Raw genomic sequence first — 220,562 nt, forward strand, 5'->3', positions numbered from 1 at the left:
AGGTGCTGTAGCACTCTGAGACTCTTGAACCTTCTCATGTATGAGAAGCACTGTCTTTCCTAGGATTAGAGAGTGTGCAACCTAAGTGGATCCTACTCCTCATTCTCCATTATTAAAGTTTGCCTCCCCCACTCCACACAGTCTAGGCTGGAACTGGGTTATTCCGTAGTTCCTGCTGTGTGTGTCTGCGGGTGCGTGTGCGTGTGTGTGCGCACGTGCGCGCACACGCACTTAATGAGGACATCAGAATCTCCTGGAGCTTGGATTACTGGGTAGGAGCTGCCCACTGTGGATGCTGAGCTTCAGCCCTCTGGAAGAGCAGCAGGTGTTCTGAACTACTGAGCCATCTCTCCAGCCCCTGGCCTGGATGTTTTACCTAGTCCTCAAGGCAACTTTAGGAGACAGATGAGATTCCTGATGTGATTTACAAATGAGAAGAAAGGCACCTTGAGTCACCTTGGAGGTCCCCACTAGACTTGAGAGTGAATATAAATAGGTCTGCATGACTCCGTGTGTAGTAAAGATCTCCTTGTGCCTTTACAGCATTCGTTTTTTGAGACAGGGTTTCTCTGTAGCTTTGGAACCTGTCCTGGAAGTAGCTTTTGTACACTAGGCTGGCCTTGAACTCACAGAGATCCACCTGCCTCTGCCTCTCGAGTGCTGGGATTAAAGGTGTTTCTGGTATTCAGTGCTAGGTAAATTGTGTGTGGGGGGGCGTTGTTTGTTTGGGATTTTGTTTGGGTTGGGTTTTTTTGAGACAGTGTCTCGTGTACCCCAGATTGGCATCAAACTTAATATGGAGCCAGGACTGACCTTGAATTCATAATTCTCCTACTTTTACCTCCCAAGTGCTGGGATTTAAATTGATTTGTTTTAAAAATTGTTTTGTTTAATCCCAGCACTCGGGAGGCAGAGGCAGGCGGATCTCTGAGAGTTCGAGACCAGCCTGGTCTACAAGAACTAGTTCCAGGACAGGCTCCAAAACTACAGAGAAACCCTGTCTCGAAAAACCAAAAAAAAAAAAAAAATTGTTTTGTTTGTTTATTTGGGTGAGGTATAGCGACCAAAGAAGTACTTGCAAGATTCAGTTTCTTCTTTCCCCATGCGGGTCTCAGAGACTGAACCTGTCATCAGCTTTGGTTAGAGTGGGAACCATAAACACGAGCCGAATGTCTCAGCACTTCTTTACATACACTCACGCATATTTTCATGATGAGGTCTCCTAAACCAACTTGTCTCCTTTGCATGAAGCGTTCTCTCCTCCCCACCCCCACCCCGCGCTCTGTGCTGAAATGACTGCATGGGAACTGATAAACTCTTGACTGTTGGATTCTTCTTCCTCACTTTCAAGCCTTTAAGCTGCCTCAGCAGGGTCAGCTGTCCCGGCGCCAGCCCCTCTTTTCTGCTGCGTGTGCTCTTCCCCAGAAGTCTGATTTGCGCATGCTCAGAAGCACTTGCCTGGCGGAACCTCAGTCCCAGTCACCACCTTACTTCCTGTGCCTCTTAATACTAGCGTGTGTTTATTTACTTTGGTTTTGTTTTTGCTTTCGAGACAGAGTTTCTCTATGTAGCTTTGGAGCCTGTCCTGGAACTTGGTCTAGACCAGGCTGGCCTCGGACTCACTAAGATCTGCCTGCCTCTGCCTCCCGAGTGCTGGGATTAAAGGCCTGCACTACCACTGCTGGACCTGTGTTTATTTACTACTATTATTTTTTGTTTGTTTATGATCTCTGCCGATGTATTGTGAGCTCCTCGAGGTGAGGTTTTTTTCCCATTTACCTAGACATCACTAGCTGTCTGGGCATTGAGGAGTCAGGAAATGAATAAATTGATTTTGTTCTTGAAAGAAATTGTTTAGGGTTTCTTCTAGATAACGTATCCAGTGTCTTTATGAATTAATCATTCTGTTTCTGTGTTAGCCTCTTCAGAGTCCAGAAATTATTTTAGGAAGGGAGACTTGCCTTTGTTTTATTACATTATGACTGTTATTATTAAGGAGACCCATAGTGTTTAAGATATTAAATAAATACTAAGTGTGCCTGTTATATAGTATATAATATATACTAGTCCATTTTTCATTGCTAGAACACCTAAAGAAAAAAAGGCTTGTTTGGACTCAGTATGCTGGTGGTCTAAGGTCAAAGACCAGCATCTGGTGATGGGATGGACTTCTTAGGGGGAGGGTCCTGGGTCAGCCCAGAGCATCACATGGCAGGAGACAGAGATGAATGTATGTATGTCCTCTGTAGAGCAAGCTGACCAAGAACTCAGAGATCTGCCTGCCTCTGCCTCTAGAGTGCTGAGGTTGAAGGCCTATGCCACCACTTATATCTACATTTTGATCAAAGGAGACAGACCACACTAGACACTCACTGGGGCTGGGTTGGGGGTTCTGTGAGTGCAGGCAGTGGGAAAGCCCAGCCCCATTCTGTATGCAGGAACTGTTGCTTGCTCGCTTCTGTTTGAGAAACATATTTCTGGGAGCTAGGGAATCTTGCCCGCTTAGGGATCTCTACTGATGCACTACAGAAGTCACCAGGTTTACAGCCAGGCAGCAAAAGTACTGAGGGTTATCTTGACACTCCCAGTGAATGACACCAAGCATGTGTGTTTTCATACTCAAGCCCTTCCCACATCTGTAATTTTCCCTACTCTTACCCTAACAGAAGCTATGACTTTTAATTCCACTTTTTTCTTTTCGATTTGAAACTGATTATTCATAGCCAGGTTCATTCTCAGGCCATCTTTGGTGAGGCTCAGCCCGAGTTCTCACACGGCGCTAAATACAGTGCGGGGAGTCTGCTCAGCTGGCCGCTGGTCCACACTTCCAAGGAAAGAAGAAAGTTATCTTGTTTTTAATTTTTATTTTAAAGACGAAAAATATCAGGTGATCTGGTTAGTCAGATCGGCTGTGCTGTTTTGCCCATTTATTTAGAAAGCACCCTATGAAAATAGTTATTGAATCTTCAAGCTCCGGGCAGGGTATTAGGGTCTTGCTTCTTGTAGGTTGTGCTTGAGACAAAGCAGAGAAGGTGTGGAGTGAGCATGGCTGGCAAGGAGCCTAATTGAGAGCTTCCGTTGTACTTGCTGAGTCAGAGGGAAACAGCACCTCATTATCCCCTTTCCTTTCTGTGTTCCTTGGCTAATACACGTCCTGTTGCCATGGGGGGGGGTGGATCTGGACACAGTCTCACAGGAGACAGGCTAGCCTTGGACTGGCTCTGTAGCTGAGGGAGGACAGGAGCCAGGCTAGCCTTGGACTGGCTCTGTAGCTGAGGATGACCTTGAACTCCTGATCCTCTTGCCTCCACCTAAGTGTGAAGATCACAGGAATGTGTTACCACACCTGGTTTTACGTGGTGTTGGGATGTGGCCGGAGATCAAACCCAAGGTTTCATATATGCAGGGCAAACACTCTCTTCAGCTGAGCTAATCCCTGAGCCCTGACCCACTCTCTGCAGTGTGTATATGGGTCTGTTTCTAAACAATTGATTATTGTTGTTTTCTACCATATTTTTGAAGGAGCTAGCAAGGGTACAAATCACACATCATGGTCTCTCCAAAGATAACACAAATAATGATTCCGTATGTGACAGTGTGCTCAACATTAGTTCTTAAAGAAGCTACATGAGGGTCTGGAGCGATGGTTCAGTGGTTAAGAGTACTGGCTGCTCTTCCGGAGATCATGAGTTCAATTCCCAGCACCTACATGGTGGCTCCCAACATCTATAATGAGATTTGGTGCCCTCGTCTGGCCTGCAGGCACACATGCAGGCAGAACACTCTATACATAATAATTAAATAAATCTTCAAAGGAAAAAAAAAAAGAATCCACGTGTGATACCACCTCACACCCATAAGAATGACTCCTCAGAAAGATGAAAAGTGTTGGCAAGCATGCGAGGGAAAGTAGAGATTCCATACAGTGTTGGCTGGAATCAGTCCAACCCCTTAGGAAAAGAGTCTCTCGAAAGGCAGTTAGCCTGTGACTCAGCAGTTTTCTTTCTAGATGAGTACTCGAAAGGAAGAACATATTTCTATACAAGTGTGGAAAGAACCCAAATCAGCTGATAGAAAAATGTGGGGTATTTATATTGTGGAATATTATTTATCCATAAAAAAGAAATAACATATTTGTGATATAATACAAGTGAAGCTTGAATGCACCTTGTCAAGTTAAAGAAGTCATATAAAGGCTATAGATTGTATTTTTATATAATATACAGAATTAGTAAAACTACAGAGACAGAAAGAATGGTGGTTCTCAGGGCAAGCAGAAATAGATCATGGTTGCTAATGGGCATGGGATTGGGGGATGGTAAAACTTTGCTGGAAATAGAGGGTGGTGATGGTTTCATAGTCCAAACACACTAAAAACTACTAAACTGTATATTTTAAAAGGTTAGGGGCTGGGGATTTGATTCAGTTAGTCAGTGCTTGCCCAGCATGTACAAAGCCCTGTGTTCAACCCCCAGCACAGCATAAACCAGGTGTGGTGCCAGATGCCAGTAAGCATTTGGGTGGTAGAGGGAAGAGGATCTGAGGTCCAGGGTCATCCTTGGATACATAACATTCTAGGCAGCATCAGATCCCGTCTGAAGCAAAGGGCAAGGGGCAGATTTATGACGTAAGCTCACCTCTATTTAATAAAGGAAACCTCACAGTTACAGCCCTTACAGTAAGGATGTTGAAACAAGAAAGATTTTTTTTTCTTTGGTTTTTCGAGACAGGGTTTCTCTGTGGCTTTGGAGCCTGTCCTGGAAAACAAGAAAGATTTTAACAGCTTTCAGTGAGACTACTATGCCTTAGAGCTGTGGAGATGGCTTATAGGTTAAGATCACTGGTTGATCCTCTAGAGGATCTGGGTTCGATTCCCAGAACACACGTAGTAGCTAGCACCCCATTGCTACTCCAATTCTAGGGGTTTTGTAGGCACCAGGCATTCAGGTAGTCCACAGACATGCATGTGTGCAAAACACCCATATACATAAATATATAAAACAAAAAGAGCAAAAAGAAATAGGAATCATTAGATATCATCAGAGGGGGATAAAGGGGTTCAGCTACTTTGGAAAACAGTGTGAACGTGCAGCTCAGCAGCTCCATGTCAGTGTACTTATTGAAAAGAAATAAAATATATATCGGGGCTGGTGAGGTTTCTGAGTGGGTAAAGGCTCTCTCCTCACCAAGGCTGAATGCAGCCCTGGAACCTGCGTGGTAGAAGGAGAGAGAAACAGCTCTTGCACATCCTCTCACCTCACACCATAACATGCACGCGCACACTCACAGTGGTTTGTGCACACACACGTGCAAAGGAAGAAAACAGTATATACTGATATTAAACCCTGTAAGTAAAAGTTCAGCACTGCTTCCATCTGTGGTTGCCAAAAGCTGGAAGCAAGGGAATACTCCTCAGCAGTAAACCTCCTGATGCATGGGGACCAGAACTATGCACGGGACGATTCTGTGGGGTGACCAAGAAGGCAAAGCCAGGTAGAAACCCAACCCATCAGTGCCCAGTGGTTGCTCACTCAAGCTCATTTACAGTAGTGGTAGCAACTGCGGAAAAACTGACCTAAGGGATTATTTTATGGTGATGGAAAATGTTCTAAAACTGGATTGTGGTGGTTGGTTATACAAATGTTTAAATATGCTAAGACTGTTGGATTGGATGGGTTTTATGGTATGCAAACAAAACCTCAAAAATTGATTTTTTTTTTAAAAATTAACAGTCTCAGACTCTGGATATTTAAATTTGGGAAAAACAACAACAACAAAAAAAAACAAATAACTTCTCTCCACCATAGACCCGTCCTCCCGCTGACGCCAGCTTTAACTTCGATGCCAACAAGCAACAGAGACAACTCATCGCAGAACTGGAAAACAAGAACAGGTGAGAATGTGGCCCTCTCACCTGTTTCCCACGGCCAGGAACATCTTCTGTGTGGTCCTCATCATCGCCTCACAGACTATTTGGCTTGTTTGCTTGCTCTTTTTCCTTCTCTGAGATGGTCCCTTGTAACCGAGGCTGACAGGCTGTAACACAAGCTGACTTTGCTATCTTGACTTTCCTGCCTGCTCCCTCAAATGCTAGGATTACAGACATGTCACCACACCCGGCTCTATAAGACCCCTCAGTAGATAGGAGTAGCTCAGGACCGGGAGATAACACTGCATGCTGTTGGTTCTGATTGTCCTACGCTCTGATCTACCTCTAGAGAGTCTCTGTTTGGGGACTCCTCCCATCCACCAGTGTGTCCCCAACAGTTCCTTGCCCCACTCCTTCCCAGTAGCATTTTGCTCTGTCTTAGCAGCTTTTTGTGGCCTCTTTACACTGCATGTTACCAGTGTCTTTTTATTTTAAAAGGCCATTTTAAAGGTTGCTAAAAGACCTGGGGATCACACATTACACCACTGTGCAGTGAGAGGTAGAAGCCAGAACGAGGAGACTGACCTTTGTGTAGCATGCTCTGGGGAGGAGCTGGCAGCAACCTCGAGTCAGGAGCCAGGAATAAAGTGAAGGGTGACAGTGGAGGAAGAGCTGGGAAGTCCGCATAGGACCTACGTCAGGAGGTTTTAAAGAGTTCTTTCCCTGAAGTGGAACAGGGTAAATAAAATGTTGCAGTTGTCATTTCCCCTTCCCCGGCAGAGCTCCTGAGCAGCCGGCAGGTGGAACTGTTGAGAAGGTATCCCTTTCCCACTTGGAGGATTAGTAGCCTCAGAAGAGAGGGTAAAGGAGGCACTGAGGGGGTGAAAACATCTACTGGGAAGAAAGAGCCGTCAGACACTAACAAGCGCCTCTCGCCATCTCAGAGAGATCCTGCAGGAGATCCAGCGCCTACGGCTGGAGCATGAGCAGGCTTCCCAGCCCACTCCTGAGAAGGCCCAGCAAAATCCCACGCTGCTAGCGGAGCTGCGCTTGCTGAGGTAAGTATGCGTGTACCCGCTCCTAAACAACAGCCTGTGGTGGGAATTTCCGTCCTGGGGAACCAAACGAGGGGCTAGAATCTGTTCATTAGTAGACTGCCTAAGAGTTCCACAAAGCACACGGGAGAATGACCAGACCTGTAATGAGTCATTTTCCTCTCTACCACAGAAACACATGTGTTCCCATAGGTGTAGACATTATGGAAACCAAACTCAATGTCTTAGGTCTTACCAGAGCTCTAGAGATTCTTGAATAGTGTACCTATCTGTTCCTGTTGTAGCATTTAGAATTCTACATTTGATTCTTGATTTGGTGCAGGGGGGGGGTGAGATAAGATCTCATTCTGTAGCCCAGGCTGGCTTTGAACTTGTGGTAATATTCCTTCTTCAGCCTCCCCAGGGCTAGGATTATAGGCCTGCACCACAGCATCTGGGATACACATAGCTGAATAGAACCGAATTTTTAGTGCTTTCTTTATAGCCTTAACCGTGATTTCTTTTAGGTAGGGAACAATGATTATTAGATTGCTACTTGTATCTGTCATTTAGATTCTTATCATCAATAAATAAAGCATAAAGAGTTGAGACCAGCCGGGCGGTTTAAAGACGTACGCCTTTAATCCCAGCACTTGGGAAGCAGAGACAGGTGGATCTCTATGAGTTCGAGGCCATCCTGATCTACAAGAGCTAGTTCCAGGACAGGCACCAAAAACTACAGAGAAACCCTGTCTCGAAAATCAAAAAAAAAAAGAGTTGAAACCATTCAAATGAACACAATTAGCCAGCATCGAGTGTCCTTTTCCCCAAAGCTTCATTTCAGGCTGGACATATCTTTAATATATCAGTGCATACCTTTAAGCCAGCACTTGAAGCAGAAGCAGAAGGATCTCTATGAGTTCAAGGGCAGCCTAGACTACATAGTAAGTTCCGGGCCAGCCATGGATGCATAGTGAGACCCTATCTCAGGAGAAAAAAAAAAAATTCTTCATTTGAGTTTGGGATTTAGTTGGGCTGTGTTTTTGGTGGCCCATTGTTCACTGTCACACATAGGGTAAACGTCTTACTAAGAAAACCTGAGGAAACAGATGCTGACTCCAGCAGAGGGGAAGAGGCAGCCATCAGCGTAAGGCACACTTGTTTCCCTTCCTCTGCTCACTCAGCTCAGGTACAGGTGACTATTTTTGTATCTCAAAAAGCAAAAACTGAGCCGGGCAGTGGTGGCGCACACAAAGCCCTGGGTTCAGTCCCAGCACAGCATAAACCAGGCATGGTAGTGCGTGCCTGTAACCCCAGCACTTGGGCGGCTGAGACAAGAGAATCAGAAGCAGCTCAGGGTCACCCTCAGCTGCATAACGTTTAAGGTCAGCATGTGATGAAGGAGACAAAGCAAGGCAGGATCCGCTTGTACTATTTCATGCCCTTTTGGTTTTGACCTGGATGTGTGAGTTCAGGACCCGCCAATCACAGAGCTTTGTTTCTGATGGGATCCTTCCTCCCTTTGGACAGGCAAAGGAAAGATGAACTGGAGCAGAGGATGTCAGCACTGCAGGAGAGTAGGCGGGAGCTGATGGTGCAGCTGGAGGGACTGATGAAGCTGCTAAAGGTAAGAACCTGTGTGCTCTCCTCCCGCTGCGTCTCACAGAGGCTTGACTGCGGGGCCTGAAGATCGTTTTCAAGTACACTTGTATAAGTGTAACCTGATTGGGTGTCAGTCATCAAAATTAGCGCCTACAAAATGCCTCAGCTGTAAAGGTGCTTGCTGACAAGCCTGATGACCTGGGTTCAAACCCTAGGACCCACAGGGTGGAAGGGGAGAACTAGCTCCTGCAAAGTGTCCTGACTTCTGCATGCCATACACGAACACATATACACACAGTTAATAAATGTAAATAAAATAAAATAATAGCATTAGGAATAGAATAATGTTCTTAAGTAATTGCTTTGGCTCAGTGGTTAAGAGCACTTGCTGCTCTTCCAGAAGACTCACATTCTATTTCCAGCCCCCACATGCAGCTCACAACTATTTGTAACTCCAGTTCCAGGGGGATCCAACACCCTCTTCTGGCCTCCATGGACATCAGGCCCACAAGTGGTGAACGTAATAAATGCAAGGAAAACACTCACATACATAAAAGTAAAATAATTGCAAATAAGTATATTTGTCAATCAGGTATTAACTATGTATAAATGAAAATTATTTCTCAACTAAGTTTCTTTTAAGACAAGTTTTCAAACAGCCTACCTAAACATTTGACAAATGTCAATTGTCCCCTTTTTAATAAGAAGTATAGCAGCAAACTGTGTTAGGATGTTTGCAGAGATATTTATAGCTCTATAAGGGGATTTATATGGCAAGGGACTTGCTCCATCATGGAGGCAGAGGACTCTGCTAGGGAGACACAGGAAAGCCATGGTGTGATCCACTGTGTCTGGAGGCCTGAGAACCAGAAGGTGACTTGTAAGGAATGGGTGTTGGGTCGACCTTACTCCTGAAGTCTTGGTGGGACAAAGCCAGGTTTAGATAAGAAACACTGCTCCAGCCGGGCGGTGGTGGCGCACGCCTTTAATCCCAGCACTCGGGAGGCAGAGGCAGGCGGATCTCTGTGAGTTCGAGGCCAGCCTGGTCTACAAGAGCTAGTTCCAGGACAGGAACCAAAAGCTACAGAGAAACCCTGTCTCGAAAAACCAAAAAAAAAAAAAAAAAGAAAGAAACACTGCTCCCCAAGAGAGAACACACTTGTTTTCTCTGCCTTCTGGTTCTATCCAGTTCCTCTGTGGTCTGGATGGCGTCTTTCCCTGTTGGCTGGAAGCAAATCTTCTGTCCTTGTTCTGCTGGTTCCAGTACCAAGCTCTTTTCAATATTCTCAGGGACAGGCCTGGGAATACTGTATTTCTGCGAATATCCATTAGCGCGGTCAGGTGGACACAAAGGTAAACATCACGTAAACCAGCTTACTCATCCTGATTCTGAATAGTAACTCTACTACTGGAGGACGGGGGTCAGAGTATCCTCTCTAGGGTTAGTGTATAGGGGAAGGGAATAAATTCACACTTTCAGCTTTTCCAGTTTTTACTGTACTGGGGGTGGGGGATTAGAATATCCTCTCTAGGGTTAGTATATAGGGGATGTGGATAAATTCACACTTTCAGCTTTTCCACTTTTTGCCAAGAAGTACATTATAGCCTCTTACTCTAGATAAGAGGAAGGCAATGGTTGGCATTAAACGCCCTCTCCTGCACAGCGTGTTTGTGCTGAACGCTCAGTGGATTGTCTAGCAGAGATTCGGGGATGACTACCTGTGCCTGTGTGGTTGGTGTTCAAGGCTGTGCCCCCACCACATCGAACAGTGTGTCACACAGTTCGCTGAAGAGAGGGAGCTACATCTGTGACAAAGAGTCGTTAAAGATCTAAGAAAAAGTAAGTTTGAGACAGTACTTGGAAGGCTAGAAGAGCAAGAGACCAGATGATAATAGGAGACTCGTGCAATCACGTAACCAGGCCAGAGGTAACAGAGGTCCAGCTAGGAGTGGTAACTCTAGAAAGCCAGAGCAGAGACGCCTCCTCAATGTCTACGTCGTCAGCCAGCCCCTTAATAGCAATAAAGTGGGTTCTGGCGACCAGCAGGAGTGTTATGTTTGTGTTGGAAACTGACGTTTTACTTCCTCAAGCAATTACTTCTTTTAGTCCTGAGCTGAGTTTTTTTTCCCTAGCTTGGTCCCGGTATTTGGTTTATTTTACATGGACGGACGTGCTTCTGCACAGACCCCGTTACAGATTTCCCCTCAGAAACATTTGATGTGCAAGGGAGTCTAATTTCAAGAAAATCTTATTCCAGAAACTTAGTTGGTCCAGTTCCCTGGCGATGTTGATCCTCAGTTCAGGGCCCCATCCCCAACTCACAGCAGCAGCTGTGTACATAAACATTTGTCCCATGTGATACCTCTCGCCTTGTGAGGTGTTGAAAACTCCACCGTATGGAGCTGGCACACTTGGAGGCCAGGAGATGCTGTGAGCATGCCCCTCCCTGTGTCAGCCTCTTTCAGGGAAAAGTGCCCAAATGTAGACGGGCAGGTGCCCAGCTGTGATTTTTGGTTTGCTTTACTTTGGTCTTGCTATGTACCTTAGCTGGCCTGGAATTCAGAGATCTGCCTGCCTCTACCTCTCATGGGCTGGAGTTACTGTGTACCACTGTGCCCCCTTCTGACCCTCTGAGTGCACCTGTATGCACATGGTGCACACATAGACAAGCAGGTGCACATACATACACATAAGTAAAAAATAAATCATAGACCAGATGTGGTGGTGCACGCCATTAATCCCAGTACTTAGGCGGCAAAATCTGGGAATCTCTGAGTTCAAGGGCAACCTGGTCTGCATAGTGAGATTCTGTCTCAAAATAGTGATAATAATAATTATTATGTGTGTATGTTTTTTCAAGTTTCTAGATGTCATGTTAAATATTTGATGAATAATGACTAGACTCAGTCCCTGTCACCAAGGAGTGTCTACAGTCTTCTCATTAGTTTTTTTCCCTTAATGATATAATGTCATTGACACTCAGGTACCATGTTCTGTATGTTTTCTTTATATTTTTTCTTGATTATCAGTATGTAACTAACCTCTGTCTCAAACTACTTATTTAATCTATAAGTAAGTCTATGTCAGTATTTCTGTTTCTAACTCTTGTTTCCAACATTTTTACTTCATTCTAATTCTCAAATTTCGCTTTTGTGTTTGTTTTTGATACAGACTACCATAGGACTTACCTGTAGCTCTAGGCTGGCCTTGAACTCATGATCCTTCTGCCTCAGCATCTTAGAGTTCTGGGATTGCAGGCATTAACCCCTCTGCTTGGGCTAGACTGTCAGTCTCTTTGTAGAAGATGGCGGTTACTATGCTATTACCACTTCCACCACATGGAAGAGGTAGATTCATGTGTTTTAGATTTGTGCCCTTTGAATCAGGTTAGTACTATCTCTTGTCGTCAGTCCATGTTTGACTGGTCCTAGCAGACTGATAGAGAATGCTCTCCGACCTTACATCTGACCTTTCTACTGTGTTGACAGAGCCCTAGAGGCTTTGTGTGACTAGCTTTTTTGAGTTTGGGTACCACCAGCCTAGGGAACACTTTGCCAGAATCTACTATTTTAACATTGTCCTGTTCATCAGCCCATTCTAGCCTGAGCCAGGTCTCCCAGATAAGAAAGAATGGCTTTATGGCCTGGGACAACCTCCACAGCACAGTGAGCGTGGTGTAGTCTTGAAACATCGTTTCTGAAATTTCCATACTTCATTTCATTTGTTTTCTTTCGACTGACCTTGAGACGGTCCTTTTCCCTGAGCCTCCCAAAGTGCTGGGAATACAGGTATGAGCCAACACAGCAGCTTCCCTGTTCTGTTAAGCCAAAACTGTGGCTTCTTCTATACCAGACCTGAGGTACATGGTGATACTTAGTGTTCTCAGTACAGCCAGGATTGCAACCTGTGAAGAGTGTCCCACCCTCCCAACTAGTCTCACTACCTAAGCATGGCTATCCTGGAGCTCACTAGGAGTTCACTGTGTAGACCAGGCTGGCCTTGAACTCACAGAGCTCCATCTGCCTGACTCCTCAATGCTTGGATTAAGGTTGTGTGCCACCACACCCAGCCCATCTCAGTTTCTGTTTCAGCAAGTAGTGTCAGCAATCTCTAAATTGTATAGTGCCTCTCCGACGGCTGCTTCCTCGCCCATTGGGAGTTGGAGATGCACTTGTCTCAGAGAAGCATCCTCCCAAGCTGCATTAGTCCCTCCATGCTGCAGGTATGCTGGGAAGCCTCTGACTTCTCAGGTGACCCAGGCAGTACTCAGGGCCTCTGGTTTGGCTATTAGGGTTAAGTCCCAATGCAGGCAGCTGGCTTTCATCATAAAAATCTCCTTTCCCAGCTAAACTGGGCCTCAAGGGATTTCTTGGTGCTCACCAGGTTTCGAGTCCATATCTGCCTCTCCCTTGCAAGAATAAAAATATTGTCCATGTTCCCCCCTCTCCTTGTGCACTTCCTTTGCAGCACCAAATCACTCTGCCCTCACACCCAGACCTGCAGCCCCTTCAAGAGCAGGAGCATATCCATTCCTGTGTCCCTCCACCCATGTACCGTGGGGACCACCACACCTGTGGACCCAGCATAGATGGAGCCATCATAGCCACATATGGATTTGTTTACTGGGGCACGTTGGAGGCTGCCTGACCACAGTTGCCCATGATGAGGCACAAAAAGGAAAAGCAAAGAGACCAGAAAGACAATGACTGAGGAGCTCAGAACCAAGACAAGAGTCACTCTAACGGTTTCTCTTTACTCCCTCCAACTTTTTTTCTACAGTCCTTGGTACTGCATTCATCTGTCAACCATAGTTGGTATGTCCTGCTCTGCCTGCCCTTACTGTAAGGTTATAAAAGAGAAGCCCATCTTTGTTTTCAGTGCCTTTGCAGGAGAATTACTAGATAAACCTGTGCTGGAATAATAAAGAACTGAGAATGAGAATTCCATTCTCTCCCTCCCTCCGACAAGCCCTTGTCATGTAGCCCAAGCTGTCCTAGAATGCAGCTTCCTCTTGCCTCTGCCTTCCCAGTGCTGGGTCTAAAAGCATGCACCACAATGCCTAATTCTAAAATTCTTTTTCCTTTTCCCTTGGTAGGGAGGTTATGTTTTATTTTATTTGTTTTATTGTGGCATGGTCTCATGTATTCCAATTTGGTCTTTAACTCGCTATGTGGCCAAAGATGGCCTTGAACTCCTGATCCTTCTGTCTCGTCTCCCTAGTGCCATAGTTACATTCATGAGCTACCATACCTGGTTTACATAGTGCAGGAGGCCAAACCGAGGGCTTCATGCATGCGAGGCAAGCACTCCCCCAGTCCTTAGGATTCTTTTTCTGAAAGGGCTTCCAGGTTCCTGCACCAGTTTCCTGTTCACAGGGTGGGGGATGGCCATGTATGCAGGAAACAGCAAAGCAGCTCGAAAGCCAGCGGAGTGGTACTGTTTCAGCTTGGTTACTACTGAGAAGAGACCAGGAGAAATGAAAACCACTTGTGGTCAGAGGAACCATTAGATAGGGTGCTAAAACAGTGGTTCTCATATAGAGCCCAAATGTCTTGGGGCACATTTTGAGGTGTCCCACCCTCATCAGAGCTTTGACTTAGTGGAGCTCAGGTGGAGCCTAAAATTTTCATCTCTGAGAAGTTCCCAGATAATTCTGACGTTGGTGGTCCACGTTCCACGCCTCAAGAACAGCTGCCCTAGGAATATGAACCTAAATATATGTGAGTATTGTAAATGGTGACCCACAGTGATAACTGGGATTTTAAACTAGATTAAACTTCCTCTTTTAGTTTGCCGTAAGCAGTTGAGACTGCAGGCCCTCCAGGAAGTTGAACTAAGTGGTTCCTAAGGTTCTTTGGAACCTTAAAGTCATCGTTCCATTCAGTAACTGGTTGGGACCGAGAGCCATCATTTAACTGAATCCATGCTGGTGAATCGGACCGATGCTCTCCAGATCTGTGCTTGACCACGGTTTGCCCAGTTTCTCTTGCCGTTTCTTCTCAATGTTTGTGGTGACGGGCATTAATTTCTTTCTTTTTCTCCTCTGCCTCTTTTCACCTTCAACACCCTAGGAGGAAGAGCAAAAGCAGGCAGTAAGTGGACTTCAGAATTCCCCCCCTCCACCCCGGGCTCTCACTCCCTTTGCATGCTCCTCTGTTCCTTATATAAATATTGTACACCTTCTACTTTGCCCCTTGCATCACTTGCTCTCTGAGGAGTTGGTAGTGTGTGAAACCCTCAGACGTTTTCCTCCTTGGCGGTGTGCAGTGCCCTCAGACTGGGTCGTGTTTACCTAAGGGAGCATGGTCTTACCTTAAACCCAAGCTTCTTTAATTTGTGCTTATTTAAAAATGCATGATTAGCCAGGCTACCATTGCGTTTTCATGTTCTTTTATTTTCTGCTGGTTTTGTGTCCTGAGTGACCTTAATTGCTTGAAACAGCTTCCCAGGTGGTGGGAGTGACCTCAGGTCTTAACGATACATTCTGAATGAATATGCATGAAAGTGAAGTGTTCCTTGGATGCCTGTAGCTATCCTGTGGTTGCAAATAGGCCCTGGCTCCACCAGCCTTCTGGACAAAAGTAGTGCTATTTCCTGCTCTGAGCCTTGGGGGGCTGGGGAAGCAAGTGACTCAGGGTTCTGAGTGGCATGGCTATTGATGATGCTTGGGGACAGCCAATGTTTGCTTTTGTTTTTCTTTAAAGCTGTTATCCTATGCAAGAAAAACTGAGGGCCTACCCATGATTAAACTAAGTCCAAGAGAGAACTATAAAGTGCTAATTCAAAAAAGAAATATAAAATATTTAATTTAAAAATTACCTATCTTTTGGGGCTGGAGAAATGGCTCAACAGTTAGGAGCACTGACTGCTTTTCCAGAGGACTCAGGTTTGATTCCCGGCACTCATAGTGGCTCACAACTGACTGTAATTCCAGTTCCAGGGAGTCTGATGTCCTCTTCCGGCTGCCGGGGGTACTGCATGCACGTGGTATGCATGCATGCAGGCAAAGCACCTGTATACCTGAAATAAAATGAGAAACAATTCTCCGGTTTTTTTTTTTTTTTCAGAAATATGGATTTATTAATGTGTTAGATTTTGTAGTATGTGCATTTCCAGCTTGGAGAACATTGATAGTGAGCAGCAGAAGCACGAGAGAATAATGAGAGGCCATCAGTGAGGGGAGAAAGCACTGGGCCCAACATGGGACCCAGAAATCCCATGGGCTTTAATCTAATAGGTTTGTTTGGTTTGGTTCTTGCCTGGTTTGGTTTGCCTCTTTTCCTGAGCCATATATAAGTTTTTATCCATCTCTTCAATCTAATGACACTTCTCCATCAATAGGTACATTCACCTAAACAAAACAGGAAGATGAAAAATCAAACCCAGTTTTAAACACTTTTACCAGGAAGTGACAACTTAATCACATCCCTCCCCTCTCATTGATGAAAGCAAGTCACATGGCCACATTTGACTAGAAGAGGATTGGGAGGTGTGACTCCAGCTTGTTTAGAAATCAAAGAGAAGATGCTGGAGATACCTCTCACATAAGTGGGAGAGTGAGTGTCTGAGCAAAGGGTCTGAGTCCTTCCCATTCCTCCTACCCACACCTCATTCGATGTGGCCCTGCTGACACGGGTGCCATTTCATCCTTAGGCCCTGACCTCTAGTGCACCCCTCCTTCTCTTCATTTCTGTACCCGGAATCTCACTGTAGAGCTGACAGCACCATCTGGGAGTCTTCTTCCAATGGCCTCCCTACTAGCACCCCCTGATAATCTCTGTCCCTGAATGTGACAACCCGAAGGGCAGGTGACAGCAGCAGAGCTTCCTGTGAATATTATGTTTTCTTCAGTTTCTTATGAAATAGCATATAATCTACAAAATAGGACTTGCCTGTGCTGGGAGGCTAATTAAATGCTGTCCTTGCTGTGTATGTGATCCTGCCACGTGGGAGGCAGAACCAAAAAGATCAGGAATTCAAGGACAGCCTTGGCTATATGAGATGCTGTCTCAGAAAAGCTAACTAAATAAATAAGCAGAACTAACCTTTAGCAGCATGATTCAAGCAAACATACGTGCCCAGTGACTTTTTGTTCCACATGAGATCACCAGCCGGAGTACATATTCTGGTCCTCACAGTCTAGTAGGGCTGTGTTCATCTAGATGGGGAAACCCTTCTGTCCATCCCACAGGCTTACATTGAACTCACCCAAGGTCAGTTCTGAAGCTCCAGCTGTGGCTTGAAAGACTTTACATAATTCAGCCACTTTTTATTTGTAAGATGGAAAGAAAATGTCTTTGGACCTTCTGTAGTCCATATCATTGCTGAGTGGGACAACAGCAAAGCTTCGGGGTGGGGGTGAGCAGAGGAGCCAGGAGATCAGATCCCCGGAACTAGAGTTACAGGCAACTGTGAGCTATCCAATGTGGGTCCTCTGGAAAAACAGCAAAAGCTCTTAACCACTAAGCTACCTCTGTAAACAGAGTCTGCTCATTGGTTCCTGGCCACTCAGATCCAAATAACCACACAGAAACTATATTAATTACAACACGTCTTGGGCTATTAGCTCAGGCTTCTTCTTCTTTTTTTTTTAAATATTTATTTATTTATTATGTATACAATATTCTGTATTGTGTATTCTGGCTGTGTGTATGTCTGCAGGCCAGAAGAGGGCGCCAGACCTCATTACAGATGGTTGTGAGCCACCATGTGGTTGCCGGGAATTGAACTCAGGACCTTTGGAAGAGCAGGCAATGCTCTTAACCACTGAGCCATCTCTCCAGCCCTAGCTCAGGCTTCTTATTAATTAACACTTACATCTTAAAATAACCCATTTCTATTAATCCGTGCATTGGCACAAAGCTGTGGGTTACTGGTAAGAATCCAGTATCTGTCTCCAGCAGCTATATGGTGTCTCTCTGCCTACTCTCTATATATTCTTCCATTCTGCCCTGCCATAGGCCGTAGCAGCTTCTTTATTAACCAATGATAATAAAACATATTCATAGCATATAGAGGGAATCCCACAATATCACTCCTTTTCTGTCTATATAAGAAGGAAGGTTTTAACTTTAACATAGTAAAATTACATATAACAAGACAGATATCAAGCAACAATTACAGTTACAATACTTAGTCCATTAATGTTTGGCAAATTAAGAAAAATACTCTATCATCTATCCTATCTTTGTGAATCCAAAGTTTTATATCTAATTTATCTTTTATCATAACTAAGGAAAACTGTAACTATCTGTCTTCAATTCCTCAAAGACCCCAGAAGGATATAATATTACCTGAGTAAACAGGAAGTACATTGTAAGCAACTTCCAAAGTTCTAGAATTGACAGAGATATCTCGCTGCCTGGACAGTTACCCAAAATTCTTCTGTAACGTTGGGGCATCCATCTTCAGCCTATTGGTTCATAGTATCTGGCAGACTTTTCCATGAAGCAGGAAATTGAAAGGCTGTTTTGTCTGTCTTGGCAGTTTGTCAGTCATTTTCTTCTGTATCCAGTTCAATAGGAAGGATGGTATAAAGATACAAAAGAACAGATAGATAAAGAGGTACATACAGCAAGGTCTAGATGGTCCCAGGACCAGAGTTCCTTCTGTATCCCCTTGGTTCAGGGTGATGAGGTTCTGTTTCATGGGCTCAGTTGATTCCATTTACTGGCCATTAGTAATCAGCTTCATTTTTGTTCCCCTTCTTCAGAGGTCTGGAGAGGACAGCAAGTTCTAACAATCATGCTGTGGGCTTTCTGGCACCTAGCTCCTATCCTAAAGCTGCTTTAGCTTATAGACACTCTTATCATTCTGGTCATCCTAAAGACTTTTAGAAGCTCATGTGACTGAACCTTCTTGTGGCAGAAGGCTAAATATATTCTTGTTTTAGCATGGTATTATAAAGTTATTTTGACTTTACAAGAACTTGAGAGTGATGGATTGAACTGTTACTTCAAAAACTTGGATGCTACCTTCTCCCCTCACCCCTTAACACCTGCAGCAAATAAGGGACTAAACCCAACTCCTCACCAGCTGCAACACTGGGGAGAAGTGGCCCTGTACCTTGCCTGGGCAGCATAGTAGAGTTGACCCCTATAGACAGAGGCACAGGTGAGCCAACCCTGAGGGCATGAGAGGGCCATAGGTGGTACCACCTCCCTCATCCGTGGTATGTGTGGTGGTGGGGATGAGGGAAAGATGCCCTCGTCCCTTGCCCCTACCACTTCCAGCCTGCAAGGAAGCTGACCCTTCTCTATACCAGCTCTGACACTTGGGAAAGCAGGCCCTGCACCTCATCTGAGCAGCACTGCAGAGCTCACTGGCAGGGCGCACAGGCGAACTGCCCTGAGAATGTGAGCTTGGAAGAGCTGGCCCTCCCCCTCAATGCCTGAGGCAGGTGGGAGAGTTGGCCCCGAGGTCATCAGAGCAGGAAAGCTGCCCCACCAGCTACAGCCCTTGGGAAGAGTGGCTCCTACACCTCGCCTGGGCAGCACAGTATAGCTGGCCCTGGAGGTATAGGTGTGGGAGAGCTGACCCTGAGGACGTGAGAGCAGGGGAACTGGCCCTACCCTTGCTCATCTCTGAAAGGAGTGAACTAGCCAGGGCAATGAGGGAGAGCCCATTTTGGTAGTGAGGACGGGGGAGAGCTGGTGGGCTGACTAACCCTGCAAAATCCCCAGGCCCTGAACCAGTGTTGTAAGTTTGCCAACCTCAACACACATCCCATCTGTGACCTGCTGGAGCACATGAAGGGGATGGTGCTGTGGACTCAGAGCTGCGGGATCCTCACAACACACATCCCATCTGTGACCTGCTGGAGCACATGAAGGGGATGGTCCTGTGGACTCAGAGCTGCGGGATCCTCACAACACACATCCCATCTGTGACCTGCTGGAGCACATGAAGGCGATGGTGCTGTGGACTCAGAGCTGCTGGATCCTCACAACGCAGGCAACAACAGGATGACTAGTAGGAATCCCAGGGAGGGCCCAGCGTCGACAGTGTGACAGAAACCAGAGGCCTTAAATACAGAAATATGAGCCAGGTCATTGTCATCCTGAGCCTTAAATACACTCCTGCCACCCTAAAACTGGGGGAGGGGTGTAACTTTTAGTGAACAGGGATTGATGTTTGGTACTTCAAGACAATCCCTCAACCCTCTGCCCTGGGTCCCGTCCCTGTGCACACAGACTGACCACTGGATCTAGTGGCCTGCAGATGGCTCTGTTCCTTGATCTCACGCGTATGCTCACTGTAGGGCCCCAGCAGTTCTTTCTTTTGGTTTTGGTTTCATTTTGCAAAAAGAGGAAGTATAATTATTCTCCCATAGATAGAGCCCCTTGAACGTCAGCAATGAGTTTTCAGTCAGAGCGATTGAAGGAGAAATAGTTCTTCATCTGAGGTACATAACCGTGTTTTTATCACTCCATGAAAGACAAGTTAAGAGAGAGTTCCATCCTGTACTGTATTTTCTGCCTTTTCCTTTCCTGACCATAATACGTATATGATAAGTGCCGCCCAGGGTCGCCAGGAAACTCTCCACACACTAGACTGGAGGAAATCCCCCCCTCCACTGAGCGTCTAGGAGAACTCCCTCCAGGACGTTAACTACTATCTAGATCTCAGCAAAACATCCAAAGAAGAGGCATAGTGAGCACAGCTTCTGGGTTTGAAACCCCAGAATTGGGAAAAATGGAGGTCCCTCCCACCAGAACAAGTGGAAGCTGATTGTTCCGGCCTAGGTGATCTTGGCTGTCATGTTCTTGGTTATGTGGCAAACGAAGCAGCCAAGTAGAACAGCCTACTAGATACTACAGCTGTGCAGCTAAAACTCCCGTGGGGAGACTGGGCCAGCAAGGTAGGTTTGGAGGTCTCCAGCATAGGGTCAGTGCTGAGACCATCAACAGAAGTTCTAGGGGAAATGCAGAGTAGACAAAAAAGAAGAAAAGAAAAAAGAAAGAAAGTGGGGGTAGGACTGTGGATTCTCTCAGAAGCCCAGAGAATTTCAAGGGGATGGTAACTCAGAGCAGGAAAACATCATAGCCTCCTCAGTGCTCTATGAGGAGTCTAGAAACCAGATTTGCCTTTGAAAGGTCACACTTGGCCTGTTCTTGCAAATGGACACTTGCTGAGGTAGGATGCTCGGGCGCCTCCTGCCCTGCTTCAGTTCAGCCGAGACAGAATGCATCCCGCTGCCTTTCTTACTGCTGGTGGTCCTTCCTCATCCCTGCTACCCCGTGGCTCCCAGTGGTGCGGCCAGGCTGACTGCAGTAGAGACAGCCCACCCTGTCTCCACAGTCAGTGGCGCAGCCTCTGCGTGTTCCCAGCACAGCTCCGCCTCCAGCGCCAGCTCTGGGGCAGGAGCTTTTACCTGTTCTTCCAGGGAGAAAAAAAACAAAACGTTCTGAGCCCGTTCTTTATCTGTTCCGATTCTCCTCACGGCCACGGTTGCCTTGCGTAAATTTTAGACTTACAGCTCTCTTCTCCCTGGATTTTGTTCTTGTTTTTCTAAGAGGGCATCAGACAATCAGCAGCAAAAAGGCCAGTTTGTTTAATTTAAATATACTGCGGCAAAGTGAAGGTAATGGTCCACACAGGCCATCTGCTGCCTGGCAGGTATCCATGAGTCAGGAAGAGAGACCGAGACTAAAATGTCCTCCGTCCTTTTGCCATTCTATCAGTCAGGCTGAGGGACATGGGGTGCTTGGCGGAAGGAGGGCTTGCTCTCAACGTTAACCATTTTACCACTGGCCTCCCTGGACTTGATTGCTTGACTATAAAGTGTACCAAGGAGATTAAAATAATCTTACCTGTTCCTTACGGAAAAGAAGGAAAAAAAGACTATGGAGTCCCTACTCTGTTCCAGCCACCATACTGAGGATGCCTAAAGGCAGGCAAGAGCTGCGCCCTGGTTGTTTTTACTAAAGACAATGCCCTTTTCTCTCTGCAGCTGGTCCTCTGGCAGATCCTTTGCCTCTGTGTCTGAGTTCTCATTGCTCTGGGGAGGGATCCCTGTCCTCAGCTCACCTTCTCTGGCATACTCTGTACCTGTTTCGGCTCCAGTGTTTAGTTTGTGTTCTAGATAAGGGACAAAGTCGTAATCTGCATCCTCCCTTCCTACGTTTCTTGTACGTACTGGAAATGAAATTGATTCTTCTATAGAAAATCACAGTCGTTCTGGGATTGTAGCTCGGTGGTAGAGGCCTATAGTCTACTCTTACCTAAGGGAGGTGGGAAACCATGGTTTGCTTCAGTCTTGGGAATCTTGACTGATTCGTGTTCCTTCCAACCTCAGGACTGTGGTGATGTGATCCAAGCATACTCAGGCTTCTCCTGGCCGTCCAAGGCCTTCTTCTGATTTGTTTGCCTCTGTGGGTCTCATTCTCTATGTGCATTAAGTGAAATAGGTCATAAGACCCTGGAATACACAAACGTAATTTCCACACACTTTCTTGAGTTTCCCATGCCTTTGCTGGTTTGAAAATGAGAAACAGCAGACTGGACTGCTGCTCAGATCGGAATGTACCTCTAGCTCTACACCCCCAGCAGGAGTGTTTCCACCATAAGGGGTGTCTGCATTCAGGACATTTGTCGTGTGTGCTTATTGGTCAGATGAGTGACTGACCATGCTGGATGCCAGCCTTAGCTATGGAATGTGTTACAAGTGATGTCTCAGGAATCCTGAAAGTTCTGCAGTGTATTGTGGGGCTTCTCTTCTTCCCAAGGCCAACGGCCCTCCTACCGTGGACCATCCCACTAACTCTTTTACTTTTTCTGGGGATTCCCCTGCATCCCCTGCTACCCACCCCACTGTGCTGCTCATATACTGCTCATGCTGGATTAGTGTTTTTTGGTTTTGTTTTGTTTTCCTGGGGGAGGGGTTCGAGATAGGGTTTCTCTGTAGCTTTGGAGCCTGTCCTGGAACTAGTTCTTGTAGCCCAGACTGGCCTCAGACTCACAGAGATCCACCTGCCTCTGCCTCCCGAGTGCTGGGATTAAAGACGTGCGCCACCACTGCCCACCTGGACTAGTTGTTTTTAATGGAGAGCCTGGCAGTCCCTGTGGTGAGGGCCTGCCTTGACTCTGTCCTTGCTGTTGAGGCAAGGTGCTAGTTTACCTTACTGCAGCACTACAGCTGGGTTCTCAGTGTCTGTCTGGCCTACACCTGACAAGTACCTGATCACGGTAAGGGAGACACAGCAAGGTGAGAGGATCACTGTGCACCACAGGCGCTGTCTCAGTGTGCACCAGACATTCCAGTGTGTGCAGTGTCCCTCTCCCTGGTGACTTGGCATGTCCATAATTACAATACATGATCAGAAGGCTCTTTTCTCCAGCTGTCTTTCCAAAGCTAGTCCTGTGCCCCTTAGGGCAGCCTGTTCCCTGTGCCTCTCATCAGCCTCACGTCTTCAAGACCTCTGTGTGCAACATCTCTGGGGTTGGCTAGACTTGTGAGGAAGGTTAGTTAGTTACAAGCCGAACATGTCGTCAGGTGACCTTGAGACAGAGATGGCTGCAGAGCCAATTCTTCTCAGGAGCGTGCTCTTCTCTGACAGCGGTTTCAATTCAATTCAAGCACGGGCCACTTGGCATTGGGGACATGCAGTGATGTGGTGAAGGTTGTGGATCACAGCATTTTTATCTGAAAAATGCCTCCGTGTCAGCTAGCATCCTCCCGTTCATAGATGAGAAAACTGGACCCTGGAAACGGGAAAGTGTGTGTGTGTGCCATATCGTTGAGCGAGGAAGCCAGTCTCCATCTTCTATTTCCAATCCCTTGTCACTGACCCACTCTGCCTCCCACTGTGCTCACCTGGGAAGAGCTGGGATTGCATCTCAGAGACTGCAACTTCCCTTTTGTGTTGGGTACAGAGCCTTGCATGCTACAGGGTGCTGATAGTCATGGACAGAGAGCCAGAGACTGGGTATTGGGCCAGGCTACTTACTGGTCGCAGGGCCCCCGGTACACTTTCACAGTAGAAAGATGCTTTCCTGGTTACCTCTCCTTGCCTGTTTTCCCTCCCATGGGTTTCTTTCTGGGGGCCTTCAGCCTGTCATTGGGGCCTCTGGTTCTAGTCTCTCCCCAAATCCGTCTGCCTACTTTATCAACCTAATTCCAACTTTGGTTGTCTACTAAAGTAGTTGTTTAAAAAACAAAAACACAGTAAGTTTGGTGCATGGATTGTTTATTGCTACACAATTTAATCTCAAAACTGGCTTAGAAAAGCTTATCACCAAGCGTGTTGGTGCATGCTGTAATAGCAATCATATCATAACCTCTGTGGGCCAGGAACCCTACGGAGACTCCTGTAAGGGTGAAGTCAAGGGTCACCCAGGCTATAGCTACCATCTTTTATAACCTAAGCTCAGAAGTGGCATCTGTCCATTTTTCTGATTCATTAGAAGCAAGTCACTTGGCCCAGCCAACATTCCAGAACAGATTATTCCAGGATGTGTGTGGCGGGTCACTTTGGGCCGTCTGAGGTCTGGCTACCACATTTAGTTAGCTAGTCTGAGAATTTCATACAAAGATTTTCCAACGATGGATAGATTTACCGCTCACTGGGGAATCACTGCCTGCCCTGGCTACTTCCCATCACAGAAGGAAGGGTGGGAAACTCGATGCCCCTCATCCTCGCCTGACAAGTACTCACTACGCACCAACCTGTGCAGAACATAGTGGTACAGGCATGGATTGTGAGAGGGCCGTGCTGCCACAGAGGGGCAGAGCCCTGGTCTTAGGAAGGCTGATGCCTGGGGGCCCAGCAGGCATGCATGGGTCAGGAGGCGAGGGGCAGAGGGCAGTCGTGCACCTGAGAGAGAGAAAAGGCAGTATGAGACCTGCTGGTCAGTGAGGACACAGTCTTGTCAACAGAGAGAATGCAACATTGCCAGCACTCCTGTTTTGTTATTGTTGTTCTGTCTGAGCGACAGAGTAATAGCCTCTTGGCATCCCTGGACCAATGGCATCCACAGTCAAGACCAGTTCCTTCTCAGGCAGGACTGAAGCAACTGCATAGCCATGAGCCACACATTGTGTCTTTGAGCTACTCTGAATACCAAAGTACTCTTACTCCACCAGACAAGAGTTCACTGGGACCCTGCCAGCTCTATCCCAACTTTTTTTTTAACTTATTTTTTCAATTTTATGTGTATGAGTTTTTACCTGCATGTGTGTCTGTGCATCATGTGCTCTAGGTGCCTGAAGAGGTCAAAATTGGTTAATTAGATCCCTTGGAATTGGAGTTACAGATGATTGTGAGCCACCATGAGGGTGCTGGGACTTGAACCTGGGTCCTCCGGGAGAGCATCCAGGGCTTATAACCACTGAGACCACTGAGCCATCACTACAACTCCCTGTCCAGCAGTTTTAATATGCAAATACTGGTGGCTGCCGAGAGGGAGAGAGAGTCATTTCTCTTCAGGAATGCAGCCCCTGAGAAACTACCCACCACCATGCTGGACTAAGGACTTTTTTTTTTCAAGTACATGAAATTGGGAGGGAATAGTGGTAGGGCGAACTGGGGGAAGAATTGGAGGGGAGGGGAGGGATTGGGGTGGATTTGATCAAAACACATTTTTTTATATATGTATGAAATACTCAATTTGAAAAAATATTAACTGACCATAAGTGGATCCTCTCGTAACTATGAAGAAATGATACATACTTTGGAAAAGTAAGGAATGATAAAATGTTAAATAATTACTAACAAACAAAAATTAGTTATTTCACAAAATAAAAAAAATACTTAGTCAAGTCACCTTTTATTAATCCAAGTTAGTGGACTTTGGGGTTTTCTGTGGTAGGATCTATTAAATCATTGCCAGCAAACATTTGTATGCTTTAGGTGGGCTTATGTTTTCATTTCTCTCAGGGAGCACTCAGGAGTGGGGTTGCTGGGTTACGTGGGTAGGCTTCTATTGAACGTTCTCAGAAACTGCTGAGATCCTTTCTGCCCTGGCAGTAGGAGGTTTCAGGTTCCCACACCCTTGCCAGTCTTTTCAGCTGTATTGCTCCTCAGCAGTTCTGAGCAGAGCATTGTGTGTGCAGTGTCCCTCTCCCTGGGGACTTGGCGTGTACGTAATTACAACATTCAAAGACCTTTGAGGAAACGTGTGCTCAGATTTCACCCACTTTGCGGCTGGATTGCTTGTCACCTTACTGAGTTAGGAGAAATCTCCGTATGCTCTGCTTCACATAGAACCTGTGGATGATTCCTTTCAGTCTGTGCCGTCCTCTTGGTGCACATCCAACTTAAATTCATCTTTTTAACTGTAAAATTCAGTGTTGTGTTTTTAAACTATATTTACAGAGTTATACAGTCATCGTTACCTTCAGTTTAAGAACTTCATTAATCTCAAAAAAAACCGTCAAACCCGTTCACAATCTTCCCTCAGCCTTCCCAGCCCCCACTCTTAACAATATAACCACTAACATACTTTGTGATTTCCCTACTCTGGGATTTTTATGTAAATTTAGAATATGTGTTCATTTGTTAATGGCTTCCTTCACTTAGCAAAATGTTTTCACAATATGTGGATGTCATCAGTTCTTTGTTCCTTTTTATTGCCTAATACTATTCCATTGTCTGGCTATAGCTCGTTTTATTTAAGGCATTCCCCAGTTGACGTCTGAGTTGTTTCCACTCTGGCTGTGTTAGTGTTCTTGTGCACATCTGGACACTGACTTCTGTTCAAACACGTTCTCATTTCTCCTGGATGGGAATATACCTGAGAATGGAATTGCTGTGTTATGTGGTACTCAGACCTTTGAGGAGCATCCAGGCCATTTTCCAAAGCAGCTGCATCATGTTACGCTCCTGTTGGCACTGCCTGCGGATTCCAGTCTCTTCGACGTTCTTGTTGGCACTTATCTTTTCTGTAGAATTCATCCTAATGGGTGTAAAGTGGTCTCTCATCGTTTCTTCATTTCTTTCCCTAGTGTTCAGTGCCATCGAAGGTCTTTTTCATGCCTGTTGTACTATTTTGTATCTTTAGAGAATTATCTTCTTGATCTTTTGCTCGTTTTGTAATTAGATCATCTGTCCTTTTATGACTGAGTCGGGAGAGTTCTTTGTATGTGAGAGGTAAGGCCTCTTATCAGATATGTCATCCTGAGACTTTTCTCCCTTTATGTCTTCCTTTCACTCTCTTTCATTGTTGTTTTTCACTTAAATTATTTTATTATTTTATGTGTGTATGCGCACACAGGCCCATGGAGGCCAGAAGTGGGCGCTGGTTCCCTCGGAGCCATCTGATGTAGGTGCAGGGATCCAAACGCCAGTTCTTTGACAGCAGTGATCTCTCCAGCTGTGACTGCTGGAACAGGATCTCAGGCAGCCCTGGTGGTCCTGACTGGAGCTCCTGGTATAGCTGAGGCTGGTCTCCAACCCCACACCCGGCTGCCTCTCCCTCCAAAGGTCTGGGGTTACTGGCACAACCAACACCGAGATCTCTCTTGTCTCAAGCTTTTTTTGTTTGTTTTGGTTTTTTTTGTTGTTGTTTTGTTTTGTTTTTTAGGCAAGATCTTTCTTTTTAGCTCTGGATGGCCTGGAAGTCACTATGTAGACCAGGCTGGTCTCAGACTCAGAGTTCTGCCTGCCTCTGCCTCCCCAGTGCTAGTCTAGTTTTATTTATTTATAGTTGAACCATTTTTTAGTTGATCCCTTCTTATGGAGTTTAATGACTTACTTTGAAAACAAAGGTTTTTTTTTAATCAAAAGATGATAATTTTACATCTCTCTGCAGTATAGCCTGATCTAATTTATATATTGTATCAATTAACTAGGATAGCTATCATTATAAGCAGATAATAATTTCCTGTGATAAGAACGTTTGAAACTTCTTCTGGATATTTTGGTAAAAGTCTCTAACTTAATTTTTAAAAAGCTCATTTATTATGGGCTAAGGAGATGGCTTGTTAAAAAGCACTTAGCCTGAAAGAATAAGGACATGGTGGCACACACTTGTAGTCCCAGCACTGGGGATGCAGAAATAAGGCTACTCCTGGGAGTTGCTGGCCAGCTAGACTAACCTAATCAGTGAACCACAGTTTCAGTGAGAGACCCCCATCTCAGGTGGACAGTGGAGAGATAGCTCAGTGTTTGAAAGCCATGGCCATGCTGGATGTGGTGAGAAATACCTACAGTCTCAGCATTTGGGAAGTAGAGGCAGGCGGATCTTTTGTGAGTTCCAGGACAGCCAGGGATACACAGAGAAACCTGTCTTAAACAAACAAACAAAAAACCTGGTTGCTTTTCCAAAGGACCTGGGTTCAATTCCAAACACTCACATGGCAGCTCACAGCCATCTGTAACTCCAGTTTCAGTGGATCTGACTCATCTTTGGGCACCAGATAGACATGTGGCATACAGACCCACATACATGCAGGCACAACACCCATACACATAAAATGAAAATAAATAGATCTTAAGAAAAACTAGGTGGGGAGTAACTGTAGAAGGTGCCTAATACTGCTCTCTGGCTTCTCTGTGCAGCATAAACACACACACATTAAAAAACAAAACAATTTATTCCTTTCTTTTCTTTTCTTTTTAAGTGAATTTTTTTTAGAAAGATTTGTTTGTGTGTATGAGTGCACCATCTGCACGTGTGCCTGCACACCAGAGGAGGGCATCGGATCCCATTAGAGACGGTTGTGAGCCACTATGTGGTTGCTGGGATTTGAACTCAGGACCTCTTGGAAGAGCAGCCAGCACTCCTAACTACTGAGCCATCTCTCCAGCGCCCCCCCCCCTTTTTTTTTCTTTTAAACATAATGATTTGGGTATTATGTCCAAGAAGCCTTTGCATAAGATTTTCTTTGCCTTCTTTGAGAAATTATGAAATATTAGCTTTAATACTTACTATGCTTCATTTTGAGGTTCTTCCGTTGGTTTGGGGTGTTTGGGTTTGGTTTGATTTGGTTGTTCAAGACAGGGTTTCTCTGTTTATTCCTGGCTGCCCTGGAACTCACTCTGTAACCAGGCTGGCCTTGAACTCAGAGAGCCACCTGTCTCTGCCTCTCACATGCTGGGATTAAAGAGGTGCACTACTCCTACCTGGTGCTTTGTCTTTTTAATGTGATGTGAACTAAGGGTCTAAATTCATACTTATTTGTATCATGGCTCACTCTCTAAGAGTATGCTAAGTGATAAAAGCAAATTTAAAAGTAATTATTGTAGTTCAAGCCATTCATACATAATTTAAAAGCATGAAAATGTTATACTCATTTTCATGAATATAATACATGGGCTTAAAAACAGTTCCACACCAAAATCTCTGGTAAGAAAAACAGGAAGTTTCCAAAGGGAAAATGAAGGTACTGACCCTGTGAAGAATTAGTGGTAAAGGAATCTTCAAGTCTGTCTGTACTATTTTAGATTAAAATAAATTGTATGTAATTATTCATTTGGGGTGACTGATGGTATTATACTCAGTCATTTTCTGAGCTTTTATATTTCTTAATTAAAGCACACAGAGCTGGCATTACAGTATTCCTGTAATCCCAGTACTTGGGAGCTAGAGGCAGGAGGAAGAGGAGTCCAAGGCTGTCCTCAGTGATAGCAAGTTCAAGGCCAGCCTAGGGTACGTGAGACACCCACACACAAAGGTTCAGCAAGAATCACAGAGAACAGGGCAGAGTGGCATGCTCCTGAAATCCCAGCATGGAGCCGCAGCAGGGGGATCTTTAAGTTGAGGCCATATCTTAGAAAACAAACCTAGAAAATAGGAGCAATAGAAAACAAAATAGTCCATTCAGCACCCACACAGCTGCACAGGAGGGCAGGCACTGTGCGTCCCTCCAGGCAGCTCGTCTGGGGCATATTCTGCCTGTGTGGCGTTTCTGGGCTAGATCCCCGGGGGAATTCGCAGGAACTTGTGCTCATTGTCACTTCTATTCTCCCAGTTTTGCTCCCACAAAATCCACCGACCTGACCACGCTGGGTCAGGGAACTGCCCCCGAGGAGTTTAACTGTCACACCCCGTTGCTCCAAGCTACCTCTTAGGGGTTCAGCCCTGTCAAGATGAAAGTGAACATCTCTTTCCCAACCTCTGGCCATCAGAAACAGTGAAGTGTACAATGAACACAAACGTGGATGTTTCTGCAAGAAGTGCATGGCCGCAGAAGTAGCTGCTGATGCCCTGGGTGAACAACAAATAAGGTTTTCCCACGGTGGAGTGAGTGGCATTCTTGTTCCAGACCCAGGAGAACTTGAGAGGGAAAGTGCACCTCCGTTCGGAGTGTTCTCAGCTTGGTTTTTTTTAAGAGAAGGACATTCCTGGACTGACAGACACTACTGTGCCTCGGTGGTTGGGACCCAAAAGAGCTAGCAGAATCTGAAAACTTAAAGAAAGATGATGTCCGCCAATGTTGTCAGAAATCCCTTAAACAAAGGAGGTAAGAAGCCCAGGACCAGTGCACCCAAGATTCAGCACCTTGTTACTCCATGTATCCTGCAGCACAAACACTCTGAAGAAACAATATATTAAGCAAGATAAGGAGGTTCCCGAACATGCTGAGCTTTTGGCCAAGAGAATGAAAGAGGCCAAAGAGAAATACCAGGAACAGATTGCCAAGAGCTATAGGCTATCCTCACCAAGAACTTTTACTTCCAAATCTGAGTCCAGTCAAAAATAAACCTTTAAGAGTAATGAATAGCTGGGCGGTGGTGGCGCACACCTTTAATCCCAGAACTCGCGAGGCAGAGGCAGGCGGATCTCTGTGAGTTTAAAGCCAGCCTGGGCGTCATAGTTCCAAGATAACCAGGGCTATCTATATAGAAGAGACCCTGTCAAGACATAGGGAGGGGGAGAGGAATAAATGATCAGCTTGGGGGGAAAAATCCAGAACTATACCAGGCTTTCGTGAGGAAGGTCCCCCTCCAGTGAGCATGTGGCCGCTCTCTCCTGGTCCTTGGCTACCCAAACAGACCTCCCTGAGCAGGCGTGGCAGTTTTGCTGGCTAGGCCGAGGAAGCACTCTACAGCTGAGCCTCTGACCGCGGCTACTGGGGTGGGATCTCGAGCATGAGAAGGAAGGCTGCTGTACAGCTGCGGAGCGGAAGGGTTCTTCTGCCACGGCCCCTGGCAAGCTGTGCTTCCTCCCACACACGCTTGAGAAGCCTCACACGTGATCTTGATTTTCATCTATAAAAGTTATATTAAAAGATGGGCAGTTTCTACCCACAGGATCTTGTGGGATCAGATGAGGATGGGTACAGAATGTTGACATGCAAACACGAGGGTCTTTGTGGGGTTTTTTTTGTTAATTTTTTTCCTTCTTGGATCCTCCTGGATGCAGCCTTTCTCCTTGCCACATGCTTCCAACCTCTCTCAGCCTCTTCTTTTGGTTTTGATTTTCACCCCATAGTTTTGAACTTTCTCTGTAGCCCAGCCTTTTAAGTTCCCAGCCATCCTCCTGCCTCCTAAGTGCGAGGTCTCAGCCTGTTCTTAAAATGCTCTTACTCCCACACTGCCCTCTTCCCTCTTCTTCCTCTTCCTTTTCTGAGTCCTGGCCATTTCTTTTTAAGCATGGTCCTGGCTGGGAAGTGCTTTCCTCTTTTGTTAGAGAGATCGGACACCCAAAATGACATGTTTTCTCTCCCATCCTCCCAGGCTCAAGCCACAGGGTCACCTCACACATCACCCACTCATGGAGGTGGCCGCCCTATGCCCATGCCAGTGCGTTCCACGTCCGCAGGCTCCACCCCTACCCACGGCCCACAGGATTCACTGAGTGGAGTTGGAGGAGACGTACAGGAGGCCTTTGCACAAGGTGAGTTTCCAGGCAAGTCTTTGGAGAGCTGAGGGGCTGAAGTCATATACCGGATCCCTGTCAGGATTTTTCCAGCTTTCCTTTTGTGCTCTTGACTTTGGAGGATCAGATAACGTGGCCTTAGTAATCAGATTCACAGTATAAATAAGTTATACGCTGGGTCCTTCTCCATGATAGGCTGGTCTTCCATGGGAGGTCTGCAGGCATGTGTGTGAAGACAACTGGCCTCCTGGGTTCTGAACTCTAGACTGAAGGACTTGCCTTGCCCTTTGGACTTCGCTCCTCACACATTTGTCCCTGAAGGTCCTTAGAATAAGTAAGAACAGGAAAAGAGGTGATTTCCATAGGACCTAAGCATGCCAAAGATCAGTAAGCGTGCACTTGCAACAGCGGCTGACTGAGGAACCAGGGACCTACAATCTTTTTTTTTTTTTTTTTTTTTTGGTTTTTTGAGACAGGGTTTCTCTGTGGTTTTGGAGCTTGTCCTGGAACTAGCTCTTGTAGACCAGGCTGGTTTCGAACTCACAGAGATCCGCCTGCCTCTGCCTCCCGAGTGCTGGGATTAAAGGTGTGTGTCACCACCGCCCGGCAGGGACCTACAATCTTAAATAATGGGCAAGGGAGTCTGGAGGGGAGGGAATGGGGACAAGGAAATGGGAGGCAGTGGTGTTAGAGAACTGAGCCCCTCACCCTGAGACTGAGGAACTTGGTGGGGGCAACACTAAGCCAGAACTCTGCTGCGGTGCCTTCAAAGCATTGGACTTGCCAGGCTCCTGCTCTCCTGGTGGAGAAGACGGATGTTCCAGGAGCCTGCAGACCTGCAGCAGTCCCACCTTCCCTAGTCACCTCTGCACCCGGGTTCCAGGGCCGCACTGCCTGGGGCATCTCTCGGCGCCCTTTTCCATGCTCACCCATCTGCACTGCATCTGCTCTGACTTCTCAGGTACAAGGAGGAACCTCCGCAATGACCTGCTGGTGGCTGCTGACTCCATCACCAACACCATGTCGTCCCTGGTGAAGGAGCTTCATTCAGGTGAAGCCCAGAGCTCCCCACCAGTCTCCACCTCCCCTGTGCCCACATCTTCCTTCCCTCTCCTACCACCGGGTACACAGCCCTTCCTGCCACTCCATTTTTCCTTCTAGGAGCACACAGGATCTTCACCCGGTGCCTCCCTCCCACACGTGATCACAGTTTATATTAAGAACAGTCTGAAGGAGCAGACACAGCTTCTCAGTACAGCCAGATCCCCGCCTCACTCCCTGTCTCCACCTACACTTTGTCCACAGTCTCTTTCCCTAGGGGCCGTCGCCTCATTCTGAAGCTATCCTGGATGTGGCAGCAGTCAGCACAAGCCACCTGTCTCTATTCCAGCCGCCCTCTGGCTTCCTGCTGTTTGATTATGTTTAGAAACCCTGTCTTCTCCTTTTGTCCGTGACCAGGCTCTGATCTCACCTGAAGATCCCAGCTGCCGCTCCCTCCATTCTTCACCTTTGGTACTATGTGACTTCTCTCTCCATCTCTCTATGACTCAGCCAGTGCAGTGGCTTCCCAGGGTCCTCTGCCTCACAGTGTTTTCCCACAAAACCACCGAGTATCCCACAGCTCCATCAGGGATATAGCCACTCAGTGCTTAGGAGTTACTTTGTAGCCTTGGCGTTCCTCAGAAAGCTGTTATCCCCAGTGCTGCAGCACTCACACCGAAGGCGCGCCCGTCTGTGTCCTTTCTTACCCAAGGCAGTACTTGTAAGAACTCTGCAGTGGCCTCTGGCAGGGCTGTCAAACAAAAACACAGAGCAGGGTTTCCAGGGACCGTTCAGACAGTCCTGAGGAAGGCACGCCCAGGGTGTTTGCAGCAGGGGAAAGCATCTCCTTTTGGGCTGTCATTTTTTCCACACCTCAGCCTTCAAGTCCTTCTGTTTTCCTTCAGAAGAGATTACACTTGTGGCCTGATTGGCTTTCCCAGCTCAGGTCCGGCACCCATTCTGCCACAGGCGATATGATGCCCTCACCCTCTCTCATCCTGTTTCTCATGCCCACACCGAAGCCCAGCCCTCACTGTGCATGCACAGAGCTGGGGATGGGTGACCTCAGGATGACCTCACAGCTGATTAGAAAACCTTTTCTCGAATATAGCTCCCTGATAGGTTTCAGTTGGTGTTTCAGAGGGATTTTCTTAGGGATTATTAGGACATGCAGAGAAAGTACAGTTAGAGTTTATGCAAAACGAGCGACTCACAAGCTCAGCACTCAAGAATGGGAATGTAACTCGATTGACAGGAACTGATCAGGCATGGCAGTGCATGCCTGCCATCCCCAATACTTGGGAGGCTTATGAATTCAAAGCCCACCTAGGCCATATGGTGGGGGGGACGGGGCAAGAACATTAGCCAATATGGAAAACTGGTTTTAATAAAATTGCGTCATTTAGGTGTATTAGGTGTACTAGTGATCCTGTTGTACAACCTCCTTGCTTTAGAAATGTGGATCTTTTAGAAAAATTACTTGCTTGCAGTCACACAACACGCAGAGGCAAAGCTAGTTCTAGAGCCTGGGTGTAGAGAAACATGGAGCCAGGGCTTTGAGCTGACCCAGGACAGACTACAGGGCAGTCTCTGTGAGGTTCCTTTTCCCAAGCACAGATGCCTATATCTGACACAGACAAATGCACACATGACCCAGCACCCTTGTTAAATACAGAGATAAACCCTGTTCCTCAGTGGATGGGAGACGCATGGTGACTCCCTTGAAGTGGCTTCATGGCCTTTATTAGGTTACGAGTGGGTATCCAGGTCGGCTTTTCATACACCTGCAGCCTGCATAGGACGCACATCTATAGTTTGTCTTCCCCGTCTTCCAAAAAATATTTTCAACTAATGGAATCCTAGAGTTCAAAAGGATCTTAAAGATATTTCATTGAGTTTGCTGTCAATTTAAAATCCTCCAGTTTGAATATTTCCAGGGAGCTCATGTATAGCCAGGTCTAATCACTGGAGATTTCTTCCTTATTAGGGAACTGAAATCTTCCTTTCTATCATGGGTTATTTCCCTCCTAAAGCCGCCCTAAGTCCAGACTTCCTCTCCAGGCCTCCTTTAGAGTGTTTAGTGGTAGATAATGTGGTAACTCCCAAGTTTTCTCTTCTAGGAGATTCTACCCAATCCCTTTAACATGTGTCAAATATGCCAGCCAATGACATCATGCCCTCTGCTTCATGGATGTGCGGGGTTCCAATCAAGCATTGTCAGGGTGTGGAGCTGTTGGGCATGGTCAAGGACATTTATACACCCTGGAGGCTGCTTGCTGCATTAGGTCTCTGCCTCAGGCCTCCAGCCTCCCCCACTGGTACTAGACCAAACAGTCACTGGCCTCCTTGGACTTGTTTCCACAGTAGAGGAAGGTGCAGAGAAAGAAGAAGAGATGCAGGATGAGAAAGACAGAACCCCTGGTCTGAATGGGAGCCCAAGCTCCTTCTTTTTCCTTTGTTCCCGCCTCTCTTCTAATACTCCCTCCCCAAGTCTGCAGCCCCCTCAGTTCCTCTTGCCTGTTCCCCCAGCTGCCTCTGAGGTGTGCCCACAGGTGGTAAGCCGGGCGATACTCACACGCTGGGATGCAAATGAGTCATAGAACATCGCCCTTCTTCACAGGGTTGATGGTCTCGTTGGAGAAGCACAACTGAGACATGCAGAGGAAGTGTGGGAGAAGACAGAGCAGCAGAAGAGGTGGATCAGAAAGTATTAAATGTTGGCTGGGGCTTGCTCACCCGACACACCTAAAGCCCATGCTAGACTCCCGCACCACATAGACCACAGGAGCAGGGGCATGCCTGTAATCCCAGTGCTTAGCAGGTGGAGACAGGGGCATCTGAGATTCAGGCTCATTCTCTGCTGCAAAGTGAGCGCGAGGCCAGTGTGGTCTACATGAAGCCTTGCCTCACAAGAAAACACCATTGAATCTGGGTGTGTTGGCATTCACCTTTAATCCCAGCACACAGGAGGCAGAGGCAGGCAGATCTACGATTTTGAGGCCAGCCTGGTCTACGGAGCAAGTTCCAGGAGAGCCAGAGCTACACAGAGAAACTTTGTCACAAAACAAAACACACCAAACCACTAGATGTATAGCAAATAGTACTAAGACTCCTGAAAAGGAAAAGACTTGTAGGTTGGAATAGATGACTTCCTGGAAGAATAAAGCGAGAAAGGAAGGTGTTGGTGAAGGACAATAATGCCTTCTTAGACTCTCTGTGTAATGTACCAAGCTTCATGCTCTTGTCATCTTTCAGTTTTATTTATTAAGCAGATAACAAAATCCTCTTGAGGCGTTTGAGAGTCTCCAGTTCTATCTATCATATATTAATATGTTGTTTTTCTCCGGAACGTAAACTCCCTAAGGCAGAGATTTTGGCCTTTGCTGTTGGTGATGTATTCCCAGTGTCGGGAACAGTGCCTGTCATCTAGTAATGACAGTGAATGAACCTAAGGAAAGGATCAGGGCGACATGATAGCCTTAAATGAGGGGGAGTGGTCTACCAGCCTCAGGAGGTGAAGAGAGACCCGTGCTGCCTCCTGGCTTCCTGCTAGACCTGGAGGTAGGTCTGTCACACAGCCCTGGGGGAAGAATTCTAGACAAGGCTCTCCGAGGTTCGTCAACTGGGCAGGTTAATAAATGGCAAGACCTGGACTCAACTCCAGGAGTTTCCAACTCCAAGCCAGTGTTTTAGTCCAAGCAGAACAATTAGACCAAGCGAAGTGGGGAAGCCCCAGTGAGGTGTAAGGCAGTCAAGGGGGAACAAGTGGGAACCCTCTCAGGACAGTGGCTCTGTGGTGCCATTTAGCCCCTGGGATGGTACGGATAAGAGAGAGCGTTTGCAGACTTAGGGGCAAGGAGTTTGTCAGCGAGGGCACTGACGTTGCCTAGGAGACGGGAGAAAACATTGTCTAAGTGCAGAATAGAAGCCAAAGCGAGGCCTGGGAGAAATAGGCCACTGGGCATGAGTTTGTGGGAATTGCTGTCCAGGCCACACACCTCAGGCTGTCATAGGAGAAACAGCCATTCTGGGGTCCAGGATCAGATAAGAAGGCCATGAGGCAAGAGAAACCAAGATGTGCCTCTCATGTAAACACCCACCCGCCCCAAACACATGTCTGTACCCCAACCAAACTCCAGCATTGCTATGGAAATGTTTTTACTAAAGGCATAGCAGCTGCCGCCTTGGCTCTCCCTTCCCATGGCACACTGCTCCAGGAGCACCTCCAGGTCCCTCCTCAGCTTCCCTCCGCCCCCCAAAGCAAGCCTAGAGCCCTGTCTTTGCCCTCCACTCTTGCCTTAGCCATGAACTCCACCCCCACCCCCATAGGAACTGGAGTGGTTTCTGTTGGCCCAACCTCAGGGCCCTCTGTCTCTGTCACTGGCTGACCACCTTTCTGTCTGACTGGATGCTTGCTCCTAGCTCTTAGTATCTCTTGATCCCTCTAAGTGCACATCCCAGGGCCTGTGTGTCTGTGTGGAGACTGAGAGAATGCCTGAGCTTCTGTGGCTTTCAGGTGCCATCTCTAAGAGCAAGAGGGTAAAGAGTCAGGGTACAAGATGAGGAAAGTTTGTTTTTTCTTGCCTCTAAACGTTGTATGAGTCCTTGCAGATATCGAAATGTGGAGACATTCAGAATCAATAACTAACCAATTTTACAGAGGAAGATTTCTCTTGTTTGGGGTGAAGTCAGGCTCACATGAGAAGCATAGCTCAGTCAACTCCCGGCTCAGTACACATGGTGTCTTTAGCACACATGAATAGCACATGGGCTCTTTTTGAAGAACTCTGACCAAAGCAGGCTTCCAAGCTATATTCACCCCTAGCTCTCACCTCTGTCTGCCCTATCCTTGCTGTCTGAATCCCAGAGAAGGATGCTGCTACTCTGTGGTACCCTTCCCTCTGAGCACCCCTTTATCCTCTGTGTAAAACAAGACCACACAGTGAGGCATAGACTGTCACCTCCTTTGGTTGCCCCAGTACTCCACATTCATCTGAGCCACTCCAGAGCTCCTGTGTCCTTCAGAATGTCCCCTAGCGATCTAGTCTATACACTGAACATGCAGATGCATATCTAGGCAGCAGCAACCCCCTCTGAGGACACACGTGAGCTCAGAATGTCCAAGGGGGAGCTGGCTAGCAAAATTGTTCCAGAACATAGAGAAACAATGTTCCGCTCAAAACTGTTTCCACTTTGTTTTCCTTTCAGAACCATGCAGGCTCTGGTCTCTACCCCTCCCCCGCCCCTCATAGCCGCTCCCTAGAGTTGGTTTGATTTTTCTTCATAACATTCCCATGTCAGTTGTGGGTTATGAGTAACTGCCCTACCTCATCATCCCTGGCAGGAAAGCTCAATAGAAAGGGATATTTAAGGCTAGCCCCTGGGCCGGGTGGGTCAGGGAAGCCCCCTTAGAGAAGTCCAGGGGCCGGAGAAGAGCCAGAGTGTGACCTCAGTATTGTTTCTGCCTATGCTGCCACAGGTTAGCCAAGGAGCAGCCCGGACACAGGAAGCCCAGGTGAGTAGTGAGTCTTCGTCTTCCTCCTTTCCTTCTTCCCTCACAGGCCCCAAGCCAGAGCAAGCCTTACAGTTAGGATTTTCTCGAAAGAACCAATTCTGCCTTTTCCTCCACTCCCGCACAGCTGCCTCCACTGGACCTGTTCACCAGGTTTCCGGGCAGTGGCTTGACTTACATTGCGTGTCTGTGGCCTGGCGTCACCAGTAGCACTGACTGAAGCAGGTGGCAGAGTAGCCACCTTCCTGGGCTTCCTCTGCTTCTGTTGTCCTGTCCTCTGTAGCCACTGTCTACCCACAGCCAAAATTCCTCTGGGATCCTTTCACTCAACACTGCCCATGTATGTGGTCCCTACCCAGTCACACGGACCGCAGAGAGCCAGTGAGTCAGAGGACAGACAGACAAGACACTCTTCTGGTCTTAAGGAATGAATCTGTCGCATCTTTTTTTTTTAAATCTGTAGTCTTGATGCAACTTCCGAGTTTGCTTTCTTTTTCGTTTGTTTGTTTATTGGTGCTTCAAGACAGTCTCATTGTGTCGCTTGACTGTCCCTGCTTCCCAAGTGCTGGGACTAAAGGGGTGTGCTACCACGCCTGGTCTCCACTTCTTTTTTAAAAATTGAGCCTCTTTTTCAGTTACAAATCTTCAGGGTAGAAAACCCAGGGCCATGGCACCACCAGCCAGAAAAGGAACTGTCTCAGATAACCTTCTAAGAATGTCACCGTAGAGCTGAACTGGGCCCCACCCTTCTTGCAAGGCCACCTGCACACTTGGTCTGCAAAGCTGGCTGCAGGTGGGCAAAACCAGCGTACTGCAGTGTATGCAGATCAGGCCCTTCCTGTGGCAAGCCCGGACTGCCACACAGTGCTGGTGAGGTCAGGAACTGACTCAGAGGCCTTCAGGTGCCCTCTGTCCGTAGGGCAAGAAAGACTGCATGGAAAAGAGATATGTGAGCTACATTGGTTAACATGAAGGAGCCAAAGCCCACACTCGAGAACTTGGTGCCAGGACTGGAATCACATGGTGTTGCTGCCTCACCTCCTGACCTACGCCAGGAGTTACGAGAAGCCGCTGTAGAGTTAGATGAAAAGTCCCGCGTACTGTGGCGTGCTCTCTGCGGCCGAAGGCTTCCTCCCCTTCCTCTACATTCTCTGCCCATCTCCTCTACCACACTTCCTCCCCTTCCAAACCCACCATTGTGACCCAGTTTTTTTATTCAGTGGGAGCACTTCCTACCCCTGTGACATAAGCAGTGACCTCAGAAGACACACACCCTCCCCCTCCCCCAGCCCTGTCCACCAAAAGAGAAGAACTGAAGGCCCCAACCTTCACTCTCCCTGCAGATCTGCCGCTTCTCAGCCATTGGCAGCTTTGCCCTGAGCCCCCAGTGTGCTTGTGACTAACAGTCTGTCTTGTACAGGCACAAAGGCCGAGGAGCAAGCTGGCACCAACAAGACAAGGGAAGGTCTTCCCCCAGAGGCACATTCCTCTCCGTCTTTCTGCTGCACACCTGGACCCGGCTTGCAGGCTGCCAGACTCCCTTCACCACCAGAGAGAGGAGCCAAGCCTATGGGAAGTGGGGAGGGACTGCCTGAGGCCCCAGCTGGTGGGCCTCCCTGTGAGCCCTGCATGCACTAGCATCTGCATTCCTCCCTCAGGGCATGGTGTCATCTCTGCATCAGGAATTTACCAGGAGGTGGAAAAGAAAAGAAAAAGCACCGAGCCTGAGCCCGTGTGTGTTCCTGGCCTAATGGGGTTCTTCCTGGCATCTGGCCAGCACAGGGTATGCTCCCTGGTGTGGGCACACAAAGTTCCTACCTTTGACCTTTAAAAACCAACAGGTCTCCTATGCAAAGAAAGCTGCAGGCCTTGCTCAGTTCTACAGACATTCACGCCCTGGCTTCAGTGCTAAAAATAGTGTCCTCCCCCCCACCCCCTTCCTCTCTGAACTTCCACCTGCGCAGTGCTCTGCAGTACTGTTGCTCTACAGCCAGGAGGAAGGCTGAGAACTGTGTGGTCCAGTCAACGGGGAGGCCGCAGTGTATAAGCGCCAAGCTGGGGCTGGCAGCCAGGGGGCGCACTGCCCGGATGCTGCTCATGCAGACTCTCCCCTGGGGTCCTGTGGCACATGTGATCGCTAAGTTCAATTCACATAGGATTTTTTTTTCTGCTCCTTGAGCTCCAGGATGTTATTTTTAGTAGAAGAGCTACTATAAATATTTATAAAGGGCAGTGACTGGAATGAAGTGAGAGGGCCCACAGCTGGCATTGCTGCATCCCCTACCCACCTCTGCAGACCCCCTCCCCGAATTTTGAGGTGCATGCAGAGCCATGGCCTGAACCTGTGACCACACATGGATGGAGTCCCATGAGAATCTCCTCAAGAAGCAGTTGGGAGAACAAAGGGTGGAGGCAAACTCAAGGCTGAAGTGGGAGAAGGGATACGAACTTGCTGAGTCAAGGTCCTCTGCGTCCTAGGTACTATGTGTGAAAGGCAGGTGCACCATGGATTTCTGCCACTGTGAGGGCAAAAAGGAAAACAGAAGTTGGGAGCTGGCTTCTGCTCGGCTGTTACAAAAACACGGCTCCCTGACACACAGATGGTTGGTTAGTAGGCAGAGCTAAGGACCTGGAGGGCCAGCAGGGGCTTGAGCACAGATAGCACAGGAAGGCTGCCACAGTCAGGGAAAGGGGATCCCAGCTTATGGAATGCCGGGGCGGGGAGCAAAGATGAAAACCCCTGTGTAGAAAGTTCTGGGGACTCACTGCACACCCCAGTGATGGAATCGACCAAGCCTCCTAGACAACACTACGGGGTGCCTTACTTTCCCCAGCCTCACTCTTCGCAGTCTGTGCCTGGGCAGACTCCCACCTCCTGACTCCACACGAGACTCATGTTTCCCCCAAGGCAGCAAGAGACAGGAATAACACAAAGTACCAGGGCTGCAGAACCAAACTGCTCCCTGCTGGTCTGGGAGTGATGCTCACCTCCCTACAACAGGAGAAGCTGGCCATCCTGGGCAAGGCAAGGGTTGAGGGCCAAGAACGGGGCTGCATTCATACCTCCGATACCAGCATCTGGGACACGATCTCTACCTTTGTTATACCAATTCTTGATTTCTTTTAGAGCTAGGAACCTATTGTTAGCTAAGGCCCCTGATTTCTTGGCATCTGCTTTCAGACAAAATTCTATACTATGTCTCCCTAACCTGGAACATAGGAAGCCATTCTATGGTGGGAACTTCCTTGTTAATTTTCCATAGCCACTGAATTTAATTTAGGCAGATGATCCAGCCTGGGTAGGCAGGCTGCTCTGCAATGCCCTGGCCTGGATCGCTGCTGTAGGTGGCATGGGAGAACCAGATGCTCCCTGGGCCATCTTTTGTGTATGTTGAGGATAAGATTGAGACTCTAGCTGACCCGGATCTTGTAATCTTCCCACCTCTACATCTTGAATGGTGAGATTCCAGATGTGTGCCACCAGCCTGTGCCACCAACCTAGCTGTCCTGAGTCTTGAGGAAGCAACCTCCCTTCTAGCTCTGGTGCATGACCGCAGCCATCCTGAACTTCTGTTCTCACCTGCTGTTCTTTATCTACTGAGAGACTCCTTTCCTGCACTGCCTGCTGCAGGTGCCCACCAGCTTTAGAGAGGAACAGTTGCCATGGCAATGCCGAGTCATCTGAATACCTGCCGCTGTGTCTGGAAGAGAAGGGCTCACAAGGAGCTGGTTGATGGGCTCCAAGCCTGACCACAGCCAATGCACTCTTCAGCAGGGGTCAGGTGTTTGGTTACAGCCGGAGTGTGGGAGGCGGGTGGCTTACCTGCCTCTGGAAGACCTCTGTAGTGGCAAATGACTCCCACCCTCACAGGCTCTCAGAAACGAAGAACTCCCAGAGCAGGTTCTTAGGCAATACTCTATCCTAGTAGTTCTCAAGCTGAGCAGCATCCGGGTCTGCTAGAAGCCTTGTTGATGTCGCCAGTTTCTAAGCCAGTTGCTCGGGGCTGAGCAAGAGCTTTGCAGTTCTGTGGAGTCCCAGGTGATGTTGGTGCTCTCAACCTGGAGCCTATACTGCCAGCACCACTCTGAGCTTTTATGAGGAGCAAACCAATCACACCCATGAAGGGAAATGCATTTTTAGTCAGGCAGAAAAGGGCCAGAGTCTGTTGTCTGTTCTAGAGGAAGATGTGTTAGGCGGAACTTCAGAAATCCCATTTCTTGCCTGGGGACTGGAAGAGGGTACTGTGTGCCTGAACCAGCGACTCCTGACTCCTATACTGCATTCTCTCTCTCTCTCTCTCTCTCTCTCTCTCTCTCTCTCTCTCTCTCTCTCTCTCTCTCGTTATGTGTATCTGTGTATGGGTCTGTGTACATACACTTGAGTGTAGCTGCTCACAGAGGCCAGAAGGGGGTGCTAGCGTTACAGGTGGTTGTGAACCACCCTTTGTGGATAACAGACACCTGGCTCCTTTGCAAGAGCAGTCATATTCTTAACTGCAGAGCCATCTCTTCAGCCTGGTAGACTGAATTTCTCTCTCATTTTTTAATCAATAAACAGGGCCTGGAGAAATGGCTCATGTCTGCTAAGACATCCTTAATTAAACATAATCAGCCACCACCTAACCCTAGCTCAGTGAGAGTCCTTAACCAGGTAACAGAACCCTGTCCCAATGGTAGCTTATAACCATGGCCACACTATCAGTTGGATCAGTAGTGTTGTGGAAGTGTGAGTAGGCTGATATATCCCATCCAAATCCATAAGGATCATGGGTGCCCATAGCCCCAAACTTCTGTTTGGTACAACGGTTTCCCTGTGAGAAGCAGAACTTTAGATTCAGCCCCTGACTTGTAACTGGTGGGGCATCTACCTCACTGGGCCAAAGGCCACCTGTAGACACCAGGCTCATCACGTAGGCCCAAAGACATCATCAGTCACTGGTGACAAATGTGTCATTGCATACCAGGCACCAAACCCTAATGAGCAAGATCAGTAAAGAATCAGTTTGTATCCTGTGTTCAAAGCCAATAAGAGGCCTCACCGTAACTCAAAAAAAAAAAAAAAAAACCCAGCCCAAGAATCCCATAGGACTCAGTCCTTTGCTTCCCACTGTCAAGCCCTTCTCCCAGCGTCTCCCAGTGTGCACTGGGGACAATGAGACTTCCTACGCCCACGCAGCCTCTGGAGCTGTGCCTAGAAGAGGACCCCCTCTTTGGCCACTGCCTTCCTAGTATAACTCCTCTGTGACTCTCTGGTGTTTGGGTGCCTGGAAGGAGTGATTACACCTTGGGCTACTGTGAACAAAGTCAAACAGTGAGTAACAGCTCTGGGCCCAGAGATGGGAGCCAGGCACAGACAATGGCCGTGAAAGCGCCTGACGGATCCTCCACCTTCTGCCCTTCCTTTCCTCTTGGCTAACAGTTGCTGTGGGTCCTGCTTTCATTGCCTAAGCTTTCATCCTGAGCTGACCCTTCACCACCCCCCGCCCCAGCCTACCATGGGAACCCAGACCCCTGCTCCTAAGAGGGGCAGAGGCCCAAGGAACAGCAGGTAGAAGAGAAGGAAGTGTGTGTGCGGCTGCAGATGGAGAACTGCGCTGCCTGTTCTGGAGGGTGCACTGGTGGCCTAGGGGCAACCTCACTCATCCTGTACCTAGGCTCAGGTGCTGGCTTCCTTTGTCCAGAAGCAACTCATTAGGTCTGGGTTTTGTGCTGATCACCATGCCCTAACTGGCATTGGAGACCTAGTCCCTGCACTAGGTTGCCAAGCACAGGTGCCGTCTTCTCCGGCCCAGAAACTCTTATCTGCCGCTCCCACCCCTTCACACCCTGCGCCTTTCCCAGCCTAGCTCCTACACAGGGTTTCCTGGGGGCTGCATGCTTCAAGGGGGCCGCTTATCTTTGTGCCTTCAGCCATTCTGAGAGAGTGGGAATTAGATTGGGGTCATCCCGAGGCCTCGGGCCAAACTTTGCACACTGTGGGGTTTAAAGCTAGTGTGGTGGGGAGGGGCGCTGGTTTAACATTCTGTTTGCTGAGGCCCCTACCCTGAGCAGCCCAGGGCCCCACCTGGTGCTCGCTGGACTTTTCCTGCCCCCCACTTTATGACTTGGGTCTTAATCCTCTCCTGTTCTGTTGAGAGGAGACAGCTCTATGACAAGGTCACCTGGGCTGTGTGCACACACAGCTCCCCTAAGAAAAGGCCTTCCACTTGGCACACCCAGGCACACCCTGCATAGGAACTCCACTTTCAGAGCTACGTCCAAGCTGCACATCCTATGCCCCGAGAGCACAGACAAGGCCAGATGGATCTAACTCACTTGTCCTGTGCTTGCCTAGAATATGCCAGGCCACAGTGCCTAAATTAAAGACATCTGGGCGGGGAAAGGTGTAATGGCTCACTCATGCATTCCCAGCAGGGTAACAGAGATGGGGATTGCAGTGAGCTCAGTGCCAGGCGAGGTGAAAAACACGAATCAGTTATTCATGGCGACTCTGGAAGAGGAATGTGTGTTGGTTGGGCTGATGGGTGTCACTGACCCGAGCAGGTGGGAGTCTTCCAGGGGCTTTTCTCCGAAGGAAAGAGGAACAGTGTACACTTAGTGTCTGCCGTGTGCCAGGTGTGTTTATGTATGCAATCTTGTTTAATGCCATTTGCTCACAAAGCTGCCATGTTAGGTTTATCCATCTGCAAAGCAGCAAGGCTCAGAAAGGTCAAGTGTCTTGCCTGAGATCACACAGAAAGAACAGGCCCCATCTGTGTGCTTGACTGATGGCCCGTGAGCTAGACAGCTGCTGTGGCAAAATGTGTGCAAAGTTTCAAGAAAGACAGAAGTCTCAAGTTTAGTTGAAGGAGCAGGGAAGGGCTGAGGGGAAGAAGTGCTTAGCAGGAATCTGGTTTGCCCACTGCAAAAGCCACAATGAAAGCTGGTATCATTAGCCCAGTTGGTACCATGTTTACCTAGCATGCAAGAAGCATAGACAGGGCGTGATGGTACACACCTGTAATCACAAAACTGGGGAAATAGAGTAATGTCATCCTTGGCTACATAGTGACTTTTGAGGCTAGCCTGGGCTACCAGAGACCCTGATTTAAAAAAAAAAATCACAGTAAAAGCTGGGCTTTATGCTATATGCTTGGCATCCCAACACTCTGGAAACTGAGGAGGGTTACAAGTTCAAGACTGGCCTGAGCTATCTGTAAGTACAAGACCAACCTGGGCCACATAGTAAGACTCTGCCCACCCCCATAAAAAGACAGATGAGGATGGAGAGATGACTCAGCCATTAAGAGCACTGACTGCTCTTGCAGAGGATCTGGGCTGGATTCTTATCACCCTTGTTGTGACTCACAACCATCTGTAACTCCAGTTCTAGGGAATCTGCTGGCTTCTTCTGGCCTCCCTGGACATCAGGTAGACAAAATGCCTGTATGCATAAAATAAAAAACTGGGGGAAGGGAGGGCTGCAGTGTAGGAATAGCTACTCAGAATTGTTAACTGTTAAAATCTTAAAATGGAAAATGTCTTGCCAGGCAGTGATGGTGCATGCCTTTAATCCCAGTTCTCGGGAAGCAGAGGCGGGCAGATCTCTGTGAGTTTCAGGATATCCAAGGCTACACAGAGAAACTCTGTATCAAGGGGGAAAAATGTGGATAATGTCTCAATTCCTAATGCCACCCCCAGACATGCCTTTCAGTGCTTTCCAATCCACTTAGACTCAACACAGACCTGCCACAGACAACTGTGTTCACTCTCCTAGATATGGACCCAGCGATGCCAGCCCCAGCAGGAAGGGGAGGGAGAGACAGCAGCCTTTCCGCACCCATTCAGTATACTTGCCAATAGGCACTGTGAATATCATCATCCCCCAGAGACCAATGAAGCAACTCCAATAGGGATGCTGTCTGGGGACCAAGGGGTGACAATGTGAACCTCAAAACTGTCTCCAGAGGCAGATCTAGCCCCAGGAGGCACTGCCTTCTCTTAGTCTGTCATAACAACAGTCCTAGTAGACTGGGTGACTATGAAGGATGGTTTGTCCAGCTCGCCACTCTCAAGGCTAAAAGTCCAAGATCAGGCAGCAACTGTCCAGGGCCTCCTGTTACTTCATATGTTGGTGGAATAGCTGGAGGGCATGTGTTAACAAACCACAAGGGGCAGCCCTTGTTTTCTAACAATGAACTCTTGCAGTAACTAATCCAGTCCCCCCAGAGAGCCCATTAATCCCTTTTAGCAATCCGGATCACCTCTTAAAGGTCCACAGCCTCTCTGTGCTGTTCCCCTGGGAACCAAGTTTAAATGTGTGTTTCAGAGGAGGCAAGGCATGTTCAAACCATAAAGTGCCTCGATGCCCAATGGACATGGATATGCAGGACCTTGAGTCCTTCCCTATACCATTCCTCTAAAACAGGAAGAGGTAGAGATTGTCAGACCCAGGTGCTTTCTCTCTGGGGCCACTGCATCGGGGAACCAGTAGGTCGGTGTTAACATCTCAAGGCCTCATCTCTTCAGTTTCTCAGGGCAGAATGGGAAAGTCTTAGGGTCCTCTGAGAGATTACCCTGCCTGACTGTAAGGGGATCTCCAGATTTAATCAGCCTGAGCAGTTCCCACTGCCACGTGAGAAGCAGGCCAGAGCATCATAGAACTTGACAGCTAGGAAACCGAAGCCAAGGCCACACATGGGCCGGGGCCACCCAGAGGGCTTGGAGGAGCTCCCAAAAGGGCCAGCGATGCCTTCCAAACTCCTGCCAGCTTGCATAATGGCAACTGGTCCTGATGCAGGAGAGAACCCTGGATAGGGGACGGGGTGGCAAGGGCACTCCTCCCGAGGCTGTGAGCATCTGCCCTCAGTCCTTGCCTCCTTATTGTCATGAAAAGCCCCATGACTGACTTCCAGAGAGCAAGTACCAGGCTTTCCTGCTACCAGAGGTTGACATTCCCATCACGGGTCCCCCAAAATGACATTTATCCTAGAATTGTTCTGTCCAGTGAGTAGTCTGAATTTAGAGATGAAACGAAGAGGATCCCCTTCCCTGTGCTTGCTTACAGTCCCCTGCAGGAGTAGGTAAACGAGCAGGACCTATTACACTGCCTCCTATAGTGATGACGCCAAGCCCTGTAGGAAGGAGGCAACTGGGGTGGGACTGTAAAAGGCAATCAGACAAAACGACACCTGCTCATGACCAAACCAGGACATAGAAAAACGCCAAGGGAAGAGGAGTCAACTTGGCGTAACTAAACAGTGGCACCATCTGAGCGAGTGCAGCCATATGACCTCATTCCGCTATGTGCTGCTCAGATCTTCTAGCATCTTTATTTAAAAACAAACAAACCAAAGAAATCATTTTTTGGAGTAAAACATTTCCTCCTGGCTCTTGCCTTTGAAGCTTTGCTGTCACTACCCTCGCTGGCAAGGCTCTGAGGTCCCTTTCAGTCTGCAGGCCTGTGGTGATGTCAGCGTACCCCAGCTGCTTTCAATTAAACCCCTTGAACTGAAGAGCAAATGGCTTTAGTGAGCTGATTTTCCAAAGGGTCAATCTTATTTTGAACCAACGTGTCAAAACAAAATCAACTCAACCACAACACATACTAAGCAAATAAATCCATCTCCCCTCAGATTCCCTTTACAAACTACACATGTGCAGCAAGAGGCAGCGTGCGGCTCAGCCCTCGGAGAGAAAGGACGGGGTTCTGTTTCAGCTCCTCTGAAGCAGGGGGCCAAGAGCTGACAACACAACCGAGCCTGGCTTTGGGGTCACCTGGTACAGCACTGGAGGCTGCCTAAAGCGAAGGCTGGGCCCCACCTGTGTCAGCCTTTACCCTGATCACCGGTTGTGCCAACTGGGAAGGATACATAACCTACAGAAGTGGGTGGCAGAGGCTAGGAAGGGCACACGTGAACCTTGAGAAAGTAGGGTACTAGTGTCTGCACCGTTGGTATCCTCTTGCTGCTGTCTGCTGCTGGGAAGAATGCCTGGACACCGCACGGCAAGTCATGTGGTTTCCCATCAGGCTAAGGAAGAAGATGCTGCTTTGTAGCTGGGGTCTACATCACAAGGTAGTATAAGGGGGCCCAAAGTTGTTTATTTCTGTCTGCCCAGGAGGGTCTTTTCAGAAACAACAGATTGCAAATGGTGAGCTGTCAGGGATTTTACAAGACCCAGACTTCAAGTTTCCTTCAGGAACGCCACACTCTCTAGCTCTGCTGCTCCTTCAGTTCTACATGACAACCAGCGTGCTGTTCTTGGATGCCCCCCCACACACCTCCATAAACACACCTTGTTGGCATGAGTCCTGGGGCAGCTGATCAGGGTGCTCCATTAGCATCCTGCATCCTTCAAGATCCTCCGACACAGAAAACCTCCCTCACCAGGCAGCAGCCCAGAGATGGCCACCCACTGAGAACCCCACTGAACACATCAACGCACCAGAAACATCCATACCCACAGGCATCCCGCCCTCATCCTGAGGTCACCTCTGCAGAGTCAGAGGCGGCCTGCTGCTGAGTCAGACAGCACTCTGCCCCAGTCAGCTGCTCCTGGTGCCTTCTGCTGCCATTGCCAAAGCTGGGGAACTCCAGTGGCAAAAGTCCCATACCCCTAATATACATGCAGATCATGTGATTCCTTCCGCTCAGTATGAAATTTGCATAGGTCATTGTCAAGAGGGTGGTGTTCCTGGAAGTTGTGACCTCAGACTCCCCTATGGTGATGGCAGGCCTGGAATGATCCGCTGGGGTGGCCCCACAAAAACATAAATAAATAAATAAATAAATAAATAAATAAATAAATAAATAAATAATAAATACGTGGGCAACTAAATAAAGAGATGACTTAGAATTGAAGAAGCTTGTAATGCCCATACTAGGAAGGATGAGGCAGAAGGATCACACAGTTGGCTGCCAGCCTGAGCTACAGAGTGAATTTCGGGTCAGCCTGGACTATAGTGTTGAGACCATCTCAAGACAAAAAAACCAAGGAAGGCCGGGCGGTGGTGGCGCACGCCTTTAATCCCAGCACTTGGGAGGCAGAGGCAGGTGAATCTCTGTGAGTTCGAGACTAGCCTGGTCTACAAGAGTTAGTTCCAGGACAGGCTCCAAAGCCACAGAGAAACCCTGTCTCGGAAAAAAAAAAACAAAACAAAAAAAAAAAAAAAAAAAAAAAGGAATGGGTGTAGGTGAAGAGGTCATGGTCATGAAGTTACCAGCCAGCCTGGCCTGTATCTCCTGGACAGTTCGTGTGTCTTCCTTTCTTCTCAGCTCATCCTTGCTGACTCCCGGGCCCTGCAGCTTTGTACCATGAGTTCTATTATCTTCCAGAACCCAACAAGCTTCCCAGGGCATGCTGGGGTTTCCTCAGATACATATAATGTCTATAACTTATATACATATAAAAATAGATTAAATTTCTACCTGTTTGCACTCATGAAATGATATACTAGTGTCTGATGAAATTTTCAAATAACAATACTATTTTATTGCTTAAAGAAAAAAAAAAGGATCCAGACAGAGCTGGAGAGGTGACTCATGGGACATAGCCCTTGCTGAATAAGCATGAAAGCCTGAGTTTGGACCACGGAGCCTACAAAAAGAGCTGAGTGTAGCCTTACACTGGCCTGTAACCCCAGTGCTGTGGAGAGCAGAGAGAGGAAGATTGTTGACAGTTTAGCTCCAGATTCAGTGAGACTTGTCAAAGGGGTGAGGGGAGTGTTCAAGAAAGACACCCGACATCCTCTGGCCGCCATGAACAGGCACACACACCCGCCAACACACACACATCATATGTACTTCATATACCATATATATGTACACCATATATTCATACAGACATACACACACAAAGAACTTTTTAAATCCACCTGCCATCAGCTGTCTTCCAGAACAGTGTCCCAGACAGTGAAAACTTGCTTAACTGCCCACACAAAGAGACAAACACTGAAGGATGCTATAGCACCAACTCCTGCCTAGTAGCTCCTAACAGTAGGTGACAGAAAGGCCCATCACCGCTGGGCGGTGGTGGTGCACGCCTTTAATCCCAGCACTTGGGAGGCAGAGGCAGGCGGATCTCTGTGAGTTCGAGACCAGCCTGGTCTACAAGAGCTAGTTCCAGGACAGGCTCCAAAACCACAGAGAAACCCTGTCTCGAAAAACCAAAAAAAAAAAAAAAAAAAAAAAGAAAGGCCCATCACCAAGTCACCCAAATTGCATTTTTTTTTCTTTTGTGATTGTGACTCGTGTATCCAAGGCTAGCCCTTCTAGGACCTCCTCATACCAGACCTGTATCTGCTACTGGACTCGGTTTTCCTCCTGTGCGTGGCACGCTATAGACCCTGTGTTGGTTTTCTGGCCCTGCTCCTGTCTTTGCTCACAGGGGACTTCACCAGTGACAGCAACCACCCCTCTCCTGGCCTGGCTGGGACCAGCTCCTGGAGGTCCTTCCCTGCCTCTCCACTTTGGCCTCTGACTTCCAGGCAAGACATGGGGGGGGGGGTGCTGTGGAAAACATGAACTCTGAGGATAAACATAACTCCTGGGCTTTGTTTTGTTTTTATTCTTTGAGACAGTGTCTCATGTAGCCCAGGCCTGCCTCGAACTCCTGATCCTCCCGCCTCCACCTGCGAGTGCCACGATTACGGGCATATGCTACCACATCTGGCTTTTGTTTCTGTTCTGTTACTGTTTAAAGCAAGATAATTGTTTTTATTTTATGTGTTTATGTGTGTGTGTGTGTGTGTGTGTGTATCTATCACATATGTACCACATGCATGCAGTATCTGTGGAGGCCAGAAGAGGGAATGGCATCTCTCAAAGGCCGTTGTAAACCCCTGACAAGGGTGCAAGGAACCAAACATGAATCCGACAAAAGCAGGAAGTGCTTTTAACCACTGAGTTTAATGTAGTCCAGGTTGTCCTTGAACTTTTGATCCTCTACTTCCCAAGTTCTGGCATCACAGGCTGGTGCCGCCACACTGGCTGCACACCTGCTTTTGAATCCCAATGCTTTCCAGAGGGCTTTACCTCTACATAGACAATGAAAACAGTTCCAACCTGGACCATTTCGTTAGGGCTGTGTTAAATGCCCAAGACCTGGAGTGGTGCTGGGAAGTGTGGCAAATGACTATACAGCCCTTCCTGTCCGCTAGTGTTTATACCACCCAGATGGTTCCAAAAGTCAAGGACACTGAGCCCTGGCCAGGCCCCTCCTGGCTCAGTCAGGAGGTTGCAATGGTGGCATATGGACACCTGGCACTGCGGGAGCCATGCCAGTGCCAAATGGCTGAGAGTCACCAGGCTGGCAAACATAGTCGGGCTTGGAGAGCTGGTTCATGTCCCCCATAACAGACACATGAGGACTAGCTTCAGAGGCTAGAGGGTGGGGTCCCAAGTGCCAAGCCAAACCTCTGTTTACTGCATCTTCACCCAGCAGGAAAGGCCATGTCTGGGGAGAAAGGCTGGCGCTGGTCCAGGAGTGCCAGGTCAGGTGTCCCACGGAACTCAGCCATCACTTGAAATATGCACGCTCTCCTCAGGGCCTAGCAGCTCCCTCAATATATGGGTTTTTTCTTTACCCCAAGTCTCTGAAACACCAAGGTCATGTCTCAGAGGACAAAGGGCTATTTGCCAGTCTGGAGACGACCTGCTGTGAAGCTTGCCCTTCGCCAAGGATGCTGGACCCTGCCTACCCTGGGCAGAGGTGAGGATGGGGACATTCTCATCCATTTAACACTGAACAGATACTTTGTGATTGTGTCGGGGGTGGGGGGCGCTGAGCTCACCACCAGTGCGTTCTCACCTTATTTCACTGGCACTCACTGAAGCTGGCACTCGCCTTTTCAGTTAGACTAGCTAAGCAGCAAGCTCTTGGGATCTATGTGTCTTCACTGAACCCTGGGGTGGTGTTATAAACATGCTGCCCTGCTGTGATGGCTTTTTCTTTAGGTTCTGGGGATCTGAACTCAGGCCATCAGTCTTGTGCCACAAGCGCTTACCAAGTCTCCCCAGCCCTGAACAGATATGCCTCTGCCTTCTCTCTCCCTCTCTTCCCTGTTCCTTCTCTTTCCCCATCTCTTTCCATCTCCCTCCTCCTCCTCTCTCCTCTTACCCTCTTTCCTTCCCCCTGCCCCTCTCACCCTCTCCTCCCCTACCTTTCCTCTTTCTCCCTTTCCTGCTCCCCCTCCCTTCCTGCTCCTTATCCCCCCCTTTCCCTCTCCCTATCCAGTTTCCTCTCTCTCTCTCCTCCCTCCTTTATCTTTCTCCTCCTCCCCTCTCCTCTCAGAAAGGGTCCTATGTAGCTCTGACTGTCCTGGAACACACTGCATAGACCAAGCTTGCCACAGACTTGCTCAAAGTAATCCTACTGCCTCAGCTTCCTGAGTGCTGGGATTACAGACATATACTACTGTGGCGCCCTGCTTTAACAGTTTTGAGTACCTACTATGTGCCAGGAATAATCTAGGCCCTGGGAAACAACAAAAGTAAGCACACCTTTAGGAAGCATTTGACTTCTGTGTAGGATATGGACAGTGAAGCAACTGTATGCTGGCAAGAGGTGAAAAGCATTTGGGGGAAGAGCAGCAGAGGGAACGCCTATCTGCGGCCTCTACACTGCTGTACAGTAACTGGCTACTTTTTCAGATGAACAAAGGAAACACACTTGCCAGGTGGTGGCAGCACAGGCCTCTGATCCTAGCACTTGGGAGGCCGAGGCAGGCAGATCTCGGAGTTTGAGCCTGGTCTACAGAGTTCCAGGACAGCTAGGACCACACAGAGAAACCCGGTCTTGAAAAACAAAAAAGAAAGCACACACTCTTCCTTGGCAGGAATGTCTAGTTACCCCTCTAAGTTCAGGACGATGTGGCACACTGGGAAAGCTCTCTGGGCAACATCCCCTCCTTCCTGTTGCTTCTTTGCCTTACGTGACCCTCCCCTGGATCTGGACACCAGGCTGAGTGCACTGGAGGCTTCTCTGCCTTCGGTGGTCACCCTCCCCTGGGTCTGGACACCAGGCTGAGTGCACTGGAGCTTCGGTGGTTGGTCGTTTGGATTTTTCCATCCTTCACAGACACCTTCTCCAGTGACAAATGTTTTCAGTTCCCTGTCACTTCTAATTCAGAGCTGATTTTCTATCTGGAATGTCCTGGAAAGTTATACCTTCAGGACTTACCTCCACAACAACCAAACACAGACAAGTAATAGTCCCCAGGTATCCAGATTACCCCAAGGGACTCTCCATCTCTGACCCCACCACCCCCTGCCCAGACCCCTGGATCATCTGCATTGGCCTGGGTAAAACCTCGGTCTAGTGCTCCAGAGTAAGCAGAACCCTGCACACACCTCCAGGCACCAGGCACATCCTCTCACCCCCACAGTTAGGTCTCAGCTCTGCCTCTGGCTACCACTGTCTCTGAGCTCCTCCGTGGCGGGCAGGTCCAGATCTGCACCAGCCAGGGTGCTCCAGTGTCTATCCCATCCTCAGAGAATGGACACTTAGCCCTCAGCTGTCAGAAAGCCCCCGTGAGTACACCTGCCCTGGCTCAGCATACAGGGGCAGGGGTGAAAGACAGAAAGGGGAGGGTGTGGGACCTACCCCAGACCTGAGCTGCCTTATGAATAAGCCAGCAGTCGGGCATGGTGGCCCCCACATGTCATGTCAGCACTGGTGATGCTGAGGTAGGAGGATTGTCTCCAAAATAAATGAATAAATAACATGAAAATAAACATCTCTTTTAAGTAGGTCCCACCAGGGATTGTCCTCATATGTCAGTTCGCGAGGTTTTTATAAATGCATGACAGACAAATGGGAAACTTGGTTAATTATAGCCTTAACAAATTGCCTTTATTAAAAAGAAAAAAATCATAAAATTAGGATTGTCCCCAAGGAGTGAACACAACCACAAACGCTCTCTTCACGGCAGGCAAGTAAGCCAGCTCCTCCCTCTCTGTCTGACCACGTCTCCCACCACAGGTCCTGTGGGCCTGTCACCTCGCTAGCCTGATCCCAGCCAATCAGAAGTCAGCATTTCTGATGTCCCGCCTCCTCCGAGACTGACAAATACATGCTCCGCCCACACCCGCGCCACCTAGAGGGTGAGAAGCGCAGGTGCGGCAGCGTCTGCGCAGAAGGTGCAGGGTCGGGTCCTAGGTGGATCTCTGCGGGTCGGCTGTGTGGGTTGATGCGGGGAGTTTTTCTGGAGGGGAACTGTTACCAGCACCAAGTCAGCCTTGGTGCTCAGCTAGTTGTGTTGTAAATTATATCCCCGCTTTTTATTTATTTTTTCTTTTAAAAAATGATTTGCTAAGGGAAAATTGGCTCAGAAAAGTGACCAGAGAGCGTTGTCTATTTTTTTCTTGGCCTGTTACTCACTGTGTAAAACAGACTGGCCTTTAACTTGCAGTAATCCTCCTGCCTCTGCTTCCCAAATGCTAGGACTGCAAGTATGTGCCACCACACCTAGGCTCAGGAGCTATTTTAAATGCTCCATCACTTCTGTTGATACTGTGGATGCCTGGAATGTGGATAGGGTGGCAAACACCCCTATACCCCCGACCCCCATCTTCACTCACCTCCTACCTCCTTCCATCTTACCTTCCTAGAGGCACGCAGAAGTGTGCCCAGATCTCCAGATGGGACAGCCAGGCATCTTCAGCTCCTTTGACCGGAGGCCCTGGGGCTACACCAGGCACAGAACTGAAACCGCCAGGATTCACTCTGCTACCAGTTCCTATTCTAAATGGAAGGCCCAGGGATACAGATGTTGACCATGATTAACTCGATGATCTCCAGGAGGGCAAGCTGTCACCCACACCATGCCACCCTGGCTTTGGGCAGCCCAGATGTGAGGGGTGTGCCTCAATATGATGGGGGAGTGTCAGGAGAGCTCTTTATATTTTTATTTTTTGGTTTTTTGGGCAGGGTTTCTCTGTGTAACATCCCTGGTTGTCCTGAGACTCCTGTTGACCAGGCTGGCCTCGAACTCATAGAAATTCTCCTGCCTCTGCCTCCCGTGTACTGGGATTAAAGGTGGGCGTCATCACTGCCTGGCTGAGGAGGTATTCTTTATTGAACGTCTACAAGGAGCAACAAGTCTTAGGATTCTGGATGGGATAGCAGCCACCCCACAACCCCAAGAGATTTGTTTTAGCCATGAAATATTGTACACCAGTTTTTTTTCTTTTCTTTTGTTTTTTTAAATCTCTTAAGAGGGGTTTATTCTGGGGTGTATACTCCCTTATTTTAAGTTTACCAGACAAAAAAAAAAAGTTTACCAGGCCAGCAAAACCAATCCAGATAGACATTATACTATTCTGGTCTCACTATCAGCCAGATATAGAAGCTGCGAGGAGCTGAGTCCCTTTTTGTACACCAGTTTTACACAAAGGAAAATACCCCATTAGAATCTTCCAATCATGCAGCTCTGCTTTTCTTGTCAGAGAGAGAGAGAGGGAGAGAGGGAGAGAGGGAGGGAGGGAGGGAGGGAGGGGGAGAGAGAGAGAGAGAGAGAGAGAGAGAGAGAGAGAGAGAGAGAGAGAGAGAGAGAGAGAGAGAGCGCGAGCAGAGGAATGCCACTTGAGAAGTGGGAGGAAGTCTGCCATGTTAGCTTGGATTTAGAGAACTCCTAAATCAGGTCTCTCTCTCCCTGTGGATTTGACACCTGCTTTGGAAACTCCAGGGGGCCTGCTTGGCCAAGGGAGGAAGTCACAGAGGGAATCATAGTCCCTGCTTAGGGTTGCCTGAGAAGAGAGATCATATCAGTCATGGCCCCAAGAGATCCACTCAGCAGGGGCTCAGTAGACTGAAGTAAGCCACACCCAAAGGCTACTGGGAGTAGTCCTGGGATCCAGAGGCCTCACCCCTGAAGTATCCAAGTTCGCCCTGTTAGAACCAGCAGAAATCCCAAGATCCAAGACCCCCCCCCCACACACACACACCTTCACTTCTTGGGCCAGAGGCCCCAAGCCTCCAGACTGGCCTATTTTATGGAGCCCACCGAGGCAGGCACCAGGAAGTACAGGAGGCTACGAATTCCTGGTCTGATGTCCGGCTCTGGTGTTACCTAGCAACCAGCCTGGGTTTTCCTCCAGGTCTTGTGTCGCCTCTCACCTCTTCCTGGCTGCCTCTCTCCCCAGGGCTCCAGGCACCTTAGCTCCTGGTTTCTGGTTCTGCGGAATGAAGACTTAGCTTCCAGTGAGGCCCTGGTGCCTGAGGCAGTCAGTGTTTCCAGGTGCGGCTGGGATTCGAAGTGCCTGGAACACCAGGAGGAGGAACCGCAAGGAGAGGCTGGCTTAGACCTGCCAGAGAGGGACAGGGGCCTTCTGGAACCCTTTGGTTATCCGCTGTAGGTCTGGTCCTGGCTCTGTAACTGCCCCGCAACCAAGAACTCCCTGGGCTGTAGTAGCCTCTTCCCTAGAACAGACATTTGCTGTTTAATGTTTTGCTCTTGGCTTTTTGTGGGGCCCACCACCCACTCCCAGATAAACCACACACAGAGGCTTATTACTTATGAATGCCCAGTCTTAGTTTGGCTTGCTTTTTCCCAGTTTTTCTTAATTTAAATTATTCCAACTACCTTTCGCCTCTGGGCTTTTATCTTTCTCTATTTATACCTTTCTTTCCTTCTTACTCCTTGGCTGGCTGTGGAGCTGGGTGGCTGACCCCTGATGTCCTCCTCTCCTTGTTCTCTCATTGCTCCTTTTTTCTTAGTTCTCCTTCTATTTATCCTCTCTGTCTGCCAACCCCGCCTTTCCTTGCTCCTGCCTTGCTATTGGTCATTCATTGCTTTATTAGACCATCAGGTATTTTAGACAGGCAAAGAACCACAGCTTCACAGCGTTAAACAAATGCAGCATAAACAAAAGTCACACACCTAAAAATCATATTCCCCAACAAATATACAGTTGCTAGCCCACCTGCCTGTCACTGTGACAAGGATATAATCAGAGCTCCTCATCCTTCTGGCCCCCTAGGAGATGGGACAGAAAGAACATGGGTTGCCATGCATCATGGTGGTGTTGGTAGCATATGTGGAGGGCCGGCTACATGTCAAGCACAATCCCAGGCACTAGGCACTCTCATTTAATCCTAAGAGCCCTAACTAGGCAAGGCCATCACTGCCAATAGCAACATTAAGATCACTAAAACTAGTGAAGTCCTTTGGAGAGTGTGGGTCCGCCCAGAGCAGTGGTTCTCAACCTGTGGGTCGCAACCCCATTGTGGGTCAAATATTGGGTATTTATTATGATTCATAACAGTAGCGAAATTACAGTTATGAGCTGGGCAGTGGTGATGCCCATCTTTAATCCCAGCACTCAGGAGGCAGAGACAGATCTCTGTGAGTTCGAGGTCAGCCTGGTGTACAGAGTGAGTTCTAAGACAGCTAGGGAGCTAGGGCTACACAAAGAAACCCTGTCTGCAAAAAAAATTGCAGTTATGAATTAGAAAGGAAAATAATTTTATGGTTGGGATCACCACAACATGAGGAATTGTATTAAAGGGTCACAGCATTAGGAAGGTTGAGAACCACTGACCTAAGGTAAGGTACACCCGTGGACAAAATTCCCCTGAAGAACTCTCAGGTGGAGAAAAGGACCTTGCTAGAAATCTAGCCTGAGTTTATTATTCTCTCCAGCTTCTGTGTGGCTTGGGAATAATTGGTTACCTTCTCTGGCTTTCATGCCCACATTACTTGACTTCCATAGCTCAGGTTCCTTCCTTCAAAGCCAGCTGCTGAGGGTCTCAGCACCCCACTCTCTCTTCCTCTGGGCTGAGGACCCCATGACGGCAGATATCTCCGGTTCTCCTCCCCACCCCAAGGTCTGTTGATGCATAGTCTGTGTCCTCATCCCAAAGTCAAACATGGCTTATGCCTGTAGTCCCAGCCCTTGGGAGTCTGAGTAGCATTTATGGCCACAAGTTCAAGGTTAACCTGGGAAATCTAGTGAGTTCCGAGGCCAAGCAGGCCTATAGAATGGGACTCTGTCTCAAAACAAAACAGTGCCCCTCAGCGTCAATCCCCCTGCAGGTGACCTGACATCTTCACAGTTTTCAGCAATTAGGGGCACCATTCTGCCTGCTCTGTGCCCCTTGTCCCAAAGGGAACTTCCCAAACCGCTGTACTTCTTGCACCCAGTATGTGAGTTAAGCTTTTGTGATTACTATCCCCTGCTGCATGCCTCCCCCAAGGTCTGTCCAGGCCCTCAGTCCTGCCTCTGAATGTTCAGTGGGGGTTCCTCTGGGGTGCCAGGTCCTGATGGGAAGCCCTCTGTGCCATCCTCTCAGCCCCTCCCTCCCTCTGTCTGTCCCATCGGTGACCCAGGGCTGGCAAGCACTCGTGTCACTGAGCCCCGCCCTCAACCCCACAGTGAGGTTATTATTGCTTTTATTCCTGGCTCTATGGGTTGGGGGTGGGGTAGGAAAAGAACTTGGATGATGAAATTGGGGTCCTCTGGAGACCCCAAGTGTGCCTGTGTCTCTCTGAGGTGCTGGGACAGCTACGTATTACCCTTGTCCCCTCTACTCTGTCTTTTGTCCCCCATACTTTTCAGATGCCATCTTGTCCCCAGTAGATGGCTCTGGGTAGCCTGAGATCACATGCAGACACAGGTCTCTTCTTCCAGCAGTGGGCAGCTCCCAAGATGGCTCTCTGGTCTTCAGATCCTGCATCATGCCCCCCCCACCGCCTTTTGTTTAGTTTTTTGAGTTAGGGCTTCTCTGCGTATGTAGCCTTGGCTGTCCTGGAACTTGCTAGTAGACCAGGCTGGCCTTGAACTCACAGAGCTACATCTGTCTCTGCCTCCCGAGTGCTGAGATCAAAGAGATGTGTCACCACTGCCCGGTGGTGCCCTCCCTTTTGAGTGATGTGCTCTTGCCACTCCCTTCTCCATTGCCAGTCAACCATCTCTTCCTGCCCCTAGACTGAGATCTCCCTGGTGTCCCTGGTCTCCACACTCTCCTAAGCTTTGCCCACCCATAGCTGTGGATGCTCCCCAAGAAGATCCCCCCACCTCACCACTAGACTCAGCTCCACTCCTCTGGCTCCTGAATGGATATTTTATCTGGATGTTACTCTAGCAACCCAAGTCAGTCTCATTGCTGCCCTGCATCATCTGGGTACCTGCTTTCCATGAGTACTAGAGTTCTCCTAGGAATGGGGTCTACAGCCGTCATTCTCCAGGGCTCTCTTCACGTCCCATTTAAGTCTCTAGCCCTGGCTTTTAAGACGTCTTATATCGATGAATCCAAAGACCCCGTATTTTCTATGGAGCCTCCTTGGTCTCTTTCCCTCCTTCAGCCCCATTCGGCTCTAGCAGACAGATCAGGGTTTGAAAACCAATTCCACGTGCTCTCCCTCAAAGTTCTCACGAGTCTGCCTGCTTCCCTGACCTCAGATCTCTACCCCTAAGAACTGTTAACACTAGGGAGCAGTTAAAAGCTGCCAGCACACCAGATGTTTGCCTATGGGCAAATGTTGGAGATGACACATCTGCCTATGGCCTACTACTCATCAGCAGAAAAAGATGAGTTAGTGACATACCTCAGTCCACTGAACACGCAGGGAATTTAGCAGCCAGGAAAAAGCCAATCTTACAAACTTGCTTACTGCCCGACTCCAGAGACCTTGACAGCAGCACTAAAGTGTGATAAACTTCAGGAAGTGTGGAACGGATTGGCATCTGTCCAGGTCAAGAGGAACAGGAGGGGGCTCTAAGGGGCAGCCTTAGTGACAGAGATGTTTGTTTCAGCATGATGGTCTTGGCTGAGATAGCCGCTAGATGCTCTGACGCGTCATGAGCGAGAGAACCTAGGCTGTGAGGACATGGGACCTATGTGTAGCACTTCTTACAATGGCATGTCAATCTAAAATTATCTCAAGCCCAAAAAAAGGTTTTTTTTTTTTTGGTTTTTCGAGACAGGGTTTCTCTGTAGCTTTGGTGCCCGTCCTGGAACTAGCTCTTGTAGACCAGGCTGGCCTCGAACTCCCAGAGATCCGCCTGCCTCTGCCTTCGAGTGCTGGGATTAAAGGCGTGCGCCACCACTGCCCGGCGGTTAGGAACTTTTTTTAAGCGGGAGGCAGTTTATATGTAGCAAGTTCCAGGACAGCCAAGCAGCCAGCTACATGGTAAAATGAGAAAGAGGTAGGCAGATCTCTGTGAGTTCAAGGCCAGCCTGGTGTACATATCAAGTTTCAGGGCAGCCAAGGCTACATAGTGGGACCCTGTCTTTAAAAAGTGGCTTGGAGATGCTCCATGTCGGGCTGGAGAGATAGTTTAGTGGTTAAACACTGGCTGCTCTTCTAGAGGATCCAGTTCAATTCCCAGCATCTACATGGCAGCTCACAGCTGTCTGTAATCCCAGTTCTAGGGGCCTGAGAGCCATGGCAAAAACACAAATGTACATAAGATAAAAATAAATATTTTTTTTTAAAATGGCTTGGGTTACATAAAATTCAATTTACAACTTAGAGGCACATGGAATCCTAAAACAATGTGGAAAAAAGACGAAAGAATCCAGTGTGGTCTGGTGCTATAGTACCAGCTCGTGGGAGGTTGAGGCAGGAGGATCATAGGTTAAGGCTATGGTTACATGTGGAGAGTCTTGTTTGAAAATACAAAATACACAATAAAAATGAATGTGAATTGAATGAGAAAACTCAACGCTGCTCCTTATCCACTCTATGGTTTGTATCTAAAAGCCAATGCCGCCCCTTTACCCCATCAGGAAGGCAGGCACCTGCAGAAAGCAAGCAGACAGAGGACTGCTTGCCTTGCTCGCTGACTCAGCTTCTGGGCACACATGGAATGAGGTTGAGTCCGGAGGGTCGTAGGTCCTTCCTTCTGCCCTCAGAGGAGTGTGGGAAGGAGCAGGGAACTCAAAAAGAGGAAGGGGACGAATGGGGCTAGGGAAGGTCTTCAAGACAGGGTGTCCAAGCTTAGGGACTGACTGACCACAAAGAGGAAGTCAAGGAGAGTGACCTCTGTCCTGTGGCCATGTCCTGCTCTGTCTCCTCCTTGGAATTCTCTGTACCCCCAAGCCTTTGGTGTGTGTTGTGAGTGCATACGTTGTATGTGTGTTTTATGTACTGTGTATGTGTGTTTTGTGGTGTGTGTGTGCGCGCGTGCATGTGTGTACTAATGCTCAAAACATCAGTCCCAACCAGAGACACCTTCATCCCGCGAAGGTCACATCTTGCCTCAGCACCACATTCCAGCTCCCAGGGAAACGACTGCTCTGAATGGTGTTTAAATCTGCAGGCCAAGACCATCTTCCCAGGTCCTCTGGCAAGATGTCAGACAAGACACAAAGGTGCAGGGGTCACTGTCAAGGACTGGGGTGTGCTTCAAGGTAGAGGTTTGCCAGCCTGTGTGAGGACTTGAGGTCATCCCTAATTTTAAAGACGTTTTGTTGTTCTGTATCAAACTCAAGGAAGAGCAGCCAGGCAGGGTGGTGAGTAACAGTATCCGGGTACTTGGGAGGTAGAGTAGGGGTGTCCGGAGCTCAAAGTTATTCTCAGTTACACAGTGAGCTCAAGGGCAGCCTGTGCTGTAGGAGACCCTGTACCCAAACCTCATCAGCTGTGTGTGGTGGCTCATGCCTTTAATCTCAGGAGGCAGAGACAGATGGATCTCTATGAGTTTGAGGCCAGCCTGATCTATATAGTGAGTTCTAGACTAGCCAAGGCTGCATAGTGAGACCCTGTGTCAAACAAAAACAAAACAAAAATCCACAAAATATCAACAAGAAAGAATGAAAAAAGAGACTCCTCAGTTACAGAGACCATGAAAAGCAAGGTAAAAGAAAGGAAAAAATGGCCCAAAGACACTACCCCAGTGGTTCTCAATCTACCTAATGCCATGACTCTTTAATATAGTTCTTTTTGTTGTGGGGACCCCCAACCATAAATTTATCTCATTGCTACTTTGTAACTGTAACTTTGCTACTATTATGAATCATAATGTAAATATCTGATAAGCAGGATATTTGATCTGCAAGCCCTGTGAAAGGGTCGGTCAACCCCAAGAGGGTCACAAATCACACGTTGAGAACCACTGTCATTCCTAGTTAGTGACTAACTGATCGTTCTTGGTTTCTGAATGTCAGTGGACTCTGAACATATGAAAAGTCCAGATTTCTTGTAGTGTAAGAAATGCAAAATAAAATGAGCAGTGAGAGCCCCTGCCGCCTACTCCAAGGGGGAAATGTCCCCAGTTATGAATATTTTAGCCTGTTCGGTCCTCAGTCCAGGAGCCTTGAGGCCCATATGCCCCTGGGGGAGAGGCAAGGTGCTGTAATCTCCCGAATTTTGTTGACCTGTGCAGCAGAACAGTTGTGGACTCATAAAGGAAGCTGCAGTATGGAGAAAGCCCTTCCCTCGACCAGTGTGAGACTTGCTCAGCCCTCTGACATTTCAGTGGATATTGCTCACAGATTGTACATTTTCTCTTATGGCTTTGGTACAACCAGCAAAGTAGGAAAGTAGGAAAGTAGCATCGACCAATTCCTACTACCTAATCCTTAGACCTCATTCAGACTCACCCAAGTGTTCTAACAGGCTTTATTTATATTTATTTAGTTATATTTTTATTTTGAGACAGGATAGCTTTACATACCCCTTGTTGTACTGGAACTCACTGTGTAGACCAGGTTGGCTCTGAACTCACAGAGATCCACCTGTCTCTGCCTCCCAAGTGCTGGGATTAAAGGCGTGCGCCACATGTATTTATTGACTTAACTTTGTCTTTGTGCCAGTGTGCAGAGTGAGTACGTACACACCACGGTGCACATGAAGAAAGGGGACAACTCTTTCCGCCACAGGCTCTGGGAATCAAACTCGGGTCATCAAGCTTGTGTGACAAGTGACTTTGAACCTGCTAACCCATCCTGTGGGCCCTTCTTTATTTTATTTATTCTTTTTTTTTTTTCGAGACAGGGTTTCTCTGTGGTTTTGGAGCCTGTCCTGGAACTAGCTCTGTAGACCAGGCTGGTCTCAAACTCACAGAGATCCGCCTGCCTCTGCCTCCCGAGTGCTGGGATTAAAGGCGGGCGCCACCATCGCCCGGCTGGGCCCTTCTTTATTTTGAGACAGGGTGTCTCACTCTGAAGCCAGGCTGGCTTCAAGTTTGTGAAGTCACTCCTACCTCGGCCTCCCCAGGGCTGGGATTACAGGTGTTACATAGGATTACACTGCTACATAGCACAAAGATGCAAACAAGACCTTTTGCTTTCATGTGTCTAGTCTCCTTCAATATCGTAGAATTAATTTTTTTCCTTTTTGTATTGCTGGCAATCAGATCAAAGGCCTCCTACATGCTAGGCAAGCCCTCGATCACCAAGCTACGCTCTCAGCTCTTCAGTCTTTCTTTGGCTTCCATGGCCTTGACTTTCATGAAAAAAGCAGTTAATGTGTAGCAAGGCCCTCATTTAGAACTTGTCTGATGTCATCTGAAGGTCTGATTCGGGACCTGAAATGGTGGTTCACACCTATCTCTCAGTGCTGTGAGATAGAGGCCAAAGAAACAGGAATTCAAGGCTAGTCTCAGCTATGCACTAAGTTCAAGGACAGCCTGGGCTACAAGAAACTACGTCTGTCCTCTCCGTGGTTTGTTTGGTATAGAGCCATTGGGTTGGAATGGTTCTGCTTGGGTGACCTCACAGAGAGGATGACAGTAGAAAGAAAAAGAAAAACTGCGACTCAGACTTTGAGGCTCGGGGTGGGTGACGGTTACTAAAAGACCTGGAGTTTTGTGTCCTGAAGACAGTGGGAGATTTCAGGAAGTTCTACTGGAATCCAGAACTGGGAGAATCCAAACCCAGGATGGGTATGTTTTTCAAGGCTAGGTGGAGTTTGCTTCAAGTGGGACTTGGTCGTGCATGCCTGCAATCCCAGGACTGAGGAAATAGAGGCATGAGGACCAGCCTCAGTCATAGAGTGGCCCCGTTTCAAATCCCCTCACCAATAAAAAAAAAGTGTAGGAGGGAAAGATGGGTGTCCAAGCAGTGCAAAGAAGCTGGTGTGATGGCGGAGTCAGGGTGAGCTCCCACACTGGAGCAGCATTTCAACCCTGCATGTACCTGTCCCTGAGTCCCCATCCTTGGGCTTCCCAAGTCCCTGTGTTGAATTTGGCTGGGATGTCATCTCTTGCAGTGGAGAGTTGGGGCCAGCATAGAACTCTCCCTGTAAGGCAGGCAGAACCATGACCATTTGGGGCAGATGAGGAGCCAGCATCCATAATGATCCAAGATGGCCGTCTGGTTGGTGGGACTTGAGAATAATTGGAATGGTGAGTCCCTGGGGGGTGGGATGGGGTTGACATCACCGAGCATGGAGGCTGGTGAACACAGTCTGTAGGTCAGGGAGTGGAAAGGCATGGGCTATTGGAGGAGATGAAGGAGAAGACAGACACAGAGTTGATAGGGTGGGTAGGCTGGGGTAGCCCTACAATTGTGTCCCCTCTCCCAGTCAGCAGATGAAGACGGAGTTTTCAGTTACAGTCCCTTTGTAGAGAATGTCAGGGGATGATATTGCCAGTGAGAGGGTCCAAAAAGCCCCCATGATGATCTCTTTGACTATCTAAAACAAACAAACAGACAAACAAACAGGGATTCATATAGCTCAGGCTGGTCTCAAACTTCTGATGACTTTGAATTTATCACCCTCCTGCTTCCTCCTCTGCTAGAGTTTAGAGGTGTGTGCCACCACACCTGTTTCTGTGGCACTGGGAATGGAAGTCACTCTACTGACCAAGTTATGTCCTCAGCCTAATGTGTCTGGTCTTTGAGGCCCTCTGTAGCTTTTGATGCCCAGATCTCTAGTTGAAGGGAACTGTATGTCTGGTTTTACCCATCAAATGACATGCCCATTGAGAGGGTGACATCCCCTGGGTGCTTCCCCTTAGACGGTGGCTCTTTCTGTCGGTCAGAGCCCCTGGATATTCCATAGGCACCACCCCCAACCCACCCTGCCTACCCACTAATGACACATGACACTTGCAATGACTTTACACTGGTTTTATTGCAGTCGAATACACATAACACAAACACCGCCATTTTTTGGCGTATTAGCGCATCCCACACCGCCGATCTCTGGAAGGCTTTCATATTTAAGATGGAGGCTCTAGCAGTTGAACACTTGTTTACCATTCTCCCCATCCAGGCCCAGGTAGCCAGGATTTTATTTGGCCTGCACAGATTTGACTATTCTAGGTACCTCGTATAAATAGAACCATGCGACATTTGTGTCTGTGACTGGCTTATCTCACGCAGTGTGATGTCTTCAAGGGTCATCCATGTGGCAGCACGTGCCAGAACTTCCTCTTCTAGCCTCAGAACTATCCCATTGTCTATACATTATGATTATCCGTTCATCTATTTGTGGGTGGACATCCAGGTTGCTCCATTTTGTGGCTACTGCAAATAGTTATGAACACTGGTACACAAATACTACCAGCCTAGTTTCAATTCTGTTTGAGACGAGCCTCCCTATATAGCTCTGGCTACCCTGGAATTCACTATGTAGATCGGGCTGACTTCTAATTGCCGGCCATTCTCCTGCCTCTGCATCTAGAGTGTTGGGATTAAGGACATGCACTAGCACACCTGGGTTGCTTTCAATTCCTAACGGTGGGATTTCGGAGTCACATGGAAATGCTGCATTCAACTTTTTGAGAAGTCACCAAATCGTCACAAAATTTATGGTTTTAAGCCACTGAAATTTGGGGGTTTGTGGTATTATAGGGATAGTCTTTGCTATTGGGATCGATGCTGCATCTCAGCCTAGAATATCTATGACCAAAGCGACAGGGCGTAGAAGCCTGTATTCACTGCTTTTCTGTTGTGGCCAGTACCTGACAGACTTAGCCTAAGTGAGGAAACGTATACCTCAGCTCACTGTTTCTGGGGGTTTAATCCATGCACACGGACCAACTGTGAGGTTGAACACATGGTAGCAGGTGCAGGTGGTAGAGGAGGCTGCCGGCCTCATTGCAGCCCGGAAACAGGACAAGGACCAGATAGCAGCCAGGGCAAGATAGAGCTTCTCAGGAAATATCCTCAGTGGCATGCTTCCTCCAGCTAGGCCCTACCTCCTGCAGGTTACCTCCAAAAAGGCAGAGGCAGGTGGATCTCCTTGTGTTTGAAGTCAGCCTGGTCTACATAGTGAGTTCTAGGACAGTCAGAGCTACATGTCTCAAACATAACCAAAACAAAAAAAACAGAACAAACCAAACCAAAAACCCAACACCATCTGAAGAGGACCAACCCTTTAATGTACAAGCCTTTATGAGGGACACTTCATATTCAAACTATAATAGAGCCTATTTGAGCTGAACCCAGAGGGTCATCCAGCATTGATGTGCTACCTCTCTGTACCGAAGACATCCATGGGTATCTAGAATCAACAGTGGAGCCCATAAATTCTCACTGGTCAGCAGTGCCCTAATGTCATGTGGGCCTCGTGAAGCTAGCAACAAAGACATCCAAGGTCACGTGCTTTTATGACTCCCAGTGACACTACCATCAGCACTGAATACAGACTTCCATTTGGCCCTCTTGGTCAGTTTTGCCGTCTTGGGGGCCACTGTGATGTGCCAACCTGAGTCAAATGAACCTTGCCTTAACTCTTGCTCTGCCATTTCCCCAATCTGACAGGCTTTTAAAAAGATCATGTTCATGGATGTTTTCCCTGCATATACGTCTGCACACCATGTGGCACGCAGTGCCATCAGAAGCAAGGCGTTGGGTCCCCTGGAACTGGAACTGGGGTTACAGACAGTTGTGAGCTGCAGTCTGGGTACTGAGAATTAAACCCAGGTCCTCTGGAAGAGCAATCAGTGCTCTTGACTGCTGAGCCATTTCTCCAGCCTCAGGATGGGCTTTTCATTTGTGGTACTGAAGACTGAATCTAGGACCTGGTGATTACCAGGCAAATTCTCTACCAGCAAGTTTCACGCTGAGTCTTCACTGGAAAATTGGGACAAGTCACTTGATGAGGTGGCATGGACAAGGGAAAAGTGTCATGTCTGGTGGCTGCTCCTTGGCGGTAGTGCCATAAAACTCTTGATGAAGAGGCCTTTCTCTTAAATAGCCTTGTTTTAGTCAAGCTGGGAGCATCGTTTGGAGGGGCTGTGGATTTGGATTTGGACGCAGGGTGTGTTGTTTGGGGACCTGCTTCAGCATTGAAGTAAGTGTGACAATGGGTGTGGGAGGCGCAGCCCAGGACACTGGGGCACAGCAGAAGGTCCGGACTGATGAGGCTGTCCAGTGGCGGGAGGGAGGAGCTAGCCGAGGAGGCTGGGAGTCAGGAGATCCAGCGCCAAGCTCCAGTGATGGTAGCTGGAGATGTGAGCACTACAGAGCCAGAACCCTGGGAGCACCCCCTCCTTGAGGGATCCAGGTCTAGTGCAGGTCTGCAGAGAATCTGGCAGCTGGAAGGGGCCTCCAATGTCATTTAGTTCAACCTCTCACCTCTTCAGATCTTTCCAGAGCCCACCTGAGGGCACCCAAGTCTTTTGGACACATCAAGGTACGGGAAGCTCACTCCCTTCTAGGCAGCCCACCCCACGACGGTGCTCGAGCCCCTATGGTGGCCTCGAGGCGCCAGGCTCTCCGACCTTGGCCGTATGCAGCCGTCTGGCCACCGCGGCACCTGGCTGGGGGTGGCGACGCGGCTGGGCAGGCGCTGCTGTCCCCAGCCCCAGTGCTGAGGCGCGCAGAGCGCAGTGGGCTCTGGTGGAGGTCGGGAGAACTGCAGGGCGAAGGCCGCCGGGGGCTCCGCGGGCGGCAGGGGGAGGCACTTGACACCGGCCCGGGAGAGGAGGGGCCGCTGTCCCTGCGGCCAGTGCTGGATGCGGGGACCCAGCGCAGAAGCTGCGCCAGGTAGAGGGGCGCCGCGCGGTGGGGAGGCTGAGGCCAGGGAGCGACCCGAGGGGCACCGGGCGGCCGGGAGCTCAGCCCCGGCGGGGTGCCCGACCCGGAGCGCTGCGGCCGGGGCGCGGCGGGGTCCCGAACCCGCTCCTCCCGCCAGGGGCGCTAGGACCGCCCGCCGCCCACGCCGCTCCCGCCGCGGCGCCCCGGGGCCCCCGGTGATGTCTCCCGGGCGGCTCCGCAGCGCCGGGGCCGGAGCCAGCGCGGCCACGGGGGGCGAGCGGCGGGCGGAGGCCTGGGCGGCAGGCGGCCGGAGGGAGGGAAGGAGGAAGGCGGAGAGAAGGGGCGGGCGGGGGGGACCCGGCGGAGGAGGCGGAGAGAGGGAGCGCGACAGCGACGGAGGGAGGGAGCGCGGCAGGCAGCGGGCGGGCCGGGAGGCGGCGCGGGCGGCGGCGCGAGCAGAGGACGAGCCGGGACGCGGCGCCGCGGCAGCAGGGCGAGCCGGGCCGCCCGACCCGCCGGGCCATACGGTAACCAGCACGGCCCGCGGCCCCCGAGTTGGGAGGGTGGGCGGGCGGGAGGGCGCAGCGGGGCGGTGGGGAGCGCGGCTCGGACCCCGCAACTCGGTGCGCGGGGCGGGCGCTGCGGGCGGGGACGGCCCGGGCCGAGGGTTTGTTTATGTCCCCGCGGCTCGCCCGCCGCCCCTCTCCTGCGCGTCGCCTCCCCCGCGGACGCCCCTCGGCGCCCCCGCCCGGCCCGGGCTCAAGTTCAAGTCCGTACAATGCCGCGGGGGGCCTCCGCCGGCCTGCGCGCTACCCGACGCGCGCTGCCGCAGGGCCCCACCGCCTCCGCCTTCCGGGCTCTGCCCCCGCCCCGGGGCCCTGCCAGGGCCTGCAGCCGTGCGCTGCGGGGCGCGGACCCGACCCGGAATCGGGCGGCGGGAGGGGAACCGAGGGGGCGCGGGCGGGCGGCCGGGGAGCGCCGTGGCCACGGCAGAAAATGGCAGCCTGGCACGACCCGGGCCCCGCGCCCCGCCCCGCCCCTCCCCCGGGCCTGGAGGCCCCGCGCGGCGGGGGGACCCTGGAGGCCCCCGGCAGGGCCGAAGGGCGGCCAGGGCCCGCGCCCGGGAGCGCGGCGTCGCGATCTTCCCGCGGCCACCTGTGGCTTGGGGGTGCGGGGCGCCGGCGGGCCTGGGAGGGGCGCGCGCTTGGGGAGCGTGCCCGTTCGGGGGGCGCACGCTCCGGCGGAGGCCAGGCGGAACGGCGTGGAGGGGGGGGCGTCGAGCCCGGCTCCTCCCTGCCCCCGCTGCGGGCCGTGGGAGCGGGGCGGCGGTGGTGGCGGCGGCGGCGGCGCCGCAGTGTGGGGGCGGGGCGGGAGTGGGCGAGGATCCCCGGGCCCGGCCGCGGAGGGCTGGAAGGTGCGGGGGCGGGAGCGGCGAGGCTGGAAACGACTCCGGTGGGGATGCCGGGGTCGCCTGCAGCAGACTCCCCCTGCCTGCACACACTCACACGCACCCCCGCCGGGCCGCTGTAGACGTGTCCTTGAAAGCTTCGCAGCTGCACAGTGAAGGACGAGGCCTCGCGGAGGCTGCGGATCGGGGGTCTCGGTCCCCACGTTGCCCACACCTCAGGAGACCCCGAACCTTAGAGCGGCGCCGGCCACGGTCCGTGTCCCGCCCTCACCCGGGCTCCCCACTCCAGGCCGTCAAGCCCTCCCTCCTCGTTGGCGCGGACCGAGCTGGCATGTGTCCAGGGCCCGCCCCCCGGCCTCCCCCAGCCCCTCTTCGCGGGGCCCGCGGCCCTATGGCTGCCAAACTTCATTTTGCTTTCCTGGAGCCTGCCTTCTTGGGGGCACCCTCTCCCTTCGCTCTCCCCTCAGTTGCTTCCCACTGTCTCTGCATCCCCTCCTCTCGTCTTCTCCTGCAAAGCCAGCTGAGTAGGTGTGAGCACCCTGAGTGGGAATAGGTTCCCACTGGGTCTCAGGGCTCCCTTCTCGGGCTCCCAAGGGGAGCCCTCCGTGGCTGCACCTTGACCCAAGATGGCGTCTTGCACCCAGCTGGGCAGTTCTGGCCTGCATTGGGCTGGGGAGGAAGGGCGGGCTGGGGACCGCACAACTGCACTCTCTCAAACTAGAGGGGACAGGAGCCTTCGGGGAGGAGTATTCTCAGCCGGGTGACCCAGCTTGCCCCTCGATGCTGTGCCCAGAGACTGCCATCAGCATCCCCTGGGGACAGTTAGGTCTTCATGTTTCACCCAGGGCTGCCAGCGGCTGAACCTCCTCCTGGGCAGGCAGGCGGGCAAGCTGCGCAGGGATTCAGGGATCAGGTGCTGCTCCACTGTGCCTCCTCCCTCCCAAGCAGATGTGACAGCTGCCGCCTGGGGAGCTATTCTTGCGTTGCTGGGGTGTTAGGACTGGCCTGTGGGATTTGGGAAGCCCAGCTGCCAGGCGGACCCTCTTTGGACAATCCCCTATGTTGTCAGGGGCCATTTACAGGTAGTTGGGGCAGTCACTTGCCTTTGGATAGTTGGGTTGTGGAAGTTCCTGTAGGCCTTTAGGCAATCTGACTAGTCTCCTCTGCTTCTGGGACCCATTAAGGCTCTGGTGGAGCTGTTGACAGGTAATAAAGTGAGAGAGTCCATTTGTGTCTGGGGGCAGGGGTTGGTAGGGGCCCCAGGCCGAATTGTGTCATAGGTCTGGCACCTGCCTGCTTCACTTTCGTGAAGCCCCTTCTCCTGCAGGCCCTGTTGCCTCTTGGTGCTTTATCTTCAGCTCCCCTCCCCCATCCAGTCTGCAGCTCCTGATTCCTGGGCTCATGGTGGCCCAGGCTTTCTTGTGCCTGCCTGGAGCCTCACCTGAGGAAAGGTGAATCCCCTTTAGACTCAAGGAATGAACATCCCAAATGCTAGGGCTGCCTTCCGCGCTAGAGGAGCCTAGAGAGGCGCCAGTGGCCATCTGTCAGTGTGTCTGCAGGCGGGATTCCTCTGGTGGGGGCTGATGACGCCTGAAGGCCCCATTCCAACTTTAAAATTCTGTGGCTCCAGGTTTCCTGGTGGAATTTCAGACCCAGAATAGGGATAGGCTGTTCTGGCATCGTCCCCCGCCCCCTCACAGTAGTGGTGATGGAGAAGGCTTCTTAGTTAGAGAAGGTGGGAGAGAGTAAGGGCCTGCCAGGGGTTGGGCTTTGGCAGAGAGGGCCGGGATGGTATGTTGGTCTGACTGCTGAGTGTGTAAAACACAGCTTCCGTGCAGCCTTCACATGTGGTGCTCTCCCCCAAGGTGTGCGTAGGGATCTCTGCGGGTAATTTGCAAGGGTCTCTCCCAGTCCAATCTCTCACAAGTCCTTCATTCCTTAAGGACATTTCGTGATCATTTTCATGCCCCTTTCTGCCATTCCTCTTCTCAGCCAGCCAGCAAGGGACAAGATGAGCTGAAGGTGATCTGTCCTCTAGGGTATTCTGGGTCTTCTGTTGGACATTTATTGGGGCTCTCATGAGGGTAGTGCCCCACTCTCTCCCAGGTTGTTGCTCTCTTATCCCTTCTGTGTTTGGTGGTGAGTCCAGTGGTCATTGTCTGCTTATAGACCACCTGGAGGGCACAAGTCTCCCGGAGACCCAAGTTCTTTGCCAGATTCCCTCAAGACACCAGGGGAGACTCAGCACAGCCTTGACTTTCAGATGGGTGGACCCTCCTAAGATGTTACCAGTGATACTCCAGTCCTTAGGATCGTGGGTGGGAGGAGAGCCCTGAGGACACTTAAGAGCTGGGTTGGGGGCTATCTGGATGAGGCCATGCTCAGTTCCTCTCATGGCTGCCTCTTGTACCCAGGGCCTGAGGCAGAAGGGCCCCTTAACCACTTATTACCTCCTCCAGTTTGCTGGCCTAGGGTCTCCATCACTGCCTTCTTCCCACTGATGTTTGAGTGTGTTTGGCTTGTAGAAGGTAGAGCTAGGATGTGGGCCTTGGGGGAGTTGTTTCTCCCTCCATTTTAGTATCTGGGTACCAGAAGCCATCAGCTGTCTCAGCAAGGCTGGGTTTCTGCAAGGACTTTGCTGCTCTGGACCAGGGCTTTAATAGTAAATTAAAGGTACCAGGTGCCTTTTCATCCCCCCCCCCCTCCCCATAGAGTCTTGCTGTGTAGTCAAGGCTGACCTGAATTGATCTTCAAGCCTTTGCCTTCCAAGTGCTGGTATTATAGGGAGGCTACTTTGGGAACTTTAAGGACTTATTTTGGGTCATTTGTCATAAGTTTCTTTTATTTTTGAAATCACTCTTAATCCACTCTGGTCTCAAACTCCTGTGCTCAAGTCGCCATCCTTCCTCAGCCTTCTCTCGTACCTGGGCTGACGTGTGTTTCTGGCTTTATTTGTCTTGGTGATTATAATATTTTCCCCTAAGAAATGAAATTGAGTTCCCAACATGCAAGTCTTTTCCTGAGAGATCTGTGCCGTGTCCAAGCTGCCTCCATTTCACTAACTGTGTGGGTCAGATGGGTTCACACTGTGTGTCTGTGTTTGGTCAGACAGCCTGCTTTATGGGTGCCGACTTTGGTGCTGTGTAAGCAAGGGTCCTGGAGTGAGGAGGCGGTAGCTGCTGGCTCCCAGGATGTGTGGCAGAGTCACCATCTTAGCCAAGGGTCAGTGAATGTGGGCTGCTGTCACTGCTCTCTGCATGTGGGTCTGTGTGGGAGGGGGGTGTTTTGAGAAACCCCACCCACTTTCCTGCTTCTTTCACCAAACCTGGGTGAGCGCTGCTGACGCTGCTTAGAAATCTTGGCAGGCTGTCCCCAGTCTCACAAATGGCTTTGTCAACAGGTTGGCCGAGCACCTCCAGTCCCTCGAGTTGACTCCAGCATTTTGTTCATCCTCTGCCTTGAGTCTGGTAGCATTTTCCCTCTGTGTTTGCTTCCCCTTGCCTGAGATTTTATTTGCTGGGCATTTCCTGCGAGCCCGCCCTGTGCCCACTTTGAGGAGATGCTGTATTGTGGAGTACCCAACTAATTAACAGCTGCAGGGTGCTGGGGAGGGAGGTCACTGCCAACTGAGGGGTGAAGACGGGCTTCTAGGAGGAAGGGGCAGTACCTAGTGGCAGCCCAGGAGTGACATATTCGGTGTGCGAGGGAGTGGGGAGGAGGGGGATCATTTGGGGCAGTTGCAATGCGGTAGATGCCTGGGGAGGTGGATCAGAACCTGGGAAGCGCTGGAATCTTGGCTAAGGCTTCCCAGTAGTTTGGGGAGAGGGTTCCTGCACTTGGTAACTCTTATGTGTGCCCCTGGAGAAATGCCCTAAACCTCCCTGCAGGGGGTGGGGTAGGAGGAGCAGGCTGGGCCAGCTGAGCCCAGGCGGTGCAGGATCTCAGTGCAGGATCTCATTCTTCATTCCGCAGACTAGGGTTTAAGAGCTCAGACTTCAGGACAGGAAGGCCAGAGTCCAGTTGCATAGCCCCAGGGGGTCTTGGCAACAAAGGGAAGGGCAGGCCAAGGTCCCCCAGTGCTGCCACTGATAGCTACAGCCCTGTGGATTTTAGGCAGAAGTCCCTGTTCTGGTGTCCCAGAGGTCTCGCCTTCCCCTCCCTCCCCTATACCAGGGGATACCTAGTCAGCTAGCCCAGCGCCAGCAGGTGTGGGTGTTGCTCCACAGTCAGTGGGGGCACAGAGCCCTCCAACTAAACCTGACTATGGTATGACTGTTTTTCAGCAGTGACTGTTGCTTTACTCTGCTGTGATCCTCTGACCCCTAAAGTTTCCTGACCTTATTCAGATACCAGACCAGCTTCCCATTTTCTCTTTCCTGTGGTCATCCCTATTGATCCTGCCTCTCTGTTCCAAACACCAAGGTCATTTTTAATTCTGAGCCTGTTAACTGGTCTGTCTGGGTGCCTAGATAGGATGGACAGGTGCCCATCTTATAGCCAGTGGTGGGACTGGGGTTGGGGTCTCGTGAATGTTAATCTAGTGTTCCTGTTTGGTTTGGTTTGGATTTTTGAGGCACTGTCTTGCTCTGTCCTAGGCTGGCTCCATACCAATGGTAAATCTTCCCCCTTTAGCCTGTAGAGTGCTGGGATTGCAGATGTGAACCTCTGCACCTGGCCCCAGTGCTGGTATTGTCCTGGATGGTGGAGGCTGGTGCAGAAGACAGTTTGGACCTGACAGGTCAGCGAGTTCCAGGAACCATTCTGAAAGGTGGCATGAGATGCTTAGGGTGGTGACGATGGGATTGAGGGGTCAGGTCAGGCTTGTGGGCTGAGCTGTTGCCTGGATGAGGACTGCATTGAGATGTCTGTGCATGGCCATGACCTTGAAGCATGACTTCTCTGTTTCCCAAAGGACTCTGGGAGGTGCCAGACAGTGTGCCCTCCCCATGCCAAGTGGAGGCATCCTCTAACATTCCAGCTGGCAGACGCCTTGGAGAGGAGGCTTGCTGATGGAATGGACCTGTGTGATTAATACAGAGTCTGAAAGGATAAACTTACAAATAAAGGGAGAGCTACATAGATTCCCTCGAAGCATGTGAGCTGGTGAGGATATCCTTATTGGTTGAGGTGCTGTTGGGTTACCCAGAACTGCAATGTACTTAATGCACGCTTGTCTTTTGTAGACCAGGCTAGCCTTGAACTCTACATCCATCCTTCTCTGGTTTCTAAGTGCTAGAGGTATAATTGACTTTTAAAAACTCTTTAAAATTTTATTTTATTGTTTGTTGTGTGTGTTATACACAGCATGACAAACATGTGGAGGTCTTCTACCGTGTGGGTCAAGTTTAATTAAAGAAAAGAAAATTCAGGTGTGGTTGCACATACTTTTGATCCTAGCATTCAAGAGACAGGCAGGCAAATCTTTTGTGATTTCAAGGCCAGTCTAGTCCATACTGTAAGTTCCAGGCCAGCTAGGACTACATAGCGACACCTTGTCTCAAAGAAAAAAAGTTAATTATTCACATTTATAGGTTAGTGGATGCATAGAAAAGATTTCCCTCTTAGGGAGACACACCAGCTTATCATCAAGAATATGGCTTTGGCCGGGCGGTGGTGGCGCACGCCTTTAATCCCAGCACTTGGGAGGCAGAGGCAGGCGGATCTTTGTGAGTTCAAGACCAGCCTGGTCTACAAGAGCTAGTTCCAGGACAGGCTCCAAAACCACAGAGAAACCCTGTCTCAAAAAACCAAAAAAAAAAAAACAAAAAAAAGAATATGGCTTTTTTTTGTCATATATTTTTGTATTCTTTGAAAAAATGTAAATGAATTTGCTTATAATGACAACAACAAATAAACTCAAACATAACTCATAAAAGGGTTGGGGTAGAGCCATATTTTATCCAGAACTCTTGTAATGAAGAGAAAGAGTCTGCAGTGTAGAAGGCTTCATCCTCAGTAGCTGGGCCAATGGGAAGCCAGGCCTGGGAGCATGGCTGGGAGTCAGGAGTGAAAACTAACAGAAGCCAAGCTCGTGAGGCTGAAGCAGGAAAATGGCCAAGAGTCTAAGGCCTGCTTGGACTCCAGAGTGAGACCCCCATCTCAAAACAGAACCTAAAGCTGGACTTGGTAGTGCACACATTTGCGCAGGAGGATCAGGAGTTCAAGGGCATCCTCTGTCTACACAGTGAATTTGAGAGCAGCCTGGGCTTTGTGAAATTGTTGAAAGGCAGGTCCCTGATAGGAACCGTCAGGCACGGGGGCTTTTGCAGAGCCGGTTTAATAGGAGTCCTGATAAAGGCAGGTTGGGATTGAGAGGTCTGATTGAGAGGTCTGCTAACAAAGGAAAATCATACTTGAAAGCTTGTGGGTGACCATGGAGCAGGGTGGGTGGTGGCAATGGTGCACACCTTTAATCCCAGCACTCGGGAGACAGAGGCAGGCGAATCTCTGAGTTAGAGCCCAGCCTGGACTACAGAGTGAGTTCTAGGACAGCCAGGGCTACACAGAGAAACCCTGTCTCGAAAAACAGTAAAAAAAAATAATAATAATATGGGAACAACAACAAAATAAAAGAGAAGCCGAGCAATTGTGGCGCACACCTTTAATCCCAGCACTCAGGAGGCAGAGGCAGGCGGATCTCTGAGTTCGAGGCCAGCCTGGTCTACAAGAGCTAGTTCCAGGACAGCTCCAAAGCTACAGAGAAACCTGTCTCGAAAAACAACAACAGCAACAAAAAGAACCATAAATCAATGCTTTAAAAAATTTTTAAAAAACCTTTAAAAAGGGGGGCGGGGGCTGGAGAGATGGCTCAGAGGTTAAGAGCACTGACTGCTCTTCCAGAGGCCCTGAGTTCAATTCCCAGCAACCACATGGTGGCTCACAGCCATCTATAATGAGATCTGGTGCCCTCTTCTGGCATGCAAGCATACATGGAAGGAATGTTGTATACGTAATAAATAAATAAATCTTTAAAAAAAAAGAGAGAGAGTTTGGTGGGGAAACATGCATGCAAGATAAGCCTGGCGATCAGGATTTAATCCCCAGAAACCCACATAAACGGCTGTGTGTGTGTGTGAGAGAGAGAGAGAGAGAGAGAGAGAGAGAGAGAGACGTATATGCTTATGCCTTTAATCCTAGCACTTGGTTAACAGAGGCAGGAAGATCTCTGTGAGTTTGAGGCCAGCCAGGTCTATATAGACTATTTCAAATAAACAAAACAAAATTACAAATAAATAAATGGTAAGAAATTTAAAGACTCGGGACCAGGTGACTCAGTGTGTACAGGAAGAAGCCCAGATCAAGAAGAGCTGGGTGCAGAGGAGCTGCTTATTCTCCTTCCAGGGACAGTGGACAGTCCAACTTTATAGGATTATAGCTGGACCAGGATGGGGGGAAAATCTTTGAAAATCCCTCTGAAAAGCATCACTGCAGTGAACTACTATCCCATGGTTCCCTGGGAGTTGAAGACATAACTAAAGATTGAGCCGGGGTGGAGGCCACACTCAAGCAGGAGAAAGTGCGCCTTCAGAAGACTCCTCTATAGGAAGGAGTATCTGTAGAATTCTCCTGGTATGTGGGCTCAAGCTGTGTCCAGCTCTGATCCAGGAGCTCCTGAGGAGGTAGATAACAGCATAGAAAGAGAGAGGTAAGGAAGGGAGCATAAAATTCCTCTTCCTGGTCACCTTGCTGCCCTAGGAAGCCAGGGCCTGTTGTTTGGCAATAGTATCATATCCACCTTGCCTACCTCAGTGCCTTTCCCAGCACTGGCCTTGGGTGCCTCTTGGATCTAGCTGTCCTTGTTGGAGACAAGGCTAGAAGGGATAAGACAGGGAGAGATAAAGAACCCAGCATGGAGGTAAACCAAGGCTTGTCGCTCTGCTGATCAGACCCTTACTTAGACAGATGTGCAGGATAAAAAGGAAACTGGGGAGGCAGGCACCCCCGCCTCCTGGGGGTTAGCAGCTCAGATGCTGAGACTCATTGGCTGCCTGGCTTTCGGCAGCTTTGAGATGCTGGCTTTCTCTGTGAACTGGGCAAGGACAGCTGCACACAGTGGGTACCCAGGAAGGATGTGCCCCTTTTCTTAAAGTGGGAGTCATTGTGCAATGCTCCACGAATAAGGAGAGCTCTCGTGAAGGCCTTGTGTGAGAGCTACAAAATGCTTGTCCTTAGGGTGCAGGGGAGAGAGTCCCCATGGTCACCATATACATTTGTAGATAGGTAGATGGTGGCAGGCGCATGTATGGCAGTCAGGACAGCCTGTGAGATGTCCATTCTCTTCTTCCACCATGTGGGTCCTGGACATCAGACCCCAGTTGTCAGGTTTGGCAGCAGACACCTTCATTTCCTGAGCTACCTTGATGGTCTCTCTGTAACTCCCACTGCAAAGCCAGGAATTGACTGCAGAGGCTAAGGCCCAAGCCCTGCTCCTGATGGCCTGCCCTGCCCCCTGGTCTCCTATGGGTTCTGGTCTTGCTGGAGCTACTGGCTTTGCCCATAGCCTAGAGCATGGGAGGGTCCAGACCTTAACCAGCTTGGCAGCTGGCATTGCAATGGCTTCTAACAATTTTATTGCCAGCAACAGTGTGGCGCCTGTTGCCGTCCTCTCAGAGGCCTGTGGTTCCCAGCCTGGCCGGTGGTGGTGGTCTGAGGCCCTGCCTGGTTCTGGAAGCTCATCTAAAAAGCCCAATGGGGCTGGGCAGTGCCTTTGTATTTTCTGCTGTCAACATCCTCCCAATAGCCTGGCATCTGAAGCCTGGGCCCCAAGGTGGCAGGTCTGGCAGCCTTTCAGCTTTCTCTCTGGAGGTCCCTTGCTCCAGATGCATAGTGTCCCTATTCACCTCGAAAAAGCCCCAAGGGTGCCATGCATTGGCTACACAGATGACACCCAAGGGCCGTGCAGCTTCAGGTGGGAGATGGGTAACCAATTGTCAGCTGTGGGCTACTGTACAGCAGCAACATACAGGAGGGGCTCCCGTCTGTAAAACAACAGCAACAACATACAGGAAGGGCTCCCGTCTGTAAAACAACAGCAACAACAACATACAGGAAGGGCTCCCATCTGTAAAACAACAACAACAACAACATACAGGAAGGGCTCCCGTCTGTAAAACAACAACAACAACAACATACAGGAAGGGCTCACGTCTGTAAAACAACAACATACAGGAAGGGCTCCTGTCTTTACTGGAACTAGATAAGGGAAGCCTGGTCCCAAAGAGGGAGAGTCCTGAAGGATTCTGCCAGATGTGACGCCTAAGCTGAGTGGAAGGGCAGGAGCAGTTAGCTAGGTGGCCAAGGGCATTTTCAACCCAATGAGGCTAGAGGGCTGGGCCCAGTCAGGCTGTGGTAAGCTGTGATATTATCCCCAGAGGAGGCTGAGTCTTGGAGCCCTAGGTCCCCAGTGACATCCAAGAAAGGTCATTTGGGGGCACCAAAGAAGAGAAATGCAGGTAGAAAATCAGTGTAGAAATAATTAATTGTAAGAGACAGCAATGCGGAGTAGGAGGGGGTGGGGTGGGGGGCAGTGGTGACCCTTTTTTGCTTGTGCAGGAGAGCCCATGCGGCCTGTGGGGTGTTGCTTCCTGGGGGGCACTGGAGCTGCTGCTTGAGTTTATTTCCTTAGGAGGGCCTGGGCCTGGGCCAGGCTTGCAGGAGGTGAGAGCCTGCGTCAGCAGGCCCTGAAGGGGGCGTCCGTGGGATGAGTTGCTTTCATCAGAGCTAGGCGGCCCTGCAGATGTGTCAGGGAGCCAGTGACTTCACCAGGCTTGTGCCACAGGCGGCAGTGATGCTGGCGTTTGGGGATTTGAACTAGGATGTCTGCTTCTTGGTAATCCCTCTCCCCCTACCCTCAGAGCTGCCAGGCCTAGCCCTCCACTCCCAGACTGCTCCATGTGGGTAAGTATCGCTGAGCATGTCCTTGGGCCTGAGTAAAGCTGCCTCTCTCCAGCAGGGCCAGGTCTGCCAAAGTAGGAGGGGATAAGCTGAGACCAGCCTTTTTGGTAAGCAAGCAGAAGGATACGGGCAAAAACTGTCAGAGAGAAAGGTGTCTTTAGCGTTTCACGAGGTAGAATCAAAGGATTTGGGGATAAAGACATGAACCATGTTGGTATTGCTGAACTCAGGCAGAGGCGGTGTGGCAGTGTGCCAAGGCCATCAGACTTGGCCCCCGGCGGGCGGATGGGGTTTGACCTTGACTCTGCTACTTCCTTGGCGTGTGTCCTTGAGCGGATCACCCAGCCTCTGCCCACCTTGGCGTTGCCACCTGCCGAGTGGGCACACTCTCACTCTTTGTTTGTTTGTTTGCCTTGTACGCGCTCCTTGCTCTAAGCCTGGCTATTTTCTTTCGCTCGTCTTTTAAAAGACTCCTTAGGCAGTTGGCTTCACAGGTGTTTGAGGATTTAAATTCAGCCATGTGTGTTCTTGGTTTGGCACAGAGAAAGCGCGTCTGCACATGCCTGCTTCCCCTTCCGTCTTGTGAGCTGAGCAAGGGCCGACTCGGCACCTCCTGCTCTTTGTAGCCGTGACGGTCTCTATCAGGTGCCAAGTGACTTCCTCGTGTTTAGTTCTTTGCCACCAGCCTGTGTCTCCCCAGCACACTCGAGAGGCTACTGAGGGTGGGAACTGAGGGGTCAGAGAGAGAGAGAGAGGTGGCAGCCGTGGGGCTGCAGGTGAGCTTGAGGGTGATGAGGTCTGGACCTGGGTGGGCTGCCCTTGCAGGACCAGACCCCTGGAGACAGTGGGTCCAGGTTCCCATGGGGCCATTTGACCGTGTTGTGATCCTTAGATGTTTGAAGATTCTCTCGTCTTTGGCTTTGGCCAAAGATGGCTTCTCGTCAGGGGTGTGTATACTGATGGTATTGGCCAGAAGGGCCCAGCAAAGCCTCAGGCTGCCCATGGCCAGCAGCTGTGAGGCTGGGTGTGGCTTGCTGTGAAACTGCTGCAGAACTTGGTAAGGGTCTCGACCCTGGCCTGACCCTGGGGAGGCTGGGCCTCTGTGAACTCAGGGTGTGGAGGTGTGATCACATGAAACATACAGCATAATTAATCCTGTGTACTCTTAATGATATGCATAATTGTGCTGCATGGTAATTAGGTGGAAATGGTAAGCAGTTCACATAAATGTTTTTGTAATTGGTATTAATTTTACAGAGGCAAACCAAGTTTATGCGGTTTTTCCCCTTCTTGCACTGTTAGTTTTCTGGTACAGGCAATTCCCAGCTTTTGGAGGGTTCTATTGCAAACGTTTGTTTCTAGGGCACTGTTTTATATTCTCTTGCAGAACAATGTTGTGAACGGTTATGGTCTTCCCAAACTGGTTTCCAAATGCCTCTTTGGCCCACACAGTAGGTGAAATGTGCAAACACCCATCTGTGTTGGGGTGGCTTCAGGCCCCCTGTTCCAGACATCCCCCAGGGTCTGCAGCTCCTGGAGGGCCAGTGTGCGTGGGTCACCATGGGAGCCTTCCTGTGTGTGTTCCTGTGTCTGTTTCTGTGTGCTCATCTGTGACTGTGTTTGTGTGACTCTGTGCACCCGTCTGGGTGTCTGTGCGCATGTGTCTTGTGTTTGTGTCACACTGTCTCTGTGTCTGTGTGCCTCTGTATGTGTATCTGTGTTGGTAGGTATGTGTTTGTGTTTCTGTGTGTGAACCTGCTGCATACATCTGTGGCTCTGTGCATGCTTGTGATGGTGCCTGGGTATCTGTGTTTTGTGTTTGTATGCCTCTCTCTCTCTGTATGTATGATTGTATGTATGTGTGTGTGCGCATGCGCGCGCATCTGAGTTTTGTGTGTGCTTGGTCTCTGTGTGTGCATTTGTTGGTGTGTATACACCTGGGCCTGTGTGAATAACAGACATTTCTAAGGTCACCCTGGAAGGAAGAAAGTTGTGGCCCTGAATTGGGCTGCAGTAGACACCTAGGAGTGTGAACTAGCTGCTCTGAGTGGAACTTAGCGCACAGTTGAGGTCACCTGGTCCTTTATCCTGAGTCAGAGTAGTTTTTAAGTGACCGTCTGTTGAGCTCCGCCCATACACCAGGCACCACGATAAACATGCCACTCAGACGTTCTCATAGCTCGAGGTAGATGTACAAGCTGGTGGGAATGCTCATTCACCCTACTTCACGGGTAGGAAGCTACGCCCCACACCTCTAAACGTCAGAGATGGGGGTCTGAGGAGTGGTCTGGTGAACCACTGAAGCGGGGCTTCTGTGGAGGGGCTGAGGGGTCTGGGATGTGGATTTGCTCCTGCTCTCCTCAACTCTTTCCACTGGAGTGGAGGATAGGCAGACAGAACAAGGTGCACAGAGAGGTTGTAAGAACTGCTCCTTCTCTGAGGAGGAGTTGACTCCACCCATCTCTCCCAGGTCCCGAAGACCCTAGGGGACTTCCCAGTTCTGACCTGGGAGTGTTCAGCTCCATAGTTATTGGCATGCTGTGTGGAGAAAGAGGGACATAGAGCAGGCCTGAGGAAGCTTGGCTGTGGACCTTGTGGTAAAGTAGTTGCAGACAGGCCAGTTTCCAGGGGTTGCCAGGGGTGGGAGGCCCGCCCCTTTCTGGGTTCCTTGTGATTCCTTCACCTGGACACCTGGGGGCAGGAAGACCTGCAAAACCCATGGCCTGGGGATGGTGGATAGAGCCTCAGCTCCATGTGGCCTTTCCATGCTTTGGGGCTCTGCTAAGCGACCCCTAGAGCAAGGATTGGGGGGTTCACTCTAGGTGCTGCGCTGTGCTGGGGATGTTGCAGCTGCCTGGGAGTGACTTGCCACAGTTGTCTCTACTCAAGGGTCACCTAGAACAGGCAGAGGCCAGCCCCAACTGTGGGCTCTGCTGCAAGCCTGGGAAAGAACAAGACATGAACCTTGACCTCATATGTTTGGGAAACTAGACACATCTATACACATGTGCAGAGTTGCATGACCACCCACAGACACTGTTAGAGCCCCTAGGTGGTCAGGCAGGGATGAAGGATGGGGTGAGGGGATCAAGGGGGCTTGGGAGGGGCTTCCCTTTCAGAGGAGAATGGTGTGAACAGACTGTGGAAACAGGATATCAACTGAGGACGTGACTAGGCGTGGAGCGATGGGGGTCAGCTGGGAGAGGTGAGGTGAGGTGAGAGCAAGCATCAAAGCCGTATGTAGCCAGCTGTCAGGGTAAGAGCACCTCACAGCTGGGGGGAGTCGGCTTTAGCAAGATAGGATTTGCGTTCTGCACCACCCGCCCTTGTCCGTGTGCTGTGGGATTGTCTTAAATAGCTCTGGGACTGCTCCTCCACCACAGTCAGTCGTAAACTTCCCAGGGGCCTCAGGTTTGGGCCCAGGGAAGCCTGTGTGGACATTCTGCTGAGAGCTAGGAAACAGGGCCCGCTCTAGGGACCTGGTTTTCAAGAACAGAATTTCATCTGTGCATCCAGGTGGGCAGGCAGACAGAGCCTTGCAGGTGGAGGTCTGTGTGTGGTAAGCCTGAGGGCAGCAGGGAAGAACTGCAATAGTGCAGCCGCAGTAGTGCAGCATTGAAGGCAGGCCTGGCCCCTCGCTAGCCCTGGACACAGTGCAAAGGCCGGGTGGCAGTCCCGGAGCACAGATAATCCTTGAGTTTGTGAACTTCCAGAAGCAGGGGCTCTCGTTCACCCTGGAGCTCAACTCAACAATGGCGTTCCATACATGATTGCTGAGGAAGAGTGCTTGAACCAGAGAGTGGCTAGCTGGCAGGGTTGTTAATAAGCTCAAAGACCTTTAGGAAGGCTGGGCGGTGGTGGCACACACCTTTAATCCCAGCAGAGGCAGGCGGATCTCTGTGAGTTGGAGGCCAGCCCGGTCTACAAGAGCTAGTTCCAGGACAGGCTCCAAAACCACACAGAAACCCTGTCTCGAAAAACCAAAAAAAAAAAAAAAAAAAAAAAACCACCACCACCAACAACAACAAAAAGTAAGTCCTTAAGGAAGGACAAAGCCCTTGAGGACATGAGTGGCTGTGTCAGACCGGGTCCATCAGAAACCTCATGGTGTTTTGAACAAGAAAAGTTTAATATGAAGAACTATTAGCTATAACAGGGGACTGGGATAATAGGGTTGGTCAGGCAGAGAAAAGAACTGCAGTGAATACAGAAGTAGCAGCTATGAGAACAGCTCCTGCCCCTTTAGTAGCCAGAGTATCAGGGAAGAGGCTGCCCCGGGGCTGAGAGCCAGTCCTTGATGAAAAGGGTGTGGTCATGGCTCCCCAGACAGCAGAGAAGTCGCTAGTGCCGCGTGGATGAATCTTAGAAGTCTAGGTTCTGAACTATTTGGGTCTGAAGGAGGCATCTTTCTCGAGGTATGCTGCTCAGCTCTCCAAGGGCATTCTGGGAACTGCTGGCTGCTCTCATACCGGATTGGAGCCAGCGTCTAGAGATGCTGCAACAGGCAAAGAGCTGAGTGCTGGGAGCTTTGGGTTCCTATGAGAACTTGATGCCTGAAAGCATCCAGGCTATGAGATCTAGATGCTGAAGAAGTTCTGTACGACAAAGGAGGAAGGTCCGATTCCTCCTCGAGTGTCTCTCCAGTGTTGCCTCGAACTCAGATCCCCCCACCTCTGCCTCCCTGAGTGCTGGGATTAAAGGCTGCCGGGCTTGCCGGTGCCTTCTCCTAAGTTTTACATTGTGCCAGCCAGCAAAGGAGAAATATTTAAAGGGCTCATACATATTTTCGCAGAGAAGACAATGAAGGGCGCTGGCACCTGGTAGCGCTTAGTTAGTCCTTCGGTTACATAGCTGCCGTGTGCACCTTTTTTACCCCTCTGTGCTCCTGCACAGCAGCCGAGTGACTGAGCATCTCTCTACCTGTCCAGACTTATCCTTGCAAAGTCCTGATGCTGGCTAGTCATGGTGGCACAGACCTGTGACGTCAGCATTTGAGAAGAGGCTGAAGATTAGAGTTCAAGGTCAGGGGCTGGAGAGATGGCTCAACAGTTGAGAGCACCTGTTGCTCTTCCAGAAGACCTGAGTTTGGGTCTTAGCACCCACATCAGGTGGCTCACAATTGCCTGTAGCTCACAAAAGTCCTGGTTTCTGTGTTTGTTCACAGACCACATTTGCGATCTGGTTTCCTCCTGTTAAACAATAGCCTGGAGAGCGGCAGCCGGTCCTGTTTCATTAGTGACCCAAGGCCTTCATTGTTCACCAAGGAGCCAAATCCTCTACTACCCTCACTTGGGAGCGTGGAAATTCTAGGATCCACCGGAGGGATTTCCCTAATTCTAGTCTCATCTTCCTGGGGTCCTGTACACCAACAGTGCTTACTAATAGGACCAGTCACCCCAGACATCATAGCAACTCTTTCCAGACAGTTGAGTCAATAGCCCCAGAGGCCCCCAAGTGCCAGGCAGATGTCTCACCTTCTTACAGACCCATTTTGAGGCCTCCTGGTGAAAGCTTTCTTTTGGGGGTTGTGTCTCCAGTGAGATGGAAGGATCCAGATGAGGGGGCTGGAGAAGAGAGGCTAGAGGCACTGTAGTTGGCAGCTGTGAGCAATACACAGCTGTGGTTCTGGAGCCATCTTGAAGAGGGTGGGAGCTGCCACAGAACTTGTCAGGGACCACATGCTGAATCTCCCATGGATCTTCAAGCTTGGTCACCCATAGTCCTTACTTAGTCCATGGGAAGCCCATTTGGCTGCTACCAGCATAGCCTAAGGAGAGGGTCTTTTGTGCCCCACACTCTGTAACAGTAGCTCTTTTATGGAAGTCTGTGGTGGCTCCTGTTGACTCCTGAGAACAATTCCAGCTCTTTCACAGCATCTATTTTGGGCATAAACCTTTTATTCTCTCTGCTTCAGGGGCTGTGTCATGGTAACCATTAGCGCAAGCAAAGGAGTCTATGATTCAGATCCATCCCTCCCCTGTGGCTGCCATAGTGGCGGGAGGTGTAACATGCTCGTGAATGCTCTGGTTTCTGGGGGGGGGGATGAGATCCTTTTATGATGACTCCTGAGTCAGCCGGGCTCTGCAGTGAGGACAGGCTGGCAGTACTGTCGGACCGTCACCAGAGGCTTTCCGTATCCTGTGGGCAGCTGGTGGGCTGTTCCAGTGACGCTTCTGAAGGTGGGCGCGAATGGGACGGTGATGTCATCTCACCCAAAAGTAGAACCAAGACCTCCTCCTGTCCCTTCTACCCAGCCTCAGCCTTGTGACCCACAGAGGCTTTGGTCGGAGGTGGGGGAAACCCTGCTGCCCTACTTGCTTTCTGCTTGGACCACCTTTGTGGATGATGGGGCGATGAGGGTGGGGAACAAGCCCATCATCCGCAGGAGTCACCTCGACCGCTTTCCCAGTTCAAACAGGAAACAGTCGTGTGGCCATTATGCAGGAGCTGGGGTCTTTCAGGGTCACTAGCGGTACCCTTGACGCTGGGGTCTATGCTTAGTGTGCCGTGCTGGGTGCTGCCCTGTTTCAAGGGCTGTGGAGTTGACTGGACCTGGATCCATGAACCTGGATGGTCACAGCTGCGGTCCTTAGGATTCTCCGTTCTTTCTTAAAAATACAGATAACAACAGAACTCGCTTCTTAGGCTCCTTATAAGGACTGAATGGAACAGTTAACACACACTCAAGCACAGTGCTTGTCGTGGGGCAGGCACTCAGCAAAGAGCTGAATGAGTAAATGAGCTCCTCCGCCGGGCAGAACACTACATTAGATTATGGTTGCGTCCCACCCCCGCCAGCCCGCCACCCCGCCAGCCCGCAGACTGAACCAGGAGCGAGATGGGCTGGAAACAAACGTCCTGGGCTCATTAGGAGAGGCGGCGATGGACAGGGTGGCCTTTGAGCCTTGGTCCTCTTGGGGCAGTTTAAGAGTCTTCCCAGACCTCATTTTCCTCATCTGGGAAATGGGGATAAAAATAGTTCTCACTCCAGATGGTGGGGTGCCATGCGAGCGTTAATGAAATGTTGACATCGTAAAGCTCTCGTTGTGAGCGTGGTGTGGCGTGGCGTAGGAGCTTAGTAAGCACAGCTTCTGGTTGAGCGACGTCCACTTGTGGGCACTCCAGGGATTTTGAGAAAGGAGAGAAATCTGTGGGTGGATGAGTCAGACTCTAATAATTGTGAAGATTTATCGATGTTTCCTCAGTGCCAGGCTCTCTAGGAAGCATTTTCGGTTCATCACTTTTTCAGTCTTTCCTCAGTTTTGTGAGGCGACTCCTGTTGTTCCCTCCATTTGCAATTGAGGAACCTGAGGTCAACCTGATTCAAAGAAAAAAGGTCAGAGTTTGGACCAGCCTGGCATCCTGGAGGGCTTCCCAGAGCTTGAGACCAGCTCGTGAGTCAGGCGGCTGGCTCACACAGGGCAGGAAGTGTCCTCACCTCAGGTGGGCCTGTGCACTGTCCACACTGCTGTTACTTCTCCATTCATTGACTCTGTGTTCTGGGGCCTGCTCACCTCCTGTGGCCTCGGACTGACTGGCAACCCCCTGACTCACTTTTGGCTCTTCTTATCTCTCTGTAGCATAGGTTTAAAAAAAGTTCAGGTAAAGCCTCTGATTGGCTCTGTCGGGTCACATGCTCACTCGCACCACAGGGGGTCTGGAGGTGGGGGAATGCAAGCACAATCAAAACCTTCAGAAATCTCCAGAAGACTGGAGGTGGGGAGGGAGGGACTTTGGGGTTCTGACTTTGGGCTGTTTGGGTAGAACAAGGATTCAGGTCTGTGGGTGCTGATGGGTTATTTTAGTTGAGTGATACACAGGCCCTCGCTGAAGTGGGCGAAGGGGGAGCTGGGACCTAAGGCATCATCCATTCTGAGCTGTTGAGGAGGTTGAGCCTGGAGAGGAAGGTGGAGATGGTGTTGGGGACAGTGTGTGGGGCCAACTTGAGGCCCCAGAAGGAGACTGGATTGTGGGGCTTTGATTTGAAGTGTGACTGATGAGGGCAGCTGTGGTTGGGATGTATTCAGCACTGATACCCCCAGTTTTGGAATGATGAAAGTGAGGTGATATCATGGGCTGGACTGGGAGTTTGTCCATGTAGAGGACTGGATACTTCATGAGGGACAGGGTGTGTGCCGGGAGGAAGGTAGCTGGTGATGGAGCTGTGAGGGTGGTTGCTCTGTAGGCTGTGCTGATTTCACAGAACAACAGAAGGGATGACTGTAGCTCCGCTCCTATTTCTGGAGGACAGATAGCGGCCACGCACCGCCATTGGCTGCAGTGGAGAGATAGCGGCCACGCACCGCCATTGGCTGCAGTGGACAGATAGCGGCCACGCACCGCCATTGGCTGCAGTGGAGAGATAGCGGCCACGCACCGCCATTGGCTGCAGTGGACAGATAGCGGCTACGCACCGCCATTGGCTGTGGTGAAGTTTGCCTTTTCCCCCAGTCCTGGTCTCTCCTGGTAAGTCATCTTTTCTATCAGCAGTACATACAGAGGGTCTAGGGAGCAGGAGAATACTAAAAATGATGCAGGCGGTCCTTGTCTACTCCTCTGCCTTCTCAGAGGCAGCTACTATGGATCCTTTTAGATGTGTCCGGCAATCTTACTTTATGTTCCTGTAGCTCCTACTTCTGCACATATGAACACTTTTTGATCCCTCTATATAGATATTTTTCATTGATTTTTCTCTTTAATAGATTCTCTTTTGAAACATTATTACATTTATTTGTGTGTGTGTGTGGATCCGCACACCCTGGCGTGTGTGTAGAGTCATCTCACAGGGGTCAGTGCTCCCCCTCCCCCATGGTGTTAGACTCAGGTCATCGGGCTTGGTGGCAAGCACCTTTATCCCCTGAACCACCGGAAGCAGTTTTTGTAGTAGGCTTATATTATATTATTATATAATACCGTTCCAGCACCCATTTAGAGATGTCTATTGTGCTTACGTTCACATATGCAGATGTCTGCTTCTAACAGGCATAATAAAAAAGGCCATGTTCTGATTCCCTGAACCTATGGATATATTACCTCACATGATCAAAGGGACTTGGCAGATGTGATTAAAGACCTTAAAATGGAGAGATTATCCTGGATTATCTGAATCCGTCATTGTAACCACGAGGGTTCTTAGACATGAACGATGGAGGCAGGAGCAGAGTCAGTGACACGACAAGAGGGACCGGTGACCAGGGATAGCTTTGGAGATGGAAGGGACTGTGAGCCGAGGGAAGGCGTCAACCTCTGGAAGCTGGCACAGTAGGAAAGTGGATTCTCCATCCTAGAGTCTGTAGGAAGGAAAGCAGAACTGCCAGCACCTTGACCTTAGCCTTAGGAGAACCACTATGACTTTTAATGCTCAGACTAACAGGTAAGAAACCTGTTCTTTTAAGTAACTAATTTTGTGTTACCTAAAGTGTTATGCAATATGTGTGTGTTTGTAAGTACCTTTGTTAGACAAACATAATATTTGTGTTAGTATGTCAATGTGACTTATTCACAGCTGAGCATAGTTAGTTTCTTTTTCATTTTTCCCCGTAGTTAGTAGTTGCCTTGTTTGCTTTTCCTTCCTTTTTTTCCTTCCTTCCTCCCTCCCTCCTTTCCTTCTTCCTTCCTTTCTTTCTTCGAGACAGGGTTTCTCTGTGTAGCCTTAGCTATTGGAGCTCACTCTGTAGCCCAAGCTGGCCTCAAACTCAGAGCTCCACCCGCCTCTGCCGCCCTGCACTGGGATTAAAGGCGGGCCTTGTTTCCTTGGTGCCTGTAGCTGATTTCTTTTGCTGCTCACCTGATAACCATCAGCTTGATTTGCAGAGAGACCGTAGCCATGGCTTCCTTAGAGATCTGTACTCACTCACCCCGGTCGGGTCCACTGTTCTCCAGGCATGTGGCTGTGATGGCTGACACGTGATGCTCCTTTGCGGTGACCCTTGGCACTCCCCCCACCTGTTGATGGTGGCTGTTTTGTGCTTTCCTCCTGCTCGGCTCATCCACCTGGTTGGAGCGTGTTCTCTAGGACCCGTGACTCCGTACCTCAATCCAGGCCGCACCTGGGTCCGGCTGTAGACTAGGACTAGAGGAAATCTCTACCACTGGTCGGGTTCAGCAGCCGGCGGCTGATTCAGGGCGTCTCTGTGTAGTTCCTTTAGCTCCACAAAAAGCCCTTCCCCTTGTCTCTGCTGGTTCCCTGCATTCTAGACTTTTTCCCAGCTTCCTTCCAATAGAGTGTGAGACCTGGTGTGGCCGAAAGTGTCTTTATTCTAGTCTCACACTTAAATGATGAAATGACAGAATGAAACGCCTACCAAGGAGAGGCGAGCTTTGTCTCTTTTCCTTTGCTCCCCCCAGGCAGTATCTTACCGTGTAGACTTGACTGACCTGAAATTTGCTATATTGATCAGGCTGTCCTTAAACTCATAGCAAGCCTCCTGTCTCAGCCCCCCAGGTAGCTGGGATGACAGTTATACACAAACATGTCCACCTTTTTTTTTTTAATGAACCACTTCTATTAAATGATGAATATTTTTCTACACGCAGGTTTGGGTGCACATTGTCAGATATTTTGGCAAGTGGGTGCATGTCTGTGTGTGTGTGTTCCGTGTTCCTAGGTGCATGTATGTGTGTTCAAGTGTGCACATGTGTGTATATGTGGAACACTGCCTGACCAGCAAAGCTTCTGGTAGTTCTCCCCACCTCCATCTTCTGGGACAGGCGTGTGCTGGGATTACAGACAAGTGTGTTCCTGCACCTGCCCAGCTTTTACGTGGACTCTTGGGATCTGAACTCCCTGATATGCCTCTTCAACCAGCACCCCACCCAAAGAGCCCCCCTACTGCCTGCATTGTGGCGGTTCAGTACTCTGGGTAACGTGCTCATAGGTCAGGGACTGGCATGGCCGTCACCTCAGGCATCACCCACGCTTTGTGTTAGGAACAGTCAGACTCCTCGTCGCTCTCCCGTGCCGCAGAGCCTGGAAGTTCCTCCTGGCGAACCTGGGAGATGGCTCAGCAGCTAGGAGTGCTCACTGCTCTTGCAGAGGCCCTGAGTTCTGTTTCTGGTACCCACCCATAGTTGTCCTGGGACCCAGTTCCTGGGGATACAGCACCCTCCTTTGGCCTCTGAGGAAGCCCACACATGTGACTTACATAATCACATGTGTACAGTGCACATTAAAACAAACTAAGCATCTTTTCTCATCCTCTCACACGCCTCCTTTGGTAATTGCTTCTCTGTCCTTTATTCTGTGAGACTAACATACAAACAGCTTTCTCCTCTTCCCTGAGGCAGGGTCTCATAGTAGCTCCAGTAGGCTCAGAACTTGCTATATAGTCCAGACTGTCCTTAAACTCACAGAGATCCGCCTGTCTCTGCCTCCCAAATGCTGAGATTAAAGGCGTGTGCCACCCTGACTTGGCAAACTTTTACATGTAAATAATGCCCGGTGGCATGCCTGATCCCTTTTTCTTTCTGTCTGTCTGTCTTCCTTCCTTCTTTTTTTCCCCCAAAATACAGTTTCTCTGTGTGACAGTCCTGGCTGTCCTGGAACTCTCTTTGTAGACCACTAACCTTGAACTCATAGAGTTCTGCCTCCTAAGTGCTGGGATTAAAGGTGTGTGTCACCACTGCCCAGTGATTTATTTCTTACTCTAAGGTGCTCCTAACCCTCCTACGTGGCTGCAAATGGAAGTTCCATTGTTTTGTAACAGAACAATACTGATCAGCCATACATCCCATCTTCTTTTTATTTGATCACGCATTGGTTGATTCTCTATTACAAACAGCACCTCGGAAAATATGGGAGTACAGATGTCTCTTTGACGTCTTTCATCTCTTGGATATGTAAGGTTATGATAGTGGGCTAGTGAGATCCTGGATCATATGATAAATCATTTCATTTCTAGTCAGCCACAGAGTTTTGTATTTCTACTACCATGATTTTGTATTTCTAGAAGTTTTTTTTCAAAGATACATTTATTTTTTTTTAGCAATGTGTAAGTATGTATGTGTCTGTGTGTGGACATACAAGGAAACCAGAGGTGTCACATTCTTACAGGTGGTTGCAAGCCAGTTGATGTGAATGCTGTATAGGCAGGGTTTTCTGTCCCACCAGCCTGCTCACAAATAATCACACAGAGACTTATTATTAATTATAAATACTTTGCCAATAGCTTAGGCTTGTTACTAGCTAGCTCTTTCAACTTAAATTAACCATATCTCTTACCTATGCTCTAACACATGGAAGTACGGCATGTTCATCTCCTGCTTCCTCTGCATCTGGCTAGCAACTCCACCCTACTTCCCAGCCTCTCTTTTCGTCCGCAGGTCTTGCCTAACTTCTGCCTGTCTAGTTATTGGCCCTTTGGTCCTTTATTAAACCAAGAGAGCACAGATAGTCACAATGTACAAAAGCTTGTTCTACTGTGTGCTGAGAGCTGAACTCTGTCCTAGGTAAGAGCAGTGGACTCTCTTGAGCTGTGCATCTCTCCAGCCCCTAGAAGTTCTTTCCGTTCTCTAACTTTTCTTTTTCAGTAGCATCACCTTTTTGTTTTGTGGCTACAGGACATCTTTTCTGTTTTGCCATGTTCATGTTGCCAACTTTGTGTTTTGTTCCACACAGTTTGATGTTGTTTATTCTGGTCCCTATCTTCCAAGTCAAACGCTTTCCTGAAACATCTATTGACCTTTGGTTGACCTTTCTAGATTAAGAACAGGGATTGCAGGAGGCAGAAGCAGGCAGAGCTCTGTGAGTTACAAGTTAGCCTTGTCTATATAGCCAGTTCCAATCCAGTCAGGGCTACACAGTGAGACCTTTTCTCTAAATAAATAAGTGATAAACAGGGAACTGGCCAGTTGTGATGGTTCATGCCTGAAATCACCGCTCGCATGGTAGAAGCAGAAAAATCTTTAGTCTGAGGATATCCTAGGCCGCACAGAAAGGTCCAGGCCAGCTTGGGCTTTATAATAAGATCCTGCCTTAAAAATAAAGCAAACAAAAAACTAAAATAGACAAGTGCAACCAACTAACCTAGAGACATTGTTTGGAAGCTTGGCCTGAAGGCTTGTCAGCTCTCAGATCCACACTGGTGGACGCCCACTGTGGTGCTCACACTGGTGGACAGACAGACAGTCCTGGCCCCATTATGGTGCTGATGTAAGTCCTGCATCCTTAGGCCTTTGCTCTAGAGGAGATCTGGGTCTGGCTGCCACTGTTTTCCAGCCCAGTGGAGGACGAGCCTAAGAATCTCATCAGCATTTCCCAGTCTTGAACTTTTGTTTGTAATGTCTTTTCTCCTGTTTGGCCTGTTCTTGTCATTTCACATCTTCCTTTAAAAGAGAATATCTGTCTGAAGGCTGAAGAAGGTGGTAAAATGTGGAGGCTAGTTGGAATTACAGCTCTCCCTAGGCATGGTGGCACACACCTGTAATCTCAGCACTGGTGAGAGGCAGGAGGACCAGAAGCTCAAATTCTCAGCTGTGTAGAAAGCTTGTGGGCAGCCTGAGCTATGTTAGACCCTCTCAGAAAACAAAATGGCAACAACGAAAGCTTCTGTCAGGACAGTTCAGTTAGTGGGGTCCTTGGCATGTACCACAGAGACCAGGCAGCCATGGTAGACAGACTGATAAATCCCAGCATGTGGAAGGTGGAGGCAGGAGGATCAGGAGTTCAAGGATGAGCGTTTCCCTGCTAAAAACTGATTTATTTGTGTGTGCATGTGTGCGCATTTATGCATGCATGTGTGCACACCAGTGCCTGCGGAGGCCAGAAGAGGATGTCAGATCTGAGAGTTATAGGCTGTTTTGAGGTACCTAGTGTGGGTGCTGGGAACCAGGGTCCTCTGGAAGAGCAGCAAATACACTAACTGATCAGTCTCTCCAGCCCTAAGGATGAACACTTTCATGGTGTTGTTACACACACATTCTTCAGGGTCTCTATGGACATGGAGAATTACTGAGGAGAAGAGAAAAGTTGCTGGTGGTGATGGCTGAGCTCATGGTTAGGATTCCTGTTGGGCAGCCTTGACCTGAATGAGGAGGTCGCTGTAGGTGCTGGGGACTGCCAGAGACTGAGGCAGGCTCTGTGCCTGCTACTAGCTTGGGACAGTGGCCCAGGAGTTCACGGCCCCTGTAGCCAGGGTAACTTGAGAGAAGAATGTGGCTCTCCGGAGCAGGTGGGCAGTGCTGTGTGCAGGCTTGGAACCTTGGCCGCTAAGTGGGGTCTTGCCTAGTCCCATGCTAATGATTTCAGAAGTTCAGATAATGCTGAGGGATTCTGAGATCTCCAGAGAAACACGAAGGGACCTAGGTGTGACCCAGGACCGCCATTTTCTGTGATGACCTTTCTTGAAGCTCTCTTGTCAGGGATGTGGGTGGCCCGAGAGCATTTCCTTCCTTTCCCTTTCCTGCGTGACAGCCCTTGTGGTTGGTGCCCTCTGCTGTTCTGCCTTTCCTGCCCACTCCCTCCCTTCCCCCCTCCGGTCAGGGACTCCTCTCCCAGAACCCGAGTTCAGGTTCTCCTGTGTCTCTCTGGACCATGGTTTGGACTAATTCCCATTGTTTGCTTTGTGCCTCATCTGTGTCCTTTATGGGGCACTTAAAGGTACCTCTCTATTTTGCTGGCAGCTCTTCTCCTGTTGCCCGTGAGGCCCCAACAGCCGGGCAGGTGAGAGCCAGATGACATCCTGGGACTCAGCTAACCCAGTCAGGACCTTATCTGCTGGCTCTAAGGCCAACATTCTTTCCCACTGACCTCCTCAGTGCTATCAACCGCTTCTCAAGGCTTTGATGTGTGCAAATGGAACGGACTGTGATCACAAGGGGAAGCTAGGATTTGGGAGGACTCATTGACCAATGGCAGCAGGAAAACCTCTTGGAGTACAGGGTGGGATCTGTTTTCCTTTTATGCTGTGGAGAGCATTTTCTGTAGGCTTGGGGGTAAGGGGGACTTAGCTTCCAAGAGCACTCAGTCCCTCAGGGTTCAGTCATGAGATCTGGCTCGCACCTCAGACATATCCCAACTGTTTGAGCCTTAGCTTTAACAGTAAACTAAGAAAGTGTTTGGAGTTTTCCAAGTGAGGGATGGTGTCACGGTGTGCAGCCACTCTCTTCATTGCCAGCCACTCTCTCAGGTATTTGGGCAGCCAAGCTTCACAGAACCCAGTACCTAGCCAAGCTTAGTGCTGTCGGGATAAGCTGCCGCCTCCCTGGAGCCTGCCTAGCTAGGGTGCCGTTGTTGGGCATAGCCTCTTCTTGGTTTTTAACCTCTGAGGCCTTTTCTCTCCTGGCTCTGAAATGGCCCCTTCCCGCTCCAGCTTCCTCCCACCACTGCCAGTGCAGAGCCCAAACTGGGGCACCCACCTCCCAAGCAGTCACATCCGTAGGGAAGAAACAAGTCCCTTGGGAAACCCAAGCCTGGGCAGTCTCCCGCTCCTGGTTTTCCAGGGAGCCCTAGCAGAGGGGGCTGGGAGGAAAGGCCCAACAGGGAGGGGAGCTGGGAAGCAGAACAGGGAACTGGAAGGGGAAGGGTGTGGGTGGGCTCCGATCCAGCCTACCTCCTACTCTCCCTCTGCTGCCAATCCCCTCCCGGGCAGGCACACACTCAAGGCAGGGGCTTGGCGCTGTCTCTTGGGTGGGGGGAGCAGGAGCCGCTGCGTATGTCTCGTGTGTCGGAGTGAAGGGGTTGATTTGTCGCAGTTACACACCCACCCTGAGCTGTGGCCTGAGGCTCAGGCTTTGTTATTTCACTGGCTTGCGGCCCACACCTGGAGGAGGAAGAAAAGCCCCTAAAATACAGCTGAGTGTGTATTTGGAAGGGCTCAGGCCCACCAGTTTTGAGGCAAATGGGGCCACGAGAGGGGCTTGCAGAGAGCGCTCGCCTGCCTTTCAGTGAGGCTATGGCCTTAGGCCTCACCCCTCATACCCAGAGTCCAGCAAACCTGTATCCCAGCATAGCCCGGGTTAGGACCTCAGCTTTGTTAGTGGGGTGCTGGTCCCGGGCAGGCTGAGCAAAGTGACATTCATTTCACTACATCCTGTGGCTGTTGCTCACTTCCTCCTCCACTCGAGGAGCAGTGTGGGGGTGGGGGGGGGGTCGGGTGAGGACAGATTAGAAGGAAAATGTAGCTGGGCTAGGGGCCTCTGGTGACTGGGGTTTCCCAGGGACTGACTGGGGTGGGAGGGAGGGTTGCGGAAATGTTCAGGGGGAAGAAAAGCAGAGAAGGGAGGAGCGGGAGGCTTCTGGAAGTCCCAGAAGTGGCACACATTACACCTTTGAGTTCTGAAAGGGATTGTCATAGTCTCCAGGCCCTCAGAAGAGGTGGAGTCTGCCTCAATTTCTCACGCTGGGGTGAGAGAAGAGAGGTCAGAGGCCTGGCTGGCCCTGGGCTGGAGTCCTGGGAGGGACCTGACTGTGCCCTGCTGATGAGCTTCTCTTCTCCACAGGCAGAGCCACCTGAAGGCCAGCGCAGAGGCAGCAACTCTCCTGGGGGCTTGACATCAGGATCTATGCTTAAGTTTTAGCTCTTGCTTACAAAGACCACAAAAACTCCATCTCTGAAGCCCAGCAGCTCCACAGAACCCTCGAAGCCCCAGCCTGCCTCCTACTGCCCAGCTGCCAGCAATGCCCTCCAGCGGCCCCGGGGATACCAGCAGCTCCGCTCTGGAGCGGGAGGATGATAGAAAGGTGAGCAGCCCACTTGGCTCTTTAGGGGACCCTGTGGCTGGTGTCCAGGGAGGGAGAAGGGCCTTCCCCCACATTATGAGAGGTTAAATTCTGAGGTGAGATGGGGCTCTGAACCCAGGTAGTCCTGGTTCTAGGACCACTGTTACCACTGTGGTCTTTGAGCACAGACTCAAGCTCTCGGTGGTGCCTCATTGAGGGGTCATCTGTGTAGGGGAGTCCCAAAAACCTGGATTTCTTTTTGGATTTGCCCTGTACTGTATAATGTCAGATAAGCCATTGCACCTCTGTGTTGGATCTGCCTGTTTCCCCGTTGTATTCAGTAGCTTTCTGGGGCACTGTAGACATGAGGTGATCAGCCCACACAGATATTCACGCACGTGGCTGTGTGCAAATGTTGAGGACCAATGACATCATCAACCTTTGGAGATAATGATGTCACCACCTACCCAGGCTCCAAAGCGAGTATCGCTGGGTAGTCCTTGATGTGGCTCTAGGCCATGGAACCAGTGACTTCTGTGTTTTCTGAGTCCCATGAGAGGTGACATTTTACTAAGCTCCAGGTCGGGTCAGTAAAGGGATTTCATCAGATGGGTGGGAACCCCTGAAGGGACTACAAAAGTTACCTTGGCCCTGGGGCCCGAAGCTCCAACCCTGGAGTCTGTGCCTCTTCGGTCAGTATCTGCACTTCACTGTCCTGCCGTTCTGAGCCTCTGGGAGAGGTGTGAAGTTTGTTCTTCTGACAAGGGCTGGCCACGGCTCAGGTGTGGGGCCCCTGAGCCCCCGAGCAAGGGCAGCAGCTGGGAGTCCTCTTCACCTGTAGTTGGCTCCTTCCTGCTTCGTTCATCCTTAATGTGCATGTGTGTTTCTGTGTTCTTGGTGTGTTCCATCATCGTTCCTTTGTCCTGGTGACAACCCTTGAGGCACGTGAGGTAAGACAGGTGGCCCTGATTTACAGAAGGGGTTGCTGAGCTTCTGATAAGCCCAAATGTGGATCTGGTCTCTTGACTCCTGGATCTTACCTTACCATAGCCACCCATAGTCTTGATGTACACAAGGGTCCCACCCCCAATATACACACATGCAGATAGGTGTGCACACAAAAAGTCCAGGGCCCCAGCCTGCAACCCTGCACATTGTTCTGTGTGTGTGTGTGCGCGTGCGTGTGTATGTGTTTGTATGTGTGTGTGCTCGCGTGTGTAGATATATGTACTGACAAGGCAGGAATCATCTGTGCCTCTGAACTGGGTTCTTGGGAGCTCTCAGTTCACCCACCCTCCTCTTTTGTACATGGTCTCACGCAGTTCAAGCTGGCCTTAAATGCCCTATTGTCGCCAAGAATGACCTTGAACTCTGATCCTCCCATCTTTACCTCCTGAGTGCTGGACTAGGCTTGTGCTACTTCGACTGGCTTATGCAGTGTTCAAACCTAGCCTAGTGTGTGCTGGGCAACATCCCCAGCCCTCCAGCCTCTCCTTTCTGACCCCGTGGGAAATGACTAGACAGTCGAAGTTCCCTGCAGGCTTCCTCAATTCCTCTTGCTGTGAACTCGAACAGTGCACAGATTCTTACAGTCTCCTGTATTCTGCGATGGCAGCTGTACTATAGCTAATCCCCCTTTCCTTGGGCCTGGCTTTGTGTCTCTGCTAGACTGGGTGACACTGAGCCTCCTCTGCCCTGGCTCCACGCTCTGACGGATGCTGACACCCCTTCACATACTCTTCAACACCCCCACAGATGGGGCAGACTCCTGTTGTTGGACTGTGCACTCCATCCTGCAAGGCAGGTGGTCTCTGTATTGTGGTAATTCTGTATGGAGCAGAGGAAGAACACTAAAAGGAGTCAGAAGTCCCAGGCCCCAGGCCTGGGGCTGCCACTGGTGGGAGATGTGACTTCAGGCTCTCTGGGCTGTGTTTGCTCAGCTGGAAACTGGGGATAGTGACTCCAGCCTTGTCTATCTTACAGGGTGCCTGTGGAAGTCAGATGAGGTCACGGGCAGGGAAGTGCCCTGCAGACAGCAAAGTCTGGTCCAATTATGAGGGATTACGATTGCTATTATTATCTACCCATAGTAACTACTCTGGCTCGGGTGGCAACAGGCACACACCCAGCCCTAGATCCCGGGACTGATAGAGCGAGCATACTCACATACTGGCAGAGGCCATTATACCAAAAGATGACAGCGATCTGCATAGACAAAGGCTGGGGCCTGGCTGGGCCTCCTTTCTAACCACCTACACCCACAGCACATGTGCTGGCTCACCTGGCACCCCTCCCTAGCACCTATGGACTGGCTCCAGCTGCAGCTCACAGACACCTGGTAAAGGCAGGTAGAGACACTGACAGTTGCCATAATGGTCCTTAAAAGCCAGCCTAAGGCAGGGACATTGTGTAGCTGCATATGGGGGACATGGACTTTGCTCTATAGCCAAAGAACTTCCAGAGGTGCCGCAGACACCTGGCACAATGGAGCCATCTGCTGAGCCTGAGGGCAGGGATGAGGCTCCTGCTGGCCCTTTCATTCACCAGCCCCACCTGCTTGTCTAGCCTTATCCTTGCTGCCTCCAGATACCATTTGTGCCCTTCCTGGGCCCTGCTTTTGCCTCCTCTCTCCTGCTGGCTGCTTCCTCGATCACCTTCCTCTCCGGGAAAACCCTGACTGTACTCTCATGGGTTACAGTTTGCAGGAGACCAGCGTGACTCAGATGTGACTCCCAAACCAACCGCTCAGCGTCACCTGCCAACATGTGGGAACTGCATGGTGCAAGCCCCTGCCTGACCTGCAGAGTTGAGAGCTCTGGGGAAGGGACCCTAGGGGTCTGTCGCCCACAGCCTGGGAGGGTGAGGTCTACAGCCCCTCTCTTGCACATGATTGCCCAGGGTCTGCAGCAGCATGAAGTAGAAAGAATACCGTGGATGAGAGCCAAGAAGCATCAGACTCCACCAGGGAGCCCAGGGCCAGACAGGTGGGGTGCAGTTGAGGTGAAAGACAAAAGGGGTTGTGCTTGCCTCAGAGGACACAGAGGGGACTATAGAAGTAACCCCATTCTTGCATCCTGCCATCTGTGAGCTGGGCAGGGGTTGCTGTTTGGGGAGGCTGAGAGCAGAGGGGCTCATGGGGGGATTGGGAGCAGTGCATTGGTAAATGAGTATATAGCACAGGGCTGGGGCTCTAAGAGGTAAATAGAGAGTCAAGGAACTCAGAGGGGAAATGGAAGTACATGTCATCCCTATGGAGGGGAAGGAACAAGAACATTCAGGGGCTTCCTCAGACCCCGCATATGAACTGGAGTAGGCAGGGTCTAGGCCCTAGGCTCTTTCCATTACCTGCCTGCTTCCTTTGCTCTGGCTTCAGACACTTTGTGGCCAAGATGCATTGAGCATCGATTGTTTGCTAGATACGCCACATGCATTATTTTATTTCTTATAGTTACCCCAAAGGCACTGATATCCTTATGATAGTCTCTTATTGAGGACTAAATTGAAGCTTGGAAATGCTAACCCACTGGTCTGAAGTCTCCCAGGGTGCTATTCAGGGTCCTCCCAGGTGAAGGGGGGGGGGGGAGTGAGCAGCGGCTTCCAGCTGTGCTGCCCAGAAGTGTTGCCTGGGTTTCTCCTGCTGCAGGTTCAAGGGTGTTCATTTACAATGAAAGTTGAGGGTTTGTGTAGCTCTTCCCTTGTGGATGTCAAAGGCACTTCTGCTCCAGTAGAATGTGGGGACACACACACACACAATCTTCCGTATTGCAGACACTACTATGGACATCTCACTTCTCCACATCCCGTACTCTTTGGGTGTACTGTCCCTTTTCTTCCTCCCTCCAACCCTGTCTTCAGACTTCCTTACCTTTCCAGGAGCTTCTAACTCAGCTCAGTTCCACAAGTCTGCAAGGTAGACCAGATGGTCCTGGAGGACTAGTGAAGGACAGGGATAGGCGGGAATAAAGATGGTAGAGCCATGCCATGGTAGTCGGGCCAGTCGTCAGGCAGCTTAGCCCTCCTGCCCTTCCTGTTGTGGGGTAGAGGAGACTGCAATAGTGCGGATTTGTGCTGGAAAGTTCAAAAGAGTGTGTGTGTGTGTGTGTGTGTGTAGGTGTGCATGAGGCTAAGACTAGGGCCCTTTTCTTACCTCCCTCCTCCAGCCCAGAGGCCTGGCAAGTACAGGGTTCCCTTGGCACTGAGCTCTTACTCAGCATGGCACAGAGCTCAAGGGCATCCTTGGGTGAGGTCCTTGCCAGCCTCAAATCCTGGCTTTGTTTGCAGGTCCACAGTCTGCAGGAACACAGAGCGTTCCGGAGCTCCTCTGCCTGTGTTTGCTTAGATTTCCCTCCATGCTCACTCAGGGCTGGCAGCTCCTTAGGGTCTCGTCTGAAGAGCATCTCCAGAGGACTTTTATATTTTTATTTAAAAAGAAAAAAATTTTTTAAGATTTATTTATTTATTATGTACGCAGTGTTTAGCCTTCATGTATGCCCAAAGGCCAGAAGAGGGCACCAGATCTCATTACAGATGGTTGTGAGCCACCATGTGGTTGCTGGGAATTGAACTCAGGACCTCTGGAAGAGCAGTCAGTTCTCTTAACCTCTGAGCCATCTCTCCAGCCCTAAAAAAAATTTTTTTTGGTGTTTTGTTTGCATGTATGTCTCTGTGAGAGTGTCAGATCCCCTACGACAGGAGTTACAGACGGTTGTGAGCTGCCATGTGGATGCTGGGAATTAAACCTGGGTCCTCTGGAAGAGCACCCAGTGCTCTTAACCACTGAGCCATCTCTCCTGCCCCCTTTATTTATTTATTTTCAAAATCATTTATTTTACCGGGCAGTGATGGCACATGACTTTAATCCCAATACTTGGGAGGCAGAGGCAAATGGATCGCTGTGAGTTTGAGGCCAACCTGGTCTACAAAGAGAGTTCCAGGACTCCAAAGCTACACAGAGAAATCCTGTCTCAAGAAACAAAAACAAAAACAAACAAAAAAACCCCATATTTTTAAATCGTGTGTGTGCGCATATCATGTGTGTGTACATGCCATGTGTATGTGTATATGCCATGTGTGTGTGTGCGCATGCCACATGTGTGTGCACATATGAGTAGAGGTCTGGCAGCTAGAGGTGCCGCATCCTCGGAGCTGGAGTTACAGCTGGTTGTGAGTTGTCTAATGTGAGTGCTAGGAATAGAACTCAGGTCCTCTGAAAAAGCAATGCACACTTTTAGCCAATGAGCCATCTCCCCAGCCCCTCGCCCCCATCCCTAGAGTATTTTTAAATAGGGAAAAGTTGATTTTTTTCCTTCCCACATGGTAATGACTTGTACATTTCTTCTTAGTGGAGTAATTGACTGCTTGGCACTTGCGGCAGGCTTCTGATGTACGTGGCCCGCTAGAGCTGACCAGGACCCAGGCTTTGGCTTATATTGTCTAAAATTCTTTAACGTTAGATGCTATGAGCCATCCAGTGTAGCCAGGCCTGGAGACTGACCTGGATTCGCATCGGGGCTCTTATGCATGACTCAGCGGCAGAGCCAGCTCCATGTCTGCCTGGGATACTTCAGGGAAATGGCGCGTGTGAGTGATTGATTAACTTAGGGACCTGCTACATATTAAGCTAGCCTAATTAATCTAGATTTTAGATAACTATCACTCGTCCCTCTGCTTGTGGCCTGCCTGCTTGCCTCCACCCCTACCTGTCTTCCTGCCCCCTTTTGGAGTAGGCCCCTCGGGGCTTTGGGGGGAAGGGAGCCAGAGTGGGGTGTGTTGAGTGTGGCCTGAAACCCTCTCCGAGCCAGAATTGTGAGGAGAAGCTCTTCTCCAGGTCTGCAGGCACAAAAGGCCTGAGGTCCCTGTATGCACGGGATAGAAGGGAAACAAGGCAAGCGGCAGTGAGGTCTATAGCCTGCCATGCATAGATAGTTTCAGGAGCCTGCGCAGGGCCTCCAGCCAGGACTGTCATCACTTGGGTCCTTCCCGTTATAAATGATAAGGTGAGGATCAGAGCTCAGCCCTGTTAGGAAAGCAGGTTCCCTAGGGTAAGTGTAGGGAAGACTGGACTCAGTGATGTAGAGGGAGCATGGAGAGCTGACCTTAACTATTGAGTGTCCTAGGACAGGAAATGACCCCTCTGCCCTGGCACCTGGCCTGGGTCCAGGAGGCCCGGTTGTCCCCGTGGCTACCTTTGCAGTGCCGCAGGACAGCTAAGGTGTTAGCCATAGGCATCTTACTTCACTGTATGATGTGGCAGATCACTCAGGCATATCCTTTAAACATAGTTGCTCATAGTAGCCTGGGAGATGCCTGCTACCTTTATCCCCATTCCACAGGTTGGGATCCAAAGGATGCTAGGGAACTTGACAGAGGTCAGGTGGCCATCAGGGGTAGTCCAGAGCCATAGTGGGCTGCTGAAGGAGCAGGCATGAGTGGGTGTAGTGCCCACAGGGTTGGTTGCCAGCCGTTCCACTCTAGACTGCAGCATTGCCTCAGCCACGGGCTCTTTCTATGTCATCTCCTGCTCGAGACTGAGTCCATTCGTATCCAGTACCTAGGAGGTACTCAGTGGGTATTTTCATCACATCCCTATTGCCTCACCTGCTGATGGAGGGTGAGATCCAGCCCACTGTGTTTGTGTTTGTTCCAGAAGTAAGTGAGGCAGGCTTATGGAGGCAGGATGGATGCCCTGGCAGGCAAAACTATTGCTAACTCTTCATCATGTATGAAGCGCCTGCTATGTACAAATACCCATACTCTATAGGGGACCGCAAAGGGACATTAAGACAGGTCTCCTGTCTCCAGGGATGTGGCCTTTGGCTAGAAGGGACAATTTCCATCAGTATTTATCCCACGAAGCCACCGAATGTTTGCCGACTACTGTCGAATTATTGAAACAAAGGGCTAATGAGCTTTCAGAGGTGGTTGTAGTGAGAACCACGTCTGTGGGGGGACAAGGCATGTCTACGTGTGAATGTGTGCGTGTGAGAGCTGTGCATGTTTTGTGCAGGTCTGTCGTGCCCTGCTAGGGCTCCTGCCATAGGATGCTCTGGCGGCCAGGGCAGGGCTTTGCCTCCTGCAGAGGACAATTGTTTTCATCGAATTCTACAGCCACAGACAACCCCTGGGAGACCAGCCAGCTGGCAAAGACGGTACATGCTTATTGTCCAGGGAGGCCTGGGCAGGTAGTTGGCTAGATCTGGCACGTTCATCCCCTTGACTCAAACACTAACTTGAGGCATCCGATCAGCAGATTCTGGGTCGGTGGCTTTTGGTCTAAGCACTGACAGGAGCATGGATGTCTTTCTGTTTTGAGAAAGGGCTTCTGGCAAAATATCTCTTTGTGGGGCAAGGGTACCTGTGTCTAGGCATGAAGAGGCAAGCATGAATAAGTGTGTATGTGTGCCAGTGAATATCAGGTGTGCTGTCAGTGTGCATCACTCGTGTTTTTGCTGTGTGTGCTTGCACATGTGTATGTAGAACATGGCATAGGGGGATATAATGGCAGCTACATTGGAAAGACCCACAGGCTGGGAGTGAGAAGGTGGAGCCGTTTGTTTTGAAGGCCTTTTCGCATGTCTCTCCACCTTCCAAGAATCTCATAGTCTCTCTTGTTTACCACCTGTGTCATGGGAAAACATGACACCCAGTCTGGTTCCTGTAAATCAGAAGAATAAAATGAAAAAGCCTGACATGGTAGTGCGGACCTATAATCCCAGTGTCAGGAGGTAGAGGAAGGAGGACCAGAAGTTCTAGACCAGCCTCTGATACTTGAAAGCCTGTTTCAAAACCCAACAACAAAAAAGAGTATGTGGATTCTGTTGTACTATACACATGTGAGTGATTATTGTTGGCATAGCCAAGCTTGTCAGACAAAGTTGTATGTGACTTAAAATAATCCATCCCGTGAGCTGCACTAAAATGTAGGTCAAACCGTAGCCTCCGAAGTTTAGAGAGAGGCTGACGGGAACCACTTGATCTGGCAGGACACCCTTGCTGAAGGTGCCCACACACTGTAAAGACTCCAGAACTGGAAAGTCGCCATTAAGGTATGGAAGATCCATTTGGGATTGTGGCGTATGCCTGTAATGCTGACACTTGGGAGATGAAGGCAGCAGGACCGGGGAATTGTGGACACCCCGAGTCACACCCTGAGGGCCTCCCCAACAAACAGTAACATATGGAGAAGAACACAGGTGTGGTGGTTCATGCCTGTTATCAGCCCTTGAGAGGGTAAGGCAGGAGGATTGGTGTTAAATTTGAGACAAGCCTGGGCTACATAATGAGTTTTAGACCAGACTGGGCTAAAACCATAATAATCCTGTTTGTGACTGTGGAAACAAAGATCTCTGTGTCTCTGGAGCCCTGTGCACTGTGTATTTGCCCATGTTTGTAGGTTTGTGTGTGCATCTCATTTGTGTATGTGGACTCTATTCTTTCCTGAGTATCCGCTGTGTGATAGTCACTCATCCAAGGGTTTCCAGTGTCTGTCTTGTGTAGGTGCATCAGCCTAGGCCTTTCTTCATTTTGTTTTGGGGTTTTGAAACACGCTCTCAAGTACTTTAGGCTAGCCTAGAACTTCTGATCCTCCTGCCTCCCAAGAAGTCCCGATTGGCCCAGCATAGTAGTGTATGCTTATAATCCTAGCATTGGGAGGCCAAGGCAGGAGGATTCCAAGTTTGAGATCAGCCTGAAATTCATAGTGAGACTCTGCCTCCAAAACCAAAGATAAACAATAGCTCTGGTTGCTTCCTTTAAGAAGCTCGTAGTCAGCATGATAACCAGGTTGAACTCCTATGTAGTAGGCATTACAAGCATAGACACCCTTCTATCAGGATCTACCCATTCAGTCTAGGTAGGGGACAAGAGGAAGACCAGGGGACACAAGCCCAGGAAGTGAGACTGGGAAGCCTTCAGGAAAGGTGGTTCAGACAGAAGAAATAACTATGCCTAGATGCCTGGGGAAGCAGCCGCTTCTGCACCTGCTGCCTGTGTCGGGGCCCTGGGATGGAAAGGAGACACGGGCATTCAAGCAAGAGCCCAGGGGACCTTTGCAAGAACTAGGAGCTGGGTTTGATCCTGCAGGCCCCTGGGGTTCCCCTCAGAGGAGGCTTAAGCTCTGTAGAATGACATAATCCACCTTCCAATTTGGAAAAGTCGGGGAGCCCCAGCATCCGCATAGCTCACCATAGCAACGGCAGCAGCCAGATGTTGGGATCTGTCTGCTCGAGAGTGATGGCTGCACATGGAGGAGAGAGCTGGGATTTGCTAGAGGCCAGGAGGGGTGCGGGGTGGAGTGCTGGGGATGCTGGCCTGTGAAACATGGTCAGACTGTAAGGAGGCAGGGGGAAGTGAACAGTTCCCCAGCGACTGTCACGTGCCAGTGTTCATCTGTCCCCTTACTTATTGTCATGCTGTCACTGTGAAGTAAGTATGATCCCCATTTTATGGATGAGGAAAGCAGACTGTGGAGAAGATGGTAAGTTGGAGGTGACTAGTAAGCACAGAGCACAGGAAGACCCTGCTCACCCAGCCCTGCTTTCCAAACCCCCATTTATAATTTCTGTCCAAAAAGTGACTAACTGAATCTCCTAACCTGACAGATGAGACCAACCTGGACTCTGATCTGTTCCCACTAAATGTGTTGCTGTTTCCACATGCTCAGGTTACTGCCGCTCAGATTCTTGCATTTCAGTATTAGAGATGCCCTTCATTCAGTGCTGCTTACAGATTTGAGAAGCATAGCTCACATTCCTTTGCGCAACCCATCAGCACAGACACTGTAAAACAGGCCTGACAGATGCGAGAATAAACCACTTGATACACCTCCCTGGAGTCACTGAGGGCATGGCCCGGGCCATCTGTTCACCCACTCAGTGTATCAGCCCCTGCCCAGCAGCACGAAACACAGCCCGGAGGGAAGCACACCCTCCATTTTAGAATGGTATGCTGATAACTTGGTTCCCACAGATCTGTACTTCTGAGCCACCAGGGAAGGTGGGAGCCAAGCCTGGATGTAGATACTGAAGACTGGGAGGTCTGTGCACAGCTTGCTTCAGGCTGAGCATAGGGTTCGGGCCTGGCACTGGCACATAGCCCCTGCCTGGTACTCTCCAGGTTCTGGAGAGGCGGCCCCTTCTTCCGGGGCTGGGCTACCTTGAATTGAATCGGCAGTGGCAAGAGTACTGAGTGTGTGAAGCGTGCCTGAGCATCTTGTCTGGGGAGAAGCAGTGGGCACAGCCGTATGGCATAATGTTTGCAGTGAGAGACCCTTTCCCTGGGATTTGTGAGAACAGGGGTGGGGCTGTACCAAAAGACCAAGTGTCTCTGGTTTGGTTCAATTTCCATTTTTGTTTTGGTCAAGGTCTCCGATGGTTTTGAATGGTCTTTTAACCAAGGATAACCTCCCATGTGCTGGGGTTATGGGTATGTCCTACCACACCTGGTAGTAGGACTAGGGATCCAGCCACAGTTTCAAGCATACTAGGCAAGTCTACCAATCTAGCCCACTTTGGATTTTGGTTATCGCTACGTGGTGGCCATCTTTTTTTTTTTTTTCTGATTAAAGACAAGATTGGCTTTCACTCTTTGATTTTCCTAATGAAATCTAGATGGTCAAATCCCAAACCAGTAACTAATAAATGTAGTTTACTAAAGAAATAGTTCAAATCCCAGGTAGTGTAGTTCTTACGGGATCCATCCTAGGCTCTGAGGAAGAAACAGCAAACAAAATAGACAGCAGACCTGCCATTGTTCACTTTAGTATCCCGAGAGGCAGGCGGAATGGCCGTGTTCTCACCTCATCTTGTGAATAAGGAACTGAGGCTCAGAGCAGGATTCCAGATGAGGAAACAGGAGCCCCGGACCCGCTGTAGTCTGCGGCAGGTTCTGTGCCATGTCTACCACCTCCTCGTAGTTTGTAAAGGTGGAAACAAGCTGTGGTAGAATCAAACCTAAAGCAATACCTCACTCCCAAAGTTGCTATCCCACAGTGACCCTCACACTCTGAGCTGCGTGGTTCAGATTTGGTCTGTGTATCCCCAGCAACCCTTTCTTGCAGGGATATCTTTAGAAACTTGGGAGACAGTTCTGAGTCAACAGCCTGACTTCTCTTGGGTATATGACCTTGGGCTACCCATAACAGGTCCTTTGAGATCCCTCTGAGTCCCCCTTCTGTTGCCTGTCTCTCCAGAACCTCCTAGCACCTCTTATCAGCCTCTCCTAAAAGGAACCCCCAGAGACAGTGGTCTTGGCGCCATTCTCTCCCTCCACACTGGACCCTCCTCTGCTTGCTAACTCCTCACGGAGAACGTTTATGGCTGGACTCCTTACATGGTCCTTTCCAGCCCTTCTCCAACTCCCTGTCCTCATGCCATTGTGCGGTTGCCCGGTGGCAGTGCCCTCTGAAGCCAGCTCTCATGACCCCTTGCCAGATGTCTCTTGCCTAGCAACAGACCTTCCTTGACCCTACAATGCCCTGAGACAGCATCTGTGCCTCTGTCTGTTTTGTCTCCTCTGCAAGCTGGACTGTCCCCACCAGTGGGTGCCGAGGTATGCCTGTCTATCACCTCCACTCACATTCTTCAGAGGATTGTTAGAACCTGAGCTGTGATTGTCTTCTTCCCCGACATGCCTTGAGTAGATGATAGATGGATGGATGGGTGGGCAGACGGGCATAAAGGTCAAGGGTGCTCTTTGTTGTCTGTCAGATGCCTGAGATTGGTCACAGTAGGTCTTCATTGCATGCCCTACTAATACCTGAAAATGAATGTGGTGAACCACAGACTATTTTGAAATCGCAGAAAATGAAAGTTGAGTGGGATGTGGAGGACCATCTCAAATCTCCAGGAAACCTGGGCACCCTCGCCTTCTCTGTCCCTGGTACCACTGTCTCTGCGGCTTGGCTCCTCCAGTGAGATCTGCAAAGCCATTTTCAGCTACTAATACCATGTGGGGCTTGGGGAGCAGCTTACTATCCTTCAGCTGGGTCCAGGGCGCTTTCCCCTACCCCAGCATTGTTTCTGCCAGTGGTTAGTCATGCTGGAGTCTGCTGAGTCAAAAGGGACTTGTAGGTGGTTTGTGGCCAGGCTGGAGCAGTGAAGCAGGACTTTCTAGGCATGCAACTCTGCCCCAGGAGGTAAAGCCCAGAGGTCTTGGCCCTGAGTAGGTTTTGACAAATGGGAATAAAGCAAACAAAACTTTTTGAGTGAGAAAGATCAAGGGGTACCATGGTCTCCAGGACGCTTCTGTAGAATGATGACATATCAGGGCCAGGCCACATGGACTAAGAGGTGTTTACAGCCTGAACAAAATTCCTGTATTCTGCACAGAGGCCTGCATTTCGAGTACTGTATGTACTATAAACAACATCACTAAATCGACCGTTTCTTCTCATGTTGTCTTGTTTTCGATAAAGATTCATTAAATAGTGTGCTCCTTAAATGTTTGTACCTATGTAGATTTTTTTCTTCATCTACATAAAACCTACTGTGGTCTGGGAATATGGCTCAGGGGTAGAGCACTTGCCTAGCAGATAGGAAGTCCTGGGTTCAGTACCTAACACTCAAACCAAAGAGACTCAGAAATAAATCCATTACCAAAGCCTTGTGTTATGGTCTAGTGATTAGGAAAATATGGGGGCAAGGGAGATGGCTCAGTGGGTAAAGTTCTTGCTATGCAACACGAGGACCTGAGGTCAGATTTCCCAGCACCCACATAAATGCAGGGTGAGAAGTGCATAGCTGTAACACCAGTGTTGGGGAGACATAGTCAGGAAGTGCTTGACAGCCATTTGAGCTGTGCCATTGAGTTCATTGAGAAGACCTGGTTTCAAAAGGTAAGGTTTAGGATTGGCGATATAGTTCAGTGGATAAAAATCACTTGACCCAAAGCCTGACCACCCGAGTTCAACAACCGGCATGGTGGAGACAGTCAGCTAAAAGGCCTCTGACCTTCTCATGTACACTGTGGTACATGTGTGTACAGTCACATACACCCAAATAATATGTGTAGTAACTTTTTGGTTTGGTTTTTCGAGACAGGGTTTCTCTGTGTAGCCCTGGCTATCCTGGAACTTACTCGGTAGACCAGGCTGACCTTGAACTCACAGAGATCCACCTGCCTCTGCCTCCTGAGTGCTAAGAATTAAAGGTGTTAGTCACCACCACCTGACCCTATATGTAATGACTCCTATTATTTTTTAAAAAGTAGAGAGCAAGCTGGGCGGTGGTGGTGCACACCTTTAATCCCAGCATCAAAGGCAGAAGCAGGCAGATCTCTGTGAGTTTGAGACCAGCCCAGTCTAAAGAGTGAGATCCAGAATAGCCAAGTCTATACTGAGAAACCCTGTCTCGGGGGAAAAGAAAGATGAAGAGCAATTGAAGAAAACACCTAAGGTTTCCACACATGTGCACACACGTGCATGCACATACAACATACACACATGCACCTACACATGAAGAAAGAAAACGAGTATGGTTAAAGCCAAGTATGGTGGCTCATGCCCAGCACCCGGAGATGGAGGTAGTAGTTCAGGGTCATCCCTGGCTACATAGGGAGTTTGAGCCTAATCTGAACTAAATGAGATCCTGTCTTAAAAATCAATAAGGAAGCAGAGTGGTGGTGACACATACTTTTTTTTTTCTTCTAAGATTTATTTATCACAGCTGGGCGGTGGTAGTGCACGCCTTTAATCCCAGCACTCGGGAGGCAGAGGGAATGGATCTCTGAATCTGAGGTCAGCCTGGTCTACAGTTCAGGCCAGCCAGGACTACACAGAGAAACCCTTTTGAAGAAAAAAAAGTCAAAAAGGGAGATGAGCATGGGGCAAACACCTTTAATCCTGACATTCAAGAGGCAGAAGCAGATGGTTTCTTTTGAAGCCTCGTCTACATAGCAAATTCAAGAGACCCTGTCTTGTTTGTTTGTTTTGTTTTGTTTTTTGAGACAGGGTTTCTCTGTGTAACATTCCAGGCTGTCCTGGAACTTTTTTTATAGACTAGGCTGGCCTTTAACTCACTGAGATCCTCCCTGCATCCCAAATGCTGGGATTAAAGGTGTGTGCCACCACTGCCCAGCTGAGATCCTATCTTAAACAAAACAAAAAAATCAAAACACACACACACACAGAGTGGGGTTCCTGGAGGCCCTGTAGGTCTTACCCAACTTTTTTATTTGGTCAATGCTTGGGGTTGAACCTTGAGTCTTGTGCCTGCTAGGCACACAATCTGCCCCAGAAGCTGTATGCAGATGGAGATCCGGCTGTGTCTGGATGGAGCTCAGCTTTACCATCCAGGAAGGGTGGGGACAGCATGGCACAGCCCTGCATGTGTGTGTGACTGCTGTGGAATTAGGACAGGAGGAGGCCAATGCCAGTCCAGCTAGCCTGGAACACAGTGCCTCTTGGGTCAGATCTGACTTACGGGGTGTATCTGTGCCCACAGGAAGGAGAGGAACAGGAGGAGAATCGTGGCAAGGAAGAGCGCCAGGAACCCAGCACCACGGCCCGGAAGGTGGGGAGGCCTGGCCGGAAGCGCAAGCACCCACCGGTGAGTGTCCTCTTTCACACGACCTGTGCCTGTGCCGTGGACAGCGGTGATGTGTGGCCTCGGGATATTAAGGCCAGCTGTGGGGCTTTGCTGGATTCTCCATTCTTTCAGCCTCCCGAACACCTTGTCTTTCCCTATTTTCCTCCAGTTTGAACTAGAGGCCAGGGAACTTGGCTGGTGGGTATGGGAGCTGAGATTTCAGCCAGGCTCTGACCCCTGGCTTCCTCCCTTCCAGGAAGGGAACTTTGAGAAAAGGACCCGAGGTCAGAGCCTGGTTCCAGAGAAAGGAAGGGATGCTGCACTTCTGCAGGAGGGGTGCAGGTCCTCCTGACACCCACAAGCTCCTCCTTCAGAGAGCCGTGCTGCTGAGGTCTTGGGGAGCTCCAGGTCTACTCAAGATGGAGAGAGCTGGGGGTGTGGCGAAGCTGTGGGCTGGAAGAGCCGGCCTCCCTCTTGCCTAACTTTGGTAGATAATTATTTCCCAGCAGAAGGCCAGCTGGTTCCCTTCTCTTAGCCCTTCCAGCAGAGAACGGTAAACTCAGAGCAGGAGGATGGGGGGGGGGGGATCAGGCAAGGCAGGGAGCAGCGATTTTTGCACAGCTAGGTAGGAAAGTAGGTCCAGGGAAGAGCGGGAGTTAGGGGACTAGCTGGTAAGTCATTTAGGACATTTTCATAATAAAGCACACATGGATATTTTATGGCCTGTAATGAAAAATTCACTTGACAATGGAAGGATGAAAAGAGAGTTCAAAAGAATTTCCGGTTTGCTGCAGGTGGCACTGGCACATTTCCCGGGTACTTCTGCCCCACTCTCTCACCTGAGAGCACCTTGGGGGGTGAAGGTGTGCAAAGGGGCAGCTGGCCCCGTGACTGTAGGCACACCCTTGTCCCCCTTGAGGCGCCTCAGCCTGTAATCTGCAGAACAAATTTCTCCACTCTAGTTAGTTGCTGAGGACCCAGAGCCACCACCTGTAACAAATAAAGAGGCAGTGACCCCTTGACTCCAATTTGTCGGTCTAAAATCAAAAGGAAGGCACCACACTGAGAGAGGGGGAAAGTCTGGGTCAGAGGGTATAAGGAAATAACTTGCAGAATGGGGACTGGAAGGGAGTCGTTCAGCCCATGCCTGGATCCGGCTTCATCACAGAGAGAAAAGTACTGTCTTTGGAATCCAGAAGACCTGCGTTCAAATGCCAGCTTCACAGCTCACCAACTTTATGAGCTTGCCACTGAGAAGGGCAGGCAGGATGCTTTCCTTCTAGAGTGCTGTGACCACGAGGTGCGTAACCCAGTCTCTGACAGCTGCTGCTGAGCAAGGGTACCACGGCAGTCACAGATTGTCAGGAGAAAGAAGACCTCAGTTTGAAGCTATGTGACCTCGTACGGTCATGTACCCTCTCTGACCAATTCCTCATTGGAACAGGGCTGCTGTGAATGCCTGTGCCCTCCTGGGGTACTTGCAAATAGCAAAGTGGAGCCCAAATGGCCAGTGCTGGCTAGATAATTAAACTTGCATAATTTTAGTGGCCAGTGTCTGCAGGCCAGGCTGCAGGCCTTAGAGGTAGGCTCCAATACTGACCTCTGAGCAGCCCCCCTGGGGAGGCAGTGCATATCATGCAAAGGTGGATACAGTCCAGCCTGTGTCCTAGGTGACACTACCGCCACCTGAATGCAGAGGAGAGGCCCCTGGACAGAAAGCTCCTTGGGGAGCTAGTGCTAACTGAGGAATCTGGGGAATGAGGTGAATGTTAAAAGGAAGCCCCGTGGTCTGGGAATGTGGCTTGGTTGGTAGAGTGCTTGCCTAGTGTGCATGAATCTGTAGCACGAATAATAAAAACCCAGAGACAGATACTGAGATTCAAGCTGAAGATCAGAAAAACAAAGCAGCCAATCACCAGAGAGATCTTTTACCTCTACCAATTCTTCAGACCTAAAGGGTGAGATCCACGAATCCTCAGACTCCACACTCCAGAGAGTTCCTGTCTCTTCCCTTTTGCATTCGTCTCTCTTCCCAGCCCTATTGCTCCTAGCCCCTGTCTCCATCTCCCTAGTACTGGGATAAAAGGTGTGTGACTCCCAAACACTGGAATTAAAGGTGTGAGCCACCACCACCTGGATCTGTTTCTGGCTTGTATAGCCTAGGGTAGCCTTGAACTCACAGATGTCCATCCGCCTCAGTCTCCGGAATCCTGGGATTAAAGGTGTGTGCCACCACTCCCTGACCTCTAGTGGCTTAGCTTTGCGTTCTGATCTTTGGGCAAGCTTTATTTATTAAAATACAAATGAATCCCTGGGTTTGATCCCGGTACCGTATAATACTGAACATGGCAGCACACATCTGTGAGTGTGGAGGCAGAAGGATTAGAAGTTCAAGGTCATCCTCAGCTAAATTTGAAGCCAGCCTTGGCCATGGTGAGACCCTGTCTAAAAAATTAAATTTTAAAAAGTGTTGTTATGAAGGACTGGAGAGTTGGCCTAACAGTTTGGAACACTTATTGCTTCTGCAGAGGACCCCGGTTTGACTCCCGGTACCCATATGGTGGCTCACAGCCATATACAACTCCAGTTCCAGGAGATCTGATGCACTCTTTCCGACCTCCAAGGGCACCAGGCATGGATGTAGAACACAGACACATAAGCTGTCAAAACACTTCTACATTAAAAAAAAAAAAAAAAATTTGGTCTGGAGAGATGGCTAAGTCGTTAAGAGCACTCCCTGCTCTTCTGAAGGTCCTGAGTTCAGTTCCCAGCAACCACATGGTGGCTCACAACCATTTGTAATGAGATCTGGCGCCCTCTTCTGGCTTGCAGGGATACATGCAGGCAGAATACCAAGAATACTGTATACATAATAAATAAATAGATTTTTAAAAAGAAGAACAGAAAATTTAAATGAAAATAAACTCTGTCTCCAGTTGCTTTTTAAAAAAATTTAAGGGACACCTTATACTTTGGAGGGAACAGAGAAAGTCAGCTCAGAAAATGCAGTTTTTACTGTACCACCTGGGGATGCTTCCAGGTTACTGCCGGCTGCTGATGGCCTGAGGCTGGGTTCTTTGCTCTTGTGGGGCAGGTGTGTGGTCCTGGCTTCTTCCTCTCTCCTGGGGTCCCTATCACCTCAGTAGGAGCTTTGCAAGCTTCTCTGTGTTCTGCTGCAGCATGGCCCTAGGACTGGATTCCCAAGAAGCAGTAGAGACCCAGTTTGTCTCCCAGGAAGCCTGTGGAGGGCAGGGAGGGAGAGGAGGGGAGGCCGAGAGATGCAGGGGAGCGCTGCCACAGAGGACTTCCTTCATGCTGGCTTTAGTCCCACAGCACTGCACCAAGTGCTCCTCCTGGGCCCCAGGATTGAGCATCCTTGACATCCTCCTCAGTCTGTCCCCAGACCTGTCCTATGTTGCCATCCTCAGATATCTGCCCTTGGGTGTTGCTGTGTTAGCACCCCGAGCCAGGGATGTCCAGCCTACTTCACTTCGCCCTTCACCTAGGAAGAAGAAATGTATCTTCCAGTCTCATGTACTAAAGAAGAGAGCCGTGGTCACAGTAATGTCCTGCTTGGCAGGTTGCTGTTCTTGAGACTCTAGGGCAGCCATTTTTAACCTTCTAACGCTGCGGTCTTTTTATACGGTTCCTTATGCTGTAGTGACCCTCAACCATAAAATTATTTTCGTTGCTACTTCATAATTGCATTTTTGATACTGTTGTGAATCTTAATAGAAATATCTGTGTTTTCCAGTGGCCTTAGGAAATCCCTGTGAAAGGGTTGTTTGAACCCCAAAGGGACCACAGACCCACCGGTTGAGAGCCACTCACTGCTGTAGGGACTCCATATTTCTCCGCCCTCCCCCCCATCTCTTTTTCTTTCACTGGGCCTCACTGTGTAGCCCTGGCTGAAGACCAGGTTGGCCTTCTGGAGTACTGGGGTTAAAGGTGTGTGCCACTGAGTCCAGCAGGGTGTGAGCTGCCATGTGGGTTCTGGGACCTGGATCCTCTGGAAGAGCAACAGGTGCTCTTAATGGTGGGCCAGCTCTCCAGCCCTAGGACTCCCGGTTTCTTATAAGACAAGCTCCAGAGCGATTATATCCAACTTCCCAGCACCTACCATGTCACTTTCCTCATCCCCCACCACTAGAGCCCAACACTTACCCCCTTGGGCAGAAGAACCTTGTATTCTTTCTGCCCCCCAGGCTCATCTCCCCACCTGTGCTCTTTCATAGTCCAGTGAGCCAAGGGACTTGTACTCACTGTTCATAGCCGGCAGCCTGAGTTCAATCCCTGAACCTGAAAAGGAATGGAGAGAACTGGCTCCACGGAGTTGTCCTGGGATCTCCACACCCACATGCACATACACAATTAAATTTTAACTAAAAATTAAAATAAGTAAAATAAAATTAAAAATAAAACCCTAAGCTCATTTGGCCCCCTTAGATGGAAAGACCCTTCTTGGCCGGTTATAAAATCATACTGAAAAGAGCTAAGAGACCAGACGAACTGGAAGGCACACATTTGGATGGCAGTGGTCTGCAAACATGGTTGCTGCTTGTCTTGATGTTTCTAAGCTGCAATTTAATTATTTACTTCTTTACATGATTACTCAGTGCTGCTCAAACCTACTTTACAGAGCTTCAGCAAAATCTCAGCCTGAGCCATGCCCCCAGTCCTGAAAATTTCTTCCTCCCTCTCCCTCCCCCTCCTCCCACCCCTTCTATAATTGAGGTACGTCATCACGTCCATGAGTCCTTGCGCCTGTCTTGTTTCCAATCTGCTGGTTCTCCTGCTCCACCATCTCTCAGGCACTGAGCTGGCAGGCGGGAACGACCACCGCACCTAGCTGGTTTGGGGTGTGCTTTGGCTGTTTTTTGAGACAATCTCACTTTGTAGCCCTGGCTGTCGTTGAACTTGCCACAATCCTCCTGCCTCTTGACCCTTGGTACCATCTCCTTTGCATGACTTCCAAGTGGAGCTTATTTCGTTACACCACCGCCAAGGACCAAGGCCAAGAATAAAGGCTAATAGCGTCGTGCTTTGTTGCCTGCAAAGGCCATTTGAAAGGCTTCCTTCAGGCTGTTGAGATGACTTAGTAGGTAAAAGATTGAAAAATCCACAGGGAGTGGAAACAACTGGCTGCCAAGAGTTGTCCTCTGACCTTCAAAGAGTGGCATGGCATGAACACACACACACACAATAACAATTAGTTAGAAGTTTCACCACTTGGATCCCCCACCCCCTACTGTGAAGCCCTGTGTTTTCCTTCTCACTAATGTATACAAGACTTGAGAGCCTGGGTCCCCAAAGGCTCTTATTTAAGTTAGTATATGAATGCAGGGCTGTTTGAAAATGTGTGCAAACTGTTCCAGAAAACATACAAAGAAAACCAAGGTCTGGGGTGTAGTTCAGCTGGTAGAGTGCTTGCCATGCAAGCACAAGGCGCTGAGTTTGATGCTCAGCACTGTGTAAACACGCCTGCGACGCCAGCACTTGGGATCTGGAGGAGCAGAGGTTCAAGGTCATTCTTAGCTAGAATCAAATTCAAGGCTAGCCTGGGCCACGTGAAACCCTGTCTCAAAAAAATAATTAAAAAAAAAAAAAAGGCTGGGCGATGGTGGCGCACGCCTTTAATCCCAGCACTCGGGAGGCAGAGGCAGGCGGATCTCTGTGAATTCGAGACCAGCCTGCTCTACAGAGCTAGTTCCAGGACAGGCTCCAAAGCCACAGAGAAACCCTGTCTCGAAAAACAAAACAAAACAAAAATTTAAATAAATAAATAAATAAAAATTAAAAAAAAAAAAGGAAATATAGCTGAGGGAAGAGTTTGACACGAATCTTGGGAATCCAGGTATAAGTCGGGGAGCTGGAGTGGCCCAAGGACTGGGAAGCGAGCCTGCTTCAGAGTAGGCATTGGCCTGCTTAGCTGGCAGCTTTGCATTGGTGAAAGCCAAGATAGTGCCGACAACAGGAAACAGGAAGCCAGCTGCCGGGCTAGGAGGGGCTTAGGAAGGGAGCTGGCACCTGGGCCAGGGCCTGTGGGCTGGCCAGTGCCCATGCAAGAGAGGAGGTGTGTGTGTGTGTGTGTGTGTGTGTGTGTGTCCCGGTAGGAAGAAAGGGCCATTTCCCTGTTCACCAGCTCCTGAAGACATTGCAGTCTGACAAGTGAGAGTGTGTAAGGCCGGTTCCTGCCTGGTCACAAGCCCAGACAGCTCTGCAGAGGTCTTTGTTCTTTGTGGATGGTTCCAACTGGGGCATCAGAGGGACAGTTTCTGCCTTGGCCCACCAGGCTGTGGAGTTGGGGTAGGAGGTAGGTGTGTGTGTGTGATAGAGAGAGACCGGTCCTGCAAACTTCTACACTGTTTGCTAGCTGCATGCCTATCAGTGGGGATTTATACCCACCAACTTCCTCCAGGGTTATTTTTGCTTGGAGGGAGCATTCTGAGGTCACTCCTGCTAAGAATAACCCGGCAAGGGCGGGAGGAGGAGTGGGTGGGAGCTGGCGCTGTGCTCAGCTGAGCTAGGCTGGTCTCCTTACTCCATAGCAGCCTCCGGCACAGCTAGGAGGGAATTGGTTCTAGAGGGCAGCACTGTAGGGCAGAAGGGCAGAAGCCAGGGGAAGCCAGGGAGCTGTGGGACCGAGCCTCGGCTGGCTGGGCAGGCTTACTCAGCTCCGATGGCTTCACAGAGTAGGTTGCTTCTCCAGTCTCAGAACCATTTGATTTTTCCCCAAAAGAATGCCCTTCTTGTCTCCAGACAGAACTGCTCTTTGAACTGACACTTAGTGGCTGATACCCCCTTGATTTTAGGCTCTCTTAGTCTGGGCTGCTGCTCCTGATGGTCAATCCGTCTATCCCAGCAGTGGCCTTCCAGGAGGCACGAGGAAGGCAGGCTGGAGGGGGCGTTGAGGTGCAGCTCCAGACATTTAACTCTTCCTTGAAGATTTGCCCTCCTGAACACTCAAGTGAACTGTGAGGGAGTCCAGCGTGGAGGGGCCTGGTCAGTGGTAGGAACCTTGAGGCCATAGAGCCAGGGAGGACTTGTTGGGACATGTGAAGCTTGCTTGGCCCTTAAAGGAGGGAGGGGAGCAGCCAAGGAAAAGTGGCAAGCCTTCCTGAGGCCTTGTGATCAGGGCAGCCCGGGAGTTGTATAGATTGAGAGGCAGACCCTCACCTACCAGCCTGTCTGTAGACTAAGCTTCCATTATAATGGTCTTACTTGGGCTGGAGAGATAGTGTGCAGGTGGCCTGAGGGATTTTACTCCTTATTTTTGAGACATGCTGTCCTGAAATTCACTGTGTGGACCAGGCTAGCCTCAAACTTGCAAAGATCTGCCTGTTTCTGCCTCCCAAGTGTAGGGATTGAAGATGTACACCACTATACCCAGATTTTTTATTTTTATTTTTGAGACAGGATCATATTGTGTATTTCAGACTTGTCTCCAACTGGCAATCCTCCTGCCTCGGCCTCTGAAGTGCTGGGTTTATAGGCATACACAATCACACCTGGTGTTTTTACTCTGTATTCTTTGAGAAATGGGGAGGGGACATGGGGCTAAGAAGCAAGTCCAGGACCTGGTGAGAATGTAGAAAACCATAGTACTGGCCCCTGATCAGATAGATGGAGGAGCAAAGGAGATGCCGCAGGCTCCAGCTACAGCATAATGGGGACAATGTCAGGAGGTTCCATAGGCTCCAGCAATGGCACAGTGGGGACAATGTCATGGCTGTTGTCAAAGACCAAAGCTTCTGAAATAATCAGTAGAAATTACTATAGATAGCTGATCTTAACTTTGGGGGTGTAGCTTAGTGGCAAAGCACTAACATGCTGGATTCCACACTGGCGTTGGAGGAAATAACAAACCCAGTGGGAGGATAGCTGATATTATATATTCATTGTTATTCCAATGAACTTGGAATAACAAATAAGAAGGCCCACCTCTCTTTGTGCCCCATCTTGACTCCTTCCTGGCGTCACACGTCTTAGGGTCACTTCCAATAAGCCTCTCACATGCTTTGGTCTCCATTGCTGTGTCCTCCCAGTGGTCCAGTCATGCCACCCTCTCTCCATCCATGCCACAGTGGCCAGCACGTGGACCCTAGGGAAGCCTTTGACACGTTTCCTTCCTCACCTGGACTGTTGTATGCATGTGATGTTTAACACTGACTGCCGCCAGGCGGTGGTGGCGCACGCCTTTAATCCCAGCACTCGGGAGGCAGAGGCAGGCAGATCTCTGTGAGTTCTAGGCCAGCCTGATCTACAGAATGAGTTCAGGACAGCCAGGACTATTACACAGAGAAACACTGTCTAAATAAAATAAAGAAAAAGTTTTGCTTTATGTTTATTTTTATGTATATGAGCATATGTACCTGGTGCCCTAGAGGTACCAGAAAAGGGCATTGGATCCCCTGGGACTGAAGTTATAGATTGTTGTGACCCACAATATGTGTTGGGGGAGGCTGCTCGTTTGTTCCAGCAGCTCAGACCTGGAAATAATCACACAGAAACTATATTATTTGCAATGCTGTTTGGCCAATAGCTTAAGCATATTGTTAGCTAGTTCTTATATCTTAAATTGTATCTTGCTGGGCGGTGGTGGCACACGCCTTTAATCCCAGCACTCGGGAGGCAGAGGCAGGTGGATCTCTATGAGTTCGAGGCCAGCCTGGTCTACAAGAGCTAGTTCCAGGACAGGAACCAAAAGCTACGGAGAAACCCTGTTTCGAAAATCAAAAAAAAAAAAAAAATTATATCTTAAATTAACCCATTTCTATTAATTTGTGTATTACCATGTGTCTGTGGTTTACCAGCAAGACTCCAGCACATCTGTCTTGTCTGTCTCCAGTGGCTGCTACATGGCTTCTCTCTGACTCTGCCTACTCTCTCTCTATATCCCTTTTAGCCTGCTTTTAACTCTGTTAAGCCATTGGCCGAAAGCAGCTTCTTTATTGACCAATGGCAATAAAACATTCATAGCATACATCACTTCCCACATCACATGTGGGTCTTGGGAACTAAACCCAAGTCCTCTGCAATAAGTGCTCTTAACTACTTTGCCATGTCTCCAGCCCCACCCCAAACCCTTTGCAGTTGTCTTCAAAGAGCTCAGCTAGGCCCTCATGTAGGTGGACTGGTATCCTGCTGGAACTCTATGTCACTGGGTTGGCCACTCACTGGACATGCCTGTCCTCATACCCCATTGCCATGGTTTGTGATAGCCTGGTAGGTTTTTCTTGGCTAAGTTCACACTAGGAAAGGTCTCTGGGGAAGAGGCAGAGCCAGGCAGAAGTCATAAGAACCTAGAGGGACTTGAGAGGTGGGCAGTAAACAGGCCTGGACCAGGGATTCTAGAATAACCCTCTTTGTTCACCAGCCCTCCTGGCCCTGTCCACACTGCTGGCCCTTTTAACTATTCCACTGGATAGAAGACAATTGGAGTTAGACACCTAGTTCTAAAGCCACGGCATGTGACTCTATTTATTCCAGAAAAGTTAAGTGAGGGAAGCTTGGGAACCTCTTAGGGAAGAGCATAGGGTAGGCCTCCCTGGCCCTCCTGCTACCATAGCTTCTTACAAACTGTCAACAGGAAAGGCTGCCAGGGAAAGGGCTGCAGAAAGGGTTGGGGTGGCAGTTATAGCCCAGTGCCACCGCTTCCCCAGGTAGAGCTGCCCTCTTACTCAGATATTCAACTGATTCCTGAACCTAGAATCAACCATGTTACGTCTGTGCTGATGGGCATGCAGGACTTGGTACAGAGTTAGGAAAGGCACTGAGTTGATAGTTTTGTTTCCATCTCTCCTTGCATCCATGGGACTCAGCCACCACTGAGGAGTTGGCCAGTGGCTGCTCCGTGTTGCTGGGGTGGACCTCTGTCTGTGCATATGTAACTGGCAGGGTTCCTGGATGGGCCAGCACTGCCAAGGCCTTAAAGACACAGCAGCAGGCCCTAAGAGTGCAGAAGGGGGTCTCAGTGGATGGAAGAGAAAGGGGCTAGGGAGAAAAGGGAAGGGAACTGCCTCCCCTCCCCCTCCCTACCTGGATGAGCCTCCTGTCCCCCTTCCCTTTCCCTACCTGGATGAGCACCGTAGGCGCTTGGGCTCCATTTCTCCAATATCTTTGCCCTCTCCTCTTGTAAGCCTGGTTTGGTGTAGTAATATGAGCAGCAGGGCTGCGTCCCCGGCACCCAGCCGCCCACATGGCTAGCTTATGCCCCGAAATAATTACACGGAAATTGTATTCTTTTAAACATTGCTTGGCCCATTAGCTCCAGCCTCTTATTGGCTAGCTCTTACATTTTGATCTAACCCATTTCTAATATTCTGTGTAGCACCACGAGCTGGCTTACCAGGAAAGATCTTAACCTGTGTCAGTCTGGAGTGGGAGAATCATGGCGACTCCCTGACTCAGCTTCTTTCTCCCAGCATTCTGTTCTATTTACTCCACCCACCTAAGGGTTGGCCTATCAAATGGGCCTAGGCAGTTTCTTTATTAATTAACCAATGAAAGCAACAGATTAATACAAGACCCACCTCCATCAGTTTGGGGCTTTTATATGTAAACATAGTTATAACAAAGAATTTTTATAAACTATATCCCCCATGGGGAGTGTGACATTTCACTCCTCACCTGGGGCAGGCAAGTCAGAGTTACCCTGTAGCAGAGTTAGCTAGAGAGAAAGGATGGGTGGCACAGGGCTCCAAACTGGCTGGAGCGGCCAGGCCCCTGCAGGAGGCACCTTGCTTGACCCTTGGTTCCTCCTTGAGCTGGAGGCTGCCATTCTCTTGGCTGTAAGGGAGGCTTGGCCAGAGAGGCAGCTGCCCTTCAGATGCCCCCTCCTTGATTCTTCCCAGGAGCTTTGCTGAGGGGCATGAGGGGTATGTGTGAGCCGAGGCCAGCCTTGGGGTCGTCTTCCTCAGACAAGCTAGGACTCCATATATTGCCTCAGGATCCTTGGGATAATTAAGTTTATTGATTTTTATAGGTGAATGGATGCCAAGCCCTGTGCTGGGTGCTAGGAAGCTGGGTAGAGAGAAAGGAAAAGATAAATAAGGCGTAGTCCAGCAGGGAGACATACAGTAAACAAGCCATTAGGCCGGCATGGTGAGCTCGGTAATGAGAGAGTGGGATCTCTGTAAACAGGGTGGCCTGCCATGGGGTGGAGGAGGGAAAGGCATAGTAGACTCCACTGGTCCCCAGGGCGAGGCTGGCCCCGCAGCTGTGCACATCTGTCTCCTGTGTGGTGAGGGCTATGGGAACTGCATATAGCCTAAGGGCTTCAAGATCACAGATCCTATCCCAAGACCTCCTGCAGCATCTGAGCTCTTCCTTAGAAGATGGGAAGTAGGACAATGGGCAAAGGGAGCTCCTGCTTCAGGGGTGCAGAATTTCTGTGTGGGATGATGGTGATGGTCCAGCACATGAATGTAGCTGATGTATACCTAAAAGTGGCTAAAACGACAAGTTTCGTATATACCTTATTATAGATTGGGGGGGGAGTTATTTCATTTATTTTTATTTTTGAAACAGGGTCTCCCTACATAGTCCAGATCTGGCCTTAAACTTGTAGCAATCCTCAAGTGTCCATTTCCCAAGTGCTGGGATTACACAAAAGGATCACCACAGCCCCAGCTACCACAGAATTTTTTTGTCAGTTTTTTTTTTTAATGTATTCTTGCGACCAGATGTGGCTGATAGTAGGTATGTAGCAGCATCCTTGACCTGCATCCACTAGCTGCCAGCATATGTGATATATGGTGACATGTGACACCAACAGATCTCCAGCCACGTTGCCAGATGCCCTGAGGGGTAGCACTAGTGTTTCCCTAGCCAGGAACTACTGGCGAACTCTGCTCAGAATGGGTTACCCGGAGCAGAGGCTGAAGGGGTGTTGGATAGGGAGGAAGCGTGTGTGTGTGTGTGTGTGTGTGTGTGTGTTGCGGGGGGGGTAATTGTCTTGAGACAGGGATAGGGTCCTGTCTGGCACGAGAACAAAGGCCAGCAAACTCAGAACTTCTAGAGGTGAATGCCACAATGGACTCTACCTGTCCCCAGGGCGAGGTTGGCCCCCCCCCCCCCCCCCCGCAGCTGTCCACGACTGCCACCTATGTGGTGAGGGCTGTTGAAGCTATGCATAGGCTGTGGGCAGGGCTTACGGGCCCAGAATGGGGCATGCTGGGTAGAGGGGGTAGACAATGGCAAAAGGGCTGGGTTTGACTGAACTCTGGGATCTTAGTGTCACAGTTTCCAGAGCTTCAGAGCACCCTCCGCCCCATTTCTCCAGAGGAGATGTTGCCTCTCAGATGCTGGCCCACAGCTATGGTCAGTGCCTCCTAAGGTGGCCAGCAGTGTCTAGTGTCTGTTTCAGGGCTGCGCTGTCTCCTTCAGAGGCACTGTCAGAACTAAAGCAAACAGAAACAGCTGGTGTGACACTTGCATCTGACATGGCAGCGGGGGCCAGAGCTCCCTCTGGGCTCATGAGCAATGTGTTTGCCCTTTTAACATAGTCTTTGCCATTAATGAAGCAATCGGGAATATTTATGGAGCACCGTTGGGGTCTTGCTCTGTGTCCAGCTGGCTCAAACCAAGTCCCTGTGTCCAACTGGCTCAAAGTCCCGGTGTCCCAAGAGTCCAGGAGCTGATCCGGACAGGGGAGGGAAGGGAACTCAGGCCAGAAAGCAGGCCCTTTTTGTGAGCCCCTGGCTCCTCCCCAGGAACTGGAAAGATACTTCTGTCCATCGACTACAGACCTGACTCCTTCCTCTGGGCAGTTCCTGTAGGTGTATTTCCTCTGCCCAGTTACCCAGGTCCCAAGAAGCTTTGGGAGGGGCCCTGCCTAGCCCTGGGTGCTGGAGGGTAAGGAGAAGCAGGAGTTTCCTGTGGTCTAGGAGTCCTGAGTTTACTTGAGCCCAGGTCAGTGCCTGACTCATCGCTTATCAGAACCAGAAAAAGGAAAGAAGTGGTGGTCTGGGGATGTAGCTCAGTGGGTAGAGGTGGTGCCTAGCATACCCGAAACCCTGGGTCTCACCCTGAGCATTGTATAAACTAAGCATGGGGCTGGGCGGTAGTGGTGCACGCCTCTAATCCCAGCACCAGGGAGGCAGAGGCAGGTGGATCTCTGTGAGTTCAAGGCCAGCCTGGTCTACAAGAGCTAGTTCCAGGACAGGCTCCAAAGCTACAGAGAAACCCTGTCTCGAAAAACAAAACAAAAAACAAACAAAAACTGAACATGGTAGTGCACACTTGTAATCCCAGCACTCAGTAGGGTGGGTGACGGGGAGCTGAGGACAGGAGTTCAAAACTAGCCTGAACTAGGTGAGAGCAATCTCCAAAAACAAAACAAAATAGGAACCAAAGAATCAAACCTTAGAGGGTAGGGTGGTTAGGAGTGAGGCTGGAGATACAGGTCATTGGCAGCATTCGCCTAGTACCTGCAAGGAAGGCTCCAGGTTTAATCCTCAGCCCCAAAAGTGGGTGGGAGGGGTATGGACCAATGGGAAGGGGTAGGCGCTTCAGCCCCCAAGCTAGGTTTACAACTGTGTTGTAGGTTCCCTTCCCTTTATTCCCCCGTGTACTGGCTCCCCCTTCTGGGTGTATCTGAGGCTACTGCATGGGGTTTTGCGGGGGTGGGGGTGGGGCTCATGGCAGGGCAGGTAGAGAAGCGCCTATGCTGTGTGATTGAAAGACTGGGTGGCCAGGCAGAGAACCCCCTGGGCTAGGCTGGGTCCCAGAGCTAGCAATCCTGGATTCCTGGTCTGTGGAGCTGGCAGCAACAGGAAGTGAGTCCTTGGGTGAGGAGGCCACGTGGTGCCCAGGCAGGAAGTAAGCCTCTATGGGGTGATCTCATGCAGCTCCGCGGAACAGCTAGTGGCTAAGAGAGCAACCATGAGAGATTGGCTTTGCCCAAGTGTGACCTGTGCCTATGTCCCTGTAGAGCATGTTGGCCTTGTGGGACTTGGCACCTCTGGTTCCTAGAAAGTGTCTACCAAAGCAGTGAGGCATGTCCTTCTGTCATGTGTGACTCAGCCTTGCAGAGTGACAGACCAACACGAGGAAGGTCAGGGTGCAGTCGGACACATGGCACGGTGGCTAAAGCAAGTGGGTGATCACGTTTGCTCCTTCCTCTTTTCCTCATGTAGCTGCCCAGGAGCCGCGGCCTGGCAAGGCTGGAGGAGGCCTTCTTCCCACCATGCACTTCTCTTCTGTGCTGCAGCCTACCAAAACCCCCAGCTGCTGAGGCACGCACTAATGCAGCTCCTCGCCACTTTCTCTTTCCCCGATGAAGAGTCCACGGCATAGACTGGTAGACTGGGAAAGCAACAAGGCCAGCTGCTGGGCTCCTCAGGAGGTGGCACAATCGGGGGACGCTGGGTTTGCTGTTCTTTCCCAAGGCCTTGTTTGGTCCCTGTTTGCCACCTCTCAGGGCTCCTCATCAGATAGCCGTGGGCTCACAGTTCCCATCCTAGTCCTGAAATGGAGGCTGTGAGGTAAAGGGCTGGCAGTCTGTGCCTCTCAGGCTATGTGCTGGTGCTGTAGTCATTTTCCTCTACACGTAGCCCAGCCAGTCCTCCTGGGACTGCCCTGTAGATCTGCGTGGCTATAGAGAACTGGAAGTAATAGAGCTCACTCAGTAGGAAGCAGAACAGCTCCAGCACCGACGGCTGGCGAGAGTCATGGAGCATTCGACAAGCAGGAGGCAGAGCTATATGCACGAGCGTAGAGAGATGCCACTGTACTTATCAGGGAAGAAGTGAGCTGTAGAACATGGGTAGCATGATAAAACATGATCTTGGATTGTGTTGTGTGTGTGAATATGTGGATAAATGTGTAACTTACATGTGATTGCGAAAAGCCTAAAAAGGAAGTCCAGCCTTTGGCACGTGCCTGTAATCCCAGCACTTGGCATGCAAAAGAAGGAGAATCAGGAGTTCAAGGCCAGCCTCAGATACATAGCTTGTACATAGCCTAGGCTACATGAAACCTTATTTCACTTTATAAAAATTATCTTATGTATATGAGTGCTTTGCAAGCCTATATGTATGATCACCATGTACATGGTTGTTGCTTGTGGAGGCCAGAAGAGAGACTGGAGCCCCTAGGACTGGAGTAGCAGTAAACCACTATGTGGTTGCTAGGAACAGAACCCAGGTCCTCCGCAAGAGCCATTAGCCACTGAGCCATTTCTCCAGCCTGAGAATGAAACAGTCTGAAAAGGCCGAGCAGGGTCCCTTATGCTAATCCTACCACTTGGGTAGTGAAGGTGCGTGGATCTCTGAGTTCTAGGTCATCCAGAGCTACATGTTGAGACCCCGTTTGGAGGATGGGAACAGGGACTGAAAAGGATATTTGTCAAGCTGCTAATGATGATTAATGAGGAATAACTTGGGGTGTTAATATAAGAGTTTTAATGTTTTGTTTGTTTTTGTTTTTTGAGACCAAGTTTCTCTGTGTAGCTCTGGCTATCCTGGAACTTGATTTGTAGACCAGGCTAGCCTCAAACTCATAGAGATCCACCTGCCTCTGCCTGCCAAGTGCTGAGATTAAAGGTGTGCACTCCCACCACCTGACCAGAGGTTTGTTTTTTTTTTTGGGTTTTTTTTTTTTTTTTTTTTGGTTTTTCGAGACAGGGTTTCTCTGTGGTTTTGGAGCCTGTCCTGGAACTAGCTCTTGTAGACTAGGCTGGTCTCGAACTCACAGAGATCCGCCTGCCTCTGCCTCCCAAGTGCTGGGATTAAAGGCGTGCGCCACCACCGCCTGGCCTGACCAGAGTTTTAACCTTAAAAAACTATTTCTTTAAAATTTTTTGGTGTCTTGTATTATGTGTGTGTGAGAGAGAGAGAGAGAGAGAGAGAGAGAGAGAGAGAGAGAGAGAGGAAAGGAGGGAGGGAGAAACTGACTGACTTGTGGAGGTCAGAGGACAACTTGCAGGAGCTGGTTCCCTCCTTCCATCTTGTGGGTCTTGGTCATCAAAGTCAGGGCACCGGGCTTGGCAGCTGAGCCATCTTGCCAGCTCTGTTTTACTCTAACATTTTGGTTTGTGCAATTGAAATTTTTTAAGGGCCTGGGATTTTTGGCTTAGTGGGTACAGCACTTGTCAAGAAGTACAAGGCCCTGGGTTCAGTTTCTAACGCTACATAAACTGGGTGTTTGGTCCACGCCCTCCCTGTTCCTCAGGTGGAGGATCTGGAGGTCAAGGTGATCCTTATCCACATAGCAAGTTTGTGGCCAGCCTGGGATAATTGTGACCCTGTCACACAGAAAAATGTGTAATGTATGTCTGATTTTTATTACCAGTTATATATTTATTTTGGTTTGGTTTGTTGAGAGACTCTCACTGTGTTGTCCTGGCTGGCCTAGCACTGCCTCTGCTTCTGCACCACCACACCTGGCCCATTACTTTTATAATAGAAAAAAATCCAGGCAAGGTGATAAATGCCTGTCAAGCACACCACATAGGAGGCAAAGATGGGAAGAGGATCAAGAGTTCAGGGTCATCCTTACCTATTTAATAAATAAGTTCAAGGCCAGCCTGGACCCTGTGAAGTAAAGAACAACAAAGTAAAATATCCTGTAGCTCGAATGAAATTGAATAATAAAAACCTCCCGGAGTCAGATATTAGGGGGTAAAAGCTGAAAGACAGAGAAGCAGAGCAGCAGCCACTAAAGTTCTTACCTCTACAAAATCCTCAGACCTAATAAGGCTGAGCTGTCTCCTCCTGCCTTATATTCCTCTCTCAGCCCAGCCATATCACTTCCCGTCTCCACCTCCCTAGTGCCGGGATTAAAGGCGTGAGATCCTAGGCCAAACGTGTGAGCTCTGTTTGTCTTTTAGATTGTTTTAGACAGATTAAATCTCAAGTAGCCCAATGTGGCCCTGAACTTCTGATCCTCCTGTTTTCACCTCCCAAGTGCTGGGATTAAAGTGTGTGCCACCACTACCTGACCTCTATGGTTAAGTAGTGACTAGCTCTGCCCTTTGATCTTTAGGCAAGCTTTATTTGTTAAAACACAAAATATCACCACAGTATCTGTTGATTAAGTGTAATTACCTTCCCTGATAGGAGGGAGGGGGCCTTCTTTTTTTTTTTTTTTTTTTTTTTTTTTTGATTTGGGTTTTTGAGACAGCCAGGTTGGCTTCAAACTCACTACATAGCTAAGGGTGACCTTGAACTCCTGATCCTTCTGTCTCTACCTTCCAGATATTAGGGTTCCTGGCATGTGCCACCATGCTTGGCTCATATCTCGCCTGGGGCTTGCTGAGCCAGTTCTGCCCCTGGTCTGCACTTCCTGCCCCTGAGTATTTTCTAACGGCAGGGTTGCGAAGCACATCTTAGTGCCTTCTAAGGTAGCAGAGTGTCTACCTAAGCCAGGGACCCTGAGCCACACACCTCAGTCTGCCAAGATGGGCACTGGTGGCACACACCTTTAATCCTAGCACTTGGGAGACAGAGGCAGGTGGATCTCTGAATTTGAGGCCAGCCTGGTTTATAAGAGCTAGTTCCAGGACAGACTCCAAAGCTACAGAGAAACCCTGTCTCAAAAAAACAAAACAACAAAAAAGATGTCTGACCATTTGCCACAAGATGAGCAAAAGCAGAGCACACTTGAACATGCGCACGCATGTGCGCACACACGAAAGAGAGAGCGCAAACTCCCTGGCACACCTTGTCTTTGAAAGCAGACAACACTGAGTAAATGACTAAATTCTCCAGGAGCATCAGGTTCCTTCTTTGCTTCCCAGGGAAGCTGAGAGATACTGAAAGAAAGTAGACACACACACCCACATGCACACACACACACACCCATAAGAGGACATGTGAGGACAGCCTGAATGAATCCTGATTTGATTTCTACCCGTTAGAGCCTTAGCATACTCTGACCTCAGGCCCCAGGGGATAAAGCAGTCTGTTGTCTCTCCAGACCGGCATGGCGGGCTCTATACCCAGGGCAGTTGCTGCTCAAGCTGGAGACTGCTTGGGGCCTTGGTGAGCCTGGGTCACAGTACCTATGGGGGCCTGATTTGGGGGCAGAGAGCTGTGAGACTAGCTCAGATCCAGAGAATGCTTCTTAGTGAGGACGTCTTTGACACCCCCGCCCCCCACCCCCATGAGAACATAGGAGGAAGCCTATGAGAGCTGTAGTCAGGCCAGCCTCGGTGCCTGGGATTGATCTGCTGGCATTGGAATTTCCTGAGGAAGGGTCCAGTTTCATTGATGGAGCACGAGGAAAATTTTTGTTTTGTTTTTTGTTCTTAGAATGTTTTGATTTATTATGTTCATCTGTGTAGGGGCACACAGAGTGTCTGTGGGAGGCAAAGGACAGCTTTCCAGAGTGGGTTCTCTCTACAAAGGGAACTGAACTCAGGTAACCAGGCTGGCATAGCAAGCACCTTTACCTATGGAGCCATCTTGCCAGCTTTTAGTTTTTTTTTTTTTTTTTTTTTTTTTTTTGGTTTTTCGAGACAGGGTTTCTCTGTGGTTTTGGAGCCTGTCCTGGAACTAGCTCTTGTAGACCAGGCTGGTCTCGAACTCACAGAGATCCGCCTGCCTCTGCCTCCCAAGTGCTGGGATTAAAGGCGTGCGCCACCACCGCCCGGCGCCAGCTTTTAGTTTTAAGGTGGAATCCCATGTAGCCCTGGCTGCTCTCAAACTCAGTCTGTAGTTGAGGATGACCTTAAACTCCTGATCCCCCTGCCGTTACCTGCTGAGTTCTGGATTACAAGTGTGCATCACCATGTCTGATTTACACAGTACTGGGCTCTGAACCCAGGACTTCATGCACGCTACACAAGAACTCTGTCAAATGGGCTACAGCCCCAGCTGCAGGATCATTGCTTTAGAAGTGGGAAGCCAGAGGAGTCTTGGTGATTTGGGGTGCAGTGGGGTATCCCTGGGGTGGTAGGACCTGACATCCACAGTCCCCTTAAGCCTCTAATGTTGACAGCAAACCTGTGTCTGCATCTGCTTGTGTGAAGACACACATAAACCCATAGTATACATGACTTTCATTAGAAACTCAGAGGGTCTGCGACTTGGGTCTAATCCTGACATTCTTCTGTTTTCATCCTTTCTAGGTGGAGAGCAGTGACACACCCAAGGACCCTGCAGTGACCAGCAAGTCTCAGCCCATGGCCCAGGACTCTGGCTCCTCAGATCTGTTACCCAATGGAGACTTGGAAAAGCGGAGTGAGCCCCAGCCTGAGGAGGGGAGCCCAGCTGCAGGGCAGAAGGGTGGGGCCCCAGCTGAAGGAGAGGGAACTGAGACCCCACCAGAATCCTCCCGAGCCGTGGAGAATGGCTGCTGCACAACCAAGGAGGGTCGTGGAGCCTCTGCAGAAGAGGGTGAGTCCCAGCCTGAGGGAAACCTCTTCTGGGTCCTCTGAGCTCCTAAGAATCACAGACTTGGGTCTCTGGCAGGTTTCAGGAGGCTAGACAAAGGTGGGAGCTGACCATCCCTTTGCCAAGGCCATGGTCTAGAAGCTACTGGATGAAAACAGCCTGTATACATGTTTACTTGGCCCACATAGTGTGCTAAATAGTTAAAAACATTAGTTGCCAGTATTTTGAAAAAATCAAGAAATTCCACATGAAAATCTGGAGTTTTGGCTCTTTGTGGGGAAGAAAAAAACTGGCTTTGGCAACAGGCAACAGGAGGTTTGCATAATGCCAAGGGATGCTAAACTGGGGTAATAAGTGCCCCCCTTCTTTCTTTCTTTTTTTTTTTAAATATTTATTTATTCATTATGTATACAGTATTCTATCTGTGTGTATGCCTGCAGGCCAGAAGAGGGCACCATACCTCATTACAGATGGTTGTGAGCCACCATGTGGTTGCTGGGAATTGAACTCAGGACCTTTGGAAGAGCAGGCAATGCTCTTAACCTCTGAGCCATCTCTCCAGCCTGCCCCCCCTTCTTTCTATGCTGGTTGTGTGCCTCAGTTTCCCTCCACTGCCAGCTGGACTGCTTACTTTTATACATGACCTGCCTGGGCTCACGAGGACACATGCCATGCTCACCTGTCCCGGTGCAGAGATTCTGCTGGCACACTGTAGTTTGGCTGGCTCCATAGTAAACTTCCACCATGTAGATTGTGACGGTGGACACTAAGGGGAGGGCTGAAGGAGTCCGGCTGCGCCTGCCCTACTCAGACCTCTCCATCTGGGGACTTTGTGGCCTAGCTCCGAATTTTGGAAAGTTGCCAACTTTTCACTTTTAGGTTAAGCCAGAGATTTCAGGGCCAAGCAAGCTGTAAACAAGTGAGTAATGAGGACAGCTAGCATTTGTACCGGGCTTCACAGTTTACACAGCACCTCCTCCTCCATTATCAAGTCTGATCCTCCCGGGCCCTGCCAGGTTGTTTTGCATATGTGCATTTTAATTTCAGAAAGTCTTCCTTTCCAAGTGTGTATGATGGAATGAGTAAATTGATTAATTGGCATAACTTATTTTTGCATGAATCCAAACCTAATATTTATGCAGAAGAGGGAATATTTCCAGAAAAGAGGTTTCCAGACTTATTTTGAAATATCTTTCATTCATTATTCAGCAAATATTTCTGATGTTCCACCATGTGCAGAGTGTGCTCTGAGGCGCTCTGCATTTGTTCTTCTGTTTACTCTTCCCAGTGATTCTGTTCAGGAGGTGTTCTTAGTGCCGCCCCCACCCCCACCCCCAGTCCCAGATGAAAGTACAGTTTAGGAAGTGACTTGTTCATGCCTCCAAACCTGCCTCTGGCCGCAGAAGTCTTTTTTTTTTTTAGGTCTATGTAGCCCTGGCTGGCCTCAAACTCAAATGTTGCCTTCCTCTGCTTCCTGAGTACTGGGGTTAAAGGTATGAGCCACCACTGCCTGGCCCTAATCTTGAACTTTTTGATCCTTCTTCCTGAGTTCCGTGATCACACAACCATGTACCCCATGCCTATTCTATTATTTGTGTGTATGGGTGTGGTACTTGAGCATGCCATGACATACATATCAGGGTCAGAGGGCAACTTGATTCTGTTCTCTCCTAGCATGTAAACCCTTGGGATGGAGATCAAACTCACTGTTAGATTTGGCCACAGGCACCTTTATCTGCTGAGCCATATTGGCTGCCCATACCTGTCTTTATGTCGTTCTGGGGATTGGGCCCAGAGCATTGGACTTTATGTATGCTGGGCAAGCAGTGTACCAACTGATCTAACCCTCCAACCCAGGATCGGTAAACGTTTTCTCCTGCTCTTCTGCTCTGTTCTGCTGCGCTGCCCTGTGTGGCTCTCAGCTCTCCAGGCCTCAGAGGAGTGTTGGGAGAGCTTGAGGAGAGATACCTCCTTGCAGTTCACAGTGGCAGGCATGCAGGAGAGCTCAGCGCCCTTCCTAGCCAGCCGCCGTGCTCCTGTGACTCACCTCCGGAGTGCTGGGATCACACAAGGCAGGTGCCCAGAGCCAGGGCCAGGGCAGTCCCTCCCACCAGGCAGGATGAAGCCAGAGCTCCAAGGCTGCTCTTTGACCTTGAGGGTTTGTTTAAGGGTTTTCCTGTCTGCATTCCAGTTCTTAGGCACTCAGTCAGCCAGCGAGTGTTCATTAAACATGTTTGGTGTGTGCCAGGTCCTGTGCCAGCCTGTGGAAGCCATCCTGAACAGAAACCTGGCTCTTTTCCTCAAGGACTTCACAGTTGGTTAAAGACTCTGCCCTTTCAGATGTGCCATTAGGGCTAGACATGTAGCTTGGGTTTAACCCTCAACGCTGCAGTAACTGGCATAGCGTCCAAATCTCAGGATTTGGGAAAAGGACTGAAAGTCAGGAGTTCAAGGTTATCTTCTGCCCAACAACTTTTAGTTCAGCTTCCTCTCTCAAAAGCAATATGATAACAAAATCACATGTGTGGTTGTGCGCAGACAGTGCTCCTCGAGTTAGAACAGTACCGAACAGTACCGTGAGGAGCTAGGACATCAGGACCTGAGCTATTCTCTTTTAATTGGCTGTGCTGGAGCCCATCACGGGAGGGCTGGGGAGAGAAGACAGTGAGAACAGACTGGTTCCAAGGTGGAGAGAGCAGGGCATAGAGGCTGAACAGAAGCCACCAGACTGGATGGGAGAGAGCCAGGGGGAAGGATGTGGCAGGGAGTGGGTGGCAAGTGACCAAGCCAGGTTTTGCTAGCTGTCTTCTTACAGCTGGACCTGACAGGCTGCTTGGAAAAGGTGACTTTCCATGTAGACTCCCCAGCAGTTTGAAAGGTCTGGGAAGTGGGCTGAGAAGTTAGGGGGCTGCTGCAGGCGTGGGGAGGAAGCAGTCAGCTCTGATAAGCAAAATGAATCCATAGAGATAGAAGGAGATGACCGCAGAGATGGAGGGAGATAGCAAATGCCTCCGTCTAAGAGGTAAAGAAACGTCAAAGCGTTGATAGGCTGGATTGGGAAGTTAAGGCAAGTCCAAGCATGGTAGGCACAGACATCCAAGGTCTCAACTTCCATTTGACTTGGGAGCACTCACTCCTGACTCTAGAATTCCAAGAGAGGTGTGCAGTGGCCTCCTAGAGACTCTGGTCTCTGCCCCAGCAGTCAGCTGATAGTGTGTGCCCGCTGAAGATCTCAGATGAGGAACAAAGAGACTCAGACATAGTTCCCCTCCTTCCAAGACTCTTCAGAGAGTTGTAGGCGGATTTTTCTTTGGGCCACCAACTCACAAAAAAAATGACATGGAGACTTATTAATTATGAAAGCTCAGCCTTTAGCTTAGGCTTGTTTCTAACTGGCTCTTATAACTTAAGCAAAGCCATTTCTATTCGTCTGTGTGCTGGCTCGTGGCTTTTACCTCTCCTCTGCACGTCTTGCTCCCTCTGTGCCTGGCTGGCGACTTTGCCTTTCTTCTTCCCAGAGCTCTCTCTGTTCAGAAGTCCCTGCTATACCTCCTGCCTATTGACCATTTAGCTTTTTACTAAACCAGTCACAGTGACTATCTTTACACAATGTAATCAAACATCTGGCAACAGAGATTTCCATCTATCCTTCCTGGAAAGCCATGGTGCCTGCCTATACTGCACAGTGTGCTCTGCCCTCAACTGCTGGGTGGTCCACAGGCTAGCTGTGTCTATAGTACCTGGGAAGCCAGGATACAGACTCTGTAGCTCCACCTTAGACATCCTCACGCTGTCTGATGTCAACCTGTGCCATGTGAGGAAGACTTTATCGTCTCTGCTTTTCTTGTGGGGAAGAAAGTAGGGAAGCCAGGTGTATAAGCATGTGCTTGTAGTCTCAGAACTTGGTATATAGAAGCAAAAGGATCAGAAGTTCAAGTTCATCCTCAGCTACTGAGCATTGGAGGCCAGACTGGGATACAGGAAGCCTGTCACAGAGGAGTGGGTGAGGGTCAGCATAAGGCCGCTCTGCTGAGACTGAGCATGGAGAGAAATATGGGCTAGTAACCATGCTTATATTAAATCTGGCATCTGCCTTTTCACCGGGATACTGGCTCATTGTAAAGAGAATTTGGTGGTCCTTGCTGGGTAGTACTTGAAGCTCCTCACCTCCCCTGTCCCCAGGACCTGGGGTTTCTTGGGGCCATGTTCCTCTCCTCCAGGGCCACTCTGGAAGGCACGCAGCCACCTGGCTCTGGGAATCTGGGTCTGTGCCAGGAGCAGACAGAGGGAGCCCTCAGAGAGAGGGACCGCCCAGCATTCTAAGACAGCCAATCTGCCGGCCAGGCTGGAGAGAGGAAGAGAGTGCGCGCCTGTGCCTGCGTGTGACTGAGAGGACGCTCTCTCACGTGGGCATGCGCAGTCTGTCGGGGAGAAAATTCCAGAAAGAAGCCATTTAGCAACTGTTTCAGGAAGTCTCCATTCGGAAGACCTTGGGGGCTGGAGCCCTGGCAAAGGAAACAAGGAATACCGGTGGTAGCTCACCTGGGAGTCAGGAGCCCTGAAATCAGATTATAGATCTGCTCACCAGGCCTCAGTTGCCTCGTGTGAAACATTCAGAAAACTCAAATACATCTTTTCAGCTCAGATTTTCTTGTATTCTAATAAACAAATCACTCCTGGTAAACGAAACCAAAAGCCACTGGGTGTGGTGGTGGTGGGTATTCAGAAAACTCTTGGGGTCAGTAGATAGTCCGACAGCGTGGGTCAGCTTGGGGGCCTCACTCACCACCCTCAGCCGCTTGTTGCATGGCTGCTGCAGCTGTTGCAGCCTCAGCAGGAGTGTGGAATGCGATCCAGAGCAGGCGCCCCCTCCTGGCAGCTTGGGTCCTGGGCCGAGCAGCGAGGTCTGAGGGAGGGGCTGGCCCCAGAGGTGGGAGGCCCAGGGCAGGCCTGAGGGCGAGCACCGTGGAAAGTAGGCGGTGGGAGAGAGACGGTGGAGGAAGAGACGGAGTCGTGACGGGTGAGACGTGACTTAAAAGGACAACCACGTACCCTGTGCTGGGAGGGTGCACGCCCCCACCCACACGTGGGTGACGGCCACCACGCTCCTCCCACGCAGCGCCTCCACGAGGCCCAGCGCCACACCTACCTCCCACGGGGTCCACACCCATGGGGTGTCCCGCAGGGGCTCTGCCCTCCCTGGCTCCCTCCCACCACCGTAGATGGAAGCCAGGCAAACGTGGCTGCCGGGGTGTTCAGGGCAGGTGCAGAGAGGAACCCCAGGTCATGTCTGGTAACAAGAGGGAAACGTCCAGGCTAAAAATTAAGAGCCGTAAATGCTGCTGCGGGTGGTTTCCGCTCCTGTGCTAGGCGATGCAGCAGGGGCTGTTTTTTCCGTTTGGGGCTCTTTGTCTCCGTACCCCCTCCCCTTACACACCACGCTACATGAGCCAACCTTAGTGACCTTCCTGCTCTGGGCCTAAGCCCTGTATTTTCTCAGCCTCAGGGGAAAAAAAAACATTCAGGCACCTAAGTGAAAAGCAGCAGAATTCTCCCCATTTGCTGGGAAAAACCGTACAGCTGGCTGCAGAGGGGCTGGCTGGGAGAGGAGCGGGGCGGGCAGGCAGAAGCGGAAAGAAAGATGTAGCAGCCCTCATGTCGGGCCCAGAGTCCTTCCTAAAGATGGCGCTGTGGGGACTGCTGCTCCCAGCCCAGATGTCCCTCCTTGGAACTGGAATCAGTGCCCAGGCCAGAACTTTGAGAAAAGCCAGAAGAACAGAGAAATGTGTGCTACAGGGAAGGAGTTCCTTGGGGCGGGGACATGCTGACATGACACATATTAAGCACCTACTGTATGCCAAACCCTGCTCCACACCAGTGCTCACTCTAACCTTTAGAACACTGGCGAGGAAACAGCAGAGATTAGGGGGTCAAACTGAGGCAGTTCAAATCCAGACTGCTCTTGATGATCTGAGAGTGGGCCAGGAGCAGAGGACAGTTTACATGTTAATACTGTTTGGAACTGTTTACAGTTTATCTTACGAAAGATAGGGCTGCGCCACCGGGGTCCAGTCCAGCTGGCCCATTGGCCACATCTGGGCACCTTTTCCTACCTCACACAAAGAAGTGAACAGCCTGGCTTCTTCAGCTCAAGCCCTTCTCTGCCTCTTCACCCTCCTGCTCCTCACTTTGAAGGGGGCTGGAGGCCAGCAGCGGATGGTGGCTGCTTCGAAACCTGTTCTGTGTGCTTGAGAGTAGGGTTCATGCGCCAGAAACCATGCCCCCGGCTTTTCTCTTACTCCTATGTTCTTGGGTCTGGGACCTGGATCAGACATTGTTCTGTGTCCTTGGAGCCAGCGTGGCTGACACAGGAATGGAGAGATGCTCCTCCAAGCCACCCCTGTGACAGTCCCCTTGTCCTTCCCTTTCCACAGGCAAAGAACAGAAGCAGACCAACATCGAATCCATGAAAACGGAGGCAAGTGTTTTCCTCACCCCCAGGGGCTCTGGATCCTGTTTCTAGAAGAAAGCCACCTCTCTGACGGACTGTGGCGAGTGTGTGTGAGGGGGGCCCGAGGGTGGGTTCCTGCCCCTTCTTTGGTGTCCTTTTGTGAGAAGGAGAGGAAGTGGGGGTGGAGGTTGGAAGTCCCCTAGCCAGGCAGCCAGCTCATCCCCCTCCGGAGATCAAGCACTTCCCCCACTATCTTGTTCTTGTGTCCCTACCAACTTCGAGTCCCTCCTCAGTACTCTGGGGCCAACAACTCCTCTGGCCAGGAGCCAGGACTTCTGTATTCTGTTTGGGGTGAGTGGCCCGTCTCAGTGTCCCCTGCACGAGAGGCAAGCCCTCGGGTGCCCGTGCCCACCTGATGATGCCTGTTTATCTTCTGTCCTAGGGCTCCCGGGGCCGGCTGCGGGGTGGTCTGGGCTGGGAGTCCAGCCTCCGCCAGCGACCCATGCCAAGACTCACCTTCCAGGCAGGGGACCCCTACTACATCAGCAAACGGAAACGGGACGAGTGGCTGGCACGGTGGAAAAGGGAGGTGAGATGCCTTCTATCCTCGGTGCCAGGTGTCAGAGCCACAAACCGGGATTCAGTCCTAGCTGCCCTCTGGAACTGTTGCCAGGCTATGGCTGAGACTTTCTGCTAGGGTTAACTCCGAGAATTCCCAGGCTCCTACTGCTAGGCTAGGTGGTTCATTTGTCCCCTCATCGTCCTTTTGGGGTGCTAGCTATGGGGGAGGTGGCGCATGCCTATGGCGCTGCTGCTCATGTGGAGTTGATGCTCTGATGTGTGAGAAGAACAAAGCGGATTGAAGGCTCAGTGAGGCCTCGGTGGCATTTCCTGCTCAGACTGTCTAGATGTGGACAGTGTTCAAGGAGAGAAAAGACTCGGGTGCAGGTGGCAGCAGTGGAGACAGGACAGTGGGATCAAGGGCTTGTCGATGGACAGGCCAGAGAGCTGCTCCAGCCATGACAAGGACACTGTCAGGTCTGGCCTGGGCACAAGGTGATGACTGTGCCGTTTGCTCTGGTAGGACTAGTTGTTGGGATCAAGAGTTCAGAGTTGAACTGGGCGGTGGTGGTGCACACCTTTAATTCCAGCACTTGGAAAGCAGAGACCGGCAGATCTCAGTGAGTTCAAAGCCAGCTTGGTCTACAAAGCAAGTTTCAGGACAGCTAGGACTGTTACCCAGAGAAATCCTGTCTCAAAAAACCAAATAAACAAACAAACAAAAAACTTCAGAGTTCAGTGCCAAGGAGCTGGAAGCTGGACTTTAGGCTGCAGATTCCAAGGTGAAAGCAAGGCAAGGTCTGTGGAGTCTGCTCAATAGATGGCAGAACGGCAGCCAAATTACCAAGGCTGTGGGCCAATGAGAAAAGAGCTGCAGCTGTGGGCCTGAGAGGGGCACAGGAAACCAGGAGAGAAAGTGTGTCTGGGAGAGCTGGTTTCCCTAGACAGTGGGGGCATGCCCCACACTGGTCAAGCCTGAGGGAGCTGGTGCTTTTCCCAAGAAACCTCTGTGGGATCTAGGAGGAAGCTGGAAGCAGCCCAGGACTGCAAAGGGAAGGAGGTGGGAAGGCAGATAAAGACCTAAGTAGCCATCAATCCTTGAAGATCAGCTGTGGGAATGGTGGGTTGTGGGGACCACTCCCACTGGGAGGGAGAGGAAACAGGGCCGTGACCTCAGGCTATCTGACCATGTGTGCTGGCTGGCCCTAGAGAAAGTTCCTAACAAGGGGGAGGGGATATAGTTGGTTCTGGCTGCTTTGTTTTTAGTTCCTTTGGGATCCAGGAAGGCAGAAGTCATCCTTCTGAAGGAGTGGAGAAAGGGCAGCCTGGCCAAGGTCTGAGAGGGGCACCTATAGCCCTGAGCACTGAGCCTGGGGTGCACTGGCAGGAAGCGACTGTTGTCTCTCTTCTCCTGGGACCTTGGCACTCCTGCTGTGTGTGTGCAGTGCTTCTGTTCCTGAGCCCCCAGTCAGAGGTGCTGAGGTGGTGACTTGGGGTCTCCTCTGTCAATCAGCACGTGGAGGTCAGCCTGAGGCACAGTTAGAAGGGGTTTTCCTACTCCTAGGAAATGAAGATCCATCTTTAACAATTTTAAGTTTCTGCTAAGTTGGCCCCAGTCAATAAGGGAACTCGTCACTGAGGCTGACAACTTGAGTTTAGTCTCCAAAACTCCCACAGAGAAGAACCAGCTCCTCCATCCTCCACGCAGATGTTCACACACACACACACACACACACACACACACACACACACACACACAAACAAATGGAGGTAACAGTTTAGAAATTTAAACTCAGAACATGTAAGGTAGGTATGATGGCACCCACCTATAATCAAACCAATCTCAAACCAATATTTGAGATTGAAGAAGGAAGATACATGTTTGAAGCCAGCCTGGTCTGTATGTCACCACATAGTTCAAGCTCAGCCCCACCTACACATACACACCCAGCAAGCCCCAGTCACCCAAAAAAACAAAAATAAGAAGTTAGGAGCCAGGTGGGGGCAGCGCATGCCTGGAACTTGGGAGGCAGAGGCAGGTGGATCTCTATGAGTTTGAGGCCAGCCTGGGCTACAGAGTGAGCTCCAGAGTGACAGCCAGGACTGTTACACAGTGAAACCTTTGTAGTTCTTAGTATTTTACTTTTTTTTTAAGATTTGTTTATTTATACAGTATCCTGCCTATAGACCAGAAGAGGGCACCAGATCTCATTACAGATGGTTGTGAGCCACCATGTGGTTGCTGGGAATTGAACTCAGGACCTCTGGAAGAACAGTCAGTGCTCTTAACCACTGAGCCATCTCTCCAGCCCCGGTATTTCACTCTTTTGGCTCTTTACTCTTTGCTCTTTTGGGGAGCGTGCCACCCAGGTCCCAAATAAATCATAAACAGAGGCTTATTCTTAATTATAAATGTCTGGTTTTAGCTTGACTTGTTTTTTGACAACTTCTTAATTTATAATGTCTGCCTTTTGCCTCTGGACGTTTATCTTTATCCTATATACCTTTCTTTCCTTCTTCCTCAGTGGCTTGTGGTGTAGCTGGGTGACTGGCTCCTGGAGTCCTCCTTTTCTTGCTCCTCTATCCTCTCTCCCCAAATTTCTTCTCCTATTTATCCTCTCTGCCTGACAGTTCCACCTGTCCTTTCTTCTACCTAGCTATTGGCTATTCAGCTCTTCATTAGACCAATCAGGTGTTTTAGACAGGCAGAATAACACAGCTTCACAGAGTTAACCAAATGCAGTATAAAAGAATGCAACACTTCTTTGTCATAAACAAATGTGAAACATCCCAAACTAATACTCCACCAAAAACAAAAACAAAAAAACCTGTCTTGAAACAGAATAGACTAATAAAAAAAAAAGCTAGGAACACCGGCCAAGTGTGGTGGTGCATGTCTTTAATCCCAGCACTCAAGAGACAAAGGACAATGAGTTTCTCTGAGTTCAAGGCCAGCTCTGTCTACCTAGGGTGTTCCAGGCCAGCCAGGGCTACATAGAAAGACCCTGTCTCAAAAAATTAAAAAATTAGGAACATTTGTTAATATACACAAAAGTGGAATGAGAAATCTATTATATAATACATGCAGATATGTATAACACATAATATCTCTATATCTATGTCAGTATCTCTGTATATGCATGTATCTGTCACCTACTTAAGCAATTATCAGTTATCAAAAGCTTTTCTAGTCTCTGCTAGATCTGGGCATTTGATTTCTCACCCCACCCAACACAGAAGCCATTGGTCTTTAAGCATTAACAGAAAAGTGGAAAACATTGATTGAGTTTGAAATATTGGAGGTGCCTGTGACTTGCAGTGTGGAGACCTCAAAACAAAATATACTTCCTCGCAATAAAATGAATTGTGACTTGTAGTGTGACTAGGTCTACAGATCTTTTTGAGTTGTAACTACACGTGCCTTGATCCTTGACTGGCCACAAGCCTCCAGGGCAGGAGAGGAGTGGGGCCAGAATGCAATTAAAGTTTAGGTTTCCCAATCTTAAAGAGTTTAGCTCGAAATGCCATACCCTGCTAGCTAGGGGACAAGGAAGGACTAACTGCTGGTAAAACACAGGTAGCTTTAGCTTTCCAAACTACAGAGCAGAAACTATCGGGCCCACTTTTTATATATATATATATATATATACACACATATATATATATATATGATTTATTTAATGTGTATGACTGCTTTGTCTACATATGCGTCTGTGCATCATATGTGTGCTTGGTGCCCACAGAGGTCAGAGGAGAGTGTGGGATCCCCTGGAACTGGAGTTATGGATAGCTATAAGAGTTGTAAGGCACCATGTGGATGTTGGGAACCAGACCTGGGCCTTCTTCAAGAACAAGTGCTCAGGGCTGGAGAGATGGCTCAGCAGTTAAGAGCATTGCCTGCTCTTCCAGAGGTCCTGAGTTCAATTCCCAGCAACCACATGGTGGCTCACAACCATCTGTAATAAGGTCTGGTGCCTTCTTCTGGCCTGCAGGCATACACACAGACAGAACATTATATACATAATAAATAAATAAATATTAAAAAAGAAAAAGAACAAGTGCTCATGATTGCTGAGCCAGCTCTCCACCCTCCCCACCTCCTTCTAAGGCTAACCTTAGCTCCTAAGCCTTTGACCTTTTCTTCTGATAACTGCTTCCCTGGGCCTTCTTGATGCCCCTGAAGTTTACGCTCTGCAGTATATTTTGTCCCCCTTTGCTCAGGTCTCCCCTTCTTGACCCACCTACCACTTCCTACCACTTACCTGCATTTCTTGGTTTGGGGTGGGGGTTGTTTTTGTTTTTTTTTTTTTTTTTTGCTCTGTAGCTAAGGCTGACCTTGAATTTCTGATCTTCCAAAGTACTAGGATCACTCATGTGTGCCTCAGAACCCACTTTCATTTCCCTAGCATAAGATTCACTAGAGGGGGCTGGAGAGATGGCTCAGAGGTTAAGAGCATTGCCTGTTCTTCCAGAGGTCCTGAGTTCAATTCCCAGCAACTACATGGTGGCTCACAACCATCTGTAATGAGATCTGATGCCCTCTTCTGGCCTGCAGGCGTACACACAGACAGAATATTGTATACATAATAAATAAATAAATATTAAAAAAAATTTAGAAAAAAAAAAAAAGATTCACTAGAAAAGCTTTCATGGATTGAATTCCCTGCCCTTCCCACTCCTGATCACACCCACACCCTCCATGCCTCTACCGCCACAACTGCACCTGCTTCCCAGGCACTGCCACCCTCAAACATTTTCTACATGGATGGGATGTCGTTGTCATCCCTGCTTTAAAACTTCTCAGACAGTTTGAGTCCCGTGAGCTCAGTGACCAGCCAGGCAGTGGTGGCGCACACCTTCAATCCCAGCACTCAGGAGGCAGAGACAGGTGGATCTCTGTGAGTTCGAGGCCGATCTGACCTGCAGAATGAGTGAGTTCCAGGACAGGCTCCAAAGCTGCAGAGAAACCCTGTCTTAAAAGAACAAAACAAAAAGGAAGTACAGGGCTCTGAACAGGCCTCCGACCGAGATTCATCAGCAGGAGGCAGCTTTGGACTTTAGAGGATGAACTGGACTTCAGGGAGGAGGGCAGGAAGCATTCTGAAAGCCATTACTTCATCTCCGAGGTTCCCAGCATTTGTCAGGAATGGAAATGTGTGGCCCAAGCCCAAAGGGCTGGCCTGCGCTGCTGGGAGTCTCCGCTAGCTCCCACCTCCATCTGCACCACCTCGGAGGCTTTTTTCACCTTAAAAGCCCCCTTCCTAGACCTAGGGATGTAGCCCAATGGGGGAGCACTTGCCTAGCAAGCTAGAGGCCTTGGCTTCAGTCTCAGTGCGCACACAAATAAGAAGCTCCTTTCACGGCCTGTTTCCCCTTTCTCCACCTTTGTCAGTCACATCTCAGCCACTGGGGAAGATCATACTTTTCACCCTGCCCAAGATAAAGTCCCGAAGATGGCATGTGCCTTCTTCCCAGCATTCAGGAGGTCAAGACTGCTGGATCTCTGAATTCAAAGGCTAGCCCTGGTCTACATAGCAGGTGAAGCCTGTCTTTTAAAAAATAAATACATAACTTACATTGCACAAATGAAATAAACTTGAAATAAGTGATGATGAAAACGGCCATTTCCTTCATCTCTGAATGGGACTTCCTGCCAGAAAGCGGAGGCTGCTGTCTTCTGTCTGCTGACCCTGCTGTAATAAATGACTGAGCCCTGTTACAGGGCTCATGGCAGCTCCCCAATGCCCCATCACATATACAGGTTCTGGCTGTTTCCCATCGTTTCAACCCTGTGACCTCCATGGTGGATGTTAGGACTCACTAACATTTTCACCCTGGCTATCCTAACTCACTTCAAGGCAGGCCTCCCATATTCCAGGTGCTAGGGTATCTGGTATATCCCAGAATTCCAGCTTGAAGGTAGGGCTCTGGCTCAGGCATCCTCAGGCTTATCAGATGATATAGCACTGTGATAGTAACAATCTGTGGTCTCCCCACCCCCTCCTGCCCTTAGGTGCACCCTGCCCCCACCCTAGGCTGTCCAGCCAGGAGTAAACCCATCACATTCCTGAAGGGGAGGGAGGGCTTTGTTCCTAGGCCTTTGGAGGCTTTGTGCAAATGCTGGCTTTAGTGGTTCCCACCTGTGGTTCTTCAGACTTCAGCACCAAGCTGTCCCAAGGCACAGACTTGCCTGAAGTGGGCTGCATGAAGACAGAATACTAAACACAGAAGTATATGAATTAATAAAGAACATACAACCTTTAAGGCTCTTTTAGGAGTTTAGTTACTGTTATTATTTTGAGACACTATCTTTCTATGTAGACCAGACTAGCCTTGAACTCACAGAGATCCTCCTGCTTCTGCCTCCTAAATGCTCAGATTAAAGGCAGGCACCACCTCACCAGGCAAATGATTACACATGTACTTGTGTGTGCTATTACGTATTATAAGTTTACATATGAAGTACATGTAAAGGTCGAACACCTTTGTGACATCTGTTCTCCCACCCTTCCACACGCCCCAGGTTTAGTTCATCGGGTTTAACTGGCAGATGTTCCAGCTGAGCCATCTTGCTGATACCTACTTTTATTAGTTTCTAAGATAGGACTTTTAAAAAAAAAAAAAATCATCAACAACAACAAACTACGTAGTACACAAGTACATTCTTATTTTACAAGACTCTCCCACACACAATTTTAATTCTTTTAATATGCTTTAGAGCTGGGCATAATAGCACACACTGAGATCAGAGTAGTACTCAGGAGGCAGAGGCAGGAGGATGACCACAGGTTCAGTCAGAATGCCTTGTCTAGTGAACTCCAGGCTAGCTACAGTGTAATATGCTGTGTCCGAAACCACACACATATAGATAACAAAATACTTTGAGGTCTTGGATGTGTTTGGTGGATGCATGTCACAGCTGTTCTGTTTGTGTGTGTGTCTGAGAATCTAAGACTCCTCATAGGTCCGTGTTTATGAGAGGCACCATTCTGTAGTCTCACTTTACACTCTGGGTTTTCACTTCCAATAAGGTAGCCAGTTTAGCCACATAATTACTATTCTATTTTCGCTGTGAATTGCCATGATGTTTTTCTTTCTTTTTTTGGTTTGTTTTGTTTTGGTTGGTTGGTTGGTTTTTCGGGATAATTTCTCTGTAGCTTTGGAGCCTGTCCTGGAACTTGCTCTGTAGACCAGGCTGGCCTTGAACTCACAGAGAGCCACTTGCCTCTGCCCCCAAGTGCTGGGATTAAAGGCTTGTGCCACCACCACCCGGCACTATGACTTTTTTTTTTTTTTGAAACAAGACTCCCTGCTGGCCATTTGGGTCACAGTATTTTGCTGTCCTGGCACGCTGTGATAGTAAAAGGTCCCTGATATGTGTGAGGAAGGTCCCGGGTAGCTCATGCTGGCCTCAGATCTGGTATGTAGTTGAAGATGAGTTAAGCTTCAGCCCTTTCTGCCTTCACTTCCTAGGTGCTTGGATTATCAGTGTGTGTGCTGAGGATTGAAGCAGGATCTGCATGCATGCTAGGCTTAGCCTGCTTCTGTGTTTCCATAACACCACACCCTAGAAAGAGAATCCTGAGTGGAAGGAGTGGTGTGCATTTTGTATTTTATAAAATCTGTCAGATTGTTAGGAAAGGGCCACACTGATTCTGACTCACACCCCAGCTAGCTCCGCACCGCACTCTGCTAATAGAATGGGTAGGAAAGCATTCTCTTGTTATGATTCTAATTGTCATTTCCCAATAACCAAGTGAGGCTAAGTTATCTTTTCATATGTTTATTGACCATTTGTGGTGTTGCTACTGTTTCTGGGAGTTTTAACAAATGTGGCTTCCCCTTTGCTTTACAACCAGAGGTTGTGACAGACTGCTTCCTGTGTGTCCCGGAAGAACAGCCTGTGAGTGTCTAGAGGGTCACCTCCTGCTGGGCCATGTGTCATTTAATAAGTAATCACCCTGCACGCCCTGAGCAGGGGCCTCCTGTGAGGGTCTGTGGACGCTGAGCTGAATGAGGTGTGATCTCCTGAGCAGTTTGCCGTGGAGACCAATAAAGCTGAGCGCAAAGCAGCAGCCCCATGGAGTGGGTGCCACCTGACCGGATGTTCCTCGCTCTTGGCATGATCAGCTTTTGCCCTTGGGAGTGCTTGGCCACCCTGGATAGAATAGGAACATTTGCAGCTGCCACAGCTTTACTGAAACATTACCAAATGGCTGAGAGCATTTTAAAGGGGCTCCTGTGAAGGCCATAATCAGAAAAGGCCTCCTAGGTTGACCTTTGCACATCCGGGCTTTGGAAAATGTCAGAAAGGGACTGCCGTGATAAGTGGATGGGCTGGGGCGGTTTCTGGTGTTTGTCTTGAGAGGGGGTTTCAGTTAACCCACGGTGGCCTTGAAACTTGACTCTTGGAGCTGTGAACTCTTGATCCTCCTATTGCCATCTCTTAAATGCTGGGATTACAGGTGCAAAAGGCTTACCTTTGGGTTGGTTTGTTTGTTTTGAAACGGGGTTTCCCATTGTAGCCCAGACTGTCCTGGAACTCAGTAGGTAGCCAAGCTGGTCTCCAGCTCAAGGTAGAAGATTGCACACTGGAGAATTCACTTCTGGGCACAGAGAGAATAGCTTTCTGAACAGTCCCCACTTCTAGTCGTGAGAAAATAAATGAGGGTAGTAAATGTCCCCAGGGTGCAGCTGCTGGCTATGGCTAATGACCTCGGGGAAGGGGTGAGCTTCCCTGACCTCTGCCTGTCCAGGAGCATTACCTTCCCACAGACCTGAAGTGCAGCCTGACATTGGTTATATTTGGTTTGATGCTTGGGGCAGAACCTAGTGTCCCCTACATGTGCACACTAAGCACATGCTCTACCACTGAGCTGAACCCCCAGTTCTGTAATAAGTTTCTTTATCAGGACAGCAAGATGGTTCAGGGTAAAGGATTTGCCACCAAGCCCGATGACCTGAGTTTGGTCCCTAGAACACACCTGGTGAAGGAAGAGAGCTGACTCCTTTGGTCTGTCCTCTGACCTCCGCAGTGGCCCAGGTTAGTTAGAACAGAGCCATACATGGCCTTAGGAAGTCCCCTGGCCAAAACCAGCTCCCGTTCTCAGGTTACTTCTGCCTGGCACCTAGACTTGTTTTCTTTGGTGCCTTGAATTCAGAAGGGTGGCCCCCTGGCTTGCTGACCTCCCCAGATCTTGTCATCTGGGCGGACCCTCAGACTCATTCCTCTCAGTACTGTTCCCTGGTGCCCTTGCCCTGCCCTTGACTTGCTGTTTTCTCAGGGCTACAGCTGAAGTTGTAAAATTGGATTAAGATAATGCCGGAGTGGAATTCTGTAGGCCTGGTTTCGAGTCTTAGCTTCTGCTCCAGATTAGTTAATCAATTCATTGTCCTGTTTTATAATGTGATAGACATGGATTGCCCAGCTCCAGGAATTCTAGACATTTATTGTTCAGGGGTGGGAAGAGCTGGAATCATAATCCGTAGCCCTCCATCACCTGTACTGCTGCAAACATCAGTTCTAAATTAAATGCCCTAAATGATGTCTCAGAGCTCACAATCAACAGAGCACCCTTAGGAAAATGCTTATAAGATAATCTGTAGATTATTTGGGCTTGGAGCTAGAGTCCCGCTTTTCCGTCTTCATCACTGTGCCCCTCCCTTCTCTGTTGTTTTAGCTACTGATTCTAAAGGCCTAGAGCTGGATAGGAGGGACTCATGAATATAATCCCAGTATTCAGGAGGCAGAGGCAGATGGATCTCTGTTCAAGGCTAACCTGGTCTATATAGTGAGTTCCAGGCTGATCAGAACTACATAGTCATAGCAAGAGCAGCTCTCAAAAACCAAAATAAAAGGGATAAGGTAGATGCCTAGAATGCATAAGACCACCCCACCCCCTGCACTGTTCTTAAGAGGGCTGGGCTGTGGTCCAGCAAGATGGCTCAGCAGGTAAAGGCACTTGTTGCCAAGCCTGACAACCTGAATTCAATTCCTGGGACCTATATGGTAGAAGGAGAGAACCAGTTTCCCCAAATTATCTTCTGACCACACATCCACAAATGCAATTTAGGGGCTGGAGAGAATGTTGGGAGCTTAAGAGTGTTGACTGCCCTTGCAGAGGACCCTTTTGTCCCCGTTTCCACATCGGTGGGCTCCCAAGTGCCTGTAACTCCGGTTCCAAGGCATCTGTCTAGTGACCTCTTCAGGCCCAGGCCATTGTGGGTCCCTGCACACTCACACATATAATTGAAAAACAAAAATAACTAAAATCCTAGAAGAAGACCAGGGGACTAGAGAGATGGTCAACAGCTAAAGGGACTGGCTGCTCTTCAGGGCAGCTCACGACTGTCTATAACTCCAGTCCTAAACTGGGTGGTGGTGGCGCATGCCTTTAATCCCAGCACTTGGGAGGCAGAGGCAGGCGGATCTCTGTGAGTTTGAGACCAGCCTGATCTACAAGAGCTAGTTCCAGGACAGGCTCCAAACCCACAGAGAAACCCTGTCTCGAAAAACAAACAAACAAAAAAAACCAAAAAACAAAACAAAAACACTCCAGTCCTAGGGGATCTGACACCCTCTCCAGCTTCCATGGGCACTGCATGCACATGGTGTGCAGATATATGCACAGTAAAACACCCAGAAAAGGAAGTGGGCCGGGGGTGTGGCTCAGTGGGTAGAATGCTTACCTATTATGCAGGAAGTCTTGGGATCCATCCCCAGCGATGCACAAACCAAGTGTATTGGTGCTCACTTTTAATTCTATCACTTGGGAGGTAAAGGCAGGAAGACCAAAAGTTCAAGGCTAGCCTGAGCTACTGGAGACTATCTCAAACACCTGGGCATGGTGATACACACTTCCCTGCAACCTCAGCACGGGGTGGGGGGGGGGGAATATTGCAGGTTCTAGGCCAGTCTGGTCTATCTGGAGTTCTGGTCCAACTGAGACTGTTTCAGAAAGAAACAAAAACAAAATAAGTAACCAGGAAACACACACACACACACACACACGCGCGCGCATGCACGCACGCATGCGTACGCTTTTGCCCATTGATCAGGGAGGTCCCGATGAGGTCCTGCTCCTAGGGAGAAAGGGCCCTCATGCTGTAGCTCCACATGGGCTCAGGGTCTATTAGAGGGAATTAAGGAGCCTTAACTCAGCATTGACTAAAGGCCCAACTTATTGTGCTGGTGACACAGATTGTTTCAGAAATACACTGCATGGTGGAGGAGGCTGGAAGACTGAGTGAGCTAGGCTGTGTTAGGCAGACCAGATCTGACCAGTGCTTTCAGAGCTTAGAGGAGGATCACGACCCCCCTGGGGGATGATAGGGAAGCTCATGGAGGGGGGCTTCCTTGGAGACTTCACCAAGCCTAATTAAGGCAGTTCGGAAAAGGAATGGGCAAGGAAAAGAAGATTCAAAGCTGCTGGTCCGAGACAACAAGAAATACGCAGGACAGGGTTGGGAGGGTATGTGAGAAGAGGAAGCTGCTGGTTCCACCATGGGGACCTTCTTGCCATGGTGAGAAATTAGGCTGTCTGCAGCTGGAGGCAGAGAGAACCTGGCCTGCATTTTTAACATGCCAAATCTTGGTGTGGTGTAAGGGGGCTCAAAGAGAAGGTTTTCGGGAGCAGGGCCAGTAGGAGGCTGTGTTTGACCTTTACTGAGGGTCAGGTAGAACAGGCAGAACTTACTGTCCCCGACTAAGAGTGAGTTCCAGGCCAACCTGGGGAGAGTCTAGCTTGTTTTTTCCCATTGGTTCCTGTGGTGGGGGGTTACCTCTAAGCTTTCTGTGTACCCTACTGTGGGAAAGAGCATTTTGCAGGAAGGGGTACTTTTTGCTTGGTCTGGGGCAAGCTGTTCTTGAGCAGCTAGCATTAAACCATGAATGGCCATGGGGGAGTAATAGAAATAGACAGGACCTACAGCAAGACCAAGACAAGGAGAAACAGGAGCGGTCAGCTTCCTGAAGAACTTCCTGGGCCAGCCAGAGAGCGTTCCTTTTGTTTTTGTTTTATCTTGAGGCTTGGTATCTTGTCAGTTCAGGCTGGCCTTGAACTCATTATATAGATGCGGATGAAGTTATATAGATGCGGGTGATTTCGAACTCTTGATCTTCCAGCTAATGTGCTAGGATTACAGGTGTGAGCCTGAGAATCAGCTCTCCCTAAATTCAGCCCCTCACCCTGACCTTCCAGGTTTCACCTCTCCAGTCAGCTACAAGGAGTAGAGTTTGTTGTTTACAGTGCTACGGCAGGGGGCACTCCCCATTGCCCTGGCACTGCCACGCTTCCCAGCCTGTATCAGCCAACAGGCGGCACCTGTCTTTATTTGTGTTCCAGCTCAGGTGGGCTGAACAAAAGGAACAAGGCAGTCCTCTCTCTGTATATTTAAATCTCGATGCAATTTGCAAGGAAATGGGGGGGAGGTCCAAACAGCAAAAGTGTAGTTAAACTTACTTTATCATCCTAAGGGTGCTCAGCTAGGTGTGCTGTCCATCCCACAGGCCCAGTGCCAGCCTGAGGTGGGAGGATGGTCTGGGCCCATGAGGTGAGGCCAGCTTGGGTGGGAGTGCTATTCTAATAATAACAAACCACCATCACCACCAGTGTGTTCGAGTGTGCGTTGCCCTCAGTCCCTCCGCAGGCATCCAGAGACAGGCTCCTGGACCGACCTTTTCTGAGTCATTGAAGCTCTCATCTTGGGCAGTGTCAGCAGGCTGGATATCAGCCCCAACCCCCAGGGGATGTTTGAAAAGCACTCGCCTCTGATAGGAACCGACCTAAACTTAGCCCAGAGCCCCCCATGCTGCATCCCTGGCACTAGGGTCACGTGGAGCTGTTTGTTTAGACACCACTGCCTGGGGATTAATCACATTGGGGGAAGTTGAGTGACAGTTCAGGTGATTGGAAGGTTCCACTGGGGTTGCCGCTCTCACTTTCCAAACCCTGGGGGTAGGAAGTCCGGAAAGGACTGAAGGCTTTGATTTAAATGTTCTCTTTCGGATGGAGATGGAGGCCATCCTGTTGTTTCCAGCCGTAGCCGAGCTAGTCTGCTTGGGCTCCTCCCATCGTCTCTGGACCCTGAAACTCAGGTCTGCGTGATTGAATCAGAATGGTGGTCCTCTGAGCCTTTCTCTGACCCCTGGATCCTGGAGGAAGGGTGGGGGAAGGGTGGTGTACGTGGTTCCTCTTGGCCCACTCTCCCTGCTGAATGTGATTAGCACCTCTGCGGATTCAGGTTTCTTCAGGGCGACAACATCCATCACTTGAGCAAACTTGCCCTCAGAGTCTTTCTGCCTAAGTGTGAGCCTCTTGGGCTTCCTTTGACCCGTCTCCGTCGAGCAGATGATGCCTCGCAGTCCATTAGACTGGCTAGAGATCCTGTCATCGCTGTCAACACCCTGCCCAGTCTCAGACCCCACACACCTCCCGTTGATTTTCTCTGGCTAGGGGAAGGGAGGTCTGAATCTGTGCAGCACAGCCTCCCCCGGCCCCTGCAGTCTCTCCAGCATGTGCTTCTTGCCCTGGTCCTCAGGTCTAGACAGAAGTGGAACTGCAGACCTAGCAGCCTTGGGATATCGGGGAAAGGAGGCTGGTTTGGGGGCTGGTCCGGAGCTGCAGAGGAAGTAGGTGGATGTCTGGTCAGGGTGGCATGAGGAAGATGGCACCAGGAGCCCACAGGCAGGCCTGGTGGATTGGGGCTTTCAAGGGTAGGAATGATTGAGAGGATTGGAAGCTAGGGACGGCTCAGGGATGGGTGCCTGGGCTAGACCAGGATGTGCAAAGATAGGGAGTGAGCGAGAAGGAAGGACTAGGTTCCTGGCTGATCCTCTAGCTTCTGTGTTAGACGCCGCTAGTGAGAATCCCTCACGTCCAGCAGCTCCAGGCCACTTCTCAAAGTAGAAATGTATACAGCTGACCCTGTGCATCTCACATCTGCCCTCGCCGCGCTCCAGGAAGACAGTGCCATTGCAGGTGACCTCCAGATCTGCGCACCCTGCCCTAACGCGTAGAGGTTATGTCTATTCCTGGGACGCAGTCCCAGAATCTTCTGCCTTTGAGGTTCTGGCAGCCTGATTTCCCTCGGCACATGTAGGAAGATCACTACCACACAATTTACCGTCTAATTGCATGTTGTCCTGAATGGCGGCTGTGGTTTATGTGTGGTGGGTCCTGGGCACACAATTAGGCTGTGAGTAACAGAAGCATGGCAGCTCATCTCTTCCACCTTCTTGCCCCTCCCCAGAGCTCCTCCCCCTGCCGGGCTATTGCAGGTGCTCCAGGCTCAAGGATCCCGGTGTAGGTGTTTCTGGCAGGCTCACAGTTGACTCCAGGAAATGGATCTGGTCAATGGGGGTAGGGTGTGTGGCGTTAGACCAAATACTGTTCTTCTGAGCTGACAAGGTTCTGTTGCAGGGCCCCGGGATTGGGCCGGCAATGTAAAATCAATCAGACTGGCACCCATGGTTGCCATGGTGACCCTTACTTTTGAGGATGGATTTCTCTTTTAGTCTGAATCATCTGCCTGAGCTGTGGGAAGCAGGCTTCCCAGCCCCCACCCTCTGCTGTCTGCCACAGGGAACAGACTGTCCATTGCTTTGATTTCAACTCAGGACCTAGTCAGACAGTGGTTGAAGGGAAAGGCCTAGGAAGTGTGGTGGCCCTCCTGGGACACCTGCATTGAGGTGAGGGAGTGCCCCCCCCCCTTTCTAGGTCATGTCCTTCTCACCTGGTGGCTCTGACCCTTCTGGTGGGCTCAATTCTCTTACGGACCCAGTTCCTCACTTGTGTCCCACAGTCTGAGCTTTCTGAGGTCTCCCCACTTGTCTGATGTTAGAATTGCCTACGGTGGTTTTAAGAGTCCTGGCCCCCATCCATGCCTGCTGATCCATGTCAGCAGGGCCTAGATATCTGTGTTTTTAAATCTCCCTCTGGGCCTCTCTGGCAGGGTCACCTGTGAAGGACCAAGAGAGAGGATGCACTGCTCCGTGCTGTGACCCACTGACCTTCCTGGGCTCCCAGGAGCCTCGAGCAGCTGGCTGCTTAGTCTTGTTGGGAAGCTTGTGTTTCCTGGTCCTGGTGGTTAAGCTAAGTCTTGACCCCCACCTCATCCCTCAGAAGAAGCCAGGAGGGAGAGAATGACAAGAAAGGGGGGAGATGTTGCCATAACAACCAGCTCCAGGCAGAGGCCTCCCTTCCAGGGGCTGGTACTTTACCCCAGTCCTGGTGGTTACCATGGAGATGAGGTACTGAGGGACAGGGGGGAATATTTACCCCCACTTGAACACTAGTCAGAAGTTGCCAGAAGGCAGACCATCTCTAGGTGGGAGCATTGGACCCCTGTCAACTTTGAGTCCACCAGTCCAGCCTTTGCTCTCCTGGAGAATGTCTGACACCTTCTCCTGCTTGGTTGCTCGCTCTGTGGCTGTCTCCTTAGCAACAAGTCCTGCTAACTCCACGCTGTTGGCTCTGAGGCTATTTTTAGCTTCACTGCCAGCAGCAGGTCCTGGTCATTTGTTCGCAGCCTCCATATGGGTTGCAGGGGGATAGGAAACGAACATTTCCTGGCAGCTTTGGAGAGCCCTAAAGCAGGACCCTCCTGGCAGTCATTAGGGTGTCTGCTATGGACAGGATCTGCCTGCAGCCTGGAATGTGGGGAAGGGTGTAGATGAGGCTCCTGTGTAATGTTACATTCAGTTCGGCCCGACACAAGTTATTCCGCCATTGTTAGCGAGGTGTTCTGTCCATAGTTTCCTCAGGAAGCCGAGGAAGATCCCATGCCTGCCCTCTAGGGAGCTGTAATCTCATGGAGATGAGTCCAGTCCTCTTTAAGAGGCAAGGCTGACAGGAGATTTTTACAGTGGAATGGCTGGGTGCAGGAAAGGAGGGGAGATAAGGAACAGTAAGGGAGGTAAGGAGGAGGGGCTCAGGGCAGCCCTATCCAGAACTTTCTGTGATAATGGGATTGTTTGCATTCTGTGCCGTGCACCCAAAATAGTGGCTCTTGGACGTGTAGTGGAATGTGGCTACTGCAGCCGAGGACCTGTGCTTTAATTTTCATTTGATTGTGATTAATTTAACCTACTACATACAGCTAGAGCTGCTTCCCTGGACAGCCCAGAGTTAGAGGAGCTTTGTTGGTAGGGGGAGAGAACTGGCTTAGAAGGCAAGGCTAGTAGGGTTCACCTGGTGGAAGTTGAACGGGAAGGGTGCTGTGGGGAAGAAAGAGCAGAATGTGGAGCTATGTGTTGTTATTAGGGGGACCTCTGGAGTTGTGGGGGCATTGGATGTCATTTGGAGTGTTGGCTGCTTTACACTGAGGCTTCTGTGCACTGAAGGGCAAGTTCACAGCTGACATCTATCCTGACCTCATACCCTTTGCTAGGAAGGTCTCCCTGTCTGGGATCAGTGCAGTTAGCTGCACAGAAGAAAAGATATAGTGATTTCCTCTATGTGGCTTTATAGGAGCCGTAGGTGACTCCTGTCCTGTACGTGAAGGCAGCAACAACCCCTCCTTCCCTGGGGCATTGCATGCTGCAGGCACAGTACTGGGGCCACGGACAGCTTTGCAAACAGGCGTGACTGTTACTACTGACCCCCACACAGCACTGCTCTCCACTTGGTGATCTGGCCTGGAGACTCATCTTGTTTCTGTTTGTTTGTTTTTCGAGACAGAGTTTCTCAGTATAGCCCAAGCTGTCCTGGAACTCACTCTGTAGACTAGACTGGCCTCGAACTCACAGAGATCCCCATGTCTCTGCCTCCTGAGTGCTGGGATTAAAGGCGTGCGCCACCACCGCCCAGCTTCATCTTATTTCTATATAGCTGGGAAACGAAGTTTACACAGTTCTTACCTTGTGCTCCAGTGACCCGGGACAGCCAGGCACAGTGGGACTTGCTTCACTCGGAGCATGACACCGTCCATGTTTGCTGGCGGGTTATTGGAATGAGTACCACTGGAAAATGTAATTAAAATGGAGTTTGCCCGATGAATACAGGATGAGGGTTGAGAGTCAGATGTCTTTTAAGAGGTGCTTTATCAGCTCTGGTGGCTCGAGTCAAGACAGAACATGGCACGGTTCTGAGGCCACCTTCTCTGCTGGACTGTGGCAGATCCTCCCTCCCCCCATGGCATCCTCCAGGCTCTTCACATCCAGCACATCTTCTGTCTAGGAGCATAGTCTTTTTTTTTTTTTTTTTTTGGTTTTTCGAGACAGGGTTTCTCTGTGGTTTTGGAGCCTGTCCTGGAACTAGCTCTGTAGACCAGGCTGGTCTCGAACTCACAAAGATCCGCCTGCCTCTGCCTCCCAAGTGCTGGGATTAAAGGCATGCGCCACCACCGCCCGGCTTAGGAGCATAGTCTTAAAGCAGTTTCAAGAACATGGCTTGTCTTGCCTGATGCTGCTATTTTAAGTTGATTAGCTTCATCTGAGTCAAAAGACCTCACAAGGAACTCCCTTACTTTGAGAAGTCAAAGAAAATCTGCTTTGTATGTGGACCAAGAATGGTTCAGTTCAGTTCTGAGGCCAGGCATCCTGGCTGCACGGAAAGGTGTCTGTCTGAAGAAGTTGCAGAACTCTATAGGATTGAATTTAAGGTTGTCAGCCACGCTCTGTAGACCGGTGAGATGTGAAGAATATCTGAAAGCCAGGCGCGTGCTGCACACCTGGAGGGAGATGAGCTCAAGGCTAGCCTTGGCTACAAAAGGAGTGAGAAGCCAGAATGGTTTGCATCTGAAAAGAGCAGCCAAGCTGGAAAGCAAGAACTTTTTGAGAGGTCTACGGTGGTATTGTGCCTGAGGAGGTTGCAGCAAGCAAGTCTTTCGTGTCTTAAAGGTCAGAGGGCAGCAAGAGGAGTCAATTCAGGACTTCCTTCCTTGGGAGGGGGTGAGGGGGTGTTCTTGGGATGAAACCATGGTTTGAGCGTGTGGTCTACCGTGGAGCTAGACCCCAACCCCAAGCTCATGGCTTGTCTTCACAGCTTGGGCTGCCTGGAGAGCTGGCCCAAATACTGTAACCTAGGCAGCAGAGGACCTCGAGAGTTTTCTGAGGCAGAAGGATGGCTCCTTCTTTTCTTGTTGGGGAAGTTTGTTATACTACTAAGGTTTTTGTTCTCTTTTTTTTCTTTTTTCTTTCTTTTTTTTTTTTTTTTTTTTGAGACAGAGTCTTACTCTGTAGCCCAGGCTGACCTCAAACTTGAAGTGATCTTCCAATCTCTCTGCTTCCTAAATGCTGGGATTACAGTGTGCACTGCAGGCTTGGCCCTGCCCCCACAAAGTTGCACATGGAGAAAGCCCATTCAGTTGCTCACTTGCTCTGGGGGTCTCCGGAAGGGTGAGTAGAGCCCTGGGTGAGATGGAGGGGGTCTCCCTCATAGTTCATCCCCTCACCTCATTATACCCATCCCTGTTCCAGCTGGTATGTGCCTTCTTGCCGGCTGTGAGCAGGCGCCTAGGGAGTTAGCTCATTGTCTTCAGGGTGTTGGTTTTCCAGGCCTTCAGAGGGCAGGTGTCATCATGAGACAAACAGACTTCTTGGGGTTAAGTGGTTTGTGTCGAGGTTATGGTTGTGGAATCAGAATTTAAGTCCAGATCTTTGCACAAGTGTACCGGCCACACAGCAGTCTCCTGCTGGGAAGCATTCACCTTGCAGACTGAATCCTGGCTAATCTTTGTTTTTCTCGAACATCTGCCATGGTACAGAATACATCCGTTCACAGGCTTGACCTGTTCCCACTATGCAGCCTCGTCCTTTTCTAGCGTTGGAACTGGGAGAGGCTGGCAGAGCTTCTTCTTTCTTGCCATCTGACTTATCCTTCTTGCTGCCCCCCCTCCAATTCCTGGTCCACTTCTGATCTCGTTTGCCTCATCTGTCACCCACACCCTTCATCTGATGTCATCTTCTGCCGCCTGCTTGGTGGTTTTGGTAGTTATTGACACGGGTTTGCTTTCAATGACACCCTCCATCTCCCCAAGTCTAGTGGAATCTATCAACTTCCTGAGAGCAGGAACAAGTGTCCCTCCCTGTACCTGATGCTTCAGTGCTCCTAATGGGGGCTGGGAATGTCTGCCTTAGGGTTCTGTGCCTTTGCTTCGAGTGACTTGAAATGGCCTAGACTGCACCTGGTGGTTCCTGGAGCTATCACACGCGCGTGCGTGCTCGTGTATGTCTCCACGCCGTAACTGTTGAGACAGGGTTTCATAGCGTTCAGGCTGGTCTTGAACTTGTGTTAGTCAAGGATGACCTTGAACTCCTGATCTTCCTGTCTCCCAAGTGGTAGGATTACAGGCGTACTTCACCTGCACAGGTTTTTAAGTGTCCTCTTGGGAGTGAAGGCCGTGTTCCCCTGTAGCGTAAACTGAGATGGGGGACGGTGTCCCACAGCATTTCTTGTTCTGGGGCGCCCCAACCTGTGTGTGACACCTTCTGTTCACCAGCGTCTATGTCCTGACTTTCCCTAAACTGCGTTCGTTAAACTCCAGGCTTCATCTCTAATCTGTAAACTTGTTCGTGTGCGTGCTCGCTCTTTCTCTCTCTCTCTCTCTCTCTCTCTCTCTCTCTCTCTCTCTCTCTCTCTCAACTTTGCTTGTGCTTCTGTGAAACTCACTTTCTACAACTTTCTCGCGGCACTCTCAAGTTGTCTGAAGTCTGTGCTTCTCGTCCCACCGCGGCTGCTCTGGGCTCCTCGCAGCCCGCACACTGCCCGCCTACCCCAGGGCCCCCATCCTTCTCTATACCCCCCATCCCCAGAGTTGGGGGGAGGGGGCAGGGCAGGCAGCCCGCAGGAGCTGGCAGGCGGGGCGGGGCCCTGGGAACGGACTGGCCAGCCTCGCCCCCAGGCCCCCTGCGCCCCTCGGGCCGGGGTGAGGGGCTGGCCCAGCGCCAGCGTAGGAGGCCGGCCCCCTCCCCCGGCCCGCGCGTAACCAACCAGGAACTCCAGCGGGGCCCACGTGACCTGGAGTTCTAGACAAAGAAAATGTTCCCTCCCTCCCCCCCAGCGCCCCCTCCCCCTCCCTCTGGCCCCCTCCGCCCCCAGCCCCAGCGCCCCCTGCCCCTCCCCCCAGACGGGCAGCTATTTACAGAGCTTCGGGCCGCGGCTCACACCTGAGCCGGACCGCAGAGGGGCTGCACCTGGCCTTATGGGTAGGTTCCTGGACGGAGCCCTGGGGATACCGGGGGCGGGGAGGTGGCAGGGCCGGTGGGAGGGTCCCCGCAGCCCTCAGTATGGCAAAGAGTCAAGTCAGCCTCCCTGGCCCACCTGAGCTCCGGAGGGTGCCCACTTAGCTCGTCCCACTCACTTTTGTGTTTAGGAGCTTCAAGGCCCCACTCTTCACTGGTCTCATTTGTCACCGGGCACGCTCAGGGGACTGGGAGATCAGTTCTGGTAGTGGTAACTGCAAGCTGGCCGCAGACGGCCTACTGAAAGCTGGAAAGAGTTGGGTTGGAAGCAGCCTGGGCCGTAGCTGTTGGCAGATTGGTGCCTGGCAGTTCTTGATGACCTGTGTGCCTTCTTGCGGTACCATGTTGGTTTCAAGGCCCTACCAACTTTAGGACTCTGGAGAGGGACAGTTTCCTCCCACGGTACACCCCAATATTCCTGTATCACTAGGCCGGCATCCAGAAAGAAGTGGCGGGTGATGGCAGGGAGTAGTGCTAACCCTCAAGTTCGAGAAGGGTAGCCTGGTGTCTTATGATACTGAGATAGCCCAAGGCCGCATGGGCTTGGGGCAAGAGGCAGTTAGACCTCTGACCTTTGGAATGGGAGTCGCAGAGGGAGGTGGAGCCGGTACAGCTGCCTGAGGAGGCGGGACTGGACAAGGAAGCTGTAGGCAGCCGGGTGTCCAGCAGCTTTCCTGTGCCGGAGGACCCCTAGGCCGAGCAGCTTTCTTGAGTCATGGGTATTGGGGGATGGTGTTGTGTCCCGCTTGGACCCTGCAGTCTCGGGGCTTAGAGAGCAAATGCTAGAGCCCCTAGTTAACCCTTCCCTTTCCTATTGTCTGCTTGGGGGGTAGGGGTAGTGAACGTGGGAAGGAGGGTGGTTCTACTGCCCGGCTCCCTATTCTAATGAGCCCCTCCCCCACTGGCCGTGCAACCCCTTCTTCCCCTTTCCTCTGGCCTCCTGCTGCTAACCCCTCTGCTGTGCTGGTCCTGGTGGAGGCAGGCCCCCTTCCTCCTCTGCCAGCCCAAGCTGTGCTGGGCACATGTTCAGCGCTGGTGGATTGGGGGTGCTATGCAGCTATCAGCAGCGGCATCTGACTAACGGGGGGGGGGTTGTGGGAGAATTTTCACCAACTGTAGTGAAGGGGGTGAGGAGAAAGACAAAGGAGCTGTGGGGGATAATAAAGGGGATGGCAGTCAGGACTGTCTTAGAGACTTGGCAGCCTGGGGAGGAGCCTTCTACCAGCTACTCCTTGCTGTGGAAATGGTATCAGACCCTTTCCCTCTGCAAGCCGCACGCCTCATGCTGGCTGAGGAGCCTCGCGGGGTCTGCACACCAGGTCTTTGGGTCATTGGAGGCAGCCACCTAAGGCAGGGTCTGTCTTGGCTGTCAGAAGTTCTAGAAAGCATGGTGGGAAGAAAGAGACAACATCTGGGCAGGGGTGTGTGTATCTTTGTGTGTAATTTGCAGGTAGTGATTCCAGCTGAGGAGATAGCTTCCGAGAGAAAGGACTTGCCTGAGGGCCCAAATTGGTGTGCCTTTGGGGGATGCGATGGCTAATTGATGGCAGGAAGGGGAAAGCAGCTGGCCAGGTGAGGGTGAGGCTGGGGAAAGTTGAGCAATTGCCCTGCTTTCTTCCCTGGCCTAGAGCTGGTCTTCTCGGCTGTATCCGTCCACCTGGGATTTGTTGAACCAAGAGAAAACACTCAGAATTTCACCTTCTGTTTTAGGGATCACCGAAAGAAAAGGGTTGTTGCCCTGAGGCAAAAACATGAAGATTGGAATAAAATGTTACTAGATTGCTCACCTCTAAGGTGACCCCGCGAACAGTTTTGCTTTTGTGCTTGTGCGGTGACAGGCTTTCGGAGCATCCTTGGAATCTTTGATACATACTGATTCAGGCTCTTCATGGGTCAAGAAAAGTGACCAGAAACCTTGAGTTTGAGTGTTTAGGTTGGAACAACTAAGAAAAGGCTGGGCCAGTCAGCTGGTAATGAGTTGCCGTGCCGATGGCATGGCAGGACACATAGGCACTCCTAGCTCGTGATTTTTTTTTTAAAAAAGAGCAATTTCAAAGTAGTCCAGGCTGGCCTCCCAATGAGCAGTTATCCTGCTTGTGCTCAGATATAGCTGTGCATACTACACCTGATAAGGTTTTAAGTTTTCCGATCTTTTTTTTGGTTTTTTTTTTTTTGGTTTTTTTTTTTTGGTTTTTCGAGACAGGGTTTCTCTGTGGCTGTGGAGCCTGTCCTGGAACTAGCTCTGTAGACCAGGCTGGTCTCGAACTCACAGAGATCCGCCTGCCTCTGCCTCCCAAGTGCTGGGATTAAAGGCGTGCGCCACCACCACCCGGCCAGTTTTCCGATCTTTTAAAAAATTACATTTACTCAAGTGTGCTTCCTCCCAGCCTCATGGTATGACAGTGGGGATGAGGGGGCAGCTGGCTGGGAGTTCGTCCTCCTGCCAAGTGAGGCCTGATGCCCAAGTTCAGTTTAAGGACCTTCACCTGCTTAGCTAGTCCCCCTTTTCTTTTAATCTTGAGAGTTAGCTGCCATAGCTCCACCTTTTGTGGGGAAAGCTATGTGCAGAAAATGGGGGTGGGGCTTTGGTAGAGCACACAGGTAAGAGTACACAGGCTTCAGGTTCAGTTCTTGGCAGAGATTTTGAAAAGGTTGGGCCGGGCATGCTGGTACACACTTTTGATCCCAGCAAGAGCTCTGAGACGAGACTAGCCTGGTCTACAGAGTGAGTTCCAGAACAGCCAAGGCTACACAGAGGAACTCTGTCTCAAAAACAGCAGCAACAAACAAAACCAGGAAAGGCCATGGTCCCGTCTCCCTGCTCTCTCTGTTCCCAGCTGGTATGGTGAAAATGGGTGCAGAGCCTTGAATTTTGAAGATGGGTGCTCAAGGTTTACTGATGGAGGTGAGCTGATTGGTCCCCAGAACTTGGCATCGAGCCTGCACTTCATAGAGGTCTTGAGCAGTGGTTTGTTTGTTGCTTGGTTATTTATTTGAGACAAGTCTGTCTATTATGTTCAGCTCTGGCCATCCTGGAGCTTACTATATAGACCAGGCTGGCCTCAAATTCGCAGAGATCCACCTGCCTCTGCCTTCTTAAGTGCTGGGTGTGTATTAAAGGTACATACCCAGCGTGCCTGGTTTTGAACAGGTTATGAGAAGGAATTGGGCTCGAGGGTCAAAAGTGTGATTGAGGGGAAAGGTGTGGACTGTTCAGTGGGAGAATAAATGGGAGTGGCTGGTTTGTTGGCCACATGGCAGACAGCTCCTGATCAGTGTGCTCAGCAAAGGGTCAGAAGACGCACCTGTAGCAGCACACAGCCTGCTGGCCATGTAATGAGTGAACCCAAGTGGTATCTGCACAGGGACAGGCATTTGCAGCGTTCTCTGTTACATTGTCGGAGCAGATCCATATACTCTATTTATTTATTTATTTATTTATTTATTTATTTATTTATTTATTTATTTATTTATTTATATTTTTGGGGACAGGGTTTCTCTGTGTAGCTTTGGAGCCTGTCCTGGAACTAGCTCTTGTAGACCAGGCTGGCCTCGAACTCAGAGATCCGCCTGCCTCTGCCTCCTGAGTGCTGGGATTAAAGGCGTGCACTACTACCACCCAGTGGAGGTACTCTAAGAGATGGCACACAGTTGTGGTCTGGAAACTAGGCAGGAAGGATTTGATTGCCAAAAAGATCGAGAGGAAAATGCAAAGCTCACATCCTCGGTTGGGAAGCTTAAGATCCTTCCCTGAACAGTAATGCTCAAATACCATTTGAGATGCTAGCCTTTCTGGTGTAAACCTTTAACTCTAGAATTTAAGAGGTAGTGCAGGAGGATCAAGAGTTCAGGATCATCCTCAGCTACAAGCATGTTTGAGGCCAGCCTGGGCTGCGTGAGATCCTGTGTCAAAAAAGGCCAAAGGGGCCGGGCGGTGGTGGCGTACGCCTTTAATCCCAGTACTCGGGAGGCAGAGGCAGGCGGATCTCTGTGAGTTCGAGACCAGCCTGGTCTACAAGAGCTAGTTCCAGGACAGGCTCCAAAACCACAGAGAAACCCTGTCTCGAAAAAAAAAAAAAAAAAAAAAAAAGGGCTGGAGAGTTGGCTCAGTGGTTAAGAGCATTGCCTGCTCTTCCAAAGGTCCTGAGTTCAATTCCCGGCAACCAGATGGTGGCTCACAACCATCTGTAATGAGGTCTGGTGCCCTCTTCTGGCCTGCAGACATACACAAAGACGGAATATTGTATAAATAAATAAATATTTAAAAAAAAAAAGGCCAAAGGGTAGACACATGGCGAAGATGGTGTTTTCCTGGAGGCAAGAGGGAGAGCTGAGTAGGCCTTCCAGCTTCAGCAGTTATTTACTTTAGCTGCTTCGGCTGATGGGGAAGAACTGCTATCTCCAGATCACTGATGGAGGGTTGAAGAGTCTCTGAGTGTCACAGAGCCTTGCTCATTCCTGGAGAGGTGACTTCCTGTCCCCATTTCCTCAGGCTGAGAAGAAAGCCAAGGTGATTGCAGTGATGAATGCTGTAGAAGAAAACCAGGCCTCTGGGGAGCCTCAGAAGGTGGAGGAGGCCAGCCCTCCTGCCGTGCAGCAGCCCACTGACCCTGCGTCCCCTACTGTGGCTACCACCCCTGAGCCAGTGGGGGCTGATGCTGGGGACAAGAATGCCACCAAAGCAGCTGATGATGAGCCTGAGTATGAGGTGAGCAGGTGGCCTCTCGCGGCCTTGATGCTCGCTCCTGGGGTCTTGTCGTTGACAGCTGCTCCTCCCTCTTTCCTCATGCTGTCTGTCTCCTGGCTGCTTGCAGGGCTTCATGGGGATACTGACTGCCTCACCTCTACATTCTCACTGGGCTTTCTCTCCTTCCCTCATGCCCAGGACTGGGGTTGTGCTCTGGAAGGTTTCAGGGTGACTGGGACTTGTGACTGTTGTTTAAATGACTTTTGCTCCTTGGTGCTCCAGGATGGCCGGGGTTTTGGCATTGGAGAGCTGGTGTGGGGGAAACTTCGGGGCTTCTCCTGGTGGCCAGGCCGGATTGTGTCTTGGTGGATGACAGGCCGGAGCCGAGCTGCTGAAGGCACTCGCTGGGTCATGTGGTTCGGAGACGGCAAGTTCTCAGTGGTGAGTTGGGCTCTTGGTGGTCAGGAGGTGGGGGAGAGAATACGAGGGCTTGGTTCTGTGGCCTAGATTCTGCCCAGTGCAGAATATTCTAGAATAAGGGCATTAAAAATATACTGTATTTGCCCTCCTGTATGGGTTCAGTGGAAGAAGCCATAGTGGTCATTGAACTGAGCAGAAAGGTTGCTGGCCTGTCCCTTGCCAGGGGCCCTTCAGTATTTACCCACTCTTGCTCTGAGCTCCTCTATTCCTGTTTGTCACTTTTGTCAATGCCTCTGGTCCCCCAAGGGCCCAGTGACTCTCTAGTGTTGTGTCTCTTGGTTAGCAGTTACTAGGTACATGGCTTAACTGTATAGGGAACAACTGGATATGGTAATTCTGCTGAAGCTGGAGGATCACAAGTTCAAGACCACCCTGACCTACACAGAGAGTGCCAGGCCGTGCAGTTGTAGGATAAAACCATGTCTCATAGGAGGAACAAACTGAGGGTGGCTTTGTCCCTAGGTGTGCGTGGAGAAGCTCATGCCACTGAGCTCCTTCTGCAGTGCGTTCCACCAGGCTACCTACAATAAGCAGCCCATGTACCGCAAAGCCATCTACGAAGTCCTCCAGGTGAGCGTGTCCCCAGCAGCTCCGGGGAGCTTAGCTCGTGGGGCTCCCAGGACCTGCTTTGCTGGGACTGAGGCCGTTGGGCGGGAATCTTCACTCTCCCTCCTGGCAGTTCTCCTGCCCACTGCCTGTCTATCTTTGCTGCTCTGAGTTGGGTTTTACTTGTCATCTAACCTGTCCCTACTTTTCCCTGCTAGGTGGCCAGCAGCCGTGCTGGGAAGCTGTTTCCAGCTTGCCATGACAGTGACGAAAATGACTCTGGCAAGGCTGTGGAGGTGCAGAACAAGCAGATGATTGAGTGGGCCCTTGGGGGCTTCCAGCCCTCTGGTCCCAAGGGCCTAGAGCCACCAGAAGGTAAGTGGTCTGTTGCAATGCATTCTAAACCTGGAGAGCTACAGAGTACCCCACAGTGAGGCAGATAGAAATTGCATCCCAGGCTCCTGTCACCCCAAGGGTGTGCTACTCTGCCTTTCCAGAGTACCCTGTCATCCTTTGACTCACCAGAACCCCAGAACTGGGGAGCGGGAAGGAAGCATCTGGGGCAGTGTGGTTCCCCGCTGTGGGTACCAGTTACAGGATCAACCTGTAACTAGTGTGGTCACCTGTCTTCTTGATGCAGAGGAAAAGAATCCATACAAGGAAGTTTACACAGACATGTGGGTTGAGCCTGAAGCAGCTGCATATGCACCACCCCCACCAGCCAAGAAGCCCAGAAAGAGCACAACAGAGAAGCCTAAGGTCAAGGAAATCATTGATGAACGCACAAGAGGTAGGAGCCAGACTCTGGAGAGGGAATTGAGAGCCCCGAGGGTCGGATATCACCTGGGTGGGTGTCCGTCCTGAGCCATCTGGGCATCCTCCTAAGGTAGGCTTGTCTTCTGCAGAGCGGCTCGTGTATGAGGTGCGGCAGAAGTGCAGAAACATTGAGGGTGAGTGTGGCCTGGCCTGAAGGGTGGGTGGTTTGCTCCTCGCAGTCAGTGTGGCCCTAGTTGTGGAGTGGCATTGGCATGGGTTCTTGGGAAGGTTGGAGTATTGTGAGAACAGGGACCTATCTGCACAACCCACCATCTCCATCCAGCTGAAGCTCCTGTTCTTTAGGGTTTGGGAATACCCCCAATGGATTCAGAGAAGGGTGGTCCTTGTGGCCTTGGTTGACCTTGACTGAAGTTGACTTTGCTATTTTCATTCTTTACCTTCTCAGCCAGTATCCACCTCCCTAATCCAGGGGTCTCCTGTCATTAGGAACAGGACAGGAGGACTGCCTGAGGAAGCCCTGCAGGGCGACTTGGACCCACACCATGTTCTCATGAATGGGTTTTGTCCCTGAGTCGTCCTATTCCTGGGTGGTGGTTTAGCCGAAAGAGATGAGCGAGCTTCTGAGATTAGGGACCAACTGCTACCATTCAGTGAAAATATGCAGGATATTTTGTGAATGAGCACACATGCATATGTGTTATGCGTGTGTTTGTGGAGGGCTCAGGCTGACGTCAGGTGTCCTCCTCAACTGCGCTCTATCTCATGAGACAGGGTCTCAGCGAACCAGGAGCTGTGAAATTTCATCTGAGCTGGGTGGCCAGTGTCCCCACCTTCTCCCCTCCGCACAGTGGGGTTACACGTATGCATTTTTCTCCTTTTTTTTTTTTTTTTTTTGATTTTTCAAGACAGGGTTTATCCGTAGCTTTTGGTTCCTGTACTGGAACTAGCTCTTGTAGACCAGGCTGGCTTCGAACTCACAGAGATCCGCCTGCCTCTGCCTCCCGAGTGCTGGGATTAAAGGCGTGCGCCACCACCGCCCGGCATTTTTCCTTTTTTTAACTTTGAAAAAAAATTTTTTTTTTTAAAGATATATTTATTTATTATTCTGCCTCCATGTATACCCACACGCCAGAGGAGGGCGCCAGATCTCATTACAGATGGTTTGGAGCCACCATGTGGTTGCTGGGAATTGAACTCAGGACCTCTGGAAGAACAAACAGTGCTCTTAACCTCTGAGCCATCTCTCCAGCCCTAACTTTGAAAATTTTGTGTGCATATACAGTTACGTTTACCCCCAGCTTGCCCCATGACTCCCACTGGACTTGACACATGTTCCTTTGTCTGCCCCATGAGTCAGAGTCCAGTTGGTACACTGTGCCTGACTTTTTAATATGGATGCAGAGGGTATGAACTTGGACCCTCATATTTCCTTGAACCGTCTGTCTCCGCAGACCTTTGCTGGTTTTACCTTTGTCTCCTGTCACTCAGGCTTGTCTTGAACTCACTTTGTAGTCCAGGCTGATAGTAGATTTTTCTCAGCCTCTCAAACGCTAATGTTATGGCTGTGAGCTACCGGTGTTGGCTGCTGTTGTGGCAGCGCTTTGGTGGACAGGAACTCCAGGGATGGCTGGCTGGGTGGCTGCTCATGGCATCCTGTTATCTTACAGACATTTGTATCTCATGTGGAAGCCTCAATGTCACCCTGGAGCACCCACTCTTCATTGGTGGCATGTGCCAGAACTGTAAGGTAGGGACACAACCCTCCTAAAGAGGTGACCTCCTTGCTGTCACTTGGCTTTGGGACCCAGCACCCGACTGAATGTGATGCAGAACCCACAGTGCACTCAGGCTCCAAAGACAGAGGCTTGTTCTGGTTTACGTCAGGAAAGATCCTTGTGTGCTGGAGTGTTGCCCCACGTGGGCAGGAGTGGGACTTACAGCGATGGGTGAAGGGTGGGTGGCAGAGAGGCAGGCTGACTGAGAGGTGAGTTGCCATGCCCTTGGGAGCCCCTGTAGCAGGCTGCAGCGGGACTATGGGTGGGCGGTTCCCTTCTCCACTTTGCTGTCAGGGTCAGAGCCTGTCTTCCTTTGGCTCTGCTGCCCCACCCCTGCACTGGTGCTTCTGACCCTTCATATTCCCTCTAGAACTGCTTCTTGGAGTGCGCTTACCAGTACGACGACGATGGGTACCAGTCCTATTGCACCATCTGCTGTGGGGGGCGCGAGGTGCTCATGTGCGGGAACAACAACTGCTGCAGGTGAGAGCTCGGGCCCCGCCCACAGAGCCCCAGGCTGGGTCCTCGCTGCTCACCTGCCACCCATGTTTGCACCAGTCTCCGCTGCCCCAGCCAGCACTCCCGCCTACCCCTATACTTTAGATTGGGTCTGAGACTCCGCCCTCTTCACTGGGCTTTCTTCCAGGTGCTTTTGTGTCGAGTGTGTGGATCTCTTGGTGGGGCCAGGAGCTGCCCAAGCAGCCATTAAGGAAGACCCCTGGAACTGCTATATGTGTGGGCACAAGGGCACCTATGGCCTGCTGCGGAGACGGGAAGACTGGCCGTCAAGGCTCCAGATGTTCTTTGCCAATAACCATGACCAGGAATTTGTGAGTACTGTCCAGGCTGTGATCACACCTTCCTGAGGCTGGTCTCTGAGAGCAGTTCAGTGGGCTATGGGGCCTGGATGGCTTGCAGAAGGGAGCGAGAGGTGCATGAAGTTGTGCAGATCAATCTAGGAGGCCTATAGTTCTCAGCTGAGGGGCCAGTACAGGACGGGAAGCTGGGGCAGACTCAGGCATGGACCTGACTAATGGCGTTCACCACTTAGGACCCTCCGAAGGTTTACCCACCTGTCCCAGCTGAAAAGAGGAAGCCTATCCGGGTGCTATCTCTGTTTGATGGAATTGCTACAGGTGAGTGGCATGGGTTCTGAGGGACTGGCCTGTGGAGAGTGGAGTAGTATGTTTGTGTATCTGATAAAACTAAATGACTTAAGAACTGGGAATGATAGTGTGTCCATCATTCCAGTATTTGGACAGAGGCAAGAGGGTCAGGATTTCATTCATAGGCTACACAGCTAGTTCAAGGTTGCCCTGGGTTGTGTTTCAAAAATCAAACAATAGCAGGATGATTATTATTGCTTGTTAAGGCTGGGCATGGTGTTCACGCCTTTAATCTCAGCCCTCAGGAGGCAGAGGCAAATAGATCTCTGAGTTTGAAGCCAGTTTGGTCTATATAGCAAGTTCTAGCCAGCTGAGGCTACATAGTGAGGCCCTGTCTAAAACATTAAAACCATAAATCATGTTACACCTAAGACTGAGAAGACCTATTGGGAGCATATAAATGGTGCCACCGTCCCTCATTTTTTGTGCCCCTCCCTGGGTAGGCAGCACTGATGGGGAGTCTGGTAAAGAAGTCACCTTAGGGGGGCTGGAGAGATGGCTCAGAGGTTAAGAGCATTGCCTGCTCTTCCAAAGGTCCTGAGTTCAATTCTCAGCAACCACATGGTGGCTCACAACCATCTGTAATGGGGTCTGGTGCCCTCTTCTGACCTGCAGGCATACACACAGACAGATTATTGTATACATAATAAATAAATAAATATTTAAAAAAAAAAAAGAAGTCACCTTAGCTAGTTAAGGAAAAACTAGGGCTGGAGGGAGAGAAGGCTCAGAGGTTAAGAGGTCTGCTCTTCCAGAGGTCCTGAGTTCAATTCCCAGCACCCACATGGTGACTCACAACCATCTGTAATGAGATCTGGTGCCCTCTTCTGGCCTACAGGTGTACATGCAGGCAGAACACTGTATATATGATAAATGAAGGGACTCTGACATTTGCAGACCGAGATGGGGAAAATCAGCTGAGGTTGAGAAGTGGTTCTAGGGGGCTATTGGGGAGCTGGGCCAATGACGAAACCTTCTTAGAGCAAGTGCTGTTCCATCGTGTCATGTGACGGCATAGAATTTCAACAGGAAGTAATAGGTAGTAAGTCAGCACCACAGTGTGGTCATGGAAACTGAGAAGGCCTCTGAAGAAATAGCTGTTTCCTCTGGACCTAAAACCACCTGCTGTGTTGGTTAGTCTCCTGGCTTTAGCTACGTTCCTCATAGGCAGAACTGAAGCACAGCCGTATTGCTTGTCTGTGCTTATCTGCTTTGATTGGGAAAAGATATCAGGGAGCTTTACGTGGGCAAGGTGAAACTCACGCCTACACGTGGCCCCATGTGCAGTTGGCAAGACAAGTCTTTAAGACCAGGTATCAGGTTGAGGGCTCTGGGTAATAGTCCTTGCTCTATGCTGGCTGGTACAGGGCTCCTGGTGCTAAAAGACCTGGGCATCCAAGTGGACCGCTACATTGCCTCAGAGGTGTGTGAGGACTCCATCACGGTGGGCATGGTGCGGCACCAGGGAAAGATCATGTACGTCGGGGACGTCCGCAGCGTCACACAGAAGCATGTATGTCTGTTTGCGGGATGTCTCTTTTCCCCCAGTGCCTCAGCTGGGAATGTCACCACCTTCACCTCAGTCTGTCCATGTCTCCTCCCGCCCTTTCATTTTACTTCTGTGGCTTGTGAGGGTGATGAGCAGATTAGAAATGGAATTTGGGGGCCAGAGGTAGAATTATAGAACCCTTGTCCAGAGGCCTTGAAGCCCTGGTTCAGCCCCCAGCCTGTGTAAAATGGAGAGTTTGCTGTTCTCTGGTGGCTTCAGGGCTCTTTGGGGTAATGTGTTCTGGACTGGAAAGAGGAGAGGCTGTCATCTAGGTGCTTCTAGCAAATTCTTTTACCAGTCTCCCATTCCAGGGGGTTAAGGGAGTGCTGGCAGTCTTCCCCTTAAAGCCTGGTGCCCGTGTGTAGCTCTCTGCAACTCCAGGGCCACTCACGTGACTCTGGCAATTCCTCCCCCACCTTGGGAAAGGCTGAGTTCTTTTGTTGTTTTTTTTCTGCTTGACACCTCCTGGACTCCTTGCTGGGTCTGTTTGCTCACCAAGAAATCAAGCCTCAATGACTATTAGAATCACAGAACTTTTCAACAGCCGGCTCGTCACATTACCTTTGTCCTTCTAGATCCAGGAGTGGGGCCCATTTGATCTCGTGATTGGGGGCAGTCCCTGCAATGACCTCTCCATTGTCAACCCTGCCCGGAAGGGACTTTACGGTAGGTATCCGCTTGGCTCCTGCTTTTTGCGCTGGTACTTCTCCACTTAGATCTTAGGTGTCCTCTTTGGACATTTCTGCCTTGGCACCTCCTCCAGTGACCCCTTTCCCTCACCGTCCCCATGCCCAAGCCTCACCACTGTCTGATGCAAACAGCCCCCGCTGATGGCTTTCTCTTCTTCCAACCTCTCAGAGGGTACTGGCCGGCTCTTCTTTGAGTTCTACCGCCTCCTGCATGATGCGCGGCCCAAGGAGGGAGATGACCGCCCCTTCTTCTGGCTCTTTGAGAATGTGGTGGCCATGGGCGTTAGCGACAAGAGGGACATCTCGCGATTTCTCGAGGTATAGCCAGCAGCCTTGGTTTGGCCAGCTCACTAATGGCTTCTGCCGTGAAGCGCTGCTTCATTCCTGACTTGTCTGCATGGTGCAGCTGGGGACCGGTGGCTTATGTCTGCAATGGGCAGCTTGAGGAAGACTCCCATGGAGAGAGGCAGCAATGCTAGAGGTCCCCGTAGAAAGAGTGGTCTTACGTACTCCAAGAGGTGGCATGGTAGTAGGCTTCGGGTCAAAAGAGTAGGCTGGGGCCAGATTCCTGAGATTTGGGTTCTATAGAGAACTCATGTTCAGGTTTTTTTTTCCTGACCAGAATGGCCCATGTTCACTCCCTGGCACCCTGCACCTGAGATGAAATTGTGGCTCATCTTTGCTTTCATTTCCTATGATGTGAGCCCCAGTTTAGCACTGAGCCAAGTACAAGCCCTACACCGGGGGGAGGGGGGGTGGTGCTGCTACCCAGGGCATTCTTGGGGTGCTCTTGTTATCTCTAGCTCAGGCACAGTAAGCACAGGCGTATCAGAGCCTACTTTCCTGAGCTCCTGAGTGGTCTGATGGAGTCCACAGCCTTGTGGCTATCCTAACAAGAGTGAGCCTCATGTGAAGCACACACAGGAGACACAGTGGCTGTTGTCATTACAGAGAGTTCATTTGGATTGTGCTGGTCTGTCTAGCAAGCACATGTGGGATGTATTTAGGTTTATTCTGGCTTTTCGTTGGGCCTTCACACTGTCCCAGTGTCTGGCTTCCTAAGACAGAAGTGCCTCGGGCATAAGGCCCTCAGCCAGTCCGGTTACCCAGCAGTTAATTCCTTCTTTGCTCATCTTGAAACCATCTCCTGTTTTACAGTCCAACCCTGTGATGATTGACGCCAAAGAAGTGTCTGCTGCACACAGAGCCCGTTACTTCTGGGGTAACCTTCCTGGTATGAACAGGTTGGTGAGCGCTCCTGGCATGGGGGACATGAGAGGAGTGGCTGCAGGCAGGAAGCCCAAGGAGGGGGGACGCTGAGGGTCCAGCCTGGACTGCCTCTGCTGAGCGGCTGCTGCCCTGTTGTTTGTGTGTGTGTTTAAACACTCTCTTGAGAAAGTGGATATTGCAGGTGAAACCTAGTCTTTGTTGCACACAGTAAACAGGTGCTGTAACTTCGAGCTACAACCCCAGCCCCGGGGTCTGGGACAGGGTCTCACTATGTTGTCTAGTCGGGCCTCAGACTCAGGAAGCCTTGCTTCTTCCCCATCTTGATAGACTGTTATTTCACCCAGCTAATTCTTAGCCTAGGGAAGGCCTTTTCTCTCCCAGGCTGCCCCTGAAATACAACACAACAACACAAAATTTTACATTTTGGAACAAAATTTTTGTCCCACATAGCTTGGACTAGCCTCAGATTTCTAACTCTTGGACTTCTACCTCCTTAGCACTGGACTTTTCTGGAGAAACTGAGTCGTAAAGTGTGCCTTAAGGTTTATATTCCAATCACCTCCAGCCACCGTACCCACCCATGAAATATTTACCACAAATCAAGATACAGCTTGCTTTGTGGTAAAGCCAGGTGTGGAATGGGTTTTAACTTTATATGCCCATAAGGATTGAGGCTTGTGTGGTTGCTTGTGAACAGGCATGGATATAGGGGGTTATGCTGTGTGTCTATTTGGGGTGGAGGGCTCCAGACCTTGCCCTGAGTTCCATGACTGCTGGGGGTTGGCACCTGGATAGGGCTTTCCTTGCTCTGCGCTGCCATAGTGCCTCTTGCTTCCTAGGCCATTGGCATCCACTGTGAATGATAAGCTGGAGCTGCAGGAGTGTCTGGAACACGGCAGAATAGCCAAGGTCAGCCTCAGCACCCAGGACAAGGGGGGGTGGTAGCTGATGGCAGGATCAGGTGGTGCGTGGCAGAGCCGTGCACCACTTGTCCTCTTGGGATGGTGTGGGATCATAAAGCCTGTTGGCCAGGGAATGGGCTAAGCCTGCTGACCCTTAATCCCACCTCCACTGAAGGGTCTCTAGCAGGGTTCTGGGTGTGCTTGGTTAGTGTATGTATATGGACATTTGCTGGCATGTCCTCTGCACCACAACACGTGCGCACGCAGAAGCCAGGAAAGGATGTCACAGCCCCTGGGAGCAGAGTTAAAAATTGTGAGCCTCCATGTAGGTGCTAGGAATTGGACCTAGGTCCTCTGGCAAAGTAGCCCTTGCTCTTTAGTCCTCGAGCCACCTCTCCAGCCCTGAGCTTTTTAGGTTGGGTGTCTCCCTGCTACCTAGATCAGTCCCTATGAGGCTTGGCTGGGTCTGCCCCCTTCCAACCCAGACATGGGCAACTTTTCTACCTCCCCCCTTCTTTTGAATCCTGACTAGAACTTGAGGGCCTTTCTTTTCCTGACCTCTGGGCTTCCTCACTCGGCCTCTAATGCCGCCCTCCTCGACACACAGCTGCTTGTCCACCATGTGTCTGATCTACACGCTTCCTTGAACGGCATGACATTTTCCCTTCTCTCTTCTAGGCAGCTGCTGAAAGTTACGGCTTTGCCTCTCCTGGAGTTTTTCTTATAAGCTCTAATAAAATTGTTCTTCCACTTAAAAAGAAAAGATCAACTTCTGTTTTCTTGTGTTGATGGGACCTCAAAGCCTACAGCACGGAGAGCAACCTCCTGTAATGTAATTTCTCTCTGGAGGAGTCTCTCCTGTGGCCCGTGCAGTCTCGCAGTCCGGACTGGTGGTCCCCACCGTGTGCCTTTAGACTGCTGAGTCATTGATACTCCGAAGAGAACCAGTGTTTTGGAGATTGAGGAGTGAGGTAGTCACAGCTGCTGTCTCTAGGATGATTAGCTATTACCAGGAATGCCCAAGTGACCTCAGAGTGGGAAGGGAGACAGGGACCAGAAAGGAGGCTTATACTCAGTGACCTGAATGGACTGGACCAGCCAGCCAGTCAGTTATCAGTGAGTGATGCCCGCTCATTCCTCTTCCTCTTCATCTTCTAGTTCAGCAAAGTGAGGACCATTACCACCAGGTCAAACTCCATAAAGCAGGGCAAAGACCAGCATTTCCCCGTCTTCATGAATGAGAAGGAAGACATCCTCTGGTGCACTGAGATGGAAAGGTAGCTGTACTGGGTGCTTGTGTCTGGCCAGGGCTGCTTTGAAGGAAGGCTCTGTCTTGGCTGCCACATTCTTGTTTCCCCCAGATTTTGTAAGTGAATTTTAACAAATGTTTCCCAGCATGCCAGGCTCCTGGGGAGGACCTGCATATTTCCTGACTCTTTCTTATTCAGAGGGGTCTTAAAATCATCCAAAGAGCACATTGGAGCCCTGCAACCCAGTCCATGCCCTCCTGGACTTGCATTGTGGGTATTTTGGATGTGTTTTGAAGGCCAGTGTAGATGCTTATGGACCACAGCTGGGTGGGCCCCACCTTGGCCAAACAAAAAGGCCACTTCATACAGGCACCCTTGGAACTCAACAAGTCAGTGTCCTACTCGGAGGGCTCCTCTCTTCCCAGAAGGGGCATTTGGGGTTAATCTGAGTGGATTCAGTCTCAGGCTGTGTGCACCTGTCCAGCTCTCATGTGCAGGGAATCTGTAGAGCATGTCCAAGAGGTATTCCAGAGGTGTGGGTGTTTTGTTTTTTTGGTTTGTTTCTGGTGAATGTGAACCTCAAAGCCGGGATTAGATTACCTGTCTTTAACTCCACAGAGTGCCTGACACGCAGCTGGAATGCAGAGCGAGCTAACTGCCCTGGCACCCACACTCACTCAGCACTTTCTGCCTTCCTCCCACAGGGTGTTTGGCTTCCCTGTCCACTACACAGACGTCTCCAACATGAGCCGCTTGGCGAGGCAGAGACTGCTGGGCCGATCGTGGAGCGTGCCTGTCATCCGCCACCTCTTCGCTCCCCTGAAGGAATATTTTGCTTGTGTGTAAGGGACATGGGGGCAAACTGCAGTAGTGATGATAACAAAGTTAAACAAACAAACAAAAAACAAAACACAATAAAACACCAAGAACGAGAGGATGGAGAGAAGTATCAGCACCCAGAAGAGAAAAAGGAATTTAAAACAAACCGCAGAGGAGGAACTGCCGGAGGGCTTGGCCTTGTGAAAGGGTTGGACATCATCTCCTGAGTTTTCAATGTTAATCTTCAGTCCTATTTAAAAATCAAAATAGGCCCTCCCCTTCTTCCCCTCCTTTTCCTAGGAGGTAAACCTTTTGTTTTCTACTCTTTTTCAGAGGGGTTTTCTGTTCGTTTGGGTTTTTGTTTCTTGCTGTGACTGAAACGAGGGTTATTGCAGCAAAATCAGTAACAACAGAAAGTAGTAATACCTTGGACAGGAAAGGGAGAGAGGAAAAATTCTATAAAAATTTATATATTTTTTGTTTTTTTTTTTCTATATATCTTTGGTTGTCTCTAGCCTGCAGATAGGAGCACAAACAGGAACAGAATAGAGACCCTCGGGAGGCAGAGTCCCCTCCCAGCCCCTGAGCAGTCTCAACAGCACCATTCCTGGTCACGCAAAACAGAACCCAGCTAGCCGCAGGGCGCTGAGAACACCACATCAGACACTTTTCTACAGTATTTCAGGTGCCTACCATACAGGGAACCTTGAAGAAAACCAGTTTCTAGAAGCCGCTGTTACCTCTTGTTTACAGTTTATATATATACGGTAGCTCTGAGATATATATATAAAAGGTACTGATAACTACTGTACAACCCGACTTCATAACGGTGCTTTCACAACAGCGGGATGAGTAAAGACATCAGCTTCCACCCGGCCTTCTGTGCAGAGGGGTCAGCCCAGGATGGGGAAGGGAGGCAGGTCCATATCTGCCCCCCACGCCCAGCCTTTCCCTGCCCAAAACAGGGTCAAGCTGAGGTGGTCAGAACCTGGGGAAGCTGAGTGTGGAGTTTATCCAGACTCATGCAATAACCTTTGAATATGATCTAAAATGTGTGAGAAAACTTTCCCCGCGATTTTGAATTTGTCAGCCACATTGAAGGCTCCTTGTGGGCTCAGAAATCACCCAGAGGGAAAGTAGTCTGCCATTAACCCCACCTGGAGCAAATAAAAAAACATACAAAATGTGCTGGTGCTTTCTGTCTAAGTTGCCTTTTGTGTGTTCTTTTATGAGGCCCCCACCGTCCCTTCTGCACAAGGCAGCTCTGGTCCTGGAATGTGATGTTTTTGGTCATCTCTACAGACTGCAGTTTCGTACTTGGAAGGCTGATGACACCTTTATTATAATTATTCTTACGGTTCTGGTTATAATTGTTTGTTTTCAGATTTTTTTTGAGAAAACAGAAACCCAACACCCTTCCCTTTAGGTTTCAAACCAAGGTGCAGGGGGGTGGGGGTGGCAGGTGCTTCTAAGGCCCAGTGGCTCTGGTGCCCTGGCTCTCACCCCTCGGGCCAGGTGGGTCACTGGGCAGTACAGCAACAAGCTAGGTGGCCAGGGCGTTCTGCGGCCCACCCTCCGGGCCAGTCACTCTTCTCTTCTCATTCTTCTTCCCCTCCTCGTAAGTCCGGTGTGTCAGGGCCGGAGGGAGGCCGGGGCAGCCTCTCTCCTCGTGTGTGTGCTTGGAATGGCGTGTGTTTCTTTTCTAGTGTTTGGTCTGACAGCTGGGCTCTCGCCTTGAGTCAGTGCCACCTGGGGCCCACCTGCTCGCACTGTGTTCCGCTCCTACCCAGGGCAGGCAGCCTAGTGTTGGCAGTGGGAAGGGAAGGTGTTTGTTGGCCCCAAGGTGAGGGCCCAGTGGGCAGAGCTTGCCTGGATGGATGGAGTGTAGATATGTGGCATATAGAGATATATATTTTATAATGGGAGGGGGGACGGCACCTCCTGGGACCAGCAGGGGCTGGGAGGTGTGCTGTCAAGCACATGGTCCCAAGACCGCATCCCTAGAAAGATGGGGCCTATGATAGGCCCCATATAAATACATAGATAGGGTCATGTATAAGAAGTATACACAGTGGGGGTTGGAGGGAGTGGGCTCTGTGTTGAGCCTGGGTCCCTCCCACAGACAGCCCCACACCAGTCAGTCTAACACATGCACAGGAACCTGTTTCTGTCTGAACGCATACCAGGGGGCTCCTGGCACACTTCTCCCCAGGATCAGGACACTGGAGTCAGCCCATGCAGCTCTCACACTTCTGTTGCCCTGATGACAGATAAGACTCGAAGTTGCTAGGTGCTGAAGTCAGGAAAAGGAGGAGGTTTGGTCCAAGCAGGTGCTTCCTCTAGCAGGTCTGTGTTCTATACCTTTTGCCCCTGGTGATGTCAAAGATTCTTCTGTTAGCAGCCTGTGGTTACTGACCTGCAACTCTAGGCACCAGTCAAGTCAGCCCTCAACCCCCTACCTATTCTCCCCAACCAGAGTCAAATTGAAATCTATCTTGGTCACTGGGCTTCCATTGGGAAAAGGAAAAAAAATAAAAATTAAAATGGGACAAGGGAACCTCACCTTTGGAATAAAGCAAATTAGTAATTAGTAATAAAATCAAACAAAGGCTTTGGCTCCCTCAGTTGCTGCTCAGGAGTAAGCCCAACTGGTGGCTCGTCATACCTTGGGCTGTGTGATCCTGCTCATTTTCTCTGGAGAGACTTAAGACTACAGCTAGTTCTCCCTGCTACAGCAGGTAGAGACTGTGGCCGGAGCATCCACGAGAGGGGAATGCTTGCCCCCTTGAAGTCCCTGTGCTGAATGTGAGGTCCTTCCTTGCTCCAGCAGGGCTCCATTCTGACCTGGAGTCCACCAGCACCGTGCAGGAGGACTGGGGGGGAGGAGGGCTGCCTTAGGCAGTCCAGGGTGCTCCCTCCCCCTATAGCCAATGCCAAGGTCTTCCCAGCTCTTACTGGCAGGAGTGTCTTCAAGGGCCCTCCTCTTCCACGTCTGCCCTGCTTATGTGAAGAAGCTAGCTTTTCCCAGCACCACCTCAGCCAGGCCTGGTGCTCCCCAGTCCTTGGGCTCAGTGTGAGGCCTCCATGGCGAAGGATGTGGTATCCCCGAGGAACTGAGTTGAGGCTTCCAGGTGGCTGCCCAATCCTGACCTGACAAGTTCCCTAGAGTGGATTCCTCATGAGGCCTCAGGTGGTTTACTAGCTTTCCTCCCAGCCCATTGTGTGGGCTTGATCTCACTGTAGCGTGGGGGCACCAGTCGAGTCAGGCACTGACCATCCCCTCCCCAGTCTTTGGGAATGTGCCACCTTGGCACAGCTGTGATTCCCTTCATCCACCTCTGTTCCAAGTGGGGCTTCTGGAATCCCATCCAGAGGAAAGCTGCTAGGTTGCTGTGGGCACTGAGGTGGGGTTATGGGAAGCTTGTGCTGTACAGATAAGAGCTCACTGTGGATAGCTGAGGCTAGAGCCAGGTCCTGGGAGGATCCCCAGTGGGGTTCCCTGTAGGGTCTCCTTTCCAAAGAGAAGGCTTGTTTTCCCTGGAAACTAAGGTGCTAGGGACTGAGTGACAGCCTCCCTTCTTCAGGTGCCATGTGAAGCCTCGTGCCAAAGATCTGTGGCCCTTGCCCAGGGGAGGTTGCCGGTGCTAGCGCCAGGGTCACGGAACCAAGGCCTCCTGTGGAGGCACACATGCCAGCGGGGTCCAAGCTGGTGCTAATTCCTCCCCACAGGACCCAGTAAGCCTGGGAACCTGCAGTAGGCTGTATCTCTGGGGTCGGATACCCTATTAGAAAGCAAAGGTCCCCTAAAGAGCCTGGACCTCTTCATTTTGGCAGCAGGGCTGGGTGTGGCAGCAGATAGATTGCAAGTAAGTATCCCTGTGGCTGTTGGTAAACCGCGAATGTGGATTCAGGAGTGGCAGGTAGTAGGCAAGCCGACATTGGAAGGGCCTACCAGCCCTGATAGCATCTCTCTTCCGGGGATGCTCAGTTCCAGTCATCACGGGCTGTGTCCAGGGTGAAGCCTCTGGTTTAGGAGTTGGGGGGAGTTAAGCTGAGTCGCTTTGAAAGAATGTGCTTATAGGAAAACTACAGATTGTTGGTTTCTATATTTCTTACTCGGTGAGTCCAGAGGAAAGTGAATTCCCAGCTCTGTTTAGATGGGTGCAGGACTACACTGTCTTCAAGAACTATCACTGTAGGAGCCCTGGCCCCTGGCCAGGGCCATGTGAACAGCCCAGCTGAGCTTCTAAGCCGGCCCATGTTTAGATCTGAGTTTGGCACTTGACTGCTCGCCATGCTTGTGATGAGGTGGGGGCACGGAGTTGCCCCGCATGGCAAAGAACAGCTGAAGCCTCTCACCTCACTACACAGCAAAGGTGGTGTTGCTGAGTGATGAGATTGAGTTAGAATGGCCCTTTTGACTCTTTACCATTAGAGCAACAGTGCCAGGTCAGGGGACCACTAAGGAAAGGGTCAGTGAGGGTCATTGTGAGCTCGTGCATGTTCGTGGTAAGAGAGCTGAGGTCTTGGGGAAATAGGGATCTTGTATGCAGGCTTCCAAGACCTGGCTAAAAGGTTCTAGCCCCAGGTGCTGGAGACCAAGAAGTAGACCCAGAGGGAGAAATATGGAAGGCCCTTAGCTGGTGGGGGACTTGGCAGCTCCTCTAGGGGACCCCAGAAACTCCAATAACTGGCTCCCTATTGTGTGGAGCTCATCTGCGGGCTCATAGAGTGGTCCTCCTAAAGCGGCCCCACCTCTGAACCTGAGGACATGAGCAGTGGTCTAAAGTCTCACCTGGTCCCATTTTACAGACTAATTTGATTGCCCAGCCCTAGAATTCTATAGAAACAACAACAAATAAAAGCTGAAATTCTTTAGAATATGCAGAGGGGAGGAGGTGACTCAACAAGGTGCTAAACACATTTTATTAAAAATATATATTGTTAAATTAAGTCTGCTGTCTGGACAATGATGTTTTGTTTTGTTTTCTTGTAGTGGAGTTTAAAAGAGACTATTATTTTACTCTGATATATTATTATTAAAAAGGCATTTTAACTTTGTACTTGAAAACTAAGTGAGCGATTTCACGTGTTTTAGCTGAGGCATCGAAGTAGCGGGTGCTCTCTCGTGGGAAATCATGTATTCATACTGCAAAATAAACTCCGTAGCTGATTTGGTAATAACGTTTACTGTTACAGGCGATTTCGCTTTGACCCCGGTGGCAGAGCGCTTTACTCCACATTCCACGCAGCTAAGTGCAGGACCTTCCAGAATTTTCCCTCCCTTGGCCTTCTTTCTTTTTGGTTCCTCTTCCTCTCTCTCTTTTCTTATTTTTTTTTTTATTGTTGTTTGTTTGTTTTTTCTGGTCCCAGCATCCTTCTACCACTGTATTTTTTTTTTTTGTTAGGGTTGCTTCTCTATTTATTGACAATAATAATGTACATTTCACAGTCTGGTTCTGGGACAGCCAGGAGAGGCGTGGGGGCCGCACACAGCCTGCTGCACCACCCGGCGTCCCCTTGTATCTCTGTGTACGTGATGCTTGTGACATAGCTGTTGATGAAATATTAAAAAGGTCAATGCGTACAGCAGATGTAGAAAGTCTGTCAAGTTCCGCTTCCATCACATTTTTTTTTTGTGCCCAGAAGAATATAATAAAGCTCCTTTCTAATGTACTTGTGCTGGAGAACACTTGAATAAATGGACTGTTTTTGTGCAAAAAGAAAAACGGAAAAAAAAAAAGCACCGTCATAATGTCCTTTTGTCCTGCGTCTCCTCCCCCCCCCCCCCATGCGACAGCTCACAGTCCTCCAGAGGGCTGAAGTACCCAAGAGGGTGCAGATAATACCAGGGGGGAGTGGATTTCTGGAGTATCGCCCGTGTGGGTGGTAACTAGGGGCTGGGACCCAAGGACGGGGAGTTTGCTCAAGCTCAGAAATAAGTTAGATGAAGTTGTCTGGAAAGGCAGCTTAACTTCCGGAAACAACAGATGTCTTGAGACCAGAGCAGGAAACAGACCGGCAGTCTGGTCAGATGACAATAGGAGGACCCAGTGGGGATTTACTTACTCCAGGGGTCCAGAGAGAAGCAGCCAGAGAGGTAGAGAGGACTGGGGCTGGGAGAATCCTGGAAGAACCCGGGATTTAAAGGAGATATTTGCAAACGCTTGACAGGTGGCCCAAGGGCTGGGACAAGTAGCCGGGCTATTTCTGGGCGGCTTACAGGCTCTGGCAGGGCCTTGTGGTCCACCAAGTTGTAGTAAGGTCTGTCTGTCCTGCACGTCTCCAGCAGTACCCAGCAGGCTTGACCCGGGTGCCCATGCCTAAGGATTGTTCAGGCCGTTTATTCCACCAGGCTTTGGGAGGTTAGGATGGCAGAGATACCGTGTGGGGCACGGAGGCAAACGGAAAGCCCTGCTGAACAGGTTTCCTCATGGGCACTTTTTCTCGCTTGTTTCTTTTTTTTCTTTCTTTGACAAGGTTGTAAATGTATATTTGACTTTTACGCTACTTTTTTCTTGATGTTTTTCAATGTTGATGTGGAATCTTACTTTCAAATGGCTGCATGGCATTTTCTTGTTGAATGTTTATATATATTTTATTTTCGCTATAAATAGAGCTTCAATAAACATCTTTATGTTTTGGCTTCCCCCTTTTTGTATTTTTTTCCCCTTGAAATAGATTTCCAGAAATGAGACCAATTGGAGAAAGTTACAATGGACGTTTTGGTGGGTGCCCAATTCCTTCCAAGAGATCGGCAGACAGGGTATGGGTGTCAGCTCTGAGATTCTGTCTGGCAGGAAACAAACTGGGCCCATAGTGAGCAGTGTTCTGGACGGTATCTCAGCCTGTTCCCACAGGGTCCCCAGAGCTTACGTAACTCAGAACAGAGATGCTAATTTAGCTCACTGTTCTGGAGGCTGGGTCCAGAATCAGGGACCTTGGTGTTGTCATGACAGACAGGGCAGAAAAGAGTTCAGACTCCCTTCATTGGGAACTCTCTCCTCAGAGGCTTTCCAATGCCGCTACAGAGCTATAAAGAGAAGACAAACCACACAGAACCCATGGTGGGGAATGTGTGTGTGTGTGTGTGTGTTTGCACATGCGAACGTCACATTGCATGACAAAGTCAGGGCACAACCTTGGGTGTGAGAAAAGCAACATGACCTGCCCCAGCCCACTATCCTGTGTGTACCCATTCCAGTGCTGGGTTACAGGGGTGCAGCCACTCCTGGCTTTTTACATAGGTTCTTGGAATTGGATTCAGGTCCTTACACTTACACAACAAGCAGGCTTATCCACCGAGCCATCTCCCCAGCCCAAGACTCAGTTTTGAAAAGCTAGACAGTAAGGAGAAGCAGGGGGTGTGGGAGCTTGCAAATCCTCTTTCCTGGTGGAATCCAGGCAGGGACAGCACAGCCTCAATCTCCAAGACTGGCTCCAAGGCTCAGGAGAGGGGAAGGCATGGAGAGGTGGGGGAGAGATTGGCGTAGACATCCTTGGTTCTGAAAGCCATGCCTAAATATCTAAAGGCCATCCACACCTGGGTTGGGAGAGCGTACTCAAGGCAAGGAGCTGCCTCTCATTTAATTAGTAAAAACTGATTGATAGGATCTCTGTGAATTTGAGGCCAGCCTGGTCTACAGAGTGAGTTCCAGGACAGCCAGGACTACAGGACTACACAGAGAAACCATGCCCTGACTCAAAAAACCAAAAACCAAAACAAAACAAAAACCCAAACCTTTTGGTGAAGAACACTCCTGCTGCCCCTTGATAATTTGGAGGATCGGGGATGGGGGTGCAGAGCCAGAGCTGGTAGAATCACGGAAGATACCAGCTGCAGAGTCGAGTGGTGCCCTATACCCCATTCCTAGGTGGTGTGTGGGGCATACACTCTGCTACCCAGGCTGAACTTCAGTCAGCCGGGACTGGCCGGTCTCTGAACAAAAGAGGTGGGACAGGGGGCTGCCATAGCTGACCAGGAAGGAATCTTGGAGCACGCATCAGAGCTGGTGTGGGCTTTTGCATAATCTCTGGTCATGTGTGTGCGAATGGGGCCTGCCTGCGGGGACATAAGAAGATGGATGTTGCAGATGGGAGCACCTGTCAGTCACCAGGTGTCACCTGCAAGAATTCATTCTGCCTTGGCTTCAGGGCACATTGAAAGGGTAAACCCTTTCCCTCAGTGGTCCTGCCCCCTTCTTGACTGGGACTCTGCGACAGGGGCAGCTGAGTTGGGAGGAAAGTCAGCTGTAGGATAGGAGCTAAAATAACATTAAAAATGGATTTTTATTCATGTGTATGCCATGTGCATGCAGATGCCCTTGGAGGCCAGAAGAAGCGTCCGATTCCCTGGAGCTGGAGTTGCAGGCGGTGGTGCGCTGCCCCCATGTGGGTGCTGGGTACCTCTGGAAGAGCAGCAAGCGCTCCTAACTACATGTGGTTTACCAGGGTGGCAAGTTCAAGGGCAGCCTGGGCTGCCTTTGATGTGGTCTGAAAAACAAAATGCCCCTCCCGCAGGACTTTGGCTCCCTCCTGACTTGCTCCCATCTTTGGCCCCTTAAAAATTGGTGCTTGGCAGAGACAGGAGGATCTCTTTGAGTTTGAGGTTATCCTGGTCTATATAACCAGTTAGTTCTAGGACAACCAGGACTATATAAAGAGATCTTACCTCAAAAACAAAACAGACAGAACACAGTGACCCTTTAATACAGTTCCTCATACTGTGGTGATCCCCCCCCACACACACACACCATAAAATTAGCTTTGTTGTTACTTCATAATTGCAATTTTGGTACTGTTAAGAATTGTAAGGTACGGGCTGGATAGATGATTCAGCGGTTAAGAGCATTGGCTGTTCTTCCAGAGGACCCAGGTTCAATTCCCAGCCTCCACATGGATGCTCACAATGGTCTGTAACTCCAGTTCCAGGGGATCTGACATCCTTACACCAATGCACATAAAAGTAAGTTTAACTAAATTTTAAAAAATAGTCATAAAGTGAATAACTGAAATGCCACTCCTATGAAAGGGTCATTTGAGCCCAAAGGGTCGCACTGTCTAGAGATTGAGAAATACCCTTTAGACTTGAGTTTGATCTTCAGAACACACATAAAAAAGCTAAATGTGAGGGGCTGGAGAGATGGCTCAGAGGTTAAGAGCATTGCCTGCTCTTCCAAAGGTCCTGAGTTCAATTCCCAGCAACCACATGGTGGCTCACAACCATCTGTAATGAGGTCTGTTGCCCTCTTCTGGCTTTCCGGCATACACACAGACAGAATATTGTATACATTAAAAAAAAAAAAAAAGCTAAATGTGGGGTCAGCAAGATGGTTCAGCAGGTAAACTTGCCCAGGACTTCAAAAGACAGGGCTTCAAGAAAAAAATAATCACCATAATGTAACTGTGGTATTTTGATAATGATATTATGGATATTATTGATATTATTTGACCGACTGTGGCTGGTTCTCAGAGAGCTATGCCTGCACATGCCTGTGCCACCCTCGGTGGGGTTCCTGGTCTCCCCCCCTCAGTAGGCAGCCTGCCCAGACTTCTGGGAAACAGGAAGATCCCTACCCTTCCAGAAGGGTCCTGCATGCCCACCCCGCACACATCCTCACTCTGGGCAACCAAGGTCACCCTGAGACCCAGACACCGAGCCTGCAGTTGGGTGCAGTTAGCAGCCACCGAGGGTCGCAGTTGATGAGACAGTGCCACTGTGCCCAGGCCATGTGACAGTGTGGTTGGCAGCAGGCCACGGTCTCTAGAACTCTAGTGGTTAGCTGCCTAGTACTGTACCCAGGTGCCAACTCAACATTGCCCTCTCTGCTCTGCTAATTGGCTCAGGCCAGGTATGGGGACCAGACTTGAGGAGCAGAGATCCAGGAGTGGGTGTGGATCCAGTGAATCTAAGCAGAAGAAATCATACCAGCTCAGAGCCTGGCTAGGTTTCTCCATCTGTGAAATGGGCTCAATGAAGAACCTCCCCCGGGTTGTCGGGGTGTAAAATGTGTTGGGTTCTGGAAAATGGGCGCCACCTCCTGGTGTTAGTATTGAGTCATTGTTTCTCCCCGGGCTAGAACTCAGTCCTGGCTCCTCTCTCTTCCTCCATGTCCTGGCTGCCCAGTCAGACTTGGGCGGAGGAAGGAGCCCCAGCCATAGAAGGCAGGCCTCTGTCATTTTGATGGCTTCTTTCCTACCTTCCCTGCAGACTTCCCTGTGTACTGGCTTAGTGGCCGACTTTATAGGATTTAGACTACCCATAGAATTGCCTGGAGCCCAGCTGCCTGTGCCAGGGAAGGCAAATAGGAAGAAGGTTCCAGACTGCAGCCCATGGTCCCTTTGGGCTGTGTTCCACATCTTCCTTCATTCGCTCATTTTCCCTCTGGCTTCCCAGCCTCAGGTTCAACCTGTAGCGCCTGTCAGCCCCATCTCTGGCTCCTCACCAGGTTCCTGTGACCTCTGACCTCTGGCTGCTCAGAGCGGACCACAGTGTCACCCTGGGCCAGTGAGCTGTGACGGAGGTCTGTGTGTGTCTCTTGAAATACAGACTTCTTTCTTTTCCAGTGGTAGCTGGGTTTTTCTTCTAAGAGGGGTGGCTTGGTCCTTCAGCAAAGGTCACACTGGGAGTAATCTACCCAGGCTCTCTGGTGAGTTGTAGCCTGGGCTACATTATGCCATTTCAAAAAAAAAAAAAGCATGCTGGGCGGTGGTGGCGCATACCTTTAATCCCAGCACTCGGGAGGCAGAGGCAGGTGGATCTCTGTGAGTTCGAGACCAGCCTGGTCTACAAGAGCTAGTTCCAGGACAGGCTCCAAAACCACAGAGAAACCCTGTCTCGAAAAACCAAAAAAAAAAAAAAAAGCACTTCCCCCCCAAAAAGCAACAACAATAAACAAAACTCCACCCTAACCCCCAAAGAAAGAAACCACTGAGACATGGGAGAAGGGGCTCTCAAAGTCAAATCTCTCAGCCACCATCTCCCTCTACATATAAGTGTGTTCATTAAAAGACAGTTCCTTAGCGCCTGTAAAATGGCTCCATGGGTAAAGGCCCTTGCGCCAATCCTGGTGACCTGAGTTCAAGTGCCAGAAGGCACGTGGTGGAAGTCGGGAGAGCCGAGACCTCCAAATGTCTACAGGGGCACGTGTGCATCCATGTGCCCATGTACACACAAACACATGATAAATAAATGTAAAAATCTTAAAGACAATTCCACCATGATATATGTAGACTCATGCTGACCCATGTGTGGGACTGGAGAAGTCTGCAGGGGATGGGCTAAGGCTACTGTCTGTGTCCTGTTGTGACTGCTTTCAGAGAGGCCTGCAGGAGGGGGAGACCAGCAGTTCAAGCCCAGGCTTGGTTACTTTCATCTAGTTTGAGGCCATACTGGCCGTTTCACAAAATGTCCTCCAAGAGACAAAAAAAAAAAAAAAAAAAAAAAAAAAAAATCCAAGCCCTAACCTATAAATACCTTTTTTCCATTAAAAGAAAAAGCAAAGCTAGGGAAATGACTCAGTGTGTCAAGTGTGAGTGCCCATATGAACATACACACACACACACACACACTAAATCTTAAGACAGGAGGGAGGGAAACCGCAGTTTTCCGCAAGAACCCTGGTCAACTCCTCTTCTTAGAGCATTCGCCAGACTAGACTACAGCCATGACCGGTCCTTCACGGCTCACAATTAGCCCTTCCGGCTTCTAGGCTTCCAGCCAGGCCTCTGAGCGCGCATGCTTATGCCACGTGGTCCTGGGCACACTTCCATTAGCGTAAAATACCCAGAAGTGGGGTTGCTGGGCTTTCTCTGACGGCCTTTTCGTGTTTTTTCACCTGATTGTCAGAGATCCCCTCCTCTCCCGCTCAGGCTGACTTTCTTTGCAGCCACCAAAAATTCCCAGCTTGGCTCTCAGCATTCGCTTCCGTAGGGAAGAACATGGAAGCCCCCACCTATTCCTGCCCACACAATGTCACGCCTGGGGTATGAGTGGCAGGATGACAGGCAGCCGGGAGCAGCTGGAGGAGCTGTCACGGCTGTCACCTTCCTCTGGGGCCTCCTGGGACACACCAGGTGAGGATAGCGCTTCTGGCTTCTCTTCTGCAAAGTCACGTGGCAGGGACAGGCAGGAACCTGCAGAGCAGGGCGGTGCTCTGTGCCCCTGCAGGCCTAGGGGACAGGGCGGGCTTCCTTCTGGTGATGACTGGCGTTGCACGTCTGCAGCCTCAGTGGCCACCCAGGCCTCTGCAGCTGGTCCAGGGTGATCGCCGCCAGCCTCAGACTCACAGATATCCACCACGCGGCTTGTTTTATTTTTTAAAGGTGGGGGACGTGGCAGCTCACAAACATCTGTAACTTCACTTCCAGGGGATTTGACTCACTCTTTTGGCCTCCTTGGGGGTGCCAGGCAAGCATGCAGTCCACATATATGAAAGAAATATTAAATACGAGTCTCTTTTATCAAATACTGTAAAACGTGTGTCTAGGACAGGAAATCAAAACTTTTTCTCTCCCCCACCTTTTGAAATCTTTATGCAAATATTTGCCCCCCCCAAACCTTTGATTGCACTATGGGCCACAACATTCCAGGAATTTGATGGCCAGAGTAGTGGCCCCTTCCCTTTTCCTCCTTCATTTCCTGTGCCTCAATAAGACTGCAAGGGCAGATGGCAGCAAGTGGGGAAAAGACAGTCACCTGGGTAGAGTAAAAACCAACTGCCCAGGAGGGCGGTGGTGGCGCACGCCTTTAATCCCAGCACTTGGGAAGCAGAGTTTTACTCTGTGAGTTTGAGGCCAGCCTGGTCTACAGAGCGAGTTCCAGGACAGGCTCCAAAGCTACATAGAGAAACCCTGTCTGGATAAACCAGAAAAACAAGAACCAAAACAAACAAACAAACAAACAAAAAACCAACTGCCCTTCCTGGCTCTGTGATTGTTTTTTGGAGTAAACCACCTTGTGTGCTTGTTTTGTTTTTTGAGACAAAGTCTTACTGTGTAGTCCTGGCTGTCCTGGATTTCATTATGTAGACCTGGCTGGCCTCCAACTCACAGAGATCCACCTGCCTCTGCCTCCCAGTGTTGGAACTTAAGGTGTGTACTGCCACTCGCGACTTGAGCACGCACCCTCTAGAGCAGGCAGGAGTAAGCTTTTGCTTTGTCCAGATACTTCAGTTGAAGTGATGGTCTTTTTTTTGTGTGCGTGTGATCTTAAGCTTATTTCTAACACATACATTCAGGTAAAATACTTATATGCATAAAATAACAATTTTTTATTTTTAAAAAACTTTGGGGAGGGGCTGGAGAGATGGCTCAGTGGTTAAGAGCATTGCCTGCTCTTCCAAAGGTCCTGAGTTCAATTCTTGGCAACCACATGGTGGCTCACAACCATCTGTAATGAGGTCTGGTGCCCTCTTCTGGCCTGCAGACATACACACAGACAGAATAGTTCATACATAATAAATAAATATTAAAAAAATAAAAAATAAATAAAAAGCTTTGGGGAGGTAGAGAGACCTCCGTGGTTGAGAGCACCTATCTGTGCTCTTTCAGGGAACCTGAGTTCAGATCCCCATACCCAAGTAGAGCATCTTCCAATCACATGTAATTCCAGTTCTAGGGGACATAATGCTTTTTTCCAGCCTTCATGGACACCCACAAACACTAAACACCACACACCCAAATTAAAGTAAACAAAAAATAGAAAGGTTAAAGAAAAAAGAAGTCCCCAAGGCGTAGTAAATGAAAGTGCAGAAGGCAGTGGTATCATTCACCGCCAAGCTCTAGCCTGCTGCCTGCAGCCAGCTCCCTCTATTTCCCCATCCAGGACTGTGTAGTGACACTAATGTATCTATAAGTAACGTTAGCAAGACCAGCCCAGCTCTCCACTCTTGTTCTCCTGCTTCTTCCAGCCACCCAATCCAGGCTGCCACCCTCTGTCCAGGCGCCCTCCATCCTAGCCACCCTCTGTCCAGGCGCCCTCCATCCTAGCCACCTTCTGTCCTAGTTTTTTTTTTTTTTTTTTTTTTTTTTTTTTTTTTTTTTTTGCCTTGTCGAGAAAATACCGCAGAGATCAATCCTTAGAAGTAGAATTGCTGGCTTGATCGGCATAAGCAGTTAAAATGTTGATGACTTTTGTTAAATCACCCTGAAAGGCTCCAGCAATTTCCCTTTCCACAAATAATCTCACCCGCAAGAGAACTTCCCGGTGTCTTTGTTAATCATTTGACACTTTCCTCTCGTCTTAATTTGTATTTTAACAGTCAAGCATTGAGATGGGCTTCCCACACGTCTATCCTGCATCGATCTCAGTCTCTCTGCTGGGTTCACTCTGTGAGCTTTATGGATTTCTAATCTTTCTTCCTAGTTAAGGATATTGTCTCTCATTGTGGTGCAAATATTTCCCCCAGTTTATCTATTGTCTAGCTGTATTTTTTGCCACAAGGGCGCTTTACATTTTAAAGATTCAGATTAATGAATGCATACCGCCCCCCATAAGCTCAATGGTCCTGGTTTTTTTTTTTTTTTTTTTTGAGGGTTCCATTTTGAACCCACCCGCAGTTAATTCTGATGAAAAGGAAAAGGTTTGGATCCATGTTTAATTGCTCTGTGAATGGTTCCCTTTCTCCTGTGCTATTTCCCCAATGATTTAGCACCACTTTGAGAGTATTTGAAACGTCCACATACAGTGAGTGGGTCCATGTCCGGTCCTGTGTGTCTCATTGATTTTTCTGCTGACTTTTGAGCTCAGGCCAAGCTGCCTCAGCTTCACCCTGCTTTTGCCACCTAGTAAGATGACCTGCTAAGAGGTTTATTGCCCCTTGTCACTTATTTATTTGCCAGATGACTTTTAGTGTTGCTTTCTTAGCTTCCTGGGAGAGCCACATAAAACATTCAAAGTCACCACATTGGCACGGGCTCTGCAGAGAGGTTGGGGTTGGAAAGGGGGGACAGGACAGAAGGTTTTGTCTAGCTATGAAAATACCAGGCCTTTGCTTTTGGGCCACCAACCAGCACCCAAATCATGACAGGGGGACTTAGTAGTTATGAACACTCGGCCTAGCTTAGGCTCACATCCGGCTTGCTCACTTAATTTAAATTAACCTGTTTCTCTTTATCTGCCTTTGGCCTCAGCCTTTTCCTTCCTCCTGTGTGTCTTACTCTCACTGCTGATCGGGTCTGTCTGGCAGCTGCCTGGCTCCCTGCCCCAGGCGTGTCTCTCTCTTTCTCCCTCTCTTTTTCTCTCCCCTGCTTATTCTCTGTCCACCAGCCCCACTTATCCTTTCTCTGCCTAGCTAGTGACTGTTCAGCTTTTTATCAGACCAATCAGATGCCTTAGGCAGGCAAGATGAAACAGATACAACACATCTTTACATAATTAAACACACATCCTTACATCATTAAACAAATGCAGCATAAATGAATGTAACACACCTTTACACAGTTAAAGTAATATTCCACAGCAATACATATCTGGCAAAAATATAAGTTAACTTAGGGAAGCATCTGCTCACACATACATATTCTCACTATGTTAACCATGCTGACTTCCAACAAACCCAAAGAGATACGCCTGCCCCTGTCTCCCAGTTCTGGGATTCAATACATGTACCACCCTGGCCTTTATCGAATATAGAATTTCGTGTGGCCCCTGCTGGCCTCCAGTTCTCTGTGCACCAAAGATGACTGTAAACTCCCAGTTCTCCACCTACCTCCAGAATACTAGGATTACACACTTGCCTACTGCACTGGGCACAGCGCCGTTCTTTTTTGTTCCCTACAACATGTATCTTTCCACTTATTCAAGCCTGTCATGTTCCTCAAGCCCACATCTTTCCTTTAGAGAGGATTTATAAGATTCTCATTAATGAATTTCTGAACAGCTCTTCTTTGTGTTGGCATTGCTTCTTAACAGGTTATTGCAAGGGATCGTTCTAAAAAAAAAAAAAAAAAAAAAAAGAGTGTTAGGATGCCATGTAGCCCAAGCTGCCTGGGAAGTTGCTGTGTACTGAAGCTATCCTTGAACTCCTGATCTTCCTGCCTCTCCCTCCTGAGTTACTGGGATTGCCTCAGCAGCTTCTGCCAAGGATGTGGACCCTTGGTTAAATCAGGCTGCTGATACCTTCCGGTTACTGCTGTTCCTAGCAAGGCCCCTCGCGGGTGGACTCTGATATTGGATGCCGTGATTTTGTTGCTGGAACTCTCAGGCATGGGGTGGAGGCCGCGGAGGCAGTAATGACCATCTTGAGCTCTCTCCTGCAGAGACTAAACACTCATCATTCTGCCTCATTCTGATCTGAAGAAGCAGTCACGTATGGAGGCTCTTTACTAGACAAACGGCTGAGGGCATTTACTCAGTGGCTGCCTGTGGCCATTAAGCAATGATTTTCCTGCCAAGTATGTGACAATATAGTTTATGTCACGGAGTGGAGGTTTCAGGGCAGAGGAGCCCAGGGTGATTACAAGCAGGACTGAGAGAAGCTGTATCCTAATTCTGCTCCTAGCTGGTGCCTGCAATGTGGGAGGTGCTCTTTATGTTCTTCATGGAGCAGAGGACCTGGTAACAACAAAATTCGGTGAAAACTCCAGGAGCAGGAGGATTATAAAAATGATCTAAATAGGGCCAAGTGTGGTGGCGCACACCTTTAATCTTAGCACTTGAGCCGGGCGGTGGTGGTGCACGCCTTTAATCCCAGCACTCGGGAGGCAGAGGCAGGCGGATCTCTGTGAGTTCGAGACCAGCCTGGTCTACAAGAGCTAGTTCCAGGACAGGCTCCAAAACCACAGAGAAACCCTGTCTCGAAAAACCAAAATAAATAAATAAATAAATAAAAATAAAAAATCTTAGCACTTGGGAGGGAGAGGTAAGTGAGTTTGAAGTCAGCTTGGTCTACAGAGTAAGTTCCAGGATATCTAGTGCTGTTACACAAAAGAAATCTTGTCTTGAAAAGCCAAACCAAACCAACCAACCAAACACACAAACAAACCCCAAAGCAAAGTAAAGCAAAACAAAACAAAACAACAAACAAACAAACAAACACCAAAAAAATTACTAAATAAGGCCAGGCGATGGTGGCGCACACCTTTAATCCCAGCACTCAGGAGGCAGAGGCAGGTGGATCTCTGTGAGTTCAAGACCAGCCTGATCTACAAGAGCTAGTTCCAGGACTGGCTTCACAGCTACTGAGAAACCTTGTCTTGAAAAACAAAACACAAAAAATTACTAAATAAATAATAAAACCCCAACCCCCCACTTCCGCCAAAGGACAATGGGGGTGGCTCAGAGGATCAGCATATCCCCAGGTGCCTGATACATCCAAGTTTGACCCCTGTCCCTGGAACCCACGTGAAAAATAGCTTATGTGGCTGGACTGTTACCCCAGCTCCTTCATGGAGGTGAGAGGTAGAGACCTGAGACTATGAAGGTCGTGTTCCCTGACCACGCAAGTGCAGTGGTGCGCTCATGGCGCAAGTACTTGTCCTCAAATAAACACATCTTCAAAAGATGATTTGATTTTTTTGGTTGTCTTTATTTTTACTTTTTATTTTTTTATTTTTTGATTTTTTACTGTAGCTTTGGAGACTGTTCTGGAACTCACTCTGTAGACCAGGCAACCTCGAACTCACAGAGATCCACCTGCTTCTGCCTCCCAAATGCTGGGGTTAAAGGTGTGCACCACCACTGCCTGGCTTGTGGTTGTTTTTAATTTGTGTGTGTGTGTGTGCGTGCATGCGTGTGCACGTGTGAGCAGACGGCTTCCTAGATGGAGTTATAGGCCAAGCTGTCACACTTGGGTACTTGAAACTGAGCTCGGGTCCGCCAGAAGAGCAGCACACCCTCTTAACCACCGAGCCATCTCTCCAGCCCTTTCGCTTCGTTTTGTTTGTATTTTGATATTTTAATCAGGGTCTTTCTATTATGTAGGTCTGGCTGTTTTGGAACTCACTACGTAGACCAGGTTGTCCTCGAATTCACAGAGACCCACCTGCCTCTGCCTCCCAAGCGCTGGGATTAAAGGTGTGCTCCACAATGCCCCATCTTATTTGGAGATGGTTTTGCTGTGTAGCCTTGTATGACCTGGAACTCATATATAGGTCAGGCTAGCATCAAACCTGCTGTAGACTTGCGTCTGCTTCCTGAGTTCTGGGGTTCGCGCACATCACACCTAGATAATGAGGTCACTGTAACAATATTGTGCTCTCTTTTGAGACAGGGTCTCACGTAACCCAAGTTGGCCTTGAACTCATTATATAACCTAAGCAAGTTGGTCTTGGACTCCTGATCATCCTGCCTCTTGCCTCAGACTTCCTAGTGTTGGGATTACAGGCGTTCGCTCCAACACCTAGTTAATGTGATTCTTTTTTTTCTCCCCCAAATCCTGCATGCATCTTCTAATATGTCCACAAGAAAGCTAGGTTCTTTTGGCTGAGTCCGGAGGAGGCTCTGCCCTGTATGGCCATCAGGGGGCAGGATTGATCTACTGTGGGGGATTGTAATGGCCTGCTTGAGTTCTAAACAGCTCCGGCCGGTGGAACCTGTCTGAGATCTTCAAGGAGATAAGAATCATCCTGTCCCCCCCTCCCCCCCAAACCGCAGCTCCGGACTGGGGGACCCGAGCAGCAAGCGTGTCTTTCTGCTTCTTGTGTGATGAGCACAGCTCGACCCTGGGCCAAATGTCCTCTCTGAACTCACGGTTCCCTGAGCACTAAACCCTGTTTAAGAGCTTTATCGGAGACCTTCAGTGGAAAAGCCGCGTCTCCTCTCTAGCCCACGCTTTAGGCTTTGCTAACCTCCAGACTGCTGCAGAAGAGCGTCGTCGGCTTTGCTAACCTCAGGGCTGGTGCAGAGGAGCTTCTCCCGGAGGAGGCCTCGAATGCCGGATCTGAACCAACCTAGAGCAACAGTCCTTTCTGCTATGAAGCTCATGGTTTGGGGTGTGTTTGTGTCTGTGTGTGTCTGTGTCTCTGTGTGTGTGCATGGATGGATGAGAGGTAAATAAACATGTAACGAGGAATCTGGTAAGTACTGTGAAGAAAATAAATTAGGGCAAGGGAACTGAGAGAGAAAGGCTAGGTGTTCTAATAGGGTTTGCGTGAGTGTGTGTTTGTGTGTGTGTGTGTGCGCGCGTGTTCAGACATGCGTGCACATGCATGAGGAGTCCAGAGCCAAGATGTCAGGAGTCTTTTTCCATCATTCTCTACTTGAAACTGGAACCCAGCAATTTGGCTAGGTTGTCTGGCCAGTGACCTCCAGACCTGTCGCTGTTTCACCCGAGTAAGGGGACATAGGCACCCACTGTCTGCCACATACAGTTGTTATGCGGGAGTCAGTGGTCTAAACTCACACTTGCACTGTCGCCCCACCCCCCTGGGGTGCTATTTTATACAAAGGTCAGGGAAGTCTCTCACCGAGGTTGACTTTGAACAAAGGCTTCAAGGAAGTTAACCAAGAAAGAAAGACTAACGGGAAGGCTAGAGCTATGGCCAGACAGGAGAGGGCTTGGCTAGCACGCACAGAGCCTGGACTAGGTGCCCAGAACTCTGGACTGAAATGCAGAGTTCATGAAAACAAAACAGCAGTGGCAACTGGGGGAGAAACTAGGCCAGACTACGGAGGCCATGCGGCAGCGGAGTGTTCCTGTGGAGGGGAGGGAGGGGATGGGGCGAAGAACCTGCAGAGATGGAAGAATCCAGGGGTCCCCTGGGCCATTAGGGATAACAGTGCATCTTGGTCTTTCTGCTCAGTGCGTGGAGAAAAGGCCACCGAGGTTGGAAGCCTGAACAGGAATCTCCTGCAACTAAGCAACTATCCCTGTGAAAGAGGAAGGTGGTTCTGTACCCAGGACACTCAGTGTTTGCTCTGTTGAACTGAGCTGCTTTGCTTCAAATCTGTGGAAATCAGGACCTCCCAATCCCTTCCAGAGCACGAGGAAGGCCCTCCCCCACTCCCACTAGAAACAAAAATCTCCACAGGAAAAGCCATCTGGATTAGGGAGGTTGGGAGTCACAGAGAGTCCCTGTTTCCTGCCAGGAACCATGGAGTTTGAAGCCAGAAATGCCCACAGGATGTCGAATTCCAGATCTGAAGGTAGGCAGTGAGGTGACTCATCTGAGCGACTCCGTGGACGCTAGAATGAGGGCCTGCTCCTCTGTGCACTTGGCTTCGGCTGCGGTGCCGTCTTTTGCACCCACTCTGTTTCCACAGTCCCTGGGTTGCAGCAGAGATATGCTAGTGCCTCTGGCCACAGGCCATGCCAGTCAGCAGGCCAGCTCGGCAATGCCACACTCACAACCCATGCTCAGCTTTGCTTCTCCGGGTCTCCGAGGCGGCAGCTCCTTGATCCTCTCACTCAGCACCCAGATCAGAAATAGATGCTGGCTGAGACTCACGCTTGTGTGCGATGCTGATGTGAGGGAATATTAAGTGACCATGTGTCAGGAGCCGTGTCCCCCCAAAATTTACAGGAAGCACCACCGTGAGGAGTTTTTGCAGAGGGCTTCACTTTCCAATTGTATTGAGAATAGTCTTATTGACCAAGCCTATCTCACACCCAAATTAACTGTTAATTGAGAGCTATCTGTTAGCAGAACCTGCCTCACATTCCAAACTATCTAGACAACTAGGTGTGTCACCTTGTGACTTCCTGACCAAGGAATCTTGACCTGACCCATCGTAACCTCTTGGACGTGACGGGCGTGGACCACGTGGCAAGACCCCGTGCCCCAGCCCCCCAAGCTCCCCATTCAGGGGCTATATAAGCTGTAACCATGACTCTAATAAACGGAGGCTTTGACAAATACGCTTAGCCTCCTTCCCCTTATCAGCCTATGCCTTTCAGGTGGTGCCTCTCCGTGACCCTGGAATAACTGGCCAGCCAGGCGGGTTACAAACCCTAGACAGAGTAACCCGTTGAGGCGGTCTACAACCATGCACTGTGGTCCTGTGCTTCCTGCTCCAGGATGCAGCCCACAGCATCACAGGCAGATTTATATACAGGGATCACAACAAAGAACAGAAGGCTTGCTTATATGCATGGGTGTGTGTGCGCCTGTGTGCACTATGTATGTGCAGGTGATTGAGGAGGCCAGAGGGTGTTGGATCCCCTGGAACTGGAGTTACATAGATGTTTGCGTGAAGCCACCTGCTATGGGTGCTGGGAACCAAAATCAGGTCCTGTACAAGAGCAGTAAATGCTCTTAACCACTGAATCATCTCTCCAACACTGAGCAATAGGCTTTAAGGGAAATTCATGTGTGTGTGTGTGTGTGTACATGCAAATATTGTCATATATATATATATTGTTTTTTGAGACAGGGTTTCTCTGTAGCTTCGGAGCCTGTCCTGGAACTAGCTCTTGTAGACCAGGCTGGCCTTGAACTCACAGAGATCCACCTGCCTCTGCCTCCCGAGCGCTGGGATTAAAGGCGTGCGCCACCACCGCCCGGCTACCTACAATAAAATGTAGAAGAGGAGGAGAACAACAGCCACAACAACTAACAGCGGGCACAGCTGCGTACACCGCTAGCCCTAACCTTTGGGAGGCAGAGCCAGGCAGATCTCTGTGAGTTCGAGGCCAGCCTAGTCTACATAGTGAATTCTAGGGCAGCTAGGGCTACACTGCAAGAGTGTGCCTCCAAAAAAAGAGGAGAACGAGGCGAGGGCACTGAAGAGAGAGCTCAGCAATTCGGGTGGAGCAGCACACGTCTCAGCTCCAGGTCAGGAGTCTCCCAACCACCTGTAATCCCACTCCTGGGCATCTGAGGGCCCCTTCAGCTCTTGACGCTCAGGCATAGTCATACACATAATAATTAAGAATACAATTTAAACTGTTTAAAACTCTTCCGAGGGGGAAAAAGTAAGCTCAGAGTCATCACATGAGCTATTGCACTTCTGGGCATGAACCCAAGAGAACCAATTAACATTTACACAGAAACCTCAGCATGAACGCTCGTAACGGCTAAATGAGGAAGAGCTCAGATATATGAATAAAATATGCCGTGCAGCAGAGTTTTATTCAAATATGAGAAAGAATGAAGGGGCTGGGGTATAGCTTAGTTGCTAGGGTGCTTACTTGTCTGGCTGTCTCAAAACCTTGGCTTTAGACCCAGCACAAAACGCAGGTTCATACCCAGCACAACGTGAACCCATCACGGTGGGGGCAGCCATGTAATCCTAGCACTTGGGAGATGAAGACAGGAGGGAGGATCACAGGTTCAAGGCGGTTTTTGGTCACCTAAAGAGTCATGGTCAACCTGGACTGCATGAGACTGTCTCAAACAAACAAACAAACAAACAAACAAACAAACAAAATACTGAAACCAGGAGCTGGAGAGATAGCTGCCTGGTTAAGCACTCGATGCTCTCGCAGGACAACAGGCCCAGTCCACAGTGCTCACGGGGTAGCTAACAACCATCTGTAGCGACAGTTCCAAGGGACCCAACATCTTCTTCTGACCGCCGAGGGCACCAGGCACACACATGGTGCACAGACATACAACCAGGTAAAACATCCATACACATAAAATAAAATAAATAAATCTTAAAAAAAAAAGGAAACAAAAATTCTCCCCATTCTATCTCTCTCTCTCTTTTGGAAAGATTATATTTATGTATGCATGTATATGTATATACGTATGTGTATATTTATATATGTATATGTATATTATACACGCATGCGGTGAAGGAGCATTTGCCATGGCATGTGTGATGAGGCATCAGCTCTCTCCTTCCACAATATGAGTTCTGGGGTTGAACTCCAGCTGCTGGGCTTGGGGGCGAGCATCTTTATCCACTGAACTGGCCTGTCTCTAAGCGGGTCCTGCTCGCCTGCTTTTGTACACAGTATTTATCACTCTACAACACCGTGGGGATTTGAGTGTTGGTTGTTTTAGCTGTTACATTTACTTCTGAGTTTCTAGTGTCTGGGATAGGGCCTGGTGACAAAGTGGCAGTAAACAGGCAGAAACAATGAACGCAAAGCAAGTTTCACTACTCCCCACCAAACCCCTGTGACTGCCCCCTCTACCATCTCGGGGCTGCTTTGCTGGAGGGAATAATTTCTAAGGGCATTTGTTAGTCTCTAGCTCAGTTTCTCTAAATAACAGTATGGTTGCAATTGTTATTGTTGTTGTTTTGTTTTGAGATCGGGGCTCACTGATCTCAGTAGGACAGACTGGTGTACCATTCCCCCTGCCTTTGCCTCCCCAGTGCTGGGACTATAGGCTTGTATCACAACACTTAGTTTGCAATTTTTACCAATTTACTTTGTGCATTTTACCCCTCTACTGACTTTTCTGGACCCTCCCATTAGGTAATGGGCAATCTGTTACCTCCAAACTGACATTTTACATTTAGTTAAATCATTATGACTATGTAAATATTGTTCACCGCAAAGACAAATTCCCACACTGATTATATTTCTTTCCACACAGCTTTTGCTCTTCCCAGAGCACCTAATTGCCTGTTTCATTACCCAAAATGCTTATTATTGTTAGCATAATCCTGATAGTTTTCCAGTACTGCACCACGTTAGAGATTCTTGAAAATTTTACTTTTTTCCTCCCATGGCACTTATGATACATTGCAACTGTTCATTTATTTGGTTATTTATTTTCTCGTCTGTCAAGTTCACTCACTGGAACATAAGCTTCTCGAGGCAAAACCTGTTGTTTCCAGAACATTCCCAGCACCTGACACCTGCTCCTTGTCTGACACAGGGGACCTGAAACTTGACAATTAGGCTTCTCCGACTGGCCAGAGGCCAAAGGGACTGTAATGGCTTCTTCTGGTTGTCAGCTTGACTATATCTGAAACCGGGGCTCACCTGTGAGGGATTTTTGCTTAATCCGAAGTGGGAAGAATCACTTCTAGTCTGCATCTCTGAGGTGGGAAGACCCACCTCTAATCTGGGTCACACCTTCTACTGGAAAGCCTATGTAAGGATGTAGAAGAAGTTTTGCTCTTTGCCTGCTTTCTTCTGACTTGTTAGCGAGACCATCCCATCTCTGGCATTAGAGCCTAATTCTTGTGCATTCCGGCATGTACTGAAGACCAGCTGAGACATCGAGCCTTATGTCGGAACAACTGCAAGTTTCTTGGACCCTCCGTTCATAGGCAGCCATGGTGGATTAGCTGGACCAAACCTGTAAGTCATTCTAATACGTTCCCTTTCTATATAGAGAGGTCACTCTGTAACTCTGTTACAGTAGAGAACCCGGACTAATGCAGCTGTCCTCCTGTTTCTGCCTCCCCAGCTCTGGAATGTAGCATCTGTCACTGTGTACCCAGCATTCTACCTGGGTGCTAGGGCTGAACTTAGGTCCTCATGCTGTGTGACAAGCACCTTACTGGCTGAGCCGTTGTCTCAGCTCCCAACCCTTTGCATTTTGATACTTTGCCATGTAGCTAAGATTGGCCTTGAACCCCTGATCTTCCCGTCTCAACTCTGAGTGCCAGGATCAAAGGCAAGTTTCTCCACACCAAGCTTTCTGTGGGTTTTGTTAATCTCCTTTAACTCTAGCTGGCCTGAAATTTACTATGTAGACCAATGTTTCTCAACTTGAATGTCAAGACCCCTTCGGGGATCTTTATTTACATTAGATATTTACTCAGATTAGAGGTGGGTCTTCCTACCTCAGGAGATTTGGGTTAAGGGTGTGTCTTCCCACCTCCATGCAGGCATTTACTTTAGAATTTATAATAGTAGCAAACTTAGTTATGAAGTAGCAATGAAATAATTTTATGGTCAGGGGTCACCACAACATGAAGAACTATATTAAAGGGTCACAACATCAGGAAGATTGAGAACCACTGAGGTAGACCAATTTGACCTCAAATTTGTGGTGATTTTTAACAGGACCCAGGACTTAGCATAACTGGATCCATGATGGGCATACTATTCGGGCCATAAAACTCAGCACACAGACAGTATCTCTTGCTGAAATGAAAGCAAAGACTTAAATGATCAGTCTGTGGGCCATGGTTCTGGGAACATCTCTGAATGTATTAAACCTTGCTGTTTGGCTTCAGTAGCTCTGCTCCTGGCTAACCGTTCTTGTTAACTGTAGTGTGTTAACCCGGAATATTGTTTTTGTGCTCAAAAGCTCAGCCTGAGAAAGGTTTAGTCCTGGGATCCTAACACCCATTGTAGTTGCCAGGCAGCTAATAAAGACTTTCTGCTGGCTCAAACCCGTTTTCAAACAGTCTTCTCTGGTGGATACCCCATGTCTTAGGATTTATTGCTGTGAAAAGACACCATGACCACAGCAACTTCTTTTGTTTGTTTGTTTGTTTCTTGAGATGGATTTTCTCTGTGTAGCCCTGGCTGACCTGGAAGTCACTATGTAGACCAGACTGGCCTTGAACTCACAGAGATCCACCTGCATCTGCCTTCAGAGTGCTGGGATTAAAGGCAAGCACCACCACTACCTAGCTAAAGCAACTCATAAAGGAAAGCATTTAATTAGGGCTGGCTTACATTTTAGAGGTTGAGTCCATTATTGTCATGATGGGAAGAATGGTGGCGTGCAGGTAGGCACACACAGTGCCAGAGAGGTGGCTGAGTGTTCTACAGCCAGATCACCAGGCAGCAGGAAGAGAGCGAGCGAGACACTGGGCCTCGCTTGAGTGCGTCTGAAACTTCAGAGCCCACACCTCTGCCATATTTCCTCCAACAAGCCCACACCTACTCCAACAAAGCCTTATGTCCTAATCCTTTCAAATAATGCTGTTCCCTGTGAGCCTATGGGGGCCATATTCATCCAACAGCATACCCCACAACAGTGACCTGTGTCTGCCTCTGAACGCTAGAGTTAGAGATAGGTGCTTGTCTGTCTTTCTTTCTTTCTTTCTTTCTTTCTTTCTTTCTTTCTTTCTTTCTTTCTTTCTTTCTTTCTTCTTCTTCTTCTTCTTCTTCTTCTTCTTCTTCTTCTTCTTCTTCTTCTTCTTCTTCTTCTTCTTCTTCTTCTTCTTCTTCTTTCTTTCTTTCTTTCTTTCTAGATTTATTTATTATGTATACAGTGTTCTGCCTGCATGCATGCCTGCAGGCCAGAAGAGGGCACCAGATCTCATTACAGATGGCTGTGAGCCACCACGTGGGTGCTGGAAATTGAGCTCAGACCTTGGGAAGAGCAGCCAGTGCTCTTAACCTCTGAGCCATCTCTCCAGCCCTGAGTTTGTGTTTTTCTTATAGGACCAAAATGTACCAGCCAGGCCCAGTGACACACTACCCCAACTCTTGTCTTCTTCTCTCCCCAGACCCCTCAACATGTTCCCCTCCTACTTCCATGTCCTCTTTTTACATTTAGTTAGTTAGTTTTGAGACAGCATTTCTCTCTGTGTAACCCTGGCTGTCCTGGAACTAGCTTTGTAGTCCAGTCTGGCCTCAAACTCTCAGAGATCTGTCTGCCTCTGCTTCCCAAGTGCTGGGATTGATGACTTGAGCCATTAATCTTTTTATTTATTTATTTTTTTTTTAAGATTAATTGTATGGGTATGAATGCTTTGCCTACATGTATGCATGTGCAGTGTGTGTGCTTGTGCGTCTCTGTGTGTGCACAGGCTGGAAGAAGGCACCAAATTCCTCAGAACTAGAGTTAAGAATGAGGAGCTGCAGTGTGGGTGCTGGGAACTGAACCTGGGTCTTTTGCAAGACCAGCAAATGCTCTTACCCACTGAGCATCTCTCCAGCCTCCCGACCCACCAAGTCCAATTCCCCAAAACTGGCAAAGCAAATAACCTCCCTCCCACAACAACCAGCAGGTGTGAATAAATCCTTAGCTGAGGGCAGAGCCTTGGGCGTTCCTCCCCATCCATGCTGGGATGTTGGTAGGTGTGATCTGTGGGGGTAACAATGATTTCTGTGAGTTCTTGAGGATAAGGGCCATGTCATTGCCAAAGACAGTGTTCCCAGCATTCCTCCCCAGTCTCCAGGTCTTGTATACGTTCTGCTCCTTCTTCTGCGATGTTCCCTGAGCATTGGGGCAGATAATATAGATGTTCCACGCAGAGCTGAGAGTTTACAATCTCTTATTCTCAGCACTCTGATCAGTTATGAATCTCTTTGTTAACCACCATCCACTTCATTGAGAAGCTGCTTTGAGCCGGGCAGTGGTGACACACACCTTTAATCCCAGCACTCAGGAGGCAGAGGCAGATGGATCTCTGTGAGTTCGAGGCCAACCTAGTCTATAGAGCAAGTTCAAGGACAGCTAGGACTATGCAGAGAAATCCTGTCTCGAAAACAAAAAAACAAACAAACAAAAAAGAACCTGCTTTGGCCAAGGCTGAGTGATCACTAATTCATAGGCAGAAACATAGATATTTAGAAGGCATGTTGACATGGTGACATGTTCATTTAACTAAACAATAGTATCAGATTCTCCCCTAGGACCTCCCCAGCCTTGACTTTAGACCAGGCATGAATTCCCTCCTGTGGAGCAGACCTCAGATTCACTCAGAAATTGGTTGGTTACTTCCGTGACGGTCAAACTGCTGGTACACCAGTGGCCACATCCTGTCTGGCGGGTCTGGAGCATTAGGGGTTCACTGTCAGAACACGGTCCAAAGATGGAGTTGTGTAAGGGAGATTCTAAGTGCTTGTAAGGAAACAAAACAAGAGTCTTGTGGGCCCAGTTCCTTCGAAACCACGGAACTGTTCTTGGATTGCCCTTCCGTGCCCCTCCCAGGTGTAGCAGAGAGGCGCGCGCGCGTGTGCTTCGGATGATTCGTTACAAATGGCCATTGCTATTCGTTTACTTGCCTCTTTGGGAAACACGTTTTGCCATGTGAGGCGTACCCTTGTGGTCAGACACTTTATCCATGTGACTCCTCATAACCCTCAAAGCACAAATCGTCTGATGCTCTGGATAAAGTGGTTACCGTGTGAGACTTGTCTGACTCATTTATCGGCTCCATTCTCCCAGGTCCCACCGCCCTAGAGCAGTGGAAACTCCGCCATATTGAAGATTTTTCTCCGCCAACAGCCTGTATAGCACTTTCCGGTACAGTGAGAGCTAGCTCCCAAGAAGAAAATCTCCAGGTCAATTACAACACGGTTTTTCCAGGTCCTGCAACCAAAGCCTCGTTGTCTTCAGCAGGTAAGACAGCTATGAGAAATGGCACACTGAACCCTATGCACAGCTAAGCGATGAGAAATGATTTCCTAGACGCTGACCTAGTTTCTCTTCATGTCTTTGTTTTGTTTTGTTTTTCGAGACAGGTTTTCTCTGTGTAGCCCTGGCTGTCTTGGAACTCGCTCTGTAGACCAGGCTGACCTCAAACTCAGAACTCAGAGATCCATCTGCCTTTGCTTTCTGAGGGCAGGGATTAAAGGCATGTGCCACCACCACCTGACTTCTCCTTGTGTCTTCTGTACGATGCAAAAGCCATAGCTTGCCGGGCGGTGGTGGCACATACCTTTAATCCCAGCACTCGGGAGGCAGAGGCAGGTGAATCTCTGTGAGTTAGAGGCCATCCTGGTGTACAAGAGCTAGTTCCAGGACAGGCTCCAAAACCATAAGAGAAACCTTGTCTCGAAAACCATACACACACACACAAAAAAAAAAAAAAAAAAAAAAAGAAAAGAAAAAAGAAAAAGAAAGAAAGAAAAAAAAAGAAAGAAAGAGAGGCCATAACTCCTGAGGCACTGCTAATGCCTGAGGTACGCTTAGTTCTAGGTTTGGTTTCAGGGACCCTTCTTCGTACCTTGATGTTCAACAGGACTGTTTTTCTTCTGAGTAGACTGAAGTCTGTAGGACCCAGTCATGGTAAGCTAATAGAGGCCTGAGTCTCAGTAGTTTTCCCTAAGGCAATGCCTGATTGCAAGAAAGACCATAAACTGAGACCACCCAGGCACCACCCAGGTCAGACCATCCAAAGGAAATTCCTAATATTCCAACTGTTACACATAGGATCACCTGCCAGCACACACCCATCGCTTTCCACCAGGACACCCCTAGACAAATGTCAGCCAATCAGGATTGAACCCATCACCCCAAACCCTGCTAATGTAACTTTTCTGGGTTTTGCCTTTAAATAGTGCTCTTTGGAAGGGTGGGGTACCTCTTCCTGCTCCTGCTCTGATGAGGTCCCTACCGGCTTGTACACATGCATGATAATAAACCTTACTTTTGCATTTCTGTGAGTTTGTGCATTCCTTGCTCTCTGTTCTCTGGCTGTAGATGGAGAGAGCAGCTAGCTTGTTCAAGTTCTTGCTGCCTTTATTCCCCACCACAACTGGCTGCACCCTTGAATGTCGAGCCATAATAGACCTTTCTTCCTTAAGTTGCTTTTTCTGTATTTATGTTAGAAATGTTATGTGTCTGGATGTGTGTGTGTGTGTGTGTACGTACGTATATGTAGTGTGTGTGTGCAGGAGGTGTATACGGAAGTTGGTCTTCTCCCTCCACCATGAGGATCCTAGGGATTGAACTCAGACCACCAGGCTTGGTGGCAATTGCCTTCACCTACTGAGCCATCTTGCCAGTCCCTTCAGTTGATTCTTTTTTTTTTTTTTTTTTTTTTTTTTGGTTTTTCGAGACAGGGTTTCTCTGTGGTTTTGGAGCATGTCCTGGAACTAGCTCTGTAGACCAGGCTGGTCTCGAACTCACAGAGATCCATCTGCCTCTGCCTCCCAAGTGCTGGGATTAAAGGCGTGCGCCACCACCGCCCGGCCCTTCAGTTGATTCTGTCAGAACATTTTATCACAGCAATGGGGAAGTAACTAGGTCGCTAGGCAAGTGTTATGTTAACCGCTTTTCAAGACAGGGTCTTACAACGAAGCATAGAATGGCTTTGAACTTGGGATCCCCCTGCTTCCTGCCTCAGCCTTCCAAATGTAGGAATTATCATCCTTGTTTGACATGTATTTTATTTTTTTTAATTTATTTTTTAATTTTATGTATCTTGGTGTTTTGCCTGCATGTATGTCTGTGTGAGGGTATCGGAACCCCTAGAACAGGAGGTACAGACAGTTGTGAGCTGCCAGGTGGGTGCTGGGAATTGAACCCGGATCCTCTGGAAGAACAGTCAGTGTTCTTAACTGCTGAGCCATCTCTCCAGCCTCCCTAATGTGTATTTCTAATTTAATTTCTTCTAGTGGGTTGAGAATCAAATTTGGGACTGCACACACTGGACAAACGTTCTTCCCTTAAGCTGCGGCCTCAGCCCTTACATTTTTATTATTTATAAAAGCACTGAAGAAAAAGTACCATGTGTTTATTTTAGAAAATTTGGAAAATAGAGTCAAAGGAAAACACAAGAGCATCAAGCAGTCCTTGGATGGGCGTTTTCACACGAGACACATGTTTTTCAAAGTTCCTGATATCCCGATGCATGTTCTTTTTTTTTTTTTTTAAATATATTTATTTATTATGTATACAACTTTCTGCCTCCATGTATACCCACATGCCAGAGGAGGGCGCCAGATCTCATTACAGATGGTTTGGAGCCATCATGTGGTTGCTGGGAATTGAACTCAGGACCTCTGGAAGAACGAACAGTGCTCTTAACCACTGAGCCATCTCTCCAGCCCCTGATGCATGTTCTTTTAAATGGTAAGTGTGCCATGATGGCATGCATGGGGCTGTTTCCCACAGCAACATACTTAGTGTGAACATCTTCACCTGACATCACAGGGTTGCCTATGACCTGAAGGTGCCTAATTCCATCAGCTGGAAGAAGAGCCTTTGGCAGCCCCTTCTCCTTGATGTGTCCTGTCTTATTCTATAGAGGTAGGAGATGCATAAGGACACCCCCCCCCCGGCTGACCCCTGAGGACACATGCTCGGGGTAGACTCAGGAGTAGGGGCTCCTGTGTGCCCTTGTCCCTCCTCTGACTATAGAGGGCACATGAGTGTCTTGCTGCCTGAAGTTAATGCTGTCAGATGGCCCAGCATGGGAGGCTGGTTGTAGACAAGGGTCCCAGATCCTCTGAGAACATCTAGAAATGCCCAGCCTTGGCCTCCCCATTGTCCTTCCAGCCCCCAATCTCTTTGCATCCATTACCCTGCTCTTGCTGTCATTAGCGTCTAAAGCATCCACCAGGCCTTGAGTCATTGGGCTCCAGGGCCTTTGTTTCCATCCTCTTCTCCAGGAGCACAGTGAACTGAAGGTCATGGGCACAATGTTTAATGGCTCTCCTGCCTGCTGATGCACAGGGCGGGCGTTTTCCTGAAAGCGGAGGCCCTCTCCAGTCCTGCGCCCCTCCAGCTCCATCAGAGAGATCTGCCTTTTTAGCAAACCACTTCCCCTCTCGCAGCCTCAAGCCTTCTGAAAGAAGGGTAGAGCTAGAGATGTGACCGCCCCTCCCCAAGAAGCCAGCTCGCTGCTGCCTCTTCCTCTGGGATCCAGCTGAAGATAGAGCCCCTTGGTGACACTGCTTCCTCTCTTTGTCTGCCAAAGGGCCAGAGTATCCCCAAGGCCAAGGAGTCAGGCCACTAAGCTGTCTTGGGGACCAGTTACACATGTAGAATACAGGAGTTGTGGGAAGGCTTTGCTAAGGTTGTAGAGACAAGCCTTTGAGGTTAGGTAATGTACAATTGGGTGGAAGTCTCCATAGTGAGGCCAATCCACGAAGGGGAAACCTAAGGTTCTTTGGAAACCCCAAGATGCATCTTCAGAATCTTGGGGTACATGGGCCATCTACTGAGGAAAGCTACCGGTACCCATCAGAGGCGCCATATGGCCTACAGGCTGTAAGGGGGGCGGGCACAGTCTACTCAGCCCATGGGAGCCTAGATGCTGCCACCATGGACATCTAGACACAGAGTTATAAGACTTGAGATTCTCCCTGTTGTCTGTCAGTCTATGTCCCAATTCCTCTTGGATGAGGAAGGTTTATGCCACTGTATACTGGAAACATGAACTTAAAAAAAAATTATTTTACAGGGCCCCATAGCTAAGAGACTGCCTTGAGTTTCAGAGAAGACATTAAAGCTTCAGAAAAGTATTTTGACTCTCAGGACTATGGGGATTTTTGAAGTTGGACTGAATGCATTTCCCATTATGAGACGGCCATGAGCTAATGGGGGCCGGGAGTAAAGAGCATCTTGGTTGGACTGTAAACTGTTTCCCATGGGCTCCATGTTTGCAATACCTGGTTCCCAGCTGCTGAGTGGGGGCTGTGGAACCTTTTAGACGTGTGTGTCATTATCAGAAACGGGCCACTGGAGGTGGCTCTTGTAGGTTATATCTGCTGCTGGTTCCAGCTTGCACCCTCTGTTTCTGCCATAGTGTGACAGCATCCCCATGCTCTTACTAACAACAATAAAATCTGCCTCTATTGCCATGGCAACCCTGTCAGGATGACCTGAAATCCTCTGAAGCTGTGAGCCAAAGTCAATTTTTCTTTCCTTAAGTTGCTTCTATCAAATATTTTTGTTCCCGTGAGGAAAAAGTAACAAATATAGAAAATTGATGACTGTTTGACCAACTAAGTATGACAGAAGAGACGCTGGGTGACATCAGAGGCCAGGCCAATCCATGCAAGCTTCTACAACCTTTCTGAAACACTGCTCTTAGAGCTCTGGGGTCTCTATACCAGTGGTTCTTAACCTGTAGGGTCTCAACCCTTTTGTAGGGGTCACCTGAAACCATTGGAATACACAGATATTTACATTATGATTCATAACAGTAGCAAAATTACAGTTGTAAGTTGCAAAGGAAGTAATGTTATGGTTGGGGGTCAGCATAACATGAGGAGCTGGACTAAAGGGTCCCAGTGGTAGGAAGGCTGAGAACCATTAGTCTATACTGTAAGTACAGTTATCCGAGGCCACCATGCCATGACGACGCCTCCGTGCTGAGTATGTACACAAGTAAACAGACCCAGATAAATCTGGTCTGCGAAGCACCCAGTCCAGACATGCACAGAAATGCAAGTTTACTCCGGTCTTCACACTACAAATTATTCCATCATTCAAATACAGTATCCTCAGCAGGGCTCCCAGTTCTGGAAACCGAGACCCCCCAATCTCCAGGAACTGGTAAATAATTGGTTACTAGTTTATGCCACAGAGTCTGAATGGTTTGTGAGGCAGTGACAGGCAACTAGAACGTGCGGCATTGACGCATCTCTGAGCCCAGGTATGTGAACTTTGTTCGCTTGCTTTGTTTTGCTATCTATTTATTTATTTTGAGGTGGGATTTTATGTATCCCAGGCTGGACTCAAACTAGGTAGCCAAGGATGACCTTCAACTCCTTGATCTTCCTGCCTCTACCTCCCAAGTGCTGGGACTCCATGCTTTTCTTTGAGACGAGGGCTCTCTCTCTATGTTAGCTTAGATTAACCCCCGATCCTCTTGTACCAGCCTCTCAAGTTACTGGGATTACACTATGCCCAGCTTGACACAGTTAATGTCTATGTTAGAAATGTCTGCATTAGGAATATTTCATCACTCAAAAGAAAAAACAAAACCTCAATACCCATTGGTACTCAACTCAATACCCATTATAATACTCACTCTCTGTTTCCCAGCTACCTCCCAAGCCCTTCAACCACCCATTTACTTACTTTCTGGATGGTTTAGCCCATTCTGGACACTTCAAATCAAAAGAATAAGCTAGGTATGAGGATGCATGTCTGTCGTCTCAGTTCTTGGGAGGTAAATGCAGGAGGGTCAGGAATCCAGAGTCACCTTTGCTTATATACAGAACTCAAGACCAAACGGGACTACAAGAGACCCTGTTTCAAGAAATTGCCAAAATATGTATAGGCCTTTGTGTATGGCTGCTTTCAGTTAGCATCGTGTTTACCTATAATATGTCAGTCACCTATAATGTGTCAATGCAGCTCATTTCCTTTTATTGCCAAATAATAGTCTATTGTAGGGGCATATCAACTGGAATTGTTTCTGCCTTCCAGCTATTATGTACATGCTATAAATAATATACAGTGAGTATATATATTTTACAAAATTTCCTGTACAATTTTTTTGAGTTTATGCTCAAGAATGGAACTATTGGGCCATATGATGACTTGTTTTTGTGTGTCCCTGTGTGTGGAGGAGGGTGTCTGTGTATGTGTGTTCGTCCAGATTTTGACACTCAGTTGCTTCCCTCAATTGCTCTCTACCTTTATTTTATGTGTGCCTGCACTACAGGCCAGAAGAGGGCACCGGAATGCATTATAGATGGTTGTGAGCCACCATGTGGTTGCTGGGAATAGAACTCAGGACCTCTGGAAGAGCAGCCAGTGCTCTTAACCTTTGAGCCATCTCTCCAGCCCCCACCCCGCTCTTAACTTTTAAACCATCTCTCCAGCCCTATTTTCTTTTAAGATCAAATAAATTATAAGATCTTATTTACTATTTTCTGTTTGTTCGACTGGAGCCAGAGTCTCATTATATAACCCTGGCTGGTGTAGAGCTTCCTATATAGACCAGGTTAGCCCCTAACTCAGTGATCCACCACCTCTGCCTCCTGAGTGCTGAGATTAAAGATGTGGTCTATCACGCCTGTCTGATTTTGTTTTTGAAATAGGATCACATCACACAGGCTGGTCTGGAACTCACTGTGTGGCAAAGGCTGACTTCCAAGTAGTGGCAATAGTGTTCAAGTCCTGGGACCAGAGGCATTTGCTACCATGTCTAACCTTATTAACTCTCTTGGAATGAAAAGCCTTGTACCTATAAGAAGTGATTCAGAAAAAAAAAAAAGTGATTCAGCAGGGCTGATTCATAACATGAAGGACTATAACTGATAATGTTTCAAAAAAGTGACTTTGGAGTCTCCTAGCTTTTTCAGGTAAGGGGTCGGCTAAAGGACCAAGGACAGCTGTCTAGGAAGCCAGTTTAGAGATTTGCTTTCAATTCCCAACAAGGTTTTGAGACACACACATAGACTGTTGGGTGTGCTGTGGAGCAGGTCACTCTGAGCTGCCTCTGCTGGGACCCGGTGTATCATTCATCTGGGACAGCAGACTGAGGCTCAGTTGGGTTGCTTGATTCCAAGTCCAGGCTGCTCCGTACATTTGAACAGCAAGCATGAAAATAGCAGAGGACTCCAGCCGACAGAGGCAGGGACAGGGACCGCGCTGAGTGCCTGTAAAAAGGCCACTTCAAACCCCATTGTGGGGACAGCAGCAGGTGGGCACGTCTGCACTTTGAATGCCTCTTCCCATGATGCGCTGCGCTAATGGATGTACATTAACAGCGTCCTTCCTGGCCACCACGTCGATCTCCCTTCCTCAGGCCCCACTAGAGAACTCTGCATTCCTGAGGAAGGGCAGCAGTCAATGCATGAGGGCCCCCACAAAGGGGCATTGTGGTCAGACTGAGTCAGACTGGTGACTGTTGGCACCTGATCTCAGTGTGGAATAAGTGGTTACAGGGACGTCATCCGGGAGAGCTTGGTATCAGTGGAAGGCCCAGGACATCTTCAGCAGAGACCTCGCCTCCAGGAAGTCCATTCTGACTGCCCAGAAACAAACACTCGTTTTGAAGGCAAGCTTTGGAAAGAGCACAAGAGGCTCAGCAGCAGAACGCACCCACGCTCCGAGCCCGGGAACAAGAGCTGGCCGGCCGTTCTGACGCAGTTTCCTGCGTCACTGAAGTCTCCGCATCACGCCATCGTGGTGAAATGAGTGATACAGCTGTGACCCGGGCTGGCTGGCCGGCCATCCACAAGACAGGCTTGCCAGCAGTCCTAGTACTTAGCAAAAGATCCACCTTGCCTCCTGGCCCTAGCTTTCTCTGTGATTTAGAATGGGCAGAAAGGGTGGTTGACCAGGTGGTTGACCAGAAAGGAGACTTGAGCAGGTACAAAGGAGATCAGAAAGACAGACGGACAAGTGTCTAGCTCCTTGGCTCAAAGCTCAGAGGGCTTTGTTGTGGCCATTAGCCACATTTTATTTTCCTTCTTTCCTTCCTACAAGAGAGGGTCTCAAGTAGGTCAACTCAAGACCTTGAATTCACTATGTAGTTGAAGATGACCTTGACCTCTTCGACCTTCCCATCCCCATCTCAAGAGCTCTAGAGTTTCAGGTGTGCACCACCTCCCCTGGTTTTGTGCAATGCTGAGGACTGAACCTGGGAGTCTGAGAGTACCAGGCAAGAAATGCCAACTGGACCATATGCCCAGTCATACCCCCACCCCACATTCTTTTCTCTCTGTATTGTCTTGCTATGTAGCCCAGGTTGGCCTTGAACTCATAGCAACCCTTCCACCCTGAGCCTCTCAAGTGCTGGAATTCCAGGCATGAGTCACCACAGTTAGCTTCTGTCATTTCTTCACTGTGTTCCATTCCTAGACCTGATTTTAATCCATAGATTATCATGCCCTGAAAGATCCCAGGGCCATGGAACCCTGCCATTGTTGGGGGTGGGGGGGATAAAAAGATAGACTGAGAACCCAAGTTGCTTTGTCCCCCACTGCCTCTCTCTGTCACTCTGACTCTACTTGGGCCCCAGGGTGCTGAAAGCCAATCCCAGGGAAGAGGCCTTGCCTTGGCCGTGGGTCTCTGGCCTGGACCCTTCTGTTCTGTGGGGCAGGCAATCCTTGCAGGCTGTCGTGGGCTACTGTGCTAATCCATGCATTAGTGGATGAAAGCCGTCTCAAGGGGCTCTTCACCAGGGCCCTTTGACTGTAATAAAGCAAATTAAAACCCCATTCAAAGGTCAATTGAAATCTCTTTCATGCCACTTCTCCACACAAATTGATTTCTCTTTGCCCGTGGGGTCACAATGAATGCCATAAAGGACCCCAGCTGTAGCTGGATAGAAACATGACTTGAAAAATTGCCTCCCCCGGGGCTTTGGCAGGGATGAGGGGGCAGTGGGCTCTCCCTTTTCCCAGGACCATCTGAGGCAACAGGGGCCTCTTCTCCAGCTTGTTCTTGGCTTTGGAGCCCATCTATGGAGCTCAAATTCACATTTCTTCTTCCATTCCACCTGGCAGCCTTCAGAGGAGTCAGGATTCCCTTTAACTAAAGTGCCAAGTCTGACCTCAATCTTGAGAGGCCCTTGCCTCAGCATCCTGAGTGCTCAGATGACAGATGTGAATCGTGTGTCCCACAGATGAACACAGTGTTTCTACACGGACAATCTTTTTGTTTGTTTGTTTGTTTTGTTTTGTTTCTCTGTGTAGCCTTGGCTGTCCTGGAACTCTCTTTGTAGAACTGAAGAGATCCCCCTGCCTCTGTCTTCCAGCATGCTGCCGTTAAAGGCCAGCGCTGACAATCTTAATAGCAACTGGAATCTTCCAACCTGCGTGAACCCTCCCCTGCCATGAGGTGGGCCTCTGAGAAGCTCAGAGAGGTTAAATAACTACTCATGGTCACAGAGCTCACGAGTCCCCTCTCACGCCATTCACCCGCGGTCTTCCCACACCCTGGATGGCGCAGCCAGTCAGCCGCCCAGCATTCTCACAGCCCCAGCCTCTGCTTCACTTCAAAGCAGACTTCCACCCCGGCTTCTACGCTGTGACTCCCTGACAACCTTGGCTTGTCTGTCCCCCTAGGACTCTGCAGAAATGGCCAGAAGCACCATTCAAGGAGGCTTTTGGGATCTTGTCTCTGGCTTGCATCCAGCATGGCCCCTTTCTGCTCTCTCTACGTTGTAAGGGAATGGACTCTTTGTGATCAGCTCTGACAGGTTCATCTGGGGCAGATCCTTGTAAGTGATGAGAGAAGGGAGGTGACTTTTGGGGTGGGGCTCGGTGGCGGAGCACTTGGGAAGCATGTGTGAGGCCTGGGTTTGACCCCTAATAGAGAGAGAGCTTTATTAACATGCATGGACTAATGAATGTAGGAAAACAAGAGTCTTGTGACCTCAGTTTCTTCAAAACACAAAATCGTTCTTGGAATGTCTTTTCAGGCCCCTCTTGGTGTAGCCGGGAGGAGTGAGTTTACTTCAGATGATTTATTACACCTGGCTTTATTTGTTTATATGCCTCCTTGGAAAAACATGTTTCGTCACATACGGCTTGCCTGCTTCCTACAGTTTGCCTGTGTGTGGCTTGCCCAGCATGTTTGGCTGGCCCTTGTGACTGGACACTTTACTCATGTGACTTCTCTTAGCCCTCAGAGTATAAATTGTCTGGTGCTGAAGAAAGTTGGCTACTGCATGAGACTTTAGTCTGCCACATTTATCGGCTCCATCCTCCCAGGTCCCACTGCCTCTATAGTAGCGACAACATGTATATTCCATTTTTCAGGAAGAAGTTCTCAGAATGGTGGCTTTTGTTCTAGATTATGTATAAAATTTTCAACTTTTTTTTTAAATATAAAAACAGGGTCTTAAGCTGGGCGGTGGTGGCGCACGCCTTTAATCCCAGCACTTGGGAGGCAGAGGCAGGCAGATCTCTGTGAGTTCGAGACCAGCCTGGTCTACAAGAGCTAGTTCCATGACAGGTTCCAAAACCACGGAGAAACCCTGTCTCGAAAAACCAAAAAAAAAAAAAAAAAAAAACCAGGGTCTTGTGCAACTCAGGCTGGCCTGGAACTTGATACATAGACCAGGCCAGTCTCCAACTCACAGATCTGTCTCTGCCTCTCAATTGCTGGGGTTAAGGGTGTGCCACCACTTCTGGTGTCCTCACCCCACTCTAAAATGCTGGCCAGCTCCCTTGCCCCACACACCCAGAATCCAGCTTATTGCAAGGTCTGGTCCAGGCCATTTTGCTATCTTTTCCTATCCAGGATGTATGTATCTTTGGTCCTGGGCTGCTGGGTAACACACTCAACTTCCCATGACCCACAACCTGTATCTCACATTCTGTGCCCAATCCACGGGCTCCTTCCTCCCTCCCTCCCTCCCTCCCTCCCTCCCTCCCTCCCTCCCTCCCTCCCTTCCTTCCCCAGCATCATGACACTCAGCACATGAAGTAGCAGGTGCTGGGTTAATACCCAGATGGCCCTGAAGTCGGTAAGAAAGCTGCTTTTGCTCCTGGCTCCTTGGTCCCCAAGGGTAACATACAATACAAAAGCGCTAAGACAAGAGGGGAATCCTTGCCTTTCATTCTCGTCTCTCTCCTCTCCCAGATAGCCAGGAACTTGTCATTTGCTCTGTCCTTGCCAACAGCGGCATCAGTCCAGTATTTAGTGACTCTCAAACAGCAACGAGAGGTCTCTTTCTATCAGGGGGCCCTGAGAGGGTACACGTGCCTCCACCTCAGAGCAGCTACCGTGCTTTTCCATGGGGACCATGAAGCAGGGCTGAACTGGGGCTTCCTTGTTCCCACCCTGAAGATTCGAGTTGGCGCTGGCTACAGTCTCATCTCCCAAATGCATTTGGGTGGCAATCTCATCTCCAAGATTTTTCTCCCAGTGAGATGACCTTAGTGCTTGGCCCCACTGGGGAGGCTGAGAGTTAGACCATCTGGTCCTCCCTCTAGCCCCCACTAGCCCTTTCTTCCCGTGAGGAGGTTACTTCTGCACCTGCCTTTGTAACGTTCTCACACCCTGGTGACATCTCTTTTCCAATTAAATCCTCAAAGGTGAAAAGCCAGGATGACGAAAGTGGCCTCAGTCCTGCGCCCACAGCCACCTGGTATGACTGTAGCCAGGTGTAGAACTCCCAGGGGCCTTTACCATGCAGGGGGTCCCATGACTCAGGCAGAAACCCCCTTGGAACTTCTTTCCTCCCTCACCTCCCCTTTCTTCCTCTCCCCCTTTGCCCTCCTGCCAGCATTCTCATGGGTTTCCACTCGCTCCAGGCCCTGCTCTGAGAACTTTCTGAGCTCTGAACACATGGCAGGCGGCAGATGAGCCAGACAAACCATGAACTGCCACAGGCAACAAGCAAGGAAAGGGGTCCACTGTCCTTCAAGCTGTTTAGAGAAATGAAAACTAATGCAGAGGAGGACCCAGGGGATGGGGGGCTAGGGGGTCATGTTAGGCAGAACTGTGCCCTGAAGGTTCTGGAACACGGGCCAAGCAGTGAGCTGAGGGTTCTCAGCCCAGGAACCAGATCTGTGAATGAACAGCTTCAGGAGCTATAGACCTCAAGCTCCGAGCCGCCCCGTGGTGGAGCAGGGACCTGCTGACCCTGCTGAATTCTCCTCAGAGCGCGGCTCCTGAGTACATTAAGCACTGTCGCTGCAAACCCTTTATCATCGGGTGGGCTGTGTCTCACCTAGATAACCAAAGCAACCCTCATTAACACTTGGGACATTTCCACCATTGTCTCTGCTTCTACACACCTTCACCTATTTCTATAATCTTTTACTTCCCCACTTAACATACAATGATTATTTTTAGGTTGAGGAATAGCCACTTAAGAAAAGATCTATTCCTATAGCTGTTAATTACGTGTGTGTATCTCTGTGTGAGTATGTGCACATGAGCACAGATGTCTACAGAGGCCAGGAGTACTGGATCCCTTGGAGCTGGAGTTATAGGCAGTTAGGGACTGCCTGACACGGGGTACTGCCTAAGCTGGGTCCTGCAAGGACAGTATATTGTTCTCTCATATGCCAGGTCATCTTTCCAGCCCCCTATTTTTATTTTAAATAGTTACAGAATATTTCACTGTATGGCTTCACTATACTTCTTTTTTGTTTTGGTTTGTTTTTTCAAGACAAGGTTTCTCTGTAGCTTTGGTGCCTATCCTGGCTCTTGTAGATCAGGCTGGCCTCTAACTCACAAAGATCCTCCTGCCTCTGCCTTCTAAGTGCTGGGATTAAAGGCGTGCGCCACCACTTCCCGGCTCTTTGCTTTTTATTTTTCACTATAATTCTTATAACCACATCTTTAGTGTTTGGTTTTTATTTTATTGTTGCTATAGCTGATATGCTAAATTTTCTTCAAGACTTCATATAACTGCTAGACAGTTTTCTTGGGCTAAGAAAACCAGGTCACAAGGTCAAAGACTTGATATATACAAAACTTATTCATCTTTCTCTGGTTTATCCTACCAGCCTACGTATATCTTATATCTCCTCCTCTTTCTCCTTTATTCTATTGTGGCACAGGAAACCCTGCCCCCAGCCATGTTCAAGAATCAGCTTCATTTTCTGAATTCCATTTCTGGTCTGCTAAGGACTTAGAGTACTGGCTTTTCTCATTAGCAACAATACTCCCCCCCCCACACACACACACACTCTGCTTCTGGGTTTTTCCCTCAGCAAACACGTTCTAATCTCTTAGTTATGTTTTGTCTTGAGACAGGATCATGTGTGTTTGTGTGTGTGCGCGCGCGCATGCACGCACACGTGCATGTGTATTCCAGACTGCCCTGGAACTCTTGATCCCCCTGCCTCAGCTTCCTAGGTGCTTGGGATTGCAGGCATGCACCACTGTGCCTGCCAATGAATGGCGTTATCCTTGATCCTACACTAACCTCTATCTCTTACCTCACTTTCAGTCATTGTTAGATTTCTAGAAAGAATTGTTTGGTTTTCATGTTAGGACCAAGGGAGAAATTGATGACTCCATAAAAAGAAGACATTTAAGGAGTTCGCTTCCCTCATTAGTAGGATGTCAAATAACTCGGACAGATCCAGGTGTAGAAGGAGTATAGAATATCTGAGCAGCATGGAGTGCATTCTTTTGGGACATGCATGAGCACTGTTCAAAATGGGCCATCTGTTCACCCAGTAAGCCATGACCATTTCCTCGGGACTGAAACATGCTCTCTGACTACAAGGGAATTAGGCCACAAAGCAGCTTCGAAATATAACTAGAAAATTCTCCAAGGTTTGGAAGCTAACCAGACCATTTCTCAATAATCCATAGGTCAAAGATGAAAATAAGATATTTTGGTGCCGGGTGGTGGTGCATGCCTTTAATCCCAGCACTAAGGATGCAGAGGGAAGCAGATCTCCGAGTTCAAGGCCAGCCTGGTGTACAAAGTGAATTTCAGACAGTTAGGTTCCGTTACACAGGTAAACCCTGTCTCAAAACAAAACCAAAAAAACCCCAAACACTTCAAAAACAGAACAAAAAACAAAAACAAAAAAGAAAAATACTTTGAACTAAATGGTAAATAAAAAAATGACATACTGAAGAATTGCAAGATGAAATAAAAAAAACATTTACTTATGATCATATCTATTCATGCAAAAAACCAATAGAGGTTGAATGTCATGATGTAAGTAAAGTCAATTGTTTAGTATCCAACGTGAGTACTAAAAGGATAGCCAGCCAAGCATCTAGAAAGTAGAAGGTAATAACCAGAGTAGAAATTTAAAAAAATACTTCTGAACAACACACAAACAATAGAATTAACAATACCAAAGATGACTATTGTAAAAAAAAATAACCAAAACATAAAACTAATTAACTCCTAAGAAAGAACGAATATAAATTACTAATATCAGACAAGAAAACAATGCATAACTTCTGAGTCAACAGAGTCAACATGATAAAAAAAACTATAATTAGGCCGGGTGATGGTGACATACAGCTTTAATCCCAGCACTTGGAACAGAGGCAGGTGGATCTCTGTAAGTTTGAGGCCAACCTGGTCTACAAGAGCTAGTTCTAGGACAGGCTCCAAAACCACAGAGAAACCCTGTCTCAGGAAAACAAACAAACAAACAACAACAACAAAAAAAACCCCAAAACAAAACCAAAACAAAGCAAAACAAAAAAGCTGTAATTAGACTGAGGCTGTAGCTCAGGGATTACCCAGCATGTATAGTGCCCTGAGTTCAACAGGTCAGCCTGGTCTACACAGTGAGTTCCCTGTCTCGGAAACAAGCAAACAAACAAACAAGCAAAGCTCAAAAGACTCCTCAAATAGAACAGAATGTAAACAGACATTTCCTGTCCTGACCACCTGGTTTCAACTAACTGACTTGAAGGCTGGACATGAATTATAAATGCTTGGCCAATAGCTCAGGCTTATTACTAGCTAACTCTTACATTTAAGTTAATCCACATTTCTATTTATGCTTTGTCACTTGTCTTATGACTTGTTAGTTCATTTTCTGTATGTCTTGCTTACCCACCAGCTGGACTGGCTGGCATCTCTCCTAACTCCACCTTCCTTCTTCCCATCATTTCTTAGTTTGACTTTCCTATCTAACTTCCTGCCCAGCTACCAGCCTGTCAGTTTTTTTACTAACCAGAGGGAGTAATGCATAGTCATAGTGTAGAAAAGCATTGTTCCACAGCAAGAGAAAAGCCTTTTTAAGCTAAAACTTTAAAGATTTTTTTTAATTTTTAACAATTTATTTAACTTCATTTTATGTGCATTGATGTGAAGGTGTTAGATCTTGTGGAACTGCATTTTCAGACAGTTGTGAGCTGCCATGTGGGTGCTGGGAATCGAACCCAGGTCCTCTGCAAGAGCAGTCAGTGCTCTTAACTGCTGAGCCATCTCTCCAGCCCCAACCTTAAAGAATTTATGTGAAGTGGATAAATTCCTGGAAACCCACATCTTACTCAAATTGACACAAAAATATTTAGACAACAGGAATGGTCTTATTTAGGGAGTTGAATCTGTAAATAAAAGCTGTTCAAACAAAGCCTCGATGGTATCATATATGTACCACCTCCGAAATTCAAGGGAGATATATCACACTCCTTGACTGAATTGATACAGGAGGGAGAGAGATCTCAACTTTTCTTGTGAGGACTGTAATTTTGAAACCAAAATTTGACAAGAACTTAAAACAAACAACCAAACAAACCAAAGGACAATCAGATGCCACTCTCATGAAAGTGTATGTAAAGAGTCTTATTAGAATGCTAGCCTTGTCGGGCGGTGGTGGTGCACACCTTTAATCCCAGCACTTGGAAGGCAGAGACAGGTGGATCTCTGTGAGTTTGAGGCCAGCCTGGTCTACAGAGCTAGTTCTAGGACAGCCAGGGCTGTTACACAGAGAAACCCTGTCTCAAAAAACAAAAACAAACAAACAAAAGCTGGCCATAAAAGGGCTACTCGTCATCATTAAATTGGACTTTTTCAAAAGCACAGTGCATTCAACACTGAAAAAGCAATCAACAGTGTGGAAAGAATTCACTACAGTATTAGACTAAACGAGAAAAACTACACCTGCTCCAGGCTTTCAGAGAGGAACTATTGATATTAAGATACAAAACCAGTCATGCTCAACTTCCCTAGCGATCAGGGAAATGCAAATCAAGACAACTTTAAGATACCATCTTACACCTGTCAGAATGGCTAAAATAAAAAACACTAATGATAGCCTTTGCTGGAGAGGTTGTGGAGAAAGGGGTACACTCATCCATTGCTGGTGGGAATGCAAACTTGTGCAACCACTTTGGAAAACAGTGTGGCGGTTTCTCAGGAATTTCGGGATCCACCTACCCCTGGACCCAGCAATACCACTCTTGGGAATATACCCAAGAAATGCCCTATCATACAACAAAAGTATATGCTCAACTATGTTCATAGCAGCATTGTTTGTAATAGCCAGAACCTGGAAACAACCTAGATGCCCTTCAATGGAAGAATGGATGAAGAAAGTATGGAATATATACATATTAGAGTACTACTCAGCAGTAAAAAACAATGACTTCCTGAATTTTTCAGGCAAATGGACGGAAATAGAAAACACTATCCTGAGTGAGGTGAGCCAGACCCAAAAAGAGGAACATGGGATGTACTCACTCATATTTGGTTTCTAGCCATGAATAGGGGACGTTGAGCCTATTATGCGTGGTCCTAGAGAAGCTAATTAAGAAGGTGAACCCAAAGAAAAACATTTACGTGATGAAAGGAGACAGAGACAAAGACCCACACTGGAGCACCGGACTGAAATCTCAAGGTCCAAATCATGAGCAGGAGACAGAGCACGAGCAAGGAACTCAGGACCGCGAGGGGTGCACCCACACACTGAGACAATGGGGATGCTCTATCAGGATCTCACCGAGGCCAGCTGGCCTAGGTTTGAAAAAGCATGGGATAAAACCGGACTTGCTGAACATAATGGACAATGAGGACTACTGAGAACTCAAGAACAATGGCAATGGGTTTTTGATCCTACTGCATGTACTGGCTTTGTGGGAGCCTAGGCAGTTTGGATGCTCACCTTACTAGACCTGGATGGAGGTGGGTGGTCCTTGGACTTCCCACAGGGCAGGGAACCCGGATTACTCTTAGGGATGATGAGGGAGGGGGACTTGATGGGGGAGGGGGAGGGAAATGGGAGGTGGTGGCAGGGAGAAGGCAGAAATCTTTAATAAATAAATAAACAATAAAAAAAACCAAAAAAATACTTTGTTTAATTTAAAAAAAAAAAGATACAAAACCAGAAGTGACCTTTTCCTGGTGACACTCCTGTTCAGTGCCTGTGTGGTGACAATGTCCTCTGTGGTCTCATCACCCTGGTTCTATTCTAATTTTCATTCTTTTTCTAAAGCTTTTTTTTTTTTAATTTTATTTTATGTGCATTGGTGTTTTGCCTGCATATGCATGCATGTGTGAGGGAGTGAATCTCCTGGAGGTGGAATTTACAGACAGTTGTGATCACCCATGTGGGTGCTGAGAATTGAAACATGGGTCCTGTGGAAGATTGTCAGTGCTCTTAACCATTGAGCCATCTCTCCAGTGCCTCCTTTCTTTCTTTCTTCTTTCTTTCTTTCTTTCTTTCTTTCTTTCTTTCTTTCTTTCTTTCTTTCTTCTTTCTTCTTCTTTTTTTTTTTTTTTTTTTTTTAAATTTCAGCTTTCCTCATCTGGCATTTTTTCTTTTATTTATTTATTATTTATACAATATTCTGTCTGTGTGTGTGTCTGCAGGCCAGAAGAGGGCACCAGACCTCATTACAGATGGTTGTGAGCCCCCTTGTGGTTACTGGGAATTGAACTCAGGACCTTTGGAAGAGCAGGCAATGCTCTTAACCTCTGAGCCATCTCTCCAGCCCCAGTGCCTGCTTTTCTTTCTTTATTGGATCAAGTGGCCTCATTTTGGCCATGACTCCAGTCACCATTTTTTTTTAAACCATCATATAACTCAACCAGTGGTTTTTTTTTATTACTTAAAAAAATACCAATCCAAATTCCTACTTCCTCCCCTCCTCCCAGTCCCCTCCCTCTCTCTCCATAGACCCTTCCCCCAACCCCTCCAACCCTAAGGGAGGGCCATGCACTCCACCCTTGGAAGCCCAAGGCCCTCCCTACTACGTCTAGGTTGAACAAGGTTTACATCCATAGGGAATAGGATCCCATGAAGCCGGTACATGCAGTAGAGACATCCCAGTGTCACCATCAGTGGCCCTCAGTCTGCCCCAGCTGTCAACCCCCTTCAGAGGGGCTTGATTGTTCCTATGGTCATTCACTCCAAGTCCAGTTGGAGTTGGTGAGCTCCCATTAGCTCAAGCAAACTGTCTCAGTGGATGACCCCCTCATGGTCTTGAATTCCTTGCTCATACTCTCACTCCCTCCACTCTTCAACTGGATCTTGGGGGCTCAGTCCAGGGCTCCAATGTGGGTCTGTTGCCTCTGTTTCTATCTGTTGTTAGACAAAGGTTCTATGGGGACATTTAAGAGAATAATCAGTCTGACTACAGGGTAAGGTCAGTTCAGACACCCTCTCCTCTATTGTTTAGGGTCTTATCTGGGTTCATCCCTGTGGGTTCTTGGGCATTTTTCTAGAGCCGGGTTTCTTGCTAACTCCATAATGGCTCCCTCAATCAAGATATCTCTTTCCTTGCTCTCATGTCTGTCCGTTCAATGACTTTTCAGTTCACATGGACCAAAGCAAGTTCTTCTATATATAATTAGGAACACAGATGATGGGCCAACCCAAATTTCTCCTGGTTTGACTTTGATGCCACCACCAGTGGCCTCCTAACATTGCAACAATAATGCAAAGGAAAACGAGAAAAAGTCACCATCTGACAGAGAAGAGCTGACGGGCCTGGCAGTGGTAAAGGCGGAGGTAGATGGAAGGGGGGATAGAGGACAGACGTGAACTCGTTCAAACACAATATACTTGTTACAGGTGAGACAGGGATGGGGTTCCCTGTAGAACAGAGATCATAGCTCAGGATCCTGGTGGAAATAATGGCCAAGAGGGGTTAAATAAGAACCAGGTGATGATGGAGGGTCAGATCTTAATAGGAGTCTGAGTTACCAGAGCGCTTAGCTTGTGGGAGGCACTTGGGGAAGTAGAGGCAGAGAGTAGCACCATGCAGTATGAGTGTTTGGGGGTAGGTGAGGTCCAGGATATAAGATAGACAGCAGGTAAGAACCTCAGAAAGAGGCCAAAGCCAGGCGGCTCACACCTCGTTTACTGTTAGGGAGCTTGGTGCTCGCTTGTGGCACGAAAACAAAAGAATTTTTGGATGCAAAGTCAGTGCTGCCAACCAGAAAAGCTAAAGTTTCAAGGGAGTCCTGGAATCAAAAGGAAAAAAAAAAAAAAAAGAAAAGGCATCTAATGGGGGGGGGAGTAGGATAGAGTTCCTTCAGCTGGCAGATTAAACAGGCACCCCAACTGAAGTCCTAGTTCCTCCCTGTGGGTCACACCTCTCCTCACGAGTTTGCTTTGCTCTTTGTGCAGCTCAGGTAGATGCCACTACAGGTCTCTCTGTCCTCCGGGCCTGGGCTGTGACAGCTTTATAGCCTGGCCACTTGGTGAAGGCTGTCCGACAGTCCCAGACCGTTCTGCCAGCTCTCACCCCAGAGCTGGTTAATAGTCTGAGGCTGGGAGTCTCCCTTGGAGTCTGGGCACAGAAGTGCGCCTGTCCTTCCTTGGGGAGATGGGCAGGCTGTGCAACTCACTTGCATCCTCCCCCTCAAGGATAGCTGCCTTGGGCTGCGGTGGGTGATCCCTGACAGCCTGTCATCTCCCTCTCCAAAAGAGAACAAGAAGGTTTTGATTCCACAAGACCATACTTTCCCAACACTGGGGGAAATCTGAGGCGTCACAGACCCACTCCTCATTAATGATATTTACTTCCCAAATGCCAGGAAGACAGATGGACACACACATGTAATTTCGTCCAGATCTGCGTGACCTCAGAGCTAGGCCTACCTGACACCAGGATGCTAAACCTCTGCCCTGTCCTAAGTGGAGATCCAACATGGTCCTTAATTAAGTTCTTCCTGACCACTGGCCGCAGGTGTGCACTTCAGCGGGTCTGTGCTAATGCCAGCCTCTGC

General features: G+C 49.5%; 3 protein-coding genes across 12 annotated transcripts in view; all 3 read left to right on the forward strand.

The window, feature by feature from the left end:
• Positions 1-39,435, forward strand: part of Dtnb (dystrobrevin beta) — a 204,009-nt gene extending 164,574 nt beyond the window's left edge. For 3 of the 6 annotated variants that reach the window (XM_057778220.1, XM_057778250.1, XM_057778231.1), the window contains 8 exons: positions 5,808-5,893; positions 6,814-6,927; positions 8,434-8,530; positions 14,578-14,598; positions 31,126-31,285; positions 32,229-32,318; positions 37,788-37,823; positions 39,241-39,435. In XM_057778220.1, the coding sequence (XP_057634203.1) occupies positions 5,808-5,893; positions 6,814-6,927; positions 8,434-8,530; positions 14,578-14,598; positions 31,126-31,285; positions 32,229-32,318; positions 37,788-37,792 (573 nt within the window). In that variant the 3' untranslated portion in view covers positions 37,793-37,823; positions 39,241-39,435. The remainder of the gene's footprint in view (positions 1-5,807; positions 5,894-6,813; positions 6,928-8,433; positions 8,531-14,577; positions 14,599-31,125; positions 31,286-32,228; positions 32,319-37,787; positions 37,824-39,240) is intronic. The other 3 variants (XM_057778241.1, XM_057778265.1, XM_057778256.1) reach the window with 2 other exon arrangements.
• Positions 39,436-66,999: 27,564 nt separating this feature from the next.
• On the forward strand, positions 67,000-69,634 carry LOC130884588 (collagen alpha-1(I) chain-like). The gene is made up of 3 exons (XM_057785697.1): positions 67,000-67,147; positions 67,280-67,682; positions 67,831-69,634. The coding sequence occupies exons 1-3, from the start codon at positions 67,000-67,002 to the stop codon at positions 69,632-69,634; spliced, it is 2,355 nt and encodes a 784-aa protein (XP_057641680.1).
• Dnmt3a (DNA methyltransferase 3 alpha) lies at positions 67,200-179,169 on the forward strand. Of its 5 annotated transcripts, none has more exons than XM_057792248.1 (23): positions 67,202-67,682; positions 95,413-95,653; positions 110,071-110,175; positions 129,227-129,494; positions 135,926-135,969; positions 136,385-136,531; positions 161,178-161,393; positions 161,655-161,813; positions 162,315-162,422; positions 162,617-162,773; positions 163,039-163,188; positions 163,304-163,348; positions 164,843-164,922; positions 165,321-165,433; positions 165,597-165,780; positions 166,002-166,086; positions 167,484-167,629; positions 168,241-168,331; positions 168,524-168,672; positions 169,513-169,598; positions 170,424-170,493; positions 171,645-171,763; positions 172,441-179,169. In XM_057792248.1, exons 2-23 carry the CDS (start codon positions 95,591-95,593, stop codon positions 172,580-172,582), a joined length of 2,727 nt encoding a protein of 908 aa, XP_057648231.1. In that variant the 5' UTR covers positions 67,202-67,682; positions 95,413-95,590; the 3' UTR covers positions 172,583-179,169. The 5 variants fall into 5 exon arrangements, with proteins under 5 accessions (XP_057648254.1, XP_057648231.1, XP_057648239.1 ...); XM_057792256.1 differs by lacking the exon at positions 67,202-67,682 and adding an exon at positions 68,074-68,200; XM_057792263.1 differs by lacking the exon at positions 67,202-67,682 and adding an exon at positions 73,799-73,819.
• The last annotated feature ends 41,393 nt before the right edge of the window (positions 179,170-220,562 follow it).

Source organism: Chionomys nivalis, chromosome 1 (assembly GCF_950005125.1).
Source record: "Chionomys nivalis chromosome 1, mChiNiv1.1, whole genome shotgun sequence".
In the NCBI taxonomy this organism is placed as follows: Eukaryota; Metazoa; Chordata; class Mammalia; order Rodentia; family Cricetidae; genus Chionomys; species Chionomys nivalis.

Bases quoted from the DNA above. Each gene is read 5' to 3' on its own strand.
- LOC130884588 (XM_057785697.1), top strand. From the start codon at position 67,000: ATGGGTGTGGGAGGCGCAGCCCAGGACACTGGGGCACAGCAGAAGGTC. The intron at 67,148-67,279 runs GTGAGCACTACA...TCACCTCTTCAG, and splicing joins CAGTGATGGTAGCTGGAGAT to ATCTTTCCAGAGCCCACCTG. The intron at 67,683-67,830 runs GTAGAGGGGCGC...TCCTCCCGCCAG, and splicing joins CAGCGCAGAAGCTGCGCCAG to GGGCGCTAGGACCGCCCGCC.
- Dnmt3a (XM_057792248.1), top strand. From the start codon at position 95,591: ATGCCCTCCAGCGGCCCCGGGGATACCAGCAGCTCCGCTCTGGAGCGG. The intron at 136,532-161,177 runs GTGAGATGCCTT...CCATTTCCTCAG, and splicing joins TGGCACGGTGGAAAAGGGAG to GCTGAGAAGAAAGCCAAGGT. The intron at 164,923-165,320 runs GTAGGGACACAA...TATTCCCTCTAG, and splicing joins GCATGTGCCAGAACTGTAAG to AACTGCTTCTTGGAGTGCGC.